The sequence below is a fragment of the Eschrichtius robustus genome, chromosome 9, assembly GCF_028021215.1.
Source record: "Eschrichtius robustus isolate mEscRob2 chromosome 9, mEscRob2.pri, whole genome shotgun sequence".
In the NCBI taxonomy this organism is placed as follows: Eukaryota; Metazoa; Chordata; class Mammalia; order Artiodactyla; family Eschrichtiidae; genus Eschrichtius; species Eschrichtius robustus.
This window is the reverse complement of record NC_090832.1, coordinates 18383706-18672063: the sequence shown is the minus strand read 5'-3', so window position 1 is coordinate 18672063 and position 288358 is coordinate 18383706. Positions and strand designations below refer to the sequence as shown.

The following is a 288358-nucleotide window of genomic DNA, read 5'->3' as shown; positions in this document are numbered from 1 at the left end:
TTCACTCTTTACAGACTTTATCTTACTGGAAATTGCTGTAGCACTTGAAATTGACTGCTCTTGCCTTATTAAACACTCTTTCTTTGGCTTCCGTAATACCGAACCCTCTTTCCTCAGCCTCCTCCTCGGACCCACTTCATATGCTCAAACACTTGTTCTCCTCGCAGATCACCTAGAGGCTCTCCTCTTTTCACTGTATATACTCTTCATGTGTGATTTCATCTTTCCCTTGGCAACAATTTCTAGCTTTAAATGAATGATTCCCAAATAATCTTCAGCCTGGAATTTTCTCTAGGGCTTTACGTCTCCATATCCAACTGCCTTCTGAATATCACCATTTGTATGTCTGACAGGATCCAAAATGTAATCCATCCAAAATTGAACTCATTTTTAGTCCCATAATTTCTGCTTTTCCTCTCAGATTCTGTATCCTAGTGAATGCTGCCACTGAAGAGCAGATGCACTTGGATTCCTCCCCAAAATCCATCCTTGCCCTTTTCCTCCTTCCTAATAAAACTGCAATTTGTTCAGATTTTCGCCCTCCTCCATGAGACCCCTGAGCTCTAGCCCTGGGGTGTCCTAGTTCGTGGAAAATACTTTAAATCAATAATGGTAGAATGATTTCCCTTGCCAGTAAGTGGGTTTGCATGAGCATGTGATAAAATTCTGGCCAGTGAGACATGAGCTGATGTCTCCTGAGTTGTTTCTGGGAAAGGTTTCTCACTCTTAATAAAAGACACAGGAAGAAACTTTCCCCTTTGCTGCCCTTGAATGTTGTTGGCCTTGGATTGTTACCTGAAACTGTCTCAGTCATCTTGTGTTTCCAGCAAGAATTTGCCTGAGAACAAACACATGATACAATAGAAGATAGAATCAAAAGAATGGTAAAGAAGCAGAACTAGAGTCCCATTCCTCAGGCTGCTCTTCTCTTGAATGATGGTTCAAATCAGTGGTTCTCAGACTTAGCCTGCAAAGACTTCTAAAATAGATATTGCTCAATTCCACCTCCAGAAATAGATAAAGAATATGTGGTGCATATACACAATGGAATATTAGTCAGCCATAAAAAGGAACAAAATTGTGCCATTTGTAGAGACGTGCATGGACCTAGAAACTGTCATACAGAGTGAAGTAAGTCAGAAAGAGAAAAACAAATATTGTATGATATCGCTTATATGTGGAATCTAGAAAAATGGTACAGATGAACTTACTTGCAAAGCAGAAATAGAGACACAGATGTAGAGAACAAACATATGGATACCAAGGGGGGAAGGGGGTGGGTGGGATGAATTGGGAGATGGGATTGACATATATACACTACTATGTATAAAATAGATAACTAATGAGAACCTACTGTATAGTACAGAGAACTCTACTCAATGCTCTGTGGTGACCTAAGTGGGAAGGAAATCCAAAAAAGAGGGGATATATGCGTATGCATAGTTGATTCACTTTGCTGTACAGCAGAAACTAACACAACATTGTAAAGCAATTATACTCCAATAAAAATTAATTTTAAAAAATTCCACCTCCAGAGATTCTGATTAAGTAGGTCTATAGAGGGACTCAGGAATTTGCATCTCTAACAAGTTCCCAGGTGATGTTAGTACTGCTTGTCCAAGGAAAGTACTTTGAGAACCACTGGTTTAAATCACTGACCCAAGTTTCCTACTATGTGCAGCCAAACGCATTTTAATGGATAAAGCTATGCACTCCATTGTCAAAACCAGAATCTTGTGTCTCACTCCAAACTCTCTTCTTTTCTCCACACGTACAATCTATCCTGAAATGTTATTCATTCTACCTTCTAAATAGTTCTCATATTTGTATGCTTTTTCCATAGGGAACATCATTTCTTAGTTTAAGCCACCATCATCTCTCCCTTGGATTACTGCAACACTCCAACTAGCCTTCTACTCCCACTCTCTCCCCTTTTAGCAAGCAGTTCACTGCCATCAGGGGAAGATTTCAAAAATGCAAATTTTGTCATTTCTCATTTGCTTACAACTTCACAGAGGCTCCTCAGGCCTTCTAGTACCTTGAACAGCAGTCCTCAGTCCCACATACTGCAGACTCATTCCTGGTCGCTCTGCATCTCACACTTGCCTACAACAGCTTTAGCTTTCCAGAATGTCTCTAGTTCCAGAATGTCTTGAGTTCACTGTGCTCTTGGCTCCTCTGTGCCTTTCATACACTCTTCTGTTCTCTTCCACCCTAGCCCCTTCTCCTTTACTTGCATGGCCCTTATTTATCTCAAATTAAAGGTTCTGTTTAGATATTTCTTCCTCAAAGGATTCTTCCCTGATCTCCCAAGTGTGGGTTTGAGACATCTCCCTTGAGCTCTCACAACACTCTTTGCTTCCCTTCCAACGGCATGTCTTTTATTGCCTCATAATGACCTCTCCCCTCATCTGTACACTTGGGGGGATCAGGGACCATGTTTACCTCATCCGCCTTATGAATCCCTCACATAATGCTTAGGACCACACTGTCATTATCGTCCTCATCACCTTCCTCATCATCTTCATCATCTCATCTTCCTCCTCCTCATCTAACAGACACTAAACTAAAGGTCTTACATATTTAATGTTCTAACTACCGTATCTTGCCCATAAGGAAAATTAGGTTCAAAGAGATGAGGTGATTCACCCCAGGGGGCAGTCAGCAATGAAAGGGCAGGATTTGAACCCAAAGTGAGTCTAACCCTCGAGCTCACTCTCCATTCCTTCTTCTGCTAACAGTATAATGACCCCTGATTTTCCTCTAGGAAACCACCCCCTCTCCACCCATTCCCCACCTTCCCTTGCCTGAGATTTCACTTCTTCTATTACCAACAATCCCTCCCACCCCCTGCAGCACACCTGTGCCACATATCCAGTGGCCTGCGGGAAGAGGCTTAATTGCAGTTTGCCAGAGGGGTGCAAAGCCTGTCACTGGTCCCATTCCCAGTTCACCCAGGTATCTCTTCACCACTCTCTGGGGAATGACTGCCCAGTGATCCTTTCCACTACACAGGTACAACTGGGTGTATATTGGAGAGAAAGTGCTATCCTTTCAAGAATTTATGTAGTATGCCCCAATCCAAATTCTGAAAACACTAGGTCCTAAGAGGAAAAATAAGTGTCAATGGACTCTTTAGGTTTGATAAATTAATAAAGCTAATAGAACAAAAAGAAAAATTATTCTGAAATACAAAAATGAAAAATCCAACTGTTTATAAAGCCCATCTCCAGGCCTCTCCTGACACTTGCACACTCCTCTGTTGCTATCCTATCTGTCTCTGTGGCATATGACAAATTCTGTGAACTCCTGAGCACAAGGACTGTTTTTCATCCCTGGATGCCCATCATCGACAACAGTTCCTGACATAATACTGGTGGTCAAAAAAAATGCGAAAGCAGTTGTGCATATAATCCAATGTTTCCATCAAAGTCTCTTCCCTCTCAGCAAGATAGCTGAAAAAGAAATTTGGTTGAATAATTTTGAATTTGAGCTTTAAATTTGTCTGCCCAGGGGCGAGTGTTAGTATCTGAGAATTAAAATGGAAAGTTAAGTTGTCCTCTCTTCTGTCATCTCCAATCCTCTGAGGCAGAGAGATTTACATAACTGTCACCCTGCCTGTATTCCATCCAAATTTCACTTTGCTGCCACATGTGGCCCCTCTGACCCTGGAGTAGCACTCTCTTAGGCCTTAATCAACTTCCTTCACTCTGGGGCAGCCTATATACAGCCTCTCATTTTCTACACAGGCAGGCATCTTGATACCATTCAGTATTCTCTAGTGACAAGGCCACGCATGATAGAGCAGAGGGAAGGGCAAGGTGAAGGACAGACCCCGGGGCCTTCCTGCCATCACTCCTCTCTTTCCTTAGCCAGGCAGTGGCTGCCCTGGAGAAACGGTGCACAGATGCCTGGCAGCCTACTGGAGCAAACTATTCTTGACACTGAAGAATTTTTTTTCTAGTCAGCACTGTGATACTGTAATGAGTAGACTTAGAGCCTCAAAATTAAAGCTTCCTGAGAAAAGAACATCCTGAAGATTGTTTGACTATATCACCGAAATTCGTTTTAATGCATGGTGACTCAATCCTGTTTGTTCACTGCAAACATAAACAGGGCTGATTTTTAAGGGTGTGCCTGGTTAAACATACGGTAGACACCCTCTTTATTAAGACTAACACCTGGTTAGAAGCTGCAGTTTAATTTGTGGAGAGTGTTTAGTTTTCACACAGAATAGAAATTGAGAAAGAGGTAGTTAAATGAGATTGACAGATGTCAGATCATGAGTGTCCTTCTATATCCTTCATTTTTACTATAAAGGACATTATTAGGACACTTGGCAAAACTTTGAATGGGGTCTGAAGATTAGAGGGAGGTGATGTATCATTGTTAATGTCTGATTTTGATGGTTGTATTACCGTCATCTTGGGCACCTACCATATGGAAAGAACTGTGAGGTACAGAAAAAAAGGACAAGAATTGTCCCAGGTTAATTACAGTGTAACGGGAGAGATATCAGGTGCATGTAAAAGATGGGACCTCAGACACTCCTGAGAGAAACTTTTGTATAGTTTTTTGAACCAGGGTTTCTCTATGGTCCATTAGAATCTTTCTTCAGCTATTTTTACACCTTGATTCTGATATTTTGTCCTATTTTAAGGGGACTTATAGAGTTTGGTTTGTTAGGTTGGGAAAGAAAATCTTATGTACTATTGTGTTTTAGTGGTACATTCCACAAAGCTTATCAGTTCTTCCTTTGTTTACTTTGTTTTTCTAGGAGAAATGTATGGAATTAAAACAGACTAAAGGACCAGGCTGTATAACACTACTTCAGGAACCTCAAACTTAAAGCCAAGGTACATGAGCTCCAATCCTCACTCTATTAATAAACTACTTGCTGTGCAAATTTTGGAAAATATTGACCTGTCTCCCTGAGGTTGTTCTGAGGAGCATATTAGATGATTTGTAAAAGTAAGTTGACAACCATTGTAAAGCAATTATACTCCAATAAAGATGTTAAAAAAAAAATGTAGGTTGACAAAATATAATATGCAGTATAAAAATAGGGTGTCATATTTAAAGAAGTTACTAAAATAAGAAGATAAACACAAAGCCTGTGTGAAAAAGAACACATGAGACTGCTTTTTGCTTAGAATCACCTATTTTCTCTGCATACTTTCAAAGACCTTTGGAGTAGGGAAGACTTTCTGAATCTTAAGTGCTTGTCTTGTCTGAGAAGTCTAAAGAGGTAGAAGTCCTCTTCTACCATGTGATATTTAGATTACTTCTATAAGTAAATTTAACCCAATAGGTGCTAGACTGTATTTTTGGTTATTCGGCGTAAAGGTCCAAATCAAAATTTGAAGTTCAAACGCTTCTCTCTGGCTAATTTGATCAATTATTCCTTAGAATTATTTAGAAATAAGGCATGACATAACCAAAAGACCAACTGACTATGACTAACAGACTAACATCATCAGTGTGGGGAGCCTAATTGGATAATTTGGGTTCAAAGTGGATATGAGGAAGTGGACTCCATTTTTTTCTGTGCACAGAGCTTAGTTCACACCCCAGGCTTTCACCGCACTGAAGCCACTCACAAGAGATTAAGATTCTTACCTAAGCGTCTAGGACTTTGTTCCTGCAGCATAGCATAACCACCTAAGCCTTACATCTAATCATTATTTCCTTTTACCTCATACAGTAACCCTTACATTTATTAGCAGAAAACCACCGTATAACACCCTTTATTCTACATTGCTATCTTTTTAGTGTGATGCTTATATTCTCAGTACTATTTATTGTACCATATTTTCACAAAATTAAAAAGGGTTAAAAACTTTTTTTTTTTTTTTGGTCTAAATATTGAAGATCAGTTCATTCAGGTAGTATAGAGTGGATGAGTTTTCTAAAAGAAGATTTCTTTTCTTTCATATGTTCTTTGCAGGCTGGCAAAGAAAATGTATAAATACTCCACCAAGTCACATCTTGTTACGAGTCATTTGATTAGTGGTAGCTGGCATGTAGAGCAATGAAAATGCAGTTTTAAAAAATTAAATGCTGAGCTGGTCGCACTCAGACACCAGGCAAATATAAATACAAATCCTGTGATTTTATCATAAGGAGGCTACTTGTCTTATTTATTTCCAGCTTCCAGCACAGTGTCTGATCATAGTAACCCCTCAGTAAATATTTGTTTTACATGATCTGGTAAAATAGAAACAGCCAGAGAAAATAGCTAGATCTGAATATGGACTGTGGTAAGTTTTCTTCTTTGCTATGCTTTTCCTTTCTTTTCTAGAAGCCAAAAGTGTTTTCTATACAGGTAATTCACATCAGCAATTCCCTTACAGCAAATTTCCAAGTAACTATAAGTCTCCTTAAAAGGTTACATAGAGAAAGTCACTGTTCACAGTGGTTAGAAAGCATTTTAATAAGGCAGACTGCAGCTTTTTGAAAAGGATATGAAGTAACCTGAGCCCTGCACAATAGGCTCTTACCCTAGACCACCCTGTATAGAACTGCTTCTTACAACACGATTTGCAGGGGGAACAATCACCAAGGAAGAATAAATTAAACATGCAACCATTTTTCAAAGTGAGTTATTTTATATTCTAATAGTTTTTGTATGAGACACTTTATAATTACTCTCAAACTCTTCAACATAAGCACTTAAAAATAAACCCTTAAATTTCTTTTCTCTAGGCAAAATGTAAAATTGAGGCTAAGAATCTATACTGATTGTGGGTCTGATTCATCCAATGACACTGCAAATTCTTTAACTTTCTTCCCATCTCCCTACAAAGTATTATAAACCAAGAAGAATTTTCAACTTGAACATCATTATAAATTTAGGGGATGTGGTAGACACAAATGACACATCTGTATTAAAATGAAAATATAGACACAAGGTCTGGAAACATTGTTTGTCTGTTTTTAATTTGTTTAAGTGGATGTGCTGTATGTCGTGAGGCCAGGAAGGAAACAAGGTTATCATGTTACAGTCAGAACCTGGAGAAGTTAGAAGCCTTTGTCCAGACAGGTATGGTCAGAAACCACCCAGAGGAAGACTTTGCCAAGCTTTGAATATGCCGGTGCAAGAAGAAAAGAGTACGAAAAACAACTAAGACAAAAAGATCAAAGATGGTGGGTCTGAGAGACAGTAATATGAGGAGGGAGTGAGAGAGAATGAGAAAATAGAGGAGGAAAATCAAAGATAAATATGTCTATTCCAACATACTTCAAGAGTTTTAAGAATGTTTATATACACAATGGAATATTACTCAGCCATAAAAAAGAATGAAATAATGCCATTTGCAGCAACATGGATGGACCTAGAGATTGTCATACTGAGTGAAGTAAGTCAGACAGAGAAAGAGAAATATCGTATGATATCACTTATATGCGGAATCTAAAAAGAAATGATACAAATGAACGTATTTACAAAACAGAAACAGACTCACAGACTTAGAGAATGAATTTATGGTTACGGGGGCGGAAGGGTGGAGAGAAAGGATAGTTAGGAAGTTTGGGATAGACATGTACACACTGCTATATTTTAAAAGGATAACCAACAAGGACCTACCGTATAGCACAGGGAACTCTGTTCAATGTTATGTGGCAGCCTGGATGGGAGGGGAGTCTGGGGGGAGAATGGATACATGTATATGTGTAGTTGGGTTGCTTTGCTGTGCATCTGAAACTATCACAACGTTGTTAATTGGCTATACTCCAATATAAAATAAAAAGTTTAAAAAAAAGTGTTTTAAGCTGGGACGAAGTGAGAGAGTGGCATGGACTTATATATACTACCAAATGTAAAATAGATAGCTAATGGGAAGCAGCCACATAGCACAGGGAGATCAGCTTAGTGCTTTGTGACCACCTAGACGGGTGGGATAGGGAGGGTGGGAGGGAGGCGCAAGAGGGAGGAGATATGAGGATATATGTATATGTAGAGCTGATTCACTTTGTTAAAAAGCAGAAACTAACACGCCATTGTAAAGCAATTATACTCCAATAAAGATGTTTAAAAAAAATAAAATAAATGTGATGGTAAGAACTCAAAAAAAAAGAATGTTTAGATACTTTGACATGGTAATTTAACTTCCAGGAGTATATAATAAAGGAATAGTGTGAACTTTGAATAATGCATAAGAGTAATTTATGTTGAAAAAACTGGAAATAATCTTGTGCAAAATAGGAAAATATTAAGTAAATTATGAAGCACTAATAAGATGGAATATTTAAGATGTTTAATCTTGGCATAGAGTATTTCAATGACATGAGAAATTATTACGGCAGAATGTTAAAAAGAAAATAAAATTGTAACTAGAGTATAATGTCAACTTTGAAAATAAAAAAGAAATAAAGCTTGAAGTAAATATTTTTAAATGGTAAAAAAAAAAAAAAAAAATGATAAACATGTCCATTCCAAAGAGAAATTCCTGGGACCAAAGACAAGGATCCCACCTACTACATGGCCAGCAGTGGCTTAAAACCCTTCTTAGCATATCTTTGAATTCCTAAGAGTTTATCTTCTCATGACTCTTTGTCCCTAGCCCCTGCATCTACTCATGCTGTTTATTTCACCCCATGTCAACCTAATCTGGAAACCTCAGTATCAAGCATTATCATCAATTTTCATAAAATTGAAACTCACCCTGAACATTTCTGAGTTGAGTAGAAATCTACCGATGATCTTAATCATCAGGATGACTGATAGGAGAATGAATGACGAGACAGAAATACACTTCACATTACATTCTGCCATTTTACTGGCCTCATTCCATCTTCCTATCTTCTCTTTCTTTTCAGGAGTGAAACACAAAATCTATTTTCCTGTCTTACTTGGAACATCTTAGCAATGCCACTGAAACCTTTGCACCAGCAATAACTAAGCCCCTGGCTATATATAGAAGGAGGGGAGAGCTGTGGAGACTGACTTTCTACCAATAATTGTCAATGCTTTCTTCAATTTCTTTTTTTTCTTTAAATCTTTGACCGCACTGTGAGGCATGCGGGATCTTAGTTCCCCGACCAGGGGATCGAAGCTGTGCCCCCTGCACTGGGAGCACAGAGTCTTAACCACTGGACCACCATGGAAGTCCCACTTTCTTCCATTTAAAGTAGGATGGTGTGAATATCATATTTTCACTTCATTACAAATATCAAACTTCTTAGGGATGTTATGCAGTCAATAAGATCTTATTTTCAAAGAACATTTGTGAACATAAAATGCTTATGATATGATAAATGGGGCATAAAGATATATATGTGATATAATAATTTATATAAAAGTCATATATATTTATAGTTGTAAAAATGACTTCAGAAAAATACATAAATACTTTTAAAATAAAATATTTAAAGTATCTCTGAACAGTGGAGTTGTAGGTGATTATCACTTTCCCCTTTAGAGTCTTCAGTAGATGTTTTATCATGAAGAATTTTTTTTTTAAATCAGAAAGAAAAAGAAAACTCTTACTTTTAAAGATGTCTTAGGGTCATACTAAGTAAAATTGTTTTTATATTAAAGTAATATCTGGTTAGTTAGAGTTACAGAAAGCAGGTGAAGTCATTGCAAGTTTCCCTTTAAATGTGAAATACATACTTTACTTGTCCTTGAAACTCAAGCCATTTGATTCCTTGAGACACTATGAATTTGATTTCTCCTTGGGGAAGTCAATCCTTCTCAGAGTTTAAGTGATGCATTAGCTGAAAAGAAAGAGAAAAAGACAGAGAAATTGTAAAAATAATATATAAACTAGAGATGCAGTTGCATATATTTTTTAAAGAATTTCTTTCAATAAAAATTTTCATTATGAAGGATTTAACCAAGTTTTATAGTTTGAGGACTCAGCTATGATCTTCTAAAGTTTGGTGAAATGATGAAATTCTACCTGAGGGCCAACTTCTTAAAAAGTTGTTGATAATGATAATGATAAGAATAAGAAAAGTTCCTGTCCTTAAGCACTTCAGATTCTATGGAAGACACTCAAGACACTGGTAGGAAACCAAAGTTACACAGTTCCTTTCTTGCCTTGAGCCTCTAATTACAATTAATGCTTACTTTTCACCTCTGAAAAAATATTGTTACTACTTTGAAAGAATCATACCCAACTTCTTCCTCCTTCCTTCCTTCTTCCCTTTCTTTCTTGCTGTCTTTCTTTCTACACACCGTATACCTGCACTGTGAGGTATAGTAGCCATTAGCCACATGTGGTCATTGAGCACATGAAACGTGGCTAACCCAAGTTGAGAATAAAGTACACGCTACATTTCAAAGACTTGGTACAAAAAAAGAATGTAAAAGATCTCAGTGATTTTTTTTGTCATTTATTACATGTTGAATGAGATATGGTGGGTTGAATAGGATACATTATTAAAATTAATTTCACTTTTTTTAACTTATTTTAATTAAGCTAGTTAAATTTTTTTAAATTATATAAGGCTCACATTACATTCTGGCACATGTGCATTGCACTAAATGCACTCAGTTTGTGCATTTAGAAAAAAAATAGAGAAAGAAAAAAATAGAGGAATAAAAAATAGAAGCTTACCACTTCTCAAGACATATTTGTGTAAAACGTAATGACATATGCTTTTATTTTAGTAGTCAGTTATGAGGGTCAGCCCATGTGAACAAGCATACAAGATTTAGCTAAGAAAGAATTGTGTATGAGCACTAATAGTTTTTGTGTATATTGTGATACTGTAAAGTACAGTGGAAACTAGTGACTTATCTCTTATCTTTGTGGGTAGGGTGTGAAGGAAGTTCTTCTCTACCTTGGTAAATTGTTTCATATGATTGAAAACAAACACTTTATTTACAAAACTCATCAACAGATGCATTCTTACGGGGTTGTTTTTTTTTTTAACATCTTTATTGGAGTATAATTGCTTTACAATGGTGTGTTAGTTTCAGCTTTATAACAAAGTGAATCAGTTATACATATACATATGTCCCCATATCTCTTCCCTCTTGCATCTCCCTCCCTCCCACCCTCCCTATCCCACCCCTCTAGGTGGTCACAAAGCACCGAGCTGATCTCCCTGTGCTATGCGGCTGCTTCCCACTAGCTACCTATTTTACGTTTGGTAGTGTATATATGTCCATGCCACTCTTTAACTTTGTCACAGCTTATCCTTCCCCCTCCCTATATCCTCAAGTCCATTCTCTAGTAGGTCTGCGTCTTTATTCCCGTTTTGCCCCTAGGTTCTTCATAACTATTTTTTTCTTTTTTTAGATTCCATATATACGTGTTAGCATATGGTATTTGTTTTTCTGTTTCTGACTTACTTCACTCTGTATGACAGACTCTAGGTCCATCCACCTTACTCCAAATAACTCAATTTTGTTTCTTTTTATGGCTGAGTAATATTCCATTGTATATATGTGCCACATCTTCTTTATCCATTCATCTGTCGATGGACACTTAGGTTGCTTCCATGTCCTGGCTTTTGTAAATAGAGCTGCAATGAACATTGTGGTACATTATCCTTTTTGAATTATGGTTTTCTCAGGGTATATGCCCAGTAGTGGGATTGCTGGGTCATATGGTAGTTCTATTTTTAGTTTTTTAAGGCACTTCCATACTGTCCTCCATAGTGGCTGTATCAATTTACATTCCCACTAACAGTGCAAGAGGGGTCCCTTTTCTCCACACCCTCTCCAGCAATTATTGTTTATAGATTTTTTCATGATGGCCATTCTGACTGGTGTGAGATGATATCTCATTGTAGTTTTGATTTGCATTTCTCTAATGATTAATGATGTTGAGCATTCTTTCATGTGTTTGTTGGCAATCTGTATATCTTCTTTGGAGAAATGTCTATTTAGGTATTCTGCCCATTTTTGGATTGGGTTGTTTGTTTTTTTGATATTGAGTTGCGTGAGCTGCTTCTAAATTTTGGAGATTAATTATTTGTCAGTTGCTTCATTTGCAAATATTTTCTCCCATTCTGAGGGTTGTCTTTTCATCTTGTTTATGGTTTCCTTTGTTGTGCAAAAGCTTTGAAGTTTCGTTAGGTCCCATTTGTTTATTTTTGTTTTTATTTCCATTTCTCTAGGAGGTGGGTCAAAAAGGATCTTGCTGTGATTTATGTCATAGAGTGTTCTGCCTATGTTTTCCTCTAAGAGTTTTATAGTGTCTGGCCTTACATTCAGGTCTTTAATCCATTTTGAGTTTATTTTTGTGTATGGTGTTAGGGAGTGTTCTAATTTCATTCTTTTACACGTAGCTGTCCAGTTTTCCAAGCACCACTTATAGAAGAGGCTGTCTTTTCTCCACTGTATATTCTTGCCTCCTTTATCAAAGATAAAGTGACCATATGTGCGTGGGTATATCTCTGGGGTTTCTATACTATTCCATTGATCTATATTTCTGTTTTTGTGCCAGTACCATACAGTCCTGATTACTGTAGCTTTGTAGTATAGTTTGAAGTCAGGGAGCCTGATTCCTCCAGCTCCGTTTTTCTTTCTCAAGATTGCTTTGGCTATTCGGGATCCTTTCTATTTCCATACAAATTGTGAAATTTTTTGTTCTAGTTCTGTGAAAAATGCCAGTGGTAGTTTGATAGGGATTGCATTGAATCTGTAGATTGCTTTGGGTAGTAGAGTCATTTTCACAATGTTGATTCTTCCAATTCAAGATCATGGTATATCTCTCCATCTATTTGTGTCATCTTTAATTTCTTTCATCAGTGTCTTATAATTTTCTGCATACAGGTCTTTTGTCTCCTTAGGTAGCTTTATTCCTAGATATATTATTCTTTTTGTTGCAATGGTAAATGGGAGGGTTTTCTTAATTTCTCTTTCAGATTTTTCATCATTAGTGTATAGGAATGCTAGAGATTTCTGTGCATTAATTTTGTGTCCTGCTACTTTACCAAATTCATTGATTAGCTCTAGTAGTTTTCTGGTAGCATCTTTAGGATTCTCTGTGTATAGTATCATGTCATCTGCAAACAGTGACAGCTTTATTTCTTCTTTTCCAAGTTGGATTCCTTTTATTTCTTTTTCTTCTCTGATTGTTGTGGCTAAAACTTCCAAAACTATGTTGAATAATAGTGGTGAGAGTGGGCAACCTTGTCTTGTTCCTGATCTTAGTGGAAATGGTTTCAGTTTTTCACCATTGAGGATGATGTTGGCTGTGGGTTTGTCATATATGGCCTTTATTATGTTGAGGAAAGTTCCCTCTATGCCTACTTTCTGGAGGGTTTTTATCATAAATGGGTGTTGAATTTTGTTGAAAGTTTTCTCTGCAACTATTGAGATGATCATATGGTTTTTATCCTTCAATTCGTCAATATGGTGTATCACATTGATTGATTTGCATATATTGAAGAATCCTTACATTCCTGGGATAAACCCCACTTGATCATGGTGTAGGATCCTTTTAATGTGCTGTTGGATTCTGTTTGCTAGTATTTTGTTGACGATTTTTGCATGTATGTTCATCAGTGATATTGGCTTGTAGTTTTCTTTCTTTGTGACATCTTTGTCTGGTTTTGGTATCAGGGTGATGGTGGCCTCGTAGAATGAGTTTGGGAGTATTCCTCCCTCTGCTATATTTTGGAGTTTGAGAAGAATAGGTGTTAGCTCTTCTCTAAATGTTTGATAGAATTCTCCTGTGAAGCCATCTGGTCCTGGGCTTTTGTTTGTTGGAAGATTTTTAATCACTGTTTCAACTTCAGTGCTTGTGATTGGGCTGTTTATATTTTCTATTTCTTCTTGGTTCAGTCTCAGAAGTTTGTGCTTTTCTAAGAATGTCCATTTCTTCCAGGTTGTCCACTTTATTGGCATAGAGTTGCTTGTAGTAATCTCTCATGATCCTTTGTATTTCTGCAGTGTCAGTTGTTACTTCCCCTTTTTCATTTCTAATTCTATTGATTTGAGTCTTCTCCTTTTTTTTCTTGATGAGTCTGGCTAATGGTTTATCAATTTTGTTTATTTTCTCAAAGAACAAGCTTTTAGTTTTATTGATCTTTGCTATTGTTTCCTTCATTTCTTTTTCATTTATTTCTGATCTGATCCTTATGATTTCTTTCCTTCTGCTAACTTTGGGGGTTTTATGTTCTTCTTTCTTTAATTGCTTTAGGTGTAAGGTTAGGTTGTTTATTTGAGATGTTTCTTGTTTTTTAAGGTAGGATTGTATTGCTATAAACTTCCCTCTTTGAACTGCTTTTGCTGCATCCCATAGGTTTTAGATCGTTGTGTTTTCGTTGTCATTTGTCTCTAGGTATTTTTTTATTTCCTCTTTGATTTCTTCAGCGATCTCTTGGTTATTTAGTAGTGTATTGTTTAGCCTCCATGTGTTTGTATTTTTTACAGTTTTTTTTCCTGTAATTGATATCTAGTCTCATGGCATTGTGGTCAGAAAAGATACTTGATACAATTTCAATTTTCTTAAGTTTACCAAGGCTTAATTTGTGACCCAAGATATGATCTATCCTGGAGAATGTTCCATGAGCACTTGAGAAGAATGTGTATTCTGTTGTTTTTGGATGGTATGTCCTATAAATATCAATTAAGTCCATCTTGTTTAATGTATCATTTAAAGCTTGTGTTTCCTTATTTATTTTCATTTTGGATGATCTGTTCATTGGTGAAAGTGGGGTGTTAAAGTCCCCTACTATGATTGTGTTACTGTTGATTTCACTTTTTATGGCTGTTAGTATTTGCCTTGTGTAATGAGGTGCTCCTATGTTGGGTGCATAAATATTTACAATTGTTATATATTCTTATTGGATCGATCCCTTGATCATTATGTAGTGTCCTTCTTTGTCTCTTGTAATAGTCTTTATTTTAAAGTCTATTTTTTTCTGATATGAGAATTGCTACGCCAGCTTTCTTTTGATTTCCGTTTGCATGGAATATCTTTTTCCATCCCCTCACTTTCAGTCTGTGTCCCTAGGTCTGAAGTGGGTCTCTTGTAGACAGCATATATATGGGTCTTGTTTTTGTATCCATTCAGCCAGTCTATGTCTTTTGGTTGGAGCATTTAATCCATTTACATTAAAGGTAATTATCAATATGTATGTTCCTATTACCATTTTCTTAATTGTTTTGGGTTTGTTATTGTAGGTCTTTTCCTTCTCTTGTGTTTCCTGCCTAGAGAAGTTCCTTTAGCATTTGTTGTAGAGCTGGTTTGGTGGTGCTGAATTCTCTCAGTTTTTGCTTGTCTGTAAAGGTTTTAATTTCTCCATCAAATCTGAATGAGATCCTTGCTGGGTAGAGTAATCTTGGTTGTAGGTTTTTCTCCTTCATCACTTTAAATATGTCCTGGCACTCCCTTCTGGCTTGCAGAGTTTCTGCTGAAAGATCAGATGTTAACCTTATGGGGATTCCCTTGTGTGTTATTTGTTGTTTTTCCCTTGCTGCTTTTAGTATTTTTTCTTTGATTTAATTTTTGATAGTTTGATTAATATGTGTCTTTGCGAGTTTCTCCTTGGATTTATCCTGTATGGGACTCTCTGTGCTTCCTGAACTTGATCAACTATTTCCTTTCCCATATTAGGGAAGTTTTCAACTATAATCTCCTCAAATCTTTTCTCAGTCCCTTTCTTTCTCTATTCTTCTGCTGGGACCCCTATAATTCAAATGTTGGTGCGTTTAATGTTGTCCCAGATGTCTCTGAGACTGTCCTCAGTTCTTTTCATTCTTTTTTCTTTATTCTGCTCTGCAGTAGTTATTTCCACTATTTTATCTTCCAGGTCACTTATCCATTCTTCTGCCTCAGTTATTCTGCTACTGATTCCTTCTAGAGAATTTTTAATTTCATTTATTGTGTTGTTCATCACTGTTTGTTTGCTCCTTAGTTCTTCTAGGTCCTTGTTAAATGTTTCTTGTATTTTCTCTATTCTATTTCCAAGATTTTGGATCATCTTTACTATCATTATTTTGAATTCTTTTTCAGGTAGACTGCCTATTTCCTCTTCATTTGTTAGGTCTGGTGGGTTTTTGCCTTGCTCCTTCATCTGCTGTGTGTTTTTCTGTCTTCTCATTTTGCTTAACTTACTGTGTTTGGGGTCTCCTTTTCACAGGCTGCAGGTTCATAGTTCCCGTTGTTTTTGGTGTCTGTCCCCAGTGGCTAAGGTTGGTTCAGTGGGTTGTGTAGGCTTCCTGGTGGAGGGGACTAATGCCTGTGTTCTGGTGGATGAGGCTGGGTCTTGTCTTTCTGGTGGGCATGTCAATGTCTGGTGATGTGTTTTGTGGTGTCTGTGGCCTTATTATGATTATAGGCAGCCTCTGTGCTAATGGATGGGGTTGTGTTCCTGTCTTGCTAGTTGTTTGGCATAGGGTGTCCAGCACTGTAGCTTGCTGGTCGTTGAGTGAAGCTGGGTCTTGGCATTGAGATGGGGATCTCTGAGAGATTTTTGCCGTTTGATATTACGTGGAGCTGGGAGGTCTCTTGTGGACCAGTATCCTGAACTTGGCTCTCCTACCTCAGAGGCACAGCCCTGATGCCTGGCTTGAGCACCAAGAGCCTTTCATCCACACGTCTCAGAATAAAAGGGAGAAAAAATAGAAAGAAAGAAAGAGGATAAAATAAAGTAAGATAAAATAAAATAAAGTTATTAAAATAAAAAATAATTATTAAGAAAAACAATTTTTATAGTAGAAAAAAAAAAAAACGGACAGACAGAACCCTAGGACAAATGGTAAAAGCAAAGCTATACAGACAAAATCACACACAGAAGCATACACATACACATTCACACAGAGAAAAAGGGAAAAATATATATATATATCTTTGCTCCCAAAGTCCACCTCCTCAATTTGGGATGATTCGTTGTCTATTCAGGTAATCCCCAGATGCAGGGCACATCAAGTTGATTGTGGAGATTTAATCCGCTGCTCCTGAGGCTGCTGGGAGAGATTTCCCTTTCTCTTCTTTGTTCGTACAGCTCCTGGGGTTCAGTTTTGGATTTGGACCCACCTCTGCATGTACGTCACCTGCGCTCAGACAGGACGGGGTTAAAGGAGCAGCTGCTTCGGGGGCCCTGGCTCACTCAGGCCGGGGGGAGGGAGGGGTACGGATGCGGGGCGAGCCTGCGGCTGCAGAGGCCTGCGTGACATTGCACCAGCCTGAGGCATGCCACACGTTCTCCCGGGGAAGTTGTCCCTGGATCACGGGACCCTGGCAGTGGCGGGCGGCAGAGGCTCTCGGGAGGGGAGGTGTGGATAGTGACCTGTGCTCGCACACAGGCTTCTTGGTGGCGGCAGCAGCAGCCTTAGCGTCTCGTGCCCGTCTCTGGGGTCCGCGCTGATAGCCACGGCTTGCGCCTGTCTCTGGAGCTCCTTTAAAGCAGCGCTCTGAATCCCCTCTCCTCGCGCACCAGGAAACAAAGAGGCAAGAAAATGTCTCTTGCCTCTTCAGCAGGTCCAGGCCTTTTCCCGGACTCCCTCCCCGCTAGCTGTGGCGCACTAGCCCCTTCAGGCTGTGTTCATGCCGCCAACCCCAGTCCTGTCCCTGGGATCTGACCTCCGAAGCCCGAGCCTCAGCTCCCAGCCCCCGCCCGCCCCGGCGGGTGAGCAGACAAGCCTCTCGGGCTGGTGAGTGCTGCTCGGCGCCGAGCCTCTGTGCGGGGATCTCTCCGCTTTGCCCTCCGCACCCCTGTGGCTGCGCTCTCCTCCATGGCTCCGAAGCTCCCCCCTCCGCCCCCTGCAGTCTCCGCCCGCGAAGGGGCTTCCTAGTGTGTGGAAACCCTTCCTCCTCACAGCTCCCTCCCAGAGGGGCAGGTCCCGTCCCTATTCTTTTGTTTCTGTTTTTTTCATTTTTCTTTTGCCCTACCCAAGTACGTGGGGAGTTTCTTGCCTTTTAGGAAGTCTGAAGTCTTCTGCCAGCATTCAGTAAGTGTTCTGTAGGAGTTGTTCCACATGTAGATGTATTTCTGATGTATTTGTGGAGAGGAAGGTGATCTCCGCGTCTTACTCTTCCGCCATCTTGAAGCTTCTTATGGGTTTTATAATCTACACGTCTTCATAGGATTATTAGATATTTTAAGTACAAATTCTACATACATGTAGATATATCTTTATACCAGAGAAGAGCCTCTAATTGTAAACCCAATGACCATGAAAATTAAAGAATGAAACAGCACTTCTATTTTCTCCTTAAGAGTTAAATAAATCAAATTCTCTTCCCATTTGCTGTGACTCAGAGTTAGTATTTGTAGTTTCTAGGTTAAATGTATGGAGTCAGTGAAATGTCACTAGAAATTTTAAGACTCATAATACATAAAAAAGACATTTTTAGCAAGACAAGTACTAGAATAATACTGTATCTTTCTATTAAATGTATTCTTCAATTTTTATAGAAAGAACATTCAAAATTTTAAACTCAAGTTTGGTTTTTAAAAAAAATGCTATAGGGCTTATTTGTATTTTTCTCAATAATACAGTTTATAGTGTTTATTTGTAATATATACCCCATTATAAAATATTCCATATAAATTTTACAAGGATCATTTTTACAGTGAAATGTCTGTAATATATTAAATGTGCTTTTCAAATAATTTTGACTATAATAAAACATTTGAGCAAAACTCTGCTAAGCATATCTTACCAGAATCCACTCTCTGTCTCACCTTAAATTACTTTGAAATAACGAGTAATAGCATGCTACATGATACATAGCCACACCTCTAATGTGTAAAAGATACATTTAAAAAGAAAAATATATGCACACTTTTTGTCTGATGGAATCATTGCCTTTAATATAGATCACAATAAATAAAATGGTCTTTGTTTTTCCAACACATCCACTCATCTTTCTCTCTTTAGAAATCCAAAACTTCTAAAATTCTCATTTCTGTGATTTGTTTGTTGAAAACTTGATTAAAATTTTACATTGATTTGTATAAACTTTGAACAGGATAATTTTTTTTCATTGAATAAATTTTTACTGAGCGTCTACTACGTTCCAGACACTATGTTAGGCCCTCCGGATATGCTGATGAACAAAATTATTATGATCCTTGCCTTCAAAGAACTTAGAAATTGAAGGAAAATTAGACGTTTCATAAATAATCTCACAAACAAAAACACAGCTACACACCTGAGGAGTCCAATGAAAGAGAAGCACAGGTTTTACAAAAAAGCTTAAGAGGTTGAGGGAAAGGGTTAACTTAGGTTAGGGAAGTTAAGGAAAGTCTATCTGAGGGAGTAACTAGTTCTGCCTGGAAGAAGAGAAGGATTTAGCAGGTGAAGCACTGGAGGAGGAATGTTCTAGGCAGAGAAAGGAGTGTATGCAAAAGGCTTCCAATACAAAAGAGTTCCATGCATCTGAGGTACTGAAAATGGCTGGGTAGCAGCAGTCTGTGGGGATGATGGGAGATTGAGGCCAGCAAGATTGACAGTGGTCAGAGCTCACCTGGTCTTATATGTTCTTTATTGAGATAATTGGCACAGCCTGAATGGGGCTTGAACATAAGAGGGTAGTGAGGTTAACTTCCTGGTTTTGATGGTTACATTTTGGTTACATAACACAATGCCCTTATTTGTAGGAAATATACACTAAAGTACTCAGGATTAATAAAGCATCATTTGGGCAATTCATGCTCAAATATTTCAGGGAAGAAAAACGTTCTTTGTGTGGTACTTGCAACTTTTTAGTAAGCTTGAAATTGTTTCTAATAACAAAAAAAGAAACAAAATTGGAGAGTGAAATTTCCTTTCTCCTACCCTTTAAGAGATTTCCATTCCATTTTTGTGGTTTGTTTTTTTTTTAACAACAACAAAAATGTGAATGGAAAAATTTTACAGTATTCAAGGAAATATAACTTGTGGGGCAATTTGTCTTCCTTATTAGATACAGATTCATGTAATATGTTTCCTGTATATCCAGAAATGAGATATTAGGAAGCAGTTATTTTTTTTTTAACATCTTTACTGGAGTATAATTGCTTTACAATGGTGTGTTAGTTTCTGCTTTATAACAAAGTGAATCAGCTATACATATACATATATCCCCATATCTCCTCCCTCTTGCATCTCCCTCCCACCCTCCCTATCCCACCCCTCTAGGTGGTCACGAAGCACCGAGCTGATCTCCCTGTGCTATGTGGCTGGGAAGCAGTTATTTTTAATCTAGTGCTCTAACTGGGCTTTCTATAGACAGATATACTACTCTGTGTAGACAGGTGGTTTGGAACAGAGAGAGGGAAAAACAGGTTCCACCTGGGTGATCTACCTGTAGAGCACCTTTCTTTGACCCTTCAAAGTTCAGTGTTCCCCCAGGCTCTAGGACAGCAAAGACACTATCAGGCCTGCTCCGAACATTTGAGGAACGAATGGAGGCCTACATACCAAAGGTTGGAATATTTTAAAATTATAAACCAAGCTAATAAACTATCAAATAAAATATATTTTATCTTTCTTGACAGTACACCTTCATAGACATCTAGAAGGCGCATTTAGAATTTATAAATAAAAATTCGAATTCCAACTTAGAATTCCTCCCTAGAATACATAGTTCAAGGAAGAATGACCCATACCCATTCTCTTCCCACATCAGGGTCCCGCCCACATGCAAAGGCTGTTCCTTACACGTATGTGGACATCTCCACAGAGAGCTGCTCCCTGTACCACCACCCCTTGGGTCTAGGAATAAACTGTAGGAATTCCTCCAGTATCTCAGTGATTCTCTTGGGATTTCCATTACATGATTTTTTTTTATAACATTCCAGGACTTTTGATAAACATATACATTCATGTCTAATATTAGCTAAACATTATATGTTTACTAAGCATCTATAGTTTTGTTTACATAGGTTCTTCTTCTTTTCTTTTCATGTAATATAAATAATAACTTGTATAGCTCTTCAGCATGTTTTGTTGCTCTAGAATAAGTCTTGGAGATCTATACAACTTTATCTCTGATTTTGCCCTAAAAAATCATAGATATCATTGTGTACATCAGATTGAATGTACAATGGCCAGACCATGTAAATGGAACCCTGACACACAATCTATAGCAACCAGCTCAGGAAACCAAACTATTAGCTAGAGTAACCAGCCCAGAAAGCCAGCCTGCTAACTGTAAGTCAGACTTGTAGGAACTAGCAACTGACCCAGGAAGTTAAACAATAATCCCTAAAACAGTTAGCCCCAAATGGCCAGGACTTGATTAATAACTGACAGCTTCCCTAACTTTTGTCCTGGCTTCCAACTTAGGGCCAGTTAGGGGGCATATACTCACCCCTAACCAATCACATAGGATTTCCCACTTCTACTTAGCCCACCGACAGCTTTCCTATACCAACGACCTTCAATCAGAGCACACCTGAAGCCTTTCCTTTTATTTTGTATAAAGCTTTCTGGCTCCTCTGCCTGTCTTTGCGTCTCTGCCAAACACAAGTAATAGTGGCTGACTCTTTTCCTATAACAAGCTCAGAATAAATAACCTTTGCTTGTTCTCATTTGGTTAGTCTTTGTTTATTTCCACATGTAGCAGGCAGTGATAGATTTCATGCTTAATATCATTTATTGTAATGAAGCAGTTGGCAAATTTAACTCTAACATATGTTTGGTTAATATTTATTTATTTTTAATTTACTGAATTAAGTAGATAATTTAACAATTATTTATTATTTTATCATTAAAATTTCAGTTGGACTTGTTTCCTTTATAGAACTAGCTGTGGCTCTAGTAAAAAATGGAATGTAGACTGCTTAAAAAATATATTCACAAGGCTTTATTCATTTCCACAGTTAGCAATAAAAGCAAACTTTTCAACAGTAATTTATGCAGTGAATGATAGATTCTTTGAGTTCTGCACATAAGGATGAGTCATTACCAGGGTGTTTTATATAGTGAAAATCAATGGTCATAACTATAAAGACTTTTTACATAATTCGCTTAACAAAAAGATGTTAAATCTGAATATATAATAGATTTTATTATTGCAAAAGCATTTGGTAAGTGGAAGAAAACAGCATGACACTTAGAGCAGTAGAATTCTAACTCATCATAGGTTGAAAATTGACATGCGTTCCCAGATATCTTCTTAGTCCCTATAGGAAGCAGTTTATGAGGTCTGTGACATGAAGTTATTTTAAAATTCAAACCATGAATCAGAAGAAATCATTTTGAAGACAGATAAAGTAACTGGTAAATTCTAATTCCAGTATTTTCTGTTTTCCACAGATAGTAGCAAAGCCATTTCCAAATTGCAGCCATCTCTTCTTCTCCCCTTCATTGGGTACAAATCTTCCTCCAGTCTTCCAGATCACTCCCAAAGTCATTTCTTCAACTTTTTCTTCTTCCATTTTCCCAGGAATTTCTCAAGCTGTAGATGTGAGGTTCTCCCTCAGAATCATCAGAAGGCACCTGTAAAAATGCAGGTTCCTGGGTCCCGCCCCAGACCTTCTGAGTCAGAATCTCAGGGCATGGGGCCAGAGGAATGTGCATTTTCACAAGCTCTCCAGATGATTCTATTGCACATCTGGAGTTGAGAATTACTGTTTAAAACAATTGTCTACCTCAGAAATCTCGTCAAATCTCTTGGATTCACAGATGGTTTAATATGATAATGACAGCATAATATATATTTTTAACCTTAGTTTCTTTTTTGAAATTGAACTGGTTTCTCTAACTTCTGATACGATATATTTACTAGATAACTTACTGTCAATCCACAACTCAGGAAAAATAAAACCAAATTTGTCGTATTTGCTGCAAAAGAATCTCCTGCCCTTCCTTCTATCAGTCTCTTAGTTAACAACTATTTAAACATTTAAAAATAAGAGTCACTAATCATGTAGCTTCTTCTTTCATTAAGTGTCTGACTATAGGCAAATTTGATCTTTAAGTCAATTACTATTACCTGAGCACCTACTATGTGCTAGGAAGTGGTGATATAAAGATGAATCAGACCTGATCCTTGCCTTGAGATACTTACAGTCTAAGTAGCATGACAGTCCAATAAATAAATAATCCTCTGTGCTAAGTGCTATGGTGTAAACATGTCAAAAGTGCTAAGAATACATAGATAGTGAACCAGCTAATGATTCCTATGGGGACTGTGAAAGGTACAAAGAGGAGGCAACATTTAAGCTGGCGTTTTCTGAAAGAGAAGTAGCTCACCAGGCAGATAGCAAGGAAAGGACATTCAAGAGAAAAAAACAGGACCAAGAACACAGGGATATAAAAGCAGGTTGGATAGAATAGTTCTTTTCCTGGTACATGCTGTGGAGTGACCATGGTATAGCCATAAAGGTGGGCTTGCCCAAGTTATAGAGCGTCTTGTGTGACATGCCCAATAGTTTGGGTTTATTCTATAGGCATTGAGAGTCACCAAAGGGCTCTGCTTTCTTTTTTTCTTTTTAATTAAACTATTATATTTAAGAAAAATGTAGATGTAGGAATTTAAAAGTCAAATTTTAATGGTTCTGATGAACCTAGGGGCAGGACAGGAATAAAGACGCAGACATAGAGAATGGACTTGAGGACACAGGGAGAGGGAAGGGTAAGCTGGGACAAAGTGAGAGAGTGGCATGGACATATATACACTATCAAATGTAAAATAGATAGCTAGTGTGAAGCAGCTGCATAGCACAGAGAGATCAGCTCAGTGCTTTGTGACCACCTAGAGGGGTGGGATACGGAGGGTGGGAGGGAGACCCAAGAGGGAGGGGATATGGGGATATATGTATACGTAGAGCTGATTCACTTTGTTATACAGCAGAAACTAACACACCATTGTAAAGCAATTATACTCCAATAAAGATGTTATTTAAAAAAAAGTCAAATTTTATTACAAGGCTTAAAATAAAATCAGTATGTTTTCTATTTCATCCCTTTCCATCCCCAAGTCCTGCTCTCCTCAGGCAGCCACTTTCCTTACTTAGAGTTACTCCTAGTATTTGCCTCCATATTTCAAAATAATATGGAGCATTGAAGAAATTTCATTGTGAAATCAACAAATATCAGTATCATTGAGTCTTTTCTTTTGGCTGATCTCTTCTGCAAAGAGGAATTCTCTGGTCTCCTGCCCAAGAGAGGCAGTGGGATCAGGCTTCACTATTAGTTACTCAGATTCTGACTCATCCATCATATGTTCTACTTACCTGACTTTTCCCTGGACAGCAGTTTCTGATGCTTAACATGTCCAGAAGACTTCCTTTGATCTGAAGTTACGTCAATTATTTACTATCAAAGAAATTATTACATTAATTTTAGCTTTATACTTTGAAGATTATAAGTCACCTAAATTGTATATAGCAACTGGACCTAGTTTCTATGAGACAGATGAGGAAAGTGAATACAGCTGTAGTAAGGGTAAAGGTTGGGAAATGCTGAAGTCTTCTAATGTAGAAGTCAGTAATCTATGGTGCATGGGCCAAATCTGCTTCACCACCCATTTTTCTACAGCCCACGAGCTAAGAATGTTTTATATTTTGTAAGTAGTTTAAAAAGCTCCAAAGATGGGGGAGACCTTCAAGATGGCGGAGGAGTAAGACGTGGAGATCACCTTCCTCCCCACAAATACATCAGAAATACATCTACATGTGGAACAACTCTTACAGAACACCTACTGAATGCTGGCAGAAGACCTCAGACTTCCCAAAAGGCAAGAAACTCCCCCATGTACTTGGGAAGGGCAAAAGAAAAAAGAAAAAACAGAGACAAAAGAATAGGGACAGGACCTGCACCTCTGGGAGGGAGCTGTGAAGGAGGAAAGGTTTCCACATACTAGGAAGCCCCTTCGCGGGCAGAGACTGCGGGTGGCGGAGGGGGAAGCTTCGGAGCCACAGAGGAGAGCACAGCCACAGGGGTGCGGAGTGCAAAGCGGAGAGATTCCCGCACGGAGGATCAATGCCGACCAGCACTCACCAACCCGAGAGGCTTGTCTGCTCACCCGCCAGGGCGGGCGGGGGCTGGGAGCTGAGGCTCGGGCTTCGGAGGTCAGATCCCAGGGAGAGGACTGGGGTTGGCTGCGTGAACACAGCCTGAAGGGGGCTAGTGCACCACAGCTGGCCAGGAGGGAGTCCAAGAAAAAGTCTGGAACTGCCGAAGAGGCAAGAGACCATTGTTTCAGGTGCGTGAAGAGAGAGGATTCAGAGCACCGCCTAAATGAGCTCCAGAGACGGGCGCGAGCCACGGCTATCAGCGCAGACCCCAGAGACAGGTATGAGACGCTAAGGCTGTTGCTGCAGCCACCAAGAATCCTGTGTGCAAGCACAGGTCACTATCCACACCTCCCCTCCTGGGAGTCTGTGCAGCCTGCCACCACCAGGGTCCCGTGATCCAGGGACAACTTCACCGGGAGAACGCACGGCGCACCTCAGGCTGGTGCAATGTCATGCCGGCCTCTGTCGCCACAGGCTTGCCCCGCATCCATATCCCACCCTCCCCCAGCCTGAGTGAGACAGAGCGCCCGAATCAGCTGCTCCTTTAACCCTGTCCTGTCTAGGTGAAGAACAGACGCCCTCAGGTGACCTACACGCAGAGGTGGGTCCAAATCCAAAGCTGAACCCCAGGAGCTGTGCGAACAAAGAAGAGAAAGGGAAATCTCTCCCAGCAGCCTCAGGAGCAGCGGATTAAATCTCCACAATCAACTTGATGTACCCTGCACCTGTGGAATACCTGAATAGACGACGAATCATCCCAAAGTCGAGGTGGTGGACTTTCAGAGTAACTGTAGACTTGGGGTTTGCTTTCAGCACCTAACTTGTTTCTGGTTTTATGTTTATCTTAGTTTAGTATTTAGAGTCTATTATCATTGGTAGATTTGTCTATTGATTTGGTTGCTCTCTTCCTTTTTTTTTTTTCTCCTTATATATACATATATATTTTTTTCATCTTATATATATATTTTTTTCCTTTTTCGCTTTCTGTGAGTGTGTATGTGTATGCTTCTCTGTGTGTTTGTCTGTATAGTTTTGCTTTTACCATTTGTCCTAGGATTCTCTGTGTTCGTTTTTTGGTTATTGCGTGTTTTTTTTAGCATAGTTTTTAGCGCTTGATATCATTGGTGGATTTGTTTTTTGATTTGGTTGCTCTCTTCTTTCTTTTTTTTATTACTTTTTAATGTTTTTATTTTTAATACTTTCTTTTAATTTAATAACTTTATTTATTTATCTTTTTTTTTTCTTTTTCATCCCTTTTCTTCTGAGCCGTGTGGCCGACAGGTTCTTGGTGCTCCGGCGGGGTGTCAGGTCTGTGCCTCTGAGGTGGGAGAGCCGAGCTCAGGACATTGGTCCACCAGAGACCTCCTGGCTCCATGTAATATAAAACGGCGAAAGCTCTCCCAGAGATCTCCACCTCAACGCTAAGACCCAGCTCCACTCAACAACCAGCAAGCTACAGTGCTGGACACCCTATACCAAACAACTAGAAAGACAGAAACACAACCCCACCCATTAGCAGAGAGGCTGCCTAATATCATAATAATGTCACAGATACCAAAACACACCACCGGACGTGGTCCTGCCCACCAGAAAGAAAATATCCAGCCTCAACCACCAGAACACAAGCACCAGTCCCCTGTACAGGGAAGCCTACACAACCCACTGAACCAACCGTAGCCACTGGGGGCAGGCTCCAAAAACAACGGGAACTACGAACCTGCAGCCTGTGAAAAGGAGATCCCAAACACAGTAAGTGAAGCAAAATGAGAAGACAGAGAAACACACAGCAGATGAAGGAGAAAGGTAAAAAGACACCAGACCAAATAAATGAAGAGGAAATAGGCAGTCTACCTGAAAAAGAATTCAGAATAATGATAGTAAAGACTATCCAAAATCATGGAAATAGAATGGAGAAATACAAGAAACTTTTAACAAGGACCTAGAAGAACAAAAGAGCAAACAAACAATGATGAACAGCACAATAAATTAAATTAACGATTCTCTAGAAGGAATCAATAGCAGAATAAATGAGGCAGAAGAACAGATAAGTGACCTGGAAGATAAAATAGTGAAAATAACTATCACAGAGCAGGATAAAGAAAAAACAATGAAAAGAATTGAGGACAGTCTCAGAGACCCCTGGGACAACATTAAACACACCAACATTTGAATTATAGGGGTCCCAGAAGAAGAAGAGAAAAAGAAAGGGACTGAGAAAATATTTGAAGAGATTATACTTTAAAACTTCCCTAATATGGGAAAAGGAAACAGTCAATTAACTACAGGAAGTGCAGAGAGTCCCATACAGGATAAATCAAAGGAGAAACATGGCAAGAAATATTAATCAAACTATCAAAAATTAAATACAAAGAAAAAATATTAAAAGCAGCAGGGAAAAACAACAAATAACATACAAGGGAATCCCCATAAGGTTAACAGCTGATCTTTCAGTAGAAACTCTGCAAGCCAAAAGGGAGTGGCAGGACATATTTAAAGTGATGAAAGGGAAAAACCTACAACCAAGATTACTCTACCCAGCAAGGATCTCATTCATAGTCGACAGAGAAATGAAAACCTTTACAGACAAGTAAAAGTTAAGAGAATTCAGCACCATCAAACCAGCTTTACAACAAATGCTAAAGGAACTTCTCTAGGCAGGAAACACAAGAGAAGGAAAAGACCTACAATAACAAACCCAAAACAATTAACAAAATAGTAATAGGAACATACATATCGATAATTACCTTAAATGTAAATGGCTTAAATGCTCCAACCAAAAGACATAGACTGGCTGAATGGATACAAAAACAAGACCCATATATATGCTGTCTACAAGAGACCCACTTCAGACCTAGAGACACATACAGACTGAAAGTGAGGGGATGGAAAAAGATATTCCATGCAAATGGAAATAAAAAGAAAGCTGGAGTAGCAATTCTCATATCAGAAAAAATAGACTTTAAAATAAAGGCTATTACAAGAGATAAAAAAGGACACTACATAATGATCAAGGGGTCGATCCAAGAAGAAGATATAACAATTGTAAATATTTATGCACCCAACATAGCAACAACTCAATAAATAGGGCAAAAGCTAACAGCCATAAAAGGGGAAATCGACAGTAACACAATCATAGTAGGGGACTTTAACACCCCACTTTCACCAATGGACAGATCATCCAAAATGAAAATAAATAAGGAAACACATGCTTTAAATGATACATTAAACAAGATGGACTTAATTGATATTTATAGGACAATCCATCCAAAAACAACAAAACACACTTTCTTCTCAAGTGCTCATGGAACATTCTCTAGGATAGATCATATCTTGGGTCACAAATCAAGCCTTGGTAACTTTATGAAAATTGAAATCGTATCAAGTATCTTTTCCGACCACAACACTATGAGACTAGATATCAATTACAGGTAAAAAATCTGTAAAAAATACAAACACATGGAGGCTAAAAATACACTACTAAATAACCAAGAGATCACTGAAGAAATCAAAAAGGAAATCAAGATCTCCCTAGAAACAAGTGACAATGAAAACACGATGATCTAAAACCTATGGGATGTGGGAAAAGCAGTTCAAAGAGGGAAGTTTATAGCAATACAATCCTACCTCAAGAAACAAAGAGCATCTCAAATAAACAACCTAACCTTACACCTAAAGGAATTAGAGAAAGAAGAACATAAAAACCCCAAAGTTAGCAGAAGGAAAGAAATCATAAAGATCAGATCAGAAATAATGAAAAAGAAATGAAGGAAACAATAGCAAAGATCATTAAAACTAAAAGCTGGTTCTTTGAGAAGATAAACAAAATTGATAAACCATTAGCCAGACTCATCAAGAGAAAAAGGGAGAAGACTCAAATCAATAGAATTAGAAATGAAAAGGGAGTAGTAACAACTGACACTGCAGAAATACAAAGGATCATGAGAGATTACTACAAGCAACTCTATGCCAATAAAATGGACAACCTGGAAGAAATGGGAAAATTCTTAGAAAAGCACAACCTTCCAAAACTGAAACAGGAAGAAATAGAAAATATAAACAGACCAATCACAAGCACTGTAATTGAGACTGATTAAAAAGCTTCCAACAAACAAAAGCCCAGGACCAGATGATTTCACAGGCGAATTCTATCAAACATTTAGAGAAGAGCTAACACCTATCCTTCTCAAACTCTTCCAAAATATAGCAGAGTGATGAGCACTCCCAAACTCATTCTAAGAGGCCACCATCACACTGATACCAAAACCAAACAAAGATGTCGCAAAGAAAATAAAACTACAGGCCCATATCACTGATGAACATAGATGCAAAAATCCTCAACAAAATACTATCAAACAGAATCCAACAGCACATTAAAAGGATCATACACCATGATCAACTGGGGTTTATCCCAAGAATGCAAGGATTCTTCAATATATGCAAATCAATCAATGTGATATAGCATATTAACAAATTGAAGGATAAAAACCATATGATATCTCAATAGATGCAAAAAAAGCTTTCGACAGAATTCAGCACCCATTTATGACAAAAACCCTCCAGAAAGTAGGCATAGAGGGAACTTACCTCCACATAATAAAGGCCATATATGACAAACCCACAACCAACATCATTCTCAATGGTAAAGAACTGAAGCCATTTCCTCTAAGATCAGGAACAAGACAAGGTTGCCCACTCTCACCACTATTACTCAACATAGTTCCTGAAGTTTTAGCCACAGAAATCAGAGAAGAAAAAGAAATAAAAGGAATCCAAATCGGAAAAGAAGTAAAGCTGTCACTGTTTGCAGATGACATGATACTATACATAGAGAATCCTAATGATGCTACCAAAAAACTACTAGAGCTAATCAATGAATTTGGTAAAGTAGCAGGATATAAAATTAATGCACAGAAATCTTTTGCATTCCTATACACTAATGATGAAAAATCTGAGAGAGAAATTAAGAAAACCCTCCCACTTACCATTGCAACAAAAAGAATAAAATATCTAGGAATAAACCTACGTAAGGAGACAAAAGACCTGTATGCAGAAAACTATAAGACACTGATGAAAGAAATTAAAGATGATACAAACAGATGGAGAGATACACCATGTTCTTGGAATTGAAGAATCAACATTGTGAAAATGACTATACTACCCAAAGCAATCTACAGGTTCAGTGCAATCCCTATCAAACTACCAATGGCATTTTTCACAGAACTAGAAGAAAAAATTTTACAATTTGTATGGAAACACAAAAGACCCCGAATAGCCAAAACAATCTTGAGAAAGAAAAACGGAGCTGGAGGAATCAGGCTCCCGGACTTCAGACTATACTACAAAGCTACAGTAATCAGGACTGTATGGTACTGGCACAAAAACAGAAATATAGATCAATGGAACAGGATAGAAAGCCCAGAGATAAACCCACGCACATATGGTCACCTTATCTTTGATAAAGGAGGCAAGAATATACAATGGAGAAAAGACAGCCTCTTCAATAAGTGGTGCTGGGAAAACTGGACAGCTACATGTAAAAGAATGAAATTAGAACACTCCCTAACACCATACACAAAAATAAACTCAAAATGGATTAAAGACCTGAATGTAAGGCCAGACACTGTAAAACTCTTAGAGGAAAACATAGGCAGAACACTCTATGACATAAATCACAGCAAGATCCTTTTTGACCCACCTCCTAGAGAAATGGAAATAAAAACAAAAATAAACAAATGGGACCTAATGAAACTTAAAGGCTTTTGTACAGCAAAGGAAACCATAAAAAAGACGAGAAGACAACCCTCAGAATGGGAGAAAATATTTGCGAATGAAGCAACTGACAAAGGCTTAATCTCCAAAATTTACAAGTATCTTATGCAGCTGAATATCAAAACAACAAACAACCCGATACAAAAATGGGCAGAAGACCTAAATAGACATTTCTCCAAAGAAGCTATACAGATCGCCAACACAGACATGAAAGGATGCTCAACATCACTAATCATTAGAGAAATGCAAATCAAAACTACAGTGAGGTATCACCTCACACCAGTCAAAATGGGCATCATCAAAAAATCTACAAACAATAAATGCTGGAGAAGGTGTGGAGAAAAGGGAACCCTCTTGCACTGTTGCTGGGAATGTAAATTGATACAGCCACTATGGAGAACAGTATGGAGGTGCCTTAAAAAACTAAAAATAGAACTATCATACGACCCAGCAATCCCACTACTGGGCATATACCCTGAGAAAACCATAATTCAAAAAGAGTCATGTACCACAATGTTCACTGCAGCTGTATTTACAAGAGCCAGAACATGGAAGCAATCTAAGTGTCCATCAACAGATGAATGGATAAAGAAGATGTGGCACATATATACAATGGAATATTATTCAGCCATAAAAAGAAACGAAATTGAGTTATTTGGAGTGAGGTGGATGGACCTAGAGTCTGTGATACAGAGTGAAGTAAGTCAGAAAGAGAAAAACAAATACCGTATGCTAACACATATGTATGGAATCTAAAAAAAAAAAGAAAAAGAATGGTTCTGAAGAACCTAGGGGCAGGACAGGAATAAAGACGCAGACGTAGAGAATGGACTTGAGGACACAGGAGGGGGAAGGGTAAGCTGGGACGAAGTGAGAGAGTGGCATGGGCATATATACACTACCAAATGTAAAATCAATAGCTAGTGGGAAGCAGCTGCATAGCACAGGGAGATCAGCTCGGTGCTTTGTGACCACCTAGAGGGGTGGGAGAAGGAGGGTGGGAGGGAGACGCAAGAGGGAGGACATATGGGGATATATGTATATGTATGGCTGATTCACTTTGTTATAAAGCAGAAACTAACACACCAGTGTAGAACAATTATACTCCAATAAAGATGTTAAAAAAATAAAAAAATTTAAAAATAAAGATTTCAAAGTAAAAAAAAAAAAATCCAAAGATGAATACTATTTCGTGATGCACATAAATTATATGAACTTCTAATTTTAGTGTTCATAAAGTTTTGTCGGAATATTACAGTGTTCAATTTTTACATATTGTCTATGGCTGCTTTCATGTTACAACTCTGTAACTGAGTAGTTGTGACAAAAACTGCATGGCCTACAAAGCCTAAAATATTTACTATCTGACACTCTTTACAGAGAAAAGTTTACTGACCCTTGTTCTAGAACAATTAGTTGTGGCAATGCAAAGGGCATCAGGTATGAGGATTAAATGCAGGTAGTCTGGGTAAAGAAAATAGATCAGTAGTAGAAAAACTGGGAGGAAAGTTTTCTGCCTCAAGTTTTTTCTTCAGTTCTTTCTAATAGTCATCATTCTTCTGGGTAATATTAGGTCATGGAGCATTAACCCTGAGCAAATTTAAATCATTAATATTTCTCCATGGAACTTTCCATTTCAGCTTCCCCTCTCACTCTCTCCTACATCATTATTGTCTATACCACTTACCAATATATCTTTAATTACCTGCATACTTACACGCACATGACCTGTTCCTCAAATTAACTGTAAGCTCCTAGTAGGGTTTTTTTTTTAAAAAAAAGGGAGACTATTTTACCCTCTTTTGTTTTCTTATATTTCTAAGACCTAGAATGAGATGCTTATCCACGATGCTCATGAATGTTGAAGGTGATAATAATCTCTTGGGCATTTTTTGCACTTTTTTCTCAGGGAAAAGAAAATAAATCCCACAAAAAATATATTTCCAATTCTAAGAATTCCAACAAGATAGACTTTGATGGAGCTGAACCTTTTAGATGAATAGCACAGTCTAGCAGTTTGGAAAGTACCGAATAGAACATGTGTTCTTTGGTTGAACAGTTGATGAAAAGAGACCTTTAGATCTCTCTTGATTTCCTTTCTTTGTGACTCCACCCCGCCCCCCAACACACATACACACACACACAGGTGCACACACACACACACCCTTCAATCATTCCATCCTGCTGTATTCCAAATCAGAGAGAAAACTTCTTGACAGTGAAATAAAAGTAGAAGAGCTTTGAAATAAGCATGTGCTAAGACGTAGAGCGAAAAGAAAACAAAATCCAAAAATACTTCAGGCTGATGTAGCTTGTGTCTCTGAATTTCACCCAGGATTCTGAGGAAAGAGTGAACTGCAGTTTTCATTTAATTCAATAAGACTCCCATTTGGCAGGGTTAACCTTTTCCCTCTTGTGTCTTCATTGTGACTTAGTTGATACAAATTGCTTTCATTAGGGCATTAATGGGCTTCTGGCTGTAGTCTCAAATGGAACCTGTTGCAGTGGTTCAGTGCGCAAGTAGTCAGGATGCTGTTAACTGTGGTTTAACATTAGGAAGGAAAGGAAGCAGGCTTATAAATGATTGCTGAAAGGTTCTGTCTGAATGGAAATTCTGGAACCTTAAGAGATCCAAACAGAATCACAGATTACACACCTTTCTGGCCTAAGATGAAATTATTGAAGACATTCTCAAACCTTATTCAGTGACATCATCTGTATATTGTATGAAGGAAGCCTTGGTATATTTGACACTAATACATTTCTCAAATGTAACCAAGTAAGAGTCAAGTTGGAAGAAAGGGAAACAAAGTGTGTTACATGGGCTGAAGGATTTGCCAAACAGAACGCAACGGAACTCCAAAGGTTCTGAGACAGACTTTAAGGAATGATAGGATGGGAAAAACAAACTGGCAATTTTTCAGAAAGAATAATAAAGATTAAACTGTCAGACTTCCCTGGTGGCGCAGAGGTTAAGAATCCTCCTGCCAATGCAGGGGACACAGGTTCGAGCCTTGGTCTGGGAAGATTCCACATGCCGCGGAGCAACTAAGCCCATGAGCCACAACTACTGGGCCTGCGCTCTAAAGCCTGTGATCCACAACTACTGAGCCCGTGTGCCTAGAGCCTGTGCTCCGCAACAAGAAAAGCCACTGCATTGAGAAGCCCGCGCACCGCAACAAAGAGTAGCCCCCCACTCACCGCAACTAGAGAAAGCCCGCGCGCAGCAATGAAGACCCAATGCAGCCAAAAATAAATAAATAAATAAATTTATTAAAAAAAAAAAAAAAGATTAAACTGTCATCATCTCTATCCCCCACAATGCCAGCCAGCTGATGATGCAGAGATACCAGGCTGCTTTGGAGACAGTTCTCCCAGCTTGACTCACAAACGCAGAGGACAACATATATCCAAGATGTTTGGCACTTTGCTACTAATTTTGGAACTCAAATGTGAGGAAATATTTCTTCAGTAATCTCAGTAATCCCATTCAAACCACAAAATAGAACAATGGACCCATTGAGCATCCTCCGTCTCCATAATAACTGAATATCCCTCATTGTTTGAACCGCGTCTAGGCTGTAAATTGCAATAATGGAGGTGAGAACATGGAATGTAGTAGGCGCTTGGTAAATATCTTCCGAATGAATGTATGGGTGAACTACTAGGTAAATAACTGGAGGTCTGGGTGTATGGCTGCACAAATCCTGCCAGTACAGATAAAACAAAGCATAAAGGAGTTTGTATGTATCATGGATAAAGGCAAACATTTTAAAGACTAGGTCCAAAGCAGATTTGCTTATAGAATTCTATGTGGGAGAGTTCTTGGTGAACACATTTCTAATTGTGATAAAAATATCAGCAGCACATTTGTTTATTTATTATCCAGCAGACATGACCAAATTAGTGTCTGTTCTTGTCGTTACTGTTTGATAGATCCTGTTTATTAAAGAATCAATGATTTCATCCTTGGAGAGAGAGGGATTTGTGATATTGCTATGGAATCTTTCTGCTATTCATTTGGGTAACATTTTGATCTTCTCTGGAATAGTACACATTGATCATGGCATGAAAATATTTTTTTGTCATCTTGTGTGAATAGTACCTAGAATTTGGAAAATATGCTATTCCACATGAAAGTTGAGGAACTTGCTTGAGGGCACATAGAAAATTAGGGACGGGGCAGAATTATGTGTCCCAAGATTTAATCTGACCCTAAATTCTTTTGCTCAGAATAATGCTCTGTATTAATCCTTTAATTCCTAGGAATACATGCCCTTCTAACCGAAAAGCCGCCTTTCTGAAATTTCCTTTTGTAAGCTTCAATAACTATTTTGTTTCCACTACTCCTTGAAAACAATGTTTTTGTTTCAAGTGTCACAAAATCAAATGTCTACAGGGGCCAGGCAGGTAAAATACACAAATTAAGTGATGAGACAAGTGGTAAGTGACACTGAGCCCCAGTTTCTGGGGGATGTAGATGATGGGACTGCGAGAAACTGGAGATAAAAGCCCAATGTTGAGGATCCAATTTTCTAAGAGAGGGCAGAAATTCACATTGGTGTATAAGGCTTTTAAATTTCATTGTGTTTATTTTGGTAACTAATTAAAATGTAGAACACTGTCCAGGCCAAACTAAGCATGTCTGTGGGCTGCATCTAGTTAGAGGGACAGCTCACTTCCTTTTTATACTGCCAGATTGAGCTGCTGGGGGTATTTTGCTCTCTGTTTAGATTGGCTTTTAATTTATCAGCAATCAATCACATTGAAGAAAGTACAGGAATGCCTTCAGTAATGCCAACATAGATGGAATTGTACAGCCTCCCAGGATGGCTACTCAGCAGGACAACACATTTGAAGTTGAGAGGTAGTGTTGTCTGCTAGTTAAGTACATAAACTCTGTTGCCAGGTTGCCTGGGATCTTTCACTTACCAGCCACGTAACCTTGGGCATCAGATGTAATTTCTTCCTGGCTCAGTTTCTCATCTGTAAGATGAAGATAATGACAGTTATCATGACAGTTACATGAATACACACACATACACACACGATACTTAAAGCCTAAGTTAGTGCTATCTAATTATTTGCTATTACTTATTAATCACAAATCATAGCATTGTTGAAAAGTAACAAACGTTTCCATGTTTATGTCATATTAGACAGCCACTGACTCCACAAGTGGCCTCAGAAAACTTTCTTCCTCAGACAGAACAGGTGCAAGAATCAGGCTGCTGTGGTATAAATTCCCACTATTTTGTCTTTAACACCAAATGCCATCAGTTCTCGGAAATGTCATAACTGCATATTTCAATAAGAGGAATATATAAGCAAATTTTCGAAACACTAAAAATACTAGCAGTTAATAATATGTTAAGTTAACTTTTCATTTTTCCCTTCTTTGGAGATGATCCATTTTAAAGTCAGGGACATTCTGTTCCAGCGTTGAAAGGCAGAAAAATTAAAGGAACTTTATTTTCCTCTTTTATAGGTTACTGAAGCATGAAACTTATTGACAGATGCTTGAGCTAGATATAAGTTACCATGCTATTTCATCCAAGATTGTTTTCATATTCTGGAGGTTTTAATTTTTTTAAAGGGTACCCCCAATTTTTTTGAATATCTAGAGATAGAGAAAACAGAAGGTCACATGTCATCTTATCTATGTTACTGAAATAATCATATGTTTGTGAATAGTAAATGATAACACAAAATTCATTTTCTGTGGCACAAGCATATTTACCCACCAATGAAAATTCAAGATACACTGCCCTTTAAAGGTTCCATAACTTTGTTTTTTATTTCCTGTACTCCTATAAATAAATTTAAATTGTCAGGCCCACGTGCTTTCATGCTACCAAATCCTTTCTTCCCAAGGCAGGAGAAGAGAATGGTGAACTCTCAGAAATAATGCTGGTTGAATTTATTAAGGTTGCGAACATCTACTTCCACTCTGATCTCATCAAGTGCTGCTAGACAGTGGCCTTATGCTCACGTGAAACCCAACCCAGGAGCCAAGAAAAGCAGAAGTGCAGAAGCACTGACTCACATAAGATGGGAAGGCACATTAGAAATGACTGACTCCACACGCCACCTCACCCTCCATTTAACAATGAAGTACCAATGCCCAAAGCGGGATGTGATTTACAAATGTACAACTGGATATCCAGGGGTCAGAAGCCAAACCTAATATTGCCAATTGATTAAAATATCTTTTCTATCCTGAACTGTGTCTACAAGCTTCTAGAAGTGTATTAAAATTGGAGATGCATAACTTACAAAATTAACTCGTTTTCCTCTCATAACTATTTCAAAATGCTCAGTTTTTCTCAAATATGATGGGTGATTCACCTGCATACAAATCACCTGAGGTCTATGGAAACTACAGATTCCCAAGCTCACTCCAGACCTACTGGACAGGGAGGAGATTTAGAATTTGGCTACACGCAGTTTCAGTATACAACTTAGGGGATTGTTATAAAAAATAAAGTTTGAGAACCACTGACGTCTAGGACCTGTGATGTACATTAATAGAGGTGGAATTATTGGAATAGGGAAAAACATTCCTACTTAATTTACTCACAAATTGATATACTTTAAAATCTCAAACTTGAGTGGTTAAACTGCTTTAAGGAATAGTTGCTTTATAAATTCTAAATGTGCTCTTGTGTATGTGTACTTAGTGATTTTTCATAGTCACTTTCTCATCTGGTTTTGAATCTTGGGGAATGACCCAAAATGACTCTTACTCAACAGTCAATGAAAGCATTTAGCATATATAAGGTTAAGGAGTTGTACTTTGCTGCACTTAAAACAGATGTGCAGCTAGAATTTAATCTTGTGTTTCTGAAAGGAGACTGTACGTGCAGGGTCAGGGCATCTCAAACCCAAACAATGGCATAGGAACTATCATCTGAAGATGATGCTTTTGTGGCACACTATTTTCTTGATTTATTCCTTAATGTAAAAGAACTACCATACTTAAAATGAACCATTAATATAGGTTAGAGTTTAAATTGTATATCAAATTTAGAAACATGACAACTTTTAAAACGCATTAAATCAGGAAATGGCATTTCAAATATAGAAGATCCACAGACAAACTTTTAGAATTTGAACCTAAATGTGGTTCTCTTCCTTGTCCTGCAGCCACTATTTCCTATCAGCATCATTCAGAGTAAACCTGGCACTCTATGTACCATGTGGGTGAATTGAGGCTTTTTTTGAGATTCTATTTTAAGACCAAAAAAATTCTTGTTTTAATTTATTGGTAAATCCCCAAGGATGCATGCTTAGTATTTCATGACAAAGGAGCTATTTCTCCTTGTTTTCTGAAAATGAATATAATATTACATCATTTTTGTATTCTTATTGTGGTAAAATATCTCTGCTTATTACATTTCCAGTATGCATAATTCATTTTTATTATTGCCACATTAAACTGGAGCTGTTTTCTCGATGACAGCTATTCCTTTTAGACAACTAGATACCCAGCACTCTTCTACCCATGATTTTACATCTTATAGGAAATGAATGTATTTAGAACAATAGTCAAAATTAATTTAACAATAGTCTAGAAAGATGAAGAAAGTTAAAATTATCCTTCTGAACTACTGTCACCAATCCATTGAAGATAATGAACATCTATAAAGTAGGGTGCATTACGCACCGTTTTCATTACATTTTCCATGCATTTGTTTTACATTGTCATATAAAGCTGGAGCCATCTGTAATATTGTCACACATTTTATTTACAATTATATTAGGACATAGGTTGAGTTTCAATGATTGCTTTCTGCAAATATTTGTGAAAAGATCTTAAATAAACTAGGTAGGGCTGGATAAATGTTTCCCAAATTTGTACGAGATTGGTTCTACAATGACTCAGCAAAATATTAGTATGCTTACATCTAAAATTTTATTGGGAAATGAGGGGCAGAGAAATTCCATCTGATTGGCTGACATTTAGAAGAATTAAGACCAATAATCAACCACTTCCCAGGAGACAAATGCAAGGATCCAGATCCTTCCATATCTGGAGTGTTATATGAATGCAAAGCTATGACTTGCTGTGAAACTCTACACCTGGGACCACATTTCTGCACCTGGTCAGCCTCACACTTTTTTTTTTTCGTCTTTAAATTATTTATTTATTTATTTATTATTTTTTTGGCTGCGTTGGGTCTTTGTTGCTACACGTGGGCTTTCTCTAGTTGTGGTGAGCGGGGGCTACTCTTCGTTGCCATGCGCGGGCTCCTCATTACCATGGCTTCTCTTGTTGCAGAGCACAGGCTCTAGGCACGTGGGCTTCAGTAGTTGTGGCACACGGGCTCAGTAGTTGTGGCTCACGGGCTCTAGAGCACAGGCTCAGTAGTTGTGGCACACGGGCTTAGTTGCTCCGTGGCATGTGGGATCTTCCCGGACCAGGGCTCAAACCTGTGTCCCCTGCATTGGCAGGCAGATTCTTAACCACTGCACCACCAGGGAAGCCCTCAGCCTCACACTTCTAATCAGTAATCTCTCCAAAGTTCATTCCGGGTCAGTTGTGCTAAATTCTTTACAATCCCATTAGCTTGTAGAATTATTAAATCTCATTTTGCAGTTGAGAAAACTAAGAGTCTGTGCCCTTAATAACTGTAGCATATAATTGGAAACATCTTTTTTTCTTTTCCTTTTTTGTAAATATTTTTGTTTCTTATCCCTTTACATTTGGTTGCAATTCCCTTTCTTTTACTAAAAATATTACCTAGATGAATATACATAAATACATGCTACCATATTACACATAAATAGTTTAATATGTCTCTCCTAGGTTCCAAATGTAGATATCTGTACCTTTCTGGGAATGGGAAGCATCCTTTGTTATGTAAACGAAACTAGTGACTAGTAGTGTAATATCTTTGGACTGAGAAGTCATTCCAGTCAATCCTAGCCAGTATTCTTCTATTGCAGAATATTAATAAGGCCTTGTTGTCTATTAACCCTTAACATTTTCAAAGCGGACAATTGATTATTACAACTCCAAGGTAAGCAGGAAAGAAATTATGGTCTTTACTTTAGAGATGAGATAAGTGAAAGGAGGGGAACTCCAGTCAACTGACCTAACCAAGATTATATAGTTAAATAATGGCAGAGTTTTGTCTAGAACCTTGGCCTTCTGATGACTCATTCAATGTTTTTCTAATAGAATGTCTCTCAAATAACACTTAACTTTCTGATTATTCAATCTTTATAGCTCACAACTTTTATGAATTTGATAATTTTTCCAGAAATAAGTAACTATATAAGGAATACCAAATTGAGCTGAAAGCAAAAAGATGTGGAGATACAAAGCAAAGATGTAATAAATTCCAAGCATATCATAAACAATCATAAAAAATATTTTCCGGAACATTGGATTTGAATTCTCAAAAAATTTATTCTCCTCTCTGAAGACCTACTTTCTCTGCTTATCCATTTTTCCTGTTTTTCTATGTTCTGTCTGTAGTTTTGTATCTATTTCCTTTTTCCTTTCTAAGGTCCTAAATTTTCATATTTTACAAGTCTAGCAGCCATATTAACCAGCCATAGTTTTGTCTCTTAACTCAAATTTTCAGTAGGTATAACAAATATACTCAGCCCTGTCTTTGGGTATGTTTCAATCAAATATGATAAATAGGGTGAAGACTCGTATATAAATAATACCACTGAAGCCCACCAAGTCAGGATAGAGGATGGGCCAGGCAAACACCCAAAACATGTCCACCGTTAATAAACACTTGTAGAACATTATCCTAATTGCCACAATAAAGGAAACACACAGTGTTATGGATGAACATGGAACACGTGCTTAAACTAGACCAGAAAACATCACGGAAAGTTCCTAGAGGAAGTGATATATGAGGTGAGATTTGAAGGATGAATGGCTAATAAGAGTTCAGGAAAGACAGTGAAGTAGTGTGTTTAAAGCAACGGAATCAACATGTACAAAAATAAGAGGTATCAAAGAGTTTGACATGTTAAGGGAACTGTAGGTATTGCAATATGAATAAAGCAGAAGGTTAGAAGGGGAGAATAACAAGAGATAAATCTGGAGAGTTCAATAGGGACCAGATTACAGAATGTTAGCCAGGCTCACTAAGGGCTGTGATTTTATCCTAGAAACAATAATACTCCTTTAAGGAGTTATAGGATTACTTATTAAAGGAATAATAACCCTTTAAGGAATTTTAAGAAGAATTATGATATGGAAATTCTAATAATAATGTTAACAATAGCTAACTTGTTTTGAGTCCTGCTATATCTCAGGAACCATGCTAAATGCTTGGCATCTAGCCAACATTAGCTCTCATAAAAACTCCAAAAGGCAGATACTGTGAGTATCCGTACTTTTCAGATGAGATCATTGAGCTAGTCAGTAATAAAACCATAGCCAAGAATGAATTTGAGGGAAGCAAGATTAGAGACAGAGAAAACAGTTATTGGGTTGTTGCATCAATCCCAGCCTGAGATCACTGGGACTTCGTCTAAAGCAACAGACAGGAGCATGGAGAGGAAGGGCTGGAGAGGCAAGCGATAAAGGCATCAGGACCAAGAAGATGTTCAGATTCGATATGGGCGAAAGGGAAAGGAAGTAGCCGGGAGTAACTCCACGTGCAATGGAGAGGTCATCTGGGATGATAATAATGCCAGAAATGAGAAGTAAATTTGAAGAGAAATATGTTAGACTTGAGACATCTCTGAGATACAAAAGTAGAAATATCTAGTGAGCAGTTGAATATACAAGTAGGGGGCTCAGGAGAGGCACCAAAAAAATAGGTAATTGCTCAAACAATTGTAAGGTATTTCTCACTCACATAAAATTCTAGAGCAGGTATTTCAGGCTGGTGGGTGGCTCTCCCTCATGCAATTATTCAGGGGCCCAGGCTGACAGTAGCTGTTCCAGGTTCAACATGTTTCTCTAGTCTCTGTGCTTGGAGAAAAGAGTGGAAGTCTGGGGCCAGAGAAGTCCACTTAAGCAAGTGAGGAGGAAGTTGCATATGTAACTTTTAATCATATTCCCCATGCTAGAACCACTATATGTCCACACCTATTGCAATAGGGCTAGGAAATGTGATCCCTAGCTTAGTTGACACAAAGCAGTCAAAATTCTACAATTATGGAAGAAGCAACAGCTATAGAAGAGTAGTTGGAGAGTTTAGAGCCTTGGAAGTGAATTAGATTACCTAGGAAGAATGTTTAAATTGAGAGGAAAAGAAGGCCAAGAATGGGATGGACATATTAATAGTCTTTTTCAGTCTATGTGAGAGCCATCAGGGAGATTTCCTTGTCTTTTTGTAAATCTTGGGTCACATTGCTTACCTTGCCCCTCTGCTTTTTTAGCATTTGATAACCTAACTCTTGATTATCTATTTCATAACATAAAATACTATGGTAAGAAATGACCCCATTTCCAGTTACAATGCCAGGTTTATCACCCTCACCGCCAAAAGTATACTGTAGTCTCGACCTTCTGCTTTATCTGCAGAGAAGATCAGCTAAAGCCATAGAAAGCATTTTATAAAAACTCTGTATAACAGATAATTTGTAGGACAATTAATATATTAGCCAAACGAGGTTTAAAAGGGTCTGAAGGGGATGAATGATGGTCAAATACTAATAAGATAAAATTTCACAGGAATACATACAATACAGTTTCAAAAAACTAAGTTCATAAGAAAAGAGGTATCAGAGCTTGCTTGACAACAGTTAACATAAAGACCTCAAGTTTTATTTGATCACAAGATCAATATGCAGGAACACTGTGACACAGCTGCTAAAAATGTAAAGCAATTTAAGGCTTTATTAGTAGGTTTGGCACACACAGCAAAAAATGTTGGTTCACAAAACATTTTACACTGAACAGTTGGGAGTGCCATGCTAGAATTTACAATGTATGGTCACCTTGAATTCTTCCTCTCCCTTTTGCTAATTTCAATTAATATCAGATCCCATCTATTCTACTTTTTAAATATTTTATGACCCTTGTAATATTGAATTGGAATTGGGGATGTGAGTATGAACTCATTTATATATATACATACATTCATACCCATAATATATATATACTATATAATTTTACAGAAAGAGGTATAAACACATGTATCAGTGTGTGTGTGTACATTTCTTAGATCTGTCAAATGGATGGGCCTAGAAGTAAAGACACCACAAGAGCAATGATCACATCTAACACCCAGATCTTTGTCTCTAAATACCATTTTCCACTAAAAGGAACCAGGGATCCTGAGAGAAATGAGCCCAGGGTGGGGCAGGGAAACCATAAAATGAGTCTGGAACTTTCTGTGGTACCAGAAAGTAAGAAAGTGCTAAGATAGGGACATGTCAAAAAAGAAAGGGGATCCAGCTTAATGAATACTAAAGAGAGTGGATGAAAGTTTGACGAGCAAGAAGATATTTACACAGTTTCAGCATAATCACCACAAGTTACTTATTAATTACAAAGAGAAAAAATAGTAACTTTATAGTAAGTTAACCTAACAAACACAAATTTATTAAAGTTATCAAGGCTAATGTCACTCATAACAAGACAAAACGATATGATATGCTTCCTGATATGATACCCTGAGAAGGACACAACATCACTTCTATGCTGTTACACTCAAAAATACAAAACCTGAAGCTAATTGTAAGGAAACATAAAAGAAACCCAAACTGAAGGATATTCTGCAAAGTTATTGGCTTTACTTTTCAAAAACATTAAGATCATGAAAGAAAAAGAAAGGCTGAGGAACTGTTTTGGATTAAAGGAAATGAAAGAAACATGACAATTAACACAACGTGTGATCCTGGATTATATCCTGGACAAGAAAAAAAGCTATATATTATTCAAACAAGTTGTGAAATTTGAACAAAAACTATGAATTAGATATAACATTGTACGAATGTTACATTTCCTGACTTTGATAGAGGTACTTTGGTTATGTAAGAGACAGTCCTTAGGAAACACATATTAAAGTATTTGTGCATTAAAAGAAGATAGAGAGAGAGGGAAAGAACAAATGCTAAAGTAAATGGGGCAAAATGTTCAGAATTGTTGAATCTGGGTAGAGGATATAATACAGTTCTTTGTAATAGTTTTTGTAACTTTTATGTAGGTAAGGAATTATCTCAAAATTAGAAGCTAAAAAGATAAACTTCTGAATCTGACCCAAATAATTAGCAATAGGTCGTTTCCCGAATCTGGTAAATACTTCCAATGCAATCTAGGAGGTTCAATCTGCTATGTACAAAGAAAAAAATGGAAAAGTGTATAAAGTCTTTGGTTTACATTACCCCTGTTTTTCAATATGCCTTATTAAAACATAACCTGTACCCAGGAAATCATATCATCGTCCAGCAATCATCAGGTAGTCAGCTTTCAACCATGGAATTTCAAAAACTAAGAAAAATATAAAACTAGATATAAAAGACTATGTTTTAGGATACTAAGTGTGATCTCCAATAATCTAAAAATATGCCATAGGTGTCACATTTGGGCATTTTCATCCTTAGGATATATCTGCCAGAGCTAACACTGAATGCTAAAAAGAGAATTCTCAGCAGAGTGCTCTAGCCTCAGAGTTATAATTCAACTTCACTAGTCACTAGATGAATTTTAAAAGATACCATTTATATATTTAGCATATTTATATTCCTAACAAGAACCCTATAAATAAAATACTATTATCCCAATTTTACAAATAAACTAAAGCAAAGAGATGTTGAGTAATTTTCCGAAGTTCACACAGCCTGTAAGAACTTGAGCTGGGACTCGAACCCCATAGCGCCACCAAAGATAGTGCCTTTTCTCCTTTCTTATCTCTACTGTTACGTGACTGACATAAAGACTCTAACACACATATTCTAAGAGAGACTTTGCTCAGGTGTGGTAAGTAGAAGAAATTCTATATAGAGTCAGTGTAGCTATCCTCTCACCGAGGAGTGTCCAAAAATGTTATTCATACTGGCAAAAATACATATGAAACAATCTAAATGTCCAATAATAGAAATTGGTCAAATGAATCGCGGTAGATAACATTTTCAGAGAACGCTAATGAGCGTAAGAAAACAAATGCCATAAAATGATCATTAAAAAAGAGAAGAATACAAAATTATTTAGACAGTATGATTCATGTATATATACCTATAGAATAGATTTAGTATATATATGTGTGTATATACACATACATAGGAAAAAGGCTAGAAGGAAAGAAATGTTTATCACTGAGTATTGCAGGTTACTTAGGTTTACATTTGTGTACCTTATCTTTATTTTCAAAGCTTTCAAATAGTAGTCTCCATCATTTTTATAATTTAAAAAAGCCAATAAACAGCACTGAAAAGATTCAATGTAGCTTTTGAAAAAATAAGAAGAAATATAATAGACAAGTAAACCTAAGAAAGCTGGGAGACTGGGTCTACATTCATCAAATAGGCCAGGAAGTGAAACAAGAGAGTCCCAACCAGTTGTAGGTTCTGTAAGGAAGAGATCTGGTGAGTCACTGACCAAGAGAGCTAGTAAACAGTATGGGAGAATTGTCAGTCTCACAAATACCCTCACATAGGTTTCCAATGACGACACTGGTGCCATCTTCTAAGTAAGGGATAGCAAAAAAAGTCAAGAAAAGTGTAGTGTATCTAGTGTTTATAAAAACATTCAGAGAAAAAAATCAAAAGTAATGTCTTTGAATTCAGAAATTAAAAAGAAATGAAAATAGAGCACTGAAACTATTCTGTACAATACTATAATGATGGATACGTGGCATTTTGCGTTTGTCAAAACCCATAGAATGTACAGCATCAAGAGTTAACCTTTAATGTAAATTATGGACTCCGGGGCATAATGATGTGTCAATATAAGTTCATCAGTTGTGACAAAAGTACCACTCTCATGTTGATAATGGAAGAAGCTGTGTATGTGTGGAGACAGAGAATATACGGGATCTCTCTGCACTTTCCACTTAATTGTACTGTGAACCTAAAGCTAGTCTAAAAAATAAAGTTTCTTAAGTAAAAACTAAAATGAAAAAGAAATAAAAATGGAATTTTGTTATAAAATCTAACACAATTCTCTAATCATTCCAACTTTAAGCTATGAAATCACTGAAGGAGATTTAATTGGATTGATTTCATTTAGATTGATTTAATCCAGTTGGATTTAATTGAATTAAAATTTAATATGTGCCTCTATATTTTGTGCCTACATTCCCTAAGAAGTAGAATTATTTTTTTGGTGAGTGTGCATATGTGTGAGCATGTATGTGGATTCATAGATGATAGAACTAGCTACTAGAGAGAAAAACAATTAAAGGCAAATTCTTGCCCTTTAAGAGAGTGGATAGTCTAGCAGAGAGGCAGACATGCAGTCAGCGCCACCTCTGCTGACATACATGCCGTGTACTGCATGTACTCCAGGGGGTCATCCACATAGCTGACTAGGAAATGACTGTTATAATTTGGAATTGCTTGGCGGTCCTATAAAAAGTTACAGAACGAAAAGAAGGGTGGGCCATGGGGGCCTACATGACTAGGCACCCAGTTTCTTGGGGGCAGTGATGGAGGCTTCATAGGCCAGGTGACGCAGAACTTGAGACTAATAGGATGAAAAGATGGACTGCACGTTCCAAGCATGAGCAAAAGCAGAACTGGGGAAGAGAAGACAGTGTTCCATGCTTCTGTAAAGTAAAATGCAAGGTGAGTAGTGACAAAAGATATACTGGAGAATTAGGCAGGGACCAGAGGGTGAGGACACAGAAACTGAAAATTTTATACTGAAGGCAGGGAGTGAAGAGACATGAGGAGATTTGAACAAGGACATGACAAGATTAGATTTTCATTCTAGAAAAATAATCTTTGGGCAGCAAGGAGGTGTTCCATACTAAAGACAGGAAGCCAGTGAACTCAATACTGCAATAATCTAAGGGAAAATAATGAGGATCTAAACTGGGGTGAGTGGTGCAATGGGGAGGAGAGGAGGAAAGAGACCAAGAGCTACTGAGAAGGTAGAATCCTAGTGTCTTCATACATGCAAATGACACAAATGAAGCTGAGTATACACACAGTATTTAAAAACACCCAGTTAAGAAAAAACAAATAAACCACTAGCTATCTTGCTATATTAGCACCAAAAAACACATTTATTATTAATAATATCACTGAATGAAGCCCTCTGGTAGGCATTCTGTAAAAATCATTTAAACATTGTCCATCATCCAAGAGATTCTAGAGAACAAAACTTCAAATATAAAAATGGCACACAGAAACTCAGCTTTAAAGTGATTGAACATGAACAAATACATGAATATCAAAGTGTGTAGTTTGAGGAATGGGGAGCTCAGAGATCTGTACTTGGAGGCACAATAAAATATAGAGAAACAGCCACCTCCCTTTCAAACTACTAGGACATTGAGGACACAAAACTTTAGCTGTGTGTAGAATGATGAGTTTGGACTTCTGGGAATAGGAAAACTTTCCACATAAAAGAAACAGCCTAGAATGGTTTGTAGGAAGGGGTGGGATAATCTGATAAAAGGAGAACTGTGTCAGTCTTCTTGGGGAGAGCTAATTTGTTGGATCTCTGAGGTAGAGAGTAGGGAATCATGGTTGCAACTTTCAACGGGGAGTCGTTTTGATTAATATTACTGATATAATGCCCGCACTTATCACTTAATAATAGTAATTGCTAAATTGAACTATGTAAGTTATGAGTACATATAACATTCACACCATATTGTGGCTTATTAGATAGAAGTAAACTTCGAATTACATCACAGTTTTCTTATGCATTCTTTCCAGGGTTAATTTGCGTGTCGTTACTTCTATTGCTATAGGTTTCCAGTTTTCAAGTATAATGACAATGTGCTTAAAAGTGCATATTTTAGCAATTAAAAATACATTTCTATTTTAGGTGAGAGAAATAAGCTGCATGACAAGAGGAACGCTTGAACAACAAGGAAATCATTGTCATCCAAATATCCTTAGGGATTAAAAAATAAAAAGAAACTGAAAAGAATTCAGAACATGTTCAGTACTACAATATTTCTGCCACAAAATATTGGTATGATAAGCATGTTTATAATTGCAACCAAACAACCTTCACCACTGGTAACTATAGGGGTAGAACAGCTTTTGCAAACTATAGCTTGTAAACAGAAATTTACCAGGCTAGAATTCTTTTATTCCTTATAAACATTAATGATAATATTTATTTTTAAAAAACACCCAAATAAAGGCAGTGATTTATCTTTTTAAATTTACAAGTCAGAAAGACAACACACGGGGCTTCCCTGGTGGCGCAGTGGTTAAGAATCCGCCTGCCAATGCAGGGCACACGGGTTCAATCCCTGGTCCGGGAAGATCCCACATACCGCGGAGCAACTAAGCCTGTGCACCACAACTACTGAGCCCACGTGCTGCAACTACTGAACCCCGTGCGCCTAGAGCCCGTGCTCCGCAACAAGAGAAGCCACTGCGATGAGAAGCCCGTGCACCGCAACGAAGAGTAGCCCCCGCTCACTGCACCTAGAGAAAGCCCACGTGTAGCAACGAAGACCCAATGCACCAAAAAATAAATAAATACAATAAGTAAATTTATTTAAAAAAAAAAAAAGACAACACGCAATTGTCATTTCGAATTGAATACATTTTTAAATCTTCATCAATCTGATCTGAGAGGGATTCACTTCTCACTCCACTGTATGCTAAATAATGATAACAATAACAAAACAATTTCTACTGAGCATGTACTATGTGTAAGGCGTTGTTCTAAATGTGTTCCATGTGCTGAGTAATCTAAACCCCAAAATCCCTGTGAGGAAGTACCTTATATGATGGGAAAAGTTAGCACTATCTACAGTTTTAGGCCCTGAAACATTCTCATAAAGATTAGTTAATGTTTTCTGAGTATTAACAGGGAACAGGACACAGTATAAAAATTTCAACTCCTGAATTAAGATACTCAAAAAGAAATTTAAGGACGTACTATAGGAAATTCATAGTAATTGGACTTTAAAGAAGATTTTTAATGAGGAGAAGAAAATTTGGCAGATGACGAATGTGGAAATTTTAGAGCTGAGTCAGATTTGGCCTAGAAGAAGAATTCACAAGAAAAAGGATATTGAAAGGAATGGAGAAAATCTGGTAGAGGATAGGGACTCACCTTTAAAATAAAGCCAAAGCATAATCCTGGTTCTGTTGTTGTGTTTTTTGTTTTGGGGGGTTATTTGTCATTCTATAACTTGAGCTATTCACAAAGGCAGTGTGGGTAGAAAAAAGGGTTCATAGACAGAGGGTCCAAAAAACTGAGTTTTCACCTTTACTCTGTCATTTATTACATTTATGGCTGTGTGACATTTTACAAGTAATTCTTCTCTGAGCTTTATTTCCTCACTCCTAAAATAGGGGCAATGATAGGTAAGTATTGTTGTGAATATTAAATAGATAATATCCTTTTAAAAGTGTAAAATGCTATACAAATGAAGGATATCCTCTGCATTCGTTTCAGGTTCAGTCACTGAACATTATTCTTCCTTTTCTTGATGTTTTTTCTTGTTGGCATAACAAAGTATCTTGGCATCAGCTTAGAATTCAACTATGCTAAGCTTTTGAAATTCTTAAGTAGAAAGGCAGTTAGATGACAGAAAGGGAAAGTGTTTCTGAGCCTGGAGCAGGACTAAATTCCTGAGCCCGCACTTCAACAACCCCTATACTCAGGTTCACAAGCCCCAAGTTAATAGAATTGTTCAGCCAACCCAGTCCATTGCTCATCAGGGAATCTATCCTTTGTGGACAGCTCCGGGCACGGGATAAGCCTGATATTGGAATCAGACACAACGGAACAGTAGATAGTACAAATGACCAACTGAACAAGTCTATATTGTGGTAAGAGACAGTCTATTTTCTGATCACAGTATATATATCTTGGAGAAGTTTAGGTTAACGGAAGGTTACTGCATATATCGTAGGTCTAACCCTCTTCCTCATCACCCTGTCCTGATGAACTCAGCTGGAACAGTGTCCGGAGGTTTGGGGTTGCACAACAGTGAGTAGGGGAAGCAGAGGCGGCCAGTCTGTGCCTCAGAGTTACAGTGGTGGTGGCTGGAATCAGTGGAAAAATATCATACTTTGTGCCCAAGGGCGTGCCATTACCCCAGAGCCAGAGGTAATGGCAGAAAATCATGTAATGTATCCATTGGGGCAGAACAAAAGCCTGAGCCAAGATCTGGAGTAAAACAGGACAGAGGAACTGAGCCAATGAGGCGGGAAACCAGCCTAACAGAATTTTGATTTGCTGTGCTGACATTCAGTGTAGATTCACTAAAGGAAGGTACAATTCAAGAGTGTATAACTAGAGTGAGTATAATAGATACACATGTATATTTATTATTGTTGTTTTCATTTGGTTTTTGGTTTTTTTCTAACATTTTGAATAAGTACCTGCATACATAAAACATTTCAAGACATAATTAATGATGGATTATTGATTACGGGGACACCAGCATCAGGCACCATCACAGCAACATCACTCTGACCACCAGCTGTGATGCTGAACCTTAGGATTGTTACAGTCTTTTGAGTTTTCTAGTTGTTTGGATTGTGAGCAATCAAGAGTCTATGCAACATTTTCCAAATTACTGATTTAGAAAATTCATTAATCACAAAAAGTAAATAAAAATCAGTGCCAACAAAGGAAAATCACAAAGGCAGAGATAGTAAAATATTAGGAGGAATGGCATTTATTCCAGTACTTGGGTAGAAAATCAACTAAAAACTTGGACAAGTGAATTGAAGTGAAATACAATGAAAACCTGGGAAAAAGATAACTGACTCCTGGAGAATGGTTAATTAAACCTGGGAGGAAAGACAAAGTCAAGGTGAATTAACAGAATATTTGCTATAGATGCTGCTTAAAGCTTTGATTTCGAATCTTGAAATTTTCACTGATGAGGTATAATATACCCCTAAATTCTAATCATCTCCACAGGTTATAAAGGAATATAAAAACTTGATGAAATGTTTTAAAACAACACATAAAGTGATAGTTTTTAAAAATGGAACAGGAGACAGAAATTGAAATGTGGAGAAAAAAAAATAATGCTCATTTGTCACAAATTCTGAAATTTATACCTACTATTCCTTTCCTTAGGTAAAGGTCAAGGGGGATAGTAAAGACCTAGAGAGGTGGATGGCTTAAATTCTTCAGGGAAGCATAGGTTCAGATGTGTTATGTGGAGGAGCTGGGGTCTCATATAAAAGCTACTGCACTGTGCAATGTCATCTAACATTGATAATGTATGTCAGAGGGTCTTGGTCTCTTAACAAAAAGGAGTGTGGGATGTTATGTGATCTTATGTTGCTGACAGCAGCCCTTGCCTTACCTTGAATCCATGACTTTAGATAATCTGGATGTCAACATGTTTTCCCCTAAAGGGAGAAAAAAAAAAACTGTGTGACACTTTTCAGAGTATGTAGGAGAAAACCAAGGTGAATGTGGGTAACTAACTCTTGGGACTTTTATGATAATATTTTAAAATAAAATTGATGACTTCTTTCTAGAGTTTATAAAAACGTATGTCAAAATAATAATAATAGTAATAATAATAATAATACAAGGATGTTGAATATAATGAAATATGGTAGGATAAGAAACATGAGGTATTAATCAACATGATTTTTCTCTCACTCACTGTCTGCCCCTCTAACCACCGTCCTGCTTTTAGGCTCAGAGAGGTGGGCTCCTGTTTGGTCCATTGGGAGGTTGTGAAAAATTTGCTGGCAATCAAACAAGACATCTTAATTTTTAAACTTAAATTTTAAAAAGAAAGATTTAAGAGGCAGACAAAAGTGATGAGGGGAAGAAAAAGGAATTCTGTCTGTCCTTTCTGCCCTCCCCATACAGACATGAGAAGGGTAGGAAGGAAGGGTTGAAGAGTTAGGTGTAAGCCTGGGGAACCCTACTCCTCCCATATCCTCAGATGGAGTGCAGAGTTGGGGAAGGGCACCACACAAACATAACCATCTTTTCAAGTATCTTCTTTCTCCCTTCACTCCCTTTAAGTTTGATGGCCCACAAGTGGAGAACCTGTGCCTTCTTGAATCTGAGCAGAACCCTGCAGGGCCCCTCCAAGTACAAAGTTCCCTCCGTGTCCCCTACCTCTTGTTTGTAGAAAAGCTGAGGTCTCCCAGGCTTCCCCTGAGTCACAAAAGAGCAGGCTCAAGCAGTTAATGATTAGGACAATACAGTCACAGAATCTTAAATTCCTGTCTGATGCACATTCCTGAGTTGTTTTACAGATACTATAACTGCCACCAGAGGGAAAAAGCTAACTGCATGATGACCAGACTATAGCTATGACATAAGCTGCTCCCTCTTGAGCAGTACTGAATCTATGGCTAGCACAATTCCAAGAACTGGCTTCAAGAGAATGGGATTAACACTATTGTTCATAATAATCTGTATCTTTGTGGGCATCAAAATAACCGTGGCTTGTTCTGCCCATATACGTAAGCGGGCAACTAAAACTGTCAGCAGATTGACATGTATACACTGATGTGTATAAAATTGATGACTAATAAGAACCTGCAGTATAAAAAAAAAAAAAAAAAACTGTCAGCAAAGAGATGCTGCAGACCCACGTCGACATCTTCCACTCTAAGAATATGGTGTCCTATGTCAGCATGAAGAAGTTACAGAAGATGGACCTTCACCCCTAATCCCATAGAAATGGAATCATGTCTGACAGTGGGGATTTAGAAACAGCTCTTTGCAGGAAGCAGCTCTTTGCAGGAAGCAGCTCTTTGCAGGAGGCCCTTTGCCTTGTCACTTTAGTAAAGCTATATCTTAACTAATTTTTTAAAAAATTAATTAATTTATTTATTGATATTTTAACTGCTTTTGGTCTTCGTTGCTGCACGCAGCCTTTCTCTAGTTGCGGCGAGCGGGGGCTACTCTTCGTTGTGGTTTCTCAGTGCGGTGGCTTCTCTTGTTGCAGAGCATGGGCTCTAGGCACGCGGGCTTCAGTAGTTGTGGCTCACGGGCTCTAGAGCGCAGGCTCAGTAGTTGTGGCGCACGGGCTTAGGTGCTCCACTCATGTGGGATCTTCCTGGAGCAGGGATCAAACCCATGTCCCCTGCATTGGCAGGCAGGTTCTTAACCACTGCGCCACCAGGGAAGTCCCTATCTTACCTAACTTTTACATGAGATGCCCCCAGGCTTAACTAACCTCTGGCCCAAGCACACCTTTCAAATATTTTGCCCACACAATGCCTCGCATAACCTGTTGATCCTTTTCTTAGATTAAAGAAGTAGAAATGAAGAATAAGTGATTAACAGATCTTTTCCCCAGCTTCCCCTTCAGTAATCTGGAGAGCAGACTGTGTGAACAAGATAGAATCTAAAGAAAGATCACAAGAAGTCAACAAGCTTGCACACAATGGGAGATGGTGAGAATCTGACCCCCTACCTTAATGATTTACTAAGATTATTTCCCTTTTCCCTTTAAAAACTTTCATGGCTGAGCAGAATCTTCAGAGTTGGTTCTGGGACATGAGTCTGCCTTCTCCCCAGGTTGCTGGCCTCCTGAATAAAGCAATCTTTTCCTTTTCCAACCAACACTTGCTTCTCGAGTATTGGCTTTCGAACGGCAAGCAGCTGAACCTGAGTTCAATAACATTCTGTTCTAGGTGAGGTCCAGGGAAACTGCAAGCTCCCCAGAAAAGAAAGCACCCACCCCCATCTGGTTGGTGAAGCCAGTAAAGTTCAAAGATAGCAGGACAGTAGGCATGAGAAGGCTGAAGAAAGGTCCCCTGGTTTGAGTCTCACAACTGGACAAAGGGAGGTCATATTAGATGGATATGGCATGGGCACTCCCCCCTAGAAATCTGTTGAGTCCATGGCTACATCTCAGCAGACTGTCATCTGCAGGGAGTAGAGTTGGCCTCCTAGGACCATCTCTTTGCCCTTTGAAGGACTGTGATTTATTTCCGGTGCTGAAGACCTGGCAAGTCAAACCAAGGCTGAGAAGTTGACACTTCTCTTTCTCCACCGGGGCAGCATTGAGAGAGGGGGACAAAAAAGCAAACACCTTGGAATGACTGAGTTTACAAGCTTACGGTTGAAAAAGCCCTTAGTTTACCTGATGTGACAGGACTAATTTTCTACATCAGGTTCAGAAAAATGGAGGGTGGGCTTCAAGTCAGGAAATAATTTTAGCATTTGAAGATGAAGAAAGTTTCACTTTCTTGTACACTGTGAACTTTGTGCCTGCTGCTATAATAATCATGTTTTAAATAAGCTCTTTTGGGGATCTCTGTCCCTTTCCCAAATATCCTCCTGGATAATTATTTGGCTGCCACCAAAGCAGCAATCTGAGTTGTATGGCAGCCAAAAAAATCTCAGATCCTACGAGTGCTAATTGGACATCACAATTCGTGCTCAGAGGCATCAGGCAAAATGGACTTCACTCTGCCAGAATTGTTTTGGCTTCCATTTTTCAGTTAGCCTCAGTCTCTCATTCAAAGTTTTCTGACCCCTGAAGCTACTTTCCCGGTGAATAGCACCCAATTCTCCACCCAGGTGTAAGAAATGCTCATTCCACTGGATCTGGAGAGGCCAAGGCTTTCTATGGGAGAACATGAGGGTTTGTAGCTGGGTAGAGTTTTGTGCTTCTCTGAAACGTGATCACTTTAGAATTAATAAGAGCAAGTATGAGAATTAATTCACAAGGAACAAGAAGTCATAAACATTAGACAATAATATTCTGGCATATGATCTTTCTATTTAAAAAATCCTATAAATATAAATCACAGCTTGTAAATCAAATTACTGAGAAACAAATGGGTCAGTGATATAACTCTAGATTTAACTGATTAAAATTTGAAAACTTTTAGTTCTTAAATTACAAAATGGAGGCCCAAATAATCACCTCTGCCGGATCTCTGTAGTAGATGTTTAGGTAATGAAGGAATGTTTGGGAAAAAAGGAAATTAGTTAGAATGAATCTTCAAACAACTCTTGAAGATTTCAATTTTTTTCCTCTATGTACAAAGTTTGAAACAGAGAAAATGACCTAAAGAGGACACTACTTTGGTCATTTAGAACTCTGAATAAGTCAAAGTTCTTTGATTTGAAGCATACTTATATTTTTCCTAAAAGAGATTAGTATGTAATGTACTATCAAACAAAACTTACATTCCTATTACCTTTTGTTTGTTTGTTTGTTTTTTTGTTTTGGCTTGTTGGTATTTACTGTTTGATTTGATCTCTATAGCATGTCTTATCTTTTCCCCATTTCACAAAGGGACATTTATAACCTGAGGGGTTAAGTGACATGCAAAAGGGTTATTTGGCTTATACTAGAAACCAGAAGGAACTCCTGCCTTCTGGCCCAGAGCCCATTGATTCATTCTATCTCAGTCAACTGTTCTATGCCCCAGGGGCACAGCAGAGATGAAAATAAAGTCCCTTACAAATAAATGGATAGTGTGTCAGGTAATGGGCTTTGCTCTGCCAGGATTGTTTTGGTTTCCATTTTTGGGTTAGCCCCACTCCCTCATTCCAAATTCTATGACCCCTAAAGCTACTTTTCAGGTGAATAGCACCCCAATTCTCCACTCAGGTGTAAGAAACACTCATTCCATTATATCTGGAGACGCCAAGGCTTTCTGTGGGAGAAGATGAGGGCTTACAGCTAGATAGAGTTTTGTGCTACTCTAAAACATGATCACTTTAGAATTAATAAGAGAAAATATTAGAATTAATTCACAAGGAACTAGAAGTCCCTTACAAAAAGGTGGAAAAATAAAACAGGGTAAGGGGGTCTGGAGTGCAGGTGGGAAGTACCGGGGTGTGTGTGTGTGTGTGTGTGTGTGTGTGTGTGTGTGTGTGTTTGGGAGGGAGGGAGGGAGGGGGTAAAATGTGGAAACGGATCACACAAATATCTGGGGAAAGAGAAATATTGGCCAGAGGTCAGAGGTTGGCTAAATTCAGCCCACCACCTGTCTATGTAAATAAAGTTTTATTGAAACACAGCCATGCTCCAATGTTAATTGTCTATGGCAGCTTTTGTGCTATATTGGCAGTGTTGAGTCATTGTGACTTAAGCTGTATGTGACCCATAGAACTGAAAATATTTACTCTCCGGCCCATTAAAGAAAACATTTGCTGACTCCTGGTTTATGCAAAAGGAACAACAAACGCAAAGCCCTAAGGCACAAGTGCGCCTGTTGTGTTCAAGGAATAGCAAGACAGCAAGTGTGGCTAAGGTGAGTGAACCAGTGGAGCATGAGAGGAGATAAGGACGAAGAGAGTGGGGACAGGACCCTGCAGGACCTTTACAGGCCACTGTATAGAACTTTGACCTTTACTCAGAGTGAGATAGGAAACCACTGGAGGAGGCTGAGTACAGAACAGACATAATCAGACATATTTTAAATTGATCACTCTTTTTAGAATAGATGAGAGGGGGTTAGTTTGGGATATACTGTAATAATCCAGACGAAAAATTATTCAGGCCTGGGCTAAAACATGAAGGTGGAAGTTGTGAGAATTTGTCAAATTCTTAATATACGAATATCTTGTACAGACAGTGCCGATGCGATTTCCTGGTAAACCTGAAATAGAGATATGTGTGGTGTGTGGTGTGTGTGTGTGTGTGTGTGTGTGTGTGTGTGTGTGTGTGTGTGTGTGTGGCGGGGGAGGCTTGGGAAGTGGGTGGTCCCAGTTCACTTTTGTGGGCCTGCACATCTGGGAGGATAGTGACCATGAACAGACGAAAGGAAGATTGTTGGGGGTGTAAGGTATAGCTTGTGGTTGGAAGTGAAGAATTCAGCTTGTACAGTAAAATTGTAGATGCCTTTTGGATATCCAAGTGGAGATGTCAAAGAGGCATATATGAATCACAACCAGAGTTCAGGGGAAAGGTTTGAAACAGGCATACAAATTTGGGAGTCATCAACGTTTAGATAACATTGAAGTCACAAGAACAGAATAAGATCACCTAGAGAGTTAGCTACAGATGTCACAGAGAATGACTTGAATAGCTACCATTTAATTTCAACGTATGTGACAGGTTTTGAGCTAGGAACTTTATACTTTTTGTCTCTCATCTTACAACCCTCTACTTGGGTTGTATTTTACACATGAGGAAATGAACACTTAAGTGACTAGTCTGACACTACCTAGTTAGTGACAGAATCCAGGTATGCCTGCCTCAGTGGTAGAGCCCTCTCTGCTCTGCCAGGACATAAGGAATAGAAATACAAGAGTGAGCATCAGCTCTGCGTATCTGAATAGTTAAAGAAGCAGTAGAGCTTCCCAAGTAGGTTACCCATTAACACGACATTATCACCAGATGGGTACCTCTGCTCTAAGTTTCAACTGTAGTGAGACGCTTCTTTAAGGAAACCACTAGGCTGGTGAACTGTGATAATGCTATCATGGAACTTCCTTCTCAATTTCCTGAATTTAACAAACTCTCTCATCATGAATAAGCAGAACATTTCTCAGTTAAGAGCAGATTAAGAAGTGGACACTGCAGAGGAATTTATGCATCGATGTCATGCACTGTATTGTAGGCAAACTACAGGTTACTAAGGTTAGATGCTGTTACAGGACGCTGGACAAATCTTTGATTAAGTCAGAGGAAACAAACCTCATGACTGAAAACTGACTATGAATCATTTGAAACAGCACAGAGACAGAGAAGATTACTAGCAATAGATGTGAGCCAAGATGTTACTAAAATCCTTATAGTGTTGCTTTCATCCTCACAAAGTAAACGTTTCTTGGTTGCCTGATAATCTCAAACTTGATCTTGTTTCCACTGGCCTCTCAAAAGTGCAGTCACTCAAACTGCTAACAAAAATGTGGAGCAAAGAAAAGCCTCTTATCCTCCTTCCCTGTCTTCCTACAGGCCTGGGTTGAAAGTAGTCATCACTTATTTTATGCCTACAAAAATCAAAATAGGCTCACCTCTCCATGTTGAAGGGTGAATAGGAACTAACCTGTGTGCATAAGTGAGAACTTCCACTTACCCAGTAAAGGGGCCACACCTTGGGGTTACACCCTAGTTATAGTTATGAGGAAACCAAGGAAGGGAAGTTGTGTTTGGGGCCTGCTGAACAAGATTAAGTCTTGGTGGAAATATTTAGGTCATGGTGGTCTGGATGAAACGTAGTAAGAGTAGTTGGAGGTTTTGGATGAATAATAGAGAACTGAGTGATTCCAGTGTCTTTCCTCCTCCACCTTCATGTTTCCCAACCCCAGGTGCTGCTTCCATGGTAGCCCATCCTCTGCAGCAAGGTACCATGACAATGAGTACACACCCAAAGGGAGAGCGTTATTAGTATGGAGACTTTGAAATGATATAAGGTAATAATCCTCAGGAGAATCAAAAGATGCATTTGGCATTGATGCTTGTCGCTCCTTTTAGGGATTTTGCTTCTTTATCACTGTATTGCCATCTTACTGAGTGCCACAAGCAAGTTGTGTCGTGTTTGTATTTCCCAGAACACCCAGCAAAGTAGCTGTCACCCAGTGGGCACGGAGCAAATGTTTGCGGAATGGAATACTAATCATCACCCTGCTGGCAGATACACATAAGCACCAGGATTCAGATTCCTGATCCTCTGTTTTTGAAACTGTACTAGTATAGCACACTTCTGTTTCACTCTTACTTTATAGACTTTAGACATTTTGTGTCCCCAACATCATGATTATTATCTCTCTGGATGTATTTATGGGCCAGGAACAAATAGAACTAAACCACTCAAGTGTACCTAGTCACATTTCTTGTCTCTTCCCTGTGAAGAGTATTCTTTGTTTGTGCTTCTGGGCTATTCACTCTTTTTTTTTTCCTGATTAACTGAGAATATTAGCTGAGTGTCAGAGAGAAGAGAATAGAGGCTGCTACACAAGAAAGTATATAGAGAAGAAAATGTCAAGAGGTTTGAGGAGGGGGAATTCAGAGATAGTGAGTAAGTTATCCAGCAAAGGCTGGGCTTTCTAAGGAGAGAGGGATCTGGGGTATTGGAAAAACTGCCATGAGGTGGGGAAGAGTTGGGGGGGGGGGCGGTTATAAATAGGTGAAGAGAATTCTGGGGCAGTCGTCCTAAGTATTTCATCATCCTTCAAAGGTTATCTTAAGAAATCATTCAAGAAAGATCTAAATTGTTCCCCAAGGCTTTGGGAGCTAGGGTGTGTGTGTGTGTGTGTGTGTGTGTGTGTGTGTGTGTGTGTGTGTGTGTGAGAGAGAGAGAGAGAGAGTTATTGTGCTGAGAATTAAAAGGCTCAGTTTTATTTGGGGTACAGTTAATATCTTGTGTACTGACTTTAGTAGCAGTTTGGTTTACTCACATGTTAGTAGGTTATTTAACAGAGATTTTTCATTAAAAATTGCATGCCTGAAGGAACTTAGTTTGTGTCATTGGTCATAGAACCAGGAACAGGACAGTGGCCACTGGAGGTAGAATTGTGACTACAGGTGTGTGAAAATAGAATAACAGGGTAATATAAAAGAGCAGATGACCAGGAGGCCAGAGGTTACCTAAAAGTTGAACTTGTTTGACCCAGAGTTGAGGGAAGCAGTTACTACAACTACAGATTTGTAGACACATGGTTGTTGGACTAAGTGTGTGGTGTTTATTAAAAACACAGTCAAGGAGTCCATTCTGAGTTTAAAGCTAGATACCTGGTCCTATTTTGAGGAACTCCATCTCTTGTACTGAGAGTATGCTTACCCACCTTCTATATACATCCTCCCACACCTAGTAAGTATCCCTTGCATATTTTCATTGTTGGTATTATTCTCTTGGCTCTTGATGGGTCCTTGGAGAGAGGCTTGCTCCCACTCTCCTTATGTTAAGGTTTCTGCTTTGATTCCTTTTGATTTCTCAGGTCTTTAGGATTAACCAGAGAGAAAGGAGAGTTGGCATCTAAGAGTTCTACAGCCAGATGGCTGAGACATGTGACACAGATGTGTCTAGCCTCAGCGCCAGAGACGGAAGGCCCTGTCCTATCAGCCAACCACAACTGACACCATCTCACTGGGCTGCCATGGCAAGTGATTCTGAGGGAAAGAGGGTTCAGTTTTCTGTTAGCATGCTTGCACTTGATTATTGACCTGTGTGCTGAGCAGTGTTTAATTTTTTTTTTTTAAAGTGTGGCCTGGCAATTCCCTCGGAATCACACTTGGTGTGCTTGACCTGCCCTAAGGAATACTTTTCAGAAGTATTATCATATACAATTTATTCGCTTTTGTGTGTGTATGTTGGGCGGGGCACATTTGGAGACAGGGGACAGGTGGGGTGGAGAAGAAGGGAGCACTGGGGTTGGGGGTAGAACAAAATATTAACTTTAACTGCTTTTCAAAGCTTATTCAGTTTCCACAGTATATTAAATGTATATTATACTGTGTATATTCAATATTATACACAGTATAATTAAATTTGTACTTCATTAATTGCATAAAGTACAAACTTTGTCATTAGCTCTTCAGTCCACAAATCAAATATAAGAAGTTATTTACAACAAGATTTAAATCCTAAAATAAGATACTGAAATTAAAAACTCTGGGAGCGTCATTGCTCACCTCAAATATGGTCCCCGTTGTAGGAATATTGTTCCCACTGTAGAAAGAGAATTTGAAATATTTGAGAATTTACTGAGGGAAACCTGATTGCCCAGTTTCTAAGTTTTAAGAATCTGACAGTATTTTTCACTTATATTACTGAATGCCTCATATTTTATGCTTAAATGCTCACTTGGTTCTATTTGTTTTGTTTTGCACTTCTGGAATTTTCTCTTCCCTTTAATTTACTGACTTTTGTCTAGGCATTTTTGTATTTAGTGTAATGATACTCTTACAAATAATATTAAATAGTGATACAGGTAATCTATGGAATAATGAAGGCTCATTAATATCTGCCTAATCAATTTTTCTAAAAGGCTAGAGCTTGACAAAGAAGATCACAACGTAGTGGATCCTGTTTGTTCCCAGACAAGGCTTGTTTATTTAGCTGATGATATTTGTCGAGTTCACTCAGGTACGAATGGTAACTGGAGATTATCCAGGAGTCATAAATGTGGAAATTACATTGTAACGCCACTCTTCTAAATGCTCAGGCCAAAAATGAGGGCATCATCCTTGCCTCTTCTCTTTCTCTGATACCCACCATCCTGTCAGCAAATCCTCTTGGCTCTACCATTAAAATATAATCCAGAGTCTGACCCTTTCTCACCACATACCATTCCACTCTAAGCCACCATTTCCTTGCTGGATGACTGCAGTAGCCTCTTAACGGTAGGGAGAATTGTGAGTATAAGGTAAAAATGACAGTGAAAGAAGCCTACAATATCAGGTAAGAAAGCAGGTAAGAAAGAATTCCATTTGGGAGAATGTCACTTACCCAAAGGCAGAAATCTATTAAATTGTTTGGAATCAGCACACTGATTCACTCATGAAAACAAAATAAAAATAAATAAATAAAATTTTGTTGAGGGATTACTATGGGTAAATACTATGGGTATGCTATGTGCTAAATTTTAAAAGGAATAATACAAATTATTGAATTTTTAGTCATTTTATTTTAGACTTTAAATTCCTCATTAATTTTAATTCTAAATTAAAATCCTAATTTAAAAATCAATTGATCAATTGAAACTGACTTACAAGAAATATCATGAGTTTGAGGATCCATTATTTTATCTTTGCCATCATAAAGGTAGATATTTGGGAGCAACTGTTTTTTTTTTACCTAACAGAATTCTGGATATGTCTCTGAGCTAGGAGAAGATAGACGGCAAGTTCACAAAGCTAACCTACAGTAGCAGATACGCTCCATATTCATCCTAAATTCTACGTTTCCTCTATGAACCAAAGTTTTGGGAATACCACGATGAGTTCATAATCTGATGCGAGGGATGAGGTAGGAAAATCAAAACAAAATCCCACAAGTCAAAAAGGCGGGACTGGCTTAAATTGGTGATCTGAAGTTCCTTTCACCCCAAGGACCCTGATAGTAGTTTTTCCATTCTACTATGTGTAACTAATGTAATGCAAACTTTACATTTTTCCCCTAGTTTATCCTCCAAAACCCTAGGAAGCAGGTAGTATTAATCTTATTTTTCACATGAGGAATCTGACCCTTAGGAACAGTAAGGAATTTGCCCGAGGTTGCCCACATTACCACAGTCTGGATTGAAATCCATGTCTGGCAGACAACAAAGCCTAGGATTTTTCCACTCTACCACAAGGCCTTTCAGCAAGAAATTGTCCCTTCTCCAAAGGGTTTCATAATCCAATGATGACAAATCATCCAACAGATTTATTTTCAAACTAGATGAAAAGGTGGATCATAAACTTCTGCGGGGAAGTGACCTCTCTGTTTTGCAATGTACCCCTATGGAGGCATTTGTATTTTTAAAAAGCTCCCCAGGTAATTCTGATCACCTCCCAGCTGCCTCTTCTCCCTCCTCTTCACCTGGTCGACCCCTCCTCACCTGGACTGAACTATGGTGAATTCACCATCGCCGGGCCTTTTCCGGCCAATTAATTTACCCTCTTCATTCCTCTTGCGTGATGCCATCAATAAGCTCATCATATCGTTTCACAATTACTGATTCACATGAGGTTCGCCCCCTTTTGACTAGGGAGCTTGTTGAAAGTAAGAGTTGCATTCTGCGTCTTCAGTACGCAGCACAATATCTCACACTCAACAAAATGTGTTTCAGAGGACTAAACTGGTAAACAACAATCTCAGAGCCACTTGGAAATAGCCTGAGAAAAATCTTCGAATCTGGCTTATCGCTCGTTACACCTAGTGAATTAACTGAGTAATTCAGTAAATATTAAAACACAAAACAATTTTGTAGGTCCCAAGCGTAAGCCACCGTCCTTCGATGCGGAAGCTCCACACAGAACTACGTTTGCCGAAATCCGAGGCCCAGTCGTGGTTGGTTTGCTGACGGTTCTTGAAAGCCTGTCACATCAACCAATACTGTGACGAGAATTTCCCTGCGCAGGGCAGTAGGCGGCCAATCACAAAGTAGAGGGCGGGCACTTCTGATTTGGCTTCAGAAAACCCCCAGTAGCTCAGAACCGTCAGGGGTAGGGAGTTAGCAGCCTAGGAGAGTGTCCTTCCTCTCCACCCGCTCCCCACGAATTAGAGTTAGTCTTTATGCGCTTCCATACTTCTTTACGTTTTCCTTAGTTTCTACATCCTTCCTAATCAAGTACCTCCGCTTCCCATCCACCTTTCCTTGTTGAACTCACTCTCGGGAAGGGGTACCCGCATCATTAATCTCTCCTCCTTTTCAAACTTGAGCCAGACATTTGTCTCTAAGCATCCAAGTGGGATTGTGACAGTGAAGCAGTGGAAAGGTTTGAGCGAAAACTTCATTCTTCCCTCCTTTCCCCTTGCAAGAGTGGAGAAGCTACTGGGGATTACTTAGTGGATAATCAGCATTACCGGGCGGATTGAAGGTCTGAGTGTCCGCGCTGTGTTTACTTCCACCCTCGCTCCCGCTCCCATCTCCACCCACGGTAGCGTGCGGACTGAATCCAAGGCTGGCGTGTCACTGGTCGGGGCTAACACCCAGCCCTGGAGCCGTTTCCCTTTGGCATCCTCTTCCCATTCTAGCAGCTACCTGCCATTGGCCATGCTTTCATCCTACCAACAGTAACAGCTACAGGAAAGAATTCATTTTTCCCCTTCTAGGTTCATCTCCTTTCCTGGTACCTTTCTAAGTCTGTCATCCCCTTGCCACAGACATAACCGTTGTCTAGACGCTGTTTTTCAAAATCCAAATCCAAATCAATCCAAAACAAAGCCCATCAGTAAAGCAACAACAATAATATTGCAGCCAGCAGCCGGGAGTGTGTGCCTCATTAAAGGGTGAGAATATAAACCCCCACTTTAATGACCGATTTTGAAATAAAGGATTCCTGCTGCTTGTTAGTCATCAACATTTTTACTCTCCCAGCTGCAGGAAAAGCAGCTGCATCCTCTGGCAAGGCGATTGAGATGGGAGAAATTTAGCCACGGTCTGGGATTTTCGCAGAGGATAATTTAAGCCCCAGCTCCACGCCGGTGGCGGAGGAGGGGGTGGGTACGAGTGGTGCGCATGCTCAGCAGCCCAGCTCCGCCGAGGCCCAGCTGCCGCCACCGCCGCGGCCGGGGCTGTAACCGCGGCTGCCGCTGCTCCTCTGAGCGGGCGTTGGTGCCGTGTGCCGAGGCGCCGTGTCAGGCGAGAGGGAGCGGCCGGGCGGGAGCGCGGGCGGCGGCGGAGCCTGAGGAGGGCAGCAGGGGCTCTGAAGGAGCGAGGGCGGGCTGAGCCAGCCTCGGAGGAGCGAGGCGGAGAGCGCGGGGACCCACCCCGGGCGCCCTGCGTGCGACGGCCGGCGGGCAGCGGCGCTGAGCGGCAGGGAGGCCGAGCGGCGGCGGCGGCGGACGGAGAGCCGGCGACCCCCGGGAGGAGGAGAAGCAGGAGCGGGAGGAAGCGCCGAGGAACTGCGGGGCCCGGGTGGGCGGCGGGGCCGCGGGCCATGGACTCGGCGGCGGCGAGGGCGAGCCGGGGCGGCGGCGCGGCGCAGAGTCAGCCCGCCGCCAGGTGAGGCTGGGCGGAGCGGGCTCGGGGCGCCGCCGCCACTGCTGTGCCGCCGGGCCGCGGAGCGAGTCGGCGGCGGCGGCGGCGGCTGAAGCGGCGCCACAGCAGCCGCGGCGAGCAGCGGCGGCCTCGGAGGAAGAGGGGTCGCCTCCCGGGGTTCTGGCGGCCGCGGCTCTCTCGTCGCAGTATATCCTGTTCGGATTATCTTTTGCTTCTCCCCAGCTACCTCCTTCCCCTCACACTCACACTCTGTCCCACTCCTCCGCGTCCTCGGTCGAAGCTGCCCTCGGCCCGGGCTGGTTCCCCTCCTCCTGGGGACGCCCCTTACCTCCCCTCCCGGGCTGCGGGGGACTCCGCCGAGACCATGAGGAAATTCAACATCAGGAAGGTGCTGGACGGCCTGACCGCCGGCTCGTCTTCGGCCTCGCAGCAGCAGCAGCTGCAGCAGCAGCACCCGCCTGGGAACCGGGAGCCCGAGATCCAGGAAACGCTCCAGTCCGAGCACTTTCAGCTGTGCAAGGTGAACGGAGCGCGCAGCCCGGCGCAAATTGGGGTCGTTTAAGGGGCAACTCAGGCTTTACACCCGAGTCGAGGGATAGAGCGCCAATAATAATCATACGTCGAATAATGGTCTCGCTCCTCTAGCACACTTTGCTTGGTGGGCTATTTTGGAGATTGACATCATCTTACTCCTTTTCGTTGATTTTCACGTGCAGCAATCATTTCAAGGTTGCTTCTAATATATTATACTGACCTTTAATTCGTATGCTTAATCTTATGGCTTTTATATTCAAGCATTTTAATACATAATTCACTGACTTCCAAGTTTCCTTTGGGAACAGTGTCTAATGAATATTGTTTATCAAAAAGCCAAACGTGTTCAACTAGATATTTGCTCATCACTTTTCCCTTAAAATGTGGTAGGAGGCTTAAAATATGAAATCATAGGGTCTTTCTATCATTGTGTTTGGTGAAAAAGTTAGAGCTGTGATTTTTGCCTATTAATGGCACGACAGTTGCCATAGCGGTCTGTAATTCAGAAAGAATGATGCAGCGAATTAATTCACCAGCTGCTCAATGAGAAATACAAACTTGTGTTGGTATTAATACCAGGCATTCATAAGTCAGAGTTTCTTAAAAGTGTGTACATACTTTTTTGCCCCAGCGTCCTAAAATTATTAAGGATTTAATAGCAAAATGCAAAATATATATGCTGTGTTTATTTTCATTCTGTTACAGTTGCAAAACGATGAGATAGATGTTTGCTAATTGCTTTACTGAATCCTTAATTAAAGTAATTAGGACAGCATTTCCTTAGAAGTACTTGAATTTAGCATCCAAATAAAGTAATGATGAAGTTATCACACTTGAAAAAAAGCATGAATTGCATTTTTAAATGAATATACAGAATTTTTGACCACTGCAAACTTCAGTAATTTGTTCTCAGACATAATAGAATATTAAATTTTTTTTCTAAAGACTACCACTATGATGGAAAAGCAGAAATTAAGATGTAACACTGGGAGTTTTTTTGTTTGTTTTTGGTTTCAGATTCTATGTGCATAGGTTTTTGTTTGATGTAGACTTCATAGTTTTTTTTTTTTTTAATAGCAGTGCCTGTATATGTGTTTTGCATCAATTATGATTGCTTCTAGGTCTAATGCCTCTATTGACTTTTCTCTTTTAAAACTTTGCTTTCTGCCTTGGTTGCTGTGATGTCACTTGCCCATCCCTAGACTGTTCGCCATGGATTTCCCTATCAACCCTCAGCCCTGGCCTTTGATCCCGTACAGAAGATCCTGGCAGTGGGAACTCAGACTGGTGCTTTAAGGCTGTATCCTTTCATTTAATTTTATTTTATTTTTTAACTTTTATTGCATTCTCCCCAGTCCTTCTGTATTGCTGATTAGTTGCTTTTCCTGTTTAATGCCGAAGAAATGGTATGATCAGGTATTATGTGAAATCATGTGGTTGTGTCTTTCCCCGTGATTATACTTGCATGCAGGTTGTATGTTGCTGTGATGTTTCTCAGCTCAATTTATAGTAGCTAAACACGTATCCACATAGAGTTCTAAAGTTTTGCTATAATAATTACTGTCTTTGCAAGGAAGTAGAAGTTTCTAAGAGGAAATATATCTGCTTATACTAGTGGTCTATTGAACGGACTATGTTGAGGGTGAGGTTTAAAGACAATAGCACAAGGCACATTTTATTTGCTTTTTTAAAAATATTGTGCATGGTAGATGTTGAAATTATGACTGTTTATTATTCTAATGAATTAGAGGTTGAATTTGAATTTGTTTCTGACTTGTCCATCTAGAAAAATCATTAGAAAACAAACACAAGTTTTATATAAATAGTTATGAAGTATTGCTATTTCTAGAAGTTTTAGAGCATTTTCTTAGTATAATGCAGATGGAGAAGTGTACTGTCTTGATACGTTTTCCCTTTCATGGTCTACGTTTGTTATGTATATGTAAATACTGTTAGGTTAGCTGTACTCTTAAGTATTAGTATAGAGAATTATTTTTCTTGGTTATGCATGAACTATAATTGTTTTGTCATAGCATTTTTTTCCAAATACCTACTCATTCTTCAAGATAATTTTTTCAGTCTGAACAATGGAGAATACTTCACAATTCCTCTCAAACTATTTAACTTGAAATAAAATTGTGTTTACTTTTACTATGATATTTACCCATATTAACCTAAATGCCCTTATTTTTAAACTTAAACATAAAATTTAAAAAGAAAATGCTTTGTTCATCCATCATTAGGATATCTGCTTCCTACATATTATTGAAGTAACATGTTGGTAATAAATAGAAAAAAACACTAGATGATAAGAAACACGGAGGAGCAGGAAACTTTACTCCCCACGTGTTAGATTTATCTGGCTCCTGAGAAGGAGGAGGGGAGCCTGCATTTGAGTTAAACATGTGTCTTACCCTTTTTTATAATCTTTTAAAATCTTCATTTCAAAGTAGTGCTATATGTGGTATCAGGATATTTTATTTGTGATCAGTGTGCTATGTTCAAAATGCTTATAAAGGTTTTCACTGAATTGTGTTACTAAGTGAAGTCTGTCATTCATAGTAAATACCAGTAGTGCACTCATACCTGTAAAAATGGTAAAATCTGACCAGGCTAGATCTGAATCTGTGAATTTCTAAGACAGTATATCTAAATAGTTCTTACCCAAATATCTAGATAGTTGACACTAAAATATTTTTTACTTCAATTGTATAGATATTTTTATTCCGGTATCCAGTGATCAATACCTTCTAGTTTAGGGCTCCTGTTTTAGTCTTGTGAAGATGGGAATAAAATTAATTTCGGTAGTGTGGGTACTAAGTGTTCAGCAAAACCCCGTGTAGTGACGTAGTGTGGTATTGGATCCAGATGGACTGTTTAGAATGAAAAACAAATTTTTTTTTGTTCGCAGCAAAAGAGTATCACCTCTGGACTAAAAGGGAAAAAAAAAAAAAAGTTGAATTAAATCAGTTATTTTTAGATTATTTTGGTTTTCTTTTAAGTGGGTTCAATTTTTACTGTTTTCCCAGTTGAGACCCAGTGTGGTCTCAGTTTTCTTAGGGTACATAACTTTTTTCTTTTTAACAGCCAGTCTGCTCCTTTTATAGCTTAATATAATCATGAGTACTGCAAGCAAGGCTGATTTTATAAAATCAAATATTTTTCTTAGACAAGACTTTTTACCCCTACTGCATTTGAGGAATTAGCAAATTACACAAAGGGAGAAGTTAAAATGTTAAGGCCTAATGCTAACTGTCAAATGAAAGCAAGGATCAAGTGTATAAAATCATCACTTATATGTCTTTTGCTTTTATACATTTTTTATAGTTAAATACTGCATGAAAAGTGAATCTGTAATTTACAGTTACACTCTAAATTTTTTTAGAACCTCTCACTGTATTTACAGTGAAGTTAGGAAAGCAGTTTACCAAATATATTTTTACTTTACCTTTTTTACGAGATTTATATGAACATTCCAGAGTGATCATTGGTTTGCCTACCAGTAATACCACTAGTCATTCCTTCTGTTAGGTTTAAGTAGGAGATAAGCTTATGAGCTTTCTTATGGCTTTGATTTGTAGAAAATCTAAAGTAAAATAGAAATCTTTTTTTATTTTAAAGTAAAATAAATATCTTTTTATTTATCTAAAATAAAAAGACTAAGATCTTTTTATTTTTATATAATTTCCACATATGTGGCTTAAAATTTGTTAATTTTTCTGTTCTTTGTTTTGAAAGCTAGACAACTGTAGTTTATTTCAAAGCTCCATATTGGTTTAATGTGCAGACTTATTGTAAGTCTCTTCTCTTACCCTAGTTCTTTTATATTTTTCACTGTTGCATTTGGCTTCTTATAGTCCTTCTCTTCATTTTCTTCTCATATTAGACTCTTGTAGTCTGTAATACATTTGTTCTAAAAGATGTCTTCAGAGCAGAAACAAACTTGTAAATAAAGTCTTCTTTCATCTAACTGTGGAGAAGAGTAGGAGGTTTTCAAAAGTGGGACTGGGTTATTAGAATGTGAATTGCATGCTTAATTTAACTAATAGAATGTCTTCCTAAATGTTGGAGGACTATACTAAGTTATCTATTTTGAGGTTAGAAAAAAAATGATGAAGAATTTACATCTGATATCTAATGTTTGTAGACAAGAATTGTGAAAATCTGAATCCTTAAACAGTATCTAACAAATGATGAAGCAAGATAAATTTAATGTATTTGCTGCATTAACGTATAGCACATGGCTGATGTCATTATAAACATGCTTTATGTTCAACCTTTTTGGCTTCTGGAGTGAATATGAGGTTGGAATGAACTTACTGATAGGAAGCAGGAGAGCATAATTTTATATGCCAAGTTGTACAGCAGTGATTTAATTATCTTAATTCTCCTCCTTTTGCCATGTAGAAATAGGTACAGTTTGGTTCTTCTGAGTAATCTAAGCATCAGAACGATTGAGATAAAGTAATCATCTATCCCCTTATGGAATAAATAAAGGGGAGAAAAAAGGTTCTAACTGAAGAATGAAGGCATTTCTAGTAATTCTGCTGTTGTCCTTATCTGGACTCCTGGTTTACTAGTATAATTTCGAATTGCTTCATAGTCTGTTGTAACTGTGGGCTACCCTCATCTTATTTTTAAGGTATTTTTGTCTAAACACAACAAGGTTGTTTTATGTATGAGTGTTTCAAGGACTATGCCAAAAAATGGACTTTCAAATTTACTTAATTTTTGTAAAAAATTGAGTTTTTAAGTATCAAAATTATCAAAGGATCTCATTTATTGTCTTCCTGACTTGTGGAAAATATAGTAGGCAGTCTCTGCTTTGATAAGGCATGGGCTTGTCTTATTATTTTTTTTTGATGGTGAACTTTGACATTTATTTAATCCATTGCTTTAGAATGAGAGTCTAGTTCTTGGTGAAATTAATCCAGACTTTCAAACACTGTTTGTTTGTTTATTTTTATTTATGGCTGTGTTGGGTCTTCGTTTCTGTGCAAGGGCTTTCTCTAGTTGCGGCAAGCGGGGCCACTCTTCATCGCGATGCGCGGGCCTCTCACTATCGCGGCCTCTCTTGTTGCGGAGCACAGGCTCCAGACGCGCAGGCTCAGTAGTTGTGGCTCACGGGCCTAGTTGCTCCGCGGCATGTCGGATCTTCCGAGACCAGGGCTCGAACCCGTGTGCCCTGAATTGGCAGGCAGATTCTCAACCGCTGCGCCACCAGCGAAGCCCCATGGGCTTGTCTTTTAAATTGCAGTGTAATTTTGCTGAATGCAGGCTTACAAAATGATTTCTGTACATTGGAGTTCATTTAACAAGCACTTGTTAAGTGTTAACATTCAATTATGAATTGTGGCCTTATTTCTTGACTAAAGAATTATGTGTCCTTGAGTTAGTTTTTTCTTACTTTTAAAATGAAGGTGCTGTATTAGATGATTTCTTCGAGAAACAACTTTGTGATTCTAAGTAGCTATATGTTGTTCTAGGTGAGTATGCAAAAGAAATGAAAATATGATTCTTATGTTCAAGGACTAGAACTAGATAAACATAATTGAAATAAGAGTTATTTAGGGTCTACTGACATAACACAAAGTCAAATTACAGGGAAGTTTATTGCGTTTAATGACACTTCTGCACATTAGTAGATGAGGCTTGAGAATGGCAGGGAAGGAGGAGTCGGAAAATTATTCTAGGCTAACAGTGTGGGCAAAAGTAGAGAAAAGGGATCATGGTAGTTTAGAGGAATACTAGAGACTGCTTGGAATTGTGATCCTAATTGAGTTGGAGGGAGAAATAAGGAACCAGGAGGTGGAAAAACCTCGAGTGTTAGCCTGAGTTATCTGGGTGTTATTCAGTAAGGAATCATTGTAGCTATATAAGGAGATATGGTCTCAGGAAGACCTTGTGATTTTTAGGATGATTAATAGTGCAGTGGTGTCATGGATGAAAAGAATAGAACCAAGGGAACCTTAATATGTAACTAAATCCATATGGGTAGTAAAGTGGATCCAAAGCAGGGGTAGTAGAATGGGAACTGGAGAAGGACTTGATGACTTCTTTGTATCAAATCTTAGAGGGAGGAACTAAAGGTAATGATAAAGTTTTCGAATACAGCACGGAGGCAATTACAAGAAAGAAATGGAAAACTTGGTAAAGAGGGTGGCAGAGTAATGTGGAGTTTGGAATTATGTAATCTTTTACTTTTATCCTATTGCCATTTCGAGAAGGTAGCCTAGACTGATTCTAGCTTGAGAATTTGATACGCTTTTACATTTGATTTCCTTTGATTTGGTCCTCGGTGATTTCCTGGATTTTGTTATTGAATCGAAATAATTTAAAGTCACTGTTAGCTGTTTGGCTTTGTCTATTTATCCTTGGTCAGTGTCTCTCGGTAGTGCTAGTATTTGGGGCTGGATAATTCTGTGGGTTTGTCCAGCACATTGCAGGTTATTTAATATCCCTGGCTTCCACTTATTAAATGCCAGGCTTACCTCTGCTGTTAGTGTGGTAACCCACATGCCCTCACACACTTCCAGGTGCTCCTGGTTGAGAACCACTACACTTTGTCCTAGTTCTTCACCAGTTGAGTAGGAATAATAACCCAACTAGCTCGTGAAGTGAGCGTCAGGATTAAATGCAATAATGTGTATGTTTTTAGGACCATGCAAGGACTGTTTTGGTGACTATTCAATATGATATTATTATAAATATGAGAGTTTTTCTATGGTTTTAATGTTCAGTTCTTTCATTCATTTATTTCAGCAAATACTTGCTGAGAAGCAGCTAGCTGCCAGGCTCTGTGTAGGAAGGCCTTAATTTCATTATTTTTGTAGCTGATGTAGTCAGTCTTCGAAGGAAAAGGTCTTAAAGTACTGTTTTTGTCTTCTTTAAAAATGGTTGTGTTCTTTTCAACCACAAGTTTCCAGGATTGCTATTTAGATGTGATAAGATAATACGTGAAAGTTTGTTTCACATAGTAGGTGATAAATGATTGTGAAAGTTTGTTTCACATAGTAGGTGATAAATGATTGTTTAATGGCTTTGTACTATAAGATAGGTAGAATTGCAATGTTTGACTTGCTGCTTATTAATTTTATTTTATTGTAATTAACAAAACTGGAAAAAAGGTTTGGAAATAGATTTTTGTTCAAAGTAGTTAAAAGTGAAACAGTTCAGCGAGAATTCAGCCAAATTTTTGTTACTCTTCTACCCCGCCATCCTTTTTGTTCATAGAAGAATTCTAGTCATTTGAAATTCTAGCCGTAGAGGAGAAGCAAGGACTTCGAAGTACTTTTACTTCTCAAGTCTTAGCTCCTCACTGAAGAGGACTTTGTATAAAAGGAAGAATGAGTACTGTGTCAGCTCTAGGTTGTGATTCTCAGCGTGGATTACTGCAGCAAGGAGAATAGGCACATTTACTTTAGAAACTACCAGAAAAGATGTCTGCCTGGAAGCAGTTATTTTGCAATGAATTTCCTGTGGAGGGAAACAAGGTATGATAGAATCTGAATGGGATTGAAAAGGGATATGTTAATTACTGGGGAATCAAGTCTGTGCTTGGTAAGCCTTTTTGCTTTAAGTAAGATTGGTTTTTATTTCTGCTAGGTATTCTCTTTGTTTTCCATTTGTTTTTTAGTATAATTTGCTTTTAAAAATATAACTTGACTTTGCCATCCTGACAGAAAAAGGTAAAGGAATGTTGGAAGAATTACCTTATTAAAAGCTTGTGTTCTAGTCTTCAGACTAATTTTGGATAAGCCAACTAAAATCTCTAGGCATTAGTTTCCTTTTCTGTAAAATGAGGAAATTGGGATCTGTGATTTCTAAGAGTCCTTCCAGCTCTAGGATCTTGAATTTTTTTCTGTGGAGGATTTGGGAATGCTCTGGACCATCTCGGTCTAGAGTTGTCTTCTGATTGGTTGTTCTGAGTATCTGTTAAAGAGGGTGAAGTGTTGGACTCAATCCCATTGTGGGTCCCTTTACTTTGTACCCATTGCCTGCATTCGTAATAAGTCAGCAGATGCACAGTTGTAAACTTTTGTTTACAAAAGGGAGCAGGAAAAAGCATGTGAGATACACTTTTTTCGTTGATGAAACAGCAGCTCACATTGAATACTAGGATGGTGGGTTGTTGCTTTTCCTTTGTTTAATCGGTATGGCCTTGTTAATGACATAGGAAACTTGGGCCATTTTTAAATATTATTAACAAAGTTTACTTTCCTTTATTGGGTGTTAATGGTCAGGATGTAAATTAAAATGAGATTGCTTAAAAATAATACTGGGTTCCTAATCATATGATTTTATTAATTTTTATGTAAGAAATTTAATAGAGACTAATTTCATTGACTTGCTAGCATGTAATTTGAGTAATTGTAGAGTAAGTTGGAAAAGTAATAACTAGCAATGTACATGTAAATAAGTGGACTATAGGGGTGATTATCACTAAATAAAAGATAAGCTTTGGGTGTCTCTTTTTGACTTTAACTTCATGCATTGGAAGTGACACCTTATTTACAAGAAGGAAATTTATAATCAGAGTGTCAGCATTGTGACTGATAATGCTTAAATGAGAATATCCTGTCCTGATTTGGTGCATTATCATCATCGGAAGGTGTATTCAGTATCTTGGGATTGCAGATTAATGAAATGTCTTTGGTTTGAACTAAACAGATGTCTGTTCAAGAATATAGCAGAATGACAAAGAGAAAAGGCTGTTTTACTATATACTACCTTTTATATTTGAATGCCTTTTATTAAACATAATATAGTACTATAAAACTTCCTAGGAAGCAAAACAAAGTGACTGTTGACTTGATTTTTGTAAAATAAACTAAGAGTTCATAAACTATAATCATAAAAGACTACCAAAAGGTATTTGATACATCTCCCTTCCCTTAGTCACATGTGATGTAAATCATTCTAAGGAGAAAATATCAATAGTACCTTCGGATTTACTTACTCAAACTTCTTCCTATGAAGATGTTCAGGCTTCTATATAACAGGTCTTGTACTTTAATTTAAACCTATTTCTAATATTTATTTGCAACACCAAAGAAGAGAGACAAGTTAGTTGTCTTCCATATATTATTACAATTTTTAACATTTTTGAAAAATTTAAGTAACAGTCATCTACTTGCAGATTTAGCAATCCCAATTGCTTTAATCTCTCATTCTTTTGTATTTCATTTTAAAGAAGTTTTGGATACTAGCTCTGTTTTATGTGTAACTTTTGTTTTTATTTTTGGGCTTGGGTGGAAGGAGGGGAAGGGGAAAGAATCGTTGACAGTTTATTCCTTACTACTCAGTGTTCCACAATGGGCCATGTGTTTAGTGATTCCTTAAGTCTAGAACAGCGGTCCCCAACCTTTTTGGCACCAGGGACCGGTTTCATGGAAGACAGTTTTTCCACGGATGGGGGAGGGGGGATGGTTCGGGCGGTAATGCGAGTGACGGGGAGCAGTGGGGAGCTGCAGATGAAGCTTCGCTGGCTCGCCTGCCGCTCACCTCCTGCCGTGCGGCCTGGTTCCTAACAGGAACCCTAATGTGTTGGGGGCCCCTGGTCTAGAATACATTTTTCCCTGTTAAAGTAATCCTTTAAAGCCCAGTGCCTTTCTCTTTGTGATGTATTTTTGGTTTTAATTCCATCCCTTTTTCCACCCATGTAGCAATCTTTTTCTTAATTCAGCATTTAAAATCTAAATTTCTACATTACCATCCTTTATACATAATATCACATAGTCATTAAATGGCTAAAATTAGTCCTTTTGGAAATTATAGCTATAATATTGAGGTATTTTTATTTTAAAATAAACTGTCAGAAATGTTAACAGCATATGAGAAGATGCAGTAGAATCCAAAGCAGTGCAAATCAGAATCAAGCAGTATCCTCTGCCTTATAAAGAGGCCAGAAATTGGACAGTGGTCAATATACAATTATAAAATCAAAACAGAAAGAACATACAGATTCTTAAATGATTAGCTTAATATCTTCTCTACTAAAGATCATATAAAAGATGAGTGTGTGTGTGCATACAAATGAAGTAATGAAGGTCTAAATCTGTAATTCAGGAGTCTGCAAACTTTCTGTAAAGTGCTAGATAGTAAATATTTTGGCTTTATTGTCTCTGACCCAGCTACTCAACGCTGCCAGTGTAGCACAAAAGCAGCCATAGACAATATGTGAAGGAAGGAGTGTAGATATTTCAATATAACTTTATTTATAAAATCAGGCAGTGGACTGGATTCAGCCCACAAGCTGAAGTTTGCCATCCCTGCTTTAGTTTATTAGGCTTCCTTGCTTTTAAATTGGAGAGGAACGCTCAGGAAGGAATTACTACTGACATTTTTATAGTTAAGTTTCATAAATTACACTTGCATATCAGTTTAATCTTTTAGTCATAAATAGAAAACTATTTTAAAGAATCAATGGTATATGGTACTGCTATATACCAAGTTAAATTATTTTCATAAGTATTTTTTGATCCTATGAAAGATGCATTATTTTTCTGGTGAATTATAATTAGTATGATAAGAATACTTATCAGGCATTGTTTGGGGACAGTTCAGTGTTCAGTTCTATTATTGAAGTATTCAGCTTGTTTGAGCCCTTTACTTCCTAATTTTAATTTAAAATATATTGGCATTTGTAGCTTTTTCCTAATATTTTCATTAATATTATATAGAGCTATATAGAAACATTTAGATACTTTTAAAAATAAAAATGAATGTAAACATTTTATTAAAATATTGTGATTTCTTAGATGTCTGCAAATTTTGATTAAAAATAAATCATTTACACTGTGGGAGAAAATAACCTGAAAAAATGTATTAACAACAATAACAAAAAAAACTCATAAAGCTCTTAGAAGCAAATTTAGGTGCATGGTTACCTTCTTTAGGAGTCAGATATGTTGCATGTCCCTTCTTGGAATGAACATACATGGGACAAATTGAAAACATTATATCCGCCATGAATAATTTTTATAGTTGCTCACTCTTTACATCGTTTTTCATTAGCAGTAAATATTAATTTTATTCAGTAAATAAGACTAATTTCTACTTAGTTTCATTTCTCCAACGGGTGTTAATCCTTTTGGAAGTTGTTATATAAGACAAATGAAATGATGACGTGCTGAGCATATTTCTTTATATTTACTGGTGCTATGATTTAAAAATGAGCATTGATCTAGAGTAACATTCCCTTAAACTGGGAGTGAATACAAAGGTTTTTAACTAAAAACAATAGCTAATACTTTTGGTTTTAGTACAGTCTTCGTTTGGAAATTAGGGTTTGCTAAACACATGATGTTAATTGCAAAATAATTTAGACTTAGAAATTATATGGTAATTATTGTTAAATAATGTTTTGTTTTATGGTTTTTGGTTGTGTTTCCGTTTCAATAAGGGCTGTCTGGAACTTCTGAAGCTTTTCCTGGTGAGGTTGTCTGTAGAAGAGTGATTAATCCTACCCTTTCTTGAAAGTACATAATCTTTTCTTGTAATAGCAGCACCTCTGCTTTTTCACAGCAGTACTCTGCCAAAAGTGACTATAAATCTAGTGGCATCAACTATTGCAGTACTTTCTGCCAAATTGCTTTCCTTTTGTGTATTTTTTCCTTTTTGTCTTTTGAAAGGGAGGAAAAGTATTGAAACAGATTTTCCATCTATGCTGTCCTTGTACTGTATTTTTCATAATGTGTTTTATTCTTCTTTTAAAATTCACTTGGCCATACTTAAGAACTTAGCCATTAAGCATCTGAGAATGGATGCTGGGATAAAAGATTGTTATATGATATGTGAGAATGTATGTTCCTTTCTGTTTCTTTAACCCAGGCCATGATTATTTATGACTATATTTCATAGATGACTGAGCAAATGGTTCATTTGAAAGTATATTTATGTATCAAAAGCCATTCTGAAGAATTGCCTGTGATAATAAATATAATTCATTTTGACCCCTTTAGAGACAGTCCTAACTCCAAAGCAGTAAATAATAAGGATGAATATTTTTGAACCACTCTATTCAAAAATAATAAAAAATTCTTATTCAAAACAATAGTGGAAGATGTAACTAGAGGCCTATTTCAACCCAGTTAATGCTATAATTATATTTTAGTCTAGATGCTGCAATTACTTTGTTTCGATGTTTCACTCACATGAAAAGAAAGCAGTTGACTGACAGTTTTTCAAATACCATTTGACATTTACTGTAAATTATTACAATTGTGTTGGATTAAGGAAGTTTTAAATGTTGACCTATGCATCTTTCATGGTTAATTTTAGCATTTCGTTAAATTTTTACTGTAGAAATAGTGCACGTTATAGTTTTGCTTAAATAGCAGACTAGCAGGATGTTAGAATTGTGAGTGAGCAGTAACAATTATGTCCACCCTTATAATCATCAGAATGTGGCTAGCTTCATTTCTTAACATATTAATTTTTTGGCAGACTTTACTTTTTAGAGCAGTTTTGGCCTCACAGCAAAATTGAGCAGTAAGTACAGAGATTTCCCATATAACCCTGTTCCCACTTGGCACAGACTCCCCCATTATTAGCATCCCCCACTAGAGTGGTACATTTGTTACAGTTGATGAACCTATATTAACACATCATCACCCAAAGTCCATAGTTTATGTTAGGGTTCATTCTTGGTGTTGTACGTACTGTGGGTTTTGACAAATGTATAATGACATGTATCCACCATTATATTATCGTATAGAACAGTTTCACTGCCCTAAAAATTTTCTGTGCTCTACCTTTTCATCCCTCCCTTTCCCCTACCTCTGGGTAACCAGTGATCCTTTGACTGTCTCCATAATTTTGCCCTTTTCAGAATGTTACATATTTGGAATCATATAGTAAGTAGCCTTTTCGGATTGTCTTCCACTTAGTAATATGCATTTAAGTTTCCTATGTTTTTTCATAGTTGATAGCTCATTTCTTTTTAGTGCTATATAATAGTCCATTGTCTGATGTACCACAGTTTGTTTATCCATTCACCTACTGAAGGACATCTTTAGTTGCTTCCAAGTTTGGGCAATTTTGAAAAAGTGGCTCTACATATCCACGCACAGGTTTGTGTGGATATAAATTTTCATTTCCTTTGGGTGAATACCAAGGAGTGTGACTACTAGATTGTATGAGTATGTTTAGTTTTGTAAGAAACTGCCAAACTGTCTTCCAAAGATAGCTGTACCATGTTTTATTCCCACCAACAATGAACAAGAGCGCTTTTGCTGCACACCATCATCATCATTTGGTGTTGTCAGTTTTGGATTTTGGCTCTTCAATAGGTTTGTAGTGGTATCTCCTTATTCCAATATGCATTTCCCCAATGACATATGTGGGGCATCTTTTCATATGCTTATTTGCCATCTGTATATCTTCTTTGGTGAGGTGTCTGTTAAGGTCTTTGGCTCATGTTTAATTGGGTTGTTTTCTTATTGTTGAATTTTAAGAGTTCTCTGTGTATTTTGGATAATGGTACTTTATCAGATGTGTCTTTTGCAAATATGTTCTTCAGTTCTGTGGTTTATCTTGTCATTCTCTTGATACTGCATTTCACAGAGCAGAAGATTTTAATCAAGTCCAGTTTACCATTTTTTTCTTTCATGGATGGTGCCTTTGGTGTTGTATCTAAAAAATCATTGCCATACACAAGGTCATCTAGGTTTTCTCCTATGTTATAGGAATTTTATAGTTTGGAGTTTTACATTTAGGTCTACCATCCATTTTGAGTTAATTTTTGTGAAGGATGTAAGGTCTGTGTCTAGATTCATTTTTGGTGGTAAGGGGAGGGGAAGCGTTATTAGGTCGTAGTCTTTTAGTGAGCCTGTGCTTCTGGACTGTGAACTACACAGGTGCTCCTCAATTCCCCTCTCCTCCCACTTCCCTCAGAGGAGTTAGGATGGCTAGAGTGGGTTGAAGTTGGATATTTCCCTTCCTTCAGGTCAGTTAGGCTCTGATAAGCCCCCAGCAGTTTAGGCTCTCGTTAGTTTCTCCAGAGGGCAGACCTTGTTATGAACAGAACGCTCCAGTGTATTTAAAAATGGTTGCTTTTCCCTTTCCCCCTCCTGGAAGTACGAGGGGATTTTTCTCAGATAGTCACTGTGAGAACCTGGTAGAGCCCATGGAGGTAAAACTCACTAATGTATGGGGATCCCTCCCATGACTGGGTCCTCCTGGAGTTTCTAACAGACTTGTCTACTTTAGGCCTCCAGCAGTTCATCAAGTACAGTTTAGGTTTTCCTGCCCCAACACTGATTTCTGCAGAGGCGTCTGCTGGTTGGTTTGTTTCAGTAAGTTGTGATTTTCTGTATTGGCCTATCTGTATCTGCAATTTTAGGGGCAGCCATTTGCCCTGTGACCTCACTTGTCTTATGAATCTAAGAAGAGTTGTTGATTTTTAGTTTGAACAGCTTTTTATTTATTGTTAGGACAGAATGACAACTTCCAAATTTCTTATGTGCTGGACGAGAAATAGGAAGTCTGTATTAATTTTTATAGGTGAAAAACACATGATCTTCAAAAAGAGGTTTTTAAATTGATGTTTGTCAAGCAGATGAAACTATACAGTTAGGGGGACTGTACTATGAAAGTGAAAATAATTGCTATTTGACAAAGGCTTTGTATTGCAAATACATTCATAGGTCATAAAATACAAAATGAGATGTTCTTCACTATCTTAAACTTTGGTAAAGACTTAAGTTCTTGTTTTGAGCATATTCCTATCAAGTTGATTAGAACTAGTTCAGATGGAAGTAGCAAATTTTTAGAAGTTTGGAAAGTAGACCTGTGATGAGATATTAAGGGGATTCATGATAATTTTTCAGACTTTCTTTCTTCAAACAGAATAATTTAATTATTCATATATATACACAATATGTGTGTATGTATATCAATATATGAATTTTGTGGAAGATAATGCTTAGTTATACTTTTGCCCACAAGGTTTTGCAATTGTTCTGAACCATGGCTATATACATTAGAATGATTTGTGGAGCTGAAAAAAAAACCCAAAACAATGCCCAAACATGTGTTTGGATTTCTTCTCTAGATATTCTGATTCAGTGAGTCTGGCATGGGGTTTGACATCCGTAATTTTTTTTTATCTTACATGCCCATGGATGCTTATAATGTAGAGCCAGAATTGAGAAGTACTGGTTAAATGTTTGGTAGGCAGGGTAGTAGTATTCTTAGTGAGGCAAATGGTAGATAAGAATCATGTTCAGTACAGTGTGTGTGGAAAGGATGTCATTTTAAAGCAATCATAACATCTTGAGACTTGTGGTATCACCAACCATAAGAAAATAAGCTGACACTTTGCTCTGTCATTGCCTTTGGAGACAGGGCTATGAAGCTGTACAAAATATTTATGAAGATGGAAAGGAACTGGAATTCCAGGTTTGAATTATTCCTCTTTCTAGCAGTGTATCACTGGACATGAGAACCAGCAATAAAAAAAAAAAGACCGTGGAGTCATATTATGAGGTTGAAAAGTCTAGTCTCAAAGTTGCAGGTGATCCTCACACTGATGAGACGAAGGAGGCAGGCGAAGCAGTTCACGGAAGAGAACTCTGCAGCACGTGTAGGTTGTCTTAGTTATCGCAGATCAGTATATGCATTTCCATTTTTTCTCTGGTTATCTGCTACTTTTAGAAATTTTATTTTTTTGAATAGGTTGTATTATCTTGACCAGGATAAATGTATGATGTACTGCCCCTTTTATTTGTTGCCCCCCATTTATTCCTCATAACAGTATAGAATAACAAAGAAATGACAGCTTTCCTGTGCTAATTGATTTGTTGTTTATGTTCAGGGTAAATGGTAGAGTTGGTCTGATACTAAAGTTCACCCTCTTTTCGTTTTAAGGATGCTTTCATCAATATTCTTTGACCACACTATGGTGGTATTTAGATTTTAACTTCATTATTGAAAAATAATCACATTATGGTTCAAGACTTAGGCCATTAAAAATAAAAATCATCCACTGACCTTTTATTCACAGAAAAGTAAGCCAATTCACAGTAGACACCTTGAAGGCTTACTAGAATACTTAAAGAGTTATGAATTACCCTGTTTGCTAAAAGTCTAAGAATGTACTGAAAGAAGTGGTAACAGAAGTTAGTGGAAATCTTCAGGGTTTCTGATGGATTAAAATTATGCTCTTGGGTTTAGTATTTTTACTGTGGCAGGAAGGAACAATTTACCCTTAAAAGTCTTTCTTGGTTTGTTAGCAGAATATCTGCTCAAAGAAAGTTATTTCACAGAATATTACATAATTAAACATGGGATAATTTATTAGTCACTTATGAGTTCATGAAAAATACAGCTTTCCATATTCTTATTTTTAAACTTTGCAGGATATAAGTGTATCTTCAGAAACTGCACAGGATATCAAAGTTCTCCAGTTCTTTTCCATTTTATAGGTACTCCAATCTTCTCTTCCTAGGTTGGAAAATTGAAAATGTCACTTCTGTAGATGTTGGAATAATGCCAATACTTTCTTTGCCTTTTTCCTTGGTGACAGGAATTGATGAACAGATTCTCTGAGAAGGTACATAATCTTAAAAATCTTAACAGTTTCCTAAGTATATACCACTCTTGATATTACCACATTCTTCATAAAAGTAGAGGTTGTCAAATATGTGTATAATCAGTGGTAGTGACAGCAGGGAAACTTGCCTACGAGTTGTACTTTCAGAACTTATCACTGGCTGGGGTCCCATTGCCTGCTTCTTTTACTATTTTTTATTCTACTAGTCACAGGTGATGCCTGTTGAAGGCAACAAGGAAGTGCCAACAGTATTCAATATGATTCTATAAAAAGGAAGGAGGAAAACAAAAGAACAGCATGGACATAGAATACTGTAAGACAGGCTAAAGCCCAAATGAACTGACGATCGTGAAAGTAATTGGAAAGTGTTTTTTCTTTGCAAGGTAAATTCTTGTCTACAAAATGAACACCATTCGGGAGTATCTGTGCACCTATCTGCTCTCTTGCTTTTATATTTCTATTGCTAGAGTTTAAAACTTTTGAGGATAGGGACTATGATTCACATCCCCAATGCATATTGAAGTTCTCAATTAAGAGAAATGAGTGGGTTAAGCAGACATGGTTAAGGAATACTCTGTTGCTTGCTCTCTTTACCTTTTAAGAGCTACAAGATGGGAAATGTGGAGACAAAGTAGAGTCTTTAGTATAAGAGGCTCTGCTTTGTTTCTTCTTTAATTTGCGTTATGATTGCTATCCAAATGGTAATTTTTTTCCTGATAGGCTATAGGGTCTTAAGTGTTTGTGCGATAATATTTTACAGTGGTATATTTAGGTATGGGTCTTATTTCATTTATCATTCTGGGTACTTCCATCTGAAGACACATTTTTTTTTTTTTTTTTTTTAGAAGCTAAGTATAATACATTTTTGTCCTGTTACTTCTTTGATAACATTTTTTTTTCTCTTACTCGATGTTACCTTTCCTAAAAGTCTTTTATAGTACATTTTTTTTTCTTATATTTTCCAAGTTTTTTTTTATCTTTTGGCTGTACATTTTTTTTTTAGCAGGTTCTTAAAACAAAGTTATAGCAGACATATATGTTCAGCTTACTATCTTGAACCAAAGCATCTTTTCCCTACTTTTTAATACATTGTTTTTTATATTGGAATTTCCGGAAAATTTTTTATCTGTATATTTTAAGGATTAATGTGTATTTTACACTATTAGATGGAACATAAATGATCATGATTTATAAAGGAAAAGACATATTTTTCTTGGGATTTTACTTACGTGTTTCTAAAACCATACTATTTCTTTATATGATTGACGTTTTCATTTATTTAAGAGAACACTGCATTTTCATTGTTTCTTATCTGTTGAATAATTCCTGTGTTCAAATCTTGAATGAAATTAAAATGTTTAAAAATTGAGTGCAGGACAGAAAGAAAGAAGATTAATTGCAAAAATGTTTAACTCTAGTCTTATTTTGCCCTCTTACTATGCTGCATTTCATTTAGATTGCTAAATAGTTATATTCATTTGTTGCTTATAAAAGATATTTTAAAATCTCAGATAAAAGGGATTTTTAAATTATATTTAAGAATATAATGTTTTAACTTGTTTCATTAGTAACTACAATCATTTTTGCTTTAAATTCAGTCTTTTATTTTTGGCTATTTGTTTTCATTCATTCAAGCTGATTCTTTTTTAAGATACGTTTTATTGAAATATTTGAATATAACATAAAATTCACCCTTTTAAAGTGTACAGTTCAGTGCTTTTCATTATATCAGAGTTATGCAATCATCAGCACTTTTTAATTTCAGAACGTTTTCATTACCACAGTAAGAAACCTTATACCTATTAGCAATCCGTCCCCATCACCCTCTCTACCCAATCCTTCACAACCACATATCTACTTTCTTTTTCTATAGATTTTATTTAGGACATTTCATATAAATGCATTCATATAATGTGTAGTCTTTTATGATTGGCTTCTTTTACTTAGCGTGATATTTTCAATGTTTATCCATATTGTAGTGTGTATTATTTCTTTTCATGGCTGAATATTCCACTGGATAAGTCTACTACATACTATTTATCCAGTGATCAGTTGATGGACATTTGGATTTTCCTCTTTTTTGGCTATTATGAATAATGCTGCTGTGGACATTTGTGTAGAAGTTTTGTGTATGTATGTTTTCATTTCTCTTGTTTTTATCCATAGCAGTGGAATTGCTGAGTCATATGTTAACTCTGTGTATATAATAGAGGAATTACCACTCTATTTTCCAAAGTGGCTGCACCATTTTACATTCCTCCCAGCAATAACTGAGGGTTCTAATTTCTCCACATCCTCACCAAACCTTGTTGTTGTCTTTATTACAGCCATACAAGAGGGTGTGAAGTGATAGTTCATTATGGTTTTGATTTGCATTTCCCTAATGACCAATGATGTTGAGCATCTTTTCATAAATATTTTGGCTATTTGCATATCTTTTGAGAAATGTCTATTCATTTTTCTTTCCCCATTTTTAAATTGGGTGGTCTTTTTGTTCAGTTGTTAAAGCTCTTTATATATTCTGGATATTAAATCCTTACAAGATATAATTCACAAATATTTTCTCCCATTCCGTGGATTGTCTTTTCACTTTCTTGATGGTGTCCTTTGAGGCACAAATGCTTTTAATTTTGATGAAGTCCAATTTATCTTTTTTTTTTTCTTTGTGGCTTGTGCTTTTGGTCTTATATCTAAGAAACCATGACTTTATCTGAGGTCACAATGATTAACTCGTATGTTTTCCTCTAAGAGTCTTATAGTTTTAGCTCTTACAGTTAGATCTCTGTTCCATTTTGAGCTAGCATTTGTATATAGTGTGAGATAGGGATCCAAATTCATTCTTTTTCATGTGGATATCCATTTGTCCCAGTAACATTTGTTGAAAAGACTATTCTTTCTCCATTAAAGTGTCTTGACATCCTTGTCAAAGTCAATTGATCATAAATATTTGTTTCTGGACTCTTAGATCATTCCACTGATCTATATATCTACCCTTATGCTAATACCACACTGTCTTGATTACTATAACATTGTAGTAAGTTTTGAAATTGGAATTGTGAGTCTTCCAACTTTGTTCTTTGTCAAGATTATTTTGCTGTTCTGGGTTCCTTGCATTTCCATGTGAATTTTAGGATCAGCCTGTCAGTTTCTGGAAACAGCTGGGATTCTGATATTGTGTTAATTTTGTAGGTCAGTTTGAATATTGCCATCTTCACAATTATTATGTCTTCTGTTTCATGAGTATGGGATGTCTTTCCATTTACTTAGATCTTGTTTCAACAATGTTTTGTAGTTTTCAGTGCACAAGTCTTGCACTTCTTTGGATAAATTTATTCCAAAGTATTTTATTCTTTGTGACATTCTTATAAATGGAATTATTTTCTTAATTCCACTTCAGATTGTTTATTGCCAGTGTGTAGAAGTACAGTTGATTTTTGTATATTGATCTTATGTTGTGCAACCTTGCTGATCTCATTTATTCATTCTAATAGTTTTTTTTGAATTTTTTAGTTTATTCTAAATTTTAAGATTTTGAATTTTCCATCTACCAGATCGTGTAGTGATAGTTTTACTTTATTTCTTCCTTTCCAACATGGATGCTTTGTATTTCTTTTTCTTGCCTGTTTTCCCTGGCTAGAACGTCCTGTATAAGGTTGAGTAGAAATGGTAGAAGTGGACATCCTGTCTTTTTCCTGAGCTTAGCACAAAAGCATCCAGTCTTTCAGCATTAGTATAATGATGTTAACTGTGGGTTTTCCATATATGGCCTTTGTCAAGTTGAGGAAGTTCCTTTCTCCTTGAGTGCTTTATCATGAAAGGGCATTGGATTTTGTCAAAGGCTTTTTCTATTGGTATGATCATGTGGTTTTTATCCTTTACTCTACTAATACAGTGTTTTGATTCTGTTTTTTGAAGACAGGGTTGTTTACTCATTTTAGTATCTTATTTAACTTTACTAGGAACTGTTCCTCTCACATGGCTATAGTCTCTAAAATGTTTGTTGGCTCATCATTTTACACATGATGATATTTGTAAGGAGACTATTCTGATTCTAGTTGAAATTTTGAGATACAGAACTCCAGCTTTTTGCTTATTCTGCTTGTCCATAGTGCTTCATTATTAAAATAGGTGTTTATTACCATGAACAAACATGAAAAATGAACCTAGAAAAAAATTTTTGATTGGTTTATTGTTTATGCCTAATTGGTTTTATGGTGTTTACTTTCTACTAAAAGTTACATTTGGTCTAGTTTTATTGTTTTAGACAAGTCTGACTTTAGTGATACTGATTTTAAGTATTTCCTCATTGTTAATTCTCCAGTTTTAAAATGACTTAAAATAAGTCAGGAAGTGACATTTACATGTGAAAATTGGCTGTTTGAGCAGTGAGGTTTGATTTGTGTGTGTGTCTGCCTATCTGTGTATGTTCTGGTGTTAGACTGTTTGGGTTCAAACCCCAGCATCCTTACTGACTAGCTGTACGGCTTTGGCTAATCTATTTAACCTTGTTGTACATAGTTTCCTAATTTGTAAAAACAGAGCTTATAATAGAGGGTACTCCTTGTGAGGTAATACATGTACAGTGCTTGACACATTAAGTGTTCAACAAATCTTAACTAGTATGATGATGATGATGTACTTAAAAGCCTCCAAATTCCTCTTTTCTCTCTCCCTTTCCAACCAAATATATACGTATATATAATAACCATTTAGACAATTGGATGAATGCTTATTTTGATTTTTAATTTGTGGTACAGTATTATAAAATAAAAGATTTTACTGGATCTAGTCTTTGTTTCTGCTTATCTGTCATTACATATGTCTTCCTGATTATTCTTCATTAACTGGTAGGTTTATTATGTTATTTTTTTCCTTAAATATTTCTTTTTCCCCTATTGCTTGGCATTACTAAGTATTAACAGTTTTATTAAGAAATGCAGGACATTTGGTCCTGTCTAAAACACTCATAAGATATTTGGTCCATGCCAAAAGTTTCTTTAAATTTAGTCCTATCCAAAATGTCCATGAGCATATTTGGTCTATGCAAAATGGTTTTGGACAGGACCCAATATCAAGAACCTTTTGGTGTGGACCAAATGTCTTACAGTTGTTTTAGACAGGACTGAATGTCTGCTCACCCTGAGGATCATGTCTGAACTCAAAGATCATGTCTGTATTCAATGACTCTGCTCCCAACCAAACAGCCTTGCCTTCTGCAGCTCCTCTTCAGGAGTTCTGATGGTGCTTATCTGGACAAAAACCATGAGTGTAGCTGTGCAGGAAGTATCTGGCCTGTGTCATGGGTCAGATAAATTGCTGGCTTACTCCGGAAACAAAGATGACTGGTAGGGTTAGGTAGATATCAAAGCTCTTGATAGGTGAGCAGTAGAAAAATTGAGACTAAAGGTATCTAAGATAGGAAGATTGCAACATTTTTAAAAGAATACATTGGAGTTCAGAATTAGAAAGTAAGATAAATTGACGCCAAGAAGTACTCAGTGTAGCCTATAATTTGGATTTGCCTTACAGTGGATTCATGTGTATATAAAAGTGCAGATGTCAGATTAATAAGTGAATATTTCTACATATAAAAAATATCTTTGCAGATTGTTTATATGTAATCTTTCCTTTTGGTTTTTCTTCATCTTAATTTCAGATGCTTTGTTTTCTCGTGTAGTTTTTTTTTTATATATAATTGTTTTTAAATTATTTATTTGTTTATTTATTTATTTATGGCTGTGTTGGGTCTTCGTTTCTGTGCCAGGGCTTTCTCCAGTTGCGGCAAGTGGGGGCCACTCTTCATCGCGGTGCACAGGCCTCTCACTATCGCGGCCTCTCTTGTTGCGGAGCACAGGCTCCAGACGTGCAGGCTCAGTAATTGTGGCTCACGGGCCTAGCCGCTCCGCGGCATGTGGGATCCTCCCAGACCAGGGCTCGAACCCGTGTCCCCTGCATTGGCAGGCAGATTCTCAACCACTGCGCCACCAGGGAAGCCCCTCTCGTGTAGTTTTGAACATAGCCACAATAAATGTGAATTTTCCAAGAAGACCTTTGTTATAGTGAGTGACCATTTTTTAATAAAACTGTTAATACTTAGTAATGCCAAATATTAGGAGAACCATATATGCAATAATCATTATAGGTAGGAAAGGATATGAATATTTGCATCTATGACATGGTCTTTTGTGATCTAATATATTGAGTTGACATTCTTACATTACCATTTGTTCATTGTACGATAACTTTAATTCTTGTTAAAGTAGTGAATACATTGTGTTAAATAATGATAATAGCCACCATCTGGTTAGTCTACAGTTTTAATTCTCACCACCATTCTGCAAGCTAGACTAGATAGCATTTTATAGAGAAATTTGAGAAGCGTAGTAATTCTTCGCAGATCCCAGCAACTAATTATGGAGCTGGCATTGTCTTGAAAGTAGGTGTCTTAATTCTCGCTGTGCCTCAGATGTTCCTGTGGCACCTAAACAATAACAATGGACACAACAACAACAACAAAATACCCACTCAAGCTTCTTCTCCGGCAATTTGGGTTTAGTAAATCTGCAGTAGAGCCAGAATTCTGATACCACCGGGATTGAGAACTACTTGCTCTGAAACTTCTGTTCTTTCCACACTAATATCTCTTGATTATATATAAGCAATATCCATTACTTAAAATTTAATTTTAAACTTTCTGTTATTATGAAGTAATGATTTGTTATAAAATTTTTCCCCATAGGGCTTTTTTAGTGTTAGGGCCCTTCAGGGTCGGCTGCAGCACAGTACTACCCTTTCCAAAGGAAAAGGGAAATAAGTCAGTAGTAACCTTGAAAAAAAAAAAAAAACACTTCTCTGAGCCTCAGAATTATCATCTGTGAAATATGGCTAACAAACTTTTATTTATTTATTTTTGTCCGTGCCACGCGGCTTGTGAGATCTCAGTTCCCTGACCAGGGATTGAATCCAGGCCCCAGCAGAGAAAGCCCAGAATCCTAACCACTAGGCCACCAGGGAACTCCTGGGATAACAAACTTCTAAAGTCACTGTGAGGATTTAAGACACGGTGGCTAAAACTTAGTAGATACTCAGTAAGTGGTTCTTATTTTTAAGAAAATATATTTATCATCTTAGCTAGAAGTAAAATGACTATAAATACTAATGTCATAAAAAGTACAGTTTTGTCTAGAATAGTGTCACACACAGAGTAAGAGTAAAACCTTTCTTGATCTCCATGTAACTGACTTCCTGGATTTACAGACACTTTTTTTTTTAATCTATTTAGTTTTTTATATTTTATTTACTTATTTGGTTGCACCGGGTCTTAGTTGTGGCAGGCGGGCTCCTTAGTTGCAGCATGCATATGGGAGCTAGTTCCCTGACCAGGGATCGAACCCGGGCTCCCTGCATTGGGAGCTCAGAGTCTTAACCACTGTGTCACCAGGGAGGTCCCTACAGACACTTTTCATTCTCTGTGAATAAATATTGATAGATGCTCACAGCATACTGAAGTTTTAAGACCAGTAGGCTATTTTCCAGGAGGCCCAAATTAGTAAAGGTGTTTGCATATTCTTTACTTACCATGAATCTGTTTTGTGTATTCACAAATCTGTTTGTGCCTTTTATATTTGATATTATAATCAAGTAATTCACTTTAATAATATATAACAATAATGATGAAATGTGAATGCAAATAGTGTTTTTAAAAATATAAAAATCCAAAATAGATACTTTGGAAAGACTTCATGAAGGTTAATCAGTTAAAATTTCCTGTCTGATGCTATGTGGATGAGAAAGCAGTAGATGACTGGAAAAGAAATAATAAGACTCTGTGCGAATGTTGCACTTAGTTTGCATTTCCAGTATCTTTAAAATGCCATTTAAAAAATTAAACTGCAAATCTTATACCCGGGTAGTTACAGCTATGTTTTATTTGAGAAAAACAATTCTGAACCCTAAGTAATAGATCCACACTTAAAGAAAATAATCTTTGGTGAATATCACAAGGTTAGCAGAATTGTATATGTTTTATGAAAAAATAGGTAAGTAGAATTTTTAATCCTCTACAGTAGCTTATATGTTTAATTAACTTAGTCAATCCTGATCTGGTCAGATAAGAGAAATTTTACTCCATTTATATAAGGTGGGAATATAGAATATGCTAATTGGTGCCAGAAAGAATTTTAACTGGAAAGATTAGAATTACTTAGAAATTAGTAATTTCTTAGGCTTACTTAGAAATTAGTAATTTCTTAGACTTACTTAGAAATTAGAAATACTGGCTAAAAGATGAAGGTCTCTGCTGTCATCTGACAAAAGAAATGGATGAACAGAAATGTAGACCTATCTTTGGCCTATCAGGGTGTGACGTGGCACTACCAAGTGCCAATAGTAGCAATTTCAAATTTAGCTTCATGTACTTGCATTTGGGCAATTGATGTAGCAAAAATACTACTACTGATATTAATAATAGTAATAAAAACTTTGAAGTATTTAAAGAGTAGGGTACTATAGGCTAAACATGTTCAATTAGTCTACTAGTTTATAAAATAATAGAAGAGTTAATTGCTAGTAATAAAATAAAAGCCATTGAAAATAAATATCACCTAGAAAGACTTCTAGAAATCAAAGGGAAAAATATATATATAGAAAATAGGAATTTAACCTTTTGGTACAATTATTTTTAATTAAGAAGAACCATAGGGCATGTACTAATAGAATATAGAAATAGTCTATTCATTTGAATGTGACTTTGTATAAAGAGGGCTATAATTTTATTAAATCCCATCAAATTTTATTTTTAGATTTAACTTTTTATTTTCAATTAATATTAACTAATGAAAATATTAGTGTAGCAGTGTGTTAAAATGGCTAACTTATCTCAAGTTTATGAAGGTAAAAAGCGTATAACAATACCTGGCATGTAGTAAGTTCTGTAAGTGTTTGGGGTTTTTTGTTTTTGTTTTTTTACTCAGCATAACTTACCAATTAAGAGTATAGACTCTGGAGCTAGAATGCTTATTCAAATTCAATTTCTGCTATACTTTCTAGTTGTATGACTTGGGACAAGTTAATTTCTCTGTGCTTCAGTTTTCTTATCTGTTTATATGGGGAAAATTACATATTCTTCATGGTTGTGAGGATTAAATGAATTAATATATATGACAAGTTTACTATAATGCTTAACACAGAAAATGCTGTGCGTTTCCTGTTATATGCAGATTAATGGATATTTACATATTAATCTGTGTTCAAGCGTATTGTAAAAGATAGATACATTCATTGGTGATATAACCTGCCACAATTACAAACATAGTTATGTGGTTCTTCATTATATTTTTAGCTTACACTATTTAAAAATGACACTACAGGAATGAAAGATGCCAGTAAGAAGATTGTACCTAAAAGCAATATTCTAAAATGACATTTGTCTACTTTTCAGGTTTGTTTCTTGACTTCAGCAAAATTGGAAGCGCTACAGATTAACTCCTTTTTCTCTTCTTTTTACTTTAAGGGAAAGAAAAAGACTTGGGCCAGAGTAAAATATGTAGCTTGGTTCTGTATATTGCTGTTTTTAATTGTTTTTTTCTAGAAGGGACAGTTGTCTTATTTCTGTTAGACCTGAAATCTCTGAAAATTCTGATTATCAACAGGAACTAGCTGATTAGATTGCTGTGTAATCACCTAACTCTAAATCTCAACCTTAGTAAATAGCCTGTATCAGGTCATTGAAATATTTGAGTCTATTATATAACTTATCAATTGCTATAAAAAGGCTCACACATAACCATAAACTCCTTAATGAAATTAATGACAGCTTTGGTCGCCCAGGAGTAGAATGTTATTGCCAACATGACAGCGGAGCTGCAGTAATCCAGCTCCAGTTCCTGATTAATGAGGTTAGTGAATTGCTTTAATCTCACCTGCTTATGTATGAAATAGGGCCACATCCCATCTTTCAGAATTCTTGCATACAATTATATTTAAATATTTGAGCAAAAATGAATTTCTTATAGGTCAGAGCTAATAGTAATTCACTTTAAGGCATCATCACAGACAGTTACATAAATAATGTAAGATGTTTCTCAAAACAGTGCTGAAAATAGAATGGCATAAGGTAGATCTTTTTGGTACAGTGTGCTGCATTTAAATTTTATTTCAAGAATATTGAAAGTTATGTAACATATAAAAGTCTACATTAAAGTTTTTTCAAAGATTGACCTTATTGTAAATAACAAATTGTATTTCTCCAGTGGGTTGTTTTGAAACACATCCAGGAAACCAAAATCCATTAGAAACTGGTTATTGTCCAAAGTTCTCGTTGTGTCACTTATTGGTTGAAGTAATTGATGCCTTTCTTTCTGATAGAGTGTAAAGTTTGGAAGGAGCTAGAGATACATCATTTTATTAGCAGAGTAAACAATGTGTTTGCAGGTTTTAAAAAAGTATGAGCAGCTCTGACAGTAGATGTTTACTGCAAGTAGTGACAGGCAGGAGAAGCTAGAAGGAAAAAAGCTAGAAGGAAAAGCTAGAAGCTAGAAAAGCTAGAAGAAAAATTACTCTAGAAAAGATTCTGCTATACTTAGATGTGAGGATAGTTTGTGGGCATTCTTTTTGCCCCTAAGTCCTTGGGTTTCATGGAATAAATTTCTAGATGTATATGAGAGAAAAAAAAATACTCGATACTTTCGGATTTTGATAAATCTTTTCTTCATATCAGAGGATTTAAGAGAGGCAGTATTGATGTAAAGAGTTAAAGAGGGTAATATAAAAATTTTAGTAAAACTATGATCCAAATGATATGCAATCGTGTAGGTTTTTCAGGGTCAGAGTCAGTATTCTGTGTAGGGCTGAATAATAAGCATTGTAAAATGTTAAACTGCACACATAAAAATATCACAGTGTAGAAAGTTGTTGAATCCATATGTGAGCTTATTTTTCCTTTTTTTAAAAAAAAATTTTATTATGAAATAATTAGACTGGCAGTTAGCTTAAGAATAGAGAGGTCCTATGTACCCTTCCCTCATTTCCCCCAATAGTAACATTTTATGTAACAATAGTAAAATATTAAACCAGGAGAAAGACATCAATACAATACTCTTAACTAGACTACAGACCTTATTTACATTTCACCACCAGTTTCTACATGCACTCATTTTGTGTGTGTGTGTGTATCGTTTCATGCACTTTTATTCCCTACATACATTTCATGTAATGACCAGCAGGAACAAGATTACAGATCAGTCCCATCACCATGAAGGAATGCCCTCAGGCTACCCCTTTATAATTAATTGCACCCCCTCCTGCTCTCAGTCCCTAATCCCTGGCAACCACTAACCTATTCTCCATCTTTATACTTGTGTTGAGATTTTTTTTTTTTAAGCAGTATGAGCCAATGTAAATAACACATGGCAAACAGATTACTTATACGCCTAAATTTTAGAAATCTTAACTAGTTGATGCTCTCATTATTCATAACACAAGCTGCTTTTCTATAGAATTTATCATAAAGTTCTTTGATATGACTGTTATTTTACATGCTTAAATGTTACATTTTTAAGTACTTAAAAATGACAAGTTTTAAAAAATGCTTAGCAGAATATGAACATTTACATGGTGATGGCTATGGGAATCTGACAATTGGGAGTAGCTATTTGCTTTCAGTTTTGGAAAACCACATGTAGGTAAGTGAGCCACCGTAGGCGGTCAGCTGTGATTGCCATTTTGGCTCCACATCTTCTCTTCTTCCTTGAAATACAAAGATGGGGCAAACATCTTGAGAAAGAAGATGACCTGGTCTGAAACTGGTGGAAGTAAGAATGAAAAGTACAAATCTTTTATACCCTGAATCCTTTTAGTTTCTCTGCTTCAAAGTGATAGAGATAAGAGGATGCTTTCTAGTGAAAGGAAGAGTATGTGGGCTTCCTGTATTTCTGTTTTCCAATAGTCATGTTGTAGCAATAGGAGTTACACAGTAGAGTAGCCCTCATAGAATTTCAAATTGGAAAGGACTTGGAGAGATCATTTAATGTAAATCTTGTCTTCAGAGCTATTTTAGTTCTCTTAGATAAATGAGAAACTCTCCTATTTTAAAAGAGGGAAATTTTAAGATTTCTCATAATAACGTAAAGGACTGGAATTGCAAATCTTTTTTGAAATTAAAGTTCTTCATGTTGCATCTTTTGTCTTATTCTCTCAGTGTAGATGAGGAGTATCTTCCTCTTTTGAGGAAAAACATTCATATGTCTTAATAAATCAGCCTTAGCCTATAGATTCTTAATCCTATTCACACATCAGAATCACCTCTGGAGATTTTTAAAAATACACCTGCAATGGTCCTTGATCTGAAATTTCTGATTTGTCAGGTCTGGGGTGAGACTGAGCCCCTTGCATGATTCTCACATACTGCCAAAAGTTTTCTTCTCCAGACTTAATAGTATTTAATAGTATCAGCTGTTTTAACTTTCTAAATTAGTCAGATTTTTCAGCCCTTTGGCCATTGAAATTATACAGTGCTGAATGCTATTTTTGTTTTCCATATCATTCTAGTAGTAGAATTATGATCCAAGCAGAGTACATTCATAAGGATTTAGCCAAATAAAATGGGAAGGTTACTTCATATCATATAGTCAAGGAAGGATGAACTATAGGGACCAAGTAACTTCTAGTCTGACTTCTAATTTTACAAAGCTAGTTATCAACTATAACTATATCCAACTAGATCCTAGTACACTTTTAGTTTATAAGGTATTAAATTATACTTTAAATTGTTGAAGTTGAAACATAATTTTTATACATACGTATACACATAATACACTCTTTTACATCTGCTGTTTAGAATTTGGGTGAGGCAAATGTTTCTCAGAACTAAATCTATTGGCAGAGAGTTTTGAAGTTTGGGAAGATTTTTTTGGTAGCTCTTTAATAGCATTAATGTTTGTAAATGTATTCTATATAAAATATATTACACTTTATTTTTAAGGGGGCTCTTGTGAGTGCCTTGGCTGATGACACCTTACATTTATGGAATTTACGTCAAAAGAGACCTGCAATACTACATTCACTTAAATTTTGCAGAGAAAGGTAAGAATTTTCTCAGTTATTTTATATATATATATATGTTATTTGCTATTCTTTTTTGAAATTTTCCTTTGAATTTTATTCTTTAATTTCATTTTTTTGTGATGGATTTTATGCACAATCTAAAAACTGATTCAAAAACTTCAAAGCATATACAATAAAAAGCAAGTTTCCTTCCTTTCCAGACCCATCTTCCTCTCCAGAGGTACCCACATAAATTTCTTTTGTGTCCTTCTAGAAATACTTACGGTCTGTATACATAAGCAAAAATCTCTCCGTATAGCTATTCTATCTGCATAAAAGAGAAGGCATTACATATTCTTTCTGTAACTTGTGTTCACTTAGCAATATATCTGATAGGTCGTTTCATACTGGTATATTTAAATCTTCTTCAGTCATTTTCATAACTGCATGATATTTCATTGTCTCGAAGTGCCATATTTTATTCAGTCAGTCTTCATCAATTGACTGGACATTTGGTATATCCAGGACTGGATTTGATATAAATGGACACATATCATTTTCAGTCTGCTGTTCATTATGCTCTGTGATGTTACATATATTTCTTTGTCCACTTACGCAAGTATATCTGTAAGATAAATTTGTAGACGTGGAACGACTTGGTCAAAGAAATCTCTCACATGACCTGAGTTTTGTGCTTTGATTGGAAAGGCCATTTTCACTCCAATTTTATTAAACGTTCTCCCATATTTTTTTATAGTGCTCTTATAGCTGCATTTTTATGCTTAAACTTTGATTCATGTGGAACTTATTTTGGCATGAACTATGAGTAAGGAATATAGTCCCCCCTCCCCCATTGCTTATGAGATATATTTTTGGTGTGTGTTTGTGTGTTAAGGTTAAGAAATCTGGGTCTAGCTAGTATCTAAATGCCGTGGAGTTAGTGTCAGGCCATGCTGTGGGAAGGCAGGCATTAGACTGCCCAATCCATGTCCAAGGATCAGGCCATGTCCCTGTTTTGATAAATATCAATCCATTCAGGTTGTATAAACTGATCAGTCTGTTTGTGAGCCTGGGCTTCTGCCCACAGTGGCTTTCCAAAGTAGGCAAGCTGAAGAGGCTGCTGGGAATATAGCAATCCAGACTTTTCTAGCCAATGCCAGGGCATGTCTACATTGTATGCCAGGCCAGAGCTGACAGGGGGTCAGTAGCAAAGTTTGCTATTGGGCTACATCTTGTCTGGGAAGATAAATCATCTAAGTGGCTTGGAATCATGGTTCTACTTCTAGGAGAAGTAGAAGGAGGGGTTAATGGAAGGAGGGAGGGATGAGGTAGGGGAGGAAAAGCAAGCAAAAAGTCAAGGTTCATTCTTTTCTGCCTGATGGGAGTAGGGCTGTCTCAACTTGCTGGGCAGAGTTTCTTTGTCTGTTTGCCAGTGGGATCTCAAGGGGAGCCCTCCATCAGCCTCGAATGCCATAGGGCTGGTGGAAATAGTGGTGGGCATCGTAGTCCCAGTACATATCTTCTTGCCGTCAGTCTCATACTGGAAATAGAAGTGTAGATCTAGCAGAGTTGTTGTCAACCTGGTGCATTTTTACCCGCCAGAGGGCATTTGACAATGTCTGGAGACATTTTTTTATACAGTTGGGAGTTGGGGGTGGGCGAGCAGTGCTAATTGGCATCTAGTAGATAAAACCAGGGCTACTGTCAAATATGTTACAAATCGCAAGACAGCCCCCCATCCCATAACAAAGAATTATCTGGTCCAAAATATCAATAGTGTCAAAGTTAAGAAAACCTGTGCTCTAGCACATCAAAGTGGTGTCATTTGATCGGTGTAGTGCTGTAGAAGTTCTCTTAAACCACCATCCACTGAAGAGTTTCTTCCAGGATGTAGAATTCTAGTAGAAGAATATTTCTGATAACTCATTCTCCAGTGGCATGCCCATATTCCTCATTGAGACACAGGAATGTGGCAATATGTGGTCCAAGTTCACAAACATACACTGCAGGTTATCATGGTAATCTTCAGGAAGGATCAAACCTCAAGGAGTTCCAGAGTGGCCAGAGTCCCATGATTGTCTGGTACATAGTAAGTCTCCTCTATAGTACCCCTAAGGATGGTCTCCAAGAAATTCTGATAAATGTGGATAAGGAACAGTAAGCTAGTCTCTAAGGTACCTGTAGGCACATATCTTGACAAACAGAAGGCACCTTTGTGTGAAATACAAAAAAGTAACCCTTCTTGGTGGATGCAGCTTCAGAGTCCATCACTCCCCTCCTTGGTTGGGTGCTGTTACGCAGGGCACAGCCTGTACAATTGTATGAGGTGACCCTAAAAGTTACAAATGAAATGAACTGATGGAGTTCCCAGTTTTGAGTTCTGTAATACACTTTACCCACCTCACCAGCAGAAGCTAGTTGATTCTGTTCAAAGTTGAGCATGTCCTCGGCCTTTATTAGGACAACAAGAAACAAGACACTGTAGCATGAGTAACTTGGTCCTTGAATATCTTCTTTGGATGAAATCCTCTAGGATGGCTGCAAACTTGTATGGCAGCTTTTGTACTTGTGTGCTAAGAAATGGGCCTGATGCCTCATGCGTGAACCTTGTTATATTCTCTCAAGACTAAAGTTCAGATTTCCTCAAATGGCAAGAAGGAGAGAGGTGGCATTTGGGAGGAGCCTACTTTTCCTCAGCACCTGGTTACAAGTTGGGAGGGGAAGGCATAGTAGAGGCTTTCCGCCAGCTCTAGCAACCTGCCTATGGTGGCAAGGCTTATTCTGCCCCTCACCCTGAACTCTCTGTCATTCATGACTTTTCGTAATGCCCTGTAATCAATACTCTGATGGAAGCCTTCTGTTGGAGCAGCTGCCCAGGCAGGGGAGGGATAGAAGCCTGTCACTTCCTGCCCATCCTTCCATCTCTCTCATTTGTAGAAATCCATTCTTTTCTTTACACAACTGCCTTGCATTCAGTTTTTATATCTGTATCAGTATAGTCTGGTGTTATGCTATGGTAACAAAATACTGAAAATCTGAAAGACTTAAAAGAGCAACAGTTTATTTTTACTTATGCTATATGTTCTTTGTGGATTTGCTGGAACCCTCTTCCTTTTCATTATCAGTTTTATTCCAGAATCCTGGCTGAGGAACAGCCAGTCTTTACAATATTACCAGTCACTGTAGTGGAGAGAAAAAGAATATGGTGAAGCATGTTTCGGCTCTTAAAGCTTCTGCCTGAAAGTGATACTATCTCTTACACTCTCATTTCTTGGCCCAGAGCAAGTCACATGGCCATCCCTAGTTTTACTCATCTAACCAAGAAGAAAAAGAGCTAGAATATTTATGAATACTTGTAATAACTACCACACGGCTTATTTTTATTGTTGACATTGAAGTACAATAAGCAATAGCCTAGTTAGTTTTCCCCTCATTCCACAATGGATTTGGGCTAACTTAATAGTTAAGTTACTCTATTTCATTTTTATGCTATTTGCATTTTTATTTCTGAAACTAGGAAAGGGAGGAGAAATATGAAAATTTTATAAACCAGTTTTATTACATTCTGAACAACTGTTAAATAATTCAAAGTTTTAATTTTAATATTGTCTTATTTTAATAACTAGTTAAATTCTCTTATTTTAGTAGAAATTCACATAAATAGAAATTGTAATGATTTAAACTGTATTTTTTCATAATGTAGATTTTTTTCTGGTTTTAAAAAAATTGTGCTATAATATACATAACATAAAGTTTACCCTCTTAACCATTTTTAAGTGCACAGTTCAGTAGTGTTCACACTGTTATGCAACCATGTAATGTGGATATTTTGACAGAATTTCACTTTTATGGTTTTTAAGAAAAAAATATAGAAATTGGAGTCTCAAGTCTTGGTTTAACTACATCAATTTAGACGTTACTTCACTGCTTTGTGTGTTGGTTTTGGTAGAAACTGTGCATTTGACAAGTAAAATTCTATCTGGCAGTTGCCTTATCAGAATATATTCCATTTAGCTTCTATGTTTTTTTTTTTCCCCTTTAAAGGAAGTTTAATTGGAGGAAGTTGTGGGTTTATAAGCAGCTACAACTGTCAGCTAGTCTTTCTTCATCACCTTGAATTAGCATGACCAATATTCTTATCCATGTTAAATTTTTGCATAACAGTTTTTAAATAAGAATAAACTATATATCTGGGCTTTCCTATTTAGGACTTACTATTCCCTAAGTGAAATTTCAGAGGATAGAATCTTTTCTCCATAAATATATTAGACACCTGAATTGCTGAGTCTGTGTATTGAAACCAATACATTTCTTTTAAAGGTATGTTTTCTTTTATTCTAACACTCTGATTTCCAGTTTATTTACTCTGATTTAAGCTTTTTCATTTGATGATGGATACACCTATTGGTTTAGGGAATAAAATAAGCATGCATGCATTCTAAACTAATGGTTAGGAAAATACAGTATTCTATGGATTAATAATCCATTAATAATGAAAATTTCATCTTAACAATTATCAATGGAGCATCAATGTCCAAAGTCCTCTAAAGGGGGGAAAAAAAAACTGAAAAAAGGAGTAATCCATTCAGATAACAACGCAGCAGTTGGGAGAGCTGGTGCCTATAAGGTACTTCAGGAACTGACTGCTGCTGTAGCATCAGATTTTCTTAGTAGCATAAATAAAATAATGTAGAAACAAAAACTAATTTGTCCCATTATATTCTTATTATGATACCACCTAAATACTGTGTTTTGCATATTTATGAGGCTTACAATTTGCTTAGTCTGTACAAGAACAGGGCATAGCTGTAAGAGAATTTAGCTAGATATCGACCCTCAAAAAGTCTACACAGTATGGAGGTTCCTTAAAAAACTAAAAATAGAACTACCATATGACCCAGCAATCCCACTACTGGGCATATACCCTGAGAAAACCATAATTCAAAAAGAGTCATGCACCACAATATTCATTGCAGCTCTATTTACAATAGCCAGGACATGGAAGCAACCTAAGTGTCCATCATCGGATGAATGGATAAAGAAGATGTGGCACATATATACAATGGAATATTACTCAGCCATACAAAGAAACGAAATTGAGTTATTTGTAGTGAGGTGGATGGACCTAGAGTCTGTCATACAGAGTGAAGTAAGTCAGAAAGAGAAAAACAAATACAGTATGCTAACACATATATATGGAATCTAAGGGGAAAAAAAAAAGGTCATGAAGAACCTAGGGGCAAGACGGGAATAAAGACACAGACCTACTAGAGAATGGACTTGAGGATATGGGGAGGGGGAAGGGTAAGCTGTGACAAAGTGAGAGAGTGGCATGGACATATATACACTACCAAACGTAAAATAGATAGCTAGTGGGAAGCAGCCGCATAGCACAGGGAGGTCAGCTCCGTGCTCTGTGACCACCTAGAGGGGTGGGATAGAGAATGTGGGAGGGAGGGAGACGCAAGAGGGAAGAGATATGGGAACATATTTATATGTATAACTGATTCACTTTGTTATAAAGCAGAAACTAACACACCATTGTAAAGCAATTATACTCCAATAAAGATGTTAAAAAAAAAAAGTCTACACAGGTCTTCCAAAGATTTTAAATTAACGTATTTAACAAGAAAAATATCGTAATCTTGGAACAGATTCTACACCTGGAATTACAGTTTTTGTGGTAATGGCAAAATATTTTTCTTTGAAAGCAGGTTAATGAAAAGTATACAAGCATTAGAAATGAGAACGATTTGGTGAGAGGAAATTCAGGACTGGAACAAAGGAATGGAATGATATCCAGGCTTGTTAGGAAGGCAGGCAGAGGGGTCTACTACTCCAGACTAATTCTAATCCACAAGAAGAGTTGCTTGTTGATATGGAAATGATGAGTCACCTTGGGAATTTTAAGTGTAGAGAACCACATACTGAGACAAAATTTAAAAAGGAAACAAACATTCTCAGGGTTCAGAAAAAAAAAATGTTTTGATTTGATAACCTTGAGACTGTGAAAGTCAGGAAATGTTGGATAACTTCTAGAGTAAATTAATAACTAAGAAATCCTGACAAGGGAATTAGAGACAGTCAAAGAGACTGGCCTAGTTGCACAAGGGCTTTATAATATACTCAGGTATAAAAAGATATGGAAGGAGGAGATACCAGTAACAAATACCTAAAGATGTAGAAATCACTTTGGAATTGGGCAGTGAGTAGAGGAAACATGATAGAGAAGCCTAAATTGTTTTGACAGGCTGTTTGCAGGACTCTGGACTTGGCGACTGCTGCCAGAGAGAGCTCAGAAGGAAGAGAGGAACATGATTTTGGAAATTGGAGGAAGTTCCTTGTTATATAGTGGCAGGAAGCTTAAAAGAAGTGTCTCTCACACAATGTATAAGTGTTAACTTGTATATTTAGCTGAGGAGATTTCCAAGGAAAGGCTTGGAGGTGTGATCTGACTTTTTCTTGCTGCTTTATAGTAAAATGCGAGAGGAGAGAAATAAATTGATGGAAGAATCGTTAAATGAACCAGGACTTGATGATTTGGGAAATTCTTACCCTGATCTATATGGCAAAAGGGAGATTGCTTCTGAAAGTGTGGCATAGGGAAAAACATGAGGGTGTGGCTGAACAACTTTTCACTGAAAATCTTCTATAGACCAAAAGGTCAAAGTATTTAATCACGTAAAGGGCTCTTTTAAGAGATTGAGAATGCCCTACAGATCTTCTCAACCAAATAGCCTGTAGGAAGTTTGAGTATCATCCCTCAGGCCTGTCAGCAGCAGCCTAGATAGAGAAGGTGTTATCTCCAAAAGATTTGTGGGTGTGACTTTTGCTAATGCAGAAGACCCAGTGAAATGTGTTCAAGACCCACAAGTTTCTTGAGAAAGTTGTACAGCAGAAACATTGCCAGCTGGGACTTAAAGAAACAGAGTACAATGTGAAAGGAGGCTGCATCCGGAATCAGGCCCATAAAAGTACTCAGCTGTAAACAGTTGCTGTCTTTCATGAAAAAGGATGATTAGGAGGGCAGAAATGAGAGCCACAGAGGCTTATTCCAGGCCTTGAAGCTAATTAAGACAAATCCAACATTTGCCCACCTGGATTTCAAAACTGTTACGGAGTCCTTTTTACCTTCCACTTTTTTTCATTTTGAACAGGAATTACTACAGTTGTTATCCTACGCCTGTCCAACCATTGAATGCTTGGGGTGTTGGGGGCAGATAATCTCTCTTCAGTTTCATAGGTCCACGGATGGAGTGTAATTTTGCCCAAGATCTATCTATACTGAATGGTAACACTCAGGACCCTCATCTGCAACAAATTTAGATGATGAGATTTGGAATTTTTGAGCTGATATTTTCAGATTTTGGACTTGAATTAATGTTGTGATTGGTTGAGACTTTGGGAATATTGAGATGGGTGAATGGAGGGATTGAATCTTTGGAGGGTAAAGGGAAGACTATTAGAGGCAGAATCCTAAGATGGTCCCCAAGATGCCTACCCCCTGGTAACCACACATCTTCTCCTAAGTATTCAATTCTAATCAAGGTACTGCTGTGGAGGGATTTTGCAGATGTAATTGAGATCCCAAATCAGTTGACCTTCACAGAGGGAATGTATCTAATTGGTTTTAGACTTGGATTATCTGACTTAAAATGGCAGCAAGTACATGGAATTGCCCTGCTTGGTTTGGCTTATCTCTGGAATTCAGTTTAGTTTAAGTGTCTCCCAAAGTATCAATATATGGGTAACTTGGGTAAGATATGGGCACTCTAATGAACATCTAACTAATATTAGGAAGAAGTGGACCGAAGAGTGCATGGTAGGTAGATAAACAACCAATGTCCACTGTACTCTTCACTGCCTTCAAAATGAAGTTGCGACTTAAATATTTAGCATTCCCTAAAAGATCTTGCAAGATCTGTGACTCTTCTTTTTAATCACCATAATTTTATTTCACTATATTTCTCCCTCTCTTTATAATCTAGCCCTGACTTTTCAGTTTTTTAATGAACTATCCTCTCTCCTGCTTATTTGTATGAGCTGATCTCCCTGCTCAAAAGACACTTAGGATTCTCTTTCCATGGCTAGCTAATGCCTGTTCATCTTTTAAAGTCTTGTCATTTCCTTTATAGGTTTTTCTGTAAGTTCCCGAGACTAGGTTTTGTATTACCGCATAGTATGGTGTTCTTTCCCTAAAATAGCACATACCATTCTTACTCTTATTGCCTTGGTTTCTTGATTATCTTCTCGATTAGTAAATAAATTGTAAGTATTTTCCTTATTTTATTCTTGGCAGCAGTCTCAATGCCTGACATCTAGTAAATGCTCAAAAAAAATGTTTGATTGGTACCACATTGCCATTGCAGAAAGAGAGGGGAATCTCTTTTTTCTAGAAGGCATGATCCTCCACAGACTGTGTTAATTACCTGGGAGATGGGTTCTAAGAGGGAGAGTCTTCAAACAGAAAAAACAACAAGAGTATTTGCTCCAAGCTAACTTTATATATAATCTTTATTCCTCTCACTAATCCAAAACTGGCTAGGTTGTTTGATTACCCTTGGAGTGCTATTTGGTCTTTGGCTCATAGCAGAGCTTTTAAATTTTTTCTTTTTTTGTAAAAAGAGTGAGATGGGAGAATAGAGCTTTGGGCAGTGTATTTCTTTTTCCGAAACCAGCATGCCTGTGAGGTACAGCAGACTTGCATCTGTAATAATTTGGCAGGGATTTTCAAAATGAAAGTGAAAATTTTATTTTTCATTTTCCTGCCTTACCGTATTAGCAAGAATTTCCAGAACAGTGTTCAATGATATTGTTGATAGCAAGTATCTTTTTCTTTGTAATAATTTTAATAATACTGCTTCTAGGGTTTTACTGTTAAGCATAATATAGGATGTAGATTTAAGATAGAAATTTTCCCCCTACGAGTTGGTGGTCAATTATGGAAGTTAAATTTTAATTGAATGCTTTTATAACATCTTTTTAGATTATCGTGTGATTTTTCACTTCACTTTTCCATATTGATTTAATCTATGACATTAATAGATTTCCTAACACTAAGCATTCTTGTATGCCTGTGAAATTTTTTGAATAAAGTTGAAAATTATTTTACATTGTTAAATATGATTGTCAGTATATTCTTCAGGGTTTTTACTTCTGTTCGTGAGATTGACAATAACAGGAAAAAGTTATATTCCAATTTTGGTATCAGGGCATCCTTCCCTCATATTAAAGAATTGAGTAACCTTTCTGTCTGTCTTTCTTTCCTCCCTCCCTTCCTTCCTGTTCTAGGTCAGAGAAATTAATAGAGGGATTATCTATTTTCTGAATATTTTCAGAGTATGCTTAAACTTTTTAGGGCTAGAAATTTTTTTGTACATACTTTAAATATGTTCAGTTTCATTTATGGTTATTGATCCTTTTTGTTTTCCTCTTTCTTGAATAAATTTCATGATTCAGAGTATGATGAATTTCATGAAGATGAGAAGGCTTGTATCCCACTGTATTCTTGTGTACTTAAATTTACTTTTGTATTTTCTATATTCCCTTTCTCACTTTGTGTTAACATATTTCTAACCTGATTTATCAGAAGTTGTTCTATTTCACTGTCTTCCAAATGAAGTAGTTTGTGGATTTATTAAGTTTATTCTTACCTCTTATTGATATCTAATTTGTTGATTTTTATCTATCCTTCTCTTTAGTCTAACTTAAAGTTAAAATTTATTTATTGTAATTTGCTTAAAAATAAAAATACTTTAGGGCAATTCGGGTGAATATGATAGAGACAGTGATAAGATAAAGGCAGAGGATGGAGATTTCAGCCCAAGAATTGTAGGGATCTTTTGGGTGGAGAAGACAGGAGAAAACAGAACAATGGGGAGAGAAGTAGTGATCAGAGGCATAAGTGAAGAAAGTTTTGTGGAGCTAAAATATCTTTAGGTTGAAAGGTCTAACTTCGGACATAACCAATAGAATTAGAAATACCTTTTTGAGCTATATTCTAACATTGTCAGCTATGGAAGAACTCAAAAAATATAACATTTATCTGACACTAAGCTCCCCGCAATACTCATTCTTTCAGACTTTGTTAGGAAGCTGTAAAGTTAGATGTGTCTTAGAAGTGTAAGAGTAACTGCTAAGATAGAAAATATATAATATTAAAACCATTAGAGAAGGAAATGAAGAAAATAAATAAGGGTCAGGAAAAGAGATAAAATGATAGAAAGAAAAAGGATGTTTAAATAAGGTTAAAAACTTAGTTCAACTATATCAATAATAAAAATCATTGTAAATATACTAAAATCATCTACTGAGATTTTGAGATTGGATTAAAAAACAACAAAATACATCTATTAAATTGTTTATAAAAGATAAACATAAAGCATAATTATACAAAGTTTGAAAGTAAATGGAAGGAAAAGGGAAAAAAAGCACAGATCATGCAACAAAGGTTACAGTGTTCCTAGAAATAACACTAGCAAAAATGTATACGATCTGTGTGGAGAAAATACTAAAACTTTATTGAAGGAATAAAAGAAGATTTAAACAAATGGAGAGCTTCAAAGGAAGGAATACTCAAGTTTTAAAATGTCACTCCTCTCCAAATCTATAAATTCAGTAGTATTTTAATCTAAATTTTAACACCATTGTTCATTGGACTTAAGCTGATGTAAAATTCATTTGGAAATAAGCTGATCTAAAATTCATTTGGAAGAAAGAAAGGCTCAGAGCAACCAGGACAGTTTTGAAAAAGAAAGGTGATGGGGCTTATTTTATTAAATATCAAAAATTATTATAAAGGTATAGAAATTAAAATGGTACAGTAATTAAAGAGAAAGAGAAATGAATGAAAACACAGTAAATGGACTCCAGAAACATGTATATGCAGAGAGAGAGATCACACACACTTGATACATGACAGAGGTGGCATTACAAACAAAAAAGGATGCAATAAACAAAAGATGCTGTGACAACTCTTATCTAAATAGGGAAAAGTGGTCCCTACCTCATAAGTAAAATAAATTGCAAGCCAGTTAAAAACTTAAATGCGAAATGAACACAGAAAAATTAAAACTTGAAAGAAAGTGACACAGGGAATATCTGTAAGACCTGAGCAAGGTGCGCTTAACTAGCATACAAAAAAACCCACATGCTAAAAAGGAAAGGATTAAAAGTTCTGTACAACAAACACACTTACCATAAAGTTTTAAAAGACAAACCCCATCCACCAGGTGCTGATGCATAAGAACACAAGATTCAGAATAATTTGTACAGTACTCTTTTTAAAAACAATGACTCCCTCCCCACCCCAAATTCATGTTGTCTTATGTGTATTTAATGAACATGGAGAAAAAATATGGAAGAATATGTTGTTCCAGGCTGTTAATATGACTTATGGAAAGAGTCAATTTTAAAGGAGACAAACATAATAAAAACTAATAAAAAATGACTGAGATAGTAAGTTTGTGTAAATATACAAATAGGGTAATATTTATGTGTGTGTGTATATATATACAGAGAGAGAGAGAAACTTCTTTAATAATCAAGCCATGGACTGGAAGATATATAGAATATACCTATCCAAACAGTTAAGAGCAATCTAATATAGAAATGGAAAAAAAGTACAGTTAACAGTTGCTGATGAGTACCAGATTGCTTTTGTTTATCATAGCATCTGTTGTATAAAAATACTCTCATCTTCATTCCTCAAGATAACATCATTAAAAACAGAACTTTAAGAAACCCCCCACACAACAAGGAACAGTTTGTTTGTTTTTATTCCAGATGTTATTTATTATTTCTGTAGTTGACATATACTGTTTTCCTATTTGATATTTACTGTTTTACTTACTGATACTCAGTTTTTTTGATAGCCATTGATGATGTTGCAGTAAGGTCTCATTTCACAAGGAAGGTTAATACCACGATTTATTTGGCATATTTCCAAAAGTTCTTAAATGTTTTGTAAAAATTGGGATGTAATTGATAAAGCATATAGTAAATCAATACAAATGTAAAATGACCTTCGAAAATCTCTGCTTATTTTTTGAAATATTTATTACATTGTACTGCTGTGTTATAGATGTGATGAAGATTTTTCTAAAGTAGCTGTGACAGTTTATCAGAAAAGATATGTGGGACTACAAATAAAAAGGAAATCCTTTGAACAGATTTATAAATTGCTGTCAGCTGACTGCTGTTTTAATATATTTCCATGTTCATTAATGCAAACTTAAATTTTCATCTAATAACAGTATAAGGTACAATTAATTTAAGAAAAGTATCTAGTATTTGCTTTTTTATTTTCTTTTGCATTAATTCACTTGATAAACGTTGATTAAGATTCTGGTTCATGCAAATACTGTCATCAATTCCGGAAAGACATGGAAGTTATAATTGTCTCAGGGAGATGAAATGACTAATTACAATGCAATGGAAAACGTGATATAATATAAATGTAGTGAAATTTTCTTAAGAAATTTTAAAGATTAACCAGAAAAAGGACATGTCACCATGTTTGGGGAATTTTAGATAAAGCATTACAAAGGAGCCCATATGAACAGATTTATAGAGTTAGTAGCAATTTCCTACACTGACAAAGGGGAAAGGGAATTTCCATTATGTTCAGATGTACTAAGTCATAAAGCAGTCTCACTCTTGTTAGACATTGTTAGGTGTCTAACAATGATAGGATAATTTTGGAAGCAAGGACAAGGTCTACTTCTTGAAAAGCGTTTTATGCAATTATAAGAAAGCTATTCTTCACCTTTTTCCAACTTTAAATCATTAAATGAATAACATTGTCTGAACAAGATACTTTGTAAGTGGGTATTTTTTTGGTTACTATAAGCTATCATAGATAAGTAGCAGATAAGGTACATTTCTTTGCTGTATTAGTCAGGGTTCAATGCAGGAACAGAAAGCACTGTAGATATTTTTAGCATAAAGGGATTTAATTCAAGGATATAGCTGTTTATAAAATGTTTGGAAGTGTGCTAGAACTACTGAGTTTTAGAACTTAATATTCCTGCCATACAACTGCGTCTCACCATGTGCATCTAAGGAGTAGATCTGGGAATGCTGTATCTGGTCCCCACTCCTATCTCTTAGTGCCTCTTACCTCTCAGGTTTTCATGAACATTCTTGTCAGCAGAAACATCAGCAGGAAGATGGTCTCTGCCTCACTTCTGCTTATAAATCTTAAGCACATTCAGTTAGTAGAAACTTAATCTCATCTAGAATTCCAGTTGTAAGAGTGTCTGGTAAATGTAGGTTTTAGCTTTCTAGCATCTGCAGTACAAGAAGGCATGTAGGAGGATATGGGAGAGGCTGCTGAATATCAGTTGACCAAATCCAGCACACTTTACATCTATAACCCCCTCTCTCAGACATTTATACCACAGTGTGTCATAAATATTGCTTCAGAAGCATTATGGTAGAAGGTAGGAAGCCATTAGAGTTTCAGGTAAGATAATGGTGTGTGTGACCTCTCTTGGCTTTGAAAGATAACTCTTAGAGCAGCTTGGAATTGATTTAACAGTCAGTGATAATGGTTTAAATTAGGGCCAGGCCATGAGGATAGAGAAAGGAATAAGTCAAGAATATCTGATTGGACATAGAGAATGGACTTGAGGACAAGGGGAGGGGGGAAGGGTAAGCTGGGACGAAATGAGAATGTAGCAATGACATATATACACTACCAAATGTAAAACAGATAGCTAGTGGGAAGCAGCTGCATTACACAGGGAGATCAGCCCGGTGCTTTGTGACCACTTAGAGGGGTGGGATAGGGAGGGTGGGAGGGAGACGCAAGAGGGATGGGATATGGAGATATATGTATACATATAGCTGATTCACTTTTTTGTACAGCAGAAACTAACACAACATTGTAAAGCAATTATACTCCAATAAAGATGTTTAAAAAATAAAAAGAATATCTGATTGTTAATTAACGTAATAAATCCTCACAAATTTTTATAGTTCATTTGTCCATTTAACAAATATGTATTGAGTACTCATTAGGTGCAAGATAGTGTGATTTTGCTGAGACTATAAAAGTGATGACATATTTCCTGTCATGTCGGGCTGATCAAATGGTGGTATAGGCATGTAGAAGAGCTTATTGGTTCATATTTCTTTCTATGGATTAAACTGTAAAGTTGTAATCATCTGTGTATTATGCCCTTGCTTATGGGTGATTAATTTCAACATAGGAGGCTGTGCATGTTCTTTTGCTAAAGAAAATTGGTAATAGTAAATCTTCCTAATATGGAGCTTGTTGACTACATAGTATTTGAAAAACTGCTGCTAAGGATAGTGAATAGGATATACGTATCACCCCCTAAAACTTAGCATGTTATACTTTTTTTTTAAGTCCTTCAAGCAAGTATAAAAATTATTGTGTTCCCAGTAACGCTTTGAGTAGGATAAGTATATCTGTGTCTAAGTCCAGTACAGGGATTCAGAATGCAGCTCCATTTAGTGACACACTGAGGGAATGCAACTTTATCATCTGTGTATTTCTGATATATTGGTTTCAATCACCCCCTTTTTTTGGCTTAACTTGTCCATTTTAAAGTACCTTATCAGTCTCAATTTAATATGCCATTCTTTCCTTTGTTTGTTTTATTTATTTATTTATTTATTTATTTATTTATGGCTGTGTTGGGTCTTCGTTTCTGTGCAAGGGCTTTCTCTAATTGCAGCAAGTGGGGGCCACTCTTCATCGCGGTGCGCGGGCCTCTCACTATCGCGGCCTCTCTTGTTGCGGAGCACAGGCTCCAGACGCGCAGGCTCAGCAACTGTGGCTCACGGGCCCAGTCGCTCCGCGGCACGTGGGATCCCCCCAGACCAGGGCCCGAACCCGTGTCCCCTGCATTGGCAGGCAGACTCCCAACCACTGCGCCACCAGGGAAGCCCTAATATGCCATTCTTATAATATATAACCTTATTAGTGTTCACTGAGTTTTAATGTTTTCCATGTGATCTCAACTATATGTATTATAAATTATTTTGGGTATAACCTTTTGCCTTAATAATGTCAGCACATAAGCTTAAATTAACTTGGTCTCCTGGTATCAGTAAAAACTGAAGTCACTGTCATTTATTATGATCTTTATCACATTAAAATAAAAATTAATCTTTATAATAAAAGTGCGTGAAAAACAATAGTCATGAATTTGGTTTTTTGTTTGTTTTTGTTTTTTTTAAATTTATTTATTTATATATTTATTTTTGGCTGCGTTGGGTCTTCGTTGCTGCACACAGGCTTTCTCTAGTTGTGGTGAGCAGGGGCTACTCTTCATTGCGGTGTGTGGGCTTCTTACTGCGGTAGCTTCTCTTGTTGCGGAGCACGGGCTCTAGGCACACGGGCTTCAGTAGTTGCTGCTCACGGGCTTAGTCGCTCCGCGGCATGTGGGATCTCCCCGGACCAGGGATCGAACCTGTGTCCCCTGCATTGGCAGGCGGATTCTTAACCACTGCGCCACCAGGGAAGTCCATGAATTTGTTTTTAATCTAAGGTAATGTTTTAGCTTCATGATACTTGCATTCCTAAAAAGTTTTCCTGCAGTCTTTTTAACCTAATTATAGAACTATAAGAATTTGTTTTCCTGTATATTTTTATAGCTTGTCTTCATTTTCAACTAAAAATTTTAGTTGAGTGGATTATATTATGTAATAGATCAATTATCTATTGCTGCATATCAAAACATCCCAAAATTTAAGAGACTAAAATAGCAGTTATTTTGTTTGCTTACAATTCTGTGGATCAGCAACTTGAGTTGGGCTCAGCAGGAATGGTCTTCCCCTGTAGTCGCCTATGTACCGTGCTCATCTGGTTGCTCAGGTGGCTTGGATGATCTAGCTTGCCTTACTCACATGTCTGGTGGTTGTTGCCGTGTATGGGCTGGGCCAGTGTCTCCAAAATGTTATTCTGGGCTTCATCACATGGCATCTGGGTTCCAAAAGCATAAGGAAGAGAGAATCCCCAATGTGCAAGTGAGTGCTTTTCAGATTTCTGGTTGTGGCACAACAGCTAATGTTCCATTGCCCAATGCAAGTCACATGGTCAGTCTTAGCCTAAGTGGAGGGGAGGACTATACAAGGGAGAGGATACAGGGAGGGAGATGAGATCTTTTGGGGCCATCACTGTAGTATTTTGCCATATGTGATATTTGGTTCACTGTTGAAACTTTCTATTTATTTTCAGTATTTTTCACATCTTTTGATCTGAACTCCTTATGAAATGGCTATTGAGTGCCATTTGTTTCATGACTACTTTTACTGAAAAATATTAGATTTCTATCATGGATCACTTTCTTAGATTCATTAAATAACAGCAAATCTCTCTCTATATATGTATATGTATATGTGTACATATCAGACATGTACATAATATATGTATATAGTTTTTAATATGTGTATATAGTTTTAAGTATGCTAATATATGTTATTCCTTTTAAATAATCAATTAATATAATAGTTTCATCAATTTAATTATTACATAAAAGCTTACTTAGTTATATATTCTTTTAATTTTCAACAGAGGAGGCTAAGATTCTTATTTTGTAAACAAGGAAATAAGGTCATGTTTATCTAACAAATTGAAAGGACACTCTTAATTATAATAAGTAAAGTCTAGTTTGTGTTAACCTCCAGTTTTATGTTTTGGTAACTGACTGATTAAATTGCCCCAAATTTAGAATCTTGCAGTTCTTGGTAGGGCATGTTGATTGACTTGCTTTCTTTAGTAATATGTTTTGGGGGACCACATTTTCTTATTGGACTTTCCCTAAATCACTGGCATGGTATTATTTTATTTGATTGCAACATGGAATTTTATTTTTCTCACTATTCCTAATCCAACCTGTTCATTACCCATTAAAATTTGCTAGTTAATAAATTATCAAGTTAATTGTGATAAAAAACTATTTGACTTTCCCCCTTCTCAGTTGACTCAAATAATGATGGTAATAATGGAACAGAGTAATTTTTAAATTTGGTGGCGCATTGTACAAATATACTCCTATGATTCGTATTTTTTTTTCGAAGTGTACAAGACTCATTCTAGGGACAGTATTAAAGTCTTCATGTCAGATCTGTAAGTAAACAGTTTAAGTTCCTCCTTAAAATGTTAAATATCAAATAGGATAAAAATTAAAACATAAAGTTGCTTAAAATTTCCCAGCAATGTAAGTTGGTTTTATAGTTGACCGGGGGAAAAAATCTTACTATGGCAGCTTATATTGAAAAAGTGAGCCTAGGGAAAAGTTCTGGATTTTTTTCTGAACAGTAAAGAATTTATTCTTCATTTCTTTAAATATTTGAGAAACAGCTGCAGTATGGTATTGCTGTGCTAGGAACAGAAAATATTGTATGATATATCCAAAACGTCTGCCCTTAAGGAGATAAGTTCAAACTTTGTAAACACATTATTTAAATAATTTTGTTAGTATTAAAATCAAAGATGGATCATGTAATTGTATTAAGCCAGTAACTACTGTTTTTTGAAGAATAATGGGAAATTGCAAAATAGCAGAACAGATCAGGAAGTTGGATATTTCTGATTTTTTTAAATCAAACTGTCATTATTTTGACTTATTTATTTTGAAATTATTTTTGAATTTTCAGAATATTTGAGCTATATTCATGTTTTAGTTTAAGGCACATTTCAAATGAAATATTTGGGTTTTGTTTGTTTGTTTGTTTTAATATTTATTTATTTATTTGGTTGCTCTGGGTCTTAGTTGTGTCAGGCAGGCTCCTTAGTTGCGGCTTGCCAGCTCCTTAGTTGTGGCATTCGCACTCTTAGTTGCGGCATGCGTATGGGATCTAGTTCCCTGACCAGGGATCGAACCCGTGTCCCTTGCATTGGAAGGCGGATTCTTAACCACTGGGCCACCAGGGAAGTACCAGAAATAGTTGTTTTTATGATATTTATTGCATTGTTCATTTTGTATCTGGCATGCTATTATTGTACCTTATTTTCTTCATGTCATTAAAATTTCCCTTGTAACTTCTAATTGGTAGAGTATCACTTAGTTTTTTATAATAATTAGCTAACATTTATTGAGCACTTACCTGTGTCAGGCCCCATTTTAAGCATCTACCATGCTTGTCTTATTTGATCCTCAGGTGAACAGTGCGGTAGATGTGCTTTACCACTTAGAAACTGAGGCTCTGAGAGACTGAATGGTTTACCGAAGGCCACATGCTAGTGAGTGACAGAGCTCAAATTAAATCCAGGCAGTTTAACTCCAGAGCTTGTGCCTATGTATTAATCAGAGTCACAATCTTATTTGTCATAATTCCTAAAGCCACAAATCTCTGAAAACAAAAAATTTTAAAATAGCTTAATTTAGGTATAATTGACATATAATAAACTGCACATATTTAAAGTAATAAGCCATTTGATAAGTTTTGACACATATATACACTCATGAAACTGTCACCACAATCAAGATAATGAACCTACCCATCACCCCAAAATGTTTCCTTGTGGTAATCCCTCCCCTCTTCTGTTACTGGCCTCTACCCTCACAATCCAGGCAACCATTGATTTGCTTTCTGTTACAATAGCTTAGTTTGCATTTTCTATTGCATATAAATTGTATGTGAAACGATAAAATATGTCTTTTTTGTCTGGCTTTTGCTCATCTTAAGGATTTTGAGATTCATTGGTGTTGCATGTATGCATGTTGTATGTTGTATGCATGTTCTTGTTTACTACTGAATAATATTCTAAGTATATAACACAACTTTTTCATCCATTTACCTGGTGAAGGACATTTGGGTTATTTCCAGTTTGGGTCTGTTGCAAAGCTGCTATGAACATTTGTGTACAGGTCTTGTGTAGACATATGCTTTCCTTCTTTTGGGTAAATACCTAGGAATGGGATGGGTGGATCATATGGTAGGTGTAACTTTTTAAGAAACCTCCAGTGACTATAGGTAATAACACTGTGTTATGTATTTGAACTTTGCTAAGAGAGTAGATCTTAAACGTCCTCGTCACAGGAAGAAAAAAATTCTTACTATACCTGTGGCTATGGATGTTGACTTGACTTATTGTGGTGATCATTATGTAATACATACATATATTGAATTATGTTGTACGACTGAAACTAAAGTTATAGGACAATTATATCTCAAGTAAAAGAAACTGCCAAAAATTATACCTCAGAAATAATCAGTGTGTTTACAAGGTGCTACCACCATATCAGGTAATATATAAATACTTATTATGTACCTTTGTAAAATGTGGAAAATTCTGAATTCTGAAACCTATGTGGCCCTAAAGTTTTCATAAAGGTACTGTGGACTTACTGCCTTGTGAAGTAATAAGGTACTATAAGATGTTTTTTTGATTCAGTAGTCATTTCTTTGCTTTGTTAAATTTACATAAATCCTTTGGAAAGATGACATGCTATCATATAAAACACTCAACAAAAAATATAGATGATGAACCTTAAGTAATTATCTAAATGAACACTAGCTCTAGGAAATAGTGTGACCATGAGTTGCATGTATTTATTTGAAGTGTTTTCATCTTGAAAATTCTCTGTAATGAAATTATGTTAATGGGAATAGCAAATGTTCTGTATGCTGTATCTTGCCTAATGACTACTGTCAGTTTGAGAGTTCAGCAGTGATTATCATCATTGTGTATTACTGAAAGGGCTATTCCATTAAAATTTTAAATAATATATTTTGAGAGACACAACAGGTAGTCTGAAAAAAATGAGCATTATATGGTTTCATAACATACTATCTTTATTTATTTGTTTTTACTAAAAATAAGTTCTACAAAAAGGACAAGGTATTTTCCATTCTTAACCTTGTTATCAACTGAGCTTATATAGAAAATGTTAGAAATTGTTGGAATGATTATAAAGTTTAATACATGCATGTAAATTATTATAATGTGTCAATGAAGGACTTTTATATCATCAGGACTTAGAAGGAGACAGTTTTGAGTATATTCCAATATCATTGTCTAAGCCTAAGTACAGAGGATCTTAGCCCTTCCAAAGGCTTACAAGTTAGTGAGGAAGGTAGACTCTCTTACAAGGCAAGCCTGATAGAGATACAAAAGTGTTGGGATATCAATTTGAATGAAGGTGGTATTTTAACTGAATCTTGAACAGAAGAAGAATATGAGCAGGAGGAGCATTTTGCGTAGAAGGAATAGTAAGCACAGGTACCGAGATGGGTTAGTGTGTTTAATAACTTCCGAGAAATACAGTAGTACCGAGGGGTGATGTGTTGGACTCACTTTGTGGCTTTAAATGTTAAATTTGTCATATGTCTGAAGTAACACAGTGGATGACATAGCCAGATTTGAAACACATACTAATGTCAAAACTCATCTTCTTTCTATCAGGTTATGCTGTCTATTTACTGTAAGGACTTATATTTGACAGTAAAGTTGAATTAGCATAATTGGATATTAACTACAGTGAGTTGATAAATCTGATGGTTGTATCTTTTTTGCTTTTCCTGAATTGTATATGTCATTATTAACCCTCTAATACAGTTAATAAAGTTTACCAAATATTTTTCTGATTTCCTTTTTGGATATATTTTCTCTTGCAGGGTTACGTTTTGCCATCTGCCTTTCCAGAGTAAGTGGCTCTATGTGGGCACTGAACGAGGTAATATACATATTGTCAATGTGGAGTCCTTCACACTCTCAGGCTACGTCATTATGTGGAACAAAGCCATTGAACTGTGAGTTTGAGCAAATATTCCATATCTGAAACTATCAGTACCATATATGATAATATTATGTAATAGCTAATTAGTAAATATAGAATTAAATTTTTAATATTAAATACAGATTTATTAGCCTTTTGCAAGTATTGCCCCATTGGCAGTTTGAAAATTTAAATGCTTTACATATATCTATATAGATACATATACGTATTATATATAAATATGTTCACATATATATATAAGCTATAGCACAAGTTTAATAAAACCATTATTCTTATTAGGTGAAAAGCATTCCAGATTTTTTTCTGTTCATTTATCATCTAATTATTTTTCTTTCAAATGCTTGGTCATGCCCCACTAAATTGATTTCATGACCCACTAACGAGTTGCCACCAATGTTTAGAAAACACTGATCTAAACCACTACTTGCTATGTTTTAGTAATCACCAAATATAATGTAAATGTTTATAGTGTAACATTGCAGAATTAATTTGACAGTTAATTTTCCTTAGTTTTGATATGGTAATGATTGCTTTTATTTAACAGTAATGACAACAAAAACTGGGTTGTGCTATGGGGCCCTAAGGATCTTTAGTGCTAACTTTTCACTGTCTTAGAATCTTATCTCTTTCTCTAATTTTTTTCTTATATTATTTAGACATAAAAATCAGAATTTAAGGATATTGGCAAGGTTCATTTTCAACATTTCTTCTTGTTTTTAAACAAATAGTTCCGTATTGTTGCATTCCACAGAATTTGACATAAGGATGAATTTGTGGCGTATCTCCTAAGTAATGTGTTGTTGCAGCTGTAATGGTGTATTAAGTTTGGTTTTCCTTCCTTTATCAGGAACATTTTTATTTCTCAGTCCATTGGTACAAGGTTTTCTAGGTCTGTTCTTTGAGTTGATCACAGCATATAGCGGGGAGGCCTGGTGCAGTTGTCTTTGTGGTTTCACAAGTGGCTCTCAATGAAGTGGACTGGTCTCTCAACTCTTAGAGTTTATGAATGGGTTATTTCTGCTTATTCCTACTCTGTAGGCATCAGTTCAGCTACATTCTTATCTGTATGACTTCTTTTTTCTCTGAGCAAATATTGGTGGCATTATTTTGTTGATTTTTTAAAAGCCATAATGGAATTTTTCTTATTTTTGGTATGAACTGTGGAACTAGATGAGATGCCCCAACTGGAGGCTAGAATTTAGTAAAATAAAGATAGCAATATTTTAGATGCTGCTTTATTTTAAAATATTAACTTTGAGAATTCTACCATGAGAATAAATTTTCTGTGCTAAAATACAAAATTGAAGATTCTTTCCTATACAGAAAGTGTACATAATTTTAAATTTTGCTGACTTATATCAATGTGAGAGTCACTATTTTTCCTGATTCCTCTCTTGATCCATATTGAGAACTGTACATCTGTTACTGATCACTTGCTGAAATGTTTTCAACCTTTGTAAATATATCTTTGTTTTCCATTCATTATTCTTATTGTAATGAATATGGAATTGCATTGCAACTTTTAACTGAGAAAAAACGTCTTAACTTTTTTTCTTTTAGGTCATCTAAATCTCACCCAGGACCTATCGTCCATATAAGTGATAATCCAATGGATGAAGGAAAGGTAGTTTTTTTAAATATATATGTTTATTACTTAAATGCATGAATTTTGTATTTTTTAAATATGCATACTATTCCAGAACTACACTTACTCTGCAAAGTTGAGACTGATAACAAAGGTTGTATATCATATATACTTAATTGCTTATTTATGCATTATGAAGAACAAGTGAAAATTAAAATATTTACATTTTAAAGAAGAACTCTAAAACAAGTAAAATTTAATAAGTACAGTTAAAGGTTGTTAACTTGTTTTTGGCTTATTTAGAATAATTCCCCTTATTTTCTGATAATCCTGACAAAAACCATTTTCTTTTGGTTTTGAATTCTTTTTTACACTAGTTAAACAATTTTTATAGCACTTATCACATAACACCTTATGTTAGAGTTGTCTCTGTATCTCTCTCCCCTAAATTTTTCTCCATAAATAGCTCAGATCAATAGAGATTTTTTTAAAATAATATTTAATTTTTTTATACTTGAAACCAGTTTCATGCAGTCATTACCTAGCTATTGTTAATTTACGTTCATTAGTACACTGAAAAATAATAAAATTTCCTTTTCCATGAATCTCTTACTTCCTAATTCAAACCAATCTCTCAGTAGTTCTATTTAATGATATTTTTTCTACTTATAAAATTTCATGAAAATTAGTCTGCATCAATACCAGAAAGTTAATCACTATCAGAAATCAGTGAAATGAAAGTTCTGGATTTTGTGAAGTTTATTCAGGTTTTTCCTTTTCTCAGTTAGTGAGAGTGGTGGAGCCTATATGTTGTGTTAACACTGTTCTGCTAACACTGGGAAAACAAAAGAATAGCGGTACTGTTTAGAGCCAGCTTATATCATACAACTGTATGGTTTGAGAGAAACTACATGAAGCAAGTTACAGTAACCTATATCTTCACTTTACTTACTTATTTTTGGTATAAGATAATTGTCTAAAAGCCAGTCTTTGGGTGGGAGAGCTGGTGGAAGAATTGAAAACTTCCCTTTCTTCTACGTTGTATCAGTCAGTAAATCATTTCAGTCCTTCCATTGCAGTGTCTTTTCTGTTCAGTTTCTTTACGACCACTGCAGTTCAAGGCATTCCAACCCATTCTTTTTTTTTTTTCCAACCCATTCTTGAGTCATTTCCAGATCAATCTTCCTAGAGTGCCATTTTAATCTTATTGCTCTCCTGTTCAAAAGCTTTCAGTGGTTCTGCAGTATCTAACAAACAAAACAATGTTTCCTTAAAACATAGCCCTAGGTTTCATTATCTTTGAGAACATCTTTAGCTGAATGCTATGCTGAAGCAAATAGTTACTGTTGCCCAAATGTGAGCTGCTCTTTACTACCTCCATGCCTTATTTATATAAGTCCCTCTGTTTGGAATTCTTTCCCACTGTTCTTTCTCTGCTGAATTCCTACTCACATCTTGAGGCTCAGATTAAACACATATCTTTCATGATACCTTTCCTGATAATCCTAACATAAAATGCTTTCTCTCACTTCCAAATTTATTAGCACCTTAGTTGTGCAATTTTCTATTTATAAGTACCACATCCTTCAGTTAGTTCTTCTATTTTTTAATATTTAGGAGATTGTAGGGATTAAAGTTTAACTTGTTGGCACAGATTTCTAACATTCTTAGGAAGATACAGCTGGCTAGAGGGGTTAAAGTTTACTTTAACCCTCTTATGTTTTTAAGATCTGGATGGGTAAAATTATTTTTTTAAAGTTACATAGCTACTAAGTGGCAGATCTAAGGCTAGAGCTTAAGTTACCTGTGTCCTGAGCAATCCAGTATTGTTTATACTGTATAGCAATTCTTAAATTTTATATTTTTCCATCTCTTTCCTTATTCCTTAAGTTCCTCTCTTACTGCCCCCATCAGAAAATGCCATATACATGTCCAAGATATTTAGAAGGAATAGAAAAAGGTAAAGGAAACAAATACCAGTTTTGTTTTTTTTTTCCAGAAAGAGTATGTATTTCAGATTGCCGAAGAAAGAAGAGTTTATGTTAGGAAAATTAAGTGTACTTCCTACCAAGGTGGGAAAATCTATTTTGTTAGTTTCAATGACTGGGTCTTCCAAATGTCCCCGTAGTCTGAAATCCACTAAGTTGCGATTTAGTTAAAGTTACTGGGTCTGCCCCCAAATTTGTTCATATCTCCAGATTACTTGAACAATTATTGGCTAGCTACCAATCATTCATGTTTTTTGTTTTTTTTTTTAATTTGTTTATTTATTTGGTTGCGCTGGGTCGGCAGGCGGGCTCCTTAGTTGTGGCATGCAAACTCTTAGTTGCGGCATGCATGTGGGATCTAGTTCCCTGACCAGGGATCGAACCCAGGCCCCCTGCACTGGGAGCGTGGAGTCTTAACCACTGGGCCACCAGGGAAGTCCCTTTTCATGTATTTATTAAACAAATATTTATTTAATAGCTACTATGCATTAGGCAGTATATTAGATATTAGAGACATATAGATGAAAATGCATTTACTAGTGTAGGAGAAGAAGCATCTCCATCTGTCCAGAGGAACTGAGTAGGCTTACCCAAGGAAACAACACTAAATGCTTAGAAGTGAATAAAAAGTGAATAAAAGTGAATTAAAAAGGGAGAAGGTTTCAAGCAGGGGGAATACTGAGATTTGGAAAATGCCAGTGCAGGAGGTGGTAAACAGTAGACGGTTTGTGAGGCAAGAACATGCATTTCATTCTGGAACTTATTCATTCACAAAAAATGTATTAAGTACCTACAACATATCAGGCTCTCTGTCTTATGTTAGAGGTATAGTAGTAAACAAGGTAAAACCAGTTCTTGCTTAAATAGAACAGTGTTACAGTTTGCAAGAGAATTCAGATAAGGAAAAAGACATTATTTTATTGTCTAGTGACCCTTCAGGTTAAAAAATGTACAGGTTGCTGTTGGAGCACATAGGAAGGGCATTGACTTACATTTGGTAGGTCAAGGAAGACTTTCAGGAAGAAGTGATAGCTAAAATGACAGGAAGGATTAGTAGGATTAGTCAAGCAAAAAGGATGACATTCGAATGGAGTGGCCCAGTTAGGATGACAGCATGGGCAAAGGCGTAAAGCTAGGAGAGAGCATGACCTGAAAGATATACTGGAATGTACTGGGTAAGAGGGATGTGGAAAAGGATGAAGCTGGGGAGGTGAGCAGAGGCCAGACCGTGATGTATCTTGTAGGTCAGATTATTCAGTTTGGACTTGATCTAAAAATAATGGTAAGGCATTAAAAAGTTTTAAACAAAAAGCTTACATTACATGATCAGATTTGCATTTTAGAACTATCACCCTAGCTACAATATGGAATGGGTTAAAAAAAGGGCCAAGACTGGAGAGTCAGAGAGACCAGAGACTAGAGAAGGGATTTTTGTATCTTGAACCAAGAGAGAGGTATTGGAGGTGTAGGAAAGTAAATTAGAGAGATATTAGAGTGTACTTTTTAAATTACTTGATGATTTTACCTGGTAAGGGAGAGACTAGAGTTAAGGATGACTCCAAGGTTTTTGCCTGAGCGACTTAATGAATATTAAAAAAAAAAGAATGCTGAGAGAGACACTGCAATAGGGAATACCAGAAAAGGAGGGTAGGGAAGAAAATAATGAATTCGCTTTTGGACACATTTATTTTGAGGTTTTTGTGGAATAAATATGTGAACATGTGGCCACTGGAATTATAAGTCTGAATCTCATGAGAGAGGTCTAGGCTAGATATAATTTGGAACTAATCAATATAGAGATGTAAAGAGTAAATGTATAAGTAAACGAGATGTATAGAGTAAGATGTATAGAGTAAATGAGATTGCCTGATAATGTGTTAAATTAGAAAAGTCTGTAAACTTTAAAGCACATGAAAATGTTAATTTTTATTAGTAACTTATATTAATTAATGAAAGTATACCCTCTGGACTTCAAAATGGTACTGTTTTCATTTTCAATAATCAGTTGTATGATATATATTGAATCCCTAATGATCAAAGGCATATAAATATGCAATGCAGTATTCCCATATGTCATCCATGTGATTAGTAATTAGCAATGCAGATGTTTAATTATATTGTAATTTCATACCTGAAGCATATGAATGATAATAATTATCTTTTTCGTCAGAAAATAAATGTTTCATATGATTTATGTCATTCCTAGGTAATGTGGCATTTTCTTTTATTACAGCTTTTGATTGGCTTTGAATCTGGAACAGTAGTGTTATGGGACCTCAAATCAAAGAAAGCAGACTACAGATACACCTACGATGAGGTAATAACATTATTTTTGCTAATCAAAAGCTGTTGTCATTTCTCTAGCTCTGAACGGCTTCTCTAAGAACTTAATTAGTGATTTTTTTAGGCAACCTTTTTAATTGCAATAACGCACAGTTTTTGCATGTATATGAAATAATATATTAAAATAGGTCAAAAGATAGAAAAAAAAATCTCTGCAACTCCTGTCATTTGGCCATCCAGTTCCCTTACCTCACATCCCAATGTTAGTTTCTCATGTATTCTTCCAGAGATATTTTCTGCATTTACAAACAAATTAATAAATGTATGCTATTTTTAAATTTTATACAAGTGATAGTATACTGTAAATATTTATAGTTTGCTTGCTTTAGGATCCATATAAAGACTGTGATTGATTGATTTTTTTTTAATAAAAAAGATGTCTTTTTTTGCCCTCAGATTTCCTATAAATTGGATGGTTTACCGAGGCATGATCATATTTAGTTTCATTTTTTTCATTTTTAGCAAGACCATTTCATAGATGATGCTGATGTTCTTCTACCAGGTTGAATATTAGTGTCTGTTTGTGATATTAGCAGCCAGTGATGTTCAAGGCCTAGATCTATTAGTGCGTAGTTGTTGCAAAATAGGGAAGTTCTAATTTTATAATTCCTTCTCTATCTATTATCTGGGACACTTCAGTAAAGAGAAACTTCTTGTCTACTCTTTTGGTTATATAGTAGGACAGTTCAGATAGGAAAGGCAGGATAAATGCTTGATTCTTTCTTTTTATTTCAGTATTTACTCTAAAGGGGTTGTTCTCTAGTAATCTTAATGATGGGTAATTTGTTCTTGTTTTCTGTTTCACTGTGTACTCAAAGATTTAAACATATTTCATATGCTTTAGTACACTGAAGTTATTATCCTTATTGATTTTCAAATTGTCCTTTCTTTGGTCAGTGAATCTCTTCCAGTTGTTTCCCAAGTCCTCTGGTGATAATACTCTTGGATAGCTTCCTTGCCATCTGTTATAACAAAGTATACCTATTAATCTTGTATATTTCTGTCCCAAATTTAGAATATCTTTTTCCATGAAACTGGCTTCTTTCAGTGTGAAATGGTATCTGGTAACCATAATTTGGGTACCAGGAGTGTTCACAATTTCCAATTTAGTGAATAGATCTAGGAAATGTGTAAGTGGTTTTGTTTGTTTGTTTTTGAGAAATATGTCATGTGTTCATATTGATGCTTTCAGTTACTCAAGCAGACTACCCTGAGCAACTGTAGCAATACTTGGAATACTTCGTAAATGTCTGCGTATTATCTTTGTAAGCTTGACTAAAAGAATTTCCTTTGCTTTCATAGCTGTATACTTTTTGTATTTAAAGCTTTTTAGTTAGTAAGTATTCTGTGGTTCACCAATCAAGATCTTGAAGTTATTTTAAAAGAATATTTTTAATAAAGAGTTCTTGTCATTTCTCTGGAAGCTTTGGCCTGTAGAGCTGTTTCCTATGTCAAAATGAAAGCACATTTTAAAAATTGACTTTTTTTTGTTTTGCTTTTGTCATTTAAATAGTTATCTTGGCTTTAGTCACTATGGAGTCACAGGGAATTTACCATCTCACCTTAAATACACTGGAAAAATACATGAAAGAACAGTTTTTAGAAATTAGCAGGTAGTGTAGAACAGGGATTCCTTAGAGAGGGGAAAAAAGGTGAGCCCTTCAATTGCCTTAGCTTATGGCCTGGAGAGATCTTCCAGGTCTCAGCCCATGAAAGGGAAAGGGAGGAACCTAGGTTAGTAAGCCCAACAGTCTCCCTGAGTTGAGGAGACAGAGTTGGGAAATTGGGGAAGATATCCATAGCTTATAAGACAAGGTAACAGAGAGTAGAGAACTGCCTAGAGATAGTTTTAAAAGTTCGCAAGGAGCCCTTCACCCTGCGTCTTCAGCTGAATACTGATTACTGCATGGGTGTGAGGCTTGGAAAAGATCCACTGGAAAGGAGTAGGTAGAACAATTCTCATAGCACACAGAGGACTGAGAGTAGTTCACATTCCCAGCAGAATGGAGAAAGCTTGTAGTGGACAGGGTATCAGGAAGAGTACTCAGAAAGGTACTGCCTCAGTAGTGGGGCCAAACTAGCCCTGCATTACAGACTGGCTCAGCTAGCCTAACAGAGCTTAAAAGCAAGCCTTAAAAAGTCTAAGCTGTTTCCAAGCAGTATTTTTAACTGCATCCCAGAAAAAAAGGCTCAAAAGTGTATAACAACCCATCATAAATTTCACAATGATTAGCATCCAGATAAAAATCTATGAGGCATGCAAAGAAGCAGGAAATATAATGCAAAAGGAGAATAAAATGCAGTCAATAGAAACAGACTCAGAAATGATACTGATGGTGTAATTAGTAGACAAGGATACTAAAACAAATATTAAACATACTCCATATGCTCTAAAAGGTAAATGAAAGCATGAAAATGTTGAGGAAAGACATGCAAGACTTCAGAAACACAAGTGTAATTTCTAGAGATGAAAAATGTCTAAGATGAAAAATTTTCTCTGGATGGGTTTACCAGAAGATTTGATATTGCAGAAGAAAAGCTTGATTAACTTGAAGATGCATAGCAGTAGAAATTACTCAATATGAAAGATGAGCAAAGAATGAGCAGAACATCAGTGAACTGTGGTACAACTTCAAGAAGATTAATATATGTGTAGTAGGAGTCTCAGAAGGGAGCATGTGGACAGAAAACATATTTGAAGAACTAATGACCCAAAGTTTCCCAAATTTGATGAAGACTTTAAACCCTATAAGCTTCTAGAATATACAGATATCTTAGAAGTTCAATGAACTCAAAGCAGAAGAAACATGAAGAAAACTACACAAAAGCACGTCATATTTCAGTTGCTTAAAAGTAGAACCTAGTGATACAGAAAATCTTAAAAGCAACCAGAGGGTGGGGAGGTGGAGGACAATTAAATACATTAAATACCAAAGAGCAGAGATTAAAATGATAGCAGATGGTTTCCTTAGAACCAACGCAAGCCAGAACACAGTTGAATAATACCTTTACAGTTCTGAAAGAAAAAAATTGTCAACCTAGAATTATATCCAGCAAAAATATCTTTTCAAAAACAGAGGTAAAATAAACACTTTTACACACATAAAAACTCAAAGAATTCATCATTTGCAGATTTTCACTACAAGACATGTTAAAAGAAGTCCTTCATGCAGAAGGTAAATGATATGAGATGGAAATTTGGATCTACTCAAAGGAATGAAGGATACCACAATGGCAGATATGTAGGTAGATATAAAAGCCTTTTTTTTTAAGGGATAATTAATTATTCAAGCCAAACGTAATAAAAATGCATTGTAGGGTTTATGACATACATAGAACTAAAATACAGATAATAACAACACAAAGGTCAGGAGACCGAATATTGTTGGTTAATAAGGAATAATCAGGTTATTTTACTGTACCTAAAGTGATGTAATATTACTTGAAAGTGGATTCTGATAAGGTAAAGACATATATTGCAAATTCTAAAGGGACCATCAAAGCAACAACAACAATAACCCAAATAAGTAAGCCAAAAAGGAAATAAAATGAATTAAAAATTTTTTTCAATCCAAAGGAAGGCAGAAGAAAAGGAAAAAGGAAGCAAAGAATAGATGGGAGAAACAGGAAAAAAAATAGCAAGATGATAGATTTAAATGCAACTATATCAACAATCATATTAAATAGAAATGGTTTGAATACCCCAGTTAAAAGGCAGAGATAGTCAAATTGGATTAAAAAGCAAGATCCAACTATATGCTATCTGTAAGAAACCCGCTTTAAATATAAAGACACAGATGTTTTAGGAAACAGTAATGTTAGCACTAATGAAAAGACAGCTGAAATGGCTGTATCAGCATTCGCAAAGTAGGTATCAGAGCACTCCACTTAACTACAAAATACACATTCTTTTCAAATACACACAGAACATTCATCAAGACAGACCATATTTTGCACCATAAAATCAGTTTTTTTTAATTTTTAAAGATTGAAATCATAAAAAATGTTCTCTCACTCTAATGGAATTAAATTAGAAATCAATAATAAAAAGGTAGGTGAAAAATCTATGAATATTTGAAAGCAGTATAACTTTTAAATGACCCATGGGTCAAAGAAGAAATAAAAGGGAAATGAGGAAGTATTTTGAACTGAAAAAAATATAAAAATATGACACTGAGTCTATGAAATGCTGCTAAAGCATTCACTATAGCATTAAATGCTTGTATTAGGAAGCAAGAAAAGTCTCAAATCAATGGCCTCAGCTTCCTCCACAAGAAACAAGAAGAGCAAGTTAAATCCAGAGTAAGCTGAAGAATTGAAATAATAAAGAACAAAAATTAATGAAATAAATAAAAGGAAAAAATTAAATCTTTATTTTATGAAGATCAGTAAAATTGATAAACAGCCAGAGGGATAAGAAAAAAGAGAAAAAGACACAAATTACCCATACCAGGTATGAGAAATCACTTTAATTTCTATAAGAATACAAAGAGAGCATTAAGGATATATGTACAGCTTAAATTCAGCAACTTAGAAGAAATGGACAAATTCCTTCAGCGAAAGCAAATTCCTTGAAAGTACCAAAGCTCACTCTAGAAGAAATAGTTAACCTGAGTGACTCTATATTTACTACAGAAATTGAATTTTTAATGTATATATTTCCCTCAAAGAAAATTCCAGGCTTAGAAGGCTCACTGGTGAATTTTAGCAAATAATGCCCATTATACCCAAATACTTCCCAAAAATATAAGAGGAGGACACACTTCCCAACTCATCCTGTGAAAACAGCATTATCTTCATACCAACCAGACAAAGAAATTACAAGAAAACTACAGACTAATGAACAGAGATGCAAAATCATAAAACTTAGTAAATATTAATACACAGTTGATCCTTGAACAGTGCTGGTTAGGGGCACCAACCTGCCACCAGGTTGAAACTCCACATATACCTTAGAGTCAGCCCTCCATATACTCCATTCCTCCATATCCATGGTTCCACAAGCGTGGATTCAACCAACCACATATTTTGCAGCATTGTAATATTTACTATTAAAAGTCTGCATATAAGTGGACCTGCACGATTCAAACCCGTGTTGTTCAAGGGTCAGCTACACAGTATACATATACTTACGCTATACTTACATAGTATATACATTACTGTAGCATAAAGTTTACTATACTATATATACATTGTTGATATTTATATGTTTCCATATATATATACTTGGGTAGCACATATGTAGTATTACAGGTAATGGTATTAGACTATTAGGAAAAAAGAAGTCTTTTATCAAGTTGTATTTGTACTTTAAACATTGCAGAAATAATGGAAAAAGTTGTGCATGTTTGTTGCATTTAAAAGTTCACATTTGGTTATTTCTTTTTGTAGGGTATTTTCTGTTACTTGTTTCTCTCTGTTATCCAAAAAATTATGAGCTATTGGTCCTTGTAATTAGCTAGTATTTATTTTTGGAATGCTTAATAATTTAATATCTTAAAAATAAAAAGTACTTTTAAACAAGGATGTATATTGTTTTCTTTAGCAAAGTAGAAATATTAGTTCTCTTTATATAATATATACTTATGTATATGTTACACATTTTTATATATGATAAGATTAGAATGTTTTTATTTACAAGTTCCAGGTAACACTAAACCTCTCTTGTATTTCTTTTATCACTTTTAAAAAAATATATTTAAATAGCTTTGTGTATAGCTTCTTAACACTACTTATATTTTACAGAAATAATTTCATCTATTAAGGCGACTAAGAAATTGCTTATTTTAATTTTTTTTAACAAATAAATAAATTTATTTATTTATTTATTTATGGCTGTCTTGGGTCTTCATTGCTATGTGCGGGCTTTCTCTAGTTGCAGTGAGCAGGGGCTATTCTTTGTTGCAGTGCGTGGGCTTCTCATTGCAGTGGCTTCTCTTGTTGCGGAGCGCAGGCTTCAGTAGTTGTGGCATGCAGGCTCAGTAGTTGTGGCTCACAGGCTCTAGAGCGCAGGCTCAGTAGTTGTGGTGCATGGCCTTAGTTGCTCCGCAACGTGTGGGATCTTCCCGGACCAGGGATTGAACTCATGTCCCCTGCATTGGCAGGTGGATTCTTAACCACTGCACCATCAGGGAAGTCCCAGAAATTGCTTATTCTAACATTGAGTTTATGGAATGTCATGTGTATATTTTGGAATAAGTTTATTACTGTTTTAAGATTTTATATAGAATTTTGTTAGAGATACTTTGACCCTAAAACATTGTATTAAATATTGGCATTTAAAAATATAACTGAGGGACTTCCCTGGTGGCACGGTGGTTAAGAATCTGCCTGCCAATGCAGGGGACACGGGTTCGAGCCCCGGTCTGGGAAGATCCCACATGCCGCGGAGCAACTAAGCCCGTGTGCCACAACTACTGAGCCTGAGCTCTAGAGCCTGTGAGCCACAATTACTGAGCCCCACGTGCCACAGCTACTGAAGCCCTTGTGCCTATAGCCTCATGCTCCACAACGAAGAGAAGCCATCAAAATGAGAAGCCCATGCACCACAATGAAGAGTAGCCCCCTGTTGCCGCAACTAGAGAGAAAGCCCATGTGCAGCAACAAAGACCCAACACAGCCAAAAATAAAAATAAATAAATAAATAAAAATACAGCTGATTGTCTATCATCATTTAAATTTTAAAATGTGATCCATAAACATTAAATTATTTTATTTAACTTAAATTTATAAGCATATGAGGAACCCAAATAAATGGACATTGAATGATGATACTAAATGATGACTTTGTATGTAAGGGAAACTCTTAACTTCCAGTTACATGGTTTTTGTGCTGCACTCGGCAGTTCAAGACATTCTAGTAGGATAGCTTCTAGAGTCTGTTGACCATTAAGAACAAGAATTGTATCAACTTGAATAGAAAAGAAGTAATTTAAAGAGAATGTAGGAGAGTGATTTTTAAAATTTTTTACAGACAAAATTTAAATAATATCAGAACAAAAAATTGAAAGGTAACAAGTGGAATTGCTGGATCATATGGTAACTCTGTTTTTAGGTTTTTGAGAAACCTCCATACTGTTTTTCACAGTGGCTGCACCAATTTACATTCCCACCGACAGTGTATGAAGGTTCCCTTTTCTCCACATCCTCGCCAACATTTGTTATTTGTGTTCTGTTGATGATAGCCATTCTGACAGGTGTGAGGTGATATCTCATTGTAGTTTTGATTTGCGTTTCCTTGATGATTAACGACGTTGAGCATCTTTTCATGTGCCTGTTGGCCATCTCCATTTCCTCTATGGAAGAATGTCTATTCCGTTCTGCCCATTTTTTAATTGGGTTGTTTGTTTCTTTGATGTTGAGTTGTATGAGCTGTTTAAATATGTGGGATATTAATCCCTTACCAGTCATATCATTTGCAGATATTTTTCTCGCATTCAGTAGGTTGTCTTTTCATTTTGTCGATGGTTTCCTTTGCTGTGAAAAAACCTTAAGTTGAATTAGGTCCCATTTGTGTATTTTTGCTTTTATTTCCTTTACTTTAGGAGACAGATCCAAACAAAATATTGCTGCAGTTCATGTCGAAGAGTATTATGATTATGTTTTCCTCGAGGAGTTTTATAGTATCCAGTCTTTCATTTAGATCTTTAATCCATTTTGAATTTATTTTTGTATATGGTGTTAGAGAATGTTCTAATTTCATTATTTTATTGGGTTGGCCAAACCATATGTGTAGCTGTCCAGTTTTCCCAGCATCACTTACTGAAGAGACTGTCTTTTCTCCATTGTACATTCTTGCCTCCTTTTTCATAGATAAATCGACCATAAGTGCATGGATTTATTTCTAGGCTCTCTATCCAGTTTCATTGAGCTATGTGTCTGTTTTGTGCCAGTACCATACTGTTTTGATGACTGTAGCTTTGTAGTATAGTCTGAAGTCAGGGAGTCTGATTCCTCCAGCTCTATTCTTCTTTCTCAAGATCATTTTGGCTGTTCAAGGTCTTCTGTGTTTCCATATAAATTTTAAAATTATTTGTTCTAGTTCTATGAAAAATGCCATTGGTATTTCAATAGGGATTGCATTGAATCTGTAGATTGCCTTGTGTAGTATGGTCATTTTAACAATATTGATTCCTCCAGTTCAAGAACACAGTATATCTTTTTATTTGTTTGTGTCATCTTCAATTTCTTTCATCAGCATCTTATAGTTTTCATAATACAGATGTTTTGCCTCCTTAGGTAGGTTTATTCCTAGGTATTTTATTCTTTTTGATATAATGGTAAATGGGATTGTTTCCTTAAAAGATACATGCACCCCAATGTTCATAGCAATTGCCAAGATATGGAAGCAACCAAAGTGCCCATCAACAAATAAATGGATAAAGAAAATATGGTGTATATATACAATGGAATACTACTCAGCCATAAAAAAGAATGGAATTTTGTCATTTGCAGCAACATGGATAGACTTTGAGGACATTATGCTAAGTGAAATGAGTCAGACAGAGAAAGACAAATACTGTATGATATCACTTATATGTGGAATCTAAAAGATACAGCAAACTAGTGAATATAAGAAATAAGAAGCAGACTCACAGATAATAGAGAACAAACTACTGGTTACCAGTGGGGAGGTGGGGGAGGGGCAATCTAGGGATCAGGGAGTGGGAGGCATAAACTGTTGGGTGTAAGATAGGCTGAAGGATGTATCGTATAACGTTGTACAACACAGGGAATATAGCCAAAATTTTGTAATAACTGTGAATGGAAAGTAACCTTTAAAAATTTTATAAAAATTTTAAATTTTTTAAATAAATAAATAAATTTTAAATAAATAAATTTAAAAGTTTAAAACTTAAAAAATATTTTTCAGATAGTTTTTAAGTGGCTCAGGCATATAAAATAAATTTCAGATTTTAAAAGTCACCTTAATAATTACTGTGAGAAATGGGTAACCCGTCTTAAAGCTCACTCTGAGGTATTTTTAATTGACCTTAATTCCAAACGTACATTTTTGTCTAAAAATTCTAAAATTTTAGTTAATTTCTAAAATTTGTTCTCATCTGTCAATGCAACTAGTTTTTCCAATGGAATATTGATTATAATTGCTTGGTAATTTATGTTTAGTTTTTGTTTATTCTAAGAAACTTTAAGAATACATTTTGTTTTCCTGAACTTGTCAATAATACATATATCACTATCATATTATCCTTATGCTCACTTAAGGAGTAAATAAAGTAAAAAACATTAAAATAGTGTCAGAACCAAATTAAATCTCACAATGACAGGAGGACTAAGTTATGGAAATTTAACATTATTGACATTAGGTTGGGAAATAAGAAAAAGTTTAAAATGAAAAATTAATTATGAATAACTTGGTGTTTAAATAAAATTTTGATTTTAAAAATGGAATTCTTTACCCCTCTTCTATAGGCTATCCACTCTGTTGCTTGGCATCATGAAGGAAAACAATTTATTTGCAGTCATTCAGATGGCACTTTGACTATATGGAATGTGAGATCCCCTGCTAAGCCTGTACAGACGATAACTCCACATGGTAAGAATGTATCCCTTTTAAATACTACCTAAATTGTGATGGACAGTAAACTGTTTTGAGTTTGCATTTGGATTTGTTTGTTTTTGATGATAAGGATGGGGTTTCTTTCGTTTTGAATTTTAAATATTTATACATATAGAAATAATTTGTAACAACCAGGTAAATAAAATCTCAAATAACTATATTTGCGGTTGAAATTGCAAATATGAGCTTTGAGAAAATGAAGTTACGTAATCTTCTGAGTATTCTTTTCTCCAGTAGTCCAAAAAGTAGATAATTTTGTGAGTGATATAGGACTTACTTTAAACTGTTGTCATCTTAAAGTTATCAGTTGCAAGTTGCTAATGTATATATAATATGTACTGAAACACTTGGAACTCTAAGAAGGTGATTTTATACATTAAAGTATTGTTTTCAAAGTCCCCAAAATGACCCCAAGTTTGATTCACTAGGAAGACTCATAGGACTCAGCAAAAGGATGCAAAGCAAAATCAGCACAGGGAAAAGGCACATGGGGTGAAGTCTGGAGGAAGCCAGGTTCAAGCTTCCAACAGTCTTCTCCCAGTGGAGTCACACAGGACGTGCTTTTAATTCCTCTAGCAATGAGTTATTACCACATGTGTGAAACGTTATCTACCAGCGAAGCTCACCTGAGCCCAGAAGTCCATAGTTTGTATTGATGTCAGTCCACAGGTACCCTCTGCTTTAGCATGTACCAAAATTTTAGATGCTCAGAAGGAAAGCAGAGATTGGTCATAAACCATATTGTTTGTATAGTTAATATAGCATAGTGTGCCACCCTTATCAGTCTTGGAATGGTGGAAGCTGTCTTGAAAGCCAAGTTACCAGTTGCCAACCAAGAGAGCTAATCTTGCAAGCTGACCTTTCTAGGGATAGCGGTCTCAAACCTGCTTTGTTAACTTTTTTCTGTACAAGTAATATATACAGAACCTCCATGAAGGTTTTATTAGGGTGCTTATGAACACATTATGAAGACCTTGTTTGAATTTTGGATGAGGCCTAGGAATTTGTATTTCTTTATTAATCTGCATTCTCCCAATTCTACCCTAAGAGATTCTTAACCAGCAAATTTAGGGAAATAAAAGGAACTGTTTTTTAAATTGGTAGCATACTAAAAGAGTACTTTTGTAGTTATTGCTAATGTTTCATTGTTTGCTTTAAAATATGAATGCCCACTTTTTTTTTAAAAATTGGTACATTCTGAATTATTACAATGTAGAAAATAAGCAATCAAATTAAAAACTTATCTTTCTGTAGCAATATGCATTTTTAGACTTGTTTGTTTTCTGGTAAAAATAACAATTCTTTTAGCCACATATTGTAATATATTTTACCACTGCTTTTTGGTAGCAGTCATCTTCTGGAAAAGCACTTATTTTAAATTTGCTACAGGTCTATTTATGTGTGCCTCCAGGATAGCCCTTTTGATAGTAGGTTCCAGTTTTCCCTATTGTATGTTTGTTCTTCCTTCTGTTAGTGCCTAAGTCCCTAATCTTTGTGGTACTCCTGAGTATTCCCATACATTTTAGCATCTCCCAACCCCACTGGAACCTAGGAATTCAGAAAACCAAAACAGTAGATGAGTAGTTTCAAGACCTTTAATTTCAAATCCAGAAAGAAATAAAAATAATATTGAAGATGGTAGAAATATGTAATATTGGTTTTAAAGTTTTAAGTTTATCTAAGTTTGTTTGTTTTTGTTTTTTTTGGTTTTTTTTGGTTTTTTTTTTTTTAAGTTTATCTAAGTTTTTATCTTTTTTTGTAAGTCTAGTACAAAGAGGTTTTTTTCTTTCAGACCATTTGAGAGTAAGTTTTCAACATATTGCCCAATCATCCCGAAATATTTCAGTATTTGTTTCTTACAAAGACATTCTCTTATATCACCAAGTTTTGCCATTTATCAAAAGGGTCTATGTGCAGGATAGATTTAGTTGTCATGTTTCTTTAGTCTCATTCAAACTGGAACTGTTCTTGAGCCTTTTCTTGACTTTCCTAACTGATAAATTTTGAACATTACAAGTCAATTATTTTATAGAATGTGTCTCCATTTGGTTTTGTCTGATGTTTTTTCATGTTTAGATTCATGTTGTACATTTTCAGCAGGAATATCCCAAAAGGATTGATGTGTTCTTTTTGCAGCCTCAGGTGGAGCTTATGTTTGATTTGTCCTAGTGATGTCTCATACTCTGATCCCTTGATTAAGCTTCTGTCTACTAGGTCTCTCCATTATAACGTTATTTTTTCCTTTTGAAATTAATAAGTGTTTTTGATTTGTTCTTGTAATCAATAAGTGTTTTGATTTGAAGGAAATATTTGAGACTCTGTAAACATACCGTTCCTCATCAAATTTTTACCCTCTGGTTTTAGTATCTGTTGTTGTTTCTTGGATGGATTACTTATTGGTTACCAAATGGTGATTTTCTATTTAATCTTGATACTTTTTTTATACTAAAAACTTAAGACCTTGAGAGCAGACTTTTAGAAGTAGCATAAATAGATTTCTACAGGGTTTGTAATATCTTAGCAAAAAAGGGTAACTAGTTAAAATTACTTTTTTCAAACAAGACAAAGAATATTTGATATAATAAGTTTTTTTCAAAATTAGAATCCAAACAAAATGTAAAAGTACATTTTTTGCTGTGGCAGATGTTAGGAAGTTGGATGGCATTTGTTGGCACAGTATAGCAGCCTAAAAATGTAGATCATCAGAAGTACTGTTTCTTTATAAAATATGAATTATTTTCAGCAACAGTCATGTGGTAGATACCTGCCAAAGTTAAATTTATGCTGATAGTTGAGTTCAGTGGCAAAACTAAGTGCATTTTTATACATTAAAGCACAAAAATGTGTTTTTCATACAGTAACAAGGTATCACATATTCCATGTATACATATACCATATTTGTGGTGTGCAATTTTTGGTATACTAAATATCTGCTTTGATGGATTGAAATTTAGGGCTTTTTTTCATTACTATCTTGTGTTGTGGTCTCTTGCTCTTACTTTCTAACAGTTACGGTAAATCTTGGGTTTTTTTCATATCTAAACCATGTAAGGTAGTGGTTAAGTATATCTTATTCTTAAAAAAAATTAATAAGCGTTACCTTGATAATTTTTTTTTAAATTTTTATTATTTATTTATTTATGGCTGTGTTGGGTCTTTGTTTCTGTGCGAGGGCTTTCTCCAGTTGCGGCAAGTGGGGGCCACTCTTCATCGCGGTGCGCGGGCCTCTCCCTGTCGCGGCCTCTCTTGTTGCGGAGCACAGGCTCCAGACGCGCAGGCTCAGTAGTTGTGGCTCATGGGCCTAGTTGCTCCGCGGCATGTGGGATCTTCCCAGACCAGGGCGCGAACCCGTGTCCCCTGCATTGGCAGGCAGATTCTCAACCACTGCGCCAGCAGGGAAGCCCTACCTTGATAATTGATTGGAACTGACTGTACTTTTATTTATTCATTCAACAAATATTGGTTCTACTATGTGACAGGCACCATTCTACACCTTGGAACACATAAGCAAAATGTAAGTGAAAGTACCTGGAAACTGACATGCTATATACATATGTGATTATAGTAAATATAAATTTGGATATCTTATTTACTTGGTAGGATAGGACCAAAAGATTTTTAGATTAGTTTTCCCCAAAATGTATTTCACGATGCTAATTTTTCCTATGTTAATGAGTTATTTGGTGAAAAGGTATGTTATGATCAAAGAAGTTTTAGAAATGCTGAATTAAAATTGAACATTTTCTTCACTACAAGACTTCTTAATCTTTAACGTACACTATGAATTTCTAAGAGGGAAGGTACGTATACACATGTATACATACATTTATACGATTGACCCTTGAAAAGCACAGGGTGTTGAGGTGCTCATCGCTTCCCAGCAGAAAATCTGCATATGACCTAAAGTCAGCCCTTGGTGTCTGTGGTTCTACATCTGTAGTAGTCTAGTATTTACTACTGAAAAAAATTTGCACATAAGTGGGCCCATGCAGCTCAAACACATGTTGTTCAAGGATCAACTGTATATTTATTATTTATGTTGGTTTATATATTAATTTATTTTATGTAGCTTTTCCCAAACTTATTTGACTTTAGCATCTTTTGTTCACAGAACATCTTGTGGTTGTCTAGGGTTCTGTGGAATACACTTTGGGAAATGACGGCCTGGTGCTTGAATTATAATTTAATTATAAGACAGTTCCCCAGATTTGGTAGCTATGTTCAGTTTACCCTCTGGTGGCATCATTCATTGCTAAAGCTGTTTGATAGTGGACTCTTATTCTGTGGGGCATAGCAGTTATCTAGATAATGATGATAAAATGGCCAAGAAAGGAGAATAATTTGAATTCATTTAAGGTAATTTTCTGATATAAAGTTGTATAATTTTATGCATATCAAGATGGTTGATAGTCATATTTTTTCAGAAAGTCTCTATTTGGGTGTCTGAAATTACTCAACAGATGATTTTTGACCAAAACAAACAAAAAGTGATATCTCCCTTTAATCTAGTTTTTATGAATATCAAAGAACATTTCCCTGGCAGTCAGACAATCTGGAATGTAATTCTAGCTCTTCTGTCTGTGAAATACTTTGTAGAGATAATTACTGTTTTCTGGAACTTCGTTTCATCGTATGTAAAATGAAAGGATTGAACAAGGTGATTTTTAAGGTGTAAAGTTTTATGATTGTGTGGAAATTAAGCAGGATTTGTACCATCTATTGACACTGCAAAGTCATTTCATCTTGGTGGGCTGTAAATTCTGTATGTCTGTATGGTAAGCCTAGTGGGTAAGCTCTACTTCCCTCTCTCTCTCTTTTGGCTTGTTTCTCTCCTATGGCAGATAGGCTTTCATTTTTTAGGAGGGAAGAACTTTGGTAGTCCTGGCATGGCTCAGGTACTTACCCTGAAGCAGTCATCATGGTTAAGTGATTTGCTGACCCAGGGCCCCAGAGGATCTCCCATGTAACCCTGGGTATTTGTGTGTGATGTGTTTGCAGAGTGAGATTTTTCTGCTTTTGTCATGTTCACCAAAGTCAGATTATTCTCAGAGGAAATGGAGATGGTAGATAGTCAAAATCAATAGGTATCCATTATAGGAAATGACATTTTAAGATTTAGTTCGTGGAGCTTATTCATCAGTACAATCAATCCATTTATCAAAGAATAACCCAGGATTAGAGAACCTCTATTCTGTTAAGCGTTGCTGAAGGAAAGATAAATTCAAAGTTCACATAAGTAAAGGTAACTTAATGTAATATTTTAAGGATGTGACATATTAAAATTTTCTATTAATCTACTTTTAAGATTTACCTGAAGCATAAAACATTCAATAAGTAACAAATCCATACAGCAGTTCTTTAATGTAGTCCATTACAGAGTTTTCCCTAGTTCTTATATTTGGGTGTTACAAGATAGCGAAGAGCCGAGCAAGGTTATTTTAGTCAGAAGGTGCAAAGACATAATCAAAAGCAGGGTATTCTTGGAAAACTGCTAATAGTTTAATATGACCAATGTTTAAAATTCCTTTGGGCGAGTAGCAGGAAACTAAGACAGAACTGCATACAGAGGCAAAAATATACATTGTAGTATGCTAAAGAGTTTGGACTTCATGATGGAGACCTAGGAAATGATGTTATAGTGAGAAATATAAAATTTATATTTGGAAATACTGCTTTGATGGTATTGCATCAGATGATCTGGGAGCAGAAGAGGGAGGTCAATTAGGAAGCTGTTGTCAACAGTAAATAATGAAGATGTCAATTGTGACTGCTAATGAGAAGAAATGGACATACAATAATAAAATTCTGGAATTACAATCAATAGGACTTTGTTGATTGTGGCTGGGTAATTTTGGGGGATGGGAAGCAGGGCATAGTAAGAGACAAGAAGAAATCACATGTTACATGGAGGTTTATGTGATTTATTAAGTTGAGTTTTCTATTTAACCAGATCTTTTCAATGATTTATCAAACTAGTTCACAGGTAGTTGAAAGAGTAAGCACAAATTTTTCTACTGAGGTGGCATAGCAGTTAAGAAGTAAAATGACACTTAGTGGTGAAATCCAGTGATGCTCTAAATGTTTAGTTATATGTGCTTTATAAAATCTTAGCTAGTGCCTTATTACTTGATTTGATTTAGAAAATGGTTAGTCTAGGATTACAGATGAATAAACCTTTCAGGAACATAAGCAATAATCAGTGGCATAATTTTAAAAACCTGAGTTGAAAAAAAGATCAGAGTATGCAAATCAGAAGGACTCACTAATTTCCAAGCAAGATTAATGAAAAATCACTATAAAAACTGTAACATTTTTAATTTATAGAGATAATGAAACTACTCTCTTAGCATCCTTGCATGGGGTGGACAAAAAGTTTATTTATAAAGAAGTAAAAATCAGACCGGCTTTAAACTTTAAGTTTAAATGCTGGACACAGTAGAGCAATAGCAAAAGACTATTGAGCAAGACAAAAGTTAAGAATTTTGTACCTGGCCAGGTTTTATGTATCTGGTCTTCTTCAGAGCAAACATTTAAATTCCTGACTGAAAGGTCATATATCTCTGAACAGATTGAAATAGAGGTTGAAATTCTTACTTTGTTCCTTGTACAGCATGAGGGACTAGCTTTCAGACTTAAGCCTCCTTTTTTCCATACCTTTCTGATTTCCCCAATTCTCTCTCCCACCTCAAGAAACCAGTCTTCTCCCCTGGCAGTCCTTTCCTGTCCCTTGATCTGGTGTTCTACTTAACTCTATCACTAGTGACTTGTTGGTTCTTGTAAGTTAGGATGCCAGAGGTTCAAGATTCCGTTGCGTCATGATTTTCTGCATAAAGAGGTGAAGAGATGTTTCCCTGGGATCTAAAGGCAGAATTAGATGTTCTAATACCAGTTGAATGGTGTGTATTTATAAAAATTTAATGTAATAAAAGTGCCATTTCATATCAGTGGGGGAAGCTCTGATGGTTCAGTAATAAGGCTGGCAGGTGCATACCTGTATCACAACTCGTCACATTGTACACTTTAAATACTTGCACTTTATTGTCTGGCAATTATAGCTCAATAGAGCTACACAAATAGTGCCGAAATTATTAAAGAAAAAATACCTTCCCTATATCAAAATATACTTCAGAAAATAAATGTAGTAAATGAAACTATAAAGCAATTACAAGAAAAAGCAAAAAAAAAAAAAAAATTGTAATGATATTTGTGTGGGGAAGAACTTCCTAACCATGAAACCAAAGAGGCGGTGACCAAAAAGAATGATAGTTTTTTTTCATACACATACACATATGATGGTACGGGATCGTAGCGTACCAGCCTCTTCTCCCTAAACGTTCCCCGGCATTAGCAGCCCAGTCCCCTTTCCTGCCCCACCAGGTAAGCTATGTCAAAAACCTTACAGGTGTTCTTCCAAAATATATGCATTTCTAAAATCATATGTATTTACACACACATATACAAACATATGAGATTTTTTGGTCATTGTTTTACAAAAATAGAATTATATTAGTCTTTTTTGCATCTCACTTTTCTTTTTTTTTAAATAAATTTATTTATTTATTTATTTATGGCTGTGTTGGGTCTTCGTTGCTGTGTGCAGGCTTTCTCTAGTTGCGGTGCGCGGGGGCTACTCTTCTTTGCGGTGCACGGGCTTCTCATTGTCGGGGCTTCTCTTGTTGAGGAGCACAGGCTCTAGGCACACAGGCTTCAGTAGTTGTGGCACGTGGGCTCAGTAGTTGTGGCTTGCAGGCTCTAGAGCTCAGGCTCAGTAGTTGTGGCACACGGGCTTAGTTGCTCCACGGCATGTGGGATCTTCCCGGACCAGGGCTCGAACCCGTTTCCCTTGCATTGGTAGGCAGATTCTTAACCACTGCACCAACAGGGAAGCCCCCTCACTTTTCTTAATCCACTGTACTTGAGGAAAATCTCTCCATGTCATCTGGCATAGCCCTAATTCCTTCATTTTAATGGTAGTGTGTCAGCCAATTGTTTGTCTCACAGTTTTTCACAGTTTATTCAGCCATGCCAAATTGATGGGCATTAACTTTATTTTCAGTTTCTGATCACTACAGATTGTGCTGCCTTTACCTTTCTGTACGTATTCGATAGGAATTGGTCCTTTTGTTTCTGTGGAATAAATGCTTATGAGTAGAATTACTACTCCTCGAAATTTGCTAGTTTCACATATTTCTATTTTTCATAAATGTTCTCAAACTGCTTTTCAAAAAGACTGTATCCTTCGCATTTTTACCAGCCACGTATAAGTACCTGTCTTCCATTGTTCCTGCCAACAGTGGTATTATAGCTCATTTTACTTTCTTTTTTTTTTAACTTCCTGTTTGCCCAGAGTCTTAGAGTTGGCCAGAGATGAATGACTGGGGCCTTTTCCTTTCCTAGTTCTTTCCTGGACATGCACACTGCCTTGCACATGTATACAGCCTTTTAGATCCCTAGAGTATGTCCAGTTCTTCAGGATTTTTTAAGAACTCCTGCCCAGGATCTTATTTGCCTCAACTAAAACCACAGCCTTAGGCAGCTGTGATATCGCCTGCAGATTGCTATTATTTCTGTGATGCCCTGGAGGCAGGGCTTTTTGTCTCCCGGAGCTGATGTCTGCTCTGTCAAGTGAAATCCCCACAATGCCTTGGGAGTAGAGTTTTTCAGGGAGCTGCAGACTGGGACAAAGTACTGACTGCCCTCTAGGGGATCTGGTTTTAAAGCAACTGCAGATAAACTTCGGTCCTCTCTGTTGGCTGATGATGCTATTGCCTTTTCATTGTACTGGGCCTCGGAGCCGGGGAACAAAGGGAATAGGAATAGCCCTTGTCAAAACATCCCAGTCCCCCTTGTCTTACCAAGGTTTGGTCATTTCTGTTGAGTAGATCATGTTAACGCTCATTTTGTGGCTTCAGTTAATTTGCAGAGTTCTGAAGTGATTAATTGTCTTGCTAGTATTTCAATTTTAGTAAGTGAGCGAGTTCAAGGAGGTCACACTTTGTCATTCTGGAAGTCAGTCTCCTTTTTTAGTTTTGTTAGCTGTTCATAGGCATTGAGCCCACCATGTGAACTTTAAGGTCATTTTGTCCACATCTAAGAAAAGCTGTTGGAATTCTAATTACATTAAATTTGTAAGTTAATTTTGGAAGAATTGCCATTTTAGGATTTTAAGTTTTCTTAAATAGAAACATGATTAAGACTGATAGACTTATTTAATCAATCACAAGTGACACTAGGGAGAGTATTTGCAACATATGGACACAATGTTAATGACCTTTGAATATTAAATTTATTTTTAAATATAAAGAAGATAACATACAAGCACGGGTAAAAGATATAAGTTATTTTTGAAAGAAGAAATACAGATGATCATAAAGCCTAAGAATTTTCCATTAGGGATTAAATCAATACAAATTAAAATGAGATACCCTTTCCACTTACCAAATCAGAAAAAAAAAGAGCACTGTTCAGGAAGCATGTGGCAAAATACTCTCCTACACTTTCTTCTTCCTTTCTGGAATACAGTTCTACCTAAGTATCTCTTTTCTAGAAATTAATCCTAAAGAAAAATTATTAATTTATTCACTGACTAAATAGTTATTGAGTGTCCACTCTGTGCCAAACAATGTTTGCCACCATGGATGTATCAACAGAAAACACACACTTAAAAACCTTTGCTTTCATGGAATTTACATTCTTGTTGGTGAGGCAAACAACAAACAAAAGAAAATACAAACTACATTAGAATGAGCTAGTTACTATGGGGGAAAAAGCTGGGAGAGAGGATAAGAAGTGTTGGGATAGCGGTGTGTGTTTGGGATCTTCACAAATAGTATAATAATGGTGAGACTGATTAATCCCTAAGAAATGGGAATAATGTGTTTTATTTTCTTTAATTTTTCTGAGTTGTTAATACAATGAACATGTAAAAATAGATAACAGAAATCAACCTTTTTAAAAATAATCAAAATTCTTTGACAGTATGAGTTTCTGACACATTTTATAGAGGTTGGTTTATTTTAGCAGTCTTCTGGACATTGCAATGGATGGATTTTACTTTAAGAGAATAAATGTAAATGAATTTATTAGCATAGGGATTTAATTTTGCAGCCTGTCACTCTGGGTGAAAATATGATTTAGATTTATTTTTCTCAAATAAGCTATTTTAAAACTTGAATTCATTGAGCAAGTTGAGACCCTATTTTGCTTATCTTCAATTAAGAACATTGGAAAGACTGAATTTCTCTTACTAGAATTTTATCACATAAATGTTGTTGACAAGTTATTTTATTTACTTTTTGGCACTGAATTTCAAACCATAAATTGATCATTTAAAATATCTTATTTTGTGTTAAATACTTCTTTCAAGACCACTTTAAAATGTTTCATGGTGGATTTCATTATATTTCATTTTATAAACTATCAATGTATAAGAGTTTAGAGTAACTTAGAATTTTAGAATTTAATGCAGGAAAATATATTTTAGGAAAACAGTTAAAGGATGGGAAGAAGCCAGAACCATGCAAGCCTATCCTCAAGGTGGAATTCAAAACGACCAGACCTGGGTAAGATTTTACTTCATTGACAGTATTCATTGTATATAATTACTGAAGTAGCACTGATGGCTCTCTTATCATTTATTTTTGAAAGCCTACTTTAGAATGGTCTAACCCAGTCATAAATTTTATGCATTCTTTATTTAACAAGATAACTAAAATGGATAATTTTAAGATAAAATATTTCATTGTGTTGTCTCTGTCTTTAGTAGTTTCACAGTATATCTTGGAAAGTTTGAATTATTTTTCTTGTCCAACTTTATATGTTCTGTTAGCTTAGTCTTCAGTAGCAGTAGTGTTTATTCACTAGTGAAAATTGTGGAATAAGCAGTGAAGAAAAAAGATTTAAAATTTAACCTATTTATACAATATATGTTCATTATGAAAGTTATAAGTATTCTTCAAAAATTAAATCTTATTTTAAGAATATTTGACAATTCCAATAATAAGTACAGCTTAATATCAAAAGAAGATCATCAGTTATATTTGAAGAGACTGATTTACACTGTGAATTAGGTATAAGATTTATATGGTTTTTACAATTTACATATCTTACATATTTTTTTGTATATATCAAATGTTATATTTAAAAATATAATAAAGGAAAAAATTTTTTAAGGTTTCTTTGAAAATTCCACATCTCTTTAACCTCTGAAGGAGCCCCTTTATTTATGTTCTAGTTTCCTAGGAAAGGTGTATGGTTTTATTTACTAGAGCTATGTTGTAAGAGAGTGAATTTATGTAGTATATATAGTGCAGTGGTTCTCAAATTATGGTCCCTGGGCCAGCAGCCTTAGATGAGAACTTGTTAGAAATGCAAGTTCTCAGCACTCACCCCAGACCCACTGAATCAGAAACTCTGTCTGTGGGTGAAGCCCAGCAATCTGTTTTTACTAGACCTGCAGGAGATTCTGATGCACACTAAAGTTTAGTACCACTGGCACATTTTTTTATATACCAGCTTATAACCACTGGTTATTATAACTGGCTTACTTCCCTTTTCAATCTGTTCTTTTCTCAGTCTAATTCAACTCAGCCTTTTTCTCATTCAAAAAAAAGATAGTAGGCTGAAGAATCTTAAGATTGCTGTTATTTTTCCTTGATCCTCTTTAGCCTTCCTCTGGGACCCAGAAGATATACTGTGTTCAGACAAAAGGTTGAGTGAACTCCAAGAGGAATAGCATCTGTTTAATTGACCGTGGCATCCCTCACTGTGTGACCTTTGACACAGAGTTATTTGACTTCTTTGTGCTTTAGTTTCCTCATTTATGACATAGATGTGATAATAGGTCAAAAGGTTGTTGTAGTGAATTAAGTGAGATAATCATGTATTCAAAACATTTCACACAGTGCCTGGTACATAATGAACTTTCTATAAACGGTTGCCCTTATTTTTATTGGGAAACCTCCAACTACCAATTGCCTTTTATTTGCTGTAGTTGTTCTATGGCAAAGGTATGTGAATAGGAAAGCATAACAGCGAAACGGGGTGGGGTGGAGAACCAGAAGAAAAAACGCTATGTTTATGATACAACATAAAATGAATTGTCTAAACATTTAAACTAACAGTGCTAACTGTCTTCTGAATTATCTAATCATTTTAACAACTAATGGTTGGCAACAAAGGCAAAAATACAAGGAAGACTTTTTTTTTTTCCTCTCTGTGTTCTACCTATTCCCGTTTTCACTCCTATATAGTGGTAATATTTATAAGTTCCGGGTTTCTTCAGTATGGCAGTGATATTTTTCCTTTCATAGGATCAGAAATGAAAAAAGTCTGGCTCTTTTGTATGCATTTGTAGGTACTGTTAAATAGATCAATAGGATAACCCTCTGGTAACAGTCTTCTCCAGCTTTCTAATTTCTTTTTTCACCTGGGATAAGATTTTCAGTAAATTAAATGAGCTCTTTTTTTTCTCCCTCCATGACTCGTTTCCTTGAGATATCTCCCCAGAATTCTAGCACATAGCCAACATTGGGAACTACTGGAACACCCCTCCCATCGAGAGCAGAATCACCCTCCATTAAGCAAGCTAGGCAGCTCTCAACCTTTCCTGTTCCTAGCAAGTGTCTCGGGCAGGTGCCAGCAGAATGTGTTCTATCAGTTCATGTTGGCAAATTACCAGATTTTATTAGAAGGGCCATCCTTCCCTGCTCAGAATCTTCCACATTTTCTTCTCTTACCTAGAAATAATTCAAGGCTGAAGAATTCCCTCTCATCCTTTATAGTTCAGCGTAGATGTCACTACTTTTAAGGATGTCTTGGCCATGTGGACTAGATTGTGTCCCCTAGTAATATACTCTCAAAGCATGCTGTATTTTTCCTTTCTAAAACTTATACTTGTCATTAATAATGAAATTATTTGTTTAATGCATGCCTTTCCCATTAAATATTCAGATTGATGAAAGCATGAGGCATACCTGTCTCACTTCTAATTGTCCTAGCACAGTGTTATTGAATGTAAGGAAGAAGAAGATAGGCTGGTGTATAGAAAAGCACAGCCATGAAGACTTAGCTGTTTTCTGTTAATGATAAACTAGCTGTTACTGTTAATGTTAAAGGTAAACTGACAAAAAATGGAATCAAGATGTTGTGTAACTTTTATTTTCTAATAAAGTATATATTACACCAGGGTAGACAAGATTTTTCCCTTACATAGGGAACAGTGACAACTTAGTTAATATTACATTTTAATAGCACTTTTATTAAAGATATGCAGCTATTCTTTACATGGCCAGTTCTTAATAAAGAGTCAAAAATTAAATGGTAAGTCAATTCTGTTGAAGCTGTTTTTTGTAAAATCTAACGTGACTCAAGTGGGAAGTCCTGCAGCCAGTGATGCTTGAGCAACGTGATTAGAGCATGAGCTCTTGAGCCGGACCACCTGCGTCTGAATCAGCCTCAGCTGTCCACTCAGGTGCTACCTTCGGCAGATCAACTAAGCTTTCTGTGCTTGTCCCTTCTCTGTAAGGTGGGAATGAGAGTAGTACCTACCTCAGAGTTGCTATGAAGATACAACAATTTATATAAAGCACCATTTGAAAGAACCACCAGGTTGAGGGGAAGCCTGTCTGTTAGGGAACCTAAAAGTGAATATGATCACAGCTAAATATGGCAGTTTAGTTACATTTGGAGAAGCACAGCTAAGAGATTAGTTTACTCCCTTTCTTCATAACACATGCTATGACAAGCCTTTTGTGTACAGGACCAGAATGGGTCTCTTGCAAGTTATTCAGCTCTGCTACTATAGCCCCAAAGCAGCTGTAGACAACTCTTAATTGAATGAATGCAGCTGTGTTACAATAAAACTTTATTTACGGACTTGGAAATTTGAATTTCATATAATTTTCAGGTATCATTGTTCTTTTGGGTGATTTTTTCAACTACTTAAAAACGTAAAATCCATTCTTAGTTTGCAGGCCATACAAAAACAGGCAGTGGGCCATAGTTTGATGACCCTTGATAGTCACACACATACATACGCATGATGTAGTTAAGTTAATCTTTAAGGAAAAGTTGTTGGGCTTTTGTGTTTGTTTATCCACTTACTCTACCCCACTCCCACCCCTGGTGCCAGAATTTGTTTTCAAGTAGTTGAGTAGATATGGTGATTTCTTTAATTTTATATGTGGGCTAAAAGCTGTAGGTAGATTACCTATGTAATATAAAAAACCAGATTACAGTAAAAACTCAGGGTACATTCATGATATTCATGAAAATATCTAAAGATCTATTTCAATAATCCTCACAAACTTGCTACCATTGAGTTTCCCCCACTGCTACCAGTGTCGTGTTTCTGATGAGAGAATCCTAACTCTCAGAAGCCCCAAAACTCCCCTGTGCACAAAGTTATTTCTCCAGAACACGGGCTCACTTTCTATGATTTTTATCCTTCTTGACTGTAGATTGTTCTTAAATAACTGTATCTGTTAACACTTGTGCTGGGCCTGCTATGTGTGTGCTGCCAAAGTGCTTTACGCGTATTTATTTAATCTTAGCAACAACCCCATGAGGCAGGTATTATCTCATAGATGAGGAAACTGAAGAAGAAAGGTTGAGTAACTTGCCCAAACTCATACAGCTCATAAGCAGAAGAGCCCAGATTTAATTAAGTCTGTACTCTTACCTGTACTCTACTACTGCCTGCTCTCTGTTCACATTAACCACCAATCCCCAAGATTACACTCATACCTGCAGATCTCCCAGCAACAATTGCTCTGCTAAGCTGCTTGCTGAAACTGCAGATGAAGAAACTCACCTTCAATTCATTTACAGATATGTTGATCATTGACGACAGTGTTTTGGGATCACAGGTTTGGTAATAGTCTTTACATCAATAAGTATGTTTGTATTTTCTCATCCATGGAGCCTCTGCTTTTCCCTGAACTCTTGCCACCAAAGTATTGTTCAGCAGATGTTCCGTCTGCTCATCCATCTCTCTCATCCATCTCAATTCTTGCTAAGCCATAGCAGCAAGAAGAGAAACCACATTCAGAACCACAGGTGGTTTCCTTTTGTCTTAGCAATTCTTATATTCTTAGTTGAGACAAAAATCTTATATCTTGAACTCAAGACCCTTACTTAGATGGCTTGGCTTTCAAGCACCAAGAAGAAAAGAATTAGTAGATAAAGTGAACATCCATTATTTGCCAGGTATTCTGCTATGCAATTGGAATGCATTATCTTTCATAATTCTCATAACAGCACTGTGACTTGGGTACTTTTATTGTCTCCTTTTAGGATTATAGATAATGAGCCATGGAGAGCTTAAGTAACTCGCCTCATGAAGTAACAGAGCTGGAATTTGAGCCCAGGTTGACTCCAGAGCTGGAGCTCTTCATCAGTGTACTAGGCAGTATCACAAATAGCCTGGGTTAGGATGGGATTATCCTAATGATTCACAAGTCACTCAGTTCACCAAGAGCTGTATTCTCTTTTATATTTGCTAGTTTATCAGGTCATCTTTTTAAATTTAATATTAAATCATACTCAATACAAGTAATCACACTAATGTGAGATGAGAGATCTGTCTGTGCCTCTAACAGGCTGGATAACTTAATGCAAGTAACCCTAGCTACTCAGGACTAGAGAGTTTCACAGATTGCTTCCAGGATGCATATTTAATTCTAATTTGATGATTCCCACGTTTGATTTTATGGTATCCCTTTGTGGTCATGGCACTTGGTCTTATACTCACTGTTTAGGAAAAATCCACAACCAGATTTACATTTAATTGTACCTAATGAGAAAAGACCTCTTTGAGTCTCTTAAAATTTCACATGCATCATCAGATAACCTTCCCTGTTTTCATGTTACTTTTACCATGTTGGTCAGCAAGTTTCAACCTCAAATTGGCTAATTCTCATTGTATCACTATCTTCAGAGACATTCTTATGACCCACCCCAGATTTATCTGTATTATATTCATTGTCTCAAAAGTTGAACATTTTCTCCCAGTCTTACTCTTCAAACCTTGTACCTAACTGGGATAAATTATTGTTCACTTTCTTGATTTTAAGATAACATTTGATGTGCAGTGCCTTAACGAACACTATTATGGTATAATCCTGTGTAGCTAGAAAAGTGAGACTACTAGATTGATAGCTCTGTCTTCTGACATCAGAATACTTCATTTAGTAGCTATATAAGTATATGCTCAAGATTGGGTTTTTTGTCCGTGGCTTCTATCAATTTAAAGTACTAAGATTCCTCTATTTTTAAGCTTCTCTCTATATTAGTTTTTTTTTTGAATTTTATTTTATTTGTTTTTTTATACAGCAGGTTCTTATTAGTTATCCATTTTATACATATTAGTGTATATATATAGGCAATTCATTACTGCTGAAATATAATTGATATCACATATTTAATTAAGTCTACTGATATACAAATCCATTTTTATATCATTAGCAAGTTTTACTTGTTAATTTTGTTTGAAAGTAAACGTGTATCAAGCCCTTGAAATATATTTAACCAGTAGTGGTTACTAGAATGGAGGTGATGTTTCCTGAGTATAAGACAAAGAAGCACATACAGAATGGCTCCCTGACAGCTCAGAACCCTTTAGCACCAAGGCTCCCAGCACTGGTGTTTTATCCTGGAAGACACTAAAATAAAGATGTAGAAAGGAAGACTAGTAGACTCTGAACAGGGGGAGAAAAAAGGAAACCCAGGATATCAGGTTCTTGAAGTGTTTGTAGGAGAGAGTAAGGAAGCATTGTTTACTTCTGTAGAAAGATGGATTAGAATGATAACAGAAGAAAAATTAGGAGATATATATTGTAGGAAGGATTAATTTGTAAGGGTACTTTATTAGCATCATTTCAAACATGAGCCAGGATATAGGGACATTAAATTTAAGAAAGAAAAAGAAATGGGTGGATTCACAATAGAAAATACTCATTTAGAACATGTATTTAGTGAATTCACCAGTATATATGAGTAGCAGTTATATGTCATCAAGAGTAAGATGCAGATTTTAATTTTTACTTTAAATTAGGGAAGACCTCCATATGAGTATTGGCAGAAAAGAAAGAGCCTTTGGAATAGGAGACACTGAAAATGAAATAATTTTTTTATTTTTTTTTACATTATTATTTTTTTAACATCTTTATTGGAGTATAATTGCTTTACAATGGTGTCAGTTTCTGCTTTATAACAAAGTGAATCAGTTATACATATACATATATCCCCATATCTCTTCCCTCTTGCATCTCCCTCCCACCCTCCCTATCCCACCCCTCTAGGTGGACACAGAGCACCGAGCTGATCTCCCTGTGCGATGCAGCTGCTTCCCACTAGCTATCTATTTTACATTTGGTAGTGTATATATGTCCATGCCACTCTGTCACTTCGTCCTAGCTTACCCTTCCCCTTCCCCGTGTCCTCAAGTCCATTCTCTATGTCTGCGTCTTTATTCCTGCCCTGCCCCTAGGTTCTTCAGAACCATTTTTCTTTTTTTTTTAGATTCCATATATATGTGTTACCATACGGTATTTGTTTTTCTCTTTCTGACTTAACTTCACTCTGTATGACAGACTCTAGGTCCATCCACCTCACCACAAATAACTCAATTTCGTTTCTTTTTATGGCCAAGTAACATTCCATTGTATATATGTGCCGCATCTTCTTTATCCATTCATCTGTCGATGTGCACTTAGGTTGCTTCCATGTCCTGGCTATTGTAAATAGAGCTGCAGTGAACATTGTGGTACATGACTGAAAATGAAATAATTTTAGAAGAAAGTTTTAGAGTGGATTTCTCATGTTGAACCCAAAGTGTACAGATAGAGAAGATAACTTTCTTAAATATTGAAAGCATTGTCATATGATTATATGATCCATTCTTCTGGAAAAATTTTTTGGCCACAGAACCAATAATCTTAGGATTAAGATTAGGTTTTAGGTCCTGAAATGGAACATTGAAGTAGATGACAAGAATAAAACGTGTGGTAGAGGGGAGTGTGCTGGCTAAAGGATGCAGTGCAGCCGGGGAAATTAAATGATGGAAAACAAGAATTCTTGGCCGCTGCTGCAGTGACCAGCACATATTAAGTGCTCAGTAAAATGCTTGTCAAATGGATGAATCATAATAATATCCTGACTTGATTTGTATAGTTTTTCTTGAGTGGCCTAGGAAGCAGAAAAATTTTCAGCATAAGCTACATTTTAACAGTACTTTAATACAAAGTGTAATGACCAATACGGAAATGACATTAAAAATTGGCAAACTATTTTCATGGTATTTCACATGAAAAATGCACTTTTTAAAAAGTTTGATTAGTTGCAAATACTGTTGTAATTCCACTATTCTAAAATAATTTTTTTCATTTGTTCATTTTCCCTGTCTTTTTTCAAATACATATCCATTTTCACTTAATTATATTCTTAGAGCATATTCAGTTTGGTATTTTTTTTCCTACTTAGTAGGTCTAAAGTATTATAGTTTTTATCAATTTTTTAAGTTAGTTTCAAGGGTTGTGTAGTTTACTCAGTCATACCTCCCTTTTTCTGAACACTTAGTTTTTTAATATTATAATCAGGTTTATAATATAATTAATACAGTAGTGAGCATATTTCTCCTGATATTACAGAGGATTCAACAGAAGATTTTTACTATTTTACAATTACAGTAAATTTCCAGTGGTGAAATTTTGAAGATAAAATATTTTTATAAATCTTGACAAATTGCCACATTGCTTTTTGAAAGTATACTTTAAAGAACTGAGTATAAAATATAGTAGTTTCATCCGTCTCATCAATGTGGGATGACTTTTATTGTTTTATTAATCCACTACCTTAAAAATCAGCATTTATGCTTTAGATTTATCTTAAATTCTCTAACCATAATTTGAACTCCTAAATGACTGCTGTTAATGGAAAGGCAGCCTGCTGTCATAATGGGGTTGAAGTTAAATTTGTTTTTATCTGCAGGCAAAGCAGCAATGATTCATAGAAACTTTCTAATTTAATTTTTTGTAAGCAATTGTCCAGCTAAGCTTTTATGTTTTGACGGGGACTAGAAATTATTCATATGCTTTTCTATAGTTTTGAATATGTATTATTTATTAAAATGTACAGCTTTATTTCAAACCTAATTGTTTTCAAAATTGTTCTTGTTATGGCTATTCAGATATCCCCTTCTTATACTGCCTCTAGTTGATTCATTCTACTTTACCTACTACTGAAGCTCATTCTGAGCTTTCCTTCAGTTTCTTCTTCTAGAGCCATGCCTCCTCCATCTCTAACTTGGTTCTCTGGTGCATCCTTAAAGCTTTATGGATTGTTTGAGCTAATGTAAGGGTATATTTTCCATCATTGTACATCCTAATCTACATTTTGTCCCATCCCTAAAATGCTTACACTTGAGATCTGTACATAGACTAAATATCTTAGTGATAGTTCACTGATTATTCTAGTACTTTTACTTAGATGTTTATAATATATATTGATATCAGCTTATATAATTTAGATTATATTTTTCTAGAGGACGAGAATCAAGTCCATGTGAGGCTTTTTCTGCAATAAATGACATTTAAATGTTCTTTTATAAACAAGCTTTGAAATCATACTTGTAACTCTGTGAACCCTCATATATGGTCCATTTAATCAAAAATTAATTCCATATGGCAAAGATTACATTAAAAAGTTTAGATTTCTTTTTGAGAAAAAAGAAAGCCTAATTGTTACATAGTTAAATTCTCCTATGTGTATTGATTCTAGAAAGAACCAGAGTAATACACTAATATGAATTGCTGCTATATCCTTATAAATCTTACGCATCCAAACCAATCTGTATATAAAAACTGTAACAGATTGAAATACCAAAGCATAAGTTTTGTAGAATTTGTAAGGTTAGGATAAGTCTACTAAACTCTGTATCTTTATCTCATTAATTTACCATGTTGATGCTTACTGTTTGTTTTGCCTTCTAGTTTAACTTCACACTACACTTGATGCTCTGTCCTGCAAAGCACAGGTAGAGAAAAGTTATGTTGCCATAGACATGGCAACTTCATCATACTAGCTTTTGTTATGATCATCAGCCTTTTGGGCTACGAGAGAGTACTGTAATTCTTCTAAAGTTATTAAGGTTCATGAAATATTCAGTTCATAGGAGCACTTAAGCAAATTTCTGCATCCAAGGTAGGGAAGGTGTTCTGAGATCTTTTTTCCCTTTCATAATTAATCATTATGGTCCATTTAATCACAAATTAATTGCATATGTCAAAGACTACCTTAAAAAGTTTAGATTCATGAATTCTTCTTCTGCCCTTATCTCCAAATCTGTGGCTTGTAAGCCAGTCATTTAAGTGAGGATTTCACATGTTAGAGGACTGATGCTAAATAACTCTTAAAAATTCTTAAATAATTAAGGAAGACGTTAAAATTTGTCTAGTATAAAGAGAAATCATAGGACTTTGATAAATATCACTATACTAAAGGTCAAAAGTTGATAATTTAGAAAAGAACGCTACTTTATGTCTTTGCGTTGTACAAATAGAACCCCCTTTAACAAACTCAAGCCCACTATTAATACCTTTATTAATTATAATACCCTTTTATATAATTACATAATCTCAATAATTACAATAACCAATTAATTGTTATAACCTTTATTAAAATGAAAACCTGTCATAGCATATTTTCTTTTGTGTGGGCTTAATTTTTAGGTGTATACAAACAGTCCACAAACTAATCTAAGGATCCTTTACACTCTTAATTATGGAAAATCCCAAAGAAATTTATTTATATGGGTTTTATCTATTGATATTTACCATATTAGAAATAAAGGTTAGAATTTTTAAAATATGTATTACTTTACTTGAAAATAATAAAAACCCTTTGCATGTTAACATAAAAATATATTTTAAAATAACTTTAAAATTCTAAAAAAAATGAGTGGAATTGTTTTATTTTGGAAAATACTGATTCAGTGAATCATTCATATCTTCTAGTGTTGATACATTTTATTATGTAATATATTTTTTAATTGTTATTATTACCACTGATCTCATCAGGAAAGTCTTTAAGTATTGGGAAGCTGTGAAGCTCAGCATGACAGATAAAAGTTTTCCAAACTCTTGATATTTTTACCTGAAAGGCTAGATTTTATCATTGTAACCAAATAATCTCAATTGTTTTTCTTAAAATAACAGACTCATTTGATTCATTTTTGAGAAAACGACTATCAGTTACCCAAACCTAACTAATGACAGTTTGTCAGTCATCCTTTAAGCAAAAATAATAGCAATTCAGTTCATAACTCAAACAGTAGTACAAGCGCTTTTCTAGAAATAACTGTCCAATTCAGTATACAGAAGCAGTGCTTTATGTATACCTCCCATTTTCTCAGCACAGTATTAAAAAGACATTTCTTTACATGCTACTAATAGAACCCCTTTTAATAAACTTAAGCCCAAAGGTCAATATGAAAAATTTTAAATTAGTCATTTTACTGCTTCATCAAGGACATTTTAAAGTGAGAGGAAAACACCTCTTTAACGTGTGGCAATAAAAAATACAAATAACTAGTGCTGTTTGGTGCCACTGCTTTGATTCATGCTGAGGTGCCAGGAGTTTTATTCACCTACTGTTACTTTTGTGCCATCAGTGCAAATATCAACATAGTAAAAAGGTGAGAGATGTCTTTATATCACAATGAAAATGGTTTTGTTTTACCCTTAGTGATTGTTTGGAAAAGGTCCTGGGAACCCCTAGCAGTCACAGACCACACTCTGAGCATCACTGTTGTGTGTTATGTGGGTATTTAGAGGAGTTATCCGAAAGGAAATATTTTGAGGTTCCATATTTTTGATACCTTAAAGGCTATGTATTAAGTCCAATTACTCTTAACAATCTAACATAACAAAAATAATAAAACATTTAACATAAAATTATATTAAAATCTTATATTTTATGCAAATACTGTAATATACAAATCCACTTTACCAAAGCTGTATTATCATTGTTAAATTGGGCAGTAAATGAACAGGAACTTGTTTAAATATGTTATGTTTCTTTATTCTTACCCCAAACTCATATCTTTTTATCTGAATTAGCAAAAGGGTCTTAGGGTTAGTCACTAGTGAAACATGGTCTGGAGGTGGCTCCCCTAGTTCCAGAGGGTCCTCTTAAAATTGGCAAAGGTACAGATCTGAACTAGAAAGATACTGGAGTATCACCATCATCATACTAGTAAAATACTTCATTATCATAGTGATTTATTCTTATGGTACCCAGGTGTTTCTCTGTTCACTCAAATAGTACTGTGATGAAAACTTCTCATAACTAAGCAGTAAACCTGTTCTTGGAATCAGTCTGTCTACCCAGCCACGCCCAGCCAAAGAGTTCCCTGCTTTCTGATTGAAGTCCATAGAGTGTGAGGGGTATGGGGCCTTGTAGTGAGATCCTTAATGACACTAAGTCAAGGCTAAGTCAAGTAGTACCAATCACTAGGAGGCTCAACTTTCTGTGCTCCACTACTCAAAGTGTGATGCATGAATGGTTCCATTCTGCTAACTGGTCTGAGTGCAGAGGTAAAATACCATACTGTGTCCTGAAGGAGCTCACAATACAAGCGGAAAGTAGATAAACAAAGACAATTCGGTGTGGAAATGTTGAGAAGAGGGTGCTTAGGAACACAGGAAGGGTACCCAACTCAGGGGGGGAGGATGAGTCAGGAAAGGTTTTTTGTAGAAGATAATGATTGGACTGAGTTTTAAAGGAGGAACCAAAAAAATGAGGGGGAAGTACATCTCAGGCAATGAACAACTAAATGCGATTGTAATCATATAAGCTGCAGGTTATTAGGGTCAGAACTACAGAAATTGTGAAGATGAAATAGAGGAGACAGGTTCTTGAGATCCTAACGGTGTAACAGGATATGTTTGCACCATTTGGGGGTCATGGCATCTATTACCACGTATTGCTTTACTCCCTGTGTTGCAACCGTGCTGACCTTTTAGTTCCTCAGATATTCCAAGCTCATTCTTGACTTGAGGGCTTTGCAGTGATTATTCCTGCAACCTGGAATGTATATCCTTCTCCCCCAACCCCAAGATCTTTGAATGGCTGGCTCCTCTTCATTCTGGTTCCGGTTCATCTGTCGTTACTGTAGGGGCCTTTCCTGACTGCTCTATTTTACAGTAACCCCTCTAGCCCCTCCCTTATGTTCAGCACATCACTCAACCTTGCTTTATTTTCTTCACAATACTTGTCACAATGTGTTTACTGTCTGTCTAGACTAGGCATGAGAGCACCATTTTATTCTCAGGCGTACAGGTGCTCAAAAACTATTTGAGTGAATAAATGGGTAGTATTATGGAACTGAGTTGAGCAAGTTCATTATACAAATGGCTTTTTGGGTAGAAAAAATACAGAACGTTTCACCTGGAAACACAGCTTCAGCCAAAGCTGTTATCAGGGCCAGCCTGGGGAGGCTGATCAGAATCAGGAAGCAGACACGCGTTCCTAAGGTGTCTATAGCCCCTTGCAAATCACCATCGAGGTTATAAAACGTTCAGACTAACACCTTCCTCACCTAGGTGCCTGCACAAGTTACAGTCTTGGATAACACCCAACAACATCGTTCAAGAAATTCTTCTTAAATTCCTCTTAAAGTAATGGAATAAAACTTAATTCACACATTACCTAGAAATAATCTAGATCCCTAGAACTTTTAATATAATTCCAAATGCCAACAAAACCTTTGAATTTTTACAATTTTCACCATCTAGGATTAAAATATTTAATTATATCATTGTATTTAAGACTGGTTTTTTCCTTGTAAACTATTTCATTAATATTTACGCCTCAAGATTTGGGGCATTACAATGAAAAAAATATATAGCCTGTGGGATTCCTAAGTCAGGTGATTCCTGCCTGGCAAACTGCACATAAAATAAGATTTTTTAAAAACAGCACGTAAAATAAGAAAAAAAAAAAAAATATATATATATATATGCATTTATTGCTGAATTATGGAAACCTTTATTATTATGAAAAAGAATATTACCTTGGTATTCTTTTTAAACTATTTATCCATTTATTTTTATCCATGTTTTTTTCACTATTTTTTTTTCTCCTAAATTTAGAAAAGAAGTACAGGCCATTTACAAGGCCACTGAACAAACACATAGTTGCCTTTTGAGGACAAACCTACCTAAATGCCATGGTGTTATTTAATACGTTAACAGTTTGTCCAATAAGCTGATCACCTACCTGGCAATACCTACTTGGTATCTCCATGGAAATTTTATTCTGTAATGTAACTCAGCATCTTCCTGTTCATGGTTCTTACATTAATAATACTTGTTTTTTTTTTTTTCTTAAGTTGGCTATATGTAAAAACAAACTTGTCAGACTATTCTTGAAATACTACATATAAAATACCTGGCCCAGGCCTCTCACTCTATAGGAGTATAAGTTGTTAGACTCTTCACCCTTCTGCTTAGTATTTTATATTCAGTTGTATGTTGTATTTCAAAATACAGATGAGAAGAGATATATTCTGTTTATTCACTATATGTGATGAAAAGTAGAAGAAAATTAAATATACTTTCCTGACCACAGTCAATAATCACAGTAAGCCAAGAGATTAGAGCAATGAATGTATGGGTAGGGTATATAGTTCTATTCAGGGCAAAGTTTTAATCTCTGGTTACTGTCACTTAGCTGAAAAACTAAGATTACCCAAAACAGATTAGCGCTGAAAAATCTAAACGTTAGTAAGCTAGACAATGGTTAACATAACATACATTTCTGTTAATTCATTCATTTACCAACGAGGCACTGTTTTGGATACAGCAGTGAACAAAGTGGACGAAAACCCTTGCCCTCATGGAGGTTACATTTTCATGAGGAAAACAATAAGCAAAATAAATTAGCTCAATGGGTGATAATGATTATTTAATGATAATGACAATAATACTAAGTAATTCTTACTAAGGGTAGTCTGTGTGCCAGGCACTGGCCCCAGTGTTTTGCAAATATTAATTAATTCAGTAATTGTCTGAAAATAGATATTTATCATTCTATCTCCATGTTATAGATGCAGAAGCTAGGCATAGAGAGATTAAGCACCTTATCCAAGGTCATACAGAAAGTAAAGCCAGAGCTGAGATTTAAACAGACAGTTTAGTTCCAGAAGTAGCACTTTTAACCATTACATATTATTACATACTGCTTGTACTAAGTGTGAGAGGAGGGAGATAGCTACACTGGACTTAGAGCAAGCATTATGAAACTACCTAAAAAATTGTAAATGAAGAGATTTAAGAAAATCATACATGGAACTCTTCAAATCATCTGTATAATGCACCATAAACAACTTCCCCACCAACAAATGGGAAGGTACATGTGGCAGATCAAGAGCTAATTTCCTTAGAATGCAAAGAACTCTTACAAACCAATTAGAAAAGAGTTACTAATCCAATAAAACATGGACAAAAAACATGAACAGGCAGGTCAAAGGTAAAGAAATACACACAGACCAAAACATAGGAAAGGATATTTAGGTTTCTTTCTTTTTTGCATATTTAAATATATTTAAAAGTAGATCTAGATAAATCATTAAATTTAATAATGACTAATAGGGAGACAAGAGTTATAGGGCTAATTAGAAGTGGCAAAAAGGCAGCTGATAGATGTGCATGGAAGTTGTAGTTCGAGAGCATACCAGCCAAGGTTCTAGGAGAGAATTAAGCCCTACAGAAAATGATTTGAGCGACCATTTTCTCAGTTTTCTCAAGGGTGATTTGTAGCTAGTACATTGTTGATGCATCAATGAGAAGTTAATTCATTACATACAATGGATGCCTTAGGGTATTAGCATTCTCTCTTAGAATTTCTGTTGAGAAGGTCTCGTTATTAGGATTGGAAATAATGACAGTACATTTAAGAGACTTATCAGGAGAAACCCAGAGAGAATATTTTGAAAATTGTATGAAGAGGATAAAGGGAAAAAACTTAGGGACCAAAGGGGAGGTATGAGAGTCAGATGTGGTCAGTGTTCATTCTTACTGTAGGTTAATTTTCAGGAACTCACCTGGGTCTTACCTAACGCAATTTAAAAAGCTACATGTGAGTATTCAATTAAATGATGCGTAAAAATGTTAAAATTTAAGATTTTATTATTTCACTAAAAAAAAATTTATGATACAGCCAGAAAATAGACTCCACTATGCTATTTGTAATCCTAACTGTGTATTTTATTTCTAGGGAACCTTTTATTATTTTATCAGGAGGTTTGTCATACGATACTGTAGGAAGAAGACCTTGCTTAACAGTTATGCATGGGAAAAGTACTGCAGTGCTAGAAATGGACTATTCAATTGTTGATTTCCTGACGCTGTGTGAAACCCCATACCCAAATGGTAAGCTTTGTGTCTTTAAAGTTCATTCTCTATAGATATGTTATTCAGAACAAAGACCTATATGTTATCTAAGTAGTTTCCTTATCCTATTGTGCTAATTCTTCCATGGGAGAGATGCTGCCTTCATAACTTTGTAAATTTTATTTGAGAAGTAAATTTTGTTTTTAAACTGTATCTGTTTAATATTACGTTTTAGTAGTAAGTGCCTTTGAAGAATAAACAAAACTGTCCACATTAAGAAACATTTTAAAATCCTCTCAATTACTAGTGTATTAGTTACGGTTCCCCAAAAAAACAGAACCAATAGGAGATTTTAGAGAGAAAAAGAGAGCAAGAATATGAATTTATTTTAAAGGAATTGTGAAAACTTACTGCAGACTGAAAATTCAGGAAAGAGTTTGATTTGCAGTCTTGAGTCTGAATTCTGAAGGCTGGAAACTCAAGCAGGTTTCTGAGTTGCCATCTTGAGGCAAATTGCATTTTTCAGAACACCTCCTGTCTTTGCTCTTCAGGCCTTCAACTGATTGGATGAGACCCACCCACATTATCTAGGATAATCTGCTTTACTCAGCATCTACTAATTTAAATGTTAGTCACATCTAAAAAATACCTTCACAGCAACATCTGGACTGGTGTTTGACCAGACAGCTGGGCACCACAGTAAAGACAAGTTAACACGTGAAATTAACCATTACAACTGGCATGTTATTATTTCAAGAGGAATTTAGCTGGGTCTTTTTTTACTTTATTTGAAGCTAATTGAGATATAAATATGTAATGCATTTTATAGTTAACATGCGCATAGAAAATACCCAAGAAAGAGATTATAATATTATAGTAGTACTCTAGTGGGTTCCTGTGAGATGCAGTATGAGTTGTTCTTATGGGTATTCAGATTTAAATTTGGGGTTTGTTGTTCATGTCCTGCCTTGGACTTTGCAATACCATGGAAGGTACTGTGAGCTTCTTGTCTAATTCATCTTTACCAAATAAATAATTTTTTATGAGGTATTATATAGATTTATCTCATTTAAAACATACTGGCCTTGCATTGTATGAAGTATATCAGAATGTTAAATACTTGAGAGAATGGAACAAAATAAAATAAAAACTAAGCAAGAAATGTTTGTTATCTCATTTGCTGTCCTCTCGCATATTTAAAACTATTGTTCATGCATTGTTTTCCTATTCCAGATTTTCAAGAACCATATGCTGTGGTTGTTCTACTAGAAAAGGATTTAGTACTTATAGACCTTGCACAAAATGGGTAAGAAATAAAATTTGGTGAGCAATTACTTTAGTGTGTGGTGAAAAAAAGAGTCTCTTTAGCATAGGATTGGCTGTTTCATTTCTTTGAAAATGATACATTTATATCCATAACCTGGACCTCTGTTTAGAACAACAGATAAACGTTTCTCATTACCTGCCAAATTTCTCTGTTATGTTACTCATAGAAATTTCTTGTTTAAGTCAAAATTTGTTGAATTTCTGAAATTTCATATGATTCAACTCAATACTTGGATACTCTGGGGGCAAACAAAATCAGATATGTCCAAAATTCATCCCCATCACAGCTTTCCTCCAGATAAACTCTTATAGTCTCTCCACCCATATTCAGTTTCTGTTGCCGTGTGTCATAAACATTGTCAGGTAATTTTACATGCAACCCCAATCATGTTACTCTTTTCTTTAAACCACTATAGTTCTCTATTGGTTTTTTGTGTAAAAACAGTTTCTCAGCCTGCTTCTCTACACTGAAGGAATTAAGGGTACATTTCCAACCTGGTGCCTGTTCGCTAGAAAAACTGAATGGTGTGTTAAACAAACACCACACTTCTATGTCTTTTCTTACGTAGCTCCCAACAGCTGAAACATTCCACTTGCTTCACTGCCATCAAAAATCCACATAACTTTCAAAGGCAGCCTCTTCAAGCTTTTCTTATTCTCTCTTAACCAGATATATCATATCTGATCTATAAATTCTCACCATAGCTCCTTAGCAACTTTTTGTGGTATTTCCCATATTCTGCTTGTTCGTAGATGATAGTATGTTTACTTATAAATTTTTTTGAATGGAAGAACATTGTATTACTTATTTGTATTTCCTGAGAGATAATCATTAAATATGGTTTTAAATGAGTTTACCCATTCAATATTTCAGTGTTTCTCGACTGGGGGCAATTTTGCCCCCCAAGAGATATTTGGCAATGTCTGTGTAGACATCTTCTGTTGAGGGGAGGGGAGCTACTGGCATCTAGTGGTAGAGGACAGGGATCCTGCTAAACATCCACAATGCACGGGACAGTCCCCATAATAAATTATCTGATCCAAAATGGGAATAGCACTGAGATAGGGAAACCCTAAAGTGTAAGTGAACAGTATTATTTACCTTACTTTAAGGCATTCCTAAATTCACATCAACTTAGTGTATGCTACCTGTAATAATGAATTTTTTTTTCTTCTTGAAAATAACAAGACCATGTGGAACAAAGGATAACTTATTATTAAATAAGTTTAAATATTTTTTTAAGTTTTCATTGTTGTATTAATCATAGGTAGTAATTCATTAAGTTAATATTTTTCTTTTCCTGTTGTTAAAGATATCCTATATTTGAAAATCCCTACCCTTTGAGTATACATGAATCCCCTGTTACATGTTGCGAATATTTTGCTGATTGTCCTGTGGACCTTATTCCTGCACTTTATTCTGTTGGAGCTAGACAGAAACGTCAAGGTTACAGCAAAAAGGTACTGAACGTGAGTTTTAGTAATTACTGTTACATTTCAGTATTTTATATTTATCACCTTGGAGTGGCTGATAATGATACCTTTTCGAGAGAAATTAAAATCCTTTTTGAATATGAAATATGTTGTTTACTCTTGTCATAGATGTATTATGAAGATATATAGTATCCTTGGAAATTGCTTTATGCAATAATCTTTTCTTATAGGAATGGCCCATTAATGGAGGCAATTGGGGCTTGGGTGCTCAAAGCTACTCAGAAATAATTATTACAGGGTAAGTAAAAGTCCATTTTCACCTAATGAATCAATAATAACTAAATATGATTAAGACTACATGAAAATTAATTGGGCAGGTAGTGCTTGCAGTAACATAATAAGAAATAAGTTATTGTATAGAACCTGCCAGTTTACCCTAAATTTTACCTTTTTCCTCATTTTGGTGACTATCTTTTTAAGTAACAACATATTTAACTTCAAAGAGAGAAATAATGTAATTTTTTTTTCTTCAACACATTCTTAACTCACTTGCTTTTCACAGGCACGCTGATGGGTCAGTTAAGTTCTGGGATGCTTCTGCGAGTAAGTATTCTGAATCGTGTTTGTTACATGCTCTACAATCATTGCTTTTATATAGCCTGTTTTGTAATGATTGCATAACCAACATTTAATTTGAAATTTAGAGACTATAAATTTAATACCTGCTTTATCAAGTATATAAGTTTAGAATTTATAATAGATAAAGACATTTTAAAGATGTTAATTAGTAAGTCAAGAATAATTTTCAGCAGAAATACCCAAGTCCTTTCTTCAGTATTTCTTCAAACCTTCTCTTCCTAACTCAGAGATAGGAAAAGCGGGAATATGTTTCAAATCAACAGAAATCTGAAAAATTTTAATGCCTGATTCTAAACTTATGTCACAAAAGTTTGTGTTGTCTTTGAGAAATATATATGGTCGCTACATTAGCAAAAAAGGAAAGAATGCTTTGAATGAATAATGTTTGCAATTAGAATCCAGTTAACTCAGGGTATATTATGTTTCATCATGTAGAAGTGTTAGATAATATTGGTACCTTTCAGAGAGAAAATATGTAGAAAATAAATCTGCAAAGCAAAATATGTGCCTTATTATTTTTATTATATTTATGCAATTTTTTTAACAAAATCTTTTTGTTACTCATTTTTTTTTCAGATAATTTAAATTCATTATAATGGTGATTTTTTTTTCTTTTTAATGAATACAATGAGTACACCTTTTTTGGTCAGTGAGTACAGTGAATGCATTATGTAAAAGAATAGTAGAGAAATGTAGACCTAGGAATAAAACTGGTTCAAAAAATATAGTTTATTTTCCTTACGTGGTATGACTGATTAAATATTACCTGATATTTATTCTTCTTATATTAAGATATCATATTTTATCTTTTTTTTTTTTTTTAGTAAATCTACAAGTATTATATAAATTAAAGACGTCTAAAGTATTTGAAAAGTCAAGAAATAAAGATGACAAGCCAAACACAGACATTGTAGATGAAGATCCGTATGCCATTCAGATCATCTCCTGGTGTCCAGAAAGTCGAATGTTGTGCATAGCTGGAGTTTCAGCTCATGTCATTATTTATAGATTCAGCAAACAAGAAGTGATTACAGAAGTCATTCCGGTAGTAGTCTCTTAATTAGTTTCAATGTCAGATGTCTGACATCTTAAAGTTTTAGAATTATTTAGGAGGTTCTTTGCAGTCAGTTTTAAAACACCTCAGTATTTACATTGCCATCTATCTTCTGTGACAAAAAGTCATATTTCTTTGTATATCTTCTTACTGAGCGTTTAAATCTTTAACTATATTCTGTTTCATTTAAGGAAAGCTAATATAAGTATGAGCATACTCTAATTTAGTATTATCAGGAGTGCCATAAATTCTAAAATCATAATGCATGTGTGCGTGTACTTGCACACATACACACGATCATTTTTAGAAAGCTGAGTCAGGAACATTTTTTACCTTTGCTAAATCCTTACCTTTAGAAATCTCACTAAATTTTTCCTTTAATAATGTTCTTTCCACTGTAGTGTACGTGTGTATATGTATAAACTGTAATAAAATGAACAGTAATTATTAGGAGAGGGTAAACTTTTTACTTTTACAACAGATGCTTGAAGTTCGATTGTTATATGAGATAAGTGATGTGGAATCTCCAGAGGGTGAACAGGCACCACCTTTGCCGACACCAGTTGGGAGTGCCAATCCTCAGCCCGTTCCTCCTCAGTCTCATCCTTCTACCAGTAGCACTTCATCTGATGGGCTTCGTGATAACGTCCCTTGTTTGAAGTAAGTTATCTAAAAATACAGGTGTTTTGGAAGTTATCTTTTAATTTAGATAAATTGTAAGCATTCTTAAAGTGAAGTAACATCTTCCTGTGATGGAGTAAAATGACATAACCACATCTCTTTTTGTGTTTCACCGTGGTTAATTCAACTCTTTTTTTCTGTGACACCAAGAGGAATATGATTGCATTCCATGATTTTATCCTTAAAGTACTAAGATTTGATCTCTAAACACACTGGTAGGTGAGCATGGATCTTTCCTCTATATAAAGCTTCGTCTTCTAAATCCGTCATTGTTTTTTAGTCTGGATTTATATGTGGATCAAATGTATATTTAGGCTGCTTTCTTCCACTCTGAAAATTCTGTTTTTTCAGTCTTTAGAGATTCAGTTGTTGGGTAATCATTTTCTTGTCTTTTTCTGAATCTTCTCTAGCATCACAGTATCGTTATTTAAATGCCTTCATTGTGGAAATCCAGATTTGAATACATTTTGCTTTTTTACGGGAATAAATTGGACAAAGTTTATTTTTCCTTTTTTCCTGTCCAATTTATATTATTGAGTGTTTAAATTTTGTTAAGCATACGTGCCTTAAATATGGCACAGAAAGAAAAGAGGAAAGAGTTAAAATCATTGAAGGAGTTCATGAAGACTTATTAAAAGTATTACATTTACAGAGAAGTCGGTTAGGGCAGTGACAGAAAACTGGTCGTGGAAAACGTCAGAGATTCAGTACAAGAGTGGGGGACAGAAGCCAGGCTGTAGTAGGTTCAGGCTGGGGCCGGTGGCGAGAAAGACAGTTTGCATTTGTTAACAGAACTGGGCTTTATACTGTTTTGGCTTTAGATCTGCTAGAATCTTTTATTGGTGAATGGTTCAGCAGTTCCTGTGGAGAATGTCTGTGTAATCAAAACTGCATTCACCCCAGAGATAAGGCAGATTGGTTTATATGACAATCACTTGTGATATAAATCTATAGAAAAGTAGAGTTTGGTTTTTTTTAATCTTCTTTATATGTTTACATGAATTTGAGGTTGTGTGTTCCATGCCAGTGGTTCTCAAACGGGGATGATTTTGCTCCTCAGAGTGTGTTTGGCAATGTCTGGAGATACTATTTGTCACAACGGGAAGAAGGGGTGCTACTGGCATCTAGTGTGTAGAGGCCAGGGATGATGCAAAACATCCTACGGTGCGCCAGACAGTGCCCCGCGACAAAGAATGACCCGGTTCAGAATGTCAGTAACGCCAAGGATGAGAGACTGATCTGACCTAACGAATATAAGCATTGAGGTTGAGCACCTATCAGTACATTCTCAGAAAGGTCTCAAGTTTCTCCTCCCTCTCTCCCCCCTCCCCCTTCCCATCCCCTTTCCCCTTCCCCTTCCTTTCTCTCTCAGGTATATATACACACACCTCCTTTCTGCTACAGTCTGGCATATGTTTAGATAGAATGAGACTTGGTAGTAAAAGAATTCTACATCTTTCCCTTTTGTTACTTACTCTGTACTACTTTACTTTAAACTTAAATTTGTAAAATTTTTGTTAATGCCATTTCTTCTGATTTTAATGTGTATTTCTCCTGCTTTTTGTCAATTTAATTTTTATAAGCATATAAAGTACAATTTGTCTTTGAGGTTTATTTTGGTAACGTATTTCTGGTAACAAGTTTGAGATTTTTGTCTAAAATCCACACATTCACTAGTGACTTTTTTAAATCATAGGCAATTTGAGTTATATTTCTTTTTTTTAACCATTTTAATAGTTTTCAGGTTAATGCAGTTATTTATTAACTTCACATTGTTTTAGTCCACAATCTCAAAAGCCAATTTTTAAAAGTCAGAAATACAGCTAAATTGATGTGAAAATAACTGATACTTAGATTTTGTTTGTTTGTTTTTATACAAAATGTTTTTGTACATAATTGGGTTGGGGAGTTTTTTGTTTTTTTTTTTCTATTGAAGTCTAGTTGATTTACAATGTGTTAATTTCTTCTGTACGGCAAAATGATCCAGTTATACATACATATATATATATTCTTTTTTTAATATGTTTTTCCATTATGGTTTATCATAGGATATTGAATATAGTTCCCTGTACTATACAGTAGGACCCTGTTGTTTATCCATTCTATATAGAAGAGCTTACATCTGCTAACCCCTGCCTCCCACTCCATCCCTCCCTGTACGTAATTGTTTTTCTGAAGAAACATTTTAAAAGCAGCTATTCAATTTACTTCTTTTACCAATAAAAGTTTGGTTTTATTTAAGTATTTTAGTTGTGCTTTTGCAGGGTATTAGTCCAAACCTACAAATTATTTTGAAACTGCAAAGCCTCCAAACATTATTTTGACATTTAAAATACATTTGTACAAATTACAGAGCTTTTTATAAAAGTTCAACCCTTTATCTTTAAAAAGTAAACAAATTAATTTGTATATATTAAAAACATTACAATGGTAACTTGCATATAACCGTTGTAGACATTAAACGTAACGCCCACCCAACCCCCATTTTGTATTTTTAAAATCTAACATATTTCATCATTTCTTGATTCAGTTTCTAATTTTTTACCAATTGGGGATTTTTCAGCAAGTTTGACTTATTTTTGCTTAAGAACTTTTTTGTTCCTTCATACTAAGTAAAATAAGAATTCTGTGACTTCTGTGTGTCTTCATCACTTACACCTTAAATGTGCCTGTATATGCACTTCTAAAATTATCCCCGAATGCCTGTTCCTGCTCTTGAGAATCTAATCTAATGTGCACATTGAATATGCCAGAGGGAGGGTAGACACTTCCTTGAACCTTATCTAATTTATACAGGGAGAAAATAGCACACTCAGACTCTACAGGCTGTGCTTATATCAACAGAGGCTGTCTCTGGTGGAGGTGAAATGCTACTCAAGTCTTTATTTTTGTCTTTCAAGATGGATGGCTGTAGCCAAGCAGTGGGTGTTTCCCTGAGGGAAATCAGAACTTCTGCATCAGCCAGTGTACTGTTCTGAGTGTATTAACTTGAAGACTTTGCACAGGCAGATGTGACCGCAACTCAGTTTGTTTTAGGGGTACCCTCGGTGATTCACGTTTACTCTGAAATTTCGACAACATCCTGACCCTTTTCTTACCTAGAGTGAGTCTAGCAAGTAGGACAGCAAAAAGTCTGGTGTCATGGTGTTCTTCACTAGAAGCACCAAGTAAATGATCCAAAAGGTTCTCTGAGTTTAGTGTCAGGAGATTGAACATCGAATAGACTTCCTGCTGTCCTTCCCTTATACACTCACTCCAGAGCAGAAGCCCCAAGAATTGTTGGAGTAACCAGGCTTTATATATGTTCTGCAAGAACAATTACTGGAGAGAGTCTGTGCAATCAAAAATGTTCTCACTTTAAAGTAAAAGTAGATTTTTTTTTAATAGTAGAAGTAGTCACACACAAATAAATTGCTCACATTTTAAAAAAATTTTATCTTCCAAAATCACTTGAAGTTTGCAAGTATGACAGGGTATTATATCTAAGTAACTTTATTCCTTAGAAAGTCTCACATTTATAAACCGCCCCCCTTCACTCCCTCTAACATGCTTATAACAAGTTTAACCAGTATAAGTTTTGTATGAACTCACTCAGTATAAGTGAGTATAACTGTTTGCTGAATAGTTCACTTGAAGATCCTACCATCACCTCAAAGTTAACCACATCTTCCTCTAAAACTAGCTCTTCATCTTGACATCTTTTTTCTTTCTTTTTTTTCTTTTTTGGAACTTAGAATCACTGTCTTCTTTTTCTCCCCTCCTGTATCTCTAATCAGCCTCCAGCTCATTCATTCATTCAGTAAATATTGAGTACTGTCTCTGCCGGAGTATTAAAAGTAACTGCAAGGTGTCTACCTTAATGGAATTTACAAGCCCTTTTGAGACTTACTTGATGTGTTTGAAATCTACCTTATTATTTCACATCACAAGAATCACAGGAACTTCCACATGGGTCTCATTGTACTTCGTCTTGCATACCTCTACGGTCAATCTTTCCAAAATATTTCTTATAAATCTTCACTGGCTTTTAATTCTTTAATAATGAAAATATATTACTTTTGTATAATCTGACCATTGACAAAACTCTTTCATAGGCACTCACAGTGCTGTCATACTGTGATTAGGTAATATTATTCCCACTTCTAGACAGGAAGACGACTAGTAAGTGGCAGAACCAAGACTCAAACTCTAGCTTTTTTGAGAGCCCTGAGTTCTTTCTACCAACATCAAACCTTTGCAGCTAGACCCTAAAGACCCTGTAAAGTCTGGCCCTGGCCTGTCTCGCTATAGTGATTTTTTTTTTTACTGCTACTACACACACCTTCCACTGTGACCAAACGTAGACACTTGTTAATTTTTGACTATGGGTTTTCCTACTTCTTTATCTTGTTGGCATATTTTTTGCAAAAGCAATTTTTTTAACACTATGCAGCAGTTATTAGGGGAAGAGTCTGTGCAATCAAAACTACTACCAACTCAAAGTCAAAAAAGATTTTTTTTTAATAGTAAAAGTGGTTATACAAACAAAAATAAATTGCTCACATTTTTTATACTTTTTCCTTAACTCCTTATGTTTTGGGCCAGTTTTCATTTAGTTATACCATACCTTTTTCAAGTTTCAAGCCTACTTTTCTACCTTGGATTTTTTTCTCTAACTTGATTATTTTCCTCTTAATACCTAAGTGGCTGCTTCTCTTCATTCTTCTCCCCATCCTTCCCTGTTCTTCTTTCATCCCTCTCTACCCACTTCTCCCCTTCTCCCCTTCTCCCCCTTCCCTTCTCCCCTCCCTCCCCAGTTTATATGTGGAACTTACATATAATTTCTTATTTTTGTGATTTATCTAGGTGTTTCATCTCCAACTAGACTAAATGATTCTAGAGGACAGGATTCTGATTTTTACATTTTTTATATTTTACAATTTTATATATAAAGTTATTTTCTATATAGTTATTCATGCATGACTTTATAATTACATAGGCTAATAAGATAATTGAAGATGGGTTAACAGGTAACATGTTTTCCTTTCTTACAGAGTTAAAAATTCTCCACTTAAACAGTCTCCAGGTTATCAGACAGAATTAGTTATTCAGTTAGTATGGGTGAGTGGAGAACCACCACAACAAATAACCAGTCTGGCAGTTAACTCTTCCTATGGATTGTAAGTATAATTTCTGTGTTTCTCGGTCTCTTCATCGTATTCCATGCATTTTTATATTTTTAAAAAGAGAACGGATGATCTTTATTATAGTATCACTTAAAAAGATGTTGTGTAACTTTAATTTCAGACCAAACTCAGTGTTTATTTGGAACATAGCTCTGTTTTGAATAATTTACTCTGGATATGCTTATACTGCTTCCTGATTTCAAGTTAAATATCTTACGGACCAGTGAATCTATCCTCTCCTGGATGTACTCTGAGACATAATTTCCTTGTAATGTTTGGTATAATGAAGGTCTAACAACATCAACCCAGAAGACTATGTTCTAAATTGATTCTATAAATGTTGAACCACAGCTGTATAATTTGTTCTTTCTCCTTCCATAGTTAACTTGTGTAAATTGTAAAGGCATAGTAATAGTTAAGTAAAGTATTCATCTATACTACAGCTGTGTTTTTATTTATCAATTCATGCCTTCAAGTATATAGTGTTAGTAGTACATAGTTTTTATTATAATAGGATAGATTGATTTATTTTTTTAATAAATAAATAAATTTATTTATTTATTTATTTATTTATTTTTGGCTGTGTTGGGTCTTTTTTTTTCTTTAACATCTTTATTGGAGTATAAATGCTTTACAATGATGTGTAGTTTCTGCTGTATAACAAAGTGAATCAGCTGTACATATACATATATCCCCATTTCTCCTCCCTCTCGCGTCTCCCTCCCACCCTCCCTATCCCACCCCTCTAGGTGGTCACAAAGCACCGAGCTGATCTCCCTGTGCTATGCAACTGCTTCCCACTAGCTATCTCTTTTACATTTGGTAGTGTATATATGTCCATGCCACTCTCTCACTTTGTCCCAGCTTACCCTTCCCCCTCCCTGTGTCCTCAAGTCCATTCTCTACGTCTGCATCTTTATTCCTGTCCTGCCCCTAGGTTCTTCAGAACCATTCTTTTTCTTTTTTTTTTTTAGATTCCATATATACATGTTAGCATACAGTATTCGTTTTTCTCTTGCTGACTTACTTCACTCTGTATGACAGACTCTGGGTCCATCCACCTCACTCCAAATAACTCAATTTCATTTCTTTTTATGGCTGAGTAATATTCCATTGTATATACGTGCCACATCTTCTTTATCCATTCATCTGTCGATGGACACTTAGGTTGCTTCCATGTCCTGGCTGTTGTAAATAGTAAAAATTAACATTGTGGTATAAGATAAACCACATGCTAACTGTTCAGTCCAGAGCTATTTATTATGTGTAGGTCACTGTCTCCTTCCTTGATTCTAGCCCTAGGGACTCATTCATCTTTCTTCTTCCTCCTTATAGCTACTACCACCTACTCTATCTCTTGCAGTTGTGCACCCAACTAAGACTGGCTGTAGTCTGAGATAGTGTTCTCTAATGTCTTTTATTTGGGCCCCACAATGTACGAACACAAACGTTCCCCTTTTTAATATTTTACTGCCCACAGCTATAAGAGAAACAAACAGGGAATAAGAAAAGGAACCAATAGAAAGTTTCAAAGAAAGTTGCAAATCAGTTGATCACATGCCCCATTGGGCTCACAGTTGTGTTTTGTTTAGCCTTTTTTGTGTATTTTAAAAATTTGAACTAGTTGCCAACACTATTTAATGTGAAAATCCATATTTAGAGCTTTAATTGAAAAATTTGATTATCTGGCCCATGTCTCCATTCCTGGTCAGCAGTAGTCAGCAGGAACTGAGTTGAAGCTTCCCCTCTTTAGATGGGTTGTCCACTCTCCAGTTCAGCACAGTCCTTAGTTGGCCTGTTTTACTTACTTATATAGCCCCTCTATATATTTTAGCTTCCAATTCCTGGCTTAAGGGATCTTAAAAGAATAAAATTCCTTTATTCATAGTTGGTTTGTACTTCCCGACTCACAATTGAAAAGGTATTTGGAATAGTCCAAAGGGAGGCCTCCAAGATTTATGCTTTCTACTTTTTATTCTTTTTTGTTGTTGTTGTTAATTTTTATTTATTTATTTATTTATTTATTTATTTATTTATTTTATGGCTGTGGTGGGTCTTCGTTTCTGTGCGAGGGCTTTCTCTAGTTGCGGCAAGTGGGGCCACTCTTCATCACGGTGCGCGGGCCTCTCATTATCGCGACCTCTCTTGTTGCGGAGCACAGACTCCAGACACACAGGCTCAGTAAGTGTGGCTCACGGGCCTAGTTTCTCCGCGGCATGTGGGATCTTCCCAGACCAGGGTTCGAACCCGTGTCGCCTGCATTGGCAGGCAGATTATCAACCACTGCGCCACCAGGGAAGCCCTCTACTTTTTATTCTTGACTGTAGGGATTACCAGAACTTTTCCAAAGGTATAATCCCCTACTTCCCTAGTGGAAGGGAATGTCTTCCCCTGAGGGGTTCAAAATACCCCTAAGTCAGAAAAATAGATGTCATATTGTCTAATGTGGAGATTTATGTCCCTGGTTAGGTTTCAACTCCTATGGCAAATTTTTTCTTTATTAATTTGTAATCATTAATATCTACAGAAGATCTGCACAGTTCCATCAGAAAGCGTATGTAACCTGTGTTTGCATGGCCGTAATAGTGTTTTGTTTCAAAAGGAATTTTCTTAAAGACCCATCATGATTTTTTAGCCCTGTAGACTGCAATACATTTCCTTGTAGCTGTTTTTCTGTGCTAAAATATTTGCTCTTTCGCTATTCTTAGGGTAGTTTTTGGCAATTGTAGTGGCATTGCAATGGTTGACTACCTCCAGAAAGCAGTACTCCTCAACCTGGGCACTATTGAATTATGCGGCTCCAGTGATCCTTATCGGAGAGAACCCCGATCTCCTCGTAAATCTCGACAGCCTTCAGGAGGTAAGAAGAAAAAAGTCCTGAGCTTTAGGTTTTCCATAAATGCTGAGTTACTTCTGTGAATATAAGTACTTCCATTAGGTAGATAGCTTGTCTGATTTCATCTGTTTGTATAAACTGTATCAGCCTTCTTTTTTGTTTTGTGTTGTTATTAGCTTATGCTTTTGTTTTTAATATTCTAGGATTTTATTTAACATTGGGAAAGAACCACAGTTTCAGACTTCTTTAGCTAAATTATAATGACAGGAAAATTCATCCCATTATTACAGAACAAAAGTTAATTTCACAGTTCTGTCCCTTTTATTGTTTAGTATTGTGAGACCAACAGTTTATTGTTTTGACTATTTAATTCAAAGGAATCATTTCCCATGTGAAAAAAAATGTAGATGCAAAAGTGAATTTGAACTCTATGAAATACAGCATTCTCTGATAGCTTTGATTCAATGCAAGCCCAGATCCATTAAGAATTCTCTCCATACCATTCTTTTGTGTTTGCTAGGTAATTAGTCTTATTTTAAATGTTTTAATACTAATTCCTCATGGAACACATGTATAGTTAGCTGTTTATAATAGTACTCCTCACCTTTTTTTCCCCAAACCTCATGGCACAGACAGAAGATGGCATTGGATCTCTGGCATATAGGGATATATTAATGAGGCCTCTAGCAGTAACTGGCCTCTGGGCTCCAGACTCCCCAGGACCTGCCCAGCTGGACCAGGGATTGAGGGGAACTCCATTTGGGGCAGACTTAACCTAACCCATCTGCAGAATGCCATTGGGAAGCTCTGATCTATACTTCCTAACTCAATCTCTCTGAATTAAAATTCTTTCTGAGATTCATCTCTCAGTTGCTTTCAGGACATTATTAGCTGATATTAAATACTTCTCATAATTCATGAGAGAAGAAAAGAAAAAGGTGATGGGATGTAGACCTTACTATCATTTTGGTGATAGTTGAATATTTTTTTGTTTTTGTTTGTGTGATCATTTTGTCATGTGTTATCTTCAGCAGAAATTGTTGTCCCAACCATACCATTCTAGTATCTTTGTCTCCTTTTTTTTTTTTCTTCTGCTTTTCGTTGCTTCACTAAGGTATGCTGATTGTGACTTCTTGCATGTGCGGCGTTTCTAGCTTATATTCTGAATCTGTGAAAAAACTCCGTTCTTCTTTTTTATGTAAGTTATTTATTCCATGTCCATGTCGGTAAAGTCATGACAGTGTATTTTGTCTGTAAAATTATTTTTTCTCATTTATTTTTAAAAGAGCCTATTAAAGCATCCTATATCGAAAATAATATACTCACTATTTAAATTCATCTCATAATATGTATATGAAAACAGCTATTGAAATGTTTGTGTCGCAATCCAGTTTCTTTATAAAGCAAAGGAACTAACATTTAGTGTCAGAAAGTTAAACACTGTCTTGATAGAGGAGTAGTAAAAGTTTATTACTCCTGAAATTAATTAATGTCTTTTCTTGTTGGTACCTCATCATAGTTTACATAAAATTACTAGAAATTAAATACCTAAATTCATCCAAGGATAGAGACCAGTTCTACCGTGTGATTTTAAATCTTTTTTCTTGAATTCCATTGCATGCTACTTTATTCTGTAGTAAACCTTACAATATTATTCATATTATTTTTTGCTTCATTTTGTATTGAAGAGTTACATGTTTAGGCACAAGAGAACTACTTGAGTTTTCATCAGTTTAAGATATTTACTTATTGTTGTTATGCTCACTTGAACAATATTTAGGATTATGTTTTAAATAAAAATTAAAAGAACATTTTAAAGCATACTTTAACATTTTAAGAATATTTGTGCCTTCTAAAATATATTATTTATATTTCAAGTAAAATCTAATGTAGAATAATTGGTACTAAAATTCTTTAATTGCATTGATACGAAAATGATATTTTTGCTAAAGTGTATATTTTATAATATGTTCTTGAAGTGTAGACCAAGTACCATGAAATTGTCCTTCTGTCTTTTGTAATAGATCAGTAAGAATGGAGAGATTTTTTTTTTTTTTGCTACGAATAGGTGCTAATATATTTTCGTAAAGAATAAGATGGCACTCAAATTATTTTATAAGGTAAAACGTTACTGTTTAAGTTTAAATGTTTTATAGCTGTATAAAATATCTACAGTATTTTCATAATAAAAATTATGAAACTGTCACAGGGACAGGTAGTGATAAAGTATTTCAACTACCTATATATATATCTGATGATAGTCTTAATTCTGTTAAAAGTGAAACGTGATAATATACGTCTTGTTTTGCTGGCCACTTTTTTCACTCAGTGAAAGACACAAAAAGGAAATTTCTATTCTGAATATAATATCTAATTAATGATGTGAAAGTAATAGACACATGAGAAAAAGTGCTTACTTAGGCTTGGAAATAGATAAATGTAGAATTTAATAAAGAAGGGAATTAGATGCACAAAGCTGTATCTAGACTTTAGGAAAGATATTTTCAAAAGTTACAGAGAGGAGGCTCTAAAAATGAAGTTTTGGGCTTTACAATTGCAGTTATTGTCAAGTCATCAATATTTTCGATAAGACAGTAAAAGAGAAATAGCCCAGTAGTACTAGTTGAAATTTCTGTCTTTGTGTTTCTTATAAGAAATGAAAGAGACTATATAAGAAATAAGGGATACAGTCAAGGATGGATAAAAATGTTGCATAGATCAATAAGTACTGTGTGGAATTAAGGCTGAATTCCCCAAAATGAGAAATATAGCAAAATGTTTGGTTACAGTGAAAACATAGTTAAGGAAGGATTAGGACACCACTTTAAGGATGATTTGCAATGATAGTTGAAAAATAGAGTATAGAACTAAATCACTTTGTTTCTCAACTCTCCATTAAGAATGATTTTTCTCTCTGGAAATTATGAAAAATAATAAAGAGAAATTAAAGTTTAAGCCACATTATGCAAATAAGGCAAACCAAGCAATAATGAAAAGATATCAAGAGAATTTGTAAAGAAAATTTGTAAATGGTACCCCCAGTTGATGAAGGTCAAATATTTTACAAATCAGTAAATTTGATTTACAAGTCAGTCAGAATTCTAGAATGATTTGCTAAGTAGTTGATGCCTTACGTGCATATTGAAAATAGAGATAATAATAGGAGTCAGCAGGAATTCACTAAAAGTAAGTTGTTCCAAAATCAGCATTACTTTTTTAATCTGGTAGCTACATTGATAGTTCATGGCAGCCTGTTGACATAATATTTCCTGAAGTTAATTGGGTATTTGATAAAGAATTCCATGATACTTTTGTGAACCAGACAGGTGGAAGTGACCTAAATACCTAGTTCAATTTGATGGTTGCAAGATTAAATCGGGAGTCAGCAAACTACAGTCTGCGGGCCAAACCGGGCCCATGGCCCACTGCCTGTTTTTGAAATACAGTTTTATTAGAGCACTACCGTGCTAATTCGCTTCGGTGTTACCTATGGCTGCTTTTGTGCTTCAATATTAGAGCTGAGTAGTTGCGACAGATTGGCCCCAAAACCCAATCTGGACCCTCACAGAAAACATTTGCCAACTCCTGGATTAAAGCATGGTACCTAGTGGTCGGTTTGTGGCCTGATACTAGTTTGATGTAGTGTGCCTCAGTCAGTGGATCCGTAATACTGAGAAACATATGATTATACTTTGTTGAACATTTTAAATAGTTAATTAAACCTCCTGTTTAAACAATTGAAAGAGCAGGTGTGCTTATTTTTGCTGCTTAAAGGATAGCTGATACATTTGATGGCAGAATAAAAACCCCAAAGGTAATTATAGGTAGAAATCATAAGCTTAAACCAGGGAAATGAAGTTTACCAGCAATAAATGTTAAGTCCTGTGTTCAGATTATAAAGATAATTGCATGTATACAGAACAAAACACTGGCCCAGGCAGTTCACGTGAGCATGCTTGGAGGTTTCGTTGTTAGTTTAGGCAGGTTTGTGTTAAATCTCAGCCCCCTTGTTACGTGTGTTACATTAGAGAAGATGCTACTCCGAGGCTCAGAGTCCTCAAATGGGGGTGATCACCTCGTCACCTCGTCAAGTCAGTGCAGTTATTACGTGAAAGGGCGTATGCAATGTGCCTCATCTTGTGACTAGAAGAGTGTTGGCGTTCAAGTGGTTGCTCTGTTACCACAACTTCAGGTATGCCAATAATACGACATAACTGCTGAACCTACTAGTGTGAGAGAGACAGAAGATTTTAAGTTATCCGTTTATATTGTATTTCTTCCTCTTTTTAAAGCAGGCTATAGAGAAAACAATTTTGGGCTCAAGTGCACTCAAGAACCTCTGGCCAGTGAAGTGTCTCTTACAATGACAGTGAAATTGACTGTCTTTCGATGTAATTAGGTGTTTGTCGCTGAAGAAGATACCTGAAACACTCAGTGCCACAGTTTCTTCTTCTGTAAAATGAGGATAATACTGTCTACCTCACCGGCTCCAGTGAGAGTTACAGGTGTCAAGAACTTCGTAATTGCCATTTATGACCAGCTAGCTAATTGGGTTGGGATACATTTAGGCAAAACCTAGATAACTGTATTGCTAGGAATATTGCTTGAAGGGAATCTGGCAGCAGCAGAGAAAATGGCTTAGGTTATATGCTATGAAATCCTTTCATATATATTCATTCAGTTATTCAACAAATATTTATTGAGCACCTACCATGTGCTGTGCACTGTTACAGGTAACAAAACAGACAAAAGTCTCTGTCCTCATAGAACTCACACCATACTGGAAAAGACAGAAATTTTAAAAGACAGGTAATGTACAGTAAGTTGCATAATGGTGCCAAAGGGAAAAATAATTAAATGAGGGGCATTTGAAATATCAGTGACAAGGGTGTTACATTCTAAATAAAATATCTTGAGCAAAGATTTAAAGGAGACAGCTGTTTTCCATGAGGATGTCTGTAGAGAGAACATTTCAAGCAGAGAAGAGCAAGTGCAGTGGCTCAGAAGCAGTGTAACTGGTGAGTTCAGGGTTACAGTGAACGGTAAGTGTGGCTGAAGTAGGGAGAGCAGGGGAGACGGGGAAGTACGTAGAAGGAAAGGAAATAAAGTCAGAGAGGATACCCCATAGTCACATAATATATGCCACAGTCATATACCATAGGATCATATACATCAACCAGTCATGTGGAGCTGGACTTCGGCTTTTACCCTGAGTCAGATGGAAGGCACGGAAGGGGTTTTTAGCTCATTCAATAATTTAGTATCTAAATTAAATTATCACTATCACACTCTTCAATTTAGCTTCTTAAATGTTTCTTCCTAGGCTATTCTAAGAATGGGAATTACATCTCATACTACATTTTTATAGAGTTTAGTAGCAGTTGACAAAATACCAAAGGCTTTAAGTTTCAAATTTTATTTAGTACCAGGATCATTGTAATACTGGACTATATAATCACTACTATTTATTTATTTACTTAATTGAGGTATGATTGACATGTAATGTTATATTAGTCTCAGGTAGACAATATGATGATTTGGTGTTTGTATACAGTGCAGAATGATTACCACAGTAAGTCTAGTTAACATCCGTCACCTTACGTAGTTTAAAAAATTTTTTTTCTTGTGATAAGAATTTTTAAGATCTACTCTCTTAGCAACTTTCAGATATGCAATACAGTGTTATTAACTGTGGTCATCATGGTATTCATTACATCTGCATAGCTTATTTATTTTATAACTGGATGTTTCTACCTTTTGACCCCCTTCACCCATTTCTCCTCCCATCCCCCGCCACCTCTGGCAACCATCCATATTTTTAGATTCCACATGTAAGTGAGATTATGTGGTATTTGTCTTTCTCTGCCTGACTGACTTCACTTAGCATAATGCCCTCAAGGTCCATCCACAGTGTCACAAATGGCAAAATTTCATTCATTTTTATGGCTGAATAATATTCCATTGTATATGTATAACTCATTTTTTCGTCTGTGCATCCGCCAGTGGACACTTAGGTTGTTTCTATATATCACTACTGTTTAAAGACCTGCTATCCTAGTGTTTTATCAAGAAAAAGTTTATTTATATATACAGATATTTTGTCAGAGATTAATAAATGCATACCTATAAGTACATCTGTCATCTTAGAACCGTAGAGACTAGTTTTATTATTTTTTTCCAAAATCTTTAGTGTGATGAAAAAGTTAAAAAGAAAAAAAAAACTACTTGTTGTCATTCAAAAGCTTCCTATCCAATGAAGACAAATAATATATAGTTCAAAATAGAAAACACTCCTCATAAACCCAATTCAGTACTCAGTGTTCTCTAAATGTTACTATAAGAGCTTTCTTAGGGACTGTAGAGGTTGTGACGTCATGAATTTTACCAGACGAATTGAAAAGCAGATACTGGTCATACGTGCACATATGTCGATATCATACCTGACAACTTCGGAGGCCTAGACATGCAGCCTCTTGTCTGTTGCCCAGCTATCCCAAGCTCCTGGTGTGTGTTTATTTGTAATTTTTAAATACTTTGGAAGAATTCTTTTCACTTCAATCTCCAAGCAAATTAATTTCCATATTGTTTACTTTGCATTTTGCCATGCCTTATAGTTTTTGTCTATAGCGTAAAATACCTTGCTAGGGTTTCTGCTAAGAATTGAGGCCATCCTATAAGATAGATTAGTTTTATATGATTCATATATATCTGTGAAAAGAAAGTATTTCTTTAGAGCTCTTTTAAAAATGTGATAGTATAGTTTTTAAGAGTTATAGCCCTAGAAGATAAGTAATGTGCAGTACAGGCATACCTCGGAGATTATTGCAGGTTCAGTTCCAGACCACCACATTAAAGCAAATATGGCAATAAAGCGAGTCACATGTATTTTTTGGTTTTCCAGTGCGTATAAAAGTTATGTTTACACTATACTGTAGTCTGTTAAGTGTGCAGTAGCATTATGTCTAAAAAAACACAATGTACAGACCTTGATTTTAAAATACTTCATTGCTAAAAAATCTAACAAACCATTATCTGAGCTTTTAGCAGGTCATAACCTTTCTGCTGGTGGAGGGTCTTGCCTCAGTGTCGAAGGCTGCTGACTGGTCAGGGCGGTGGCTGCCGAAGGCTGGGGTGGGTATGGTAACTTCTTAAAATAAGGCAACAGTGACGTGTGCTGCATCGATTGGCTCTTCCTTTCACGATTTTACTCACAATCGAACCCTCTCAAACCCTGCCGCTACTTTATCAACTAAGTTTATGTAATATTCTAAATCCTTTGTTCTCATTTCAACAGTCTTCCCAGCATCTTCACCAGGGGTAGATTCCATCTCAAGAAACCAGTTTCTTTGTTCATCCATAAGAAGCAACTCCTCATCTGTTAAAGTTTTATCATGAGATTGTAGCAATTCGGTCCCATCTTCGGACTCCCTTTCTAATTCTAGTTCTCTTGCTGTTTCCACCACATCTGCAGTTACCTCCACTAAAGTCTTGAACTTCTCAAAGTCAAACATGAGGGTTGGAATCAACTTCTTCCAAACTCCTGTTAATGTTGGTATTTCGACCTCTTCCCATGAATCACATATGTTCTTAATGGTATCTAGAATGGTGAATCCTTTCCATATAGTTTTCAATTGACTTTGCTCAGATCCATCAGAGGAATCACTATCTATGGCAGCTATAGCCTTACAAAATGACAGAAATATATTATATGTAGACTATATATATATAAAATATATAATATTATTTAAGAAATATAATAAGATGTGAAAGTTGAAATTACTCCTTGATCCATGAGCTGCAGAACGGATGTTGTGTTGGCAGCCATGAAAGCAACATTAATCTCATAGTACATTTCCATCAGAGCTTTTGGGTAACCAGGTACATTGTCAATAAACAGTAATATTTTGAAAGGAATCTTTTTTTCTGAACAGTAGATCTCAACAGTGGGCTTAAAAGATTTAATAAACCATGTTATAAACAGAAGTATTGTCATCCAGGCTTTGTTGTTCCATGTATAGAGCATAGGCAGAGTAGATTTAACAAAATTCCTAAGGTTCCTAGGATTCTTCAGAATGGTAAATGAGCATTGGCTTCAATTTCAAGTCACCAGCTGCATAACCCCTAACAAGAGAGTGATCCTGTCCTTTGAAGCTTTGAAGCCAGGCATTAACTTTCTCCTCTCTAGCTATGCACGTCCTAGATGGCATCTTCCAACCGAAGGCTGTTTCATCTACATTGAGAATCTATTGTCTGGTATAGCCACCCTCATTAATTATCTTACTAGATCTTCTGGATAACTTGCTGCAGCTTCTACATCAGCCCTTGCTGCTTCACTCTGCCCTTTTATGTTATGGAGATGGCTTCTTTCCTTAAACGTCATGAACCAACCTCTGCCAGCTTCAAACTTTTCTGCAGCTTCCCCACCTCTCTCAATCTTCATAGAATTGAAGAGAGTTAGGGCCTTCCTCTGGATTAGGTTTTGGATTCAGGGAATGTGGTGGCTGATTTGATCTTCTATCCAAACCACTGAAACTTTCTCCATATCAACATTAAGGCTGTTTCACTTTATCATTCATGTGTTCACTGGAGTAGCACTTCTAACTTCCTTCAAGAACTTTTCCTTTGCAGTCACAATTTGGCTAACTATTTGGCTCAAGAGGCCTAGCTTTGAGCCTGTCTGGGCTTTTGACATGCCTTCCTCACCAAGCTTAATTATTTCTCATTTTGGATTTAAAGAGAAAGGAGAGCGACTGACTGACTCTTCCTTTCACTTGAACACTTAGAGGTCACTGTAGGGTTATTAACTGATCTACTTTCAATATTGTGTCTCAGAGAATAGGGAGGCCTGAGGAGACGGAGAGGAATGGGGGAAGGGCGGGTCAGTGGAGCAGTCAGAACACACACATTTATCAACTGAGTTTGCTATCTTACATGAGCGTGGTTCATGGTGCCCCAAAACAATTAAAATAGTAACATCAAAGATCACTGATCACAGATCACCATAACAAATGCAATATTTCAGACTTTTTTATTATTATTATGAGAATTACTGAGATGTGACATAGAGACACGAAGTGAGCAAATGCTGTTGAAAACAATGGTGCTTGTAGGCTTTCTCAATGCAGGGTTGCCACAGCCTTCAATTTGTAAAAAAAATACAATACAAGCAAAGTGAAAAGTGCAGTAAAACAAGGTATGCTTGTATTTTAAGTATTGCAAACTTAGAAGCACACAATATTTTCTTAATTATTATTCAGTGATATTTAAGGGGGGAGGTACTTGAGATATACTTAGGGGAAACCACTTTGAGGTTTGAGTTGAGAGTCCTTATGATGTAAAAATCACCAAATTTATTACCAAGTATTTATTCTCCTTCAAGTGAAATCCAATAAAAGGTATGTCATATGCCCTCAAATTGCCAACTTTAAACAAAATCCTGTGTTATATCTAATGTCCCTGAAAAATAGCAAATTATCTCTTTTGGAAATTGTTTCTTATTTGTTTAACTGATGACTGCTGGGTTAGTTTGAGGTGTTTTAATATCAGAATACTCCTATATCTTATCTCAAAACTAATGAGCATAGTATCAATGCCAGCATAGTCTGCTAACCTGCTGGGTTTTTTTTTAAATGGACTGTCATTAAATACATACTGTAAATAGGAGGTAAAACTGCACTTATATAAACTTGCGGAGTGATTTGGTTTTGGTTTTGTTTTTTAGCAGGTCTGTGCGATATTAGTGAAGGGACTGTAGTCCCAGAAGATCGCTGCAAATCTCCAACTTCTGGTAATTTGGTTTTTATTTTATTACTAATTATAATTCTACAAAAAATACAGCCTGTCAAATTTTTATAGATAAGCGTTTAAAACACACCTACAAGGAAATTTTGTGTCACATATTTATTCTTAAAATCATAACTGTATTCTTTGCATTCTCATTAAGTGAAAAGGAATGCATTAGATAAAAATCTACAGCTGTTACCTGTTAAGAGTCATGTAACTGTTTACTTAGCTTTCTAATATTTACACTTTTTTGGGAAAATGTATTTTACTTCTTAACATTGGATCGAAGGTTTCGTCATCTACAGTTTTGTCTGTGCTCTCAGCATGCTGGAGTCATCTGGTAGAATAGTGCTCTAATCCATGAATAATGTTCACCTAAATGTTATGAAAGATTTTTAATACTTACTATCTAATGGTGACTGTGGACAGTGAGAATAATTGTAGACTAGTTACATTTGTTTTTGTTTTTGATCAAAGTAATACGAGATATAATTTTATATCTGTAATAAAGCATTTGTCCTTTCTTATCCGTATATTAGTCTCATGTAACCTATGTATATATTAATATTTCAGAGTAACATTACTTTTTGAGTCTCCTTACAATTAAGAGGATCCTGAATTTACTATTTTTTTTTTAGTGGATTGAAACTTTGCTAAAATTTAATAAGGTTAACTTCATAATTTTAACTGACGTATTTATTAAATCATTCTGGCTGGGAATTTTCATCAGCTTTCTACTGGAAAGATTGTTCTTAACATAAAGTAACACTGTTCTTAGACAGATTTTGATCCTTGCGTAGGTAGTTCTACATCAGAAATAATTTTAAGAATGGGAAAAATTGAGAGGTGCATTTTACTTTACTCCCTCATATTTCAGTTTACCATTCTGTTAGGTCTAGGACCAATAGAACTTTTGTGAGGTTTTCTTTTTAAAATTGCATTTTCCTGATATTGCTCAAGTTAATCATTTCTTTTCTTAAAATATATGCACTTCTGGTTTTCTTAATATTCAAATTTCATATTTAAGTACACTCATTACACTAATAAAACATATGGAATACAGGAATCACTCATACCATTAGCACCTAATATTAAGGCTGAACGTTGGTAGAATAACACTGAACAAATAATATGGAGCAATACGTACTTCCCATCTCACAGGACTAGAGGTATTTCTGAATATGATTTACAATTATAATATCTCTTAATTATTACTGTTCTTCCTCCAACCATGTACAGTACTATTCTGATCTTCTCACCTTCCCTAAAGTCCATATGAATGCACTTGTCAGTATGATAAGACTATAAGCCACATTTGATAACTTGGACATGTGATATATTGTCTTTCAGTATATTAAATGACTATCAAATGTGTTTTAACGAGATTCAGCCCAAGTAAATTAACACTCCTTTTCACCCTAAGTCAGACTTTCAATAGGTGTATATTTCTAGCAATTTGGAGTAACCCAACAAGAGGTAATTGTAGATAAATGGTGTAAGTACATTTCAGCATAATTATTCAATAGATAAATATAAAAAAATGCATACTGGTAAAAACCCTCCAGGTTCTCTCTTGTACCAGAGAAACTCAAACATCATTCAACATTTTCAAATATACTTTGCTCTTCGGTTCACATGAAAAGAAAATATAGTTTTAACGTGCAGAAATTTGTATGTCACCAGGCATATTTTTAGGTGAGGTTGAAATGCAAAGTAAAAATTGTGACCTCAGAAATCATTGATAAATCACAAATTCTCATCTTTAGATATAAACTCTTAGTTTATTTAGTTTAGTCTTTGATTATGCTCTGAAAGAACGAAGAGTTATCTGAAGAGTTATATTCATTCATGCAGATCAGAAAAGACTACTTTTAAAAAAAACAAACCACACTTTGGTAGACAGTAGTTGTACCTAATACATGTTTCATATACCAGGAGATGGATGTCAGTCATGCATAAGTACTAAGAACTACCATAGAAACTAAAACAAAGCTCTGGAAATAGTTACTAGAAAACGACGTTTGTGTTTATGAGAGAAGAAATGTATAAAAAGTGGGTTGGGAGTTCAACTGAATTCCTAATAAATACTAAGAAGAGGACCTCTATTATAAAAATGAAAAGTAGCCATATGCCCTTTATCAAAACCAATATGTTCATTTGAAATAATACGTATAAGTGAAGAGAAACTTTTCTGAAAGGCTTTTAAAGCCCATAACCAAGATTTGTGATCTGAACAGTTTAGCCAACTAATATCAAAGTTCTATTCAAAAATCATCCTGAGAAAATCCAAGTTATGAATATAGTTTTCCCTTTCCATTTATCTTTAAATAAACTAACAGTCTCTCTGAAATAGAAAATTAATTCTGCCATCCTGAATAAACATACAAAATTATTTCTGCCATCTTCATTTGATCTTTATTTCAAAGAACTCAGATTGCTTCACTGAGCACTTCTCTAATGTTGGGATATATTTTAGTGCTGCATCCAAAATTTATGTGTGTGTGTGTGTGTGTGTGTGTGTGTGTGTGTGTGTATGTACATGTATATATACATTTCAAATTAAAGAAAACCCAAGGCTACATACCATGAGGTGGTGCCCTCAGGAGTTTCTATGTACCCTAAAAAAAACCAAAAGCTGTATGTATTTTCTGTGTTAATTGAATCTAATTTTAAAAATATATTCAAGTAGGAAATGCTAAAAACATTTTTGGAACTTTTTCATGAGCTGTCACAGAAGTTACGACAACTGGTAGTAGGCATTTTCAGTTCGGGGAAAAATATATCTGCTTCTTTTATTCACATTTACGGCTTATGTTGCCTATTTTTATGTTAGAAATACTGGACATTTTTATAATTTTATATTTGTGTTCAGATATGCTATCTTGCTATTAGTCTGATATGAAATATATCAAATAAAACAAGTGTTAATAAATCTTTGTACATCCATGTGGTTACGTAGTTATCAGAGATGAATAATATTTTAAAGTATATGTAACATCTTCTCATAACCATTATCTTCTTTAAATCTGAATTATATTATATGAAAAAGGAGTGTACCCTATTTCTATTCCTGAAAATGTTGCTGAGCTCAGTGTCACTTATGTGATATTTTTTGATACAGGATTTATGAGGATCTATAAATGCTATTTAGCAAAAATAACATAGTTTTAAAAGAGTAATTTTTATAAGACTGTCTTAGAAGTAATTGGATCCTGCCAATGTTGACAGGCTTTACTTGGTCTGAGAAGAGACTTCAAGGATGTTTTCCACCTGGCCACAGAAAGAAAGTACGATTTTGTGGGGGAAGGTCAAATTTTGACCTTATTTATTAAGGCTCAGTACTTTCACCGGGATAAAAAAGAAATCAGCGTAGAAAAACCGTTTTATTTACTTCCAGTTATGTTCTAGATAGTCACTTCTAGCAGAAAAACTTTATTCGTTCAGCAAATGTTTACTTAGAGATTCCTACATGCAAAGCACTCCACTGAGTCCAAAAGAGATGCAAATATCAATCAGATAGGGTCCCAGCTTCTCAATTCAGTTCAGTGGGAAAGGTCAGGTGTGTGTAAACTTAAAATATAGGGCGTTAAGTGATTAACATCATAAGAGAAGTAACAGGTGAACTTTTACAGGAATTCAAAGAAGGGGAGGTGATTTATAGCTGGAGAGATGGTGAAAATTTTAATGGGTGAGATATCATTTGGAATGTGTTATAAAGATAGGTAGTTTGACTCTAATAATAAAGTCAACTAGAATACTACTTAGGATTCCCTTTATAATAAAAGGTTTGTGTTAGAAATTAAAGAAATACAATGAAAATTAGGAACATCTTTTTAAGGAAAAAGGACTAAAATCTTAATTATAAAATTATTAGAGAAACGTATTGAAAGTCACAGTTGAAATAAAATATTTCTTACCTCATTAAATTTAAGTAAATATTTGAACATATCTAAAATTATAAGTATCATCCTCAGTATTTTAAAGACCTCTATGGTACTAGTCGAATTTATATATGATTTTAAAGTTTGTATCTGGAAAGCTAACTCTAAAATAAACTTTACCAGTATAGTACTTATACAGGATTCTAAGTGCTACTAGATAAACCTTATTCGGTTAACTAATATTAAGAATTTTTACATTTTCTTTCAGAAACAGATAACTCCTTATATTTTTCTTTATCTGTTCTCTAACTTATAATGTATACCAAGATTTTGCCAAATGGTTGTAACTTATGGAAAAATTATTATACATTAAGGTTAATATTTATATATACTAGAGATTGGTCGACCATGAAAGATAATGCACTACTGATTGCTGTTCTTACTGTAATATTATAAGAATTATTATTAACTATATACATGATATTTTCTTCTGGCCAGTAGTATGGGAACTTGTTTTAGGGGTTACCAGATTACTTTGTACTTTTCCCTGTGACAACTCAGTGTTTGTGACTGACTATGTGCCTGTTCCTTCCATTGTCTTCATTTGTGTAGGTTCTTCATCACCACACAATTCAGATGATGAACAAAAAGTGAATAATTTTATAGAAAAGGGTATAGTATCTTTATTTTACAGTATTTTCTTTTAATTACATTTAATTCATGTAGTTTACTTTGAATAGATTTTGACATTTTGTATCAAAATATTATTTTCAGTGAAGATCAAAAGCAGAAAGTTTTCCAAGATGGTAGCCAGTGATATAGGTAGGAAATAGACATTTCTATTTTGTTTCTAATCCTCGCTATATGCAATGCTAACTCAATACCAGAAAATTATCTAATGCATTCCATTTTGTATATATTAATTTGTTATTCCTATGCTAAACAATCATCTCCTGGGCTGTGTTTCTTCTAAACTCATTGGGGCAATAATTATTAAAAATCAGTTAAACTGGGGTTGCAGCTCTTCCTCTGACTTAACAGTGTGAATTGTTCTATTAATTTTTATTTTTGCTTTATTTTAAAATAAAGCAGGGTTCAATTTATGCCATACGTAGTACAGTTTTATACTCCAAAGTTTTGAAATTTTTTTCTTTATAGTTTTATTTGTATTTTTTCCTACCTGTCTTCTATCCTCACATTATCCAGACTCCAGATTTCAAGGAAGTGGTTCTTTAAAATATTGACTTTTAGTCCGTAATCTGTACTACCCTTGGGTTAAATGGGGATTTTCTACGACTCCTTCCCCCCAAGTAAAAATGAGTGATACTTTGAAATTAATTACTCAGTCCAAGATTTTCAAAGTTTCAAACTGGGGGATAAAATATATAATTAAACTTTAGGGACATAATCAAACTAGGGTTTTTTAGTCATAAAAATTTGAATTTTGTCTGAAGATTTTTACAAGCCTGAGAAACGCCATTTTACTAAAAGAGAATACATTTAATCTTTGATGTAAATCCAAAAATTTTATTACACTATTAACATATTACTTATTTCCCCCAAAACTCCCACCATATATTCATTGAATTGTATTAAATTAGATGAATTTCTAGGCAGCTGGAATAGATTTACGTCTTTTCAACTGATAAAGTTTAATATGTGGTAAATTTCTAAAATTCTTAGAAGTAGCATCCATATTGTTTGCATGTTGTAAATTGAACCCCGCTTAGTCATATTAACACTGGCTGACTTTTAGCACCTCTTGTCATTTTTTGAATAATGCGGTTTATTCTTGGGCAAAGGGCTCTTCATTTATGGAGTATCAATTATTTATCTCTTTGTATTTGTGGTACTTTAGTGAATCATTTGGTAACATTTAAATCACTTTCATTATCTACGAGCACTACTGCATAATTCTTTTTCAACCAATTTCCTTTTTAGGATATACTATCTTAATCGTACTTTAGAGGTTCTTTTACTGTCATGTAATGTAAAAAGTTAGAAGGGACTTTTCTACATATAATTTATCAAAGAACTTGTAGAATTTAATTACCTAGGAATTTTACCTTGCATGAAAGTTACTTTGTACATAATTAAATTTCTCAAATAATTTATCTGTTTGATTTTCGATCCTGGGGTTATGTTTGCTTTGTTAAATGTTTTGACTCACTTTCCTTTTTTTTCTGTGTTATGAGTAGAATACGTAACGTGGAATATCTGAGTGTGATTATTTGAAAGACTTTAATAAATTTCTTAGGATTGAGAACATTATTGGAAGGATAGTTCTTTGGTAACATAAAAAAGAAAGCAAGAATGTTATCAGCAAGTTTTTTTGTCATGCCACTTTCTATAGTTATATTTTTTGGGAAGCATATTAACTTTATTCAACTTTTCAAACTTATGTTAGCTATACAGTTATAAATAATTATTTTTTGTCTCCAGAAACCACTGTTATATCTCCTATTTTATATATAATTTTAATTGTTTTCAGTTGGAATCTTTCAATATTTTTTTTGAAGTATAATTGACTTACAATATTATAATAGGTTCAGGTGTACAACATAGTGATTCAGTATTTTTATACATTACCTACCATACAAAGTTATAGTATTTGTGACTGTATTCCCTGTGCTATACATTACATCCCTGTGACTGACTTACTTTATAACTGGTAGTTTTTTAATTCCAACATATATCCCAAGGTATATAGAAGGCAAGCTTACTTCTCAATTTTTTCTTCATTCGGATGGAGACTATGCCATTTTAGATTGTAAAGTTTTTTCAGTTTAAACAAAAAAAAAACACAGTTTATCTCCCTACATTAGTGTCTAGTTTCGTAATAAGACTTAGCATAAAATATGCTACTGAAAAACACATAAAACGTCAATGAAACATTGGGAAAAAAATTCATAAAATCTCCTAAAGACCTCTCCTTTTTTCTATCAATACTTAAAGCTTAATAGTATCAAATGTGCTAGGACTCCTTGAGCGTTCTGACCTCACTATGTTCCCTATCATCCAATCCCATACTTGCTCTAAAGGATCCTGAACCTCATAAAATTATCACCTTGTTTTTCCTCAATCTACAGACATTTATTGCTTCAGCTTAGGCAGTTATGCTGTGGCCTAATAAAGGAAAGTATAAGAATTAAGCCTCGAACATCCAAGATTGGCACTGGTGAAAGAACGACCTTATGTGGAAGGCTGACAGAATGTATTGGCTCTGAAGTTTTGTCCCTAAGTTTCACTTACACTTTGAAAGTAACTGCTGCTTGTGTCATATTGGAGAGGATGGGGCCAGGGGGCGTACAGGATGTCATTCTCACGTTAACAATCTGACTCAACAGTGGAAAATCAACTGTTTTTTGCTGCCTGACAGTACAGCTGAAATAGCTGAGACGGTAACAATTTTTTTAAAATATACTTAACAATTACAATTTTCCTAGCACGCTGTAGCAACCATTTATAAATATTTTTTTCTTATTTAATCCACTCAGTAACCTCAATTAGCTACTTACTGTTATTTCCCTGTTTCACAGATGAGGACACTAAGAGTTAAAGAGTATGTAGAGTATCTGTTGGCTACACAGCTAGCAAATGTCGGAGCCATGATTTATACTGAGCTTGTCCAACTCCACTGTTTGTCCTCTTAACACTATCCTGTATTACCTCTTAAGAAGATTTACTGAAGGCTGTAAGGATTCAAAAACAAATCTGTTGTGTGATTTCAAACTAGATAATCTGGCTCTGACCCTATTCTATCTACACGGTAACCTGGAAAAAAGGTGGCTCATGTTAAATTCTGTCCAAGCACTAGGTCATGGGGGCCATCATGGTACCCATCACGCAAATATAATATACAGTGCCTGGAAGTCTACCTTCCTCAAAGAGCAGACTCAAGTGAAAGTAGCTAGAGTGGACAGTAGGGTTCCCAAACCCATCTACCCAAAGCCTGGCTTCATTGTTTGTTTCCTGACCGACAGCTAACTCAGGTAAATGATACTGACAATGACTTCATTGTTCGTGCATAAGAATAGCAGCCTAAAAAGACATAACTTTAGTCTTGTGAATTTAACAGTAAAAATATAGCATAGTATAATGCAACTGCAGCATCCCTATGCGTGTAATACACATATAGTGATTTGTTTTGCCTGTTCATACCTTATGAATAATTTTTGTTAGTAAAATCTTAATGGCCAACATTTCCAAAATCAATAACTTTCCTGTAGTTAGTTAGCAATTTCTGTAAATCATTTAGAAAATAAGATTGCTTATCAATTTTTTATTTGTTCTTTATTTATATTTTATAAAATTTCAGAAATATATAAAGCTTTTTTATTATTCTAAGTTTATATAAAAATAGTCCTAAAATATGTATCTTTGTTAAAGTATTAAACAAATTTTTCATGATATACTCATGAATACAATATGGTCCAGATGTTAGCTAGATTGTTAGATCTTGAAATTACACGATTAAATTTCTCTAAAGATCATTCTATTTCATTATGAGTCTATTTCAGTCTGAAAGTAGATTTCTAGCTGGATTCTATAGTCTACAACCCTGCCCATGCCCCATCTTATTACTAATTTTCATACAGAAGGAATGATTATCAAGTTGATTACATGAAACTCTGAAGGGGAAATAATACTGGAGATGAAAGAATAAAGATTCGAAAGTATGGTGACTTAATTAGTGCTGTGCCAAAACGAACAGAATATTAGCTCTATTTTTTTCTTAATTGGGGTGTAGTTGCTTTACAGTGCTGTGCTAGCTTCTGCTGCACAGTGAAGTGAATCAGCCATATGTATACATGTATCCCTTCTTTTTTGGATTTCCTTCCCATTTAGGTCATCAGAGAGCATTAAGTAGACTTCCCTGTGCTATACAGCAGGTTCTCATTAGTTATCTGTTTTATACATAGTAGTGTATATATGTCAATCCCAATCTCCCAATTCATCCCACCCCAGTAGCTCTATTTAATGAACACCTCCTAAGTTCTAGACATTATACTAGATATTTGTCATATGGTATTTATTAATATAGGAAAGGTAATACCTCCAGGGCCCTTTTTATGTCTCAAATTCTGAACTAGCAGTTACTTGGGGAATAATTGATTTTCTTTCTTAGCAAAAACTGAAGTAATTTTTGAAGTCTACTTAAATGAAGATAATGTCCAAGTGCTGTTTTCATGAGTCCTCCTATACATGAGTGCCAATGATTCCTTTTTTATATTGAAGTGTTCTAACAGACTTAAATCTGTTCTGAACCATTATATTCTAAATCACTAACTTATTAAATCCTACAGTTTTAAAGCAGCTCAAGCCCCTTTATTTTTCAAGAAAAGAATTTGAGCCTATCCAAAGTAATATCCCATGATCATGACTTAGTCAAGATCAGAATCCCGGTCTGTTGACTCTGCACTGTAGCATGTCCCTGCTCTCATAGTGTATGGTCTCTTCTTGTGCTGTCTTCCCAATTCTTTTGTATTTACAATTCGAAAAATAAGTTCTCAGAGGTTTATTTGGAGTTCGCCATAAGAATTTGAAAAGGTATGTATGAAATCAAGTAGAATTTTAAGTTTTAAAATTATTCTAATTCATTATAAAACAAATTAGTAGTGATATTTCTAGTTTATGTTCCCCAATATTCAACCCAAAATGTGGCTGCTACATCTATAGAAGTTCATCTTTACATTTAATCCACAATATGGCTACTGAAAGAACAGAAGCTCATCTGGAAAGAGAAGATGAGTCAAGTGTGCAGTAACACCGTTTTTACAGGTAACTTTAATATTTTCCACTTTGAAAAAAGCGTATTACTTACTCTTAATTGTCAAGAATGAAATTTCACAGACAGGTACTTTAAAACCATTATACAAGTAGGAATTCCTCTAAATGAATTCTTTTTTCTTTTTCAGGATGACTAAAATCTGAAGAGTATGGCATATTGTGTACTCAAACTCTAATTCTATTTCTTAGTGTATTTTCTGTTAAATTTCACAATAAAATCTGCTCAGCAAAGTCTGTTTGTGTTTTATTACCAGTACTTACTGTATATGCGTCTCTCTATAGAATCATCTTTTTCTTACATTAGAAGGATATGCAGTGATCTTTCTAGAAATAGCTTGCTGTTTGCTTCCTAACATAAAGAAAATTAGTCCAAATTAAAGTTACGTTACTGAAATAGTTTTTTGTCAACTATCGTTTGAACAGTACTATTGATGTGGCAATTTATTTTCTGTCATTACTTATTGTATTTATTTGCTAGAGTTGCCATAGGAAAATACTGCAAACTGGGTCGCTTAAACAATAGAAATTTACTTTCTCTAGAATAGTTCTAGAGGCTAGAAGTCCAAGATCAAGGCATTGACAGGTTTTTTTTTTTTTTTCCTTCTGAGGCCTCTCTCCTTGGTTTACAGATGGTTGCCTTCTTTCTGTGTCCTCACATAGTCTGTTCTTCTAGGCACGTGCACCCCTAGTGTGTCTGTGTATCCAGATTTCTTCTTCTTATATGTACCAATCAGATTGGATGAGCACCCACACTTAGAGGCCTCATTTCAGCTTAATCGCCTCTTTAAAGGTCCTATCTCCAAATAGGTCGTATTCTGAGTTAGTAAGGGTTAGGGCTTCAACATACGAATTCGGGAGGAATAATTCAGCACACAGCACTAATTATGTTAAGTTTATGTAATACCTTCTATAGGAAATGCTTTGAGATGTTTTTAATTATGGTGATATCCTAGACGTTAAGTTTTATGTTATGAGTTTGTGGAAAGTACGTAGAGACAGGAAAAATAATGAAGACAAAAGCTCTAGGAGTTCAAGAATTAAGAGAACTTGTAATAGCCAGATCTTTAGCAGACAGGTATTAGTATCTCTTTAAAGTTTCTCCTTCATCTTAGGTAATGGATAAGTGTTTTGTATTTCCAAAAGTTGTCCTTTTGATTAATAAGCCTATATTTAATTTGTCCTCTTTTTCTCTCTATTTCATTTCGTGAAGAAATTCAGCTTCTTTCTAAAAATTCCAATAACAGTTTTTGTTTATTTATATTTTCATTCATTGCCATGTTTATTGAACATACACATTAAGTGCTAGACACATGCATAGATGCAGTAATTTGCAAAATAAATTCTGTTCCCAAATTCATAGAATTTATATTCTAGGATGGGAGGTAGAAACTGACATTATTAGTTCAAATGACTATTAAAATAGTGTGTGATAGGAGAGTTTCTACTTCTTGGTCCCACTTTCCCCCTTGGATTGCTTGCTCTATCCTACAAGCTGATTTTTAGTCTTTTTTTTTTTTTTTAGTTCTGATTGCTTTTATTTAATATGCATACATTTCAACATTATCCATGAAAAGTGTTGCATTGGATCTCTGCAGGTGAGAAAAGTGATATTGTCACTTTATTCTAACTATTGAACTGCTCTCGATGTAAACAAAGATCCATTTGCTTTTTTGGCATCTTCTTCATACTGTCATAATAAGTCATTTTACCTTTTATCGTTGGTACATTGTTTAATATAAAATTCATAGTTCTGTTTTCCTTTAAAAAACCTTCCTTAGAAAAATAAGATGTGGGACACAGTGGGTAGAAAAGCTAAAGGAAAATTTCAAAGCATCTGGGTAATTTCAGAGAAGCAGTAAGAATCTCTATAATTGAGAAACTTTTCTTTGCAAAGAACTAAAAAGCATCAACTGTGACGAAACTGTCAACTCTGGTATAATGGCCCAAGCAGTCCCCTTGCCTTAAGATTTGCTTCTCTTGAACATCATGCATCTTTCCTTGGTGTTGAAACTACCATTGCAGACATGATTGTTGTGATTAAGTGTAACTTCATTATTCTTTACCATCAAACCGCAGCTCTTTACTGCTTATTCAGCCAGCCAGCTTGATATTCTCATTCAGGTTTCTAAGAAGAGAGAGCAAAGACTCAGGTTAACAGCCTGCTGAGATATATCTCTGACTTCAGTTTTCTTCAGACTGAAGAAACTTCTTTACTGTCATTCCCACTGTTTCTGCTGTGGACAAAGGCATAGAAAAAGAGAGCTATTTTATAGTTTCTAGTGAAAGAGGATTTCAAAGCAAGGAAGATACTGGGTACCAGGGCAAGAGTTGAAGAATACACAGATAAAGAAGAGAAAAACAGGCAATTTGCCTTCCAAGAACTCATTCAGATCATATGTTTTCAGTTTGAAAACCTCAGTGGAAGCTGAGTAACTTCAAAGCACGAGCAGAAGTTTCGTTTTCAGTGTGATGAAATCGGGTGACAAGATAATTGTGTTGGCAAGTGCTTCTGAGACTCCTGAGAAGTAAAAATATGAGCTTCAGAAAATGCTGGATAAAGTCTGCAACTGCTTCCTCACAAAATTACAACCAGAGTACAGTTTATAAGCCAGGAGGACTAACTAGAGGTTCTCCAGAAGTGGATCCACCTCTCCTGGACCTGCCACCAAGGAGGTTGATTAAACACACCTGAAAACAAGGATATTCCTCCGAAGTAGTCACAAAAACTGAAAGATAGAAACATTTAGCCTAAATTTCAACTTTAGACCTTGGGTTTGGAACTTAGCCTCTACAGAAGACAACAGTAAAACTAGTCAAAATACATGAGGCTCTTATTTCCAGGCATTGAGCAGTCCAGGACTGTCATCCTCACGAGAAAGAAAAACCATGAGGTGAAACACAGTTCCCTGCCAGAGAATACTTTTCCTGTTGCAGTGCAGAGTGATTAGAACCCAAGTGGAATTGCAGTCTCATTAAGCTAAGGAGGAAGAAATTGGAGTTCTGGGCTTCTAAAGTGACTGGAATTTGTGAGGGAGGGCACTGGAGAAGAAGGAACTGCTTCAAGGGGGATTCCTAGAAGTCCCTGTGGAGATTCAATGCAAGTCCTTGCCTTAGGGCTGGGCCGCATATGAGCTGGTCAAGACTTGAGTAGGCCTACTTAACAACCACCTGCTGTGAGGCTGAGAGCTGGCCAGTGATATCAGAGGTCATGCGATGCTGGGAGTAGACACAGTGAGACCTTGCTGAGCACCTCATTCATTCTGTTTATATCCCAGCAAGGCCACTCTTGAAGAGTAAGGATCAGTTCTTAGCATAAGAGCCATACCCTAGAACAAAGTTCTAACTGAAATAGACCCACCCTAACAAAAAATAAAACCAAGCTTGATATCCACCAGTAATTTAACTGCATGGCAGAACAAAACTCAACACCAGTTAAGGTTGATGGTACAATCCAGGCTCCCTTCAACATATTATCTACTATTCAGTCAAAACATATGTCCACATTCAATCAAAAGTTCCTAGACATGTGAAATAAAAATTCAAAGTCATGAGAAAATAAGACCCATAATCAAGAATTTAAAAAATCAGTAGAAAGACTATAAGATGACCTAGATGTTGAAATTAGCAGCCAAGAGTTTTAAAGCAGCTGCTATAATATTATATGTTCAGGTACTGAAATGGGGAAAATCGTCATAGTGAGTGAACAGATGGAGAATATCAGCAGAGAAAATTAAAACTTTAACAAAGTGAAATACTAGTACTGAAAAGTTCAGTATCTGAAACTATATGATCAATTCATCAGATGGGTTTAGTATCACTAGATGGAGACTACAGAAGAAAGGGCTATGGAACCTGAAGGCATAAATATAAATTACACAGGAAATGCCAAGGAATGAAATCTTTTCCCCGCTCCACCGCTTCCCCATAAAAATATAAATTACTCAGGTTATTTCGCTTCTTATGTTTAGATATAGAACTTAGTTTTTGAAATGAACTTAAAAAGAGATTGAGCTTATAGTTGTGCATGCCATTCTATATTTATATCCTAAAAGTTTTTTTTTCCATTTTCTTGTCTTAGTTAATTGGAATATTACCATAGAATTGGAATAAAGAAATATTGGGCTGTTTACAAGTATATTAATAGCTCATCTGTGTAACATTTTACAGTTTATGAAAAAGTCATTTTGTTTATTATTAATAAATAATAACTAACGTTTATCAACTCCACACTGTGTGTAAGGTATTATGCCTAATGTTTTGCTTATGTCATCTTATATAATCTTCACAACTGTGAAATTGTCATTATTATCTATTCCCATTTTACAGATGAGGAAATTTAAGGTTTAGAGAGGCAAAGTGATTGGCCTAAGGTCACACACCTAGAAGTTGGCTGAATTAGATATAAACTCATATTTGGTCTGATTCCAAATCCAGTCCTAACCACCGTACTTTACACTTCCACATTTTTGCAAACTAGATGTTGAAGCTTATTCAAGAAATGTTTGCTGTGGACTTATTGTATCTACATACTGGGTTTGATGAATTAGTCTTGTTCCCTATCCTGAAGTTGCTTCTAGTCTAGGGACCTTGATGCTCTCTGTGGTCCACAAAGCAGCAGCAGCAGCATCTCCTGGGAGCCTGTTAGAAGTGCAAGAATCTGATTCCACAAGATACCCAGGTGACTGGTGTGCACATTCAAGATTTATAAGCACTTGATTGAGTTTCAGGATAACTTAATCAAATCAGAGTAGCAGGGTCTAGAGAGGCATGCACATCATCTGATTCTGAAAGAGTATCTTTAGACTGTACCTGACTGATTTTTCTCCTTCGGATAGTGTATAGATATTATTTATCAGTCTACGTGCATTGTACCTTTGATATTTGGTGAAAACCTCTGAATTCTTTCAGAAGTTTAATATTGCATTTTAAAAAACATTTTGAGAGGGGTATAGTATCTTCTAGGTTTAAGAGAATTGGATATTAAATACAAGAGCAGCCATTTATATGAGATCAACCAACCAGAGATTTCATTTGGCTATTTTAGTTTTCTATTACTTTTTTTTTATCTTTTAACTGGGATTGATTAAGTCTGTGTGAAAATGGGATAAGACTGGTTCATATATTTGACCCATTGTCGTTATTTTTTAAAGGATGCTAATTAGATTAATGAAGCTTAGAAATAAATACTTGATTTCCCCCTATCCCTTCGCAGTTTGCCTAATGCCCCTTTCCTAACGCTGGATTTGTCATTTTTTTAGATGTGGAAGTTATGTACTATGACTGGATTTCTCTTTGTTTACATGGCGCCCTTATGGACTAGCAGGGTCTGTTCTTTAAATATCTCCTAACAGTCCAAAATTTAACCCAATATACACATTCATGTATTAACAAACAAATGCTTTTTCAAAATTTCACATAGGAAGCACTATTCTGTTACGCATGCACTGCCACTAACATGATAGATGTTGTTAAACACCTCCTAACTTTAAATCACTTCCTAGATTTAGGCAATAACTGATTTTCAGGATGGAAAGTGAATTTCAGTAGGTTTTTACATAGGCTTTTGTATTATTCTAATCCAAAATAGAAATATCTGTAGTTTATATTTTTGTAAATACCCTAATTTTAGACTGAGCATGACTTTGTTTTTTTGTTTTTTACTAAAATGTAAATTGAGTTGTTGACATATATGAAGAAATGGATGAGCCAAACATTTTTGTGATGTAATCAAATACTTCAATTTGATTGTAGATATAGGATGTCCTATATTCAAGAGATTAACTTAAAAAAGAATGAGCCCAATACCTGTGAAGACGAGGAGCTGGAAAGATTTTATTGTATCACATACCCAAATTCAGTCTTATGCCTCTATTGTCCTTATCTGCCACACCTTCTTTCTGAGAAATGACTTTGCTTCCTTAGAAAAGCCTAACCCTTTCCTGTGAGCCTAAGAAATAATTAACAGTTAGAATTTAAAAGGCTTCCTTGAAGTGAGAGCTTTAAGCACTCAAAGATGTTACAGTCAAGTAAGTACAAACATTTTAAAAAGTTGAAAATAAGATTTACTTTCCACCCATAACATTATTAATCATATCTTAATTATCTTAGCATCTAGACTTAGTAAGAAAAATATTCACTCCTATCTTGAAGAGCAGTTGGTATGAATAAGCATGAATCAGATATTCTTCAGAACTTTAAAAATGCATTTTATTTTTCAGCAAAAATGTCAAGGAAGTTAAGCTTGCCTACTGACCTAAAGCCTGACTTAGGTAAGTAAAATAAATAAATGAAAATACATAGTAGTTAAACTCTCTTTAATGGGAAGACAAGGAAATCAGGAGATTTAAAATGACCATAGACTAGATTTTCATTGAAAATCAAGTTTAAAATGACTAAGTGTTTAAGGATTAATAGCCTTCAGGATGCTATCCGTAAATTGTAAAGGATAATTATAATATAAATTTAAGCAAATCAAAGTAATATATTTCCTCAGCCCTGTCATACTTTATATCTAAACAAAATTTAGTGTAAGATTAAAATATGTGTGATTTTAGATTAATTTCTGTTAACCATCTGAAAACTTATTTTGAACTTTATTATTTATAAACTTATTTTATGAGAATTTAATATTTTCAAAATAAATGACTAGTTTTCTGTATTACAGTGAGTCTCATATCAAGAATCATTATTACTTTTTGATGATAATAAGGTGGGAAATATATCTTTTCTGTATCACTTTCTATGCAACCTATCCATTAGGAAAGCAGAGTGAATATATTCACACATTCCTTCTGCTTTATATCCAGCTCCAAAACAGCTCCCTGGTATCCCAGGATAGGGACAAATGACATTTCAATAAAGACAAAAATAAGATTCCATATAGTAAATATAAAAAGCAGGATTTCCATTTTAATTTTAGAATTTCTATTGCCTTTAAGTGGATAAGAAGTATGACTGCATACGGATGATTTCACCCATGTTTGTCTTAGAAACAACTAGATTTTCTCCTTTGTATTTGCTCACCCACCTCATCTTCTCACTGTTAATTCTCTAGATTCCTTGACTATCTTCTTATGCATAATACAGACTTAGGTATTGGTCCATTTCACCTTACTGATTTTTAGCATTTCCAAATCATAGTCTTATCTCAGTTATACTGATAGCATGTTACTATGAGTGAGTAGGCATAATATCTTCCACTGTCATCAGTGAAAGGTTCCATTCCTGAACACAGGAAAAACAGTTTAGTAGAACCCTGTAATACCCCTGGTGTTAAGGGAACCAGAAATAAATTCTAGAATGTTGAATAACGTATGTTTTGAGAAGAGCATAGTTCCCTTCGCTATAAAAATGAAAGATGCCATTTGAACCCACGTGTGTCTGAGGCTACCCTTCGGCACTTTTTTTTCCCCAACAAGAGGATCCAGAGTTTTCATCAGACTCTCAAAGATGCCCATGATTTCAGTAACACTGAATACTACTACTTAAAATGGTTTTGTGTCTTTTAGTACCTAAAAATCTGATGAGCAAACACATGTAGAAGTACTTTTTAAATTAGTAAAAATAGGATGTCCATTACTTTTTAAAAGAATATTCACACTTATGAATTATTTAAGTAATTTAATCAAAGTGTGTGCTGTGTGCTTTTATAGATCATCTTTATTCAGTTTATCTTTTACTTGTGTGCCCATGTATCTCAATGCCCTAAGCTAATTATAACTTTGATTAATATATATGTTGAAACAATACCCATGTTGCCTCAATAATTTCCCCTTAAGTCATTGTGCTACTGAACTATTTTTTGGTAGAGATTCTTAGCTGGTAATTCTTTTACATTGGCCAGAGAGTCAACGGGGAAAAACAACTATTATCCATAGGCTCAAACTGCCAAATGTTGCTAAAGTAGCTGAGCTGTTGGACTTTCCTGCAGCTGTGGAAGCTTCTGTGAATAGAATTCACTTTTGTTTATAGGGGAATTATGCAACATTGTACTTTCACCATAGCTTCACCCTAGATTCCATGGCCCACAACTCAGGAATCATGGGCGATATTGTTAGACTGCTGATGTCACTTTTCAAGTGTCAAGAACAGGAGGCAAAATATCAAACTGTTATGTATCTTTATGTGAGTAAGTATTTTGTCCTAATTTTTACCCTGACCAAATTTACCTCTTGGCGTTATGTTTTGATTGGGGGATATAAAATTTCGTTGCATAAGGCTCTATGTGGCAGGAGAGTGTGATATACACAGGTGGAATGTTCTAGGCATACAGAGAATAACAGGAAAGCAATGATTTTATGACTTGGTTGTATCACTAGAGCTGGATGGAGGCATTAATGACAATTTTTTTCTGAGTTTAGATCGGCCAGAAAGACCACATGTTCCAGTTCCGTTTTTTTTAAATCTAAAGACTGAACTTTAATGCTCAGTAATAACTAAAACACTCCGCTCGTATGATATTGGTGATATGACTAATCCCATGTTTATCTGGAGTTGCCTAACAGATGTTTTAGACTTGAACATGGGCACAAATCCAAACTCTTCCATTAACTAGCTTTCTCAGTCATTTAACCGGTCTGAGCCTCTACTTTATTATTTGTTAAATTGTGATGATAATACTTTTCAGGGTTATTATATAGATTCAATAGAATGATAAATGTAAAGTTTATGATGGTATGAAGCACATGGTAGGCCCTACTTAGTGGTAGCTACTTCATTTCTGCTCTTATTACTAAAATGAAAACGAAAATTTCTATTCCATTTGTTAAGCTTGCCCAATTTCTAAAATTTAAGCCACAAAGACCCACAACATCTAACTTAAGAGCAGTCAGTGGTAGTTACAATTCATGAACTGCTGAAGATTCTAACTTGTTTCAAGCAGTTCTACACAGGTAAAATAAGCAACCTAATTCTCTAAGTTCAGAGTTGATTCTGATTCAGTTCATTTTCCCATATTGATCTAGCCATAGGAGTTTCTCTGGTAATCTAATTTTTATAGAGAAGTCATATAATAAAAACACAGTTGTAGTTTATGAATTTTATATAGTTAAATTACTCTATTAAATTAAAATAGTGTTTACTTGGCCTGTGAATTAACATTTGAAGTATAGATTGTTGTGGATCACCTATTGTAATTTTAATAGGTAACAGTAAAGGTTTTCATACAGCTTAATTTATATTGAAATTTATAATATTAAATTTTCTTGTATCACTGATTTTCATTTTTATCACTAGGTCACAACTGATTATAGATGAATATGTCTGTTCATCTTGTTGTGTGTATGTCTTATCAGAGTAACAAATATTTTTATCATTGGAAAATAAATTTTAAATTTCTGGTTTTTTACTAAAATAACTTTGGGAACATAAAGAGTTAACATTTGGAATCAATATCATATTACAAACTCATCCAGTAATGAGCTATTGCTTATAGAAAGTTGTTTTATTTACATTAAGTACTTCTTTTCTACTGTGTCATAATCTGTAACAGGAAGCACAATCTCAGGCAAAAGAAAAGCATTTTTAGAAACTATAGTTAGAAATAACCCATGCTGTTGTCGTAACTAGTGGCTTTATTGTTTTCAGAGGCTAACTATAATCAAAATTATGTTGTATATAATTATTGTTTGGGAGAATTTTTTTTTAACCTATGAATCTAAATTTGATTACAAGAAGCTTTTGGGGGGGGTGTAAGTAGGATTCAATTATACCTTTTTTATTCAATAAAATACAACTTAGACGGCTTGAGCGTGTTTTTCATTTTTCACAATATTACGAAGTCATTTCTTTCACAGTAGCATTGGAAACATGTGATTTGAGGAATGACTTATTAGATGTGAACAGCAGAAGCTACTGGAAATTTTAATATATCCCAGTGGTGTAGCAGAAACACATTGCTTTAGATACTTCGAACTGTAGGTCTGTCTTCAGCAAGTATATGTTGAATACCTTCATATGCAAGGCACTATGCCAAATTCTGCAGGGCATCAAAAGGAGAGAGCCCTTGTTCTCAAGAAATTTACAGTCACATTAGAACAAGGCCTAGGACAAGTCAGAAATAACTACAGAACAAATGTACTATTCATGCCAGGGGGGAGATAAAAAGCTATCAAATTCAAAAGAGAAAAACTGTGTATGGTTTTAGGAATCAGGATAAACTTCATGAGGATGACAGTACTTGAGATGGAGAATAAACACCATCTAGATAGGTAGAGAAAAGGCAAGGGCACGAATCAGAAAGAAAATCACAAGCAAAAAAGTAGGTAAGCTCCAGGTATGTTTGGAGAACATTGAATGGCTCGGTTTATTTCCCACAGTGAACTGAAGCAGGGCAGCACTCTGGCAGATAGGGCCGGGAGGGTAGGTTTAAGATATTTCGTGGAGTCTTAAAAACCTGAGTAAGAGTATAAGAGGAACCGTTGCGGATTTTTCAGATAGAGGTGATAGAATTAAAACTGTACCTTGTAAAATTTAATTGAGTTGTGATAGAACAGTGACAGAGTGAAGGTGGGGAGATCTCTTGGGAATTGTAGTCTAGATGAATGGTGATAAAGGCCTGAACATAGGGTAATGGAAATTGATTAGTACTGGAAAGAAGGAAACAAACATTAGAATAGCGTAGGACTTGGCATCCCATCAGAGACATGTAAGTAAAGTGAAAGGGAAGAACCGAAATTGGGACTCATCTCAAGTATTGTTTCCCTAGGAGAACAGGGGTGTCATTAATATAAATAGTGCCATTAGAATAATTTAGAGCCTTGGGGAAATGACGTATTTTGATTTTGCGTAGTGAGACATAATAGGAAAAAATTTTTATAAGCCTTTGGAAATGCACTCCAAGAGAAAAGAGGCCAGGGCTTGAAACAGGCTTGAGATTGGCCGCAGAGAAGGTAGCTGAAGACAAGAGAGGGTTTATTAGTATAATTTACAAGTATCCCTGTCATTACAGACAGAGCCGGGTAAAGGGAATATACCTGGCATCAAGTTAAGTATGAGCCAGATACCAGTTGTACAGTTTAATGAAAAATGCCTTAGATGAACGTTGGTTACAGTTAAAATCTCACTTAAAAAAAAAATAAAGCTAAATTTTTATGGATTAAGGCTATCATATGGAAAGATTTGAAGGAAAAAAGTCCATCATACAATAAATTTGAAGGTAGAATCAGAGTACTTATAAAAGCATTTTTTTTAATGTAGAAAATTGAAAATACCCACTTTCCTGGTTCTACCTAATCATGAATTATATTACCAAAGGAAGAAACAGCACCATGAGAAAGGGTAGTAAGGGCTAAGATTGGAAAAGCAGCCAGGATACCAACAGAGAACTGCACCAAAACCACAGAGATCATACATCCAAACACTCACTGGGATGACCCCAGCTCAGTTCTGAGAAGTGCGGATTTGTCCCTCTGTGTTTCAAATACAAGCAAAGGAAAAAATTGTTAGCATAAAAGTAAATTGTTTTTCTTTTCAATTAAAAGAAAATTAAAATTAAATATGCTGTAGATTTTATCTTTTTGCGGATTAACTATTTGGCAAAACTTATACCAAGCAAAAAACATGATATTTTATAACTTGAGCAATCTCACAACATTTTAAATTGTTTCAGACATAAAAGATAATTCCTTCAGCCGATCACGGAGTTCAAGTGTAACCAGCATTGATAAAGAATCCCGAGAAGCAATCTCTGCTCTTCATTTCTGTGAAACTTTTACTCGAAAGGCAGATTCAGCCCCCTCCCCATGCTTGTGGGTTGGTACTACATTGGGAACAGTGCTTGTCATTGCACTGAACCTTCCCCCAGGAGGAGAGCAAAGACTTCTTCAGCCAGTAATTGTGTCTCCAAGTGGTATGTATGCTCTGGTGCTATACTTCTATTGAAGGTTTACTTTAGTATAATTTAATAGAAGCCTTTGCTTTTCATTTTTGAATCAATCTAAGTCTAAATGGGGATAGTTATAGTCTTGTTTTTAATTGAAGGAATACATGGAATAAGATTCCAGAATATCATTTACTTATATAGCCATTCAGGTTTTATATTTTTTTAATCCTAGGATCATGTCTAAAACGATTACTACATAAGAAAATGAAAAAAACAAAAAACAAAAAAAAAAACAGTGTTGTTCTACTGCATTCTAGGATACCTCAGAATAGTATGTTCTATAAGCAAAAGGATGGTACATATTTAGGGAAAAAACAGAAAAGTGTATTTTTAAACATTATATACTTGGCTATTTTTAATCTCTAAGTGTGAAGTCTTAGAATACATTAATTTTCTTCTTTGAAGAATTAGAAAAGGTGATTTAATAAAAAAATTTTAAGAAGAAAAAATTTACAGTCTTCCTATATTGAAAATGAGATTGAATTTTATCACATGTATGTGGAATCTGATAGGTCTTGAAATAATTGAGAATTCTGGTTTCTGTTACTAATCTATGCTGATCTAGATAGAAAAAAACAAAAACAAAAACATGGTTTTGCTCACTAGTGTATTTCTTGTTTATATAGTACATTTTAACAATACTTAGAATTTAGAATTAAAATGTAATTATCATTTCTAGTTCTACCATTTCTGAACTACCTTTACATTAAAGGAACAGTTTGATTTATTCATTCAGCTCAATAATTTACTATATACGACATACCTAGTTGTTAGAAAAAGTTACATAATGATGATTTTCTTGACCAATCTCATTTCTTATTAGTAAACAAGTATATGTATTGGAAAACAAACTAGAAAGATGAAAATCAAAATGTTGATAGTAATTATCACTGAATAGTAGGATTCTGGGTAATTTTTATTCTTTTTACTGATTTGTAGCTTCTAAATTTTCTACAACAGACAGTTTGTGATAAGAAAATGTTTCCAATAAATAAAAATGAGAGAGAGGGATTAAATATAAATAATCTACTATTAACTATATTAAAAAATATTTAAGATTTTTCCGACTTGCTATAAAGTCAAATTAGCTGTAAATCTACTTTGATATAAAATAATTCTCATGTGTAAGAAAGAACCTTTGGGTTTCTTTTCAATGTTGGAATCTTTGAGGTTTGTTTTTAATAGGATGTCTATTTTAAAATATAACAATGACATGTATATCATATTATCTGTATTGGAACTATGATGAGAAGAGAGGTGTTTTCCAAGCAGATGGGTTTCCATGCCTAAGAGCCTGAAATGGTCTATTTTGTCCCCAACTGTTTTTTGTTTTTTGTTTTTTCCTTCAAGAGGAGAACTCAACAATTACCACCACCCTGCTGGAAAACATGCTATAATCCTGCCAACTATAGGACAAGCATATATTTAAATATTGGTACATTTTTAGAAAATCCACGTACTGGGATTACTATATCTCATATATGTTCATATGGACTATAAACCATTCCCAAATTAGCAAACCATTTAAAATAATTAAATTGTCTACTTGCCAAACCTGGACAATAGACTAACGCCAGAAGTAGCAAATAAATTGCAGGATGCCCAGTTAAATTTGAACTTTAGATAACATATTTTTTAATATAAATATGTCCCATCTTTCTCTTTGGAAAAATAATGCAGAATTTGGGACACACTTATACTAAAATAAGTATTGATTGTATATCTGAAATTCAAATTTAAGTGGGCATCCTTTATTTTATCTGGCCACTCTGCAATAGACAAAATATATAAATATGAAGAGGAAAGGAAAATTTTGTCTTCTAAGGAAAAAAAATTTTTTTTTTTAATAAATCTATTCTTTTCCTTTTTTTTTTTTTTTTTTTAAATTTATTTATTTATCTATTTTTGGCTGCGTTGGGTCCTCGTTTGTGTGCCAGGGCTCCCCCTAGTTGCGGCGAGCGGGGGCCACTCTTCATTGCGGTGCGCGGACCTCTCACTGTCGCGGCCTCTCCCGCTGCGGAGCACAGGCTCCAGACGCGCAGGCTCAGCAATTGTGGCTCACGGGCCCAGTCGCTCTGCGGCATGTGGGATCCTCCCAGACCAGGGCTCGAACCCGTGTCCCCTGCATTGGCAGGCAGACTCTCAACCACTGCGCCACCAGGGAAGCCCTTCTAAGAAAAATTTTGACAGAACACTGGGATCTCTTCCTCTTAGAAACAAAAGAATATAATATATGGATAATTTTTTGCAAACTATAAAATGTAAGTATAAAGTAATAAAATATGAAAAAAATCCTCTAAAATAAGAACTGAAATGCTAAATCGGTTCTATACCCTCCCTTCTATTGCTTTCCAAATCCTTAATATTAATAGTATCATTCAGCTTACTTAGAAATGAGCATAAATCATATTTACCTATTCAAGGATATGGAGGAAAGGGAGTCCCATTAATTAAAGTTAATCAAGAAATATAACTACTAATTTAAGACTGTAAGTTGACCAAAGCAATGTCTTGAGTGTATTTGACATTTACTGGTAAATAGTTTTTTTGAAGTAATGTTTAGAAATATGTGGAAACTATTTTTCTCATTGACCCTGTAGATCAGTTCTGTCCATTAAAAATGCAGTGTGAGCCACATATAGTATTCTAAATTTTCTAGTAGCCATATTAAAAAAGTAAAAAAAAAAAAAAAAGTGAAATTAATTTTAGTAACATATTTCATTTCATAGCCCAGTCTATCCAAAATACTATCATTTTAGCATGTGATCAGTATTTTTATATTATTGTGGAATTCTCTTGTAATTTTTTTTTTGTACTAAGCCTTCAAATCCAGCATGTATTTCACTCTTACAACATGCCACAATTTGGACCAGCCACACTTCAAGTGGCTAGTGGCTGACATATTGGACCATGCAGCTCTAGGTGCCATCTGCTTACTCTCATACTCAATGGTAGTGCACTTGCCAGGTGTGAGACCTAGTTCCAGACATCCTAGCGTTTATCTGTTTGGTAGCAATTATAGTAGCACTTATTTATTTGGTAGCACTTATTGATATCTTTTTCCAGATTCATATATCATGCTTGAAGTTTGAATCCTATCAGTGAGCCAGTGTCCAATTTCGGTTCAGTATACATTCTACATATTTTTGAGTGTCTAGTATGTGTCAGAGTTGGAATAAACGTATTTACTGTGGGATTAAAATATTTTTTATTTACTAAAATTACAATTTTAGGTACTATATTGAGGTTAAAAGGGGCAGTCCTGAGAATGGCATTCCTGGATTCCACAGGCTGCTTAATGCCACCCGCATATGAATCCTGGAAAGAACACAATGTTCCTGAAGAGAAGGATGAAAAGGAGAAATTGAAAAAACGAAGACCTGTCTCTGTATCTCCCTCCTCTTCTCAGGAAATTAGTGAAAACCAGTATGCAGTGATATGTTCTGAAAAGCAAGCAAAAGTAATCTCACTGCCAACTCAGAACTGTGCTTATAAGCAAAACATTACAGAGACCTCATTTGTTCTTCGTGGAGATATTGTATCATTGAGTAACAGTATCTGCCTTGCCTGCTTCTGTGCCAATGGACACATTATGACTTTTAGGTAAGAGTTAGATTTTTTTTTTTTTTTAACACAAATATAACATTTCCTCTCTCAACACATAATGTTGCAGAATTATATTCAGTTTGAAAGAAAGGCTTTTATTTGTTTACAGTCTTATACACTGAGAATTTATTTTCATTCAGTTCATAGTGAACAAGTACGTGAGGAAAACAAATCAGTTTTATCTCCCACTCAGTTACACTAAATCGTAAGGTTTATAAGTTCCCTGCTATTTTTACCTCCTATAGTATTTGTTCAAGACCAAAACCTACCTGTCTATTAACAAGTTTTTAATTTTTTTCTCAAGTTTGCCAAGTTTAAGACCTCTATTGGATGTGTATTACTTGCCCCTTACCAATATGCGGATAGCCAGAACGTTCTGCTTCACCAACAATGGACAAGCGTTATATCTTGTTTCACCTACAGAAATCCAGAGACTCACTTACAGTCAAGAGACCTGTGAAAACCTTCAGGTAAATAACAAAAATATTACTATAATTTCTTCAGAGGTGAAATACTTTCTAAGGTCCCTTATATTGTCCATCCCTTATACTGACAGGAGTGTACAAATGAGCCTACATGAGAAAGCTCAAAGCCTTTCTTGAGAGTTTGAGAGCACATGTTTTGAGACTGGTGATAAAGTGTCTTCATCAGACTCTTGTTATAAGAGGGACTCCATCTCCTTGATCCATATTTTTTCTCTCCAGTGATGTCAAAGGAATACAAAATACTACATACATTTTATACCCACTCTCCACATAGAATAAATATCTATTATACAGAAACAAAAAAATCCTTTTTAAAGATGTACGTTAATGTGCAAATAATTGTATCTCTTTTAGAGCAAATGTGTCATTCCTTCTCATACTCGGTAGTCATGAGGATGTTATAAGAAAAAATATTATAAGAAAAAATAAGATTTGATAGTTTTCCTCTGAATATTTTTGTTGATCTGTTTGTGAGAGATTACAAATTCTTTAAATACAAAACTATATCTTTTTTAAATATCGAGTGCTTTATTTGCTTGCATATATATTAGAAATAATCGGTTTAGCTTCAACTTTTAAAATAAAAGTGCTCTTAAAATCTTGGAGCTAAAATATTAATCAATATTTGATATTTAGAGGAAACAGTTATTTAAGGGAACTTCATAGTGAAAGTTTTTGCGATTAATTAGCCCTATTTTCCTGGTTTATAAATTTGAATTTGTGGCTTATTTTTAGAAAATGAGCTTTAGAGTCAAGAAGACTGAATTTAAGTCCTAGCCGTGCTAGTTACACAATTATGTGACCTTAGACAAGTTTCTGTGTCTGAGCTTCATTATCTTTAAAATGAGGATAGAAATAATATCTAATGTCATAGGGTCTGATGTAAATTAAAGAAGACAATACACGTAAAGTGCTTATTATTAGCACAGTGCTTAGTACTGAATATATGTTCAGTGTCAGATGTTTGTGTTATTTCAGTAAGGTAGACTATACTAGAAACATACTCTTAAATGATGCCATTATAAATCTTGAGAGTGAAACAAAATTACATATCTGATATTATTAAATTCCCATTTACATTTGGGTGGACGTGTTTTTTTAAAGATTCCTAAGTTTCTGAATTAAAATTATGCTTTTTATAGGAAAGGTAAAATTTTCCTGTAGTGTTTTCTTTCATTAGTAAAATGTTACTATATTAAGAAATAATATGGACAATTGAATATATTCTTAATTCATTTCAATCTGAAATGTGGTCTTAATTCAACTACTCAAAATTCTAAACTTCATCACTTTTCCGGAATCAATTTATTCTATCCTTGGATCAGTGTTTTATTATTTTAGTAAAAATCAATAGCAGCTACAGCAACTTTACCTATTTATGTTTAAATGAACTGGTCACTTAATAGTACACTCAATTTATCTTGATAACTATCTGCTATATGCCTTCATGATATGGTAAGTGAGAAATGAACTCTGTTCAAGGAGCTTGTGATAGAATGTTTTCTTTGGGCAATATTGGCATTTTATTTACCTCTGTATTTTCAGTGCCTAAAAATAATGCCTTGGTAAAAACCTGTTGACTAATGAATACCATGAACTCTGTGGTTTCCAGAGTACCCTATTACATTGTGCATTTATTTAACTTTAACCAAAAAAAAATTAGGAAGATGTTTATAGACATTAACGGAATTTTTAGCCAAGATGGACTAACAGGAACCAGATTAACCCTCCTGCCTGAAACAACAAAGCATACACAAACATGAAATAATAGCTTTCAAGATCCTAGACATCAGGCAGTGAAATGAAAGTAATCCCTGAGAGACAGGAAACAAAAGAGGTGCCCCAGCATTCATGCCTTGATAGAGTTTCCAGAACATTGCAGAGAGAGCTGTGCAGAGAGAGAACACTAGAGATCTACAAAGGGTGCAAGAGTACTCAGTAGAGTACTGTTCAGCATATACGTATGGATAAACTCTCTGGCCAGAGAAAGAACCATCTGAAAGGAATAGAGGATTAGAGGGAAAGATGCCTTTTCCCAACATCCAGATGGGAAAAACTTATAATTCATTTATGAGTGTTTTACTTTCCTAAGGCTGCTATAACAAATCGCCACAAACTTGGTGTCCAGAAACAACATAAATTTATTCTCTTACACTTCTGAAAAGTAGAGGTCTGAAATAAGTTTCACTAAGCCAAAATCAAGGTGTTGGCCAGATCATGCTCCTTCCAGAGGCTCTAGAGGAGAATCTGTTCTTTGCCTCTTCCATCCTTTTGTAGCTGCCAGCATCCCTTGGCTAGGGGCCACATTAGTCCACTCTCTGCCTCCGAGGTCACATTGCCACCTCCTCTAGTGTGTGTCCAATCTCCCTCTGCCTCTCTTTTAAAAAGACACTTGTAATTGGATTTAGGACTCATCCAGATGATTCAAGATAATTTGCTCATGGCAAAATACTTCATTACATCTACACAGACCCTTTTTTCCTTACAAGGTAACATTTATAGTTTCCAGGAATTAGGACCTGATACCTTTAGATGACCATTTTTCAGCAGACTTCAATGGGAAATTGGGTAAAGTACTCTTGGCTCATTAGTGAGGAATATTTAGCCTTAAACTGAGCACTGCTCCAGAGTTGCCTAACAAATCATGAAAGCAAGACCCAAAAGGGTCAAAATGTTTCCTAGTATTGCAGAATGAAGCTCAAGATGACTCACAGTAAATTAAAAATATTCAACACCCAACAAAATAAAAATCATAATGTCTGGCATCCCATCAGATGACCAAGCATGCAAAAAGACAGGACAGCATGACCCATAATGAGAAGACTAATCAGTCAATAGAAACCAAGTCATAACTGACATAGACACTAAAATTAGCACAGAAAGACATTAAAGCAATTATAACTGTATTTCATGTGTTTAAAAAGTTAAGTAGGAATATAGAAGATATAGAGGCCAAAGTTGAACTTCTAGAGATGAAAATCTACAGTGTTAGAGTTGAAAAGTATACTGGATGGGGCTTCCCTGGTGGCGCAGTGGTTGAGAATCTGCCTGCCAATGCAGGGGACATGGGTTCGAGCCCTGGTCTGGGAAGATCCCACACGCTGCGGGGCAACTAGGCCCGTGAGCCACAACTACTGAGCCTGCGCATCTGGAGCCTGTGCTCCGCAACAAGAGAGGCCGCAGCAGTGAGAGGCCCGCGCACCGCGATGAAGAGTGGCCCCCGCTCGCCACAGCTAGAGAAAGCCCTTGCACAGAAACGAAGACCCAACACAGCCAAAAATAAATAAATAAATTTATTTTTTTTAAAAAATATATGTATACTGGATGGAATTAACAACAGATTAGACATTACAGAAGAAAAGATTAGGTTAACTTGAAAGCACAGCAATAGAAAAAAACAATTGAGCATTTATACTTGGAAAATTTATAGCACTGAAGCACCTATATTACAAAACACTATATTAGAAAAGAAGTTCTCATCAAACCAGTGACTTCAGCTTCTACCTTAAGAAACAGAAAAAGAAGAGCAAGTTAAACCCAAAGTAAACAGAAGAAAGAAAAGAATGAATATCCAAGTGGAAATCAATGAAATAGAAAACAGGGAAACAATAGAAAAACATCAATGAAACCAAAAGCTTGAGCTCTAAAACCGGTAAAATTGGTCTCAAGCCAGACTGATTATGAAGAGAGAAGTGACTTACCAATATCAAGAATGAGAGAAGTGACTACTATAGATTCTACAAATGTTAAAATGGAAAATAAGGAAATATTATGAACAACTTTAGGCCAATAAATTCAAAAACCTGGGTGAAATGGGCAAATTCCTTGTGAGACACACATTACCAAAGCTCACTCAAGAAAAAATAAATAACCTGAAGAGTACTATAGGGAAATTGAAGTTAGAAACCTTGGACAAAGAAAATTCCAGGCCCAGGTGGCTTCACTGGTGAATTCTATCAACATTTCAGGATGAAATAGTACCAGTTCTATACAAAACTCTTCCAAAAATTAAAGTGGGGAAATGCTTCCCAACTTGTTAATGGTAGGTTCATAGAATATGGTACCAAAACCAGACAAAGATTTTAAAGTAAAGAAAATTGCTTATAGACCAATATACTTCACAAATATAGATGTTAAAATTCTAAAGGAAATTTTAGCAAATTGAATCCAATGGTATATCAGAAGGACAATTCTGGTCATTGATAATTCATCATGACCAAGTAGGATTTATCCTGGGAACATGGAGTTGACTTCACATTTGTAAATCGGTCAATGGAATTCACCATATTAGTAGACTAAAAAAATAGGAAGCAGTTGACAAAATCCAACATCCATTCCTGATTTAAAAATAGTCAAACGAGGAATAAGTGGGAACTTAAAGGGCATCTAGGAAAAATCTACACCTAACATAATACTCACTGTTGAGATACTGAATTCTTTTTTCCTTAAAATTGGAAGCTAGAAAGGGATGTTTACTCTCAACACTTCTATTCAGTGTTGTATTTAAGGTTCTAGCCAGTGCATTCAGGCAAGAAAAAGAAAGAAAAGTCATCTCGATCGGAAGGGGAAAAATAGACCTGTTGTTATTCACAGGTGACATGATCATCTGTATAGGAAATCTAATGAAATCCACTTCTAAAAACTACTAGAATTTGACAAGTATGCAGGGTATGAGATCAATATGGGGAAAAATTTATTTCTTTACTAGCAGTGGACATTTGGAAATTAAAATTTTTAAAACCACTTATAACAGGAACGAAAAATATGAAATACTTCGGGATAAATCTGACAAAAAATATGAACGACTTCTACATTGAAATTCACAAAATGTTGAAAGAAACTATTAATAACCTGAATAAATTGAAATATGTTCTTGGGTCACAAAACTCAATATTAGGATATTGATTCTCCCAAAATTGACCTATAGATTCAAGGCAATCCAAAACAAAATCCAAGTGGGATTTTTTTTTTTTTTTTTTTTTGTAGGAATTGGCAAGTTTACTCGAAAATTCATGGAAATGTATGGGAGTAGGCAGAATAGCAGAAAAACTCAAAAAAGAATAAAGTTGAAAGGCTAACACTACCTGATCTTAAGAACTATTATAAAGCTACAGTGATCAAAGGAGCATGATACTGGCATCAAATTAGATAAATAAATCAATGGAACAGAGTAGAGAGTCTAGAAATGCACCCACACATACCTGGACAACTGATTATTTTTGTTTCTTGAAGTATAGTTGATGTATAATATTATGTAAGTTATAAGTGTACAATGTAGTGATTCACAATTTTTAAAGGTTATATTCCACTTATAGTTATTATAAAATATTAGCTATATTCTGTGTATTGTACAGTATATCCTTTTAGCTTATTTTATACGTTATAGTTTATACCTCTTAATCCCCTATCCCTATGTTGCCCCTGTCCCCTTCCGTCTCCCCAGTGGTAACCACTGGTTTGTCCTCTATATCTGTGAGTCTGCTTTTTTGTTATATTCACTAGTATGTTGTATTTTTTAGATTCCACATATAAATGATATCATACAGTATTTGTCTTTGCCTGACTTATTTCACTTAGCATAATGCCCTCCAGGTCCATCCATGTTGCTGCAAATGGCAAAATTCCATTCTTTTTTATGGCTGAGTAGTATTCGTGTGTGTGTGTGTGTGTGTGTGTGTGTGTTACATCTTCTTTATCCATTCATCTGTTGATGGACACTGAGGTTGCTTCCATGTCTTGGCTATTGTAAATAATGCTGCTGTGAACATTGGGATGCATGTATCTTTTCAAATTAGTGTTTTTTGTTTTTCTCAGATATGTAACCAGGAGTGGAATTACTGGGTCATATGATAGGTCTATTTTTAGTTTTTTGAGAAACCTCCATACTGTTTTCCACCATGGCTGTACGAATTTACATTCCCACCAACATTCCCAGTGTACAGGGGCTCCTTTTTCTCCACATGGACAACTGATTTTGACAAAGACACAAAGACAATGCAATGGAGAAAGAATTGCCTTTTCAACAAACTATGCCAGAAAATTGGATGTTAAAATGCAAAAAAAAAAAAAAATGAGCTTTGATCCATGCCTCACACTATATACAAAAATTGATGGATCAAAATGGATCATAGACCTACATGTAAATCCTACAACTATAACACTTCTAGAGGGAACCTAAGAGAAGATCTTTGTTAACTTGAGTTGGGCAAAGATTTCTTAGCTATGACACCATAAAAGAACAAATTGATAATTTCAACATCAACAAAATTTAAAACTTCTGCTCTTCAAAAGACACTTAAGGAATAAAAAGATAACCCACAGACCGGAAGAACATCTTGGCAATGTGTCTGATAAAGGATCTGTATCCAGAATATGTAAAGGACTCTTAAAGCTCAGTAGAAAGAAGACAGACAACTCAGTAAAAACATGGGCAAAATATTTGCACAAATGCTTCACCATGAAGAGATGCTTAACATCATTAGTCATTAGAGAACTGCAAAGTAAAACCACAATGAGATATTGTTAAACACTTACTAGAAAGGCTAAAATTAAAAAGAATACCATGCTAAGTTTTGACAAGGATGTAGAGAATTTAGAACTCTAATACACTTCTGACAGGAATGAAAAAACAAAAACAGTACAACCGCTTTGGAAAACAGCTTAGCAGTTTTGTAAAAAGTCAAACATCTATGAACCAAAGACACAGTCTTTCTACTCCTAGTTTTTTAACTCAAGAGAGAAGTAAATTTATATTCATAGCTGTTTTATTTGTACTAGCCAGAAACTGGAAGTTACCCAAGTGTCCATCAACAGATGAATGCATGATCAAATTATAGTATATCCATACAGTAGAATACAACTCATCAATAAAAAGGAATGAAATGTTGGTAACATTCAATATCATGGATGAATCTCAAAACAGTTATGCTGAGTGAAATAAGCCAAGCAAAGAAGTGTATATATTGTATGATTCTATTTACATAAAACTATAGAAAATACAAATTAATCTATGGTGAGAGAAAGCAGATTGGCAGTCACTTAGAGATAGGAGGTCAAGAAGTGGGGTGAGAGAAGATTTTACAGAGAGACACAAGGAAATGCAAGTGATGGACATTCACTTTCTTGATGGTGGTCATGATTTTACGGGCATATGTGTATGTCAAAACTTGCCAATTTTTACATTTTACGTATATGCAGTTTATTATGTCAATTACCTCAATTAAAACTATTTTTAAAAATTAATGGATTTCAGGACTTTTTATTAGCATTAAAGTGCAGTTAGTCAAAAGTATATGTTTATGGATCGAAATACTTAAATTTCTTTCTACAGCATTATTCTAACCATATCTTGAGTGAAAACACAAGGAAAATTTACAAGTTGCCTTTCAAATTGATGACTTGATTTATCTGTGAAACTTAAATAAAACTTACCGTAATCATAAAGAGGTCGAACATACCGATTAATTCAGTTTAAACAATTAAGTTAATAACTGTTCTAAGCACCTCAAGATTGTAACTTATAAACAAAACTCCAGGTATTCACTGTAAAAAATTGATGACAGTTGAACTGTTTAGGTTCTCTTGAATATATTATGCAGCAATACTGAAATTTATTACTGTGCTTATCTTGGAAGATATTTATGTAGTCTCAGTATTCTTATAACAGAGTTTTCTTAATCAAAGTTATTAAAATCAGTGATTATTTGATGTAATCAAAAGAGTGTTATTATAAATAATACTGCTGTGAATATTGGTGTTTTCATTTTCTTCAGATATATACTGAAGAAAGTGGAATTTTGGATCATAAGGTAGTTCTATTTTTAGTTTTTTGAAGAACTTCCATACTGTTTTCCATAGTGGCTGCACCAATTCACATTCCCACCAAGAGTGTACTGTGGTTTCCTCTCCTCCACATCCTTACCATCATTCGTTATTTGTAGACTTTTTGATGATAGCCATTCTGACAGCAACCAAGATATGGAAGCAACCTAAGTGTCCCATCAGCAGGTGAATGGATAAAGAAGATGTGATAGATAGATGCATACATACATACATACATACATACATACATACATACATACACACACACATACATACACACACACACACACACACACACACAATGGAGTACTACTTAACCATAAAAAAGAATGAAATTTTGCCAGTTGCGACAACACATATGGACCTGGAGGGTGTTGTGCTAAGTGAAATAAGTCAGACAGAGAAAAACATACTGTACATTATCACTTACGTGTGGAATCTAAAAAATAAAACAAACAAATGAATATAACAAAACAGAAACAGACTCACAGATAGAGAAAACAAACTAGTGGTTACTGGTGGGGAGAGGGAAGAAGGGAGGGACAATATAGGGGTAAGGGATTAAGAGGTACAAACAACTATGTATAAAATAAATAAGCTCTAAGGATATATTGTGCAATACATAGAATATAGCCAATATTTTGTAATAACTTTAAATGGAGTATAATCTATACAAGTATTTAATCACTCTGTTGTATATCTGAAACTAATATAATATTATAAATCAACTATACTTCAATTTAAGAAAAAAGAGTAGTGATAAAGCACTTACATTGACTCATTCATGAAATCAGTCCTATATTTTACCACTTAAGCTTATAAACACAAATGGCAAATGAAATCCAATTGTCTAACATCAAACACGTATATTTGTTTCTGTATATTCATATTTTAGAGTAGTTTAAAAGTTGCAGACATTGTTTCAAACATACAGTTTCCTATTACTAGATGTAGAGAAATATCACAGATAGTACAAATCTATTTCAATTTCACCAACATTTATTAGTCATTAAAGTTGTGTTCTAAAGAGTAAATTTATCATAATTAAAATCCTTATTTAAATACAAGTGAAAAAATACCTATAGATACTATTTTATATTGTTGAAATATATACGTTTTTAACATCAATACTTCTCCCCAAATCCTAATACTAACTGCAGACAGTGCAGACTCTTTAAGAAATACCTAATTTTAAACTTCCTTCAAAGATATCTATTCACAATGTTAATCTAATGATAAATGACTTGCATATTTTCTAATTTGTTTCATCTCTATGTGAAAGGAGATTTTTCTATTTAGTGTATACATCATTGAGTGTCTAATCTTGGCATTGTATGTTATCTTCAGTTTATTAAAGATAATCTTCATTATCTTTAATCCTGGTAACATTCCCGAGAGGTAAGTATTTTTGTCACTTCTTTATAAAGTTGAGGAAACCAGTTCCCTGTGAGACTGATTTGCCTAAGATTCCTCTGCAAGTAAAAGTCAGAGGTGAGAATCAAACCCAGGTCCACGTGGTTCCAAAGTTTATACTCATTCCAGTACACTGTAGTGATTTTTGATTTATAACTGTAATCTTTGGATTTTTAAATTTCTTAACTTTTACATTTGTAAGATTGCAAGCTCATTAAACACCAAATAAATTAAGAGCTGTAAATGATAATTCTAAAGTGAGATAAATTTCAAAAAACATTTTTATGCTGTGACTGTCTGTATATATATATATATATATATATATATGTGTGTCATATTACTCTTGATTTAGCATAAAAGACACTCAAATGGTAGCTATTTGCCATTTGTTTTATCAATTTAATAGATACAGTTTAAATTAGAATCTGTGAAGTACAGTATAAAAAAGATTGGAAATATGCCTAAAATTCACCTTCTTTATATAGGCTAATATAAATTTGAATTAAATAATAGGTATTAGTATATTCTATGGTGGGTTTTAGCAAGTTTGATTTATTGACTTCAGGAAGTTTTTCATTCTAGTTTTACTCCACTTTATAGAACTCCAGAGGAAGAGAATAAAAATGTAAAGCCTTCAATCCACTTCAACATTATAAATGAAACTCTGTGTTGTATAGTGTTAATATTATCTCCTTTCATTTATAATCTGGTTGGAGAGACAACATTAATATGGATATATCTGGGAATTCCCTGGTGGTCCAACGGTTAAGACTCCACGCTCTCACTGCCGTGGGCCCGGGTTCAACCCTGGTTGGGGAACTAAGATCCCACAAGCTGCGTGGCGCGGCCAAAAATATATATATGTGTACAGATATATCTAAATGTAAAATCTTTGGACATCCTTTATTAACTTTCTTAGCCCAGCCCTAAGGAAGAAACTCTAAAAAATACATACTTTAGCTCCAACTGTAATAATGTAATATCAGAATACAACAGAACTACCTGGAACCAGTGGTGTACTTGTCCTTTGTATCACAGCTCCTTCTCTTTAATGGGCAGAAATGCAATCCCAAAGCCTCACTATACTTTTATTTTGCTTCTAAAGCTTCCCAAAACTGCCTTGCAAATAATATTGCTACCATCCTTTTTTTTATAGAAACTCCTCTTCCCTCTTTATGTCTCATCTACAAAGTCAGTAAGATGTCAGCAATTTTTCTTGTCTCCTGACTTACTTTTACCATTTCTGTGCTCTGAAGAATATTGACAAAAATTTCAGAAAAATCTGACAATATAAAAAGAAGCCTTTCCATCTCCCTGCCAGATTTCTGAAATTCCAGGTTTATGTTGGCATAATTCTCTTCCCAGCATATGTTTATGAAAAAAGAAGTATGTATGTCTTTCTAAACTACTAATTTTCTGACTCAGCTATTTTGGATAATTCCAAGACTGTGTATCATCATTACACTGGACTTTTCAACTTCCTAATAGATTTTCTTCTTTCTAATGTAAGAAGACCTAGTTATTAATTCAGTTACCAATTCTTGATAAGAGTTATGTGAACGCTTTGTCATTAAGATTGGAATCTCCTTACAATTTAAGCAGGAATATCATCTTTGCTTAAAATGTGAAAAAAAGTAATCTAGCCAAAGTAGCAAGCAGCAAGTTATTCTTAGTCAAGTTAGTCTTAATAACTTACTGTTTGACCAAGTCAGAATGTTCTAGATCTGATCATTTGAAGTGTACTCATTGTTTGTGAACCTCAACAGGTAATGTTATAAGTTTGAGTTAAAGAGTTTACAGTGATGGTTTTGTGAATTATAGTTTAGTGTCCCTGAAACTTTAACAATTACAATTTGTTTTGATTTTAAAGGAAATGTTGGGTGAACTCTTCACTCCTGTAGAAACACCTGAAGCACCAAACAGGGGATTCTTTAAAGGCTTGTTTGGAGGTGGTGCACAATCTCTTGATAGAGAAGAACTATGTAAGTTGATTTATTTAATTTGGATAATATGTCTATAAAACAGAAATATTCAAGCCATATAAATTTTTCTTACATGTATAAATTATGTTCACCTTTTTCCTCTCTGTCACAACAATTGATAGACCCATGTTTTAGCAAAATACATAAAATTATATTCTGCCATATTCTAACTCAAGTCAGGGGAATACTTTACTCTGGAAACCAAAATCGGAATGGCTTCAGGTGGCTAAAAAGGAATATTCACAGCTTTAAATGAATAATTTAAAAAATATTTTTTGACTTTCATTAAATATGATCTTCATTATTTTAATTCTGTAATTGACTTTAGTTGATGACCTTAACTTTGAAAAGTTTTTACTTAAACATTTATTTTATCTTACAAAACTTCCAGAACTAGTCTCATTGCACTTAGAAGGTTATTTAAAATATAAAATCTGGTTCATCTACTTCCTTCCATAGAATTGGCACAAATCAGAAATTGGTCCTTGAATGAACTAATGAATCAATGAATGTCTGACCTTTCTTTCAAATTGGAGCTCTTAGCTATCCTTGAATTTTTATTTTCTTTTATTCTTTCTTTTTTGCTAGAATATTTTAGAATTTTCCTTTTCTGTTTGGTTGACTAGAAAGACTGTAAGATTAAATACCAGCAAGTAAGTGTGTAGTGCAAGTTCATTTTAAAAACTTACCCAAATGATTGTTCAGTCATCTGGGTAATGAGGATTGGTCAGTTTTAATTCATTTAAAAAATGAAGACTGTTCTTCAAGTCACGGGGGACGGATATTTTATTTTATTTTTTTTAATTTAATTTATTTATTTTATTTATGGCTGTGTTGGGTCTTCGTTTCTGTGCGAGGGCTTTCTCTAGTTGTGGCAAGCGGGGGCCACTCTTCATCGCGGTGCACGGGCCTCTCACTATCGCGGCCTCTCTTGTTGCAGGGCACAGGCCCCAGACGCGCAGGCTCAGTAATTGTGGCTCACGGGCTCAGTTGCTCCGCGGCATGTGGGATCTTCCCAGACCAGGGTTCGAACCCGTGTCCCCTGTATTGGCAGGCAGATTCTCAACCACTGCTCCGCCAGGGAAGCCCGGGACGGATATTTTAGAATAACATTCTTACTGAGGTTAACTGACAAAGTTATACAAAATTCAAACATATATACATTTTTTACTTCTCAAAAACATGGAAGAGCTAACAGTATAGTGAAGACAGTATCCGTGGGGAAAGGTGGTGAGCGTGGCAACCTGAGGCCACTTTTACCCTGGAGTACTTTGCTAATCTAAAGCAGCAAGCTGAGATTCTAAACTGTGTTAGGACTAGCAAGGTAGGCTCCCAGAGTTGGCTAATAAGATGGGAACCCTGATAAATAACTCTTTCTCTTTGCAAGGACCCCAAAGGGCCACAGCTAACGAGTAAAGGTGAACTGGGAGTAAATCAGCACATACACACACACACAGACACACAGACTTTGAGCTCAGCTTGAGATGATCTGAGTGGCCCGGAAAACTTTCAACTTTAATTAAGATTTTTGCAAACTGCTAAAGTCCCCAGCAACTGGCAGATTCAAGTGAAAATGTTCTCTAAAGAAAGATAACATATTCAGAGTCCTCAAATCATTTTTAGAAATAATTTTTCAAATATGTAGTCAGGTAATCCGGAATACTAGGAATCAACACCACGATCAATAAAACAGAAAAAGCCAAAGCAGAATCACAGGTACTTCAAATATTGGAATCCTCAGACACAGACTATAAAATAATTATTCATATTATGTTCAAGAGGATAAGTATCAATACTGTACCTGAACATTTTATCAGGTAACTGAAAACTATAAAATCAATACAACAAATGTGTAAAAGACTAAAATGAAATTCTAGAAATGAAAGATTCAAAAACCAAGATTAAAAGCTTAGTGGATGAATTTAACCACAAATTAGACACAACTGAAGAAAGAATTACATAACTTAAACGTAGGTCAAAATAAAACATCCAGAATGTAGCACAGAGAAACAAAGAGATGTAAGAGACATAGGAGACGATAAAGGAAATAGAAGTTGCAGTGAGAGGGGCTAACATATGTTAGACCTTCTCAAGAAGGAGATAGGAAAGAATGTGATGAAGAATCAATATGTAAAGAGATACGGCTGGGTATTTTTCAGAATTGACAGAAGACAGCAATTCACACATTTAAGAAGCCAATTAATTCCAAGAAAGATATTTTTTTAAAAATCCACAACTAGATAGGTCACATGAAAATAATGTGTATCAAAAACAAAGAGAAAAACTTTCAAGTGGCTAGAGAAAAATGATAGGTACCTTTTAACAAGTTATGGACTGAGTTCTCAACAGCCAAGGTAATAGGATGATCTTCTATCATCCTATTATCAGAAGATAGTACTTAATCTAGAACTCTATACTGAAAAGAAAATATTCTTCAAGAATAAGAGAGTTTTAGACAAGTGAACAAATAAAGAAGCCTCACTATCACACTAAAGGGAAGGCTAAAGGATGTACTTCAAATAGAGGGAAAATAATCTTGATGGAATGTCAGAAATATAGGAAACAATGCTTTGGAAAGAAAGTAATAAATACATGCATAATTATAATTACTGAAACCTTTATAAACTGTAAAGCAAAGTCTTGTGGTATGTGTATACACACATAAATAAACAATGTGATCCAAAATATTGCATAAAATCAAGGGAATTAGAAAGGATAAATGGATTTGAGGTGATCTGAGATCCATGCATTTTTTGAGAGACTTGTAAAAAGTATCTATTAGCATTAATAAGTTAAGGATTCTTGTTGTCATTTCTAGGGTGACCTCTGTAACCTAGAAAAGTAGTACATAACTTGATGAATAGCAGGAAAATCATAGTCCTTCCACAAGGAGGGAAGAAAGAACACAAAACAGGTGAGATAACTAGAAAGCACATGAGAGATGGTAGATTTACTTAAATATAAATAACCGTAGTAAATGTAGGTAGAATAAATATTCTAGTTAAAAGATAAAGACTATCAGACTAAATTTTAAAAGAAGGAAAAGTATATTGCTTACAGAAGACACATTTAAAATATAAGAGATAAATACTACCAAATGTAAAATAGATAGCTAGTGGGAAGCAGCCGCATAGCACAGGGAGATCAGCACATAGCACAGGGAGATCAGCGCATAGCACAGGGAGATCAGCTCAGTGCTTTGTGACCACCTAGAGGGGTGGGATAGGGAGGGTGGGAGGGAGACGGAAGAGGGAGGAGATATGAGGATATATGTATATGTATAGCTGATTCACTTTGTTATAAAGCAGAAACTAACACACCATTGTAAAGCAATTATACTCCAATAAAGATGTTAAAAAAATTTTTTTAATAAAAAATAAGATAAAATATAAAAGCACAGAAAGATTGAAATTTTAAAAGGTAGAAAAGCACAAACGCAAATGAATCATCTGCCTGGTACGACTGTGTTAATATCAGAAAGAGTAAACATTAAGGCATTATTAAGTATACCTAATATTTTGACTTCAGTATATATAAAAAACAAATACGGACAGAACTGCTAGAAGAGACAATTTCTCAATCATAGTGGGGACTTCTAAAATATATCCATTGATTGAGATATAACAGCAGACAAAAATAGGTTGCAAGGGTACAGAAGATATTAAGAACACAATGAAGGAACTTAAACCTAAAGAACATTACAGAATATACATTTTCAAACACATACAGAATGTTCATAAAATGTATTCTGTTGATATTTGTAGGGAAATTATAGATGAATACTGAAGTATTTTGGAGTAAAATATCAATTTCTGTAATAAATTTTTAAGTATTCCTTCAAAAATTATATATATACAGACAGTCAAATGGCAAAAAAAAATGTTATCTATTACGAAAATTAGATCATGGATATATGGATGTTTATTATACAATTCTTTTTACTTTCCTATATGTTTGAAACTTACATTACAAAAAGTTAGGGTTTTTTTTTTTAAGTTTGTCATGTTAGATGATTTTTTTAAAAAATCAACAGATTTCAATGGATTAGAATTAAGAGTGTGTGATCTAATCACAATGCAGATGATATGTCAAGACCAAGTTTGCATTGTTCCAGGAATTCAAAGCTGATTTATTATTTTTAAAAAAGTTAATTGGTAGTTCACCACATTAACAGATTAAAGAGAAAAATCATACCACCACCACAATAAATGCAAAGAAGATGTGTTAAAATTCAGTATCCATTCATGATAAAAATTCCTAGAAAGTAATTTGATAAATTACAGCTACAAATGATACAACATTTAACTACCAAAACTCTATAGCAAATATCACACTTAGTACAGGAACATTAAAAGATATTTTAAGTTTTTCGTTTGAGATAAGGTATGAGATATAATTCTGTTACCACATATATTCAGCAATGTATTAAAGTCCCTAGAGAGTGTGGAAAGGGAACTAAAAAGAAATAAAAGGTACAAGAATAGGATAGGGAGAACAAAATAATCACTTGTGAATGTTTGATATGATGACATATTTAGAAAGCCTAAAAAATCTGTAGCTAAATCATTAGAAATAATGGTTTAGTAAACTGACTAGTTATAATCAGCAAAAAAAAATAAAATTTATCATATCATATTAACAGTAAAAAATGAAATTTTAAAAATTGCTCTTTGTATTAGTTTTCCATTGCTGCTATAACAAATGACCACAAACCTAGTGACTTGAAACAACAGAAATTCTATTATCTTACAGTTTTATAGGTTAGAAATCAACATGGGCCTCACTGGTGTGTTACCAGGACTGTGTTCCTTGTTGGAGGCTTTAGGAGAGAATGGTTTCCTTGCCTTTTTCAGCTTCTAGAGGCCATCCACATTCCATAGCTGGTGATCCCTTCGTTAATCTTCAAAGCTAGCAACTTTTTTGCATCTCTCTGTTTTTCTGAAGCCACATTTCTCTGCCCACAGCTGGGGAAAGCTCTTTGCTTTTAAGAACACATGTGATTACATTGGGTTTACCTGTATAATTAGTCTACCTTTAGGTCTTTAACTTAATCACATCTGCAGAGTCCCTTTTCCCATGACGGTAACATATTCACAGGTTCCAGGAATTAGAGTGCCGTCATCTTTGGGGGTTTGGGGGGGCCATTATTCTACCTACCACAAGAGTATGAAAAAAAGTCAAATACCTAGAAATAAATCTTAACAGAAGATGTTCAGGGACCTCCATGGGGAAGGTAGAAAATTATCGAACTTCGTTGAGAGAAGTTAATGACCCAAATAAATGAAGAGATATACCATGTTCATGCAGTAGAAGATGCAATAAGAACATCCCTTCTCCCAAAACTGGTATATGCATGTACACAAATAAACATTTAATGAAGTCCTTATCAACCCGCCCCCCAAATTTTGTAACTGTTTCTAAATTTTATATAGGAATTCAAAGGGTCTCACTACTTCTATTAACATTATACTAGAGGCTTTAACCAGGACAATTAGGCAAGAAAAGGAAGTACAAGCATGCAGGTTTGGAATGGAAGAAGTAAAATTACCTCTCTTCACAGATGACATAACCCTGCATATAGACGATCTTAAGGAAACCACACACACACACACAAAAAAACATTCTCGGGAGTTCCCTGGCGGTCCAGTGGTTAGGGCTTGGCGCTTTCACTACCGTGGCCCCAGATTCAATCCCTGGTCAGGGAACTAAGATCCCACAAACTGCACTGCGTGACCAAAAAATTTTTTTAATTAAAAAGTTTTTTAAAACACATTCTAGCCAATAAACAAGTTCAGCAAGATTTTAGGATACAAGATCCATATAAAGAATTGATTGCATTTCTGTACACTAGCAATGAACAAACCAAAAATTAAATTAAGCCAACAATTTCATTTATAATAGCATCAAAAAGAAAAAATACTAAAACATATACTAAACATATGGAAAACATATACTAAAACATATACTAAAAACTTCGAACATCATTTAAAGAAATGAAGACATAAATAAATGGATTAATATCTTACGTTCATGGATTGTAATATTTAACATTGCTAAGATGGCAGTACTCCCCAGGTTGATCTATACATTCAACACAGTCCCTGTCAAAGTCCAAGCTGGTTTTTTGAAGAAAGAAACAAGTTGTTCCTAAGATTCATATGGAAATGGAAAGGATCCAAAATAGCCACACACACAATTTTTTCTGAAAAGAAGAAAGAAGATACAGGACTCACACATTTTGATTTCCAAAGTTGCTACAAAGCTGTAATCATCAAGAGAGTGTGGTACTGGCATTAGGGTAGATACATAGACTAATGGAATAGAATTGAGAGTCCAGAAGTAAGCCCATACGTGTATGGTCAATTGATTTTCTACAAGGATACCAAGAAACTTCAATGGTGAAAGAGTGGTCTTTTTGACAGATGGTGTTGGGACAATGGATATCCACACACAAAAGAATGGATTGGACCCCGACCTCACACCATACACAAAAATTAACTCAGAGTGGAACAGAGACCTCAATGTAAGAGCTAAAACTATAAAACTCTTAGAAGAAAACCTAAGTATAAATCTTTGTGACCTTAGATTAGGCAATGGTTTCTCAGATATGACACCTAAATCATAAGCAACCAAAGAAAAAAATAGATAAATTGGATTTCATCAGAATTAAAAGTCAAAAAAGATAGTCTGGTATCTGATAAGAGTCTCATGTCGAGTATTAAAAAATTCTTACAACTCAACAATAAAAATCCGAATAGCCCAATTTTTAAATGGGCAAAGGGTTTGAATAGACTTTTCTCCAAAGAAAATATACAAATGGCCAATAAACACACAAAAAGATGCTCAATATCTTTGTCATTAGAGAAATGCAAATCAAAACCACAATGAAATACCACTTCACGTTTACTAGGATGGTTGTAATCCAAAAGATGTACAGTCATGAATCTTCTCAAGGATATGGAGAAATCGAAACCCTCACAAGTTGCTGGTGGAAATAAAATAAAGAAAATAATAATGTAACCTCTTTGGAAAACTCTGGCAGTTCCTCACGAAGTTAAACGTAAAGTTATATGACCCAGCAATTCCACTACTGAGTATATACCCAAGAGAATTGAAAACACATGTTCACACAAAAACTTGTACAAGTGTTCATAGCAGCATTATTCATAGTAGCCAAAAAAAGAAAACAACTCAAATGTCCATCAACTGATGAACAGATAAACAAAATGTCATATATCCATATCCATACAATGGAATATTATTCAGTTATTAAAAAGGATGAAGTACTGATACATGCTACAATATGGTTGAATCTTGACATTACGTGAAAGAAGCCAGACACAAATCCACACAGTGTGTGAATCATTTGTATGAAGTGTTCAGAACAGGAAAATTTATGGAGACAGTGGATTATTGGTTGCCAAGGACTGAGAAGTGGAGGAAATGGAAAGTGACAGCTAATAATCATGGGTTTGTTTGGGTGTTTTGTTTTGTGTTTGAGTAATGAAAATGCTCGAGAATTAGTGATGGTAGTTGCACAACCTTCTGAATAAACTAAAATTTACTGAGTTGTTCAGGGCCAAATTTTACGGTATGAGTTACATTTCTAAAGAAAGAAATGTATGCGGAAGAAAGAGGGAATCTGACATCAGTCTTTAACGTATTTTAAGACTTTTGCAGTTATCTAGGTGTTAGGTGATGAGGGTCTAGGTTATAAAGGGAAAGGAAGCAATGAATTCCTGAGATCTTTTGAAAGAAGAAGTTGATCTATTTGGTAAGTGACAAGATAAATGGATAGAAGGAAAGGGATGTGGTTATCTACAACTTTGGGAGACTGAAAAGAAATACTGAATAAATTCTACATTTTTCTTCTAAGCCTAAGCATAGTACTTCAAGTAAGAGAAAGTATGGTGTAAATAAACTAAAATAGATATGTATATTTAAATCTGTGTCTTTGAACTTAAGTATTTGTAAGTTAATTTACCTTTAATTTTTTGGACACTTAGGAGTGATTTTTTTACTGTTATTGAAGTGGTATCAGTATACCCATTATTCATTTCAACAAATACTTACCAGTCACTTTTTTGCTCAAGTTCTATTATATGAACTAGTATAGAATAGAATATTTATTAATGTACGTTGTGGTTTTGTATGTTTGGAAAGTATCTGCACATTATTAAAACCATCATAATAAGAAAGTAATTATATAGTAAAATAAATGAATACTTCAATTATATTGTCAATCAAGTGCGTTCTAATGCTATCACGTAGTAGGATTTTTATTAGTAAAAAATTTTCACTTTCTGGGTCCCTCTTTCATTTATCAAATCATTCAGTTGGAGAATCATCCTCGGGAAAGGCTTCAAGAAGTCTTGCTCAGCATATCCCTGGCCCTGGTGGCATCGAAGGCGTGAAAGGAGCAGCGTCTGGAGTTGTTGGTGAATTAGCACGAGCCAGGTTGGCACTAGATGAAAGAGGGCAGAAACTTAGTGACCTGGAAGAAAGAACTGCAGCTATGTTATCCAGTGCAGATTCATTTTCTAAACATGCTCATGAGGTATGTCTTGTCAGATATTTAAGCCAAAAAGCCTAGGTAAAGCAAGTATGAAAATTACTGTATTTTTATAGCTGTTGTATTTCTACACATGAATTTTCATGTATCCTCAGTATGGTTGCAAATTCCTAACTTTTTGCCGCCAGAGGGAACCATTACAAGAATACGTCTCAGTAGCCTTTGGTCTCTTAACTGAAGTTTATAAATTTTGAAGGTACCTACCTACTCACCTTCAGGCTTTTTGTAAACAAAGCCAGTGGCTTTGCAAACGGTTTCTTAGGGGATACAATAAGAACAACGAAGCTAATTTTCCTAAATGCCTCAGATTCTACTACTAACTTCTCCTAGAGAAGGAAATAATTTGCCTCTTGATTCTTTAGGTAGATCTAAATACCTGAAATTGGCCAATGTTTTTATTCAGTGAAACAATACTGAATCTGTCTGTAGGCCAGTTCACACAGAGGAGTAATGTGCATTTTTGCAACGAATTCATCTTGATGAACTAGGAAGTTGTGGTGGAGCTTAAAAACAGCTGCTGTGAAGTAGCGGATCCCTAACTGGCCTTCTTACAAATACACTTTGTTAGCCAGAATAGTACCCCTGAAAAACTGAATTTAAAAGCCGTCAGGTGGAATACACGTTCTTCATTTTAACGCACAGTTCTGCCACTCCTTGATGCTTTTTCCTGGGCTACGTCACACATTTAGTTCCTAGCCTAGCCCTCAGAGGCATTTTGCGTGTATTACCTGAAGAAGCCATATTAAGGTTATTTTTATATTTGAGTACCCACTCTGTCAGTAATAGCTCTTCTTTAAACTTTTCAGTCAAAAGTCATCTCTTCCTTGCTCAATAATGTTGACACCTAGAATGTTTGAGAGGTAACTTGACTTGGGAGAGATTTGTCCAGGCTTTCAGAGAGATTCAGAGATCTTTTGTGAGTCCTTGTACTAGGCCAACACACCTCAGATACAGGCTAGTGCCTTCAATCTAGGTCAGGCCTTTTGTTGGCATAACCCTGCCCCTGACTGTGATCTCTAAGGCATATAACAGTTCAGTTAACCTCAGATATATCTACAGTCAAAATATTTAGCAAAGAGCTCAATCCCTAGCTGTTCGCTCTTCCCTTCTACCAAACGTTCCTGAGCCATATTTGAGAGTCTAAGGAAGACAGTACGTTGAGGTGGTTAAGATCATGGGTTTTTTAATTAGACTACATGGGTTCAAATCCCAGTTTCACCATTGTGTTACCGCGGTTAACCCCTATAAGCCTCAGTTTCTTCATTTGTAGAATAGGGAGACTAATAATGCCTAACAGACAAGAGTTGTTGTGAGGACCAAGTGAAATCATGTAGAGAAGGTATGTTATACAGTGCCTGGCCCAGAGTTAAGTGCTCAGTAAACTGTAGATGGCAGCAGTAGTAATTTCAGCCTTTCATTCTCCAGGTTCTTTAAACATTATTTTTAATTCACTTTAGAGAACTGAAAGTTAGCTTATTTTTTAAGTTACTAGCTTAGGTCACCAAAGAATGCACTGAGCCAAAATTTACTTATGTCTTTAGGAAATGTGAGGACCTTCTAGGCTAGTTCTTCATAGATGCATTCCTTTTTCCTTGAAACGGAACAGTTCCTGCTTCCTGCTTTCCATATAAATACTAAATATAAAAATGGGAGAATGTTTCAGAATGATATCATGTTTTGGGAAAGTATAGCAACCAGTTGTAAGTGTTGTTATTCTGGCATTTTTAAAACGTGTTTTTCGTGTTTTCTCCCCTTTAGATGATGTTGAAATACAAAGATAAGAAGTGGTACCAGTTCTGACAACCAGAAATCCAACTAAGTCCAACTTCAGCCAGAAGGAAAAAGAATTTTCCTTTTTTATTTTATTGATTTCACTTTAGGAAAGTTAACATTAAAGAGATGTTCATCACTGGATACTGTTCTTTCCTAGCACAATCATGCACTGTTTGACCTCAGTCATGCGGCTTTAACTGAGGAGTGTTCACACACACTCAACGTGGAGTATGTGCTGTGGGCCAGCTACGAGTTGACGGTTTGGGAGCTAGGATGGTCACATGTTACAAATGAAGAAACAGAGGGATGTTGAGGAGACGTGGCAGGGACTTTCCCTGGGTCAGTCCTGTATTAAACTTTCACATGCCAAAAGATTCTGCGCTGTCGTTATCTGCCATCATTGTTTGACCTCTTTGAGGGAGAGGCAATAAGTCAGAAGTCCTGAAGCTGAAACAGTTATATTTGTGTCACTTACTGAATTATAAACGGCTGTCTTGGACTTTCCCTCCCTTCAACTGACTGGTCATCAGTATCATTAGTGAAAAAGACACAAACTGTTTATTACCATATCTTTAGACAGATAAGCTGAATGGTGGGCTTTAAATAATAAAAACATACACATAGTTGACTTGTGTATGGGCTACTCTTGGATTCTTGTTATTGTATACTTGTGTTTAGTCCATATTTTGTCAAAAGCAAAACAAGGCGATACATCACTTTTCATTGAAAAGAAAAGTGTAGAGCATGACTGAACTGCTCATGATTCTGGGAGTTTCCATGTAATGGCTATGCAGTGTGGAAAGTGAGAAAAACCTCCATTGTGGTGAGGAGAATACTTCAAGGTCCCTTGTCCTTGTTCTCATTAATTCAGCTAAATGTGGATTTGACCAAAATAGTTACTGGTTAAATTTGTAGAAATGTTGAAATTGGCTAAGTTTTTAATTTTGCTTGAATTTTTATAAAATGTTTAACCCAATGTACCTTTGCATTATTTAATTAAAATTGCTTTAAAAAAATGTTTCATTATTTCAGTAAAATGTTCAGCTCCCGTTTTAATATGCCCTTTACTTGCTAACAGTTCCAGTACACTCAGGTGATGAGCCAATTAAATCTTAGTGCACATGCTGTCGCATGGAAAAAATCACAAGCATCCTTTGTCAATAATTATCTATGTAAGAGTCTAGTCCGATGACGTACAAAGTATTTTCTGTAGAAGTATACTGTAAAACTGTTCATGTCCTTTCAAGGTTTTAAAAAGCCAAAAGGAAAGGAAAATATGTGCATTTTGGTAACTAAATTATTCCTGTATTGGAGTATAAAGCAGATGAGACCATCGGTGGACAATGAATGATTGGTCCCTAGAATAGCACATAGGCAGAAAAGAGATGATGGGGTAGATCTGAAGTAGGTAAGCTCATTCTGCAGGCTCATCTGAGATTATTACTGATGGTTCTTCAAGCAACAAAGGACGAATAATGTAGAAGCATTATACTTAGTATTAATGAAATTTAAATATTTTCTTCTATAAAAAATAGTTTAAAACAGTTTTCTTTTGTCATTAAGAGATAATCAGAGCACAAATTGATAGCAAACATGATGGTTGTTTTTCTATTCCATATGATCATTAAAGGTATATTGTAGAACACCTTAATTTCACACAGTCTGTTATGCATTTTTCCTCTTTACTCTTTTCATTAATAAAGCTCTTATGTTTACATTTTATAACGTGCACTATGGAATATGAAAGTTTACATTAAAATTTACTTTAAATATCATTAGGAAGGGATTAAATATATGTGATAGAGATAACTTGATCAAGCCAAAAGAAATATTTTAAAAATAGTCATTCTCAAAAGTTTTTGACTTTGTAGAAAGTACCTATGAGTAACATTTCTGTTAGTTAATGTCAGCTATATGATGAACATGTAGCAGTTTACAAATTGTTTAATTTGTATCATATCTTATCTAATAAACCCATTGTTCCATGATATGTCACAGGAAGTATTAAGGCGTTTTTTAAAGGTACAGTTTTGTGAATGTCATCAATAAAATCAGTAGTTAACAGATTTGAAGTTGAGAAGCACTAAGTAAAGTAATATACTGGTTGATTCCCCATTCATATGGAAGGGCATATTAGCTCCAATTATTTAATTCGCTGTGTTATTTTGTGTTAATTGTATATCAACTTAATTTTTATATCACTGTCATTTTTCCTGTTGTATATAAAATGAACCAATCTTGTAATTATTTTCAAATAGAGAAGTTAGATACATTTACCTGAGATGGATTTTATAAGAAAATCTTAAATTAATATTTCAAGTTATTTTATTTCATTTTTAAATTAATCTACAAATTATGCACAGCAAACTAGAAACTCACTTAGGATTAGAAAGCTTGAAGTATTTTTGAAAATAGGAAATAAGCTTCTCAGAGTTATACTTGATTCAGTCTGTAGATAAGAGACAGTCTGCAGTAATAAACTAACCCAGGGAATTTATTGTAATTTGAGAGGTAACATCTCTTATTTTTTTTCTAACGCAAAAAGCTACAGTCACCAGCAAGCCAAGATTTCAGGAAAACAAACCAAAAATTTAAAAAAAATAGTCAAAATAGAAAATATTAGAAAAATGAAAGATTTTTGTGTGCTTCCTCCATTTCTTCAAACATTATTCTTTGTTGCCTGTGTCCTTGACTCTCAAATCACTGAAGTGTTCACTGATTAGCAGTTTGTCAGTAGGAAGTGGTTTCCCTATATGTACCACATACCTGGTTCATTTCACTCTTCAAACTAAAATCCGTATGTAGTTGCTTAGAACGTTATTTGAAACCTTATATTCTGACAACTTCTGTATATTACATCATTTGAAGTTTTCAATTACCTTAATTCCCTTGGTTTGCATTTCAGTTGCACAAAGTGTTTCCAAAAATGGTTATAGATATAACTGAGCTATTACTAACTTCTTAATTTGATTTTTTTATGGATGGGAAAAAGTGCTGCTAATTGTCTATGTTATTATGTGTACTGTATTACAATTTAATTAAGTACAGTACTTTAAAGAAAGAAGCATTTTCTTTTGCTTAGAACTTTTTAATTGTAGGTTTCTCTGAAGTTATTTCATGTAGATATGTGTTTTAAACAAGTCTGAAAGTGTTACATACTTTTAGGTTACAGGGGGTGATGAGAAAACAGCTGAGGAAAGGAAAAATATGTGAAAGACACCATGGACTTCAAAGTTTTACCCTGAGTTCTGTATTCCATATATGTTTTGCTTAAGGCATTTTCTCATGTGACATTAGAAAAGCTATATCCAAAGGTAAATTTTTTGTGGCAAAGATTTATTTTACATTTTAACTTTTGGGATTTTGTTTATTTGTTTTTGCAAAATAAAGAGCACTGAACTTTAAACTTGAATTTTTTCTGCAGTTTTTTAGGTAATGAAAACTTTTTATTATCATTTAATTCACATTTCTCCGTTCAAATCAAGTGATAACATATGTATAAAACATGCCAAAATTGTGAATATGCTGCTAGCTGCACCTTGAACAAATGATCTTAGTTTTAAAACCTTCAATAAGGTTTTATATAGTTTTCAAGGATAAAAAAATAGTAAAATCATTTGCTGCTTGTTTCAGCGTTCTAGGTCTTAAATTATTGCAACACTTTCAGATTTGTTTTAAGATCATACAGTAACATGTTATATTTATACATACTGCTAGAGAATATACTTTTAGTTTTAAAATGGAATTTTTATAAATGTACTCTTTAATTTTAAAAATGGTGAACTTGTTAAGTTTAAGTCAAAGTACTTAAAAAGTATGTATATTATCCATACAAAAAGTTATGTTTTACGCTTATAATAAGAAATATTGGTATCTCATATCGAGATACAATTAATTTTAAAGAATCATACATCATTCAGAAGTCTTCACACATGACAGGAAAGATATCATTACTATGGTTTAAAAGAAACCCTCTATTGAGCATTTTCAAATATTAATTTTATTTTGGGGAAAATGCCCACAATAATAATTACAAGATCTTTCTCAATAGCTGCAGCTTGCGGTTGGATGCCTATCCTTAATTATTGTTTTAAATATATATATATATTTAAAATAGTTTTCCAGATATTTTCTTCTACCTTTTTTAAAAATAAATTTCCAAAAATGAAAACAGAGTTTATGTATTTTTGTCAATGACGGTTTTTATTTTGTAGTTTATAGAATTTGTTCCTTATCAGTTTGATACTTGATCAAATATTCCTAGACTTTTAAATCTGTATTTACTTTGAAAAAAGAGCACTTCTCTATCTTAAGTGTCCTCCGTTTTTTTCTTTTCCCTCTTAGGGTGTTTGTTCTCTTGAATTGAAATTTATGCCCCAAAATTATTTTTTTTTCATTTGAAAGTTAATGTGAAGATACTGTTTACAGCTTTTGTTAATTATACTTTTCATCACTCTGATCAATTTCTTGGAAAGTGCTATGGGGATGATTTTTCCTGTGACTCTTAATGACCTTACTGTTACCACAGAAGTTTTAAAGCTTCTGTGGACAGAAAATAGTTGTAACAACCCCAACAAAAATCAAAGGGGAAACTTTCGCTTACCTTTCTCAGCTGAATTAAATGGTTTTAATAACTTCCCAATTATCAGGGTTATAACATTGCTTTCTTCAGTTCCTAACACAGTCTTAAACTATTAGGCACAATTCCTTTACAAATGGAGTACAGTAGTCCAGGGCTACGTGTAATTAAATTGCTCTTTTCATTGCACTCTTTGCATCAGAAAAATCGTGACTGTGTTCTGCCAACATTTTGCAACGAGGCTTATAGTTTAAATTAAAATTTTATACTGTATGACTTGTAAATTAATCAGTATTAATTTATTGTAGGTTGTTTGGCTCAGGCATTTAAAATGGATATAGGCTAATGACAATGGAATCCTATTTATTTGGGAGTTTGGGTTTTTTTTTTATACTTTTGCAATGTGTTTTGTGTTGTTTAAATTTTCTTCAACTGAAGACAATGTAAGGAGGTGGAAACGGATTTAACATATCAATAGAGAGCAATGCAAAGAGGGTAAATCATGTTTTAAATTTAAAAAAATTTTTTTTGTAAATAAATGGTACTGTGATACTTTAGGTGTGACCTCTGCTTAACGTGGTAGTTAGAACCAGAAAAACATTTTGCTTTCTAGTTATACTATTGGTTCATTGTAAATGCAACACCAAAAACAATATTAAAAAGAGCAAGATTAAGTTTTTCTAACATTGTCCACTTCAGGGGCAAGCATGGTTGGTATAGAGCTCGAGCTTGTGTACACATTATAAACTGTACATGCAGGTAGTTTTCAGTTGCTGCACTTTTTTTTTTTAATCTTGCTCAGTCCAGTAACTATCTCAAAGGTGATTGCTGGAATATGCATTTTAAATATGATTAAAAAACCCATCTCTGTGTACTGTTTCATTTAAAACAAAAAACAAAAGAGCACTATTGCAAACACTAAAAAGGTGTTAAACTTTGTAGTTATTTTGCATTCCTGTACTTTACAACTGTCATCACAGCAAAAGGTTTAAATTAGGTAATGAAATATTTTTGTAAATAAATACCGTTAAGCTGGTATTTTAAAATAATGTATTATAAATTAATGTTTCTGGAAAATGTTCATATATATGTATATGAATGTCTCTTTATGCTGAAGGGCTCTGATTGGGCAAAATAAAATATTCTAATCTCTCCTGAAACTAAATAAGCCCTTTTTTCTGGAATATTTGTTTTAAATTTTTTCTCCGAATTGTGGAATTAATCCAGTAGTTTAACCTCAGCAAATAATAGATAAAATAGATTTCTGCATCTGCAAAGGGAAAGTCAAGTTAATCAGGTAATTCAAGTAGAACAAACTATACTTTTCTTAACGTTCTGGACTTTTCGGTAAAAGTTACCTGCCCCTACATTGAGTGGGAAGTACAGTAAAGGGTGAGGGTCCAGACACTAGGCACCAGGTGTAGATGAAGACATCTTGGCCTTGAGTGTGTACGGAAATCCTCAGCATCTTGTTAAAATGCTGATTTGGATTCCAGGTGTCTCAGGTGAGGCCTGATTTTGCGTCTCCAATAGGCTCCCAAGTAATTACAGATGCCACTAGCCTATGGAACATACTTGGAGTAGCAAGGTTGTAGATAATTTCCATAAATGGCCTTTTGCTAGTTGATAGTATCAGTATCAGTGTCCAACTACTTGTACCAAAAATGAACATCACATTAATGGATATAGAATAATGTAGCTCAAAGAGGACCGAACGTCCTTATTTATCATTGTTCCCATTGCATTTCAGAATAAAGAATATGGTAACTCTCATTAAATTGAAGGTTTATTTGATTTTGAAATCTGTATCATCTTACTGCCCACATGGTGGCAGTCATGTGTCACCTTATTGTCAGCCTTTAACAAGAGGCGTTTACAGTATGGTGTAACAAGGGAAAACAGACTTTGCAAAGGTTAATTTTTATGATTGATACTTTTCATCCAGAAAATTATTAAAATCTTAAATACGGAATAGACAAAATATCTAAGTTATTTGTTGTAAAGTGATGTAAATCTTTTGGTAGTGGTCTGCTATATTATCAAAAGAAATAGTATTTTTCCAGAAAATATAGGCATAAAGTGATAAAGTTTTAAAAAGTAGGGAGACTGTCTTCATGTATCTCTGTTCATGGCTTTTTAAAGAACCTTAATTTAGGGTGTGTCCTGTTTAAATGGTACAGTGCTGTCCACTGTTTTAGATAGAAATATATTTGTCATTGTAACTCTTCATAGGTGTTTATAAGACGATTCTGATTTTCTTCCATTACTTTAAAAGATAATGTGATTGCTCTGTCATAAAACTTTTTTTTAGTTTTTGTACAAATGTGATCTTTTAAAGAAGAAAAGATTTCTCAAAGTCATTTTACTTTTTCAAATTTTAATTTACATCAATAGTATGTATTCACTCAAAACTTATGGAAATATTCTGACCTTTAGTTCTGGTCACATCCAATTGTACACTATTTTAAAAAAACAAAACCCCATAGTTTTTCATAACTGCTTCTAAAAACAACAACATTAAGCTACACATTTAATTAATAAAAACAGTTTCAGGTAATACAGAATATGTTGTTACTAGCAAAGTCTCGAAGACTGAGAGCTTCATTTAAATATCAAACTCAAGTCCTTAATTTACTAATCTGTTGCAAATTTCTGTCATCCATGGAAGACCTAAGGTACAGCTCTCAACAGGTATCCTGATGCAAGGTTAACCAACAGTGTTACTATTTCACGGTGAGTGTGTGTGTGTGTCTGCTCCCAAACAGAAGACCCCTTTGTGCATCTCTCCCTAATTGAGTTTATCTCTGAATGTTTCTCTCACCCCACCTCCCTCCCTCTCTCTTTTTCTCTTTCTGTCTCTCTTCCCCGTCCCTATCTCCAATGCCTCTCACTCCAAATCTCTTTACTCTTTAGTAATGTTTATTTTAACCCAGCACAGTTCTTTGCCAATTTTGGACAGAAATACTATAATTTCTTAATGTTTCTCAGGGTCCCCCCCTAAATACTGGGTGAATTTGTAAATAATTTTTATAAGCAATAATGCCATCCCGACTCCTTGTGACCTCCAGACCTGCAAACTCTCAGCAGATAAAGTAAAAACAGTTTAGCGCACAGAAGACCTGTGCTGAGGCAGAGATTTTTAAAACGTAAATGCTGGAGGGGTGTGAGGTGACAGAACGTGCACGCAGCCCTCAGTGCCGGCCCACCCGCTTCCCTAGGGTGGTTAACCAGATGATGACTTTGCTTTCGAGATCAAAGATTCCAAGAAACCATTAGCATCACGTGGGTGTAAAAGCCAGAAAACTACATTTCAGAAAATGTAACCTCCATGTCCCTTTAACAATAATGTGACTACAGGGACCATTAGTCTAAGCAGTGGTTCTCAAGCTTGAGAATCAGAATCTCCTGGAAACCTTGGTAAAACACAGATTGCTGGGCCACACCCCCAGAATTTCATATTCAGTAAGTCTGGAGTAAAAAGAGTTTGTATTTTCAACAAGCTCCCAGGTGACGCTGATACTGCTGATGTACAGACCACACTTGGAGAACCCTGATCTAGAGCAGCGCCCTAGAGCCAGTTTCCCATTTATATCACAGATACTTTGGATGTTTCCTTTACTATCCTTTAATGAAATTCCTAGATAATATATTTTCCTATATATGTAATTTTAAAAGATTGACCTAATAACCTAATACACTAGACATATGAAATGTGATTTATAATTTAAAATTTGTTTTTTAATATGTAAATCTTAAGATTATACACTAGAAGAACTACAAAAAAAAAAAAAAGGCCCCACAAATTTCCAAAACACTCCCCAGTAGGGTGGTCCCTTTTTCTGGCCTCCCTCCCCTTCTAGAACTCACTCCCACCCTCTACCATGGGAACCACTGGCCCAGAGAATTCCTGAGGGGCTGTCAAAAATATGTTCATAAAAGCTCTGCCATGGTGTAGATAAGAAAGTATAGAAGTCTAGGCTACCTAAATGCTAGTTTGGATTTTTAGTGTATTTGCACTAATTCCTCTTATAAGTTCACTTTCTCTTTTACATTTAATCCATGCTTTTGAACTAGTTGGAGTGGATGAGTGAGCCCGGACTTACCTTTGTAAATTTGTGCCCGAAGCTCACAAATCTTAATACCTGGTGTGGTTCTCCTAACAAAAACTCCTCTTGATAAGATAGAGCAGTGAATCCATTTGTAAGATTTTATTACATAACTTTTCTAATGGTTAGTCTATTGGAAACTTTATTTACTCCTGATTTCACCAAAACTCAATGAGTGATTATTGGTTAAATGTTAGGCAAGTGGATTTGCCTCTCATTTCATTCCGAGTTTAGCAAAAGTGGGCCTTATATGTAGCTCCTTTCAAATGCCTAACACGTTGGCCTGAGTATGAAGGCCAGTTTTCCATCCCTAAGTTTGGTACTAGTTATGCCAGTGAACTTTCCAAGTTACTCAGCCTCTATTTGCCTGTTTCCTCATGTATAAAACTAGGCTCTAAATATTGGCCTTACCTACCTCACAGAGTACTTGTTGGGATATAATAAAATAACCTCTGAAAATGGTTAGAAAACAAAATTATCACACAAACACAAGGCTTTATGACCTTAAAAATAGTAGTCCCTTAGAAGCTCTGTGAATCAGAAATATACATTTGAACAGGAAAGAACAAGAAGCAAATCTAGTACCAGGATCAGCAAATCAGGTAATATTAAAACTGCTATAATCAGGATAAAAACAAATTGATGCATTGTCTTTAATAAAGTGATTAATGGAGAATCAATGAATTAAAACATGTTTGAATTTAATAAGCACCTTTAGTTCAACTGAATTTCATCTTTGTGGTGTGGGACCCCAGGGAGCCAATCCAGGATGCGTTTATCACCAACTATCATCAAGATATAAGATCTGATTAAAATTAATACGTAGTTGCCTTTCAAAATAGAACAACAAGAATCCCAGTGCCTGGCAATTTTTTTGTAATAATTACGTTCAAATTTATAAACGTAATTTTTTTTCTCCCTGGTATAGAGAATAAATACATTGGGGGATTTAGTCATAGCAGAGTTAACGTATTTTCACAGAGCATTTATAAAATACCTCTTTAAATAAAAATAAAAATTGTCTGAAATTAGGATGTTGCTTTCCTGTCCTTTTACAGAGAAGATTACCTTTCAAAGACTTTGTTTCCATTTAGCTGGTAAGAGAGAGACTGGATCAGGCCAAGGTCCAAGTCCTTGTTTGCTGTTTACCAACAATGTGACCGCACCTTACTTAACTTCTTTTAAACACTTACTTCCCTCAGATATTAAATAAGAATGAAAGCAGTACCAATTTATAAGATTGTCATAATATATAATGTAACAGCAGAGGGACCTCGCTGTTAGGGCACCCTCTGCTCTGCAGCCTTAGAGACATAGTGTACAGATGAGCATGGGCTCTGGAGGGAGACTATTTTAAATCCCTCCTGCATGATATGCATGGCTTTCAGCAAGTTATGAAACTTACCCATGCCTCAGTTTCCTTGTCTGTACGACGGTAGCAATTATTAAGTTAATACAAGTAAAGTGCTCAGGACAGTATCTGATGCATACAGTATTTCATTAAACTAAGATGCCACTGAGAGTAAGATACACCACTGTTTGCACCACTAACAAAAATGCTGATAAGTATATTTGAATAACCTGTCCTGATTTCCAAGATATAAACTATGTGAAAATGTGTCTAAGAATTGATGAAATATGGTAGTCGGCACTCAAATGCTTACCCTTTTTCAGAGAACTAGGAAATGAGACCCCCTCTGCTTACTCGTAATCACATGCAATTCCAGACTAACCACGTGGAGGTGCAGGAAAGAACTTCTAAAAATTCCTCTCTTCGCTGTGTTCCTCGGCACAGTTCTTGTTCACATGAACCTACTGAAGCTAGAACTCCCATGGCTGCGTATCAGGGGAGGTGGTGTTCCGGGAAGCACAACATAACAGATGAAAAATAATTCTAGAAGAATCTCACGCTTGATTCAACTCTCCCAGAAGATGCTAAAAGGAACCCAACTCATAACCCCAAAACTCTTCTCATAGCCTTTTGCCTTTCAAATTTTTCATCGCTGCTTACTCTCCGAAGACTTCCTTCATATGTTTCATCCCGCTCTCCCCTTAGACTCTAGCTCCCAGATGTGCCTGAGGAAGAATGGTCTGAGCTCTCCCTTCCCCTCCTGGGTCTCAGGTAAGATGCTCTCCTGTGTCCCTCTGGTTGCTGGACACTGGGGGAGCTCTCCCAGGCCCTTTGCTGAGCCGTGCCTTCCCAGCATCTCAGCTGCCATGCCAGCATGGTGTGCGGCGCTCCTCCAATTCCAAAGGGAAGCGGGGTCTCAGTTCGCCCTACTCTTACACCCTCAAACTTTTCAGCCAATTCCATCTTTCCTCCACCCTCCTTGGAGCTAATCCCTAAAGGGTGTCAGGTTCAGAGCCCCGTCTTCTTTTCCCATCCCAGCGTCTAAGATCAACACCTAGTCTGGACAGACAGGAGAAAATCATTCTGTCTGCTTCCTGTTTAGGCCAGAACATCAGCTCTTGACATTGAAACCCAAGCTGTCATTTACTCAAAAATCCTTTTTTTTTTTTTTTTTGCCTGAAAGCTGCTGTCTATACCATGAGCTCCAAATTTCCATTTTGACATTCAAATTATTGACTTTTTTTTTCAATTAGACAAATATTTTTTGGACACCAGAATGTGTCAGATTCTGCTCTAAATATTGGCAATGGAAAAGTGAACAAGATGAAGACCCTGCCCTGGAGTTTACATCCAGAGACACTGCCATTTTTCTTTCTGTCTGTTTCTTCAGTAATAACACTAACCTGAGGACACAGAGGGTAAAGTGCCTTTGCCACCTGAGTGAGAGAAAACAGGAATTTTGTATGTGGGGTGAGGAAATATATCATTTAAAACATCACCACATTATCCCACTATAAATATTTATTAAACACCTATCCTTCTCCCTACCTCAATACCCACATCTAATTCATCACCAGTGCATCCTTTCTAACCTCACAAATGATTCCCAAATGTATCCTCTTTCTTTCTTTCCTGCTCAGTGACTGCCTCTGCTTCAGCATCTTATTGATTCTATTCCTAACTGGTCTTCCTTTTTCAGCCTCCTTTTTCTCCAGTATATTCTATCCCAGCTCCAATCAAGCTGTTCTTTTTTTAAATTTTTCAAAGACTCCTCTGATGACTGACGGTGAAGTTCAAAGCTTTAATTTGGCAACATGGCTCCTGAACAGTCTCCCTTCTATGTTCCATGATTCTGGTACCATATACCGTTCCAAACTCATTCCCTGCCATTTCCTCCTGCCCTTACAGCACGTGCTGTCAATTCTCCAGGCTCTCGTTCATGCTTGAAATACCCTTCATTTCTTTCATGGCCTGGAAAAATCCCACTCATCCTTTATGGCTAAACCGCAATGTCATTTTCCCTGGAAGCTTTCCATGCCCCCAGGAATGATTAATTGCTCTCTCCTCTCTGCTGCAGTAACCATTTCCTCATACCACTAGTTGGGTTCTTATCACACTGTGGTCCAGCTACTTGTTCATGCATCCATCTCCTCTCTAGATTATGGGCTCCTTGAGAAAAGACTGTCTTATCCATCTTTGTAACTCCTCCAGTATCTGGCATGATACCTGTCAAGTAGGAGGTGTTAATTAATATTTGTTGCTAAATTGACAAAACTCAAGAGTTTTGTCACATATAACATAATTACACATATGCATAAGCTTTCATATATACGCACATGCACATATACTTTTATATATTTTATATTTCATCTAAACTTTAATATCTCTGTATTTCTGCCATAAATGTTCAGTAGCTGCTATTTCTTTTGAAGTTCTCCATAAATATAAAATAGAAAACTGTCCTTTATTTTAAATGGACTAATATTCCATTTGAAGGCTTTTATAGTTCTGACAGTTCTGAAAACTTGACTGGTCCCTGAAAGCTTAAGATTAATTCCATAACACTTTGTATTCTGTACTGTGTATTATATTTAGTACTCTGTTTATGTTAAATAAGATTGCCTACATGGTCAATAAGACACAAGTCAACTATATAAGTCAGAGGCAGGAATCTAGGCAATGCCAAATCAAGTGATACAATGGTTTGAAGTAAGTAGATTCTTAGTCCATTTCGCGATCACTATATAACCACTCAGAGAAGAACACTTAAATTCAGCTTTTCAGACGAGAAACTAGAATACTATAATCCCCAGGAGATTATTCTAGTCTTATTTCTGTCGTCTTTTTTTTTCATTAGTCTGTGAAATCATTTCGCATGGAGAGACTTGAGATCCTCACTTGAAACTTATAGTCTAAAGAAAGGTAGAAACTGTAATAGGGTAAACAAATAAGAAGTTGTTATCTTGTGCTGGGTTAAAGTAAAGACCTAACTAGCTGTATCTTATCTTTAACAAACCATAACTTCCCAAGTGACGAAACTCAGCTGTATTTGTTGGGTTAGGGTGAGGGTAGGAGTCATAATATACGGTAACTTAAGCTGACTAGAATTTTCCATAATCCTAGATGTTAAAAATCTAGGTAGTAACACTATTCCTAAGAAAGTCCTGCTTTGTCTCCATAAGTAAGGTTGACTTGTTGTTTATGATTATAATTGATATTAAACTAAAATTTTTAAACCATAGTTTAGATGTCGTTTCAACTGATGCAAGGGAGGAAAAAAAATCACTGCAGCCTTGTAGGATTCCACACCAGGTATTAGGATTTGTGAGTTTCAGGCACAAATTTACAAAGCTCTGGCTCTCTCATCCACTCTGACTACCTCAAAAGCATGGGTTAAATGTAAAAGAGAAAATGAACTTATAAGATGAATTAATACAAATACACAAAAAATCCAAACTAGCTTTTAAACAGTCTAGACTTCTTTTCTACACTTTCTTGTATACGTCATGACAGAGCATTTATGAACACACTTTGACAGCCCTTTAGGATGTGAACAGATAAGAAGGAGCTTTGGGTTTTAGGCAAGTCGTAAATGGTGTGACCTTCAGTATCCTCATTTTTGGAATAGAGATAACAATGCCTCCTTATGGGGCTGTTGAGAGAAAAAAGCAAATAATACGTGTAAAAGCGCTTTATAAGTAGAAGTATATCCCTATACAAATGAGTTACCCTGAGCAATGTGGTCTCAACGTCCTTGTCTATAAAATTTAAAAGTTGAATTAATATATAGCTCCAACTGATCTCTTAGTTACAGCATTTTTAATACTCTCATTTGATAGAAAACCCTGAAAAACTCTCCACTTAGTTTGTGTCACTTAAATAGAACCAAGACTGATTGCATGTTAACAAGCGATGTCTCTTTTTCTCATTTCCTTAGCTAATTGGCACGTGTGGTTAACTCCTGTATTGAAACAGAAATTACGCAAAAACTAGGTGAGAATGCATTCAATACGCAGGAAAGTGACTTGAGTGTATCTTAAACCATATTCAAAATATTTACCACTGGTGGGGTACGGTCATCATCCTACCTGAACAGGCACCAGCCCAGTCAGGTCAGAAACCACTCATAAACATCACTAACAGCCACGCCAATGCGCGGGCGTCAGCACCACGCCCGACTTCGTCAAGATGGGCTGCGAATGCAGTCACATGTTCTCCAGTGTTCAAATGACAGTAGTCCTAAGTTGTCCATTTGCCCCGATTACACGGAACCCAATCTTTTCTAGAGCTTATCTTGCCAAATATAGGGTTTCCTAAAGTTGCCTATTTGTCCAAGGATCAATCCTGCCTTTCCAGCTGCTCCGCAAAGCCGTGTTCCTGGGGCTCAGGTGCGCCCCTAGAGGCGAGCTCGCCAAGTGCAAGTCCAGCCCCCCTGGCCCTTTTAGCAGCCTTCAGAGCCTGCCGTTGTGTGCTCTTGCTGCCAGCACACAACAGGAAGAGAAAAATTCTGCTACTGCTGCTACCCTGGCTCAGTTGGGCAGGTTCCTGCCAACTGACCCAGGCTGTGGCGGCTATCCGGGGAATGACAAGATCACTTCTCCCCATACGGACTCATCACACTTCTTTAAACCTCCTGGGCTCCAAGTGCAATTGTCCTCAGTGATCCTTTCAGATCATACACACTTGCTACGTTCCCGGAGGCCTGATCAAAGCGTGCGAGTGGATGGGTCCAGGGAGACTCCAGCATCAAACTCACACATGCTTGGGGACGCCACTGTCCTCTTCAGTTGCGGGGCGTCAATGCTTTCTTGGACGCTTTTTTTTTTTTTTAAGATTTATTGATTGCTTGCTTGCTATGTTGGGTCTTCGTTTCTGTGCCAGGGCCCTCCCCAGTTGCGGCAAGCGGGGGCCACTCTTCATCGCGGCGCGCGGGCCTCTCACTATCGCGGCCTCTCTTGTTGCGGAGCACAGGCTCCAGACGCGCAGGCTCAGTAGTTGTGGCTCACGGGCCCAGTTGCTCCGCGGCATGTGGGATCCTCCCAGACCAGGGCTCGAACCCGTGTCCCCTGCATTGGCAGGCAGACTCCCAACCACTGCGCCACCAGGGAAGCCCTCTTGGACGCTTTTTTTGTTTCGAAAGATGATTATCATCTCACTTCTCACTGCTTGAGGAAAGAAAAGTAGGGAAGCTTAATGATACCACTTACTTCAAGTCTATTTCTAGGGAAGCTCCTCCCACTGCAGGGAACGGCTCATTCTCAAAGTTGATGAACAAAGATGGAGTCAAGTCTCTCTCTGTCTCTCTGTCTCTCTCTGTCCCTTCACTTCCCCATCCCCTTATTTTCTGGCCCTTAGATTAACTAATTCCCAGAGGACTGAAAGGGAATAGCTCTTCCTTCAGAGAAAAACTGTACTCCTATCACCAGGGTGTACTCTTGCACCGATAGCCCCAAATAGTCCCCACTTATCCCCAGTGATGTAATCACATACATAAGAGTAAATTACTATAGAACTGAATACACACAGACTTTCAAAAACAAAAGAGAATAAATGAAATGTTAATTAAGAATGACCATAAAAACTGTGGACACTTTTGTTTTATTCTTTTCAGTATGCTAAATGGAATTTAGAATGCCCTTCCAAAATCCATCCACAACAACAACTTTATTTTTCCCTTGAGAATTTTTTTTAATTTTATTGGAGTATAGTTGATTTACAATGTTTTGTTAGTTTCAGGTGTACAGCAAAGTGATTCAGTTATACGTATACAGATATTCATTCTTTTTTAGATTCTTTTCTCATATAGGTTATCACAGAATATTGAGTACAGTTCCCTGTGCTATGCAGTAGGTCCTTGTTGGTTATCTATCTTATACATAGTAGTGTGTGTGTGTTCATCCCAAGCTCCTGATTTATCCCTCCCCGCCACCACATTTCCCCTTTGGTAACCATAAGTTTGTTCTTGATATCTGTTAAGTCTGTTTCTGAACAACCATTTTTTTAAGTGTGGAAATTCAAACAAGTGTCAGCTTTGAATATCACTGGATGGATGGTAAGAACTTGTGAACAGCCTGAGGAGAAGACAATCGTGGTGAATGAGACAAAGTGGTGTGTAGAAACACTAAAGGAGAGGAGGCACAAGAGGCAGTGAGTGGACCCCGGTGGTTAAGTTAGAAGGTTTACCCAAGGGGTGTGGAAGCTAGACCCTGACATGCAGCCAGTGGCCGGGCAGACATGGCTTTGGTGAAGAGTTCAGGGCATTTCTGCACAATAACATCCCGAACTCTCTCCTACCCTTCGTGCCTGCCCTGCTTCTCTTTCTGTTTTCATTTTTACTTATCCCACTATTGCCTTGAATCCCTTTTCTTTTACCATTTCAAGTATGCTGAATTGGGTTTAGGTTTTATTCCATTTAGCTATTTTTTTCCTACTTAAAAACTCATAAAAATTTCAGTCTAGAAACTGAAGGTGTCCAAAAGAAATATGCTACATAAATCTGAAGAAAAAATTAAAGGAAATGTCTACATGGTTGTAAAACATGTGGTATACTAACGCTCAGTGCATTTCCAAAAGAGCTGAGTTTAAACTGAGTCCTCACTCTGGATATTTCATATATACTGTGCAGCTTACATTCATTAAAGTAAGTGAGTATGTACTTACTCACTTATTCGTTCAACAAATACTTGAACATATAATATATACCAAGCAACACATTCAACCATCGACATATGAAGATGGTTAATTAGACAGAGTTCCTGATCTCAAAGACAAAGACTTGGAAGTAGCTGGTAAGATGCTCCAGCAAATATCATGAACACTCTTTGAATGAGGAGAAAGTCTGAAAAAATTCAACAAAAATTATGAGATATAAAGAACAAAAACTGACAAAGGACTAAAAAGTATAATACAAAAAAAACCTCATTGAATGGAATGAACTGAAGAATTGTAATAACAAAGGAAAGAATCAGGGAAGTTGAACATAGGTCAAGAGAAATAATCCAATGAGAACAATAGAGAGAAAAGAGATTGAAAGGAAAGATCAGAGCCTTGGTGACCAGAGATCACAGTCAGTGTAATCAGTGCTTTGATAACAGTAAGATCAAACTCTGAGGAGAGGTACTGACTCGGCCTTAGAAGGGAGGGTAGTGCTTCCCCAAAGGGAGAGGGGAATGAAGAGAATCCAGAGGATGAACAGATCTGGGCTGAGCAGAAACTGAAGTGTCATAACGTCATTCCAAACATTTAGGGTCAATTTGGGAAATGCAAGCAGTTCTGAGTGACCAGGATATACGGAAGGAGGGCAATGCCAGAAGTTGAGCCTGTGGAGGACAGATGGTGAATTTGGACTTAGCCTGAGAGGAATGTGAAGACACTGGGGAGTTTTAAGCTGGAAACTAAAGAGATTAGATAAGTGGGTTAGAAAGATGGCCACAGCCCCTGGCATGGACACAGTCATTCACTGGATTCAATACAGGAGGAAATAAACTCCATGCTGGCTTCGGTATGAAAGTCCAGCCTGTTTAGGAACAAAAATGCTCTGTGGCTTTCACTGAGTGGGTAGAAAAGTAGAAAGAGAGTGCCTCCCCCTCTAACAACTAGAAGAAGCCAGATAATCTACTGGCCAAAATCATAACTTCTCTTCAACCCATCAGAGACCTAAATCACAAGGCCGCCACATGACAACAGAGCAAGGCTCCATCATCACCAGGATTCCATTTCCCCCGCCCCGTCCCACCTTGGCAGTCCCTTCCCCTGTATCCCCAAAACTCACAATCCTTAGCAGACGTCCCTGCTCTCCAAAGGGTTCATGTCCTCCACATTGCTGCCCTCACTGTGCCCTCATGACTCTTCTCACTGTCACCCTCTAAGTAGAAGCTACATTTCCCCCCTCATATTCCAAGTCCCTAAGGGCCTAGAAGTGGGGCAGGGATCGGGCTTGCTCTCCTTACTTCCTTGAAAATAAGAAACAGATGAGAACTCCCTCCTTGTCCTACCACGAAATGTACCAGCCTTCCTGCATCTCACTCATACCGAGTCCCCTCTGTCCCAATAGGAGCATCCAGGCTCTAATGGGACCGCCCTCCCCACTTGTACACCGGATTCTATCTCTTCCATCTGCTCAAGGATTTGCCTCCAATCTTCCTCTCTCTCTTCTGCATCAGTTTCTCGCTCTCTTCTGAATCATGATCATCAGCACATAAACATACTCCAGTATCTCCCATATTTAAAGCAGACACTCCCTTGACCCCCAAGTCACACCTCTCCAGTTACATCACCATTTCACAGCAAAGTGATCGAAGTTATCTGAAATCACAGCCTTCAAAGTTCATTTCCCTTTAACTCTCCCCAGTCAAGCTTCTCTCACTTTCGTTCTCCTAAACCTGCTCTTGTCAGGTTCAGCCGTGACTTCCATGTCATCAAACCTCACAGGGATTCTGCTCTAAGCAGCATTTGATGTACTTTCTTCTCTTGGATTCTAAAGCACTGGCCTCTCCTCGTTGTCTTTCTTCTACAGGGGATGCTTTCCCGCCTTTTCCTTTGTAAGTTTCTTCTCTACCAAACGGTAGGATGCTTTCTCTGTTCCGTTTGGTCTCCTGGCTTTGAATATCATGACTCTGAAATTTATATCTTCAGCCAAGATCTTTCTGTGAACATTGCAAAATTAACATATTCAGAACAGAACTTTTATGTTTTGGAACTAGACAGAAGTGGTTGCACAGCCTTGTGGATGTACTAAATGTCACTAAATTGTTGACTTTAAAATAGTTAATTTTGTTTCGTAAATTTGACCTCAAAAAAAAAAAAAACCCAGAACTTTTGATTTCCTTCTCCACCAAAACTTAGTCCTCCCCTAGTATTCCCCATCTCAATAAACAGCACAGTTACCTTCCTCAATTTCCCACTTTCCCTTACATCCAAATCACGAGCAAGTGCCGTCACACCTACCTCCAAAGTTTCTCTCCAGCCTGTCTATGTCTGTCCATCTCCACTGTGGCCACCTTCGCCCAAGCCGCTACCATCCATCCCTACAACTCTGATTGGTCTCCCTGCCTCTCTACAGTTCGTGCTCCATACAGCAATCAACGTGATATTTTTTAAATGTAAATCAAACTATATTACTCCCTGATTCAAGCATCTAATGGATTCCCATAACACTTAAAATAAAAGCCAAACTCCTTCCTAAGGCTTACAAGACTCTCCATGGTCTGACCCCCTCCTACTGCTTCTCTGCTCTAAACTCTAACCACTTTGTTCTTCACTTACTATGCTTGAGTCACATTGGTCTTCTTTCTTTTCCTTGAAAATGCCAGGTTTATTTCTACTTCATTTGTTAATTTGTTCATCTTTGCTTCATTTGTTAACTTTTGTCTTTTTTTCTCCTCTTAGAAGTTAAATAAGTGTCTTAGTCCGTTCATGCTGTTATAACAAAATATCACAGACGGGGTGGCTTATCAACAACAGAAGTTTATTTCTCACCATTCTGGAGGCTGGAAGTCCAAGATCAAGCCGCCAGCATGGTCACATTCTCATAAAGACCCTCTTCTGGGTTGCAGATTGCCTACTTCTCACTGTCCTCACATGGCAGATGCCGCTAGGGAGCATTGTGGGGTCTCTTTCATAAAAACACTAATCCCATCATGGGGCTCCACCCTCACGACTAATCACCTCCCAAAGGCCACACCTCCAAACATCATCACCTTGAGCATTAGGATTTCAGCATATGAATTTGGGGGAACACAGACATTCAAACCATAGCAGTAAACTCCAGAAGCAGGGAACTTACTGGTCTTGTTTAGTCCCATATTGCAAGTAACTAAAAAGTCCCACATAGTAGGTGCTAAATAAATGTGTTAAATAAATGAAAAAAGGTTTTCTCCTCTAGCTTTGTTTTTCACAATATCTTTACAGTCTCACAGCACTATAAGATACCAAAGCTATACGCCCTATTTCAGATTAAAAACATAATTTCCAAAGCGATTTGAGTTAAATACAAAATAATAAACAGAGAAACAGAAATAAGTATATTGAAAGAAAATTTTAAACATGTGTACAATTGTGGGGTGATTGATATTTTCCAAAGCAACAAAGGAAATCAAGGCCATTAAAGAATAGACAGACGTATTTATGTCTACACACACGCAAAATTATTATACAGCAAAAGACAAAACAAAGTCAAATTTTAAAAAATGTACAGACAGAATAATTTTCAATACATATGACAAGATTAAAAGTGACATTTCTATTACACAAGAGGCTCCTATTAATTAAGAAAATGATGAACAACCCCAAACAAGCAAATATATGAATAGGCATCTCATAGAAGAGGTGAATCAGGTGGCCAATAACCATATAAGAAGATGTTCATCTTCACCTATGCTCATGAAAATATAAAAGAGGCAATGAGTTGCCAGTTTTTAATCTGTCAAATTGACACGACTTTTAAAAAACAGCTAGATCCAGGCCAGGAAAGATTCAAGAACAAGTACTCAGTTCATTGCCTATGAGATTTGTGGCTGATTTGTACCTTCTCTCCTTGTGTCTGGGCTGGTCTTCAGTGACTTGCTTGACAAATAGAATACAGAAGAAGTGACTGAAAGGAATTGCAAATGCTGGGTTATAAAAAGACCTGCAGCTTCCACCTGAACCCTGAGGCTGCCATGTTGGCAAGACCTCTATTTTGGAGATGACATGAAGAGGCCCTGAGAATACGTGGAGAGAGAGAGATGTCTGGCCAGCCCCCAGCTGTGTAGCCCCAGCTATGCAAGTCATCCCAGCTGTGGGTCCAGACACATGAGGAGCAAAAACCAAATCAACCCGTCTGGATGACACTCAGTTTGCAGACTCATGAGTAAAGTAATTGATTGGTGGTGTTCTTAGCCACTAAGATTTGAAGTGGTTTGTGATACAGCAATGGACAACCAAAACAGGAATGAATTGCTACTACCATTCAGTAAAGTAACCTGGTAACACAACTAAAATAAAAATATAATCCCCTTCAAACCAGAAATACCACTCCTTGGAATCTATCCCAGGGAAATAAAAGCACCAGTACATAGAATATATGAACAAGAATGTTTATTGCAGCATTTTTGTTGCAGAAATAAAAACAAACAAAAACTAGGAACAAAACAGAGGCCCATCACAAGTGGAATAATGACTACAAAATACATGTTTAAAAAGGATTAGAGTTTTATCACTTTTCTTAGAGGGATTTCCACAAAGTAAAAGAGAAAGAAAAATGCAGAAAAAATATGTAAAATAGGATCACATGGTTCATAATGCAAAGAGTGAAGGGAAAAGGCTCCCAAATATATATATGCATACCATATTTCATTAAACCTAAGATTGTAAGACATATTGCAATTTCAGCGATGTTAAAATTTGAAAAAGACAAAAGGTGCATCTCAGATCCGATATGATACAGTGTGTGTGGGTGGTGTACATGGACTGAATGAAAGCAGAAAGAGACGTGCCAGTTTGTGAACACAGCTTGGAGGCCTTGTGTTTGGCGCAAAGGATGAGAAAAGGAGTAGGGAGACAAAGAAGAAAAAAAGGCTTAACTTTAAAAAGAAAAGCACACATGAAAATATTCCGTTTCTATAAAATATGTGTGTTTACAAAGACACTAGACTGAAAAAGTGGTTTATGTCTAAGATTAACTTGTGGGAATGCCCACGAAAAATGTCAAATTTAAAAAAGCAAATTATAGAGTGATAAACATGGTATGCTTCTATCTTGGCAAAAACACACAAAACACTCACATACGACCACATCTTTGTGAGCATGGAGAAAGTTGTGGATACTCCAGAGTGGGCATGATTATTCTTTACGTTGTTCCATTGTGACAAGCATTATCACTTTGTGATTTTAAAAACTAAATAAAATTAAAATGGAAAAAAACTGAGAGGGCAAAAATGACATCATGTTGCCATATAGCTAAAAATAAATTTAGTACTTTTATCTTTCAAGGGTCCTTGTCAAAACTATCATTATCATTTCTGATCCATAATAAAGGATCTGCTGATTCCTCGGTGACACATTACAAAATTTAGCCAAGCAGTCCACGTGGTTTACGTTTCTTAGTCCATTGTTAACATGCTTGTCACCGTAATTACTTAGTTCAAATTATTTTAAACTACCGTTAATCATTCAAAAATTAAATTATTCATATCCTAGCACTGAAAAAAATGAATGCCATATTACGATTAAGAAGAGATAAAGTAGAACTAAAGTGGTCCCCAAGCACACCTTAATTTGGGTGGGGTTTTTTTTCCCACCGCTGGGAGGTAACTAAAAGACTGCTAGAACTAGCGTCAAGAGAACCCCAGTGGTACAGCTTTCAGGCTCTGGGTGCCTATGAAGAAATCACCTCTCCGAAGCTCAGTTTGCTCATTTTTAAAAGAAGGGTGAAAATCCAAGCCACACCTATTTCAAGGACTATGAGCAAAACTAAATGAGAAAACGTGGTTGAAAACATCTAGGTTGCCTCTGCCACATAAGAGTACTTGCTGGATTCCAAGCGTCTTATTAAAGATGCAGTGGAGGGCTTCCCTGGTGGCGCAGTGGTTGAGAGTCTGCCTGCCAATGCAGGGGACACGGGTTCGAGCCCTGGTCTGGGAAGATCCCACATGCCGCGGAGCAACTGGGCCCGTGAGCCACAATTACTGAGCCTGCACGTCTGGAGCCTGTGCTCCGCAACAAGAGGCCGCGATAGTGAGAGGCCCGCGCACCGCGATGAAGAGTGGCCCCCGCTTGCCGCAACTAGAGAAAGCCCTCGCACAGAAACGAAGACCCAACACAGCCATAAAAAAAAAAATCAATTAATTAATTAATTAATTAATTATTTTAAAAAAGATGCAGTGGAAAGAGAAAAGGAGTGAGAATCAGAAACAAAATGTTTTTTTTCTCAGTCACCGTAGCTGGGCACTAATGGCCATCCCAGATCGCCACTCATGGACTTAATTTTTTCAGCTGTCCAATAAGCTGATGACAAGGTCTGATGACCTTTTCTAGTGTTTCATTTCTAACATTTAAAGAAAAAAATCCAAGAGTCAAATTTATAAACTTAGAGAATTTTTATAAATTTGTATTTCTTTTTGGGAAGAGAAGAATTCTTAAATTCTTTACCCAGCCTCCTAAAGCTAAATATTATCTTAAATGAATGTACTTCAGGTACATTTAGGCACTGAAACCATTTCTTTAGTACTCAACGATAATGAAAAGGATTTCACAAGGTCCGGATAACGAATGAAGACAAATGTTTCTATAATCCTCTTTCCATAAAAGTACACAATCTTCATGTATCTTCAGGGATGACATCTGTTCCTTTAAAAATATTTCCTTTATTAGTTGCACTTCAGTGTCTGTGCCTCTTCACGATTCTTACATCTATTATAAACTGTCGACCCCTCAAATCTCTCAGCTGAGACTCAGATCTGCTGACTCCCTGCATTCCTCCAGCTGATTGATGGGCTTCTTTCTAATGGAGCTGCCAAAAGAGCAAAATGCACAAATTGTACTTTGCCCCTATTATGACTCTGGTCCAACAGAATTCTTGTCAACTACCGTACTTTACTTCTGCTCCTGCTCCCTGAAATGCATGATTTATTTTATAATTAATAGGGTGTTTCTAAATGAATATAAAGTATAATTGATTCAAGCTAACTTTTGAGTTTTTTTGTCTTGTTTTTAACTCATTCAACATCTTTCTTGACACAGTTTTCTAGGTATCATTCATCTGCCAAAAAGAGCCAATGTCTCAGACTAGATACCTCTGAGATGGTTAATTTTATGTGTCAACTTGACTGGGCCGTAGGATGCCCAGATATTTGGTCAAACATTATGCTGGGTGTATCTGTGAGGGGGATTCTACATGAGATTAACATCTGAATTGGCAGACTGAGTAAAGCAGATTGCCTACCCCTAAGTGTGTGGGATCTTCCAGCCCACTGACAGCCAGAATAAACCCAAAAGACTGAGGCTAAGCGAGAATGTCAGACCCTGACTGAGCCGGGCGTGTTTGCAGCTGAGGGTGAGTGCAGCTGAAGCTCACACTGGGACTGAAACCACACATTTAGTACTGAATAGCGAGTACTTTTAAGGAAAGGAAAATTCCTTGAAGTCCAGGATTATTCCTTAGAGTGTAAACGTTTTGCTTACTTACATTTGGCCCCAATGCCTAGAATAGTGTTAAAATACACAGTCATCTCCTAACACATCCCTAAGCCACCACCCCCCCCCCCCCCCAGTAACCTCCCCAGCACCTTCCTTGAGTGCCCCTCCTGCTCGCCTCGCACTTCGCACTCCTCCACTCCTTTTCCTCTTCCAAGGCCAGCTCAAATGCTTGTCCGGTATGAACCCGTCTTCCCGGCCCATCCACCCACAATAAATTCCCTCCATCCACCCACAATAAATTCCCTCCATCCACCCACAATAAATTCCCTCCGCTTTTGGGTAGTAAGTTTTTCTTTTTTACATCAGCAATTGCCAGAGGGGAGTTTAGGGGCCGCTTCTGGCACCTGGAGCCCACCCACCCCGATCCCCCTACCCAACCCCGCTCGGACCCCGTCCCGAGAAGGCGCTTCTGCGGGAGCAGGCGGCGCCTGCGCAGTGGCCGCTCTGCCCCTGCCTCGGCGCCCCGCGGAGGCTGCTCCCGGCGGGTCACGGGCGGCGGGGGCATCCCTGCCCACCCCCAGCACCCCCTCCCCCGGGGCTGATCCTCTAGCCCGGGAGTCTCTCCTCTCTCACTTTACCGTTGCCTTGGGAAACCTCTCGAGCTCCCCTTGACACGTTGCCAGTCCCCAAAGGCAGAGAGCCTTCACTCTGGATCAGACAGATGTTTTGCCATCCACGTGCCCTTCAGACCCTTCTTTGGTCCCACGACTACTGAGACTTTAATTTCTGTTCCATCGGGATTTCCAAAACCCCAAATCAAGGGTCAGACCGAGGTTTGGTACCTCGGTCTGTGTCCCTCGCCACCGACTTCAAAAGCACTTTTATAACTTTAATTTTTATTTCGTAATGAAAGGAATTTAAAATAACCAACACGGGTCAATCCAATGTGTGTGTATACATACGGCGTACACGTAGACGGAAATGTAAATGTATACCAGTAGCCAAGAGTTTAGTGTGTTGATTATTCCTATTAACAGTAGACAGAATATGGTTCTTCTTTTCTTTTTTTTTTTTTGAGTTGAATTGGATTTGCTTAACTTCTGACCTCTGAACTTACTTCCCATCATCCTTCTTGACACAACTATTACCCATTTTGTTCCTGGGCTAGTCATTGTATCCAGTCATTAGACTGAAGTTGTGTATTCTTCTGTTTTCTTTCCTGCTTTATTATCAAGCTTTGGTGTCTCTTAAGATTTTAGATCTCTCTTTGTTTTGTAATTATCTCCAAATCAGTTTCATTATTTGCAGAATGACTCAAAACCTAAAAAGCCCTCTGTGTTCAGCACTCTGAACTTGTTCCCTAAAACTTACCAAAGAAGATGTACAACAGAAACATCCAGGAAGTTCTTTGTTTTTCTTTACCCTCATTCCACTTGACTGTGTCAGAGATAGGATGAAGAACGACAGCAGATCTCACTCATAAAACGAGGTGAAAATTCAGAGACTGCGAATTCTGGCTCTGGCTTTGACGTTCACATATTTATAACTGTAGGGAAATTATTTAAGCTTTTTCTCTGGTGTATGACACACTTGTCAAATCATGTAGGATTTATGATAAATGTCGTGTGATATATGATAGATGCTGAAAACTAAACATGGGCTTATCTGTTGGGCAGGATGGAACAATGAGCAAGTTCATTTATTACAACAGTAGTTTCCAAATTCTAAAGATGAACAGAATCACCTTTTTGACCTCTAAAAAATGCAGATATTTGAGGTCCATCCCAAAGTGGCTGCATCTATTTTTTAAGGAGGTCTCCTGATGTGGAGGCAGGCAGGAAGATCCCCTACAGTCTCAGGACAGGCTCGAGAACCGCTCCTACAGTGAACACTTAACCATCCATCTTTCAGAGAAATTAGTTCAAGCTATTTTCATCCTGCCTAATTTATCAGTAACTAATGAAAGATGACCATGTTTGAACAATTGCAGACATGCCAGATTCGGAACCCATGCCGCTCACAGCAAGACCCAGGCTGTCCGTATGCTCGTGCACACTTTTCTGGAACTAAACATGGAAATTTTACTTTAACCAATGAATGATTAGTCTTTATTTAAAATGAAACTATAAATAAGTGGAAAGAGGAGGACGGGGTCAGTGCTTTCCATTGTATAAGTTTCTATTGTATATTTCAAACCCTCAAAAAAATTGGATGAAGTGAAATTTAGGCAAATTACCACACCACCTAAAAGGAGAACCTTTAAAGAAGAATCTCAGATGTGGAAGTGTGCCTTTGGGTATTAGGGCACAAAGAGACTGTTCAGGAAATTCACCACTTCTTAAATAACTTTGTGCCAGAAAAAAAAAAAAAAAAGTCACTCCCCCCCCCAAGCAAAAATTTTCCCCCCAAAGATGTGTTCTTAAATTTTTTTCTCCAAAAAATTATCCCTCCCCCAATTCTGCTTTTTTGTATACTCTTTTTTTCTGCCATTTCAAAATAATACTGAGTTAGTGGCTTAAAGGGCACCAGGATTTTAATCTCTTCTGATACAACAGAATCTTGGACTGTAAAGCATATTTATAATAGGCAAGGTCAGCTGGGTCAAATCTCTCAATCCTTCTAATCCCCCTTCCCAAATCAACAGTTTATCTTGCAGAAACTGCGCCTCTAATAATTACGTCAGTTAAAACTGGGACTTCAATCTATCTCTTGGTTTATGGACAAAACAGTTTCTTACAGTCAAAGGAATCTTAATGCAGAGTTTCTTTGGGTTCTGTTTTACAGGTTACTTCCTAAACATCCCTAGAAGTCACCCCTTCATCTCCTTTCCCAAAGTACCTTCTTTGCTTCAGAGACCCCACCTGGTATATGACAACAGCTTTCTAATATCTCACTTTTATCTCTAGGCCATCCTGTATATAACAGCTAAAGTGATCTACTATCATCTTCTATGCAAATCTAGCTGGACTAATCCCTCCTTAAAAACAAACTCCCCAATCTCCACAGCAAAGATTTTCAATAGGTTTTATGTCCCAACACACCTAAGGAAAATCATGTTTCCTTGCTATTACACTGGCACATTTTCACAATGATAATAACAAGAATGCTGTGCCCCAAGTCCCCAGCTACACCCAGACAGAGCAAGTAGGATATGAAAAGCTCCACCTCATCTCAAGAGCTCTGAACAGGATCCCTGTAATTCCACCTAGTACTAATTATCCTCTACTCTTCCTTGTAGCCCCTCAACAAGTGTAAATACACTTTTGGCATTGACAAGAAATTCCCTGGTAAGAGGCAGGTCCTTCCGCATCTCTGTGCCTCAGTTCTTGAAGGGCATTCTGTTCCGTGGAACACCCCGTGGGGCTCCGTGGTCAACAGCGTCGAGCACAGTCTGCGTGCCATCCCTGGACCAGTGCTCAGTCCACAGCTCTCCTTTCCTGTCTCCCGTGGGACTGATTTAGCCCCAGAGTTCTAACAGATTTCAGACTCCAGGGACGGGGACGGGGCTTGCTGCTATCCGGGGCTTTGTAGGAACAGTGACTTGGCTTTGAAGCTGGGAACCTCGCCCATAGACACTTCTTCAAGGTCGACAGAATAATTCAGGATGGGGTCAGAAGATTTATTTTGGGATCCAGAAAGGGTGTTGGTGGAGCTAGCTGAGGGGAGACCTGGAAGAAGAACTTAGAGACTTTATCTGGAAATTCTTCCGTTTCCACCAACTTGCCATTAAGATAATGGATTTAAAAATAACAAAATAGTAAAATGGAAAATGATAGTAAGACAAATACAGCAAAGAATAAAGAAGATAGCATAGTGTATACATAACATAAACTAGTTTATATATGTCTATATGTAAGAGATAATATCAACCAATATCCTTAAGCTGATTTAAGTAGCTTAAAGTTACCAATAACTGCTCTGAGGAATAGATGCTACCAAGTTGGGAGGACATTTTCAGGGGAGAGTTTGTTTAGTCTGGAAAGTGTGTCCTTCTTGTTTTTTTGTTTTTCTGTTGTTGGTTTCTTATTTAGGGTCCCTACGAAGTATCTGCATTTGAATAGCACAGGCAGCTAGGTCTGGCTCCTTCTTTACTGGAACTAAGACAAAGGACTTTGTTCGCACTGGCCTCTCCTTTCCAGCTCACCCAGACACAAGTTCTGGAAGTGAGGACCAAATGCTTTTGAAAAGAATGGAAGGCAGGACAGCAGCAGGCAATGCAGAGCCCTTTTAAGTTATCGAATTAAATGAGAGTAATTGAATCCAAACGTGAGCCTAACACTGTGAGCTGTGGGGCCCATTGACGGTTGATGCCAATCATCCTTATTCTTTGAATCTATAAACTGACGTTACCAAGCAAGGGCTAGCTGCCCGATGTGCATAGAAGCCAATACCATGGCACCATGGCACCAGCTTTTGAGAAAAGAAAGAGCTTTATTAGGCAAGGAGACAGGAGGCAAGGCTCAAATCTGTCTCCCTGATCCAGTGGTTGCAGCAAAATTTCAGGGGTTAGGGGAATTTCAAACCTGGAAGCTGATTGGCTAATCTCGAATCAGTCCAAATAAACTACTCTTGCTGCCGAAAGCTAGATTTTCCTTACTGAAGGACTTCTCGCTTCAGAAGGGGCTCCTGTGGCAATATTCCTATTCTTTAAGCTCTGCAGACTGAAGATTTTTGGTGCTGGGGTCATCCTGGAGATGTAGGCTCCCATCTTACACCTGTGCAATGCTCTCTCTGTAAAATAACTCAAGGTGTGATTAATCAACAACCTATTTAAGGAGGCAAAGCCAATTTAAGCTGGTCAATGTTTTATGTGCAGTTTCACTGAGAGCCCTTCCTTCCATATTGAAGCAAAAGGCACAGAACACAGAACCTTAAATAGATACGTGCTATAATCCTGATGGCTGCATACCACTTTACTGTTAAAAACAAGAGACAGGCCCAAGATGGAGTCAGGTGTGCTAAGCCCCACGTCACTGAACCAAGACTTAATTTCAATGTCAACTCTCTGAGAAATGAAATCTTAAACCAGTCAATCAGGAATCCCCTGATCAGCAGTAGGTAATCTGCTGGATAGACCCCTGCCATCCTCCAAAGGAAAGTAACCTTGAAATAATCAATCTGCTTTTTTGCCTCATATAACTTCCTTGTTCCCTCTCCCTTCTGCTTGTAAAAGTCTTTCATTTTGTACGGCTTGGCTGTACAAAATGGAGCTCCTTGGAGCTCCTTTCTATCTGCTGTACCGGATGCTGCTGGATTCATAAATCATTGAATAAAGGCAATAAGATCTTTAAAATTTACTGAGCTGAATTTTGTTTTTTAACATTACATATTCTCTTCTAGTATTAAAGCACCTAAATTATTTTGCAATAATACTATCACTCACTGTTATCAGGTTACAATCTCACAAACAGAAAAGCAAGACAAAGGCATTTTTGCTTCCATCACCAAAACTGTGCCAATCATTTAAACACAGTAAACTTGGGGACTCTTTAGTTGATAGATAAATTGTATTATAGTATCAGCCTGCTCGTGGAGCCCATGACAACACACCCCAATGACATATCTCCTGCCAGAACCAAATTTAACATCTTAATAAGTCAAAAAAATGACCCTATCCATTGAGACTTTCTTCCTTAAAACCTTAGAAATCATAGCTACATTTTGGAAATAAATCCTTTCCCACAGCTCACATGCTGAAAGCATTTACCAATGAAACAGCAGAACCAAAAAGGGTATATTGATGGGATCTTGATTCCCCATTACATTTAGAATGTAAGCGTGGATTGACTTTTTGTGAAACTTTTTTAAAGGACTGGTGGTTGTTAATGGAAAAAATTTCATGACACTTGTTAAAGATGGTAAGGAAGACTTTATTCAAGAAGGGACCTGTGCAACGGGGGTTTTGCAGTAGGAGAGAGAGACAGGACTTAACTTCAAGAACAAGGCCACTTGGGGATTTATGGCTAAGGAAGAGGGTGGTGTCAGTGGATGAAAAATTACTAAGAGGAAACATCAAGAATAAGGGATTCTTGTTAGACCGAATCAACAGGATTCTTGCTGAAGGCTGGCCAGGGTGATAAGATATGGAAGGTAGGGGATAACAAATTTGATCAGATGTCCAGAGTGGAGAATTCTCACTAAAGTAGCCCAGCAGGATTCTTGCTAAAAACTGAACTAAGCAGACCAAGGACAGAGCCTGAGGTCAGGGCCTAGTTGAGAAGAGAGCTCAGAGAAGCCTGACTCAAGTTTGGTCAAGGAGAGGGTCTTTGCCATGGTTTACTAGTTACTGGTATATAGCACAGTTCCTGGTATGGGGCTGCTCTCAGTGAGAACATACACACACCCAGCTAGTCTCATAAAAGGAGGGGGGCCCAGGGCAGCCTGAGGGAGCAGGGTGAACACTGGTCCACGTTGTGGCTGCCGCTGGGAGCCAGAGGAGGGACTGCTGGGCCTTCCTAGACCAGACAAGGAAAACTCACCTTCTCGGGCCCTACAGGCTCCTGGGAGCACTCCTATATCACCACTGTCAATGGCGTGTGCTACATAGTCCTGAATGGTAAGAAATGAAGCCTTACTTTCCTTCCATCCCACCAGGCCTAGGGAGGGTGAGAGGCAGCCTTCAGTGTCACTTTGGTTTTGCAAATGCCTGTGAGTCAAACTTTTCATTGTAAATGCCCATTATTTATGATTTTTTTTTAAAAAAGTTTTGTGCTTACTTCCACTTTTGGACCTAGAAAATTAATCTTTAATCAGACTAAAAATAAAGGTGCAAGTTCTGACGCTACAGTGGTTTACTAACAGCGATTATAAGGAGGCCACATTTTCACATGAAATTAAATGAACTGGGACCAAAAGGTTAAAAAAACAGGAATCATCTGGAATCTGACAACACTCCTCAGGGTCTAAGTGCCCTGGGTGGCTTGTCTTTGTATAACAACTTTCTTTTTATTCCTTTGCTTGTCTCGAACTAATTATTTTAGAATACCTCTTTTATTCTGCCCTTTGCAATTTCATGTAACGTTGGTAGAACCCAGTCCCTTGGTATGTAAAATGAGATGTGTATAGGTGGTCTGTGGAGGGTGAGAGCTGGCCTGGCATGTGGAGCATAAGAGGACCAGAGTCTGGAGGAAAAGATTAGGTAAATACCTGGAGGGTTTTTTTTCCCCCTTAGATCTTTCTGGTTAAAATCACAAGAGAAGGAGGTGGGAGGATTTGCAGGGAACTTGGACTCAAAACATTTTCCTTCTATGTAAATGTTCTGTTCCTCATCAAACTTTTACCTCCCATTTTTCACATTCACTGATGCCTTTCACCCAAATCCATTTTTACTCTGGTGGGAGTCAAATGGTGAGCTTCACACTTCTCCACAACATTCACTGGAACATGTAAAGTTCTAAGAGAAAGAAAAGGGTGATCCAAGAATATTATGCAGAGTCAACTTGTCATTAAAGCAAAAAGACAGCAGATGTTCCTAAATATGAAACAGATCTGGAAATATGGTATCTATAGTGAAAACAAAAACAAAGCAAAACAAACAAAAATATAACAAACAGAAACAAAAACCTACCTAATAATGAAATCTAGCCAAATAAGAAATAAAGTTAACAAGAACAAACAAAACTGTGGACAGAAGTAAAAAGGAAAAGAACTAGGGTAAACTATAAATACCCTTACACATAGAACTAAGATTAAACAATTAGGAATTATCATTATTCTGCAGAAAGTAAATGCTACAAACTCTTGTTGGGAGACAATTCTCCATGGATCGTTCATGTTTCTTACAAGCAGTGGAACTGACTGTCTTTGTCTTGGACTATCTTTTCAAAGATGTTTGTACAGCAAATAGCCTTGGAAGATAGACATAGTGAATCCCTATGCAGCAGAGGGCAGCCATGCTTACTGCTCATTAGAAAAAATTAGGGATTCCTAAGTTCATGGTTCCTCTCCTGTAATGCAACTCATTGCATGTACAGGTATCTATCCGGGCCCATCTGAATTGCCTTCATGGGACTTGAGGGCAAGAGGAATTGATGCAAATATGCTGACTCATGCTGCTTGTTTCATGAGTAATAAAGTCCTTCGTTTCTGACCCAGGAGTCTTGTGTCTTCTCTCAGCAATGGCAGCCTAACTTGTTAGTTTGCAAGTAGTAAAACCTTCGAACATTTAGAGATTTTGACATCTGTCAAAATGAAAATAATACAGTGAGTAATGAAAACTGGAATGGTGGGGAAGAGAGGTAGATGGAAGTATGAGTGTGAATCTCATTTTTCTTGGCAGAGTGACAATGAATACTATCTAAAATTGAAATATGTAGTTTAGAAAGGGAATAACTGTATTTTATTGATATTTTCATAATCTTGTTTCTTACCTTTTTAGAAAGAAATATATTTTTTTTTTACTGTTAGGTTTTTTCCTTTCAGTTTTGTGGAGATGTAATTGACATACAGCACTGTATAAGTTTAGGGTGTACAGCATAATGATTTGACTCACATGCGTCATAAAGTGATTCTCACAGTAAGTTTAGTGAACATTCATCGTCTCATACAGATACAGAATTAAAGAAATAGAAAAAAAATTTTTCCTTGTGTTGAGAACTCTTAGGATTTATGCTCTTAACAACTCTCATATGTAACAAACAGCAGTGTTAATTATATTTATCATGTTATACATTACATCCTTAGTGCTTATCTATCTTATAACTGGAGTTTGGATCTATTGACTGCCTTCATCCAATTCCCCCTCCCCTCACACACACCCCCCCCCTCGCCTCTGGTAACCACAAATCTGATCTCTTTTTCTATGATTTTGATGGTTTGTTTGTTTTTGAAGTATAATTGACCTACAACACTATGTTAGTTCCTGTTACACAACATAGTGATTTGATATTTCTATACATTTCAAAATGATCACCACAATAAGTCCATGTCATTTCCCTACTGATAAGTATTAGGAAAACAGCAAGTCAAAGTAAGTATGGAGAGACCACCTGCTGAGTTTGTTTTTTGGTTTTTTTTGAGAGACTGATCCAGAAGACTCGTCTTCCAAAGCCATGCAGCTCATGATAATATACAAACCTGGTTCTGTAAACAGAGTGAGTAGCAGAGCCAGGGCCACACTGTGGTCATCAGTTTTACTGGCTTCTGAGAAAATATAAGCTTCCAACGGAAGATTTTCCCAATTTAGAAGGCCATGGGAATCATGCCTTCTTCCTCAGACTTTGAATAGCCTCTTTCCAAGCTCATCTCTGTAGAGGCTACATAAAGATGTCCACAAGAGAAATGGCAGCTGCGGCACGTTCTACGGGAGCGTGCAGCCAGGAAATAAGGTCAGTTTTAGGAGGAGTCTCTTAATAGAATTAGCATTAAACCAGTAAACTATTCATTTCATTTAAGGTTGTGGGTTCAAAGGTGAGAAAATAAGAAAAGACCACTAGCGATCAGGGAACATTTGTCCCATCCACCTGTGGACTCTGTGGACCTGGAGAAAGCCAGATGGACGGTGAGAAATCTGCACACACACCTCCCCTTTTCAACAAATGACTTGTATATCCCTTCCAAGTGCCGATCCATATCCGTATCCACACTTGGACTGACGTCATAAAGCATCTGAGGCAATAGTCTCCAAAATGGGGCATCTACTCCCTGGGAAATGTGCATGACAGAACAAGGAGGGGCAAGAAGAAAATATTAGATAAGTCATTTTTATTTGCTTTTATCATTTCCATTTTTGTGATATTTGTAAACTTAAAAATAAAACTATACTTTCACGTAGTGTTGGGTGCTCAAAGGCTCTTTACTTGATAAAGATGAGTGATAACAAAGATTAGAGCTATGGACTCTAAGGACATTCAAGTTAATAATATGCATTTGCAGTTTCAAAAACCTGACCACATTCAACTCATTTATGAAATTGGACTCCCCCACTCTGGGGGTCCCTGGGCTGTCTGTGCCCTCCGCACGAACCCCTAGGAGCCCCTTCTCCCACTGAGATGCATCCAGTGCACAGCAGATGAGGCCCCAAGGATCAGAAACTGCTCTGAAGCTCTGACACAGCTTCATAGTTTCAGGATCATTAAGAAATCATTAGAAAGGAGGGATTGCTGGTTTAAATTAGAATGACATTGACAGGCTTATAATTAATAGAAATGAAAATTGGTAATTAAAATTATATCTTATTTCCCCCTGGTGTGATCTCTATTTGCTACTTGGTTTAGTAAAAATAAAACCTTTTGATAGAATTTGTCAACCCCAAACAAATGTTAAGAAAGTAGAAAAACATTTTAAAAGCTTCACTTTCTAAGGATGACAAACTACCTCACTCAGAGCTCATGTTTAAATTAGATTGTGTCTTGATTTAAAAAAATATGTTTTTTAACTTTTTTGTTGTCAATTGTTATGGGCTGAATTGTGTCCACTCAAAATCCATATGTTGACATCCTAATACCTCAGAATGTGACTTTTTTTGGAGATGAGTCTTTAAAGAGGTAACTGAGGTTAAATACTGTCATTGGGGTGAACCCTAATCCAGTCTGAGTGGCATCCTTACAAGAAGAGGAGGTTAGGGCATAGATAAGTACCGAGAGAAGACCATGGGAAAACACAGAGGAAGATGACCATCTACAAGCCAAGGAGAGATGTCTGGCATAGATCCTTCCTTCATGGCCCTCAGAGGAAACCAACCCTGCTGACACCTTGATCTCAGACTTCTAGACTCCAGAAATGTGAGAAAATAAATTTCTGTTGTTTAAGCCACCTAGTCAATTTAGGAATACCCAGTAAATTTTAGGGACACTAATTTCACCTCTTACTGAATTAACTTTCAGAACTATCAGAATTCAATGGTCCATAGATTAATTCAGTCTGTAAAAAGTTCGTCTCTACTATCAGCAGTTAACATATGACTTAAGATAGACTATTGAACATGTTAATAAATATGGAACATCTTGTTTGTTGAAAATTTTTATTCATCAAATTATCATCTGTGGTTCCAATAGTGTACATCTTATCATAAATTTCATCTTCCTCTTAAAAATGATTCAGAATAATCTCTTTTTGCTCCAGTGAAAAACGTTCAAATATGAAAGGAAATTGCACACTATATATGCTGTATACTCCAAAATAAAGCATTCTTCAAGAGGTCTGAGGGCTTTCACATATACATTCAGCGCTTTAGATGTAAATTCACTGACGAAATGAACTTTAAATAGTTCCTCATGACTACAAATATAACTTTTGAAATATGAAGTTATTAATTGCCCTCCACCACCTCTTGGAATCATAGAAGCTTTCCAAAAGTAGGTACAGATCACAATGAATTGTTGATGACGTTCACCATGAATGCACTGAGGATGGTATCTTTATAAGGGGGAAACACACAGTACATGTGTTTGAACGACACTAGTTGTCTCCTGTTATGTGCTTCATACTGATGGCTGAGCTTACATAGATGTTTCACTGTGACTCATGCTGTCACAACCAAAAGAAAAACAAGCACAAGAGCACTTGTTACAGACTTCAGGAATGACAAGCCCATTGTGCATAAGTCATATTCTAAAACCATCAAGGGTCAACTTCATGCCTTGATGAAGACTGAAATTAATTGGGTCACATAATTAGACATCCAGGCCTGGTATATACCACAGAGGTTGAATTAACCCAGTGGTTCCAGCTCCAAGATGCCATGATTTCCTTGGCTTTCTTCAGCTCCATGTATTGACTTCATTCCGGAGCTGGGAGCCAGATGACAGCAGTATCTCCCGGGCTCACATCTATTCACAAGCACACCCAGGGGCTTCAATAGGTTCTCTCCAGAAGAGTGAGGAAGAACTTTCCTAGTCCTAGAAAATACTTCATCACATCTCATTGGGTCATGCCCATCCCTGACCTAAACACAGTGATGGGGAACTGACCGTCCTTAGACTAATTGGTTCCATCCCAAAGGATGGAGTCAGTCTTCCCTGAGGAAACTGAATGTATGAGATGTAGTGAAAAGTCCAAGACAATTGAGGCCCTGTTAAGAAGGAAGAAATAGGGAATTCCCTGTGGTCCTGTGGTTAGGACTCAGAGCTTTCACTGCTGGGGCCAGGGTTCAATCCCTGGTCAGGGAATTAAGGCCCCGCAAGCTGCGCAGTGCAGCCAAAAAAAAGAAAAAAAAGAAATAGAGGAGTGTTGTTGGATTGGCAAATACTCTACACTACATGAGATCCCTTCTTTATAGAGGCAGCCCAGATTGGTAGTTAAGAGCTCCACCTTTGGAGCTGTACTGACTGGGTTATATCTCAACTCCTCTACTTACTAGCTCTATGACCTTTGGCAAGTCACTTAAACTGTGTATAGCTCAGTTTCTCATTTGTAAAACAAAAAGTAACAATAATGATGCTTCTTATAGGATTATTGGAGGACTACATTAGTTAATATACATGAAGTACTTAGAATAGAACTCAGCGCATAATAAGCAATTGGTCTCCAAGATACGAAGTTCAAAATAAAGTTCAAATGTAATTATGTTCTTTTAAAAAACCAAACACATGAAAACACTTATGTCATCCAGGGATCACCAAAAGAGTTACTATTCAACTAATATTCTTGAAGAAATACTTAAATACAAGTAAACTCATTTTCCCATCCAGTCATCTTATGAGTTGCGATTAGAAAAGGACAATCACATGAACAGAGCTGTAAAGACACCATTATAAAAATGATACAATTACCAGGAACCCTATAATGACAGTCTCCCAAACAGAAGTATTGGGAAAAAGACAATAGTGTTACTCAGTTATGCCTTCTTGGGGACTGTCCCTGATTGCCTCTAGCTGCAATTCCTGCCAAACTAGGTAGTAAGAAGGGTAGGAGTTGTCAGAAAGATACCAACTGTCTCCACTCCATCTAACAACAGTATCCTTAAATTGGGCAGTGGCAATTTTTTTAAAAGCAAGGGAACACTTTGTTTCTAATATAAGACCCTACATAAAATGCCCAACACATGAAACAAATATGAATGAGTTTTTTCTGGTAAAATGAGGAGTGGGGGATTGCAGAGTACTTCTAACCATGTAACCCTGCACAGGGCCAGAGAAGTGGATCTAAAACATTTAGATAAACACAAACAAACAAAAAAACCCCACAGCATCTTAATCCAGATGAACAAATTATTTTAATTAAGGTTTGGAGTTGCGTCTTGTGGGTGGTATGCTGGTATAATTTTGCTACGTTAGCCTACTGCTTTCCTGCTGTGTGTTTGAAATGTGAATGCTACTATAAGTTGGGTGAGGGTTCTTATGAAGGCCTAAACTGTTTTCAGGTTGCTTTGGGGGATGGTGAAGTCTGATGTCACAGGAGCTAGAGACTTCCTTGAAAGAGTCATAAAGGGTCAGGGACCAGGAGTGAAAGGACCACAGTTGGAATAGGGAAAAATTCAGTGATTGCATTTACCACACCAGGCAGAGTAAACTCACAATTCCAATCTGACCTATCATTAAAGTGACCCATAATTTATTGCAAAATTGAGCACGCTTCTGAGACTGAAAGGAGTTCAATTGCTAATTGCTCCAGGAAGCAGGTATAACTTGTGGATACCCTATCCATCACCACCCCCTGCCCAAGCACACCCTCATATGTACCCACATCTCTTCATGACTCTCTTGATCTTTTCACTTGATCTGGACACCTTTGCATCCTCTTATGTCAATACTGAAATTGGACTCTGTACCACTAGAATGCTTTTTTTTCTGTAGTTAATACTATGGTCAATTATCAAGAGTTGTCTGAATGAATCATGGACCAAAAGCCTTTCTCTCAATAATAAAAATGCTGGTCAAGCAATATATTCAATGATAGCTGTAAAAAGCTTCATAAAATGAAGACATTCTGAGGTCAAATAGAATTTGTGTTCTCCAGAATAAGCACTTGGAAATCTCTGCACTCAGATTCAGGCTTTCAGAGAAGGGAGACTAAGATGTTGGACCATCTATTAAACTCATTAAATTATACCCAAGCCTCTTTGGCTCAGCGGACCCTGAATGCATGGCTTTGCTTGATTGCTTTACAGAAACTCTTGACACTTATTTAGTTATATAATAAGTGTGATTTGGGGTGGGGGGATGCCTTTGATATTGCTTCCATGAGAAATTTTCTATTCTTTTCCCCAAACAACAACAAAAGTCCATTTCTTGAGAATTTTTATTTTATTTACTCTATTGTTCACTGCCTAAAATCTCAGGTTTACATGGTGGTGCAAAACCCCCATAGTTTCCAAAACTTTGGGTTTCAAGTTGCAGTGTTCTTTTTGCCATACTTATGAGAAAATATAATCTAGTTATTTTAGCTGGGGTAAATTGTAAATTACTTCGTAAAATTAAGGATTCCCTAACTTGGATAAGACAAATTTTATAATGGATTTTTGCATGTGTTATTTCAATTTTTACAACAAGCTCATAATACGGGTCACTTTTATGTCATTTTAGGGCTGAGAAAAATGAAGCTCCAATGGACTGAGCAGCTTGCCCCAGATTACATCGTCTGCAAATGTCAGAGCTAGACTTGCACCCAATGGATTTGTATCCACTTCACTCTCACAACACCACCATGGCCTCCTAACACTCAAGATAAATGACAACACCTGAATTCTGAATGAGCGGATCCACTTAGACTCATACAATGGAAGTCCCCCCTAATCTCTGGATTAGGCTCAAACTACAAACTATTATCCTCTCCCTAATTCTTCTGTCTCTTCTTTCCTTTGAATTATATCATTTTCTCTGGCATTTTCTTGACTACTCCACAGCAGGATAAAGGAGTCCCATCTGGATGTCATCAATTTGGGAGATTTCAGCCTACGATGCATATCTTCTAGCTTGGGGAAGCCCTCATAGACAATTAAACAAGTTCAAAAAAAAAAATCTATTTAGAGAGAAAACTCCTTTCACTGTGTAACCCTTTCCTCTGCAACACTTTTTCTAAAGGAACTTAGCACATTCAAAGTTCCTTGCATAAAAGTTTCTTTTGATTGTCTGTTTTTCTCCAAAACAAAGGACACAGTGCAATGATGTAGTGGCTCTTCAGCAATACATTAATTCAGTCAGTCTGTGGTATTATTAATCTTGATAGTTCAGTGTATTTCAAACAGATCATCTGCAACAGAATAACCTGGAAAGTTTGCTTAAAGTGCAATTCTTGGGCTCAATTCAAGATTAACAAATCAAAATATCTGGCAGAGGAGCTGTGGAATCTGCATTTTAAACATAGACACAGGGAGTTCCCTGGTGGCATAGTGGTTAGGATTCTGGGCTTTCACTGCCATGGCCCAGGTTCAGTCTCTGGTTGGGGAAGTGAGATCCCTCAAGCCGTGCTGCATGGCCAAAAAACCCCCAAAAAGCAACAACAAAAAATAGACCTGAGTGATTCTCAGGTCAAAGTCTGAGAACTGCTGTCTAAGGAGCCAAGGCCGTGCAGGTGCAAGGTGCAGCCGCCACAGACTTCTCCTAGAGCTTGGAAATCATGGCACCGAGACTCAGACCTTCTGAGGAAGGTGGCTGGGATGCTGGAGCATGCATTAAACTCATTACAGCTGGTGAGCCTCAATGGGCTTATAGTTCAAATCCAATGGGCAGATGAGGAAACTGAAGCCCACAGAGGATAAGTAATTAAGGAAAAGTGTTTTCCAATATTATTCACGGTGCCAAACAAAACAACGATTCAAGTGCCTGCTGTTTTTAAATCTCTGTGGGTCCTCGGCCCTCCTCCCAGGCAGTCTCCCGCCACATCTCATATTACATATACCTGTATCTTACAAGTGTTGAGTTTAGATGCAGATGACTAGTTGACATAATTTTGTATTCTATAGATATTTCGTCAAACATTTGTTAAAATTTATTAATTTGATTCAGCAGTTTTCCTTCAAGATATGAAATCTCTCTTTTTAAAATCACAAACATTTCGTGGTACCATGAAAAGGTTATAGGCCCCAGGCACTGTGCTTATGGTGCCCAATGGATTAAAGAGCCCTGGCATCCTGTATGACCTCGCAGAACAGCCCTTTACTACAGTGTAACTGACTGGCAGGCCGCGTCTTACAGACCAGTTCTCGAATTTTCAGTTTCAGAAATGGCTTAATCAGTTCATGTAGAAGTGATCAGGCAAATGATACTGACAAGAGATGGAGCGGCAAACCAGAAACATGATGGGATAATTTACAATGAAAAACACAATAATCAATCATTTCCAATGTTCCTGTCATCACTGTGGCATATAATCGTCTCTGGAGGGAAAATGACTTAAGTAACTTAAGTATGGACGTCAGACTATGAGTCATTCCTATACATCTGGGACTGAAGCAGATTTGTCTCTCTGGTTACCTCTCTCTCCTAAGGAGCATCTGGCTGTACTGGTTGTCTAGGGTAACACTTGCCAACATTTTACTTGGTAATCCTGGGTTGTACAATGAGTGTACAGTTAGTTGTATACAAACCTAAAAAACTCTTTTTAGTGGGTGCACAAAGTGGGTGCACAACTTTGCATTTCTCTCAGTGGTGTATGACAGTTTCAGTTATTCCAAATCCTTGTCAGCCCTTGCTATTGTCAGATTTTTAAAAAAATTGTAGCCATTCTGGTAGGTGTATGACAGAATCTCATTTTTATTTTAATTTGCATGTCACTAATGAGATTATCTTTTCATGTGCTTATCTGCCATTTGTATCTCTCCTATTGTGAACTCAAATCTTTTGCTCGTATTTGCCCAGTATTTTGTGGTGTTCAACAAGCATATTTTGTAGTTTTGCTATATCTGTTCCTAAATTTTTCTTTTTTGAGTTTTGGAGCTATTGTAGATGGTACTTTAAAAAAAGTTTTCAGTACATTTCTACTATATAGAAAGATGATTCAGTTATGTGTGTGTTGACCTGGTATCTTATCCTGTGACTTTCCATATGAGTACTAGAAATGTTTTTGTACATTCCTTGAGATTTTTATTGTAGACAATCATGCCTTGTGCAAATAGGGACAGTTTTATTTCTTACTTTTCAATCGGTATGCTACCTTCCTATATCTATCTGTCTGTCTATCTATCTATCTATCTATATCTAATCTGTCTTGCCTTACTGTACCAGCTAAGACTTCCAGTACTATGGTCAATAGGAAGGGTAAGAGTGGCCATCCCTGCCTTGCTCTTGATTACTTTATTTTTTCAGTTTTAAAATTTCAACTTGGTCCTTCTTTATATCTTTTATTTCCTTGCTGAGGTTATTTTTCCATTTGTTTCCAGAATATTCACAATAGCTGGTTGGGCTATTTGTATAGTAGCTGCTTTCAAGTCTTCCTCAGATCCTTCCAACATCTGTGTCATGTTAGCATTGGCATCTGTTGATTTTCCTTCCCTGTGAAAGTTGAAATTGTCTTGCTTCTTCACATATTGAGAAATTTTAGGTTATGTCCTGGATATTTTTAATATTATGTTACAAGACTCTATGTCTCATTTAAATCCTGTGGAGAATGTTGACATTTTTGTGTCAGTAGGCAGTTGACCTGGTTACGTTCAGGCTGCAGGGTCCATCCAACCTGCTTTCTGTGGATGGGTTCTAATGTCAGCTCTATTTTCAAAGTCTTTACAGTTCTATTCACATTATCCCATTTGTATGCCGCCCGATTGTTATTTGGAGACATGAGCGTGATTGAATGAAGTGAAGGAAAAGAAATGGGTATTTCTGTACTCCTTCTGCTCCTTGAGGCAGAAGTAGAAGTTTTCTTCTGAAGATGTTCCATCTGGTCCTCAGTTCCCAATTCTGGATTTCATGCTGCATTGCCTTCAGGCTGGAAGATACCAGAGGAAAAATGGTGAATTAACTGCTTTTTTGGTGGTATCTAGAATTCTGGTCTTCTTCTCCAGTTTGCCTAGTACTATTTAGTTTTCAGAGTCCTCAAATAGATTTTCCATGCATTTTCCCAGTTTTTATAGTTGCATTTAGCAGAGGAGAGAGAGTGGCATGTACTTACTCTATTTTGCCTGGAACTGGAATCCTCTTTGCCTTTCTACATCCATTGACTTTTTTTAACAGCTTTATTGATATATAAGTTGCATACCATAAAATTCACCAATTTAAAGTGTACAATTCAATGATTTTTTGTATATTCGCAGAGTTGTGTAACCACCACCACAATCAATTTTAGGATATTTTCATCATCCCCCAAAGAAATCCCATATCCATTAGCAGTTATTTCCCATGTCCTCAATCTTTCCAGGCCTAGTCCTAGGCAATCTACATTCTGCTTCTATAAATTTTCCTATTCTGAATATTTCATATAAATGTAATAATTCAATATAGTCTTTTGTTATTGGCTTCTTTCATTTTCATAACATTTTCAAGAGTCATCCATGTTGTAGCATATATTGGTACATCATTTTTTTTATTGCTGGGTAATTTTCTATTGTAGGGATATAAGCCCTTTTATTTATGCATTCATCACTTCATGGATATTTTGGTTGTTTCTACTTATTCGTTATTACATATAATGCTGCTATGAGCATTCCTGTACAACTTTTCAGGTAAACATGTATTTTAATTTCTCTTGGGTATATACCTATATATAGGTATACCTATATATGTATATAGAGTGGAACTGCTGGATCATATGGTAATCCTATGTTAATATTTTGAAAAACTCCCAAACTCATTTCCAAAGCAAGTGCATTATTTTACAATCTCATTAGCGTTATGTAAGTGTGCCAGTTTCTGCACGTCCTCACCAACACTTGTTAGCATCTACCTTTTAAAAAAATTGTAGCCATAATTTTGGGTATAAAGTTGTATATCATTGTTGTTTTTATTCTCATTTCCCTGATGGCCAGTGGTTTCTTTTGTTGAGGATATTTTCATGTCATCATACACCTTAAGAAATTTCTCTTCAAATCTTTTGCTCATTGTCACTTGTCATTTTATTATTGTGAGCATTCTTTATATATTCTATATACAAATCCTTTATCAGATAAGTGATTAGCAAATTTTTTTCCCATTCTATAGGTTGTATTTTCATTTCTGTGGTGTCCTTTGAAGCACAAAAAAATTTTAGTTTTGATGAACTTACCTATTTTTTCTCCAGTTGCTTGTACTTTTAATGTCATATCGAAGAAAACATTACCTAACCTAAGGTCGTGAAGCACTTACATCTATGTTTCATTCTAAGACTATAAAATTTTAGCTCTTACATTGAGGTCTTTGAACCATTTTGAGTTAATTTTTGTATATGTTATAAAGTAGGAGTCCAATTTTATTCATTTGCATATGATATCCAGTTGTTGCAGCACTATTTGTTGAAAAGATTATTTTCCCCCCCATTGAATGGTCTTGGCATCCTTGCCAAAGATCAGTTGACTGTAAATGTGAGGATTTATTTCTGTACCCTCAATTCTATTCCATTGACCTATTCTATCCTTCTGTGTCTACCCTTATGCTAGTACCACCCTGTCTTTATTACTGTAACTTTGTAATAAGTTTTGAAATCAGGAAATGAGAGTTCTCCAATGTTGTTCTTTTTCAATACTTTTTGGTCTATTTTAGGTCCCTTGAATTTACACACAAATTTTAGGATCATCTTGTTAATTTCTGCAAAAAAAGCCAGCTGTAATTTTGTTTGCATTGAATCCACAGATCAATTTAGGGCATATTGCCACTTTAACAGCATTAAGTCTTCTGAACAAAGAACTTGGGATGTCTTTCCACTTATTTAGGTCTTCTTTAATTTTGTTAAGCAATGTTTTATAGTTTTCAGAGTTTTATAGTTTTGCATTTCTTTTGTTAAATTTATTCCTAAGTATTTTTTTATGCTATTGTAAATGGGACTTTTCTTCTTGCTTTCATTTTTGCATGGTTCCATTGAATTTCAACTTCAAGCACTATATTTTTAATTCTTGAAAGTCCTGTTTATATATATTTTTTTCATATTGATCTAATCATTCATGCTTTAATATCTTTTTTTTTTAACATAATAAAAGATCAGATCTGGAACCATCAGATACAGAACTTATTCTGTATCTGATTATTTCAATATCTGAAGTCACTTCAAGTATGTTTTTCTCACTTGTTTTCTTCTATGTCTCTCTTGTGGAGATTTCTTTCCTCCTTTGATTAGTTCCTTGGAACTTTAATTGCAGGAATGATGTAAGGCTTGGTTTGAAAGCGTTCAGAGAGCATGTGGTTTGCTTCTGCTGTATCCTTGGGGACACTGCCAACCCTTGATCACTTGGAAATAAATTTTACCACACAGGAAGTATGTATTCTTATACCACACCTACCTGAATATTAGGAATCTTCTGGGGAAACCTGTGTTTCCTCTGACACTCAGAGTCAAATTTGAGATAAGTGTGCTAGCTCTCTCCCTTCAAATGGTGATGGTTTTCTATTTTACCCTATTACTGAGGTTAACGTCCTTTATAAGTTCTAGCTTTATGTGACCAAAAAGTATTGAAAAAGACTTGTCCAAATCCCCACTCTGCTCAAAGCTCCAGATTTTGTATGTGGCTCTTTAAATCCCAAGTTCTTGGCCCCCAGGGATCGGCAAATACCATGGACAAACACCCGATTCCAGCACTTACATGCCACTCTAAATTCACACTTTCTTATCATTTTTGCCCTTCTTAATATTTGTACTTTTCTGCCAGCTCAACCATGCATTATAAAATACTTGAAACAAAATTATACAGCAATTTTCCTTCCTTCTGAACATTTAGTCTGCAGTATTGCCTGCAATGGAATCTAATTAATGTCTTTTTAATTTCACTCCAGTGAAGGTAGGGAATTTGATTCTGGTTCTAGTCGCGTGACCTTTGGTTAGTCTTTCATTCTCTCTGTGCCTCCATCTATGAAAAATGAAGAGGTTGGGCTAAATTATCTTTACGGACCCTTTCAGCTGTAAATGTCCATGACTCTTAGATGCAATAATTCCTACTTGTACAGGAACTTCAATAGTTATTAATCACATTCAAGGAGTTATTTTACATCAGGAGGGGTGAGATTGTTCTACTCAAAAGTATAGCTTTTCTCTGACCTGAGTGGCTCATTCCTTTTCTCTCCGATAGTGGGAGTTCTTCTTATACTGGGGCCTGCACACCTGATTGATTACTATTGTAATTACACTTTAAAATATTAGAAGAGTAAAACAAAATACACCAAAGTAAAAATTTGGTTTTTTTCTTCCCTTGGATTTTAATAGTACCCAGAAGAGGTAAAATAACAATGTTTTATCCTTGAAAGTAAGACATTCCATAACTACTCTTCATGCTGTTAAAATTTTTTTAAGATATGGTTTGGATTTCTTTAAAAGCGTTGGCCCTAGAAATTCTCCTAAAATTTCAGAAAACATTCAGAGATAACTATATATTTAGCAGCTTCAACATTTTCAAAGCCCTTCAGAAAAACAAACCATAAATCAGCAGCAGGCATGGAAAAGGAAAAATCTTCTTGAAGCAAACTGTTTACTACTAAAAAACCATGAATCATAGAGAACAATATAAACCAAAAGTGTGTTTTCCTTCTGCCATTTGAAGTTCCAGGAGCACCTCTGTGGCCTTGAGGAGATGAAATGCACGGAGACAGTATAAAATACATTATTCAGTTGCTTGCTACATAATGTGATTTAAATTGTTTTTCCTTCCATTATCCTCGGCTCGTGGGCACTTAAGTTGAGGCAGATTTATGAGTATTTCATAATTAACAAGTGTCCTTCTCCGGCAAAGAAAGCAGCCTAATTTGGGGTGAGGGTGGAGTCTTTCTGTCCCCACTGAGCTTCTCCGTCAACACCTTTGCTTCCCTCCAGCCTGTGACTCCGTTAACTTTAAAAGCAAATTAGAATCTAGTCTCTTTAACTGTACTTACTTCATTCAAATCAAAAGGCACTTAATTAGTTTGCTTCTAGGATATATTAGTGCAATAACAGCATCTAGTATAAACAGTGTAACAGGATTGTCTAAGACGACGTGGGTTCAGAAACAGACTTTGAACCTGAATTATGGTCAATGCCTAAAGGACATTCCGGGCAAAGTCTATGAGTCTAACCTACATTCGTAAGACTGTCACCCATTTATAAAGCCTTAAAAGACCCATTTGGCCATGTTTGGCGTGGTAATGGTTCAGTCCCGTGACAAAAGTAAAAGTTTGAAAGTTCTCTTCTCCAAGGTAGTTTTGGCAGAGTCTGTTTATTTTCAACAAATATGAGGAGCTCCTGAAGGAAGTGATTTATCTACTTTTCCTACCCTGCTTCCAATTTGCCCACGCCTGGTACTCCAGGCCCCGAGGTCCCCTCGTTGTGCTGGCAGGGACACACCTGCAAAATGTGAGAATGAGATGGAGAGGGCTTCTGATTGTCGTGATGTTGCTGTGCTCTGTTCCCACACCTCGTGGTCACTTGGGAGGAAGCCCATGGGCATTTCTTAAATTCCGTCTCTCTTTGCCCAGCTTTAGAAAGCATGATATACATCCTGCTGTGTGTTTCACGGGATGGTTTAGTGATACAGAAACCAAGAAAAGAAAGTATTTCCAGAGAAGGGAGTGGGTAACTACATTGAATGCTGCTGAGAGAACAGAGAAGAGCCCTTTGGATTTGACAACATGGATGAAGTCACTGGTGACCTTTCAAGAGAGTAGAGGGGAAAAACATTTGACCAGTAGGAGCTAAGGAGAGATGGAAAGTGGACACCACGTGTAAAGATAACTCTGGTAATTCTTCTGTAAAGAATAACAGGAACGAGTGATGTATCCAGAGAGGATCACGGGGGTCAAGGAAGTGCTCCTAAGAAGGGAAATATCAGAGAAGTTTGTGTGCAGGTGAGAATAATCCAGTGGACATTAACACTGTATTTCCTTTTCTGGGAACTTAACCTAAGAATATAATCAGAAATGTGAACAAAGAGGAATGTATAAAAATGTTCATTTTATGTCTATTTAAATTAGTGAAAAAAATTGTATAAGTATATATAAAAGTGGGAAAGAAATGTGACAAAATGTCAACAGCAGTTATCCATGGTTGATGAAATTATGAATAGGTACTATTTTCTCCTTCATCGCCTATTTTCTAAATTTTCAATGTGAGTACATATTTCTCTTAAAATAAGTTTAAGAAAAACATTTTCTTTTTAAACATGTGAATGTGTCAAAAGCCCCATTAGATATGTGCAGATATTATTCCTCATGATAACATCTCCTAAACACAGTCTGATTAAGGAAAAGGAAATTCTTATTTGTGGATAAAAGCACAGAATAGCTAGAAATAAGAATTGGAATTCTTGGAAATAAGAATTCCAAATGTTTTTATATTCTCCATTTTAAGATGAGAATATTTCCAAACCTAACATATAATTTTAAAGATGGAAAAATAAAACTTGCAGGTAATATTTATTTTTACAAAAAGGGAACTGCTTACCTTCTACTAGACCTGCAAGCATTCCATATGAATACACAATTCAATCAAATGGATTTATGTGCATTTACAAAAATTGCATTAAGTGTATAAATTGTGATCAAATAAAATGCCTCTTGGTAAGTTGTGTGTAAACCAAATGTTTAAGAAATACTTCTGTTAATATCTTAAGTGTAATAATTCTACCATTGGCAGGTTGTCCAGCTTAAAACTCATAATTAGAATCTAGTCAAGCAGATGATGAAACAGATGCCTAGAATACCAAAGTGTAATTTATCCTTGTATAAAATTAATTTATGATACACTCTGCTTCGAAAATTTTGAAATAAGCCCATATATATTTCAAAAAGTCATTTCTATTGTAAGTGGTTTCACAAACAACACAATTTTATATTTAATTTAATTTTCATTATTATCTTCTGGAACAAATGTTTTTTTCCCTGAAACATTAAAGAAGAAAGATGTTATATTAAGTATATAATTTACAACAAGAGCAGGATCTCCTACTTTATTTTTTATAAGGTATTACTTATTTTCTTGTATTTTAAAAAATTCACAAGACATTGAATTCATTAGTGAAATATTTTTCCCGTCTTCAAAGCACTGACTTTATTTTTGAAATTCTGGTTATGTCCAAATTTATAACATGTATCCTTTATTTTTATGAGCATCAATTTCAAGTATGATAGCTAAAAACCAAACAAATATCTTTATAATGTAAAAACAAAATCTGAAACATTTCAAAAGACTGCTATAAAGAAATAACACAATAGACTGTGACCTTATTTATACTGCTTGACTACAAACCACCCGGAAGCTCTCACTGAACTTTAAGCTCCTTCATATATCTTTAATAATAATCACAATCATTTTTTGAATGTTAGGAGGTTCACTGTGGCTCCACAGAAATGCTGATGGTACATGGAGAGGCCATTTATCTCCACAGTTACTACATTTCTTTCTTTCTGTGAGGTCTCTAGTTTTTGCTTTATTTTGACATTTCTTTCGATTTTGACACTGTCCATTGGTTTGCTCTGTGCATCTCAACCTCTTTCTTCAATTATGGAAGACCTACCCTTCGCAACGTTTTATGCCATTACTTTTACACAGATGCCTTTGGAAAGTTTTTAAAAATCAGATTATTTCAGGTGCTTTGATAATTTTTGATCAAGGATCGATTTTATGTTAATGAAATGCAGTGAAAAGAACCTAAAATTTGGAACTGTGAGACGTGGGGTTGATAATCCTTTGTCTATAGCTTAATAGTTATGTGACTAGAAATAACTCACAGCCTTTCTGAGCTCTGGTTTCCACATCTTAAAGCGATAAAAATAGTTATTTCAAGGCTCATAGTGAATGAGGTGCACAAAAGATAAAGTGCTTTGTACAGTGAAATACTAACGCTATTGTTATTTTAAGACTGTAATCGTTCTGACTTTGTCTTCCTTTACTCCTAGTTGTCTCCAAGGCTTTCCACATCTATAATTGAATCTGCTATTTTCTCTTTGTTAAAATTAAAGTTTATGCTAAAACCTAAATGCAGCCATGCTCTGGAGCCCACAAATTAGCACCTTATTCTTTCCCAGTTTATCTATAGGGCACAGGCACGGTTCTAGGCAGAGGAGCGTGCAATGCGGCATGCTTAACTTTAAACAATGGAATGACGGAGATAAATTAGAAAACTGTTAGGAAGAGCTAGTAAGAACGAGACCAATTTTCATTTTATTTCAAAGTTCTTTGAGGCTGCTCTAATCATTCTGCTACAAATCTGTAAACACAATAGGCAATGAATGTTTCCAAATAAAATAATCCAAAGGAATAGGCCAAGAGAGTCAGATAACTTAGAGGCTTTAAAAGTCCTAACAGCTAAGTGTCTTGGCATTCTACTATTGTATATGTTTCCAAATGATTGGAGTAATATACATTACTCCATTATGGGCATATAGTGAAAGTATTCTCTTTACCAAGAAATTGCAGAAATTATGCAAGCTCTTTAACATAAGCTTGCTAGGTCTGGAAGTGCCTTATGGATTTTTCCACCATGTATGTCTTTCCTGATCTTTCTAAGAACATCTACCACTGCCCATCATTTCTGCATTCATTCCAAAATTATTCATTAAACACCTATCATATGCCAAGCAGTGTTCCAGGCAATATGAGCACACAAAACAGCCACTACCCTACCCCTAATCTCTGCTGTCATTGAACCTACAGTAAATATTATGTTAGATAATAATAAGTTCCAGGGAGAAAAATAAAATCAGGGTGGAGAGTAAACTGTGCATGAGAGGGAGAATTTTTGTTTGTTTATTTGCTTGTTTGTTTGGTACTTTAATTAGGGTGGCCAGAAAAAGTACACTTGAGAAAAGATGGAGAAGGTAGTGAGGGAGCAGGCAGCAGATCAAGTGGGGAAGAGTCTTCCAGATGGAGGGAGCAGCAAGTGTTAAAGTTCTGAGGTCAAGTGTGTGCGCCTGGCACATTTGAGCATCGGCAAGGAGATGAGCGTCCTGGAGTAGAGTAAGTAAGTGGGAAGGTTGCTGGAGCCGTACATGTATCCTGTAGGGCTTTACAGAACATCGTAAGGTCATTGGTTTCTCTTCTGAGAGAAAAGATGAACAAACATGGAGGGCACCAAGCAGAGGAGTGACATGGCCTGACTTAATCTGAACAGGATCACTCTGGCTGCTGTGTGGGAATAGACGGGAGGAGAGCAGGGGCCGAAGCAAGGAGAACAGTTAGAAGGCTATTGCAAGAAGTGATGAAAAGCCTGGACCAAGCTAGCGATTCTGAGATTACCTGAAAGTGTCATCACAATCATCCAAGATGGTGGACAGAGAGGACAGTAGACATTCAATTCAGAAACGCCTGTATTTATAATAATAATAATAATGAGAAGAAGAAGAGGAATTCGCGGAGAAAACCAGACATAGTCTCAGCGTTCCAAGAGGTCTGAGTCTCTGCTAGACTTCTAAAGCAGGAAGAAGGACCAAGAAGTTATTATATCCTCATGAGGCAGCAAGGCAAAAATATCTGCTCTCATCACTTATGTTCAGTATCATACTAGATGCCCTACCCAGAGTAATAACACTAGAAAAAGAAACAAAAGACATACCATTTGGAAAAGAAAAATAAAACTTATTTTATTCTCAGATAACATGACCATTTATGTAAAAAAATCCAAGGGAACCTACCACACAACACACACACACACACAGATTACTAGAACTAATATGTGAGTTTAGCAAGGTTACAGGATACAAGATCAATATAAAAAATAGTCATATTTCTTTATAATATTAATGAATGATTAGAAACTGAAATTTTAGAAAACATCTACAATAACAATGCAAATATGAAATATTTAGATAAAATTTTACAAAAATTTGCAAAAGACCTGTACTTTGAGAACTACAAAGACAGTGATGATGAAGATTTTTTAAAAATAGAAATAACTGGAGAGATACACCCTGCTCATAAATTTAGACTCAATATTTGTAGAATGTCGAATTTTCCCAAGTTAATCTATACATTCAAGGAAATGCAGCTGGCTTTAGGAGGAGGAGGAATAGAAACTGATAAACTCATTCTAACATTTCAACAGAACTACAAGGACCTAGAATAACCATAACAACTTTGAAAAAGAAGAACGAAATCGGGGGATTTATACTACCTGATTTCAAGACTTGCTGTAAAGCAACAGTAAAGGCAGTTTGGTATTGGCATAGATATAGACATATAAGTCAATGGAATAGAATAGATAGTTCAGAAATAGATTCACACATAATTGACCAATTGGTTTTCTTTTTCTTTTTAATATAAACATATCTTTATTTGCCCTCAATATTATTTTTATTGAGTTATAACTGACGTACAACATTATATCAGTTTCAGATGTACAACATGATGATTCAATATTTGTACATATTATGAAATGATCACTACAATAAATCTAGTTAACATCCATCAGCATACATAGTTGCAGAACATTTTCTTGTGTTGAGAACATTTAAGACGTACCCTCTTAGCAACTTGTAAATATGCAATACAGTATTATCAGCTATAGTTGTCATGCTATACATTATATCCCCAAGATTTATTTACTTATTTTATAACTGGAAGTTTGTACCTTTTGACCCCCTTTGCCCACTCCCCTGCCTCTCATCTCTGACAACCACTAATCTGTTCTCTGTATGTATGAGCTTGTTGGTTTTTGTATTTGTTCTTAGTTTTCACATAAAAGTAAGATCATATGGTATTTGTCTTACTCTGTCTGACTTACTTTGCATAATGCCCTCTAGGTGCCCAACTGATTTTCAACAAAGATGCCATGGAGAAAGGATAATCTTTTCAATAAATGGTATTGGCAAAGCTGATTATTTATATGTAAAAATGATGAACTTTGACCTTTACTTCAGACCACATACAAAAATTAACTTGAAATGGATCATAGATCCAAGTGACAACTACAAAACTTCTAGAAGAAAACGGAGGAGAAAACCTTAATGATCTTACATTTTGCAAAAATTTCTTAAAGAAAACACAGAAAGTATGAACCCTGAAAGAACAACTTGATAAACTGGACATAATTTAAGGATTTTGTCCTTCAAAAAACAATGTGAAGAAAATGAAAAGGCAAGCCACATCCTGAGAGAAATTATTTGCAAAACATATATCTGATAAAAAAAAATCTATGCAGATTTCATGAAGAACCCTTGCTACTCAATATTAAAACAACTTTGATAACATAAAACAGGCAAAAAGTTGACACTTCACCAAAGATAAAATTACCAGATATAAGTACAAGAAAAAATGGTCAATGTCATTAGTTGTTAGAGAAATGCAAATTAAAGCCACAGTGAGATACCACTGCATATAAAATTGAATCTCTAAAATGAAAGGAACTGACAATGACAAACGTCGTAGAACATGAGTAGCAAATCAGGCTCTCCTCCATTATCAGTGGGATGTAAAGGTATATGGTCACTTTAGAAGGCAGTTCCTTATAGTCACTATATGACCCAGCAATTCCCTTCCAGGTATTTATCCAAAAGAAATGACAGCATAGCATCAATCCACACAGAGATTTGTGCTCAAATGTTCATGGCAGCAATATTCATGAAAACCAAGAACTGGAAAGAACCCAAAACGTCCATCAATCATTAAATGGACAAATGACAGTACATTCTTAATGATAAATTACTACTCAATAATAAAGAGGCACTAATTACAGGTTCACACCACATGGTTGAATCTCAACACATTTTGCTAAGTGAAAGAAGTCACACACAGAAGACCACATATTTTGAATTCCATTCATAAGAAATTTTACAAAAGGCAGAATCCATGATACAAAGCACATCAGTGGTTGCCTAGAGCTGGGATAGGAGTAGGGATTGACTGCAAAGGGGAAAGAGGAAATTCTGGGGGTGAGAGAAATCTTAATTGGGTTCTGTATCTTACTTGTTGTGCTGGTTCAGGGTGGTCTGTGTATGACAAAATTCACAGAACCATACAATTCGAATGAGTGAATGTCACTGGATGTAAATTGTACCTAATTAAAGCTAATTTAAAATTTTAAACAGAAAGGAAATCCCACAAATGTATAAAAGAAGGTGGCAAAAGTTGGACTAAACGATATTACTTATCACAATAAATCATCCTATCTTTCCCCCCTACTATGGCAATACTAAAAGCAGAATCTTAGCTTGGGTGAAGAAATTTAAACTGATTAATGTTTCCTCTATTCATTAAACAATTATTTGTTACAAGGTTTATTGAAAATTAATTGCTGACCAAGAAGGCAAGCCAGGACTTTGAGTTTGGGGCTCTCTTGATCAAAGAGGGGATATGGCAAAGGAAATGGTGGGAAGAGGTAGGATGGGAAACATATTTGTTTGGTGGCAGATTCTCGCAGTGGTAAAGACTCGCCACCCTCTGGAGTGCCAGGAAGTGGTGGTGAACCCCATTTGGAGATTTTGTATTTAGCTGGGGCCTGAGCACACCCGGGCTGAGCTTGGCATTACAGATGTCACCTTCAGATGGCTCCCAGGAGCCTGGACGAGGACACGCAGCCAGGGTGGACTGAAGGCTGTAGCTTTTCTCCAGTTTCTTGGCGTGCAGAAGCCTCAGTGTTCTTGCACCTGGACTTGGGAGATGAGAGCATCGCAAAAAATGTTTTATCCTTCCTGCTACCTCTGGCTCATGGGGGTGGCCAGATTTGATTTGATTTTGAGAAACAAAGGAATGGATATTTCACGCTCTTGGAAATTGTGGAGCAATTCCTACCTGTTGTACATTTACAGATACCTACTGCATCCCTGGGATGCTGGATAAAGACTAAAAATGGATAATAATAAATAGCCCCCCACCTCCATCCTCAAGAAACTCAAAGCTGATGGGGAATACAGCTGCATAAATAGATAATGTACAGCATGGTGATAGAGATTTCTGTGGGGTACTGTGGGAACACAAAATAACAGGGGTTCCCTTCTGTGGCTACACTTTTTTTTTTTGAATTTTATTTTATTTATTTTTTTATACAGCAGGTTCTTATTAGTTATCTCTTTTATACATATTAGTGTATATATGTCAATCCCAATCTCCCAATTCATCCCCTCGACTTTCCCCCCTTGGTGTCCTTACGTTTGTTCTCTACATCTGTGTCTCTATTTCTGCCCTGCAAACTGGTTCATCTGTACCATTTTTCTAGGTTCCACATATATGCGTTAATATACGATATTTGTTTTTCTCTTTCTGACTTACTTCACTCTGTATGACAGTCTCTAGATCCATCCACATCTCTACAAATGACCCAGTTTCGTTCCTTTTTATGGCTCAGTAATATTCCATTGTATATATGTGCCACATCTTCTTTATCCATTCATCTGTTGATGGGCATTTAGGTTGCTTCCATGACCTGGCTATTGTAAACAGTGCTGCAATGAACATTGGGGTGCATGTGTCTTTTTGAATTATGGTTTTCTCTGGGTATATGCCCAGTAGTGGGTGTGGCTACACTTTAAAAAAAATTATGTATTGCTTTTTAAATTTTTATTTATTATTATTATTATCATTTTTGGCCCTGCGGCATGTGGGATCTCAGTTCCCCGACCCGTGCCCCCTGCAATGGGAGCTTGGCGTCTTAACACTGGACCTCCAGGGACGTCCCTGTGGCTAGTCTTTAAAAGCAGGAGGGACCCCGGCCTAAATTTTGGTTCAGATGTCAAGACTGATAATGCCACACACACCTTGAGAGGATATGAAAAAGTTTATTACTTACATAATTGAGCTCTCTGGGGAGGGGAGGGGAGGCTCCTCTAGCAGATCGGAAATGGCTTGAGAGAGGAAGGAAAGGAAACTAACTCCGGGTTTTTATTGTGGCTGAGGGTTGGAGCCTCGGGCAGAATTCTTGGGAGCAGACGGGGTTTGTGTGGTCTGAATCTCTCTCTGGATCCAAAGGAAGGCGCACCAGCTCTTTCTTATCAACTTGCCCGGATGTGGCACACAAAGGAGAGCAGGGCGAGGCTTAAAAGCTGTCGCAGTCAAACATCAAAACTGGAGTCTGACTCTATTGTAGTCCCTCACCCAGTTTTAAAGGAACAGGGTCCTCTAAAGGTTAGGAAGCTTTCCTGGAGAAGGTAATGCCAGAGATAATATGAATATTAGGAAAGGAGTATTTACTGACTCACTATTTTTCTTTTGTGTCTGCTTGTAAATATATTAAAGTTGCAAACAAATGGAAAAATACAGTAAAGTATAAAACAGAAATGAAAATTCACTCATAAACTCATCATCCTAAAATAACCACAGTGACCATTTTTGTGCATTTCCTTCCTGTATGGATTAGATTATTAGAAAAAAAATTATAAAAAATTAATAACATATTTTTTTCTGGTGTGTTTTCAGTGCATTTACCTTTTTCCTCAATGAAGTTGCGGTATAATTGTTACTCTCAAACTTCTTTATAGGAAAGTTAACACTTCTATTTAATTTTGCTTATGATCTCTGGTGGTGCTTTTAGCATATTCTGTTTTTTTAAACATGGCAGAAACTGAACCTACTGTATTTTTTTAAACGTTGGCAAATCTATGTTTCTTTGTTACAGAAGTGTTATCTTTACCACATGTATTTCCATTTTGTGGTCGAGAAACTGCTGGAATTCAAACTTGACCTTTTCTCTTCTATGCCTGTAGGATAGCTAAGAATCACCACAGGACCAAACGGTTCTACACCACTCCACAAAAAATACATGTGTATTTGGAAATCCACAGTCTCTTAACACTTTCGTCTTTCAGATGCTTAAGGAACTTGTCAAATTCAAAGGCAGAACAACATGTTTAAAAGATTTCAAGGAGGTTTGGTGGTGATGCTTCCGAAGACAGGTAGTTAGGCTCTACTAACCCCGGCAACTCTCACCTTTTCAAATTCCTTACTGTTCTACCTCAAAGTATTTTTCATTGCCACAACTTAGGGACAAATAAGAAAGAGAATTCTCTGTCATGTCTTGCTTGTCACCTGTTCTTTCTTGGTCACATTTATTTTGCCGTGTTCTCTTTAGTGAATATCAACCCACATAGTCAGTTCCATTACAAAATGAGTGAAGTTAGCTCTATCACAAGGCAAAGGCGGTCATGGCCTTGGGCTCTGCAAAAAAACCCTCAAATGTGCAAGGACCTTCAACAACCTTGGTCCTCAAGGTGGTCCCCAGCAAATCCCCTTATGGCTTGTCAGAAGAAGGCTGACTTTGAATCATGGAAATACATGAACATTTTTCCACTTCATTTACGTCAGAGACATTTGTGTGAAGTATACAATATAAAGGTACACAGGTGATGAGTTTTTTTAAAGGGGGCAATGCATTTTGGACTCTTTGTGGAATCATCGAGTAGAATGTTTTCTGATATTTATGCAGAACAAACACAACGACTAAAGCATTTACTATTGGGCCTTTGCAGCAAAAGTCTGTTGATACTTGCCCCAGTCATACATGTTCACACAGAAAGAACTGTTGATTTATGCCAAAATTTGTTAAAAATTAGTAGTTAGTGTGGCATTATAAGTAAATAGATTAATTAAAAAGTAAATTATTGGTAGTCACTGACTCATAAAATAATGAGATTATACCCATTGCAAAATTGTCTAGAAATGGAGAATATTATCCCTGGGCAGAACACTGGAATCAGACGGTACAAAAAACAAAGAAGGTGACTTTGGAAGAAAGCATGTGGCCTGTTGTTTAACTTATTCTTCAGGCCTCATTAGTTCCTGCACTTGAACTGTATTGTGAGAAAAATAAGCATAAGACCTACTTCAACTTCATCAACAGATATTAAGTGAACTTGGCTTGGTGCGAAATATACAAAGCTATAAAAGTCTAATTTTTCTCTCAAGAAGCTAATAGTAACACTATTGTTATTAATAATAATTATACTAACAACAACAGCAGTGATAATAATAATAATATTCACCAACATTTGTGGCACTCTTACTGTGTGCCAAAAACCATTCTAAGCACTTTATCTGACTTATCTAAATTAGTCCTCCCAGCAGCCCTATGAAGTAGGTACTGCAAGATCATCTCATTTTAAAGAGGAAATCCCATGTCTTCAAGAGATTCGATAACTTGTCCAAGGCCACGCAGCTACAAAGATTCAGGGTCAGGACACTAAACCAGGCAGTGTAGCTAAAAGCTCAGATACATTTCCATTCTGTACCCCACTTCCCCAGATTCCAGTCCTGCATAGTAGGTGCTCTGGCGAAGGGTCCATAATAAAACCCTGTGGGACACAGGGAACTCTACTCAATGTACTGTGGTGTCCTAAATGGGAGGAAAATCCAAAAGGGAGGGGATATATGTATATGTATGGCTGATTCATTTTGCTGTGCAGTAGAAGCTAACACAACATTGTAAAGCAACTATACTCCAATAAAAATTAATAAAAACAAATAAACAAACACACAAACCAAAAACAAAACCCTGTGGGAGACTGGGGTTACTGGAGAGGCCTCCCCAGAGAGCTGAGTCCAGAATGATAAGGAGATTTTGTGGTAGTGTGGGAAGATACATCGCAACCTTCCCAAGTAATTTTTAACTGCAGATACTAAAGCTCTTTGGGCCACAGGCTTATCTCTACTTAGTTTCTGCACAAGCCCTGTTCAATTTGGAGGGTAAATAGGAGGATAGCAGCCTCCCTCTTTCCACCCCTTCTGTTCTAAGCCCATGTTAAAACACCGAGCTGAAGTTTCCTCTCCTTCCCTTCAATTCCCCTGTGTTTCCAGAAGTATTCTGAAAAAGAGAGCTGCATCCTTAGATCCTTGTTTTGTCTCTCCATTATGTGCTCTGCACCCACCATGTTTTTAACCTTTCCACCCTCCCAGTGATGAATAACAGTTTGCCTCCAAGGCCCTGGCATCACAAATAACATTGCAATGAACATCCTTATAGACCTTTGTGAGAAATGGGTGGAATACGTATGCTGAGGTGGAATTGCTAAATCTTTGAGCCAGTCTGTACCCTGCCTCCCAGGAATGCATGATATCTTCTGTATACCAATATATAAACCTAATACCGATATACAGTGTAGATATTATACCTGGCATTTTCCAGCTTATGCTTCACTTTGCCACCAACGTATCCAGTCTAAAACTACAAGTCAGATAGCTCATCACTACCTGTACCTGCAGGTCCAGCTGTTCAGCTTGGAGGCGGGTGGGCACCTGTAGCTCTTCATTCTTACAGCCAGCTGAGGACTTATTTCTGTGTTTAGGCCTCCGTGCTTCCCATCGTGCGCAGGGGCTCCGGGCAGTGAGTGAGTATCTTTTACGTCCAGAGGGCCTTTCACAGCCCCTGGCACAGGGGTACTGAGTACAGAGTTGTTGACTCAAACAAACAGAGAACAGAGCATGAAGAACCAGTTTGGGAGGAAAGATGATTCTACTGGGGGCAGATGGAATTACATGATCAGTTTGATTGGTAGTGAGACATTCATGTACATTTGTCCTTCAGGAAATCTAGAACTTTGGATTTAAAACAAAACAGAGAGTGTGGGAGCCAAGCTGCAGCTGTAGCTGTTGAGTCATGACCAGTGCTTCAGGGAACTGCGCGTAGAGAAGTATATTGCGAGGACAAGGAATACCGGTTTATTTAGCAATCGGTGAAAGATGGTCGTCTGCCAAACTGGGGCCAGAGGACGAGGCTCAGTAAGACAAGTTTAGCAGCCGGAAGAAATCGGTGCAGTGTTAGCAAGGTCACGGGAAGTGTAGATGACAGGAAGGACCGGCGTCCCATACTGCAAGGCACTAGGGTTAAAATGAGACTAAGCAGGGGCTGCTGGATCTGAAAATTCATATTTTACTGGAGTCTTTAAAGCCCATTATTTTGTACTGATATTAAGAAGCATAAGACATTTTTTCTTCTAATCTACAGAGCATAGTTTGAACTTCCTCTTGTCTTAACTTGATTATAGGATACTTGAAAAATCTATATGAAAGGGAAATTTAGAATGGGATATTATTACAGAAAAAGTGGAATTTTACTAAAAGAAGTCATGTTAAAATATTTTGCTTATAGATTACTCTGTACTGTATGGGACGCTTTTTAAAAAACCATTAGCTGATTCCTGTGGCTCGTAATACCACATAAGAATTCCCTTGAAAGTGTTGGAGCTCTGTGTATTTTTTAAAAAGGCACAACCCTGCGTCTTTCTACCACACACTAACATTGACACCATTTGCTTCAAAGAAATCTGCCCTTACCTAGAAATTCCATAAGGAACTAGAAGATACATAGACATAAGTCCCTGTAAAGTTACATAATTTATCATTTTGTTCTTACTTATCATCTAGTATTTTCTTCATGGAATTTTCATTTTAATGGACAACCTAAGTTTTTTGTCAAAAAAATTTAAACACTTTTTTTCCATTAATCTCACAGAACTTCTTGGAGAACATAGTTCTAAAGATCTTCTATTTGGATGTCTTCAGAAAAAGTCTACTTTATAGCTTTTATATTTTATAAATCTTTCATGGTGAGTTTTGTAAATTATTCCCACCTTCCTTCTACCAATCCAAAGCATAATCTTTCAGAATTTTCTGGAAAAAAAAAATTTGCCTTAAGTCATTTTCCATTATTTCTAGGTATAGAATTAAATTAATGCAATAAAATTTAAAGAAGAAACTCTTCCTTTCATGTAGCTTTTATGCTCATTTCTTTTATTTCCTTTGTACCTGAAATTTATGTCTTTTTGTGCTCACAGTGACTTGTAAATCATCTTTTCCCATCTACACCACTGAACTCAGGCCCTGGAAAAAGATTTTTGAGTCCTGATTTCCTTTCCTGCAGCATTTTCAGGGCGGTAGGTTATGCTAAGGTAATTTCAGTTAGAATGTAAATTGGGTAATCTGGAATTCTATCAAGTATAGTCATTCTTTCCTCTCCTCTCTAATGTCAAGTTTAGTACTTCTTTCACTAGCACAGTAACTGACGCTCATCATTATAATCCCAAGGTACCACGCTGTCCTCTGAATCAAGAAGGTTTCCGGTATAGTTTCAGTAGGTGTACTCAACCTTTAAAAATGTATAATCTTATGTAACAAAGTTTTTTGTTAGTCAGATTATTTGATTAACTAGCTCAATTCTTTCTTTGCTTTATGCAGGATAACAGAAAGACTGTCAAACTTCTAAGTTTGTTTGTTGGATTGTTTCAGGTTTCCATTTCCTATGTGTAAATCCTCTCTTGCCATGTATTCTGGGTTTCTTTTTTTCTAAGTCAAGGTTTGGTTAAAGTGAATCCTCTGCCAGCTCTACACATGCACTGGAGCAGCTCGATGCTGCTGAAGCATAGCATACAATCCTGCTGACTGGTCTCATTCAATTTATGACCATAAGCTGCAAATACAACTCCAGGGTTACTGGCATCCCTGCTATATGTCTCTAGTCGATTCAGTCTCCCACTCCCTAGGAGGACTGTTTCTACACCATCTCATATCTCCGTTGCCTTCCTCCTCTTTCTCATCAGATGACCTTGCCTTCGGTCATCAATCAGAACAGAACTTCCACATCCTCCCATCCCCAAATCTGCTCATCTACCTGTGTCTGTCGCCACAGACTTGCTCTCCCACCTGTTAGAAACGAAACGAACCAGCTGGGCTCCTACCCGAGGCCAGAGCCTCCACGCACGCCCCCATTCCATCCCCTCCCAGCCGCCCAGGGGCTCTGTTCCTGCATCACTTGTTCCCCCCTCTTCCTGGATCCTTCCCTTCTGCAGCCCCACATACAGAAATTTCTCTTGTTACTAAAAAAGACCCTTCCTTTACCACATACCATGCCCTAGCCCTCACCCCATTTTCCTGATCCCTTATGTTTACACTCCCTGTATTGTCACCTCCACTTTCCCCCCTCAGTCTCTCTTGAGCCCACCCCTGGGATGAGACTGCTCTGGGCAAGGCCAGAAACTGACCTCCCTGCTCTAGATCCAAAGTCAGTCTGGATCCTTCGGCAGCAATGGACGCAGTTGCCCGTTGCCTTCTTGAAGTGGCTTTATTCACAGGTCCCATCCCCACCTCACTGCCTGGTCCTTCTGCTTCTCTCCTGTGGTTCCTCAGAGTCCTTTCCAGATTCTCCACGTCGGGGTGCCCTAAATTTTCATCGCTTGCCTTCTTTCATCTAATCTCACTTCATCCTGTGACTTTAAATACCAACTACATGCTGA

General features: G+C 36.2%; 1 protein-coding gene across 2 annotated transcripts; it reads left to right on the top strand.

Moving 5' to 3' along the window:
* The first annotated feature begins 64309 nt into the window (after positions 1 to 64309).
* Positions 64310 to 228738, top strand: STXBP5 (syntaxin binding protein 5). Of its 2 annotated transcripts, none has more exons than XM_068550796.1 (28): positions 64310 to 64763; positions 65980 to 66077; positions 91147 to 91228; positions 94312 to 94412; positions 114969 to 115103; positions 116651 to 116714; positions 120897 to 120980; positions 130439 to 130562; positions 141070 to 141148; positions 156861 to 157015; positions 158210 to 158282; positions 159616 to 159763; positions 159967 to 160034; positions 160299 to 160339; positions 161200 to 161420; positions 161911 to 162089; positions 167144 to 167269; positions 169984 to 170135; positions 179836 to 179898; positions 184388 to 184447; positions 184550 to 184597; positions 195784 to 195834; positions 201174 to 201413; positions 204680 to 205049; positions 205357 to 205522; positions 216642 to 216753; positions 225090 to 225310; positions 227084 to 228738. In XM_068550796.1, exons 1-28 carry the CDS (start codon positions 64608 to 64610, stop codon positions 227123 to 227125), a joined length of 3459 nt encoding a protein of 1152 aa, XP_068406897.1. In that variant the 5' UTR covers positions 64310 to 64607; the 3' UTR covers positions 227126 to 228738. The 2 variants fall into 2 exon arrangements, with proteins under 2 accessions (XP_068406897.1, XP_068406896.1); XM_068550795.1 differs by having other exon boundaries at positions 179833 to 179898.
* Positions 228739 to 288358: the final 59620 nt, after the last annotated feature.

What these genes read in the sequence shown, in the direction of transcription:
- STXBP5 (XM_068550795.1), top strand. Translation starts at nt 64,608, where the DNA reads ATGAGGAAATTCAACATCAGGAAGGTGCTGGACGGCCTGACCGCCGGC. An exon ending in CAGACTGGTGCTTTAAGGCT is followed by an intron (nt 66,078 to 91,146) that starts GTATCCTTTCAT and finishes AATTAATGACAG; the next exon opens with CTTTGGTCGCCCAGGAGTAG. An exon ending in CTTAAATTTTGCAGAGAAAG is followed by an intron (nt 94,413 to 114,968) that starts GTAAGAATTTTC and finishes TTTCTCTTGCAG; the next exon opens with GGTTACGTTTTGCCATCTGC.